Genomic DNA, 288,358 nt, shown 5'->3' on the forward strand with positions numbered 1-288,358 from the left:
TGTGCTTATAGCAAATGGATTCAGACTATGTCATTTCTTTTTATGATAGCCTGTGAAGCATGAAGAGTACTTAGAGAGAAAAACAGTCTCATTCATCAGCCTCAGTGATGACAAAAGGGGAAAAGGCTTATGTACAATTGACATAAAACACATATTTTTCTTGCTTTGAGTTTATATAACACAATGGGATAAAAGGAAACCTAGTGTCACCACCATACCAAGTGGCTCGGATGAAAAGATTTCCGGACTTCAAGGCTTCAAGGTTAGAATAACAACCTGAACTCTGACAGGTCGAAGGCCAGCCTCACGCAACTGGAGTGACCTTGAGGTGGAATGGATTCTTCAGGCATTGCTTACTTTCTGCCTTGCATGATGGAATTGTGATATGGTTGCCAACTGCTACTGAGCCCAACCCAGCTAAGACTCCACCCCAAATCTGGAGTTCACTTTCCATTGTATAGAGTTGTGGCTTCTCAACCAGTGACTGCATTTCCCAGGCTTCTAGCACGAAGTATGACTGTGTAGATAAATTCTCCACAATGGAATGTATGTGGAAGTGATACATGTATATCTTTGGAGAAATATGAATACAAGTCCTTGGCCTATGATATTTGGATTATCTGTCTCTTTCTTGTTGAGTTGTAGTAGTTCTTTATATATTCTGGTTACTAGTTACTAATCAGGTAATATTTTCTCCCATTTTGTGGATTTTCTCTTTTTGTATAGTATCCTGTGAGATGCAAAGTTTTTAATTGATGAAGTCCAATTTTTCTATTTTTTCTGCTGCTTGTAATTTTGGTGTTATAGCTAGGAAACTACTGCCTAATTCAAGGTCTTGAAGATTTACACCTATGTTTTCTTCTAAGATTTTCATAGTTTTAACTGTTAAATTTTGAACTTTGAACCATTTGAGCTCATTTTTATATATGGTATGATGTAGGAATACAAGTTTATTTTGCATGTGGATATCCACTTGGACCAGCACTATTGTTGAAAAGACTATTTCTATTGAATGTTTTGACACCTTTGTCAAAATCAACTGATCAGAGTTTATTTCTGGACTTTCAATTCCATTCTATTGAATTTTATGTCTACTTTATGCCAGTGCTATGCTGTCTTGATTGCTGTGGCTTTGTAGTAAATTCTGAAATCTGGAAGTGTGAGTCCCTCAACTCATTGTTTTTCAAGATTGCTTTTCTATTTCTGTATCCTTGCATTTCCATTTGAATATTAGGATCAGCTTGTCAATTTCTGTAAAAAAGGCAGCTAGAATATTTTTTTTTGTTGTTTTCATTTTTATTTATTTTATTATTTATTTTTATTTTGGTATCATTAATATACAATTAATTAATTGTATATTTATATAATTGTATAATTAATATACAACATTGTGGTTACTAGATTCCCCCCATTATCAAGTCCCCACCATATACCCCATTACAGTCACTGTCCATCAGTGTAGTAAGATGCTATAGTCACTACTTATCTTCTCTGTGCTACACTGCCTTCCCTATGCCCCACCACTACATTATGTGTGCTCATCCTAATGCCCCTTATTCCCCTTATCTCTCCCTTCCCACCCACCCTCCCCAGTCTCTTTCCCTTTGGTAACTGTTAGTCCATTCTTGGGTTCTGTGAGTCTGCTGCTGTTTTGTTCCTCCAGTTTTTGCTTTGTTCTTATGCTCCACAGATGAGGGAAATCATTTGGAAATCATTTCTTTCTCCGCCTGGCTTATTTCACTGAGCATAATACCCTCTAGCTCCATCAATGTTGTTGCAAATGGTAGGATTTGTTTTCTTCTTATGGCTGAAAATACTCCATTGTGTATATGTACCACATCTTCTTTATCCATTCATCTACTGATGGACACTAGAATTTTATTTGGATTGTATTGATTCTGTAGATCTATTTAGAGCATATTACCTTTTTAACAATATTAAGTCTTCTGTTATATAAACATGGGATTTCTTTCCATTTATTTAGATCTTTAAATTATTTTAACAATGTTTTGTAGTTTTAATGCATACTTCTTGCACTTTTTGATTAAATTTATTCCTAAGTATTTTGTCTTTTTGATGCTATTATAAATGGAATTGTTTTCTCAACCTAATTTTCAGATCACTCATTGCTAGTATAGAAATAGAATTGATTTTTGTCTGTTGATCTTGTATCCTGTAACATTGTCATACTTGTTTATTAGCTCTAATAGGTTTTGGGGGTTTTTTGGTAGATTCCTTAGGAGTCTCTATACACAAGTTCATTTCATCTGTGAATGAAGATGGATGCCTTTCTAATATGGACATTTTGTTTGTTGTCCCTGTATAATTCTCATGACTAGAAGCTCCAGTACAATATTTAGTTAATGACAAGAGTGGACATCCTCATCTTTTCCTTTTCTTAGAGAGAAAGATGTCAGTCTTTCCCTATTAAATATGATGGTTACTGTGGGCTTTTCATAGCTGTCCTTCATCAGGTTGAGGAAGCTCCTTCTATTTCCAGTTTGTTGTGTATTTTTTATGAAAGAGTGTTGGGTTTTGTCAAATGCTTTTTATGATCTATGAAATAAGCATGTGTGTCTTGATCTTTATTCTACTGATATGACATATTACATTGCTTAATTTTTGTATGTGGAAACAAACTTGCATTCTTGGGATGAATCCCAATTGGTCATGGTGTGTGATCCGCTTTCTGTATTACTGGGTTCTGTTAACTAATGTTTTGCTGAGAATTCTTGCATCAACATTGATAAAAGTTTTTAGTTGGTACTTCTCTTGTGATATCTTTGGTTTTGATTTAAGATCATGCTGCTCTCAGAGAAAAGTCAGTGAGTATTCCCTCTTCTATTTTTTGGAGTTTGTGAAGAATTTCTGTTAATTATTCTTTAAATAATATTTTGGCAGCAATGAATCTTTCCTGTTTTGGATTTTTCTTTGGAGGAAGTTTTGATTACCAATGCAACTGCTTTATTTTGATACAGGTCTGTTCAGACATTCTATTTCTTTTTGAGTCTGTTTCAGTAGTTTGTGGCTTTCTAAGAATTTGTTCTTTTTATCTAGGTTATCTAAGTTGTTGGCTAATAATTGTTCATAGTATTTCCTCATAATCCCTTTATTTCTGTAAGGCTGACAGTTATTTCCCATCTTTAATTCCTGATTTTAGTCATTTGAGTTCTCTCTCTGTCTTTGGTCAGTCTAGCCAATGGCATGTCAATTTTGTTGATCATTTTTAAAAAGCAGCTTTTGCTTGTGTTGATTTTTCCTCTTGGTTTTCTATTCTCTGTTTAATTTGTTTCCACTCTGATCTTTATTATTTCCTTCCTTTTACTTGCTTTAGGTTTAGTTTGTTCTTTTTCTGGTTGCTTAAAGCGGAAGTTTAGTCTATTGACTTGAGGTCTTTGCTTCTTTTTTAATATAGGAATTACAGTCTTCCCAAATTCTTGCAGCAACCTGATACAAGTTATGATTGCCCCTATTTTCTTTTTTTTTTAATTAAAGTGTCATTGATATATAATCTTATGAAGGTTTCACATGAATAACATTGTGGTTTCAACATTCACCCATATTATCAAGTCCTCACCCCCAGCCCACTGCAGTCACTGTCTATCAACGTAGTAAGATCCTAGAGTCATTGCTTGTCTTCTCCCTGCTGTACTGACTTCCCTGGACCCCTCCTTACATTGTGTGTGCTAATCATCATGCCCCTTAACCCCCTTCTCCCTTCCCACCTAACCTCCCCACCCCCTTCCCTTTGGTAATCACAACTCCCTTCTTGAAGTCTGTGAGTCTGCTGCTGTTTTGTTCCTTCAGTTTTGCTTTATTGTTATACTCCACAAATGAGGGAAATCATCTGGTACTTGTCTTTTTCCACCTGGTTTATTTCACTGAGCATTATACCCTCTAGCTCCATCCATGTTGTTGCAAATGGTAGGATTTTTTTTTTTTTTATGATTGCCCTATTTTCATTGTGGAAATTGAAAGTGAAAGGGGAAAAATGACTTATTTAAGGCTACACAGCCAGTCAGTGGCATAGTTGGAATGATAGTGTCCATGCTCTAGATGGAAAATGATGAATTAGAATTAAAACTCACCGTATTTTCCTCTCTGCTACATTGCTTATAGAAACATTAAAATATTCCCAGAGAACTGGAGCATTAACATTTTATGCCACACCATCTTATACTATTCTGTAATCATTGTAACCATTGTGTGTGTTTGTGCGTGCATGTGTGTGTTTTGGCAACTTCTGTAATCTGTGTGTGTGTGTGTGTGTTTTGAAAGCTCAATAAAAATGCATATTCCTTGAAGGCAGAACGTATTCTGTATCAGCAGCACTCAGAACAATAAGTAGTTTAACATCTGTATAATGTAATAGAATATAATCAGTGTCTTTTCTTATCTATTGTGCTATTTTGTTGTCAGCAAAATCCTATAGACAGGTAATCCTGGACCCAGAAGCTCAGAATATTAGTATGTACCTAAGTCACAGTGTTAATATATTATAGACATAAAAGCAAGTGCCTGATTCTAAATTTTATGCTCTTTCTATTCCATGTATGTATTGCTATGGTGAAATAGAGTGCTTCAAGAATAATGTTTCATTTATTAATTCATTTATATATTCAAAAAATATTTATTGAGCCTTTGTTATGTGTCAGGAATTGTGCAAAATACTGATAACCAGAGGAGAGCAAAATTAGACATGGTCCTTTTACTTGTCGGATGGACAGATATTGATCAAGTGGTCACACAAGTACATGCATAATTACAACTGTGATAAATGGTCAAGGTAGGCTTGCATCATGATGAGCAAATATTGAAGTGATCTGACTGATAAGCTAGGTCAGGTAGGGCTTCCCTAGGAAGTACTACTTCATTGAAATCTAAAGCCAAGAGGAGCTATGTGAAGCAGTTAAAGGGCATTTCACACAGAAATAATAGTCCTTGCAAATATCCAGTGGTAGCCTCAGCTCTCTGAGAAATCTAAGGGTTTTGCTTACTCCGTTTAAAACATTGTAGTCAAAACCAATATGATATATCACAACCGAACAAGAAAACAATGCAGTATATAAAAAAAGACAAGTTAATCCTAGCTTATTCAAGTCCTAATTTATCTATCTCTCTATAAGCACCCACATCAGAGGATAAAGAAGAAAAGAAAAAAAGAAGTGATACTACTGTAGCTTTCTAAAAACAAATCTCTTCATGTCACTTGCTGCTATAAAAATTTCTATATCTCTTTCCTGCCTACAACAAAGTTTTTTGTTATAAACAAGGCAGTTTTGGATAGCTGAGGGTTGAATGATTTTAATTTTAACCATGATATATTTATTTTACAGTGTAAAGAAATTACACTAATGATTTCACAAATATTTTTTGGGGGGGAAGCTCAAGTAGTTAATCCCATGGCAATTCACCTTATAAAGTTGACATGAGTTATAGGTCCAGTTTTCAGCCATGCCCAGTGATCTTTTAAAACATCAGTAACCAAACCATATCTCTACAGCTCAGAAGTATGCAGTTCAAAAGTACACAGTGTATGCGTGATGTGGTTTACTAACATGGATCCTCCCACCCTGAATTTCCATGTACAGTGCTATGCTTTTTTCAGCCATACATCAAAATGTCACTTCCAGCAGTACATGGATAGAAAGAGAGCAGCCAGGAGCTTTTGAGTTTTTTCCCCATGTCAGGTACTGTTGTAGGCACTTGACATGCAGTAACATACCTTAAGAGGTGTAACAATCCCATGAGATACAATCTCCATTCTGCATCGAAGAGGGTGAGGCAATGCAGGGTAGGTAATTTGCCCAAGGTCACACTGCCAGTAAGTGGCAAAGCTAACATACAAACCCAGACTGGTAGCCCCAGTGCTCTTGCTTTTAACCTCTATATGAGAGTTGTTCAAAACCATGGTGGTGGTACCAAAATGAGAAAAGTCTGGGAAACAGAGGAATACAAGATGGAGTCTAAATTCCTCATCAGGGCATAGAAGACCCTTTCTACCCATCTGGCTTTGTCTCCCGCCCTTCCTCATCTGCCTCACTCGACTACCCACCACTCCCCTGCTGTGTCAGGACCCTTCAAGCCCTGGGGCCTTCACTCTGGCACTGGTCCACTGTTCAGGTTCTCAGCGCTGCACAGAACCAGACCCCAACCCCCCTGTTCTCTGCCATATCCACAGCTTCCAATACAGCATTCCTTTCAGAGAGTCTTGTCTAATCAGTGCTGAATCAAAGAATGTAAAAGCTAAAAGAGACTTTAGACATCACCCAGAACAGTTTCTTAATTTTATAGATAAGGAAACAGAAACCTAGAGAAGGAAAGCATGTAGCCCAAAGTCACACATCAAGTTTCAAACAGACAGGATCAGAACCGGGACCCCCATTCCCAGGCCAAAGGTCTTGCTTATCCATGTGGCTGGCAGCCATTTGTCCTGTAAGCATCTCAGGGAAAAGCTAAGAAAAAATAATAATAACTGAAGGACAGATAACAGAGGACTTTGTTTCAGTGAAACAGAGGTACCTATTTCAGTGTTTTTATTAACTCTTAAGCATATTCCAATGTACTTCAAAGTTATCTAGAGACCCCAGAGGAGGTCTGGAGGTCAAAACCACCCTGAGCAATTACAGTGTTTATCATACGAGCACTCCACTAATGAATCCAGAGAGCATCTGGGAGGTAAGAAAGGTTCACTTGTGCCAAGAAGGAAAAAATCTCCTTCCAGAGATGAAGAAATTTGCCTGAGGGCATGTGGAGACTCACCAGCCCAGAGTAAGCTTCATGTGCTCCTGGCCTCCACCCTGACAATCCACCAACCTCATTGGCCTGACATTGAAGTCACCATTCATTTGTTCATTATTCAGGACAGAGTTTGGCTACTCAGTCTGTGCCAGTCAGAGTGCCAGGCATGGGGAATCCAGATGCCCAAGAAGAACATCACTGTCAGGATAGTGTGAGGACACCTACCCACAACAGCATGATGGGAGTCAGAATAGGGATGTGAGTGGTGTACACATGGGATCCCGGAGGAGGGAGTCATTCTGGTGAAGTCAGCACGTATCACTTGGTGTGAATTCTCTTTCCAACTTCCTAGCTCTGGAACTTCAGCAAGTTATTTAGCAACTACTAATCTCAGGCATTAAAATGGGGGTGGGGGAGGCAAATAACAGTATCTACTGCATGGAAGTGTTATGAGGATTATGTTAAATAATATCTACAAAGAAGTTAGAAATGTAGCTGACTTATTAGTACTCATTAAACGGTAGGTCAAGGGCATCTTGTTTCAGTCCTAGTTCCACTAGTCATATTACCCCAAGCCAGGGACTTAACATTTCTACCTTTCCATTTACTCATTTCTAGGTAGAATGTTCTGAAGATATGTTTTTCCCCTATTCTTCAGCAAAGAAACTGTCAGAAAATCACTTTGGAGTGCCAAAGAGTAGCCTGCAGTAGAGCAGCAGGTATAGGGCACTCCTGTGTCTCCCATAGAAGGTGTGTTAGTTAGCTGAGGCTGCTGTCGCAGAGTACCACAGATGGGTGGCATCAACAACAGAAATTCATTGTCCCGCAGTTCTGGAGACCAGAAGTCCAATGTCAAGGTGTTTGCTCCTTCTGAATGTTGTGAAGAAGGCTGTGTTGCAGGATCTCTCCTTGGTTTGTAGATGGTATTCTTCTTCCCCTGGTTCTTCACATCATCATCTTCCCTCTGTGTATCTGTATCCAAATTTTCCCTCTTCTTAATAAGGACACTAGTCTTGTTGGACTAGGTTCCACCCTAATGACCTCACTTTCACTCGATTACCTCTGTAAAGACCTTTTCTCCAAAGAGGGCCATATTCTGAAGTTCTAGATGTTAGGACTTCAACATACAAATTTCGGGGTGAACACAATTCAACCCATAATGGAAAGGAGATCACACTGGAATCTCCAAAAACACAGCTGTTCTAATATAAAGACATGGCAAATTGTTTTACTGTATCTGCTTCTTTCCTCTGGGAAAACTGTTTCCCTGCCCCCTTGAAGTTAGTCTCGGTCACATAATTTCTTTGGGTCAGTAAAATGCAAGCAGACTGACACCCGGTAGCAACCTGGGAGCCGGTGTTTGCTTCGCCACGTAGCACTACTACCAGGTCTCAAGTGGCTACAGCTCCATCGGCCTGGGTTCCAGAGTGAGGACAACTATCAAGAACAAAGCCTAGAATTTGAGCAAAAGTCTTTTTTTTTTTTTTTTTTAATAAGCCACTAAGATTTGTAGGTCGCCTCAGCAAAACCTAGGTAAGGATAGGCAAATTCTGGCCCTTGGCTAAATCCTTCCTGCCACTGATTCTGTCAATAAAGTTTTATTGGAACATAAGCACAGGCATCCATTTGCCTTTTGCCTACAGCTGCTATCAAACCATAATAGTGGAGGTGAGGAGTTGTGACAGAGACCATATGGCCTGCAAGACATAAAATATTTACTATTTAGCCCTTCATAGAAAAATTTTGCCAACCCCTGACTTTGGCCATTCTCAACTGATACAACATATTTAAGGCTTTAATTTTTCTTGCTTAGCAACATTCCACAAACTTTGCTAAGTAATATAACAATTATCATTCATTTTTACATAGTTTGCAATTTGTTTTTAGTTCTCTTTTTAATCTGAGTTATTTAAAAGAATAGATTTTTTTTTCAGGGGCGGTATCCTTTTGTTGCTAATACATATTATTATATTATGGTTGGAGAACATGGTGTATTTCATTCTATTTTTGGAATTTATTGAGTTTGTTTTTGTTTTTGTGGCCAAATATATAACTTGTTTGTAAATAATCCATATACATTTGGAAGGAATATGTATTTTCCTTTTTAGATAATGAGTTTTTTCTTCATCTCTGACTCTCCCTCTCTCTTTATATATGTGATCAACATAATTAATGGGGTTAGTCAAGTCCTTTTCATCCGTACTTGATTTTGGCTTCCGGTTTGCCCATTTCTGAACTAATGTGTGTTAAATTCTTCCTTTATAATTGTGAGTTTGTTGATGTTTACCTTCTCTCTGTCACTTTTTGTTTATGTATTTTGAAGCTATGGGCTTGTGTACATGAAGGTTGTTGCCTTCTGCATTTTAGTAAATAGTGCCTTTACTGAATTTGAAAAAATTTTTTGTGCTCTCTTGACAGCACTTTGGCATTAATACTTCTACATTTGCTTTCATTTGGTTAGCTTTTGCCTGCTGTTTTCTTAACATTTTTAGCTTTTAGATTTCTCTGGTTATTGTTTATTTTAGGAGTGTCTTTGGATCTCTTTTTAAACCAGGCTGAGAATCTGTCTTTCAATAGTGAGAGTTAATCCATTCACACTTACTGTCACCACAAGTATGTTAGGACCTATTTTTTATATTTTTGATCATTTCCCATTAAATTTTTTTCAGTTTCCCTTTTCTGCTTTTAACTCATTTATTGAGGTGTTTTTTCATTTATTTTTCTTTTTTTTTCTCTTCCAGTGTTTAGGTTAGATCAGATTCCAGTTCTAAGGAAGTTAGAATGACATGCCCTATTTATAGTACATAAGTCTTGGTGAGTATAAGACCATTTGGGGAAATGGGATTTCCAGCAAACAGAACAGTTGGATATTCAAAGTATTAATTATAACAACAAAAGAGATGTAATTGTATTTGTGCACCAAGTTTATGGAAACTTCTTATTGCATATAAAATGGAGATAATCCTATCTGCCCTCTCTGTGAGGATAAGGAGACAAAAAGGAAAATGAAAGCCAGTTCTACTGTGCCAGTGTTTATGTTAAGCTAGTTATAGCTCTATTTAAGCAAGTTATTTGAACCAATTGTCAAAGCCTTAGCCTTACCTGTTAGTTAAAAGTGATTGGATGAATTTCAGGCAGAGGGAAATACATAAGACTGGCTCTCGGTCAATAGTGGCTTTACCCTATTTGCACAATTTCCTTTCTACACTGAAGCCCTATAAGCAGATAAAAAGCTATAAGGTAAGATAAAGGGCACAGTGTGGCTTCTTCCAGGCTCAAAGTAACTTTTTTAACCCAGATTCATGAGGAATCTGTGTAATTTCCTATAAACCGAAAGAGGAAACCATATCTGTTTAACAGCAGCTTTAGTTTTTGTTTACATGGCTTGAAATCGTGTTTACATATCATTATTTTTTATTTCTCCTTTTTTCCTCTACTCATATCCAGTTTATTCTCCTCTTCTAATGCTTCATCTGTCACATTTCAATGATTAATTCATTTGCTCATTCATTTATTCAAATGTGGTCAAAATTTGAATTACTAAAAATATGAATTATTAAAAATGATAATCACTAATGATACAAAGATGAACAAAATGTAATTCTTTTTCTCCAAAACATAGGATCCAGTTCTTAGAGGATGATTGGTAGAAATTTTATATATAGTGGGAATCCTAGGCAGAGTAAAAATTGTGTGCAGAATTCTCTAGCTCCATGGTTCTTTTCTAGTATGTCTGAGATGACTTTGGGTACCAGCTGATGAAAAAGAGAGCTCAGGAAAGCCACTTTACTCAGGAAATTGATCCATTAGCTGACCTTTCAGTATATGAGAGTCTTCCTGCCAGAGATTCATGTCTACCTTTGGGGTCACTGGCAGATGCTTCCTGAAATCAAAGAAGAGTGAAGACAAAGGAAGCAAGGGCTGAAGATAGCCTTCAAATTAAATCATTAACTCCTGGATTATCTGAAGAGATTAAGCAACAACCTTCTAAACCCAACATTGCTTTTCTATGCAGAAAAATCCTGCCTAGAATTGGGGCAGATCCAAGTTCCATGGGGCCTAGTGATTAACATACAATTGTGGAGTGGGGTAGGGATGCCTTTAAGAAGATGGATTCAAAATTATAAATTAAAAAGTACATATAGGGCCTTGGAAGGGGGCCATTCAAATAAGGGGCCCTGAAGCTTGTATATTTCACTAGCTTCTTGATTAAATCTATGTCTGGCCAGAGCTTCATCAGTGGGAAAGAGGGAAACACTTCAGTTCTTCATGCTAGTCTGGGCCATGAAGTCACTAGGATTAATTTTTCAGTGTGCTTCGTAAAATGCAGCTCACCCAGGGATCTTCCTGACATATCCTTGAATATAGTCAGGAAAGTCAGGAAGACCCTATTGCTACCACAGCTTTTGGAACCTTGGATCCATGCAATTGATCAAGAAGAGTGTGTTTGTGAGCATTGCAGGGACCTCAGTGTGTTAGCTGTTCTCCGGGGTGGTTGTCGGTCCTTAGAAGAGCAACCATTATCATTCCTTCAGGGGCTGTGGGGCTGTGAACCTGTAGGAGCCTCAGAGCCACCAGGGCAGTCCCTGAGGTCCTCTTCCTGGGCAGAGTAACTGCTTGGCTCTGGAGCATCAAGCATGTTCCCACATGAATTCATGAGTTAATCAACACGAGTTCTGGATTAAAGACAGTGAATCACCTTGAAGATAGACTGTGTTGTTGGTGCTTGTAGGAATTTAAATGGCCAATTTGGAATCCAACACTGTTAAATTTAGAGGGAAAATATGTCATACATAATAAACACATTTCTCTCTCCCACCAAAGAAAATAGGACTAATCCCTATTAAGAAGGAAGAGGAGACCTATGGTGACCGGCAGGGAAGAATGTCTGGGGGAAATAGTGATTTGCGCATTTACCTAGTAACTTCACTTCTGTTTGATTTTCTTCCTTGTCTAGGAACGTTTTTGGCATTATGTATGCTTAGTCATTTATCATGCATTAAAGAAACTACAGATCCAAGCACTGATGGGAGATGCTGCCTCATCATCCAGGAGACTGAGGCACTAGGACAAGTCCGATCCTGTTCCCAAGTTCTGATGGGAGATGGGGCTCCACAGATGCCTAAGAAACAGACAGGTTCGGCCTTATGAGGAGCGGCCAACAGAGATTATGATCCCAAGAAGTGCTTAATGAATACATATTACAGTGGATAGTATTGGATTAAATTAAATGTGCTCATAGTTGGGGGAAAAGTAAAGAGTAAAATAAAGTGGTTATCCTACAATGAAGCAGCTTTTTTTTCTCCCTTAGGGATGCAGAGTTACGCAGAGATTAAGAGCTCTAGATTAGAGATTGACATGAAATCCAGGCTCAAATCCTAGCTCTGTCAGTAATCACCGTTGTGACCTTGAGTAAACTGCTTAATATCTATCTGCCAGTTTCCTCACCTGTCCAATGATATTAAGGCTAGTATTTAACTCAAAATGTTGTGAAATTATAGGAAATAACGTATGTAAAGCACTTAGTAAAATGCCTGATACCTATGTTCAATATTAATGGCATTTTGAGTTGCAAAGGATTTGCAAGGGCTCAGGGAGCCCAAAGAAATGGAAGAGAAGGAAGTTTTGTGTATAAATAGTTGGGAACCAGGATGTGATTGGGGTAGACATGAGGATGGATGGGTGGATGGATGGATGGATGCATGGATGGATGGGTGGATGGATGGGTGGGTGGATGGATGGATGGATGGATGGATGGATGGATGGATGGATGGGTAGATGGATGGATGGATGGATGGGTGGGTGGATGGATGGATGGGTGGGTGGATGGATGGGTGGATGGATGGGTGGGTGGATAGATGGATGGGTGGGTGGGTGGATGAATGGGTGGATGGGTGGGTGGATGGATGGATGGATGGGTGGGTGGATGGATGGATGGGTGGATGGGTGGATGGATGGATGGGTGGATGGGTGGATGGATGGGTGGGTGGGTGGGTGGATGGATGGATGGATGGATGGATGGATGGATGGAGGAATGGGTGATGGGGTGGTGGTAGTGCAAGAGATGGGTTAGTCCAAGGTCTGTTGTTCCGTCTCGCCTCAGCAGAAGTTGTTTTCATGTCCTACTGGCTTTCATGTTATCCACAGGATGGGCAAGATGTGACAAAGCGTCTGGGCGAGGGACTCTTTCTTTGTTTTTGCACAACCCACAATGCATCTGGCACAGTGAAGCATCAATATACCAGGATCTGGGGGCTTGGGAGGGAGAGCCAAACAGGGAAACAGGATAGTCAGGAAAACGTTAGCAGTGGTGGAGACACTGAGGTGCTGTCGCATCATCTAGGAGACTGAGACAGTGGGACAAGTTTGGACCTGGTCCCAAGTTCTGATGAGACCTAGAGACCCCACCAAATAATTGAGGGGTCTTTGAGGAAGAGTTAAGATCCTGCAGGTGGGTCTGTGAGCTTGCAAACCTTGGGTACTAATGAGAATTTATTCATTCCCTCAGATTAATAGGACTTGAGGACATTTGGGTTATACAAAGTTTTAGGTGTTCACAATATTATTTCTTCCATTTTAAGGTTCTACTGTGAATTTTAATCATTTTGTTAGCCTTTTTCTGGAGTGGTAGTTCCAGAAAAAAGAAAACTATCATCTAAGTGTCTGTTAGGGAGGACAGATTTTTCCTCTTCTGACTTGGGTCCAGTGGTTGGGACTTGCAAATTAACTGACAACAAGCAGATTAACTGGAGAAAAGACAAGGTTTATGTACAGGGGGCTTAATGGCAGCTGTATTTTCAAGAGGCTCTGCTTCATTTAGAAGAGAAGTTCAGATAAGATTTCTGTCTACATATTTTTAGCTCAAATTTTTTCACTTAAAATAACCTTTATACTAACTGTGGAGGTCTGAGCAGATCTCCACTATGCCTTACTAGGCATTGTTGCTAAATTTAGTCCCATATAGTTAGGTTAGTCTAAGAGATGTCCCTTTTTTTTTTTTTTTTTACAAACCAAAAAAAACTGGGGGATCACATGGGTCAAATACTTACCCAAGGTCACACAACTATTTATTCAAACAATGGCAAATGATATTCAATGTGTGACACACTCCCACAAGTATGTCCAGGGTTACACAGAATGCCTTGCTTCCTAATTATGACACAATCCCTCTCTTTTGACTGAAGAAAGCGTATCAATAAACAAGTATGTGACAATGGTGTTATTATAAGCAGATACTTAGATCTATTGTAATGTATTTTTCAAGAAAATAGCTTGCAAATGTTATTTACTTATCTATTATTTCTTAGTAAATTACTTTGAAAAATGTCCACAGACCACAATCCACTTCTGTGTCATGGTACCTCAGTTGAGAATGCTGCCTGCCCTGTGCCATTTCCCAACATGTGTAGTAAAATGCTGACAATGCATTGTCACCCACCTCACGGTAGTGACCCAGGCATCATTTGGAAAGCACACTCCACAGGCAGTGCACTGGCAGGAATCTTTGTCAGCTGATGCCATGTTCACAGTTCAGGCCCAGGGATGAATGGACTCCCACAGTGGATGGCACCTGGCTGCCTTGATTGATGAATCCTCTCTGTGCAAAGGCCTTAAACAAAGTCAGTTAGCTTAGAAAAACAAACGGGCACAGTGAAGCATCAACACACCGATTCTCCATAGTTTACTGCCCAAGTATGACAGAAATAGATGGAATGCACACCTCTGACTTATTCCTGCCCTAGAGCAAGTGTTAGGAAAAGAATGCACAGCCTGAGCATATGCATCCCCCACCTTGGGATTTTCCTGAGTCGTTTTTATCCTCATGGAGAGTTGAAGGGCAGAGGAGAGTCTTCCTCCCATTTGCCCTTCAGCTTCCCACCCAGTGCTCTTTTGGTCTCATTCTCCCTCCCATCCGCTTCTGAGAGCATGAAAGAAATATGCCCATCATTGCATGTAATACACTCTTCTACTCCTGCAGGCTTATGTGTCTCCTGCCTAACTAAGGGAAAACACCTTGAAGGCAAACACTGTATTTTTCATTTCCATATCTTCAGTATGCAGTAGCATTCAAGAATAAATTATGCTGAACAAATAAACCAAAATAGCCTTCTTCACTTTTTGTATAAACAATCTCTTCTTGAAGGCAAGAAGGGATTATTTATAAGTCACATATTAATAATAGCAGGCATATATTAAAAACTAACCATGTATCAAGCACTGAGTAAGAGTTTTTTTATATATTAAGGAATCCTGTGTTTCCAAGCCTCACATGTCAGTCAGATTCTAATTAATGTTGTGTCAGGTCTATTAGAAAGGATGTTGAGGTTAAGAAAAAGGAGCTGGGGATGGGGGAGGTTCACCACAATATCTGGTCTCAAGCAACTTCAACCTTGACATGCAAGTCTGAGAAAAAAATGCCCGCAGATCACTTGATTGACTAGTTGGCTTAAATAAAAATCGTATATATGTAAGGTACATGCCATGATGGCTTAATAGACATGTTAATACATAGGGAGATGATTACTACAGTCAAGCTAATTAACATGTGTATTTTCTCCTCTCATAGTTACTGTTTTTGTGTGTGATGAGAGCACCTGAAACCTACTCTCAGCATATTTCTAGTCTTCAGCACAGTGTTATTGAGTATAGTCATCATGCTGCATATTAGACCTCTGGGCTTATTCATCCTAGTAACTGTAACTTTTGACATTTTGACCAGCATCTCCCCATTTTCCCTAATCACACCAGCCCTGCTAGTAACTACCGCTCTACACTCTGCTTCTCTGAGTTCAACTTTTTTTTTTTAAGTTGCTTTGCTCTAGGGATACATTTTGACTATAGATTCTGTGATACTCTCCCTCACTTTCTCCCCCATGAATTGTGGAAACATTGAGGCAACAAAGAGGCTTTAGTATCTGAATCAAATAAATTGCAAAGCCTGTCTCAGCAACGGTGTTAACTCATTTGAACTTCACAAAAACCCTTTGTGGCAGATCCAATTATTACCCCCACTTTACAAATGAGAAAACTAAGAAGCAAAGAGTGGTTAAGGACCTACTCAAGGAAAAAAAATCCAGAAACCCTAACTTCAGACTCTGTGCTCTTAACCCCTACCCACTACACTTACTTTACAAAAATAACTGTTAACAGACTGGTTAAGGAAAAGATTGTTCTTATTGATTATATTTCTCAGGCAGATAGGATTATGCCCCAAATCCTTTAAAATTTCAACTCTCATAAAAAATCTTGTTGGTCACAAGAGCAGAGCCACAGACCAATGGAACAGACTAGAGAATCCAGACATTAACCCAGACATATATGGTCAATTAATATTTGATAAAGGAGCCATGGACATACAATGGCGAAATGACAGTCTCTTCAACAGGTGGTGCTGGCAAAACTGGACAGCTACATGTAGGAGAATGAAACTGGACCATTGTCTAACCCCATATACAAAAGTAAACTCAAAATGGATCAAAGACCTGAATGTAAGCCATGAAACCATTAAACTCTTGGAAGAAAACATAGGCGAAAACCTCTTAGACATAAACATGAGTGACCTCTTCTTGAACATATCTCCCCAGGCAAGGAAAACAACAGCAAAAATGAGTAAGTGGGACTATATTAAGCTGAAAAGCTTCTGTACAGCAAAAGACACCATCAATAGAACAAGAAGGATCCCTACAGTATGGGAGAATATATTTGAAAATGACAGATCCGATAAAGGCTTGACGTCCAGAATATATAAGGAGCTCACACGCTTCAACAAACAAAAAACAAATAACCCAATTAAAAAATGGGCAGAGGAACTGAACAGACAGTTCTCCAAAAAAGAAATACAGATGGCCAACAGGCACATGAAAAGATGCTCCACATCACTAATTATCAGAGAAATGCAAATTAAAACTACAATGAGGTATCACCTCACACCAGTAAGGATGGCTGCCATCCAAAAGACAAACAACAACAAATGTTGGCAAGGCTGTGGAGAAAGGGGAACACTCCTACACTGCTGGTGGGAATGTAAGTTAGTTCAGCCATTGTGGAAAGCAGTATGGAGGTACATCAAAATGCTCAAAACAGACTTACCATTTGACCCAGGAATTCCACTCCTAGGAATTTACCCTAAGAACGCAGCAATCAAGTTTGAGAAAGACAGATGCACCCCTATGTTTATTGCAGCACTATTTACAATAGCCAAGAATTGGAAGCAACCTAAATGTCCATCAATAGATGAATGGATAAAGAAGATGTGGTACATATACACAATGGAATACTACTCAGCCATAAGAAAAGGGCAAATCCAATCATTTGCAGCAACATGGATGGAGCTGGAGGGTATTATGCTCAGTGAAACAAGCCAAGCGGAGAAAGAGAAATACCAAATGATTTCACTTATCTGTGGATTATAAGAACAAAGGAAAAACTGAAGGAACAAAACAGCAACAGAATCACAGAACTCAAGAATGGACTAACAGGTACCAAAGGGAAAGGGACTGGGGAGGATGGGTGGGTAGGGAGGGATAAGGGGGGGAGAAGTAAGGGGGTATTAAGATTAACATGCATGGGGGGGTAGGAGAAAAGGGAGGGCTGTACAACACAGAGAAGGCAAGTAGTGATTCTACAACATTTTGCTATGCTGATGGACAGTGACTGAAAAGGGGTTTATAGGGGAGACTTGGTATAGGGGAGAGCCTAGTAAACATAATATTTGTCATGTAAGTGTAGATTAGTGATACCAAAAACAAAGCAAAAAAAAAAAAAGGGCAGTTCCTGTGTGGTAACCTCCAATGAGTTCTACACAAGGGTATAAAGGGCATATAAAAGTGTAGGCAAAGGGTCTGTTTGCGTCTATACAGAAGATCAAAGCATAATTGGGCTACCCCGAAAATGAACTAAGATATGATATGAAAGAGAACTTCCAACATCAGCACTCTCTGGAAGAATCATGCCAGAAGATGATCATCAAAAAACCCCAACAAAGATCCACACACTGCTACAGCTGTAGATGCACTCATCCCACCAGTTCCTGGACTTGCCATGGGAATGAGGAAGGAGATATCTAAGCTGGCCTGTGCATACAGTAAAACAACAAATTGGACTGGATCTATACTGTTGGAACTCAACCAAGAATTAGGAGAATTGCAAATTGTAGCACTCCAAAATCTTACAACTACAGACTATTTACTGTTAAAAGAACATAAGGGATGTGAACATTCCCCAGGAATGGGTTGTTTTAATTTGTCTGACTTCTCTCAGACTGTTCAAGTTCAGTTGGACAATATCCACCATATCATAGATAAGTTTTCACAGATGCCTAAGGTGCCTAACTGGTTTTCTTGGTTTCACTGGAGATGGCTGGTAATTACAGATATGCTTTGGTTATGTAAGTATACTCCTATTATGTTAAAGTGTGTGCGCAATTTAAGTAGTAGCTTAAAACCTATACATGCTGAAGTACTCTACAAGAAGATATGTCAAAGAAATAATCAATCTTCCCAGGTTTTCTGCCGCCTGCTACTTCTATAGCTTTTCTTCTTCCTTCCTAATTACAACCCTTAAATAGAATTCATGCCTCATATCAAATTTACCGAGTATCATAATTCTTCCAAGTGGTAAAGATACCTCAAGACAAATGCTGGGCATAGAAGCCACAGGGCATAAATATGCAAAGAAGTAAAAAGCTAACCTTTTCAAACAATAAGGCTTCCCTCTCACTTACCAACTTCACATTTCCCTGTATGGCCCCGGAAGATGACTGGTTAGCCAGAGACGGGTAAGATTCCTCAAGGGAGGAACAACCTAAGACAGGCACAGTCGCAGGGGGGCCATCAGGTGAGAAATTGGGGATCAACAGAGGCGAGGCTTAGAACCTCACCCCCCCTGTTCTGAGAGAAATCTTCTGCATACGTGGATGTTTTATTGCCCTTGTCTAGCTTGGATTAACACATAGTCTACAGGCACACACCTGATCATCTACATGTGCTCTCTTACAACACTAAACTATGTTTTCTACCTTTATCTTGTATCTACCTACCACTTCAGCATTTTATTAAAAATAATAATAATAAAGAGAGAAATGTGGTATCCACATATAAATCAAGTATAAAAACCAAATGAATATTCATATTTGAACTGCCTGTTTAGAGTTCATAATGCATGAGCAAAACCGAAAGTTTCTGTGATGACTGCCCTTGTACTGTTCACCATGTAACTTATTCATTATGTAAGAATTTGTTCTACATGTAAGAACTTGTTTGTTATGCCTCAGAAGATTGGAGACTGACGAAAATTAGGCTTGGGGTGGATTAATGATTGTGCATTGAGCATTGACTCCCCTATACAGAATTTTATTGTCGTTAACAACCATTTCATCAATAAATATGAGAGATGCCCTCACAAAAAAAAAAAAAAAAAGGACAGACTTCCAATGGTAAAATAAATAAGTAACCGGGATGTAATGTATAGCATACGGAATATAGTCAAGATATTGTAACAGCTTGGTAGGGTGATAGCTGGAACCTAGAATTATGTATATAAATGTTTTATCACTGTGTTGTACACTTGAAACTAATGTAATGTAATACTGTGCGTCAACTACCCTTCAATAAAAAATAATTATTAAAAAAAAAAAAATCTTGTTGGTATAGAAATTGATTCTCCAAAGAGAGACCAAAGAGAGGCCTCCCAAGTGCGTCATCAGTGACTCTGTTGCCGTGAGCATCCCAGCAGTCTTCTCGTTTTACTGTCCCCATCTTCACACCGCTGAACTTCAGCTTCATCCTGTTTCACTCTTTCCGCTCTCCACCTGGTCCTCTAAGTGCTATTGGAGAGAAGCCCTGAGCCACCCTGGTTGGTGCTGTGCCAAGTCCACAGGCTCTGGCCTCGCTGGGCCTCGGTATCACTTGGCAGTGCTTCCTATGTGTCTGCTTCCTGACAAGGAATGCGCAGACTCTCTCCGCTCCAGAGTTCGTAGCCTTGTCCTCACTGAGTTGGGTGACTGGGACAAATCATTTAAAAGCTTTATATCTTACTGTCTTTCTCTGTAAGAAGATTGGTTTAGATCAGTGTTTTTCAAACTTTATTTAAGTGCATGAACATAACATAGTATGTCTTTTTATTATTTGGGTCTTTTCTTTTTTATTTACTTATTTATTTTTAATAAGGTATCATTGATATACACTCTTATGAAGGTTTCACATAATCAACATTGTGGTTACTACATTCCCCCATATTAGCAACTCCCCCCCACATACACCCCATTGCAGTCACTGTCCATCAGCATAGTAAGATGCCACAGAGTCACTACTTGTCTTCTCTGTGCTCCCTCCCCACATCCTGAGAGAATAGTTTACATGGAATGTTTAGAATATAAACAAGCATCTAACCAAATGTAAACAGGGGCCAAAGTCCCCAACTCCCTCCCTGCTCCTGCCTGGCTATCTACCTACTATAACAATAAGAGGGAATGATTTCTTAGGATTTTCTATATGAACAACCACGTTGTCTGGAAATAAAGGCCATTTTTCTTTCCACTCTAATGGCTTTTTTTTCTTGCCTTATGACATTGGCTAATATCTTCTGTACAGTTTACAATAGAAGTAGTAAGAGCAGCGTAACTCTAGGGGTAAATCCTGGGGCAAAAGACCTTTGAAACCGAAATCAGTAAAAGGGAGAAATAAAGTTTAAGAACCTATTTATTTCTTACAAGCAGCCATACCATCTCTCTCTTGACCAGGCTGCAGCAGAAGAGAGCTCCACCCAACCTCTCCACCTACTGATATGTAAATAAACTACTTCTCTCCACCCCTTGGAAACACCTATTGATATGCAGATGAACTAAAGCCAGGCGAGAGATTCTGGAAATACTGCAATTTTACCCACAAGCACGCATCCTTACTTGTCTTTCACTGCAGCATGAAAGCATTCAGCATTTTGCCATTAAGAATTATATTAAATAAATCTTTTTTCATAGATGTCCTTTATGAGATTGAGGTAGTTCCTTTCTCTTCCTATTTTCCTAAGACTTTAAAAATAAATAGGCGTTGAATTCTGTCAGCTGTTTTTGGCATCTATTTCACTGACCATCTGGTTTTCCTCCTTTGTATTCTTAATATGGTTAATTATATTGATTGATTTTTGAATGTTGAACTACCCTTATACTTCTGAGATATGCCCCATTTAGTCATATATATTATCCTTTTTGTATATTGCTGCACTTTATTTGGAAATATTTTGTTAGAAATGTTTTCAGTGATGTTCATGAGGGATATTGATTTTTAGTTGTTTTTAATGTAATATCTTTTTGACATCAAGACTGCCATGACTATTAAGGAAAAAGATGAATAATTAAAATTTTACACTAGTTGTTCACCACTTAGTGGTGCTAACTATATAGTAGGTCTGTTTGGTTGCAAGCAACAGAAAGTAACTTGAGCTACCTTAGGCAGCTAGCACTGTTCCCAAGGTTAGACACGAGACGTGCATCCCAAGCTCTGGAAGGAATTGGAACCACAAATCGTCAAACCCTCCATTTCCCTATGTCACTCTCCCTATCCCTCATCTTCATTCTTCTCACTTTGCAGACTTTCTGCCTCTGCTTCTCTGATTCATATGGCAATTGCTAAGCGTATTGTTGATAAACAAATAGATACATAAATAAGGCCTGGAAAGGTTGAGGAACTTTTCTCAGGCATCACTTGTCAAATGCTTGCACAATTATACAGTAGGGAACTAGTGTCAGTCTAAGGAAAAGGAAGAATGAGTTGGATCAATTTAATCAAACAGAACTTTCATTGTTAATGATTATAGCTAACACACACTGAATGTGTACTCTATACTAGAACCTTTGTGAGCACTTTACTTGCTCTGCTGTGTCTTACAAGATTTCCACCACCCCCTTATGGACAGAAACTCACATTGTGTCCATTTCACAGATGAGTAAGTTGAGGCTTAGTGAGGAGAAATAACTCTACCTACTCTTCTCTGGATTATAAACTTCTGAGTCAATAGTGCTACATCTAACTGCAACACGGGCCTCTGGGGAGAACACAAATCCTTTGTCACAAAAAAGAAGAAAGCCCCCCAAAAGAAAAACAGGAAGAAAGCTGAATGTTAAAACTACTAACCTTCATATTGTGTGTGAGTTTGCATTTACTGTCCATGGCAAGATAGAGATGATGGCCAGCAATATGCTACAGGAGGATTTTGGTTGAATAGTGCTGTTGTGTAGTTAACATTATGAGATCAATTTTTTTTTACATTACAGGAAAGAAGGGCTGGCATTCTGAAAAGCCAGCTGAGCACTGCTCTAGTGGAAGAATATCAGAGAGAAAGAGGAAAATAACTTTGATGCTGAGGAGGAATTTTAAGTTAGAAAAATAACAATAACAATGATTACTACTTTCTGGAAGATTTACTAGGCCTAGGTGCTCTGCTCGGTGCTTTACCTTTATTGGTTCATTTGCCAGCCACACCAAACCAGAGAGTGAGTACTATTAGCTCCATTTTAGTGACAGAAAAATTGAAGCACAGGGAGGTTCAGAAATTTTTCCAGAAATCACAGCAAGTACACAGCAGAGCCAGGATTCTAGCTTGCATGGTGGCAGAAGTTATATGAACACCAGTGGGCATTTTGCTCTGGAACTGGTGTGGCCCATTCATGATGGCTATTTTGAGAAAGGTGTTTTATGGCAATTTTCAGGATTCCTTGCTTTCCTTGAGAGTAAGACAGTATTGTGAATCTGGAAGCTCTGAGATGCTCTCATTCTAGCTCTTGACCACAGAAATTGCGGCGTTTCCTTGACCACAGAAAATACTGGCTGCTGCAGCCCCAAGGTCCAGGGCTCATAACTATTTCCAGCTCTCTAGAAGTGCAGCAGATTAGAATGTAAATAGTCCTTCAGTCTGAAATAGAGCAGGCCAGACATATCCACGGGCACATATGGGCTGGAGAGTTTGCTCATGCCCGAGCTCTGAGGGCAAACACACAAAGCAAATGGGGCACTGAGATGAGGAAAGGGGAATGGGGCTTGGGAAGGACTGTGGGTCACACCCAGACATTTACCCACCTGAACATCTGGTTCCGGGGGGCGGGAGCAGACAAGAACCCAGGGGGCCCAGACCTGCCTCCTTCAAACGTGATTTGGGGCCAGCTTACAGTTTGAGCAGTGAAAGCCATTTGAGAGAGACTTTGTTTGGCCATATCATGATTTGGTACCCAAGATGAAAGCATTTTAAATGTTCACATTATTGCAGCTGGGTTAAAAATAAAACGACAATTACCAAATCAAGGCACTCCTAATGGTGGAGGGCCACAGGCAATGCTCAGAGTGGCTTGCTCTGTGCTAATGAAAACTCAGACTCATGGAACCTGGCAAGTGGAAACTTAGGGACTCTTTGCCCAGGGAAAATCCATGGTACTTTCTTTGGTAAAAAGGCCTCCAATAGGGGATCTATGACTTAGGAAGCAGAAATCCTTCTCTGCTGCTCACTAACGCAGGACCAGAGTTAGGTGCCAGGCACTGTCGGGACAAGTGCCCAGGATTGGGTATAGCAAGGGATGGGGTCAAGAAATGCTTTCTGGGAATGATGTCTGAGCTGTCTTAAAGAATAAGTGGAAGAGGGTCAAGTGGAGATGGGGAATTGATGGCACAATAGTGGACTCTTGCTGATCCTGAAGTGGGATCTAGAAAGATCTGGAAATGAAGCCAGAGAGGCAGGGGCCTAGTAACAGAGAAGTGTCTGTGGAAGAGACATCATTATCCCCTTTCACAGATAACAAGTGGTGCCTGAAGAGGTTAGATCAAATGCTTATGATTTGAAATCCTAAATTCAAGTCTCAGGTTTGCAACTGAGTCATCAAGTGAACATCTAGCAAGTTGTTTAACTTCTGAGTCCCAGTTTCCTCATCTGCAAACTACAAACAATGATAATAGCCCACCTAAGAGAGGAGTCATGAGGACTGAATGAGGCAGTGTGTGCACAGCCCTCACCATGATCCCAGCAAATTGTGAGCACTCGATAACAATAGAAATTCACCTTCAAAAAACATGAATTTGCTCAGCACAGTAAATGGCAGAATGTAGATCTGAACCCAACTGCAGTGCACACCCAGGATGACCGTGAAAGAGACCTGCCCTGGGTGCAGGCAAGGAGGAGGTGCAAGCTTGGTAGAGAACTTAAAAACTATAATAAAACTGAACAAACATTGGTCTGTTTTTTATTATTGTCAGGCATGGAGAATTCCAAACATTGTCAGCGATAAAAATACTCCTCCCCCCAATATCTTTTGTTGGTCCAAGAATTTTTAAACAATTGCTGCATGAGTTTTAATAATATATATGAAAGTCACAGTGGCCTCCAGCACACATTGCAAACTAGAAGGCTTCCCCTGGATCTCATTCAGCAAAGCATAGTTTTCAAATCATCACCCCAGCTGCTTTGTTTCCCGGTTTTAAATCTTAGACTGATAAAAAACATTCCAAATGACCGCACAGGGTGACAGAATGGAAGTGACTCAAATTCTGTTTCTTCTCTTTCAATCTCTGTGCTGCCCTTGTTTGTTTTGAATCTATTGTTCCCACAAGAGAAGATGTAATCCCACAAGGATGGTGAGCACCACCTGCACCCCAAGCATGCTCAAGTGGTTGGGAACTGGTAGAAAACTATCAGAATTCTCTAAGGAACTCCCAGGTAGACAATATGTTGAATAAAGAATAAGGAATAAAAATGGGCTGATTTGAAGCTATTCATGGCAAATAATTTTTACATGTAGAGGAGGGTGTTAAAAAGTGATCTGTTCCAGGCTTCCAGTATGCTAGGGTGCCCTCCTCTGTAAGTCCGTCAGGCTCTAAGACTCCTTCCGTGTGTCCCCTCTTCCCTCCTGACTCCTGCAGGGCTCCAACTGTCCCCCTATCTCTCTTTCTTCATCCTGGAACCCCAATCCTCCTGAGCAGAATCAGTTACTCAGGTGAAGTCGTGTCCGTCTGCAGCCTTGCTGGAGTGCAAACTCATCCCCTGCAATGGGCAGCGCCCAGTGCTTACTGCTGTGATAGCTTCGGGGGTCCTGTCTCTGGACCAGAGAGCTCTAGGTGAGGCATGAAACGGGATGTGGAGAGGCGAGGGAGCAGGGTTCAGAATGCAGGGGAAAGACACAAGCAGGGAGAGCGCCCAGGAAAGAGGTGGCTTACAGGATGGGATGGGGAGGCAACAGCTACGTTTCTCCATTTCAGTTTTGCCCAAGGCAGAGTATGAATTTGCTCTTTGTGTTCTGCTGGTTTGGAGGAATTCAAAAATAAATAAATAAATAAAATCCCAAAGGTCTTAGAGCTAAATACAGCAGATGGTGGCCACTCTTGTAAACACACAAGGAGAAGATGGGACAGCATTCTTTTGAAAAGAGAATTTGAGTTAAGTAGCCCAAAACCTGACAGTGACACGACTGTGGTACCTGGGCACAGAGACCCTTTACACCCTTCACGTTGGAAGCCTCTGTGTGTGCCTGGCTTTCCAAGTAACCAGATTGTCAGGAGAGTTTCATTAATGCGCGATCACTGTAGGGTTCACAGATGTGATCTACAGAATGGCAGCGTAGTCTTGAGATGGCCAATGACACCAGCCAGCTTTTTTCACTATCTCATGACACCAAAATTCAGTTGGTCATTCGGGCTGTATGCTGTGGGCATTAACTTGGCCTCAGGCACTTTGCTTGACCCTGGAGATGCAGTTGTGAAAGAAAAAACAGTCCCCATCCTCACTGAGATTAGAGTCCAGCAGTGATGACAAGCCTTAAATCATTATACATGCAGTAACAAATTAAATGATTTCAAGTGCACAGAGTGTTCTGGGGAAGTTCAGGGGGCTTTGGGAGTATGTGGTGGGGTAAGCATTGGAGGATCCTTTCCTGGCCACCCCATGGTTAGACAGGATACAAAATGCAATACACTGGAGGAATTCAAACATGGCAGATCTTCATGGGAAATCAAGGATAATGTGAGGATAGGATTAACGTGGTGGGATCCTATCCCCACACGATACCCCCGACATTCACCAAGGGTGGCTGTGGAAAGCTTTTTGGTACAGTCAGACTAAGATATATGTTTAGGGGTGACTTTTACTCTCTAGTCTCTAGAGATTGTGTCATTCGCCTCTTCTGGTACAAAGGGAGACATCCTTGCAAAGGGAGATTTCCCTTGTAAATGTATACATGTCTCTTACAAAAGGGTGACTTCTACTCAGTTTTCAGAGCTTCACCTGTGTCTGTTGTTCCTTAATAAAACCAGCTTAAAAGAATCAATATGCCTAAGTGGCATATTTTGTGGTGGCAAAATCCATTTCCCTGAAATCCTGTAACAAACATTTTCTGGTTGCAGAGCCACTAGATACACATTAAATGACAGTCATGACTCCGTGGTTGAACCCAAGGAGTACATTCTTCATGGAGGACTACACATTTCAACTTTATGAAGATAAAATTTTCCATAAAAAAAAAACCCTTCTATGTTTAAATTCACTGAGCAAAACCGAATCCTATTACTGCTTTGTAGTTTGTTCTATGACCTGAGAATTGCTTTAGCACTCTCTAAGGCTCTGGAACAAAGAGAGATGCATTTGAAAGTTTCAGTGAAATAATTAATTGCAACCGTAAAGATGCACAAATGTTATTTCATGATTTTTGGCCTGCTTCCTCTTCGTGTGTGGGGTAGGGAAGAATAGAATGTTTTTCTTTTTCAATTACTTCAGAGCACTAATGAATCTTTCTTTGACTCAATATGTTATACCACTGAAAAACTGGTCCTTATTTTACTACCATTTGTGAGAGTTGGGTGAGCAGCATTTCTGCCTGAGAACTTTCTCCTCCATCTGTCTGGTGTATGACAGCATTGCTGTAAGGAAAAAATTCCTTTGCTTTGTCAGCTTAAATCTCATGACAACACAAGGGCGTCTCTGTTGTATGCTTTTGATGTTCTAGAAAGAGGTAGGGATTGTTAAGCCAGTCTGCAGGACTCATGAAAATCTATGAAGTTGCGAGTGGTATGTACGTGTATGTGTAGTTTTCTAGAATGGGTCCAGCACCTTCCACCTGAGTCTCAAAGAGGTTCTTGACCTTAACAAAGATTAAGATCACTGCTGTTGAACTTTCTAGAGGCAAAACTCAATACATGGAATAATAGAGAGACTCTTTATTGACTGGAAGTGGTATAGTAATACTGTATAAATGTAGTGTTGCCAAGAGTATGAAATAAGTTATATGGCCCACATTTGTAATTCCCATGTTTTTCTCTCTGAGGTTGTCTAAGTCTAGCCCTTTGTCATCAGCATTCTGTGTATACCCTTGATGTTACCTAAGAATGCTGTCTTTTGTTGCTGAGATATAGTGTAGAGGTGGTATTTTGATCTTTTTCTTCCAGGGGAGAATATGGTCTTGCTCTAACACAAGCACTTTAACTTGTCAGTTTCCCTGGAATATCAGAAAACGTTTATTAGATAGTTAATCAGGCTAAATATTGTGTGTGTATACATGAAAGCATGTGTGTGTATAACTCATAGCTAATGTTGAGAAAAATGCCTGCTGTTTAACATTTAGTATGCAACCCATATAAGTTTCAGTTGCCTAGTGACTCCATCTTTGTATGGCTTCACATGGCAAGAAATTTGGTCCTTCATCCAAAATAGTAGAAATTTAAGTATTTATTGAAGTGTTTTAGGCAATGTGAAATGGAAAATAATGAAAACCAAAAATTATCTGATATTCTTTTTTCCATCTCATGTCATTTTATCATCTCTCTCTTGCACATGTGATACCTGCTCCAAAGTATTTCTCATCCCTCACTCCAAGCTCTCTGAAATTTTCCCCCAATTCAGTGCATTTAAGCTCACATATCTCCTGCCCTCTCTCTGTTTTAATTCCATGTCATGTAGATCAGTTTAATCTCTCTGGTTTCTTTCTTTTGCCTGTTGTGGTATAACCTCAATTCTTCCTCCTTGGCCTCTCCCCCCAGAAAGTTGCTCCAGCAAGTAAGAATCCTTTCTGGGGGGTGAGAGGGAAGAAGATTTACATTCACAACTTGAATCATTTCTCTCGTCTCTGACATCAGTATAAAGAAAATAACACACTCATTTGATATCTAAACTTAACTTGGATTTGAAATTCTTTATTTCTTAGTTAACTTGTCATTAAACTGTTCACACCTGATTCATTTGATAAAATGAACTATTTATACACATTAGTCAATACATAGTTTCTTTTATCCCCAGCAAGTTTATTCATTATATGTAACACACACACACACACACACACACACACACACACACACACACACACACACACACATACACACCATTGCCCTTTTAATGTTTAATTTGTCTTTTTAATTAAACCAATCTCTCACTCTAAGTACCCTGGTTGGGTGCATGGTCAAGGAAGGAAGAGCTTTAAGCCCCAGGCAAAGGGAAAACTGATTTGCATAAAAGTATCTCTGTACCAATGAAAGTCTGGCACATGCTAAATCCTGTAAGCACTTAGTCTTCTTTTCTTTCACTATTAAGACCTGGAAAACAAACCACCAGGGGAAACATGATAATAGGACACATGGAGTAAGGCCCGTTGGTAACTGCAAGTTTAAGGAGTCTTTCATCTTTGTTCCCATGGTAAGGGAGCCCTATATGCCATCTGAATGAGCCTGTGGCAGGCACACACATGGACTTCAGACTGTGCCAGTTTCAAGTCCTGGAAGCCAGTGGTCCCCAGGAATGATGGCTGCTAAAACCTGCCTGGGTTTCAAAAGCAAGGAGAACAGCACAGGTCCGTCAAACCTGCAAACATCCCTCTGAAAATTTCCATCAGTAGCGAAAACAACTTGAATTCAAGAAGTCAACAAGGGGCCTTAGGGTGGCTGCATTACAAGTTTCCCATTTGGGACAAGAGGTTTATCTTACCAGAAACAATTGTCACCCACTCAAAGAAATCTACAATCCATCTGTCATGGGTGACATGGAGCACCCACAGACAGAGCCTGGGGTCGTGGAAGGAGCACCAGACTGGGCGTTGGGAGATGGCCTCTGTCCTGGCTCCATCATCAGTTGCTTGTGTGACCTTGGCCTTGAGGATGCCTTCCAGGTCTAGTATTGTCTGGTATGAACACCTTCATAATCTGTGATTTGGAACCAATGTACACATGAAATTGTGTAAGAGGGCAAGTAATAAAGACAGTTCTTTGGGTTTACCATTTGTAAAATGAATGGGAGCAGAACAATTATATCCTAAAGTATAGTCCAGCTGAAATGCATGTGACTGTTTTTACAAAAAAAAACACCATCTCAGAAGTTCACATTTAAAATGAAAACTGCCCACAAGAAGGGTCCCATGAAGCTAATAAGAGAAAACATATTTCTAGATGGGAATCCTCCATACACTGTGTCTGTGTGTGTGTGTGTATAACAATTTATGAACCAAATTTCACAATCTAATATATGTCAATATGAGCAAGCATTTGATTGGAACAGGCTGTTAGAAATAATACCAGTGCCCAAAAAAGTGCTCAGTGAGTAACATAGAAAAGAGTGTGTAAGTTGGTAATCCTGCCTTCCTTGCCTGGCTCCCAGCCCTACTGAGTGTTCAGTTCTACCTTTTTACATGTGAATCCCCTAAACCTTGTTTGCATGTAACTCCAAGCCCTGCAGACAGTCCCCCTGCTCTGGGGAAATGTAAATGTGGTGGCAGTGGCTCTGTCTCAGCACGGTGTCACTCCTGCTGTTTGTCTTGAAGTTTCCTCGTTCCCTTGGCTTGTACCCTCACTCATTCATTCATCAGAAAAGGTAGGCACTGTGTCCCATGTTGGCATGCAAAGGGAAGTCAGTGTTAGCTTAAAAACCCCTTCCTTGGGGAGGCCAAATTACCAGATCCCTCAGCACAGGGTCCCATAGCTCCTGCATCTCTTGTTGCGTGTATCTGGAGTTTGTTCCTTTTCATTGTGGCACAGTATTGCACAGCATGTCCCGCAATGTGTTCAGTCATCCACTGCTTGGAAGACATTTGGGCTGTTTTCAGTTTCGTGCTCTGATGAATAAAGCTGCTAGAACACTGGTGTACAGGTTTTTGTGTGAACATAAGGTTCCATTTCTCTGGGATAAAATGCCCAAGAGTATGATCACAAGGTTGTAGGGCAAATGATGTTTAGTTTTGTAAGAAACTGCCAAACTGTTCCAGGGTGGTTGTACCATTTTATATTCCCACCATCAATGTATGAGACATCCAGTTTCTCTGCATCCTTTCCAGTAATTTAGGTTTCTGTGGTGGCTAATAATTTTGACTATCTTTTCATGTGAGTTACTTTCTCTGTAGTGAAACGCCTATGTCTTTTTCCACTGTATAACTGGATTGTTTATGTATTTTTATTGTTGAGTTTTGAAAAGCTTTTTTTATATGTAGTACATATAAGTCTTTGTCAGAGGTATGTTGCAAATATTTTCATCCAGTCTCTACCTTATCAGTCTCTATTGAGAAGCTCTTTCACTGTAAGAGGTTTTTATCTTTGATGAAGTTAATTTTAGCAGTGTTTTCTTTTATGGATTATGCTTTTGACATCATGTCTAAGAAGGCTTCACGTCTCCCTATGTCTTGAAGATGTTCTCCTATGCTTTTTCCCTGAAAGTTTTATATTTTACATTTAAATCCATGATCCATTTTTGAATTAGTGGTTATATATGATGTGAGGTTTAAGTCAAGGTTCTTTGTTGTTGTTGTTGTTTTTCTTTTCTGCCTAGGGACATCCAATTTCTCTGGAACAATTTGTTGAAAAGGCCATCTTCTTTCTCCACTGAGTTGTTCTGCACCAGCAGTTGGCATATTTTGAAATTGGCTTTCATGAAAGCTGCAGTCTGTGCCTTCATGGAGTTGACAATTTCCAGAAGGAAATAGCAATAATCACAGCACCTTAAGGGGAAAGCTAGAACTGGGGTGTGCACAGGGTGCTGGGTGAGTGAGGAGGCTGTGCCCCAGGGACTGGCTCCCTGTTCATTTCCCTGCTCCACACTCCCCTGTGGCTGAGTGCTTGGGGCCCCAAAGTCTGCTTGCAGACCTTCCTGGCCTACAGTAGTGAGGTCTGGCCAGGGGTATGGAGCCAATGGTCTCTGACCTATGCTCCTCAGTTTTTACCCCAGATCTCTAGTCCCTCCCCCAGCAGGTTGACCAAGCTCTCATTTAGGTCTACTTCAGCCTTGGCCGTACAGTGTCACCTGGGATACCATATTCCAGTGTTGAAAACTGTTGTTTCTCCCTAACCTGGTTTGGGAATGCCCACCCAGACCAAGGACACCAGGGCAGAGGAAAGCAGAGAGCTTTTCATTCTCCAGTGAGTTGGTGCTCTGCAGGCAACCAGGCAAGCCGACTCTGACTCCAGATTAAGGTGATGGTGGACAGAGAGAAGAAGCTCCTTGGCCCTCAATGTGTAAAACAAAAATTAATGACAATAACAACAGCAGCAAGAATAACCCATTGTGTGGACTAACCTATCCAGAGTGTTGGCTTCTGTTCTTAAACAGATTAGTCCCAGAATTGTTCCACTCTCCCCATCAGAAGGTTTGTTTGGCACCAGTCACATTTAGCTCTCTCTGCTGAATTATTTATGGCTGATCTGTGAATCAAAGTCTTTGAAGGAAACTCATCCTTGTAAAAACAACTAGTAGGGGTCCTGGTATTGGGGAGATTTGCTTGTGTGGCTACAGTGACTGATAAAAACCACAGGATAATTTTTTTCTTGCTGGGTTGATCAATTAAGGGCTGGAAATACTGCTTTCTTTCATCACTCAAACACCCAGGATGCTGATCAACCAGTCATCTTATTTCCATGGCAAACCTGGCATGTAGTCAAAACTTAAAAAGAAAAATCTATACATGACCTGTTAGTGCTGAAAAATTTTTCCTTTTTATAAGATGTATTCATTAATGAAGTTCTTCTGCCTTGAGGTATGTGCCAACTAGTCACAAACTGAGGCTCTAATCCTTGTTAAGGTAATGCTAGCTGCTAAAACACACAAGCTACCAAATATTAGTAGCTTAACACAGTAGCATTGTGCTTCTTGCTCACTTCAAGTTTAAATAGGTTTTTCTACTTAGTAGATGGTTCTGTTCCAAGTGGTAATTAAGGAGCCTAGGCTTCTTCCATCATCTTCAATATGTTGGTTCCAAGATCATTGACTTGGGAGAAAGAGCACAGAGGTTGGCACTTGGGTGTTTTTATGGGCCAAGCCTGCCCATATCATTTCTCAGATCATTTCTGTTCACATTCCCCTAGCTTGAACCTGGTCTTGTGGCTACACTAACCTTAAGGGTGCCTGGGAAATGAAATAGAAGCCTGTGCCCCAGAGGAACAGGAAACAGGCTTGGTGAACACCCTGTAGTGTCTGCCATAATTCCTGAGCATCTAAATCCAAAATAATTTGCAAAACATTTGGAGATCTTCCAGTATATATGATCCTGTATAGCCTGGCTTGCTGAATGTTGGTGAAGACAACATAGGGTTGTTGAATCACCAGAGTTCCTGGTGAGGAGGGAGCTGACCACCAAAACTTGTCCAGTTGTCCTGCTTCTTTAAATGTGAATATGAATGACTGTGTACGTTGGTGAAATCCTTCCTTTACCATTAAAATAAATTCATGGTAAGAGGTCATTAACACGATCCTCATATCTTCACCCAGAATTAAAACACTGTCCTTGAGTCAAGCAATTCTTTGTCTAGAGAGGCAGTATAGTATAGTGGCTATAAACGTGGCCTGAATTATACTTGGATTCAAAGTCTGTCATACATTAGCTGAATTAAGGCTATTTTGTTGCAAGTAACAGATACAAACTTGAGCTAGTTTATGCTAAAAAAAGGAATTTATTATTAATTATTAATCTTATGGACATCAGGAGTAGGAACACAGCTAGAGCTCAGGAAGGGATGGAAATTAGGAGCTGGAAGGCTATCATGCCTTTGTTTCTCATTTCGGCTTCTCTCTTTGCAGCAGCTTCATCCTCATTTTCTCTGCCTCATACCCTTCTCCAGCCATATTACTGGAATCTGCCTCCCCAGAGCTGTCAAGTCTATGTGTTCAGCCACAAGTAGGGGCTTACAATCTCTGAATTCCAATATCAAATTTCTAAGAGCATGAATTTGATTGGCTAAGTGTGGGTCACATATTCATTGCTGGTTCCAATCAGTAATGACAAGAGAGGCAAGGTTCTGTCCAAAAATAGCTTCCAGAGGCCAGTTGCTATATATGTGAGCTCTGTTCCTGGATGAGAGAAAGAGAACTCTGCTAACAAATGTCTTACCTCTGAGTCTCAGATTCTTCATCTGTAAAATGGAGATAACACTGCTGAACCCAAAGGACTGTTCTGAGGGTCCAACAAGACACTATAAACGTCTTGCATAATATCTTGCACAAAGAAGGTATTCAATACATAATGAATGAATGGATACATATAAAGTAACAATACATCACTCCATTTATCCGAGGCTGAAAGCATCAAGGGATAGAACTGGATAAATAGAAAGAAGTTCTGATATGAAGGTTATTGAGTTTCAATTTTATGGACTTATACTTTTTATGCTGCGGTCCTGAAAAACATGAGACTGTTATGCATAAACAATAAAAATACTAGGATCTTGATTCCTAATAAAGATCTGTAGGCTTGTCAAATTCCACATCTGAACTTTGAAACAATTTATGGAAGTGCAAGTAAGCCTATTATAACAGGACACTGTTATTGCTAATGCATATGATTTAATGTGCAATGGATCAAGCCAATGGAAGTTTTATAAAAACAGTTCATTCCAGAGCTTCCAACTGGTCACTGAGTTGCAAGTTCTTTACTACTGTACCATGTTTATTTACTCTGATCTTCATGCCAGCAAAACAGAATTAGAAGTGAAACCCCCCCGAACCCTGTGCTGAACCCTACTTAACTCACACCCTGGAGGACCTAGGTTTCAATCCCACTGCCGCTGCCATAGACAGGCCTTTGCTGTATTTCTCCTGGATCAGAGAACTGGCTCGCATCCATTATTATCTTTACACTCCACTGTCACAAACCCTCCCAGGGCTCCTTTTGCACAAAGAATAAACTTCAAACACCTCAACTTGGCATTCCTGGCCCTTTACAGTCAGATCCCAGAATATTTCTCTAATCTTATTTCCCATCCCTCTTCACTCAATTCCAATAGCCTCCTTTCCATTATCAAATATTCTTCAATGACTTGATTGTTCTGCTCATGCTTCACTTTCTGATTGGAATATCCTACCTACTTCTCCATTTATTGAGGTCTCATCCATCTCAGTTCAAACCTCAGCCTCTCCACAGGCTTCCTATAATCTCTTCAGGGAGTAACCCCCTTCCTCATTTGTCCTGACATTCATTACCTACTGTGGCAAGTCAGTTGTTTGTACCAGTTGTTAAACTATTAAAATATTGGTACTAAAAAGTCATCATGGAAATGAAAATTTAATTATATATTCATTGATAAATTGACATTTAAATAACATTCTGCATGCCAATAACAAAACAAAACAATATGTTTTGGGGGGAGCACACATCAAGAAATCTTTGGACTAAAACTCCTAAAGGTGAATTGGAAAAGAAAGTACCTTAGATTGCTCTTGAATTTTTCATTTACAACATCATCTAATAGCTAGTAGAACAATGTTCACAGAGAATATAGATAAAAGGATTATAATCTAAGAATTCTACACTTATCGTTAAGTAAGAACAAAAATTTTTTAGCCATGAAATGAATAAAAAGGAATACCACCTATATTAATACAACCGTTGGTTTGAACTGACAGAAACTCAATTGATCTACTTCCACATCCATTGATAGACTTCAGACACAGATCAATGATGTCATCTGGGCTCTGTTTCACCCTCTGTTGGTTTAAATTCTCTCCCACATAGCAACAGGAAGCTGCTAACTGCTTGAAACTCACATCCTATAAATTCAGAAATCTTCAAAAAGAAAGTGACTCTTACTGATGGATCTGGAAATAAGAACCCAGGATTTGGGTTATAGGCCTTTTTCTGGGAAGCTGAAGCATGAGGTGGAGTCAGCCTTACCTGAATCAGTGGAATGCATTTGTCACAGGGAACTGGGACTCTGAAAGTATAAGAAGGGAAGAGGCTGGGTAAGCTGAAACCACAGTAGGGCACCACACAACTCATGTACAATTACTAAGGAAAGTACTCTTGAAATATTCAAGGCAGTTGAATATCACATAACTGAGAAGAGAATAAGCAAAAAGAAATGGCAGTACAACAGACACATGAGAAGATGCTTCACATCACTAATCATCAGAGAAATGCAAATTAAAACCACAATGAGATATCACCTCACACCAGTAAGGATGGCCAGCATCGAAAAGACTAAGAAAAACAAATGCTGGCGAGAATGCGGAGAAAGGGGAACCCTCCTACACTGCTGGTGGGAATGTAAGCTAGTTCAGCCATTGTGGAAAGCAATATGGAGGTTCCTCAAAAAACTAAAAATAGAAATACCATTTGACCCTGGAATCCCACTCCTTGGAATTTACCCAAAGAATACAACTTCTCTGATTCAAAAAGACATATGCACCCCTATGTTTATTGCAGCACTTTTTACAATAGCCAAGATTTGGAAGCAATCTAAGTGTCCATCTGTAGATGAATGGATAAAGAAGATGTGGTACATATATATAATGGAATACTATTCAGCCATAAGAAAGAAAGAAATCCTACCATTTGCAACAACATGGATGGAGCTGGAGGGCATTATGCTCAGTGAGATAAGCCAGGTGGAGAAAGACAAATGCCAAATGATTTCCCTCATTTGTGGAGTATAACAGTGAAGCAAAACTGAAGGAACAAAATGGCATCAGACTCAGAGACTCCAAGTATGAACTAGTGGTTACCAAAGGAGAGGGGTGTGGGAGGGTGGGTGGGGAGGGAGGGAGAAGGGGACTGAGGGGTATTTTGTTTAGTACACATGGTGTAAGGGATCACGGGGAGAACAGTGTATCACAGAGAAGGCACATAGTGGGTCTCTGGCATCTTGCTGCACTGATGGACAGTGACTGCATTGGAGTATGGGTGGGGACTTGATAAGATGGGTAAATGTAGTAACCACATTGTTTTTTCATGTGAAACCTTCATAAGAGTGTATATCAATCATACCTTAATAAAAAATTAAAGAAAGAAAAAAAGAAATGGCAATAAGTAATTCATCTACTAAAATTTTATAGTTAATTCTAAGTAGGTTATGGTAAAATGTGCTTGAGAACTTATGGAAGGATCCTTGAAACAGAAGAGGCATCTATAAGGAAAAACTTTTGTGTAGCCTTGAAATAAATTATAATTTATTTCAGGAAAATTTAACTCTTGTGGAATGGAGAACTCATGATTTGGGGAAATAAAAAGCATATTCCAGGTTTCCGTTTAGTTAGAGTAGGGGGAGTGGAAGTAGGGAAGTTAAAGCATGTAAATAGTCTTCTTTGGATGGGACAATATGTTAACATCAGTAAAGAAATTTAGGTTTAATATGATCAAAAACAGAAAGGTAACCATTATCAGAAAAAACATAGTAGAACTCCCATATTAAATAATAAAGGAAAGAAGAAGTTTAAAAGTTTGATTAAACCAGCACAAAGAGGAAAACGTGACAATAAAATGTAATAAATAGCATGAATAAAATATGATAGAAGGAATAAAACTAAATGTATCAATTATAATAATAAATTAAATTATTCCATCAAATCACAGAAATCTGGCTATTAAGCTGTTTATAATAAATCAAAGAAAACAAAAAAGTCCCCAAAATGATTTTTTAAATAGCAAATATGCCATGGGAAATTACCAATCAGAACAGATATTTGTTGTAAGCAAGTCACATTGCGTATCAATGAAAACCAACTTCTTGTCAGCCCTGTCAGAAAAATATTGTTGAAAACTGAATGACAAGAAGGAGACAAAATTAATATCAAATGAAGTAGAATTCAGAGCAAAAGTTTCACTAAGATGGAAAAGGGTATTTTGAATGTATAACAGCCACAAATTCTTATGCACCACATAAAATGGGAGTGAGCTGCTTATGACAAAAACTCCTAGAAAAAAAAAGGAGAATTTGATAAAACCACAATCAAAATCATATTTGAGTTCTTTCTAATTTTGGGCTATTTGATTATATGAATAAATTTGCTATGAACATTCCAGTAAGTATATTTGTGGACATATGGTCTTATTTATCATGGATAAATACAGAGTGCCATTGCTAGGGCACATGATAAATGTACATTTAACCTTACAAAAAACTGTTGAACTGTTTTCCAAAGTGGTTGTACACTTTGTATTCTCACCAGCTACGTCTGAGTTCCAGTTGTTCCTCTTCTTCATCAACACTTGGTATTGTCAATGGTTTTTATATTAGCAAGTCTAGTGAGTGTGATAATAACATGGGGTTTTTATGTAGAATGAATGAGATAATATTTTAAATCATTTAGTCCAGTATGTATTGTCTGGGAAGTTTATATGATATATGGTTAGGTGAGTCACAGATGTACAAAAAATATATAAGCACTCAATAAATATTAGCTATGAGTATGATTATGTGGCAGAAAAGGGGTTAATAGGCATACAGTAAGAAGAATGTCTGCAAATTATTAAGAAAAGGATAGTTCAGTAGAAATATGGATCAATGAAACAAATAGTCAATTTATATAGAAGAAATTCTAACTAGACAATACAAATATGAAAAGATTATCCCTCTCAGTAGTGGGCAAGAAAGTGAAAATTAAGGTAATGATGAAGTATTATTGTTTCCCATTTGATTAACAAAAATAGTGAGACTGATAGCATTAGTGTCATGAGTGCAGAAAGAGGGATGTTTTTGTATACCAGTGATGAGAATGTAAATTGCTAACTTGGAGGAAGGTAATTGGACAGTATTTATTAAAATTTTAAATGTGGATGTATTTTAAATTGGCATTTCCACTTCTAGGATTTTTGTCATTCATCAATAAAAGTATGAGAACATGATAATGTCATTTATAATGGGAACAATGAAAAATCTCCTAGCCACCCATTCTTGGTAGAATGGAAGAAAAATGATAACCAACCTTCCCAGGAACACCATGCAACTATGAAAGGCAAAAGACAGGTTTCTATGTATTGTCTGGGAAGTTTATATAATATATGGTTAGGTGAGTTACAGATGTACAAAAAATATATAACTGTCTTTATTTTTCTATGACTGAACTGAAGTTCTATCTCAAGTCCCCCTTCTGCCTGATGATGAATACTAGTCAGAGCATGATTTCTACCCCCTTCCCTCTTCTCTCTACACCCTGAGGATGGGGGTGGGTTAAGGAGGCACAAGCCCTGAAGTCTATAGTGGGTCAGGCACAGGGCGGTTGGTCCTTGGCTGTCACCTGCTACTGTACCCTTCCCTCTAGAGTGCCAGGCCCCTCGGGTCTGCTAGCAACTGGTGCCACCTCACACTGATCACAGCACAGGGGCAAAGATTCTGCTGCTTACTGAGGAGCATGGACAGGCATAGAGACTCTGCATGTGCCACAGTCCTATTCCACGCAGCTTTTCCTTTGAGGTATTTACTCATTCATAAGCAATAAGGTGTGAAAAAGGCTGAGCAGTAAACAAGCAGAAAGCAGCAACTGAGCAGAACCTGGACAGTCTTTGAGACAGCATTCAAAAATAATAGTCTAAGGCTATTAAGTATTACTGAATGTTGCATCCACTGCAAGTCCATGTGCTGAAACCTCATCCCCAGCGTGATGGTATTTGGAGCTGGGGCTCTGGGATCATGAGTGTGGAGCCCTCCCTGGGCTTCATGTCCTTGTAGGAAGAGACATGAGAGGGCTTGCTCCTTTCTCTCTCTGCCATGAGAAGATCCAAGAAGAAGACAGCCATCTACAAAGCAAAAAGAGGTTCATTGAGGTCCCAGTCCTGCTGGTACTCTGATCTGAGACTTCCAGCCTCAGAACTGTGAGAAATAGACATTTATTGTCTAAGCAACCCAGTCTGTGGCATATTTGTTATAGCAGCCCAGACTGCCTAAGACACAAAGGACTGGAGGGGCCAAGGACCTTAAGGGAAGGACAGTGCAGGGAAGTGAGTGCTTGAGGCATCTCCAAGTCCCACAGGGCCCCAAACAGAAAGCAGCTAATAGGAGGCTGAGAGGCTCAAGTGAGCTTGCCCTAGTGTCTCACTACTAAAAAGACAAAAATCAGAATTCAGGGCCCTCTAAGGAGTAGGGACACTAGTAGACCTTTGAGGTCCTCACCTGGGGCCCTAGAGGGCTATACTCTCAACATAGAAGTGAACTAGAAACAGTGCTGGTCTTTTTTAAAAGGATGATATGAGGAATTCCTTGTCTTCCTGACCTTCTTCTAGACCCTTAGCCCAAAAGTTTGTGTCTTTTCTGCTATGGTCAAAGTTCACTTTGAAAGTGTTCTTCCCTGTCTGTTTTAAGACTTCATAGGCAAGAACCATATTTTTAAAATTCTCTTTTCATTTCTGTTGTAATAACTTTACCCTATGAATAATCAGTGTCAAAGGCAAGTTTAGACAGAGGAAAGGCAATAGGCTGAAAGAGGAAAAAGTTAATTGCACAAAAATATGAGTCAGTGTGCATTAGATGGAGATGATAAAACCTATTATTTAAAGCATTTGGTGGAATAGAGAGAATGAATGTGAAGTGTCTAAATCAGTGCCTGGCACACAGTAGGACTGTGCGAGCTATAACTCTTATAATTCCCTTTTTAAAGGTTGTCTTTCTGAAGCTGAAAATAAGAAGTACCTCTTCCAGACTTGGCCAAGTGTGTGTTTGGAAAGGCAGGACCCTAGCTGACTCTAAAGTTTTCCTTTAATAGCTACTGTTTTCTTTTTGGATAGTCATCTATGATCAATGTTTTCCTGGAACCAGACCTTTGAAGTTGAGGCAGTGTTAAATACAGCTGAGGTTTGGTGAAAGAATCAGAGAGGTGTAGAAAAGAGGTTCCTCATTTTCATTTCATCACTGCCAGAACCATGAGGGTTTTAGAAAGTAAAGCTAAAGGTTCAAACTCTATTTTCGGTATGAAATAAAGCCTTCCAGAAACCAAAAGCTTATCACAACAAAATAAAAGTTCAAGTCTCTTCAGGTTAAAATATTACCAACTCTGTGTTAATGCTGCTTAGCTCAGGCTCATCACTGGCTTTGATGGCTTGTTGATGACACTGTAGGGATTTCTAGGATGCAATCAGTGAGTGACATGTTTTTACAAACACAGATTTCAGTATTCCAATGGAACATGTCCAGAATAGACATGACAGTGGTCCAAGTATAGCAGAACAGCTGGAGTCAGGCCACTAACTGCTGACTTAACTTTTCCCACATTATTATAATTAGTGCCACCTCCAGGACAGTGACTCATATGATTATGCAACTCAAAATACTAAATAAAAATGATAATTTTGTTACTTACCTATAACTACCCAAGCAAAAAGTGCTGATTGAATAGACTTTTTCTTATTAAATACAGTTTACTTGGGAGACATGGAATTCATAGAAGAGAGAAGAGGTCTTTGGAGACCAAGATTTAGAATCACCTGCTTGAAGCACAGGCTAAGACCCTGAGTGGTGGGAGGTCTAAGAGGAAAGATGTGCTAAGCAAAGCCCAGTAGGTAGGGCGGCACATGAACTAGGCCTTGGAAAATATCTATAATGTAGACATTGGTAAGTAAAGAGTGTTCCATGGAGAAGTATTGGCTTGAACAAAAGCAAGGAGGAGCAAGGTGAGAGCACATATGGGGAAATCTAAAGCAGCAACGCTCTACCAAATAGGAGAGGGCAGCGTTAATGCACTCCTGGTGTTCTTGCTTCAGAGAAGAAACCCCATGAAAAACATTTTTCAACACCACCTTTCTTGATGAATCTAAGTTGCAGACATCTTGAAAAGTAACTATGAGATTTTTATGCCAAGGCAAGTAAAGGAGTATTTCCCCTTCTGGATTTTATTTTATTTCTATTTTTATCCACTACTTTGCACTGTTAATAATAAAAGCTATACCTACAGTAAAAAGGAATAAAAATAACATATAACTTGTTTATATATTCATTTATTTCTACACATCTCTCTCTCTCTCTCTCTCTCTCTCTCTCTCTCTCTCTCACACACACACACACACACACACACACACACACACACACGCATTTGTCAGCCTTTAAATGCTCTGTCACCAAAACACTGAAGTTTATATTTGCTCCATGAAATAAACAAGCTGTAATCCCATTGTGATATATAAATTTGGACCAAATATATTCAGTGTTAAGATTTGGTTGTAGTCTTTCTTCTTAAGCTTTTTAATAGCCTAAGACCCACATAACTGTTTTTCTCTTGCAAAAAGGATGATTGTGGCCCACAATTTTTAAGTGTAGAAAACCTGCACTGCATTCTGTTGTGGCAACCCAAGGGTTTTGAGTTGGGAGTCATCATATGCTCATCTTTTCTGCTTTACTGATTTTGGCACTTTGGGTGGTTTGGCCTGTTGGGGCTCACCATGTACTGGCCCTGTGAGTCAGACATGGTCATGAGCAAATCTGCTTTGGACTCCCCAAGGAACCAAGACTGTCTGGAAAAGGCTATGTGGTTCAGGATCCCAGGCATGTCAGGACATCCAGGGCAGAGGCACCCAGGGGTTTTCAAATGTCTGCATGACGTTTCACCAATAGCAATGCTGAGTCAAGAGGATCCATGCCTGGCACAGTTTGTTGAATAAGATTCAAATGTGAGTCATATGCATAGGAAAGTTCAATCCATCTATGTTTTGTGTACTCAGTATTTCTTCTCAGTGCTCTGGTATCATACTGTAGTATTGATGTAATTAAGTCCCAGACCTCCAAATTAGATAATAGCCTTCACTTTCTCCATAATGATAAGCTGATCCAAGCCTGCTGAGATGACACCTAAATACAATGGGAGAGTCAAACAGCCAGTTAGAGAACTCTGACTTTCTAGTTCAGGTCTGACATCTAATTAGGTAGCATTCTTTGTTGTGGCTAAAATTCTCACCAGAGGGATGGCATTTGGTCCATGAGCTACATGCTAGAAGCTCCAGAGTTGCTTCATCTCTGAACTTTGTGTATCCCACCTCTTCCTTTGTCCATTCTCCCTCTTACTGAATTCTCTCTGCTTCCAACTCCCTGTACATCATACCCCAGCCATCATTTAAGGTGAAGAAAGAAGAATAGATTAAGTATACCAGAAGTCAGAAAATAGTGGTAACTGGATGACTGATTCATCCAGTTAACTCAGGATTAAGTGGATCTTTTGTGTTTTCACATCTTGTTGAAAATTAACCCACTCTTCATTTTTGCTTTGAAATTATTGAAAGTCAGTGAACTGAACATGAATTCTCATTTGGCAGACCAGTAACTGTAGGAGTGAGTGTAGGAGCCTTACCATGTAATGTTTTTTTTTACTGATTTTGGTATTATTTTACTTTGTTGGTGTTTCTCTGAAAAGTCCAATGCTGCAGAAACAACTAAAAGAGAGCTCATGAGTGTTGGTCGGCCAGCTGACTGAAGTCTAGATCAGTGGTCTCCACTGAGCTCTGTTCCATCCCGAAGTTCCTGTTACGAGTCCCAGCATGCTGATTTCTGGACTAATATGTGCATGATACAAAACTCTGAAGGTCAATCGACACATTGGATAAAAAAGTCAACATGGTAAAGATTCCAATAAGCTACAACATGCTCTGAAATGAATAAAACTACAGTTAAAAGGCCTAAAGGAACAGAGAAGTATTTAGGTTCAAAATTTTCTGTAATCTCAACAAAATCAGTGGTTCAAGCAGACAGTTGCCTCTTCAGCAGTTCATTTGACCTTGGGATTTCTTTGGGATTTCCATTAGTAACAACTCAATCTAGCCAGCAGGGTACCAGCGCTCTCACAAATTTCAAATGATATGAGGCTGCCTCATTAGAATTTCGATGGATGGGGTAGGTAATGGTCTTGTGCTTTCCTTATCAGGAGCTGAGCATCAGGTAGCTGGGTGACACATCTGCTGTGAAGAGAAACACTTGTTGTCACTCTTCCTGCTTCAGTGATCGACATTTAATACAATTTTATCATTTGGATTTCCATGGATATTTGTCCCAAACAGCTAGTCCCTTCGTACTATGATGGTCCCTGGGAACATGTATTAGCCAGCTTCACCTCTAAATTGTGCTTTTCTTGTTTAAAAAAAACAACTCAGAGCTCTTCCATTAGACAAGCATAAACTATTAGCTAATATTAGTGTAACCAGCTTATTGAACATGCTGAGCTCAATGGACTACAGCAGGGAATGCCCATTTTATCCCTTCCCCTCACGGCCTTCAGTTCTGTGTGGTCAGGTCCTCCCTTCGTGACCCTTGAGAAAATCTCAGGCAGATCTCATCTCTCCAAAGTTACTTTGAGGTCATATAAGTTTGGTGAGGTACAATTTAAAATTTCAATCCCACATTCATTTCAAAGATTCTTCTCCCAAGCTCAGACCTGTTTCATATGCAGTGTGAAATCTCTGGGGAGAAAAGGGGATAAATGACATAGAAAGATAGATGATAGATGACAGATAGATAGATAGATAGATAGATAGATAGATAGATAGATAGATAGATAGATAGATAGACAGATAAGAGATAGATAGAGAGATAGATGACAGATTAGATAGATAGATACATAGATATGTACGTACATACATACATAGTTGTTTTGTCCTTTCCCCCACTCCCTGAAAATCTGACCCCCACCTGGCTGGAGGAGGAAAAGCAGACCAGAAATAGGTGGGTTCATGTCCTAATCTCCTGTGACTGTGAATGTATTTGGAAAAGGGATCTTTGCAGATATAGTTAAGGATCTTGAGATGAGATTATCCTGGGTTAACCAGGTGGGTCCTAAATCCAATGACATGTCCTTATAAGAAGCACACAGAATAGAGACACACAGAGAAGAGGAAGAGGCAGTGTGACCGTGCAGGCAGACGGAGTGATGCAGCCACAAGCCCAGGTACCTGGAGCCATCAGAAGCTGGTAGAGGCCAGGAGGAGATTGGCCCCATAGAGGTTTTAGAGGGAGCACAGCCCTGCTCATGCTCTGGTTTCAAACTTCAGCGAGAGAATAACTGTTTATTGTTTTAGCCACCAAGTTTGTAGTAATTTGTTATGGCAGGCCTAGGAGACTAAGGGGCAAAAAACCTTTGCATGTAGAGTGTTCTCTGTAGTTCTCTCAGGGCTGCCAAGGCCCCCAGGGTGTTTGCATGAGTCCCAGAGCAGGCTGTGTTATCGGAGGTGAGAACAGGTTTTCCTGGATGGCCTTATGGGGATGTGACTGGGGTGAAGAGCTCCCTGGCTGACCCGCTGTGACCTGCTGTGGCATCTGGTGGTTCCTGGGTTTCTTTATAGAATGTGGAGGACCACTTATTGTCCTGAGTTTGGGGAATTAGCTGAGATCCTGAGATGGTAAGAAAAACCCCATTCAATGTCCTGTCGTACAATATATGGGACGGTAAGCAAGATTAAAGAAATGTGAACACACTCTTCCAATTGGGTAGCTTTCCCTGCTAATTCTAGTCTATTACCAATCACTTCTTATTCTGTCCAGGATTTTCATCTTGTTGGCTTGGTGAGAGCTTCTCAGGACTTATGATTAGATCAAAAATTCCCAATTTGGAGGCTGTTAATTGCTCTGAACATTCTCTCTATGCTAGTTCCAGTGCTCAGTACGTGGAGTGTTTATCAACCCAGCCTCTCACTTTCTCCTTATAAAGGACAAAATGTCTTTCTGCAACATGAGGCTTGATAAAAGCTGAAAAATAAAAGAAGAAAAAATACAGCAGCTGAGTGTGATCAGTATGTTTTAATCATAAGGAATGGTTTTCTTCCTCAAGAAGAGGGTTTTCTCAATTTCACCAGAAGCCTACTGCTGCAGAGATGCTGGGTGTCACCTTGCATCTAGAAAACTCTTTTCAAAGCAAATTGGCTATTCTTGGCACTATTATTGATTTCTTATAAAACCTGGATACTCTCTAAGACTCCTTCCAATGTGAGTATTATATAATTTCATATACCCTATAATTACCAGGAGTCTTAGAACACTCCCAACTCAACTTTGATACTTCTCCCGACTTGTAAAGAAACTCTAATCTTCCTCCTCATTTCTGTCATACACATCTCCTTAAAGCAAAAGTTTTTAAAGATATGTATTAGGGCATCTGGCCTGGGTAAGAGGTTGGATTTGGGTGCAATTCTGTTGAACTATGCAGTTTCTACCAGAGGTACTCTAGATGCTATAGGTAGGCAAATGGAAACTGTGACATGGTGCTCCGGACATTTCAGTCCCAGTTGGGGCACATTACTGATTTGTAGGAGGCCTTGGAGATCATGAAGAGAAATTAGAGCTTTGTTATAACAGACTGATAAAAATGGCTATTAAACCTGGTGAGCTACTGAAGCTCAAGTTTAGACAGGGTAAATGCCTCTCCTCCGGAAAAGCTGTATTAGACAAAGAATGTGTGCAGGATAGGCTGCAATTAGAAGGGGGACAGGAGGGAAGCAGAGGTTCTGAGGATTGTATGTCCTGACAGCAACATTTGTGTGCGTTTAGAAGGAGAGGGTTGTAATAATTGTATCTGTAGAGGCCCAGGCCATTCTGTAAGGGACCTTTACTCTTCCGAGGGGGTGGTAAATCGGCAAGAGCCATGTCAAGAGAAGTCCTAGACCATCATCTCTAACTTCCTCTGCCTCCAACAAGACAGCTAGACTGAAGAAGAGTCTCTAGCAGCAGAAAAAAGTGGGGAACCACTGAAATGCAAATACAGGGAGAAATAGCAAAGAGTTTCGAGCAGCACTGGCTGAGAAGGCAGCTACCCTGAGAACTTCAGGAGTTATAGTGGTCAGTGCCATGACGTGGGGATCTGAGCAGTCTTAGCAGTGCTGTGGACTGGAAAAGGTGGCCACAGCCCAATGAGCAGAGGGAGACAGGTGCTATGGATGTAGCTCAGCTTATAAAACCTGCCTGTGCTGGGCAGACTCCTAGATATGCACGGAGTTGGAGTGAGCTGAGGTCCTGGCATGTGATAGGTGGAGGAAGATAGATCTAGCAAGCTAAAGGCCCGAGATATGTGCTCCACCTAACCTGGTATCATGGTTCTATTAAACCTACGAATACTAGTATCTAAATGGTTTATTCTGTGTGTGTGTTCTATGATAATTAAAATAAGGCTAAAACTCACTGAACATTCAACCTCTACTATTACCAGCCTTGGAGATATACCAATATTTCACATGGAACCTTTGAAAGCTGGACCTTTGAAAATTTCATTTAAGTGCAACATAACAAATGTTTGTTCAGCAGGTATTTTGTGCCCAAAATTGTTCTGTGGGAATATGGAGGAAGTACTGCAATAGTGATAGTATTTATTGAAGATTTACTATGTACCAGAAATTTCATCCTCACTACCACGAGTTAAGTACTCTTATTATCATTTTAATTTTATAGACAAGAAAACTGAAGTTCAGAGAGATCAAGTGGATTCCCCAGGATCACACAGCCGGGGAGTGGCAGAGTGGGGCTCCAAACCCAGATATCCCTGCCTCCAAAGAGAAAGCTCTTAGCTATCTTATAAAGAGCTTGAAATTTATATTGGCAAAAATCCAAGGTGACAACCTGAAATGATGACCTTGGTTCGCATCCCTTATTTTATTGTGCAAACTGAAGTGTTAATTAATATGCTGATGGAGCTCCAGTTGCTTTGAAACAGCAGGGTCAATCCTATAAAAAGATCGAAGGGTGTGTTCCTAATTCCGATGCCTGAAAAGCAGAAAGATCTCCAGTCTGGCAGGAAGACATTATGCTCAGTGAAATAAACCAGGTGGAGAACGACAAGTACCAAATGATTTCCCTCATTTCTGGAGTATAACAGCAAAGCAAAACTGAAGGAACAAAACAGCAGTATACTCACAGACTCCAAGAAGGGACTAGCAGTTACCAAAGGGGACAGGTATGGGGGAGATGGGTGGGGAGGGAGGGAGAAGGGGATTGAGAGGTATTATGATTGGCACACATGGTGAGGGGGAGATCGTGGGGAAGACAGTGTAGCACAGAGAAGACAAGTAGTGACTCTGTGGCACCTTACTACACTGATGGACAGTGACTGCAGTGGGGTATGGGGGGTACTCTATAATATGGGTGAATGTTGTAACCACATTGTTTTTTCATTAGAAACCTTCATAAGAGTGTGTATAAATAATACCTTAATAAAAAAAAAGATCTCAAGTCTGTATCACTTGGAGGTTGCTTGGTCAGCCTCCACTTTTACCCTGTGTAAGCCCGTTTTTTTCAGTGTGAAAGCAAGCCCCGAGCTCCAGCCAAGGGGCACTAAATCCACCTGCTCTGAGAAGAGAACACATCCTGATAATATCCTGTGGGAACAGCAGTATGACCTGGAGGGAGAAACACTGGGCTTGTGGTCAGAACGCACCCTCAGTTTCACAGCCCCGTGAATGCTTGTGCCGGATCACAGATGACACCCAGTACAATGACAAATAACACAAGCTGAAGCTCTAACGTGTGACTTCACAAAGGGAACAAATTACATCCCTTTGGGAGAAGCTCAGTGAATGGGCAGAGGGATTCGAGGCTGAATCCAGCAGAGAGGAAGGGCTGAGTAGTTAAATCTTTTGTGAGAAGGGAAAACAAAAGCCATTTGAAGCGAGAAGGAGCATAAGAGAACCCAGGTTCCCTAAGGATAGCCTGTCACTCTCACTGGTTGCATATGCAGAAAACATACTTGAAAAACACTGAAAACAAAACCCAAACTCTGGTGAGAATTTCAGGATTCCTCCAAAAGCTGATGATTTTTGTCCCACTGAGAAATAAAACTGTCAACAGGGAAAATCATGTTTTCCCCCATTATGGAAGTGCATCAGGATGTTGAAAAGTCAATGGGGAAGGAGGACGATATGCTCATTATAATTTAACAAGCTTGGAGCCCAATCAGGGAAGGAGCCGGAGAAGAGAAGCAGGGGTCAGAGGGTGCAGGGGATGCCGAATGGGCCAGATGGGTGAATCACACCGTGGACAAAGAGCCCTCCCCTTACCCCGCTGGGCCACTGCCCTGACCTCCAAACACCCAGGACACAAACTTGCTCCCCCTTATCAGCTGCTTAGCTCAACAGCTGCTGCCATGAATTTCTGCTTCCTCGTCTTGCCTTTTTCTAACAGTTGGCTTTTTGTCTAACTTTTGTGTGAGGAGGAGGGAGGAAGCGGAGGGGCCAGAGCAGAATGGAGGGATGGCGTGGTGGCTGTCAGAGGACTGAGAGCTTGAATAGAGTGCTTCAAGAAGGGCAGAAAATAGATTTTTTAAACAACCTCTGGGAAATCCGGAGGCCTAGAAAATACACAAGAAATGGTGGTGGTTCATCCCCTTCCTGATGACTCTGATCAAAGACATTTTCTTCTTGGAATTCCTGTTGCAGGGCAGAAGTGGGGGCATGTATGAAATGGATTATAAATTGTTTGTGCCTAAACAGGCCATGAAAGTAAGGGCTGGTCTGTAGGTCAGGCCAGGAAGGGAAGCAGGCCTGTTGAGGATTAGTGCAGAACTAAATGAGAATCAGGCAGGGAGTCTGATGAGAAAGAAATGCACTATGAAAAAGTGCATTTGTATCCTTTTATCTGGAAGCAATTGCTTTGGGTACAACAACTACTTGAGTAGAAGGCTGAATGAGTTGAGAAACAAAGGTTTCAAAGTGTTTTTGTGATCAAAGGATGCAGGGATAACTGAGTGGTGGGCTACCTCTATTAGAAATGCGGTTACTTCAAAGATAGTCCTTTCTTGTTAAAATGGGTATTACACAATTATGGCAGTGCAACAGAAGAGTAGAGAAATACAATGCAATGCAACAGAAAAATAAGAAACATGTTTTCTTCTGTTACCCAACAAAGTCACTGTTTCATTTCTTCTTGTGGCATTTTCAGAATGCCAGGGTACTGTTATTTCCACTTAATGGGGCAAGGGGAGGGTGGCAGGGAGTTGGAGAGAGAGGGAGTGGGGGAATCAGTTACCCTGGAAACAGCTCAAAAGGCGGGGTCAGGGGGTGGGATGCTGAGGCTCCCCACTCATTCCTCCACATCATTCGCTAATTCAAACTCTAATTCAAACCTGTGTGCCACTTTGTCCTTCCTTATCAGGTGAATCGGATTCAGTTCAGTGGGCATTTACTGCACACAACCTTGTGCTAGGTGTCCTGTAGGATGCAAGGCTGAAGGGGAACGAAGAGGATGATGACGTAGATCAGATGCCCAATGTACATGTAGAGCTCGCCCGCACAAGACCTGACCAAGCACCTCCCAAATGTAAGCACTTAGTGTCCTGGTGACCTCCGGATTTTAAATCTTAGTTTACATCTTAGTTCACTTCAGTAAGTTATTTGACTTCTCCAGGTTTTGTTCCCACATCTGTCAAACGGAGATAATGATTGTACCAGCCTATATCAAGCAGGGTGCAGTCAAGGAGACCAGCCTTCAGTAGGTATAGCTCAACAACAACAAATCTAATAGAAACTGACTCCCCAGAGGGCTGAATGAGAAGGAAGGGAGTCCTGAGTCAACCCTAGATAGAAACTGTAGTAAGCAGCTCCCGTCTCTAAGGCTGGAGGAGCAGAGGGAAGAGGCCAGGCCAGGACCACCAGAAGCAATACACGTGGAGAAAAACACCCTCTGCTAAGATTGTGGGGCCCTGGTGAGGCTTGTTCTAGAATGTGGAAGGATGCTGGAGGCTGGGACCAAGGGCTGATACTGGTGGCTGGTATGCCTGTGGGGGGAGATACTGAAAAGAAATGATAGCAAGCAGACATAAAGGAGAAAAATCTCCCTCTCCAGCCTTCAGTCTCCCTCTAGTGCCCCCTATTGGTAGAAACTAATAAAAACTTGCTGCGGAGGAACTAGTTCTGAGAGTCCAGTTCTAGCCATAAACCAGAATATAGAAAGGCAGATCTGGAGCTAAGGGAAACAGCTTAATAACCAGATCAGTACTTCATAGAATTATGATTTAAGTGAGTTAATATTTATAAATCCCTAAAACAGGGCCTGGCATGTGGTAAGTATGTGAATTATAAGGCACTTAAAAAAAACACAAATTAATCCACCAAAAACCAATGTGGGGAGTAGTATTAGAATCCCAGTTTTATCCATGACAATGATGGGGCTTACAGAGATCTCATAAACTGCCCATGGTCACAAAAGCTCATCACTGGAGAAGTCAGGGTTGTCTGAACCCAAAGCTCTTGCTTTTATTTCGATGAGTGGCTTTAAGGCTCAGAGAAGACAGGCACATAAATAGATCACCTCACAGAGAGACAGACTGTAAAGTGCAATAGGCGAGATACAAATAATACAATAATAATATATATGGGGGAGAGAGGGCAAGCTGCCACAGACTGAGGAATCTGGGAAACTTGCTGGAGGGCGTGGTATTTGAGGGGCAATGTGAAGGAAGGACAGGGTTCCACCTGCCAAGTGTTGGAAGAGGAAACTGCTTGAGCAAAGACCCAGAGTGCAGGGCATGTGTGTGGAGTGGTGAGTGTAAGGACAGGGGGAAATCAATGTCCCTCAACATTCTCCTTTGGGGTAAACAATAGAGTTGAAATACCTCCAAGTATTACTAGCAGCAATGTGAATTAAAAGTTCTTTCAGGGCAACTGTTGAACATACAGTGTTGTGTAGACTGTTACACATTTGCAAAGCTTAGCTGAAAAATAACAAATTCTTAGTGCATCTCCATTTTTTAAAACCCATATTGTAGAGTCATTAAAATTTGCTTACAAAAGACAAATGGTCTTGTTTCAAAATAGCCAATTGAACTAAAACTCTGTTCCTAAAATCAAAAGCTACTTTGAGGCTCTTTAACAATGTACCAAATTTGGTTTCCTTTAAGTTCATTTATTGGAACGTTATGCATAAATTTGATTTGAATCCATTTTATTTAAATCAACAAACTACATTTGGTGCCAGACACTATACCAGGTACTGGAGATGGAATGAATTTTAAATGGTGATTCCAGTCCTCAAGGAACTCCTTCTAGTAGGACAACAGGTAGATCCACAAATATCTGTAATCTAAATGAAAAAGTAAAGGTACTAAGCACACTGGGACTAAGGGAACTCTGGCCAGGGAGGATGCAATGGTATTCTGTTCCAGCCACCCCAGGAAGCAGCACTGCAACCATGGCAGAAGTCAGTGAAAAGGATGTGAAGGGAGACAGGCCAAGACTAATGGAGACTCATTAGTTCTATCTAGTGTGGGACCAGAGTACTTAGCTGGCTAGTTAAGGAAGTCAGAATTATATGGAGTTGGAAAAAGTTCTGAGAGTTTCTATGGCTCTGCACCTGGCCTCTTTAATCCTATGTTCAGCTCCAAAAGTAAGGCAGTTGCCATGAAATCAGAGATGGAAACCACACAAGCCAATAATAACAGTTACCAGTTTCTCAGCATCCACTGTATGCCAAGCCCTTTAATATAAAATGAGTATTATATTTAGACCTGTAGTTCCTAGCCCCCCGGAACCATTTCCCCTTCTTCCTTTTAGTAATAGACTCCCCCACTGAGCTTTAGTAGAGCACACACATGCCTTTCCCACTACAAACAGTATGTTCCAGGCTTCCTTGTAGCTTGATGTGTCTGTATGACTTGGTTTTCATCAGCAGAGCACGAGTATAGTTTATGCAACTTCCACATGGCTTTCCTAAAGGAGTGCCCTTCACTCCCTCTTTCCCGTTTTCCACTAGCTGGGATGCTGATATGGTATTAAAGCTCCCAGGGAGAGTAGGACACCCCCCTGGAGAAAAAACCTGAGTCCCCGGGGACAGCTCTGTAGAGCACAGCAGTCACCTCTTGCTACTGCTTTCCGCTGCTACCCCCTGTGAACCTGCCTTTAGCATCTTTCCTTTACTGTGGCCAAAGATCAAACACAAGAAAGAAAAACAATATTGTTAGAATTATGTCTTGGTTAGGAGAGCATAGACCACAGGTGGGGACATGTGAGAAATTCCAATGTAAACTGTACATGCTTTAGTGAATAGATTGTATTGAAAATTGTATTGGTTTGTTGGGAAGACTTGGTTGTTTCCATCCTGGCTTCCAGCTGAATTTCAAATGACTGAGGTTACCTATTAAATACTCCCCAGGTGAGAGAAAGGTCATTGTATCAAGCAAAGGCAGAATGATTCCACAAACAGCATTCCCTGTTATGTACGAGGTACCAAAGGTGGAAGTGCACACACGGACACACAGGCACACAATCTCAACCCTCGAGATGTTTGTCGACTGGTGGGAAGATGTGCAAATACAAAAACAGTGTTGAGAGGAAAGAATCAGTCAATATTCTTGGTGGCAAACAACTAGAAGTCTGACTCAAACTAGTTTATGAAAAAATAAAAGATCATTTATGGGCATATGTAAATGAAAAATCCAAGAATAAACCTGACTTAAGGCATTTAAACCCTACTGGATTAGAATTTTCATGGATGGGGCTTAGAAATCTGTATTTTGTCCCTATCCCATGCTCCAACCAGGTAATTTCATTTCTGTTTTGGAAAGCGCTGTTTTATGTAGATCATTAGAGCTGCAAAGTGGAGATTGGACTGGAAAGGGGAGGAAATGAAGGAGGAGATGATAATTCTGAGAGAGAGGAGGGAATCCTGCATCCAGGCATGGGCAGCTTTGATGTTCTGCTTTGTACTTAGGACAAGTCCAGAGCACACATTCTGAAGGCTGCTTGCACAGAGAGGTCATAGAGGACCATGCTACCTGTAATCAGCCTGAAAGTTCACAATTGTTATGAAAGTGCTGTCACTTCCCTTCACTCACCCAAGAACTGTTTATTCTAGTGCAACCTATTATGCATAGTGCAACTATGTACCAGGCACTGAGCTAGGCAGCGAGGACACAGGGCTTTACAGGCAAAGAGCCTTTCCTCATGAAGCTTTCATTCTAGGGTGAGACAGACAATAAGCAATTAGAAAAATGAGCCAATTATTAGCTGTGTTAAATTCTATGAAGGGAAAACCCTTTCATTATATAATCCCTAGTGAAGACCAACATTGGATGGTGTGGAAGAAAGCCCTTTGAGTTGAAAACTTAGTGAAGACCTGGGAGGATGGGCATTTCAAGTAGAGGCAATAGCATGTGTAAAGGCCCTGAGGTGAGAGGGAATCGGAATGGGTGGAAACACAGGAATGGGCAAGTGAAGCGCTAGAGTGAAAGTGGGTGGAGTGGGATCAGCTTGAAGAAGTTGGCAGGAGCCAGGCTATGGGATTGCCCTTAGGCATCAAAAAGAGTTTGGATTTTATTCCACATGTAATGAAACGTTTGCATTAAAAGGGATCTCCTGACTACTGTGTGGAAAAAGTATAAAATTAAATTCAGGACCAGATGGACCCCCAGGTCCCTGTCTGGATAAAACAAGCTATGGCAGGCTCCACGAGGTCCCCAGGAGCCCTCTTGCATAACTGTGGACCCTATATTCGATGTCCAATAGAACTTTTTGCAGAGATAAAAATACTCCATACCTGTGCTATTCAATCCCATTGCTACTATGTGCAGGTGAAATGGGGCTAGCATGATTGAGGACTTGGATTTTTAAATTTTATTTAAACTGATAGAGACATATGTAGCTCATGGCTTTTGTACTGGGCAACCCAGGGCAACACAGATCCCTGGGTGCTTGAGGATTTCCGCTTCGAATCCCGAAGCCAGGGCCTTCCTGAAATGGTGGGAGTGCAAGAGGGCATATTGATCGACAAACGTATAGCTGCTCTGTGTGCTCAGCTAGTCAAGATGCGGAGGCTCAGGGGACATTCTGAGCCCTGTCTTGTCACTGGGGATTACGCGAACGCGGCCCCGAGGCGCTGCACGCGCCTCCTCAGGGGAAGCCCGCACTGCGAACAAAGGTTTCGGCCGCTCTTTCCAGAGCGCCCAGCCTTGTCGCGCTCGCGGCCGCCGGCGCGGCCCGGCCGTCGGCGGGAGGCGAGCAAAGGACCGCAGCGCCCCGCCCGCCTGCCCCGCAGCGAGACCGCGGAGACCTCAGCTCCGGGAGCGGCCCAGGTGTGCTGCGAAGGCGGGACACCGCGCGGAGCCGGACGCTCGGGCGCCCCTCGCCGCGCTGTCGCCCCTTCCGGGCGCGGCCGGGGGCGGGGGTGGCGCGGGCAGTCCCCCGCACCGGATCTGCTTCCTGGGCTGGCTTTCGCTTCGCCGGGGGCCCAGCGGAGCCTGCGCACCGGCCGCTGCGCAGGTGGCGGCTGAGGAGGGGCGGGGGCTGGCGCCTTACCCCTTCGGGACCCCTGCGGTGGCCCGGAGGACGCGTCCCCGGCGCAGACTGGGTGCCCTGCGGCGCGCGGGGTCCCGGCTGCCCGGCAGGCGCCCTGACCTTGCCTTCTCCCCGGGGCCAGGTCTGCGCAAGGACCATGGGCGCCGCGCTGCGCACAGGCGCGCGGCCGGCTCTCCTGCGCCGCCAGGCCTGCGGCGCCGCCCGGTGCTGGACGCCCTGCGCGAGCGCCCGAGGCTGCCACTCCAAGCCCGGCCCGGCGCGCCCCGTGCCCCTGAAGAAGCGCGGGTACGATGTCACCAGGAACCCGCATCTCAACAAGGTAACGGTCCGGGAGGGAGGGCAGGAAGACCCAGGCGGCGATCCAGTGGCGGGCGGGGAGGGGCGCTCCGCCCCCGGGCCTGGGAAGCCGCCTCCCAGGCGCCCTTCCAGCCGGTTTCCCTTTTTGTCTCGCAGAGGCTTGGTGTAACTCGGTTTGGCTTTTTTCCCCCCACCTCCCTTCTACGTGGAAAAAGGTGACCAATAATGCAGGGAGCCTAATTCCTTTTGCAAGAGCCACATGGCCTGGGTTAAGGTCCTTGTGACAGTGCGACCTGGGGTCGAGTTCTCCCCTTCATGCTTACTAATTCCGTTTATCTTGGGCAGTTTGTTTAACTGTCAGTCCAGGTTTCCTTATCTTTGAAAGACAGTTGTCTCAGGAGTATTGTGAGATTTCAAGAGAAAATCGAGGTGGAGTTCTTCACACAGTAACTGATACCTAATGAGAACAAATGTCAGCTGTGTTATAGTTACTATTTTGAGAAAAAGATCAATTTGAGAGGTGAGGAGACAAGAAAGTCTAGAATGGCAGAACTTTTAGACCTCGAAGGTCCTAATTCAAAATTTTCCTTCTACAGATGAGAAGCAGGACAAAGGGAACTTGCCCAAGGTCACCAGCTGGTTAGCTCTGGCTCTACCCCTGGAGTCCAGATCTGGATCTCCCAGTGTTTGGGTCAAGTTCAGCCCTTAGCTAAGGGAGGTGCCTAAGAGCACAAACATTTGTTTCTGGAAGTAGAGTCTAGTATTGTTGGTGTTAAAACCAGAAAGCAAGAGACCTGTGTTTGAGGCCTGCCTCCTAAAACCTCTTCAGATTAATTTGGGCATCTTAACTTAATTTCTGAGGTTCAACTTTCTCCTGTCTAAAATGAGTATTATCACAGGCCCACCATTGCCACCTGATTCAGTTATTGTGACAATCAAATGAATAGCTGAGTTTGAAATATTTTAAATTATAGAAAGTGCTTGATGAGTAATCACTACAAAATAAAATTTTTAATAATTTGTTTGACTCAGGGTTGTGAAATTCAAGTAAGGAAATATGTGTGGAGAAGGTTTTCTTGAGAGGTGCTAAGTGTTATGATTGTTTCCTGCAGAATATAAGAAGCTAAGAAAAAACTTTCCGTCTCCACCTATTACATTATTCTCCTGCCTCCCCCAAAGAGGCCCTAAATCTTTTGTATATTACTATTTTGGGATATTAAAGTGTCTCATGAATTTGAGATACGTTGGTAGCAAGTTAGAAAACTCAGCTCAAACTGGCTTAAGCAATCAAAAGCATTCTTTAAATGTCTGGAGGAAGGGTTACAGGCAAGTCCAGATGGCATCGCTGAGGATGCCGCTCCCTGGCTCTCTGCTCCACTTCTGCCATCTCAGCTTTATGCTCAAGCTCCATCCAGGAGAGTTTTCCGCCTCGATGCTGCCATAGTCCCCCCTCTCCTTTTTTCTCATACCACACCATCCAGGCATAGAAAGATGCTTTCTTCTGGTAGCTCCTGTAGAAGAAGAAGGATATTTTCTCTGAAGCCCCAGAAAGAATCCTCCTGTCTCATGGCCTCTGGTTGTATTCCCTTCCCATTCCTAAACTAATCACCACCGCTGAAGCCCGTCAGGGCTCACCCCTGGAGTTAAAGGTAGAGTTCAAGGTAGGGCCACCCATGCCACCTGGTTTCAAATAGAGGGGATGTAGTTCCCCCACAGTACATCAGTGTATTATCATCAGAGGGATGGGGAATGGATGCTAAAAAGCAAAACAGAAAATTCCCACTACCTACTCCCATCGTTTTGACAATAATTGTCTTAGAAGTACTGGTATATTACCAATCAGCATTTATTGCTTTGTAAATAACTTAAAAAAGAAAGGGAAGGCTTGGCTGTCTCATCTTAGCCTGAGGTTTATGGCTCCCTAAAAGCAATCTTGCCCCTGTTCCTTGTCCTTGATGTAAATTTTTTCCTCCTGAATAACATAAATGGGATGGTGTCCATAAATCTAGGGACCTGACCTTATCGTGACAATAAAGATGTTTTGTATATTTCTGAAGTCAGTTGATGCTGGGCTGGGGTGAGGGAGTATCTGGGGTGATGTTGAGAGAGCCTGTTGGCATCCTCCCGTTACCCTTAGAGCAGCACTGCCTGGGAACTGCCACAGTTGCCCTTCACTTCCACCTGGAGGGCCACCCCCTGCCTCTCCAGCTGGCCCGCCAGTGCTCTGAAGAGTCCAGGGAAGGCTTGAAGTTGGCACTTCCCATTTAGCCAGATGGGGAGACTTGCTGAGTTAAACAGAACAACTGAGGTGATCGCTTGAGAACATGAGAGCAGGGCAGCTTTGAAAGGGAGCTGTGCTTACTGGGTAGGTCCCCGCATGGTTTTCTCTGCCAGACTGTGAGTCCCTCCAGGGCAACGACTGTAGTCATGCATTTCTGGCTGGCACAGGGTAGTTCCTGAAGGGTCTAGCACGGGCATGAATATGAAAATTAACATTACATTCTTGGAATGTGTTCACTAGATTTGCATCTGACTTTTGGCAGATTAGGAGCTGCATTTAAGTCAAAGCTTGAGGGTAGAGGGTCTTTGGGAGGTGGAATTCTCTGAGAGAAGAGCTATTTAAGAAGTCAAGCATCATTGCTGTTGTGCAACCACTGGGTCCAGTCCCAGCTCTGTCATAACCTTGCTGTGTGATCTGTGATGCATCTCATAAGCTCCTCTGCCCATGTCACATAGCTGCCCTGAGTATCATGGGAAAGCCCTGTGAAAATCATTAAAAAAATTGTCAGGCTTTCAGTATTAGATGATCATATTGACAATTCCCAGAATGGGGTTTGAAAAGGCCGTTGGAGATGATCTAGTTTGGAACTGTTTGGACTGTGGGTCACAAACGGGGGGACATGAAATTAGCTTAATGAGTCTACCCATCATTGTTATTTTCAAGAAATGGGTCAGAATAGAATTTTTAAAAACAAAAAATTCACTAAACTTAATAAAGAGACGTACTGTACCAAGTCACCAGGTGAAATGCTGATTTTCACATTATGGATTATAATTTAAAAAAATGTTTTGGAAGTCATCGTTCCCATCCAGCATCTCATTTTCAGATGAAGAGACAGGCTGAGAGGGTCAGGCAACCCCAGAGAGGTCACCATGGGCTGTGGGCAGAAGCAGCCTGCCTCCTCCTTTTCAATCTGCTGAACAGTGATGACAATTCTCATTCACATCTGCTCTGCCTCTTTAGGAATATTTCTGATGATGACGGAATTGCAATTAGATGATTCCAATTCCATATAGGACTCTAGATTTTCTGAGTGATGCAAATTCATCAGTACATCATTTCTATTTTCCTTGTGGCTTTCTTCTAAAATTTACATAAGGACCTCTACTGTTGTCCATGTAGATTGTGGCACAAGATATCAGCCATATTTTACTGACAGTTAAACAGGCAGCTGTCAACCTCATTTTATGGGGGTATCTTCATAGGCAAGTATCATCCCCATTCTATTCATATGGCAGGTGGACAATCAAAGCACTTGGGACCTCAGTTTACTTATAGCCTCTTTGGGGGAAGTTCTGTCCTATTCCCCACTCCCCAAACTCGATTTGGGTGCCCTCCTGTTTGTCTTATCACTCTGTTTCTTTGCTTTCGCCACTGAGCACCCTGTTATAATAGCTGGCTGGTTTGTCTTTCACACCAGACCCTAAGCACCTTGAGGACAGCAACTCTGTCTTGTCACACAGTATTCCCTATGTCTGACTTGAAATATGCTCAGTAAATATTGGCTCTTTAAATCATCTCAGTTGAGTCATGTAACCCTGAAGAAGTGCAGGATGCTTTATTGATTTCAGTGTCATTAGTTCTCATTATATTTTTTGTAAAAAATGTAAAACATTTAAATTATAATTAATTGACACTCTCCAAAATTAAAAGTATCAAACACAGAGCATACTTGAGAAATAGGGGTGTATAAGAAACTAAATCTTTTTTTTTAAAATTATTGTTGACATACAGTCTTATGTTGGTTTCAAACATTACTTCTCATTATTCACGTAGTTAGCCTAAAGCTCCTGTTGCTAGAGAAATTCCTACCGATGGCCTGTTTGGCAGAAGTACACCTACTTAACCCTAATCTTCTCATACCTCAGGTCACATCACTAAAGATGTGTATTATTTCCCAGAGTGCATCAGTCTTTTCCTTTGACCCACATGCCAACAATGATTTTTGCCAAAAACCTCTACTGACTCTTCATCTGCTTTTTCTGCAGGTTTTTGATCTCTTGATAGTCAGGGAGTGAGTGAATGTGAAGAGTTGTAGTTAAATTACTGTGCTGTGGACCCGTGCATGCCATGCAGTGGGGCCCTCAGGAACTGTGAGGCCTTGTAGGTGACCGCCTTTCTGTGGGGACCTGATGCACATCGATGAGTGAACACGTAAAGCCTGGTGGCCGGCACTGCAGCCCTGGCTGCTCAGCCCTGCACACCTGAGGCTGCCCAGGTTTCAGCTCAATCCCGTCCGCCTTCAGTGGTGCCTTACTGGACTCCCACACAGCTAGGATTTGCCTTTGATTAAAGAGTCGTTTTGTTCGGTGCCAGCTTAGAACTTGATCTTGGCTCCTTGGTGGGGGATGGGATGGGGTCTGTCATCACCCGCTTGGCTTATCGATCAGTCAGATGATGGGTGGGTTGTACAGAGAGTTCGGACTTTGTTGGTGATGCTCTTTTCTTCCCCAAGGGCAGAAATGTCTTCCGAGACCCGTGCTTCAGATGAGATGTTGAATCGGGCCTCCTTGCTTGACAGAGAAGCAATGGATTATTAAGTAAACATAAGCAGCAGTTTATTCTAGAGTTGAGCCTCTTGTGAAATGACTCAGGGTGTTGAAGCTCAAATACTGTTCAGGTATTTTAAAAATAAACAAACAGAGGCAGGTTGGAATTGAATCCTTTCCTGCTGAGTGCTGTCCTGTCTTCGTGGGATTGATAGTATTTGTGAGGGCTTTGTGTTTGGAGCAACTAAAAGAACTTGCATAGGTTAAAGGTGAGGCAACTGTAGCCAAGCAAAATCCAAATACAGAGGATTCAACAAGAGAGAGAATACTTCTCTCTTACGAACAAGTTCGAGTAGGCAACTGCAAGTTGACATGTGGCTTGATAGTGTTGCTCTGCCATCCTCAGTGTGCCTCCTACATGTCATGGTCCAAGGTGGCTGCTCTAGCTTCTGCCATCGATTCCACAAAGAAGCCAGTGGGAAAGAGAAATTCCTTTTAAGGGCACAATTTGGACCTTGCAACTCTCACTTCCACTCACATCCAGTTGAGCTGACCAGAACCTGGTCACATGCCTCACCTAGCTGCAAGAGAACCAGGGAAATATCATCTTCAGCCAGGAACCCATATAGTCAGCAAAAATTCTACACCATTAAGGGAAGAGAGAATGGATATTGGGAAAACTGCCCCAAAATGCTTAACTGAAACTTTAATTTTTTACTGTCTGTTGTACCCCAACCTTTAAAATATATCCAGTTTCTCTACATCCCCACTACTACCAGCCTTTTTCACTCCATCTTCTTATGTTTAGATTATGCAGGAGCCATCTCAATGCTCTTCAACTTCCAGTCTTGTTCCTTGCAGTCCAGTCTTCTGTATCTGTTAACCACACCTTGAGAGGCTAAAACCTTCCACACATCCTTAACCACTCTTTATTTCAGACCCCATATCCAACCCACCAGATAATCCTGTGGCTCTGTCCTCAGACTAGACCTAGAGCCCATCTGCTGCTCACCCTGAGTCCCACCCTGACCTAGGCCCCCGGCATTTCTCTGCTGGATGACTGCAGCAGCCTCCCAGCTGGTTCCTTGCTTCCACTGTGCTCCTCTTATTTATTCTCCACACTACAGCCAGTGGGACCCTCTTACAGCTATGCTTGATCATGCCACTCTTCTGCTCAAAAGCCTGCAAAGTCAAAGTCCTTACAATGCCCTGCATGGTTTGACCTCCTCTGGCCGCATCCTTTGCTGCTCCTCAGCCTCACGTGCTGCCCGAACCATGCTGGTGCCTCTCACTCTTCCTCAAGCACTCTAGGCATGCTCCTGCCTGGGGTCTTTGCGCTGGCTGTTTGCTCTTCCCAGACACACATCCCCTAACTAGCCACACGGCTAACTCCCTCACCTTCCTAAGGCTTCTCATTTTTACAGTGAGACCTACTCTGACCACCCCATGTGAAGCAGTAAACAGTCCTTTCAGCCTTCTTGGTTTCCCTTAACATGGCCTTCCTTCCCCTGTATAAATTGATACTTCTTAACATTCTATTTAATTTCCTTATTTATTATGTCTCCTGTTTATTATTTGTATATCTCCACTTTAACGTAAGCTCCAGTCTTAGGCAGGGATTTTTGTCTTATTGATTCATTGTTGTATTCAAGGTACTTGAAGAGTGCCTGACCCATAGTTGGCACTCAGTAAACAGTGATCGGATGAGTGCGTCATTCGGAGAGCCTTCTGCAGAGGCTCCTTCCTCTCATCCTGTCCCTTCACCCTCCCCTTTTCTCCCCCTCACGCCTCCCCTTCCCCAGCGTCCCCCTGTGTGGTGTTGATATGCCCAGGATCAGCTCTGTCTGGAGTGTAGATAAATCTCACATCAGCCCTTTGTGTCCCTGGAGACTCGCTTTAGAGTAAGACTGAATGAACACAGAGATGTTCACTCCATTATTTCCAGTTGTACCAGCATTAAACCAAGCTTGGGGAAGAAAGAGGCCCCACTGAAAAGATGCAGCTGGTGGCTCGGAACCAGAGATGGATGGGGACATTCCTGAGGCCCATGGTAAAAAACAAAGTGGGGTGTCTAGGGAGTAGATCAGAGGTAGGAGACCCAGCTTCTGTCTCCAGCTTCCTAGAACTCCTACCCTCTACTTTGATCCTTGGAACCCCCATCCCTGCTCTGACCCCTGTGAGTCCCATGACCTGCAGCACTCCTACTGAAGACAGAAACCATGTTATGGATGGTGTGTTTTTTGGGTGTCCCCCCACCCAATTCATATCTTGGAGCCTTAGCTTCCCAATCATATCACAGCCAATATAATGATATTTGGAGGTGGGAGCTTTTGGGAGGTAATTTGATCCTGAGAGTATAGCCCTCAGGATGGGACTAGTGCCTTTGTAAGAGTGGTAGGATAGAAGCCCCTCTCTTCCACTGCTACATGAGAATACAGTGAGAAAATGGCCATCGGCAAGCAGAAACCAAGTTAGCCAGCACCTTGATCTTGAACTTCCAGCCTCCAGAACTATAAGAAATAAATTTCTGTTGTTTAGACCACCCAGTCTGTGATATTTTGTTATAGCAGCCCGAGTGAACCAGACATACCAGGAACTGCGTCATCTTCCAGGGGTCAGAAAATCGAGGAGGGTGCAGGATGGGGTGCCAGAAGCACAGGAGAGAGGTTCGCTGAAACCCAAAGTTGGTGCTCAGAAAGTGTTTTCTCATAAACATGTTGTTATGAATAGTTGAATGATTCTCCAAAGAAAGTATATTATGTGTTAGATTAGCATTTGTGTGATCATTATGAAGAGTTAAGAAACACTGGATCATGTTTATGAATGCTCAATTCAAAATGCAAAATGCTAAGTAGAGTCTGTATCCATGAGTGTTACTGTAAAAAGATGTAACTCTATAAAAAAGGCTTGGAAGTAAATGTGTGAAAATGGTTTGTTAGGCTGGCAGAATTATGATAGATTTATTTCTTCTTTACATAGCTTTCTTTACATTTCTATTGTCTATTTTCAATTTTAGGTTACGGTTCTGTTGGGAATTGAGTTTCTATAAATAACATTCAGACCAACTTTTGGAAGTCAATCCATCTGTAACAAGAGGTAGATATCTCTCTAAAATAGTCTTATTTCAAGGTTTGCCTGCATATAATTAGTTATCTTTTAGAGGCAATATGTTTAGATTCATGTAATAAAATGTTAGCATAGGAACCTGCTATCTTTTCAAAAAACAGCTGTAAACAGCAGTATCTAGATTATGTAAGCAGTGGTGCAGGAGAGCAACTCCCGTGTAGAAATAAGTGTTGTCTGGCTCAGACTTGGGCCAACTGGCATCCTAGCCAAGCTAAGTCTGGGCTCTGTATATGGAGTTTCTGTGGACATTTTCAGGCTCATTTCCAATCTTCCTGTTTCTAGTTTCTCTTGGTTCTCTTGGGCCTTTGTAGGTGCTGGGGTTTATGGCTTTATTTTACTTTGCATTTTTGTCATTTCTACCAAAGATTTTTTTTTATCATCTGTCCTCTTCTTTCCAAATACCAGTCTTGTAGTGAAAGGGAGAAAAAAGGCCTTTTGATTCATGTGCCCATTGCAAAGGGATCACTAACATGCAGCCCTGTTGTTTGCAAAAACATGGGTTACAGTCACTTCCAAATATTCACTTTGATGTGTGGAAGGTACAGTGGGAAATCCTTTGGGGTAGTGTCCGACTGTCTCTGATGCAGAACACAAAAGACGTTCTATGATTGTGTGATGAAAATCTGAGCGATAGCTTATGACTGGGGGTGCTGAGGTCAGCGGTTAAAAGCATGTATTCATTCCATACCCAAGTGGTTGCCTGGCAGCCCAGTTAAAACACAGCTCCAACCAAAGGGACACAGAAAAGAGCAAAATATACCCAGTCATTTGAGGAGAAGGATTTTTGATGGCAAGTTCATCAGCTTTGAGGAACTTGAATAAGAGAAACAAAGCTGTATTTGCTTTTAAAAGTGATAATTGAAAGCGAGAGGGACTATAGGGGATATAGTTGAATGAAAGAAATTTGAGAATATTATTTTTTCAAGAGCATTTTGTCTGGATTCTATACTTTTGTCTAGTGGTAGATCTCCATGAAGCCCATGGCATAATTGGTCCTGAAACATACTCCCCTGTGATGTGAAACTGTGGTGAAGGCAGTCTATTTGTTCCTTTCATTTGCTCTGCTCTTTCAGACAGCAGAAGGAGGGAGACAAAATCCACATGAGTTGGCATCCCCTCTGCATAAACGGGAGCTGGGTCTCCCCTCCCAGCAGACAGTGTCCATTCCCTCTTTCTCTGGTTTCTGAAGGCCGTGTGGAGGATTCCAACCTAGATTCCTATTATACTGAATTTCCTTCAGTAGCTGAATACCTTACAAAGGGAATTCAAGTAGTAATTATAAGAGCTAGCATTTTTTTAGGTCTTAACAATGTACCAAGAATTGTTCTAGGCAGTTCCTATACATTAACTCATTGAATACAATACCACAACCTTTTAAAGTAGACTGTTACATTTCAGATGGGAAACTGAGGCACAAAGAGGTTAGTAAGGTTAGTGAACTTGCCCAAAGTCACATAGGTCACAGTGACAGAGCTGGGTCTGGAACCCAGGCCACCTGGCTTCCATGCTGGACTGCTGCTCCATGGTGCACAAGCCCTCTCGCTTGAGACTAGTGCGTGGAGGCTGAGGCCCAGGGCCATTCCCTGTGGTGGGCCTCTGACGGACTATTCTCCCTCACTGACTTACTTAGAATCAGGATCTGGAAGTTGGGGGGACTTTAACAATTCCTGGATGCCTCCTCTTCACCCTTTCAATATAGGCAATTCTTTCATGACTCATTGGTTTGTCAAATTTATTCAACAAACAGACATTTGAGGAGTACCTGTTACATTTTAGGCAATAGAAACCCAGTAGGTAAATACAACACTTCTTTTGCCTTCGAGAACCTTACAGTGTAGGAAGGGTGGAGGTAGGGACCAGTTAGTAAGCAGCACTTTCAATTCAGTAAGTAGGTTGGTGTAACATGAGGACCATGGGTACAGTCGCTACAGGAGCACAGAGAGGGCTGCGGAAACCCTCCCAGTGGCACTGTTGTCTGAGCTGATATGGATGGAGAACAAGGAATTGGCAATGAGGTGATGGAGGAGAAGCTGTCTGGGTCAAACCCTGCGGGAGAATGGCATTCTGCCTGAGAACAGCCACCTTTTGTGGTTGAATGTATGGAAGTTGAGCACTAGACCTGTACTTTATAAGGGGCCTCATTCTCAGAGAACTAAGTACTAATATGATAGCGCTACTGTCTCCAGTACTCCAGCATGCTTTTTGATTGTGTTCTTTTGCTTGCTTTTGGGTTGCACAACTCCAGGGGGTGTCATTCACCTTGGGTTCCCCTATCAGAATCTTCAGCAAACTTCAGGGCTTAGCTCTTCAGGAGCATGGGACATCCCATCTGTTCTGTCTTCTAGAATGATGGTGACAATATAAATTATATTTACATCTCTCCATGGGGCTTGGGGAATTTTGAAAGCCAAGGGAAGTCTCTTATCCTGGTCATACAAATTTCAGGAACCCATTTCTTTAAGAAAGTTTTCTGCTCTGATGCTGGTCCAGGTTCACTTGATCTAAGGACCAGCACCTTTGGGGTGAGATTATTTATTTTCCTCCTTGAGGCTGCTTTAAAAGGATTTAAACCTGCTGTGACTGACAGAAGGTTAAAGGATTTTGGAGGTGGAAGGAATGCAGTCAGCTGGAAACAATTGTGTGCACCTCCCAGGGGCACAGCCTGCAACCAGGTGCTAGAAAATAGGACACACTGGCTACGATCTAGGAACTGGAGTCAGAAAAGCCCAAGCTTCCAATTCCAGCTCTGCCATTTGCTAGATGTGGGAAGATCCCACGTTCTCTAGGTCTCAGTTTCCTCATCTGTGAATGGTGAAGATGATAAAATACACCTGCTTCACAGGGTGCTATAAAGATTATATGACCGAATGTGCATCAAGCACATTGTAAGTGTTCAGTTAACTCTAAGTTAATCCACGTCTCTAAAGCTTCTGTTCCTTCCCCAAACAAGGCATTCCACTGTGTGTGCGAAGCTCTGTGTGGGCTGCAGAACAAGTTGGATGTGGTAGGGTTTAGACCCAGTCCTTGACCTCTTAGAGCCTTCAGTGCGAAAGGAGAGAGGAAGACCGAGGGACCCAAACTCATTCTCCGTGGGTGTGGGTACATCCGATTTTGGCAGCGCCCTGATCAGGGCAGTGAGTCAGGGAAGAGCCAGGGTAGGTGGAGACCTCATGATCATTTCTGTGCATTTGATGGAGCTTAAGCTGGATGATCTGGACATTTGTCTGAAAGTTAAATAAAACTTCTTGTAGCAGCAGAAAACTCAAGTGCCTTTTAAAGAACTGGTACTTCTGGAAGCTGAGGCTGGCATGGAAGGGAGTGGCTGCCCTCATACCCTGTAGGACTCTCAAGATTTGGGCCCAACATTTTGGTACATTCTAACCAGCATTTCCAAAACTAACTCTGAAAAAAAAATCCAAATTTATGACAGATCCATGGATCTGTCAGTCAATCAATCATCTATCTACCTACCTATCTGTATATCTATCTAAACATCATCTCCATATCTGTCTATCATTATAACACTCTCTGTTTCATGAGTTACAGCAAGACAGCAAGATGAGAGAGTGTTGGCTATGGTAGGTTAGCATAAAAGTTAAAAGTATTGCTCCAAATCTAGCTAAATAGGGTGCAGCCCACTTCACCCAGTGGCAGCCAGACTGGGCAGAGTTTAAGATAGTCCTACAGTCTCCATACAGTCTTCTGTGGGTAATTAATAAATACTTGCATAGACATATTTTAAATGAGCATCTCTCCTCTGTTAGAACTCAAGATGAGCGTTCCCCAAAAGACTATTAAGAGTCATCGTGTCCAGTCCTCTGTCTTTGAGCAGATAATATCCTAACATGTTACCACCATTTTATAGATAAGGTTTCAGAGCCCCAGAGGGGTTTGGATATCCTGCCCAGTAAGTGAGTTAGGGAGGGTGACTCTGACCCTTCTTGGGTGGTACCCCGCCTTTAGACCTGCTGCCCTTGCAAGGTAGCATTCTGCCTGCCCCCCTAAAACGGTGCCCGAGGCAGCCTCCGTCCACTTAACCAGAGTGCATTTGAGACTCTCCATTGAAAGGAGGGGCTTTCACATTGAACCCTGTCGCATGTTGCAAACCTAAACATCTGCTGACGCAGCTCGTGCTGTTGCTCCTTGGGTGTCCATCTTTGGTGAATGGATGTGCTTCTGACTCTCACCTTGTTTTTCTCTGCAGTAATGTAATCTTGAAGGCAGTCCACTAACCATCTGACAGAAAGTCCAGCCCATGTGTCATCCTCTCCCTTCTTATCTCTTTTATTTTGGTCTCTTCTAGCCTGTAATTATTTGTTTTGGCTGCTGAAATTACATTGGGTCACAGGACAGTGAGTATCAATGCATTAGCCGCCTGACAAAGCAGCTGCAGAGATAGATGGTGTGGAGAAAAACCTATTAACAGCCATTTTTAGAAACAGGCTTTGAAATCTGCCTGTCAGAGCTGAAAGGTTTCCCCTGTCCTCACACTCTGAGAGCTGGCAGCAAGCGCTTCTCCTCATATCTGAGGAGCCCCAGAAGCTGTCCAGCTATGCCTATGGGAGATGAGGGTGTGAGGGGCAGCCAGCCAGGTGGTGCTGGGAGGGAGGTGGGCCTGCCAAGCAGAGGGCCCTCCTGCTTCCAGTAACCAGCCTCAGTGGCAGGGCTGGAGGGCCTTGAGCAGCCTCAGCTGTTCTTTTGTGGACCGAGCTGTGCAGTGTTCTGACCACTGGATACAGAGTCAGTTGCCTTCTCTGGGAGTCATAACCGCTGGAATAATATTAGAAATAATGATAGTAAACACTTTTATACTGCCTACCATGCCAGGTCCTCTTATAGGTGATTTACATATATTATTTCCAAGCAGAGAAAAAATTGTGAGGGTAGCAGACTGCCTGTAGGTCTCTAGTAAGAAAGACATAACCAAGTAAGCCGGCTTACACAGGTGGTCATTAGTGGTAGAGAAGAAATGCACAGGTACCGTATGAGAGAATAGCAGAGGGTCCACTTCGATGGAAAGGGAAGACCTCTTAAGGAGGTGATGTTTGAGAAGATACTCAGAGGAAGAGGAGGCAGCCAGAGGAGGAGCCGGGGTCAGAGCGTGTGGGGCAGAGGGACCAGCCCATAGAGAGTCTGGAGGCAGCAAGTAGCTTGGTGAACTGACCACAGGCAGCTCAACAGGAGTGTGATGAGCAACGGGGAGATTGCCTACAGTCAGGGTGGGGAGAGCTCGGGCCTGAGTGTGCAGGCCTTGGAGTCCATGTGCTGGGTTTCAACCTCCGTAAAACAGGGCACGATTAAATGCTTTCCTAAGCAGGGGAGTGGCTTGATCTGAATCACATTAATAAAAGATCTCTCCGTGGAGAACGGACTGGAGGGGGGGGCAGGAGTGGAAGTGGGAAGACCAGTTGGAGGCTACTTACAGCGGTGGGAGCAGGAGGAGATGGGGCCGGGATGTGGGAGGTGGCAGGGCAGGGGCAGGACGCGGTTGGACTGGGAGTAGAGACTGCAGGTGGAACGGGCGGGACTGGTCCCTGTGTCTGTCTCCTTCACATGCACCAGGACTCGGTCCGGCTGCCTTTTCCCTGCTGCGCTGCTCATCCTTCATGCAGTTACCACTGTTTATTACAATTACTTCCTACCCTTCCTCAGCAAGCCTCATAATAATAAGGAAATAGTGCTTGTGTTTTATCTTTGGAGCTTATGAAGTGCTTCCTGCTTGGTCATCTCTTGTGATCCCCACAAAGAACTGGCAAGTCAGGTGTTATTACCTGTGTGTTACTGGGGGACGCCGGGGCCCGGAGAGCCTAGCAGAGTTGCCCAAGATCTCCTGACAGTAAGGAGCAGCAACGAACCTCAGTCCAGGTTCTCTGAGACCATTCACTGGTTTGTTAAACAAAATCTGTTGAGCACCCACTGTGCTGGGTTCAGAAATAAAAGAGATCAGTCAGCTATGGTCCTTGATCTCAGGAATTTAAGAGTTCAGAGGAAGAGATGGACTTGCAAACTCATAAATATAATGCAGCATACAAGGCTTTATATCATATTAAAGGTATGTTTTTATTAATATTAAAGTAATTTTTACCTTGGATGGGAAAAAAGGGTGATGTTTTTCAAAGTACGTGACCCTTGAGCCTTTTATTAAATTATGTAAATAATATGTTGCATAAAGTAAAAAGGGAAATCTGCTCTGACCTCTCTCCTGCAGTAACTACCTTTTTTTTTGATGTGTCACTGCTGAGATGTGAAAGATACATAGGGCTTCCCTGAGCGGACAGTCGGGGAAAGCTGCTCCAAGCAATACAGCAAAAGTGCGTGGTCTGTGAGGAGTGGTGGTGATCCTGAAGGAGACGTTGGACGTTGTGTGGAGTGATGGGGCTGGAGGGCAAGGCAGGGCGCAGACATGGGTGCAGGTCTGGGGCTGCTCTTTGCCTGAGTGAAGTTCGACCTGCATCCTGAAGGGGATGGGGACACTGGAAAGTGATACTATGGGATCTGAGCTGTAAACAGGTCACTCTGGCCCCAGGGAGAGGCAAGAGCAGAGTCAGGGAGACGAGGTAAGAGGGAATTCACTCCCATAAAGGAGGTGAGGAGGACCTGGTATAACTGATGGTGAGGCGGACACAGATGCAAGAGGTGAGGAGGAAGCAGAAGACTAGAAGTCTTGACACCGACGGTCAATATTCTGCAAACCCAATGGCCACCCTCTAGTTATCAATCCCAGTTTGCACGGCTCAAGCAGGGTATCACATTCCTTTGTCTTTGCCTAGAATTAAACAAAGTAAAACTATTAATACTGGTCATCTCATACCAGTATCAGGAATTCTTCATGGCAGTTTAGCTGTATCTGGAACATTGGAAAAATAATTATTATGAATGAAAGATTTTTCAAAACATGAGATTCCTGAAGGAGTGCTTTGGGATTGGTGAAAATGTGAGGAATTTCTGACTTGAGCTCTCTTCAAGTGTTTTATCGTGAATATTGGTGTCATTACCTTTATCTGACTACCCATCCTTGTTCTGGTTATAATTTTATCTCCTAAAGTGGAGAGAAGGTGGTGACTTGCTAAGTACATGGCATTTTTATTTTTATTTTTATTTTATTTTTTTTTTATTGAAGGGTAGTTGACAACAGTATTGCATTACATTAGTTTCAGGTGTACAACACAGTGATTCAACATTTATATACATGATAATTCTAGGTACCAGGTATCACCATACCAAGTTGTTACAATATTTTGACTATATTCCTTATGCTATACATTACCTCCCGGTTACTTATTTATTTTACAATTGGAAGTGTGTTTATATATATATATATATATTTTGTGAGGGCATCTCTCCTATTTATTGATCAAATAGTTGTTAACCACAATAAATTTCTGTATAGGGGGGTCAATACTCAATGCACAATCATTAATCCACCCCAAGCCTAATTTTCGTCAGTCTCCAATCTTCTGATGCATAACGAACAAATTCTTACATGGAGAACAAATTCTTACATAGTGAATAAGTTACATGGTGAACAGTGCAAGGGCAGTCATCACAGAAGCTTTCGGTTTTGTTCATGCATTATGAACTATACACAGTCAGTTCAAATATGAATATTCATTTGATTTTTAAACTTGATTTATATGTGGATCATGGCATTTTTATTATTACAGGGGTATCACTAGCCTCCAACCTCCTGTACCATAACTGGCATCACAAAGACATGGGTGAGACTATTTTGTCCCCTGTAGGAGCTCAAATGACTTCCTGCTTCTGTGTTTTCTCTCAGTACCATGGAAAAACAATAATTCCTTATTGAAAATGTGAAGAATGTTCATAGTTTGAAAAGTATATTTTTTAGATGAGAATTTCCTTCGTTTTCTCTCTTTTTTTCTTTCCTTCCTTAATTTTTTTTGAGAAGGCTTAAGTGGAATAGAAACATGGATTTGAAGTTTGTGCAATATGACCCTTTCACAAATTGGACCCTTCCTGGGCAGAGCATTGTCACTTTCTCCATTGGATTGAATTTTAGCTTGTCTTTCTCTTTGCTGGGTCCTGGTCTGTCTTTATGATTCCTAGAGGAGGAAAATAAAAAATCGGCAGATAGCTGGAATAATTTTCTTGGCTAATTTGACCCAATACCAGCCGCTTGTCTAGGTTAGAAGTGATTTAAAGATTTTTGAAAAGAGGTGAGGTTTTAATAGAGGCAGCAACAAGAACACCATAGTAAACCAAGTCTTGCTTTGCATACATTTGTTCATGTGTCATCTGGGCCAAGAGCCTCTGTCATGTGGCATGGCTCGAATCATGAATCTTGAACATCATAGCACAATGGCAAAAACAAGTTTTCCAGCATGAAAATTCTTGGGAGGCTAGTTGTCTTAGAGTTCTTGCAAAATTGTAAAAGTTCTTTGGTTGTACATCACAGGATTTTCCAAGTCCTTGATCTTAGGCACTGACTTTGTGTAGTCTCACTGCAATGGTTGTCTTTAATTCACTTCCTCTTCAAAGAGTGGATTTTCATGATGGGGCCTAATAATGTAAACGTTGCATAATAGTGTAGCTTCAAAGAAGGAAGGCTGTAAACACATTTGCATCCATTTAGCTGCTGGTTTGTAGATCTGCAGGACTCTTAGATCACTACATTCCAGGGGGAAGCATTTATTTCATTGGTTTTGCCTCTGAAGTATAGTTCCCATCCTCAGCAGCTCACTCAGAGGGGAATCACTTCAGGATGCAGGTCAAACTTCACTCAGGCAAAGAGCTACATTAGCATCATTAGTGAAACAGCCTTTTCTGAGGTACTTTACTTCAGTTTTTGTGTTATAATTCCTTTTCTGACTAAACTGTTCTGTTAATTTTACTGTTGCTTTCTTATTTCCCTTATCAAGTAAGTGAGAAGACTTTCCTCTACATTCTTTTTTTACTTGGCATCAGGACCTGTTATTTAGCCATTAGAGTTGCATAAGGGTCATTAAAAATTTTACTTAAATATGTATTATGCACTCTCTTTGGGGATGTACTAATGTGTGTCTTTCATTGATCCCAGTGAAACAGAGAGCAGATTATATGCACTTCATTGGCTCCTCAATTGTTGAACGTGAAGGTGTTAGTCTTTGGGAAGTCAGAAACACTTTCTTCCCCATTTCTTTCCATCAGAAAGTATGTGTTCACATCTGGGGGCTCTTATGAGTTGAAAGGGAGAATTGTATTCTGAAGTATCAATGGCGGAAACACCAAGCCAAGAAGGGGAGAAGAGAACCTGAATGGGAAGGTGAGCCAATCAGTGGTGGAGACCAAGAAGAGTTGGATTGTGTGTTTCATAGAGAGCGTGATTCAAGGTATAACATGACGAACAGGAAGGGAGGTGAAGAGAGAGAAGAATGGGGATGGAGGTCTGGGATAGGTGTGGTGAGGCCGTTCAAGGTCAAACTGAGAGAGACTGTTGGATACCTATGGAGCCTTACTATTTTGGTGGGTAACCATGCCTCTGAAGAGGTAAGGTAGCTCCCTAAGAAAACCAGACTTGGTTGGATGCCTGCAGCCTACCCGGGCAGTGCAGGAAGCTTGTGGTTCCAGGAAGTGTCATTTGAGCATATGGTAGTCACATGCTAAAGCTGTTGCCCCAAACACTGGGATCACAGCCACTCACCTCTACATACCATAGCAGTTGCCCAGTACAGCTGCAGCTTGAAGGATGTCAGGGCTCCTGAGGTTCAAGGAAATAAGACTCAGAGGCTTTCTAGCTTGAGAAGTCCTATACTCTATTTCTATAGGGTAGTGACCTTTAATACCAAAGCTAATATGCTTTGTGAATCCCCACCAAGCCTGAATTCCTATGTTGTAGCAGGAGACTGTCATGCAATCTTGTTTCTGTCATCTCTTCTTTCTGTATCCAGGACCTCTCACAGGTTATCATTGAACCATGCCCCCTTCTTACTAAGAGAGAATGGTAGAAGCTAAGGCAGAAAGCTGTAGATGGCCCAAGTTTGACTTGGAGGCCAAAGATTGGTTCTGGTCTTACATCCACTCTCTCCGCCCGATAGTCGATATTCAGATCACATGCTCAGAGGTGCGTGCTGATTCCCATCAGCTTTCCTCATTCATTTCTCTGACACCTTCACCTGTCCAGATCCTGTCTCCAGGTACCTGCCAATGCCAGGCATCATTGGAGGACTGTGTCCAGTTATCTGCCCATTTTAGTAACTTGGGATCACACGACTCTTAGAGCAAACCTATGTTTACAGCTTAATTTGGCAGAATAGTCAGGTTTCTTTCACTTGAAGTGTTCTGCTTTAATGTGGAGCTTCATTTTCATTTCATTTCCTTTTAGCATCTCAGTTTGTAGGAAGTAGAGGGGATTTCTGTCCAAGACATCACTGAGATGAGCATAACTGAGATTATGACTTCTTTTTTTCCTTTGAGGAAGAATTAGCTTTGACTCCAGACCCAACAGAAAGCTCAACTTCAGGATTCTAGAAGAATCAACATACAAGGGTGTCCTCTGAGACACCCCCCCTTTTTTAAATGGAAGTCCTCATCTATACCCCAGATTCGGGTGCTTAGATGTATGCTTTTGTACCAGCAGGAATTGCTTATGGCAGCCTGTGCAGGACATGTTTATCCTTGGGGTAAATATTTGGGTGGGAGTTTTGTGTTTTAAGACACTGAGTACTGATTATAAATACAATCATTTTGCTCTGATTTAATCACTTTACTCATTCTCATGTACGATCATGGTGGAAGCAGATTATGTACATTAGGGAGATTCAGCTCGTGCTTTTCCATCGAGTATACCTGCCAAAGGACAAGGTATTATTACTTTCCTAGCTCCTCTTTAGACTCAGGCAAGAATAGAAATTTCTTTGTTAAAATAACAAGAATAAGAAACTTGTGTGGGAAACCATCGACTCCTAAGACGGAGGTGCTCAGCCTGAGAGAGTGAAGAGAACAGTGGCCGGGGAGAGAGGAGACCTCAGTTATAGAGTGAGCGGCCCTCCTTCTCAGTTGTGGGATGTGGGGAAGTGACCCACACCCATCCCTGAGCTGCTTTTTCTGGGGGATGGGAGTCGATCGCTTCCAAGGCTCCTGCCAGTCTGATGTTCTCTGGAGCTCTGGAACAAGTACCAGGAGAGTGACTTCCTTGGGGGGCGGGGCTCTCCAGCCAGCTGTGAGAGGTACAGATGCTCACATTTCCATAAGGAGATAGGTAGGAGAGTGTACGTTAAATGCCTTAGATTTCCTTCAGGGGATGCTGCGGGCTGTGATTTTTTTTTTTTTTGCATTTGTTTATGAAAATCCCTAAATGCTGCTTTCCTTCCCATGGTAGCTGTAATTGCTGTGGTAATTAAAAGGTCTGATTGAAGAAATGAATCCAGGTCTTGTGCTCTCCGTCTGTGCGGCCCGGGTATTGCATGTGTCCAGGCATGCAACGCTCCCTGTACTCAGAGCATTTGGGAGGAGGTTTCCAGGGCCACAACCTCACAGGCACCATTTAATCACCTCACACTGGGTTTGAGGTTGGTCTGGAAATGAAAAGCCATTTGGGTTTGCCACAGTGGGGAACTGAGAGGATGGGGTGTAGCTAAGGCAACCCCCAGGGAGGCGGGGCCCGGCCTGGGAGGCTCCCACTGGAGCTGGAAACCAGGTGTGGTTCGTGCCCAGGTGTTTCAGGAAAGCAGAACTAGCTGGGTGTGTCTGGGTGTCTGTGTGCACGTGCACTCCGTAGTCCAGGATCTCATCTTTTCTCATCTGGACGTTTCTGTAGCCTCTTTATTTATTGCCTTATCTCCAGTTTCTCCTTTCCCCAGTCCAGCTTCTACTTCAGCTGCACCAAATAAAAATTTTAGAACAGAAAATTTTCTGAACACTTAAAACATTTTTAAAACTTCACTTCTTAAAACTTTCAGTGGTTTCTTCCCACTGACACTACAAGGCTCCAACTCCGAGGCACCACGCCGAGGGCCCTTCTCAACCTCGCGTCCTCATCCCCGCTGCCCGCCATGTGCTGTGCCTGCGCCCGACGTGGTGCGGTTCTGCAGCGCGCTTCAGGCCCTCTCGTTCCGGCCTTTGTGCCCACTGGTCTCTTGGTCCTCATTGTTCCGACAGGTCTCATGTCAACTCCTCTGGAAGTCTGACAGCTCCAGACCAAGTATAGGCTTTTCCCGTTGGATCTCTGTGTTCATCCCACTGCTGTGGCTCGTATCACACTGCTGTGATGAGTTGTTTGGGTTTTTTTGTTTGGCCTTACGCACTGTAATAGGATCCCTGACAGACAGTGACTTTTCTATCGGTTTTGTATCCCCAAGTGTCTGACTTGATGCTTCATACACATAGCAGATGCTTCATTGTATCTGTGGATCGAATGAGTTTGTATACTAAATGTGCGTGCAGAGCTGTTAATTGTGGATGAGCTCCAGCCAGTGTTAGCCTTAAAAGCCTTTGGGGGTTCTGGATAGAGACACCATTAGTGGTCTGGCTCACTTTGGACTCCAATTTATCCTTCTTTTATTCCTTATGTAGATGCAAGAACAGTGGTAGGCAAACAGCAAATGTTGACACACAGATCTTTAGCTTCTCATTCCCTTCATGGATTCACTTCTGTGGCCTCACAGCATCTAAAGCCTAGATTTTAGATCTCTCTGTACTGCTTAGTAGCTGCAAGCAAGGAACTTAAGGTACAACAGAAACCAAACTTGTTAGGGACACCTTCATACACCACCTTTCTCATTTAATTCCTACAGCACCCTTTGAGCTGGTCATTTATTACTTCATGTTCTTTAGGGTGGAGAAACTGAGAATCAGAGACATTAAATAACTTGTCCAAGATCACATACACAGCACACAGGAAAGCCAGAGTGCAAACAGAGCTGATTCCCAAATGCTAGCATGTTCTACTTGGCTGCTTTATCCTCTCCGTGTTTCCCCATCTGCAGGCTCACAGAATAGGAGGGGGAGGAGAGAAGGAATGATGGCTGAATGCATGCCCTGTAGGTCGCCATGTGTGTCCTGGAGTGGGGAGTGTTGTCACTCTGGCCTTTGTCTGAATGAAGCTTCTCCTGAACCAGGGCTGGTTGCAGTGGTCAGGCGGTGCTCAGGCACAGCTCTCTGGTTCAGGCCATGAGCTTGATCCCTCTTTTTGTGAGTGTTTACTCCATGCCACACAGCATCCTAAAAGCAATTCCCAGTCATTATCTCATCTTATGCTTCATAAAAATCCTAAGAGGTGAATACCGTAATACCATAATTAGTCCCATTTTATAGGTAAGAAAAATCAAGAAAAAGGTAACAGGAATCCCTAAGTGTCTGACTTGATGCTTCACACATAGAATTAAACCCAGAATGGCCAGACTTCCCTTGCCCTGCCTCCAGCATTCTTAAGTACAAAACGGAACTGCCTCCTGGTCCCCAGCTCTCAGAAGTATCAGGCTTCTACAAGGGCCCAGGTTTCCTCTCTGTGACACTGGTGGGCTGGTCGGTGGGCTCTGCCACCTTTGCCTGGCACTGGGAACTTTAGCCCCAAGCTTCCCTGGGACATGGGATTAGATTAAACAGAAAAGCCCCAGAAGAACCAGGGAGGGAAATAATCAAATCAAAAGACCAGAGTTCCAATCCTGGCTCTGCCATTTAACTGGCTTGTGCTGGGCTCAACTTCTGATGCTGTTTTCTTATCTGTAAAATGGGAATAACAGCACCACTGAGTTGTTCTGGGAAATAATACAGGTTCTCTGTAATCTGTAAAGTCCTTGTTTTCATCAGATCAGGCTGCCATAATAAAATATCTTAGACTGGGTAGCTTACACAACAGACATTTATTTCTCACAGTTCTGGAGGCTGGAAGTCTGAGATGAGGGGTGCTGCCATGGTCTGGTTCTGGTGAGGGCTCTCTGCCTGGCTTGTAGGTGGCCACCTTCTTGCTGTGTGCTCACAAGGCCTTTCCTGGGCATGGGCACCTGTGCAAAGATGAAGCTCTGGTATCTTCCCAGCATGAGAGCCCTGACCTCATGATCTCATGTTAACCTAACTACCTCCCAGAGGCCCACTCCCAGCTACCAATCACACTAAGGTACATTTGGGGGGACACAATCATTTAGTCCCTATTATCTCTCAACCTGCAGTATTAACTTTCATGATGTTAATGAGGAGGAGGAAGGAGACTGTAGAACCAGTCACCAAGGCCTCCTAGTTTGGGATATATTAAGGTCACCTGCAGATCTCTCATTCTTCAAGTCCATAGAGGTTCCTAATTTTTGAACAGTGCCTGGTGACATCCAGAATGGAGCAAAGATACAATCTCACCCCTAAAGAACTGCCGTGGAGAATTCTGTGTAAATGAACTGTTATTGTTCCTTATCACTAATCACAGTTTCAGTTTGTCCTAAGGGAGCAAGCCAAGGATAGTGTTCAAAGGAATCTGCCCAAAGATTTCCCAGCAAGACGACAATGGACAGTCCTGCAGCTATCTGTGACCCTCTATTTTTTTCAGAATAAAAAAAAAAAACAAACACAAAACCCAGAACCATTTTCCAGCCTGTGAACATGATCCTCCCTCTTACCTGAGCCTCCATGCACAGTAGGCAGTGCTTCAGGCGTGGGACTAAAATGCTTCCAGTCACTCTCTGTTGTTGGGATAATTTTCTTTCGGAGACAGGATCATTTATTTCAAACCAAATGCCATAGCTTTGCTGAGAGACACTTAAGCACGGGACCTGATTTTGAGCCAAGAAAACTGGGAAGTGTGGCGTTTAAGGTGCTTTCCCAGAGGCGGTGCTGCCAGTTACTGACCTGATCAGCACTGCCAGGATGCAGGCATGGGGCCACATGGCTGCTCAGGCTGCTGGGCCGTAAAGAGGAAGGAGAAGGCAGCCTTGGCGTGGACAAAGGAGGCTGACACTTAGAGATCTGAGCCCCCGCCTCTGGCTCCCATTCTCCTGGTTCATTTAGGGGAGATTTAAATCAGGGCCTCCGTGTCTGCCTGACCAGGTACACAGACTTCCTTGAACAAAGCCATCCTCTTTCCCTCCTATTCTCTTCCTCCTCCTCCTTTTCCTTCCTCAAGCCTAAGATGGCTGTGTGTTGGAATGAAGGAAAGGGTTATATTTGGGGTGGGATTTGGGGGCTGGATTAATGGGACATGTCAGGTCAATGGAGAATAAGTGAAAAAAGGAGATTTTGGTTCCTTTTCATTCCTCCGTGTGGACTCCAAAGGCAGCGTGCAGAGCCAGCAGAGCACTGAGCCGGAGGTCCTGCCCTCATCTCAGCTCTGCTGCTGTGGGTGGGCCAGTCATGTAGCTGCCCTGAGTCCCAGGTTCCCCATCTACACAGTGAGATGGGACCTCACAGCATCAGCAAGATAGCCTAGTGAGGTAGCAAACGTGAATATGGCCTGAAAGGCAGAAAGTGCTATTGATGTTAACATGGTTCTGGCAACATCAGCTGTCAGCCATGGCACTTTCTGTGTGCCAAGTAGTGATCTAAGCATTTGACATATATTAACTATTTTGTATCTCCTAATAACTTTGGGAGGTAGGTACTGTTATTATCCCCATTTTGCTATCCCCACTTTACAGAATTTGAAACTGAGGCCTAGAAATAAGTAACTCGCTCAGGATCACACAGCTAGTGGGTTCAAATCAGAGCACTCTTGCTCCGGAGCCTTCTTGTAACCGTTCTATGCACATTAACCACAATCTTACAAGGAGAAGATGCATGTGTCCTGGGAGAGCAGACAGCATCTCACTCCTGTCTGCACTATCTCTTGGCTTCCCTTTGTTCAGCGGCCTCAGTCCTCTCTACTGCGAGCCACCAGCCTTGTGCTTGGTGCTTGTCTGCCGCATTGCTGGGATCTGCTCCACTTGTGAGATTCTAAACTATCTCACATGAAATCACCTCCTTCCTGTCTACTTCCCGAGACACTCATGTAGGTAGCCTGCGCTGTTGACTTCTTGTATCCCTGACCCCCACCCCCCACATCTCCTGCCCTGAAGTCCTATGGATTCTTCCCTCCCGGTGCATCACTCACGTTTGGATTCCTGGTGCCGCTGTTGCAGTCTGAGTCTCATTGCATGCCTCTGTCACAGTGCCCTCCTGACTGGTGCGGCTCTGCTCCTGCCTCAGTCAGCCGCATGCCCTGTTCCAGGACAGCTTGCGAAGGCTTTGCTCTCCCACGCATTTTCCTGCTTGGGAAGATTCAACTACCCAGGGCCTGACAGGCAAAACCAGCCTCCTCAGCCTATTGTTTAGGGTCTCCTGTGATCCGCCTGGCTCCCTCCATTACTTGCCTTTACAGATGCTGTGACCCAGGACAAAACAATTCCTCACTTGTCCTGAAAGGGCCTCTTTCATTTCTGCCTCTTCGCCTTTGCCCAAGCCATCCCACCTCCTGGGATGGGTCCTCCCCGGACCACCCCCATCTTACTTTGTGCCTAGGAAACGCTGAGGCCCACAGCAGCTCCTTCTCCGGAACCTTCACGATGCCTGTGGCGGGCATGACCCCCCCTCCTCTGGGCCCCTCCAGCACCCTTCTCTGCTGCCCTCCAGCTGGGCAATAGCATGCATTTGGGTTTCAGGTCAGCCTGGATTTGTGTCCCCAGTTCCTGTACAAATACCTTCCTCTCCCTCACTTCTACCCCTCCCATAGCAGTGGAGTCTCAACATCTTGCTGGTCCCCTTTAATTTCTCTTACTACATTTCTCCTCTGGACCAGTGATCCCAGTGATTTAATGTAGATAATGGAACATGGCATTTAATGACAGGGATCCTAGAACTGGCATTTCATGGGTTCAAATTCAGGCTTTGCTTCTCCTAACTCTGTGATTTTGGGCAAATTGTCTTAGCATGCTGTGCTCAGTTTCCTAATCTATAAAATAGGGGTGACCAGTAGGTCTCCTTGTATGCTTCCTGTGAGAATGAAATGAGTTAGTGTCATGAGGCTCTCAGAACGGTGCCTGGCATGATGACTAAATGTCCATCTGTCCTTGGTCACATCTCTTCTGTGTGTCAACAAGCTGACTGGGAACCGTAAAGCCACCTTATGCTTGGCAGAGAAGTTTCTGTGGCCCAAGAATAAGAAACCAAACCCTCAGCCAGGCCACAGAATGCTCAATGGTGATGCAGTGGTCATCACTGGAATGCCTGTCAGAGCCCCACAGCCTTCTTCTGTGGGAACCCTCGACCTCCTGGCTCTGCGTCCCTGGACACTGGGGCTCGTGTGGTGCTCTGGAGGAGAGTGACTAAGCGCTGTTGCTGGGCTGTGGTGACTGACTCATGAATGGGCTGCAGGATGCGACTCTGAAAGCCCTCATCTCCATGTGCATTTCCCGTCAGTAGGCCCTGTTCCAGGGCTGGGGGCTTCCGTGGAGGGCAGGGCCCAAGAGGGGTTCACCTGGCTGCATGACACCCTGGGCTGCCCTGCAGGAAACCACCTGCCTTTGCAGTCACTCATGCCCCATGTGCCCTCCCAGACCTGGGGGCAGTTCTGCCCCTCCATCTCCTTGGGGGGGGCCCTTCCCAGTGGATCAGCAGGTAGTCATGGAGAGTTGGAGCAGGCAGTGTTGGGAGGAGCCTTGGGGAGGGAGCACGGGGCGGCTCCTCGCTTTGCAGATATGGACACTGATGTCCCAGGGGAAGCAGGATAGCCAGCAGTATGGTCAGGACTGGAACCCTGAGCTCTGGCTCACAAGTCCGTGTTCTTTGCAGGAAGCCCTGTTACAGTCAAAGGACTTGTCCGTGCTGTGAGGAGTAGGTAGAATCAGGTACTAGGGAGCACCTGCAGGGGCACAGCTGAGCAGAGCCCTCTCTACCTGGCCCCATCCAGCTGTCTGGTTTCCCCCCTTAGCTCCCATGTTTACCTTCCCAGGAAGCATGAGGAGTTGCTGGGGTCTCTCGAACACATCTCTTTTTAAGGCACCCAGGACCCACTGCCATGACCTTGGCTGGCACCAGGCAGGCCCCTGTGGGGCTGTGGGCAAGGTGCTTGGCCTCTTGGAGCTTCCATTCTTCATCTGCAACCTTCTGCACGAAATTAAGTGAAATAATTCTCACCAGCCCTCAGTGTGGGACGCAGAGCAGGCATCTGATGTGCAGTGCCATGTAGTCACTATTACCCGTTCCTTTGAAAACCTCTCAGACTTTCTTTATTATGTCAGGGGTTCAATGCTGTGAGTGTTGCTCTTGTTCTTTCCTGTTTTTTCCTTCTCTAAAAATTAAAAGTATTCTGTAGGAGGGCTGGCCTTAGCTTTAGAAATTCTGTCTGAGGTCTCTAATTTGCCCGTCCCTCTTAATGCATCCCACCTAGACAGTGATTTGCAGAGAACGAGACTCTGTCCTCTCAGAAGGCAGGACAGCACGGGTTGGAAACGCTGGGCTTCAAAACTGGAAATGCCTATGTTCAAATCCAAAGTCTATCATTTACTGGCTCGGGACCTTCTGCAAGTTGCTTTATCTCCCAGGCCAAGCTCCAGACCACCATTTTCAATGTTAAGCATTTTGTTTAACCCAGCACCTGTACATAGCATTGTTTCCCCAAAACAGCTGTTCTCCAGCCTCCTGTTTTCCCGGCCTCAGGGCTCTGGGCTCATCTGCAACTTGGTTGGTCCCTCCTGCCCATCATCTTTTCCATCCCTGCCCTCCGTGCTTCCTCAGTGGGGGTGGAACACTTTCTAACCCCCTGCAACTCTCACCCTGCGCCTTTCCAGGTTCTGAGTGGCTGCAATCAACCTCCCTCTGAGGCTGTTGCTTATCAGCCCCTCTCAGACCTCCTCTGCCTCCCCACGGCCTGCACACTCATGAAGCATTGCATAGGGGGCATCTCAGCCTGGAAATCCTTTGGAAATCCTGACTCGGGTCCCTAACTGATGGCTCATACTTATTACTCTAAGAAATAACTATAGTTCGTTTGGAGAAATGCTGGAGAAACATATTCTAAGAAGATGCCAAGAAGTGTGTGTTCTCCAGGCCAAAGGCCTGATTTGATCAAATCTGTTTCAACTCGTTGATTTTTCTTGGCATTTGGTCTTGTTTGAGGAAAACAGTGCAGGGAGATTTTTTTTCTTTTCACCTAAAATTGTAATGTTGCTTTTAGGCTTGGAATCTTGTGTGTAAAGCCCCACATTGCCGTTTAAACTCTGTAACAAAGAAAAGGCCAGAAACACATTGCCAGTGGTGTGCTTTCATGGAACCCCAGTGGCAGTGCCATCCATAGCACTAAGGGATGTGGGAGAGTCACTGGGGACAAAACCCATTGAGGTGTCCGGGCCAGGCCCCGGGGTGGGAGGTCTGCGCCTGCTACACCTGTATTTGTGAAATACTTTGGCAAGTTTCTCACTCAGGGTCTCATGATCAGAAATCCAAACTTTACTGGTTGCTCTTTTCCCCCTAATTAATGACAAAGGTGAGTCAAGGTGGCTCAAGCCTTTTGTTCATATGTTAGCATGGCCTTGAATTCTCATCATCAAAAGAACTCTTTTGGGAAACTGTGTATAGAAAACAGATAAAAAGCAATGTAAGGTTCATCAGGGGCTTTAGATCTTTACTGTCAGTAAGTCACTGTGGAGCCCCTGAAGTTCCCCGGCTTCTGGAGCCCTGAGACAAGTGCCTGTGTAGGCGTTTTTCAGAGGCAGCTTCCCCTTCTGTGTGCCTCATACAGCTTCATTGTCATGATGCAGGTTTAGCAGAATTAAACCTCAACAGTTTCAAATTTAGATTGTTATGCACATCCAACTTCAATCACAACTTCTCGCCCATCCAAGCTGGCTAGGGAGGTGCCTGGCAGCAGTGGGTGGGTGACAAGCCCAGCCAGCAAGGAATTTCTTTAAGCTGCCTTATTAGGGAAAGAATGAACTGCTTAGCTCAAAACCTCAGACACCCCTGGCCTGTAGTGGGTGGGCCACGTTTGACCTGTGGAAGCCACATTGGGAAACCAAGGCTCAGCAGATGTCCAGGACAGTGAGAACTGACTTCAGGATTGGGCAACAGTGCAGACCGGCTGACACTTTTTTTTCTATCAGAGAGGAAAACTAAAGCTGTAAGTGCTTTATCTCCACACAATGCCTCAGGCTCCAACTGATGAAGTTGTCACCAGTTTAAGTACACCAGTTGCTGGTATCTACCAGGAAATCTGTAATCCTTTTTCCATAGCGTGGGTTAAGGGTCAGGTCTAAAGCTTGACATTTGGTCAGCCTTCTTTCTTCACCTTAAGATTTCAGGTTTCAGAAACTGTTTTAGAAAATTCAGGGCTTCTTTAAGAAAACAAATGAGTACAAGCGCTGTGACTTTCTACCAAAATGTGTTCTGAGGCCGCACAGACAAAGCCATGCCTCTGGGAATACTCCATCTGCTCTAAATGTTATGACAAAGGAATACAAGTTCAGGGACATGAACTCAAGTTGCTAGCTGTTCTCATGACCCCTGTGAGAAAGATAGTAGGGTTGCAGTTTCCAGGCCTGGGTTTTCTTTCCCAAAAGACAATCATCAGTCAGGCCCGTGAAAGTCACCATCTCACCAGTTAACTTTCGCAGGAGCAAACAACATGCCTGTGGCTCATGGGTTTCTCCCTACAGAGACTGTTTCACTGGGTGTGTTAATGCAGACCTTCAAGGAAGAAGAGTGGACCGGCTCCATGCTTGGGCCGATCAGATGACGACCACTGTCACCTTTCTTATTGGATTTTTTTTCATCCCATATTTGTCAGTGGGAAAGACTAGATCTAGAGGCTTCTTTCCATGTGAAGTTTCTCCTATATTGTTGTAGACTTTTCTGTCAGGAAGACTGTGAAACCGAGGCCCAGAAGCCCATAATTTAGTCAAGGCTCACACAGTGGAGGGGTTGCAACACTGGTCTACATTCATCCAAAGCTTGTATTTACATCCCTATCTTGGTTACCTAATGCAGTATCTAAAAAGGAGCTGGGATCCTAAGCATGCAGCCAGAACAGAAACACTGTTAGAGCTCCCAGGTAGGACTGCTTCTGGATCAGTGTAGGCCCTGTTACCAAATAGTTTACAAGACCAGGAGCAGACACACTGTAAGATCCTGGTTCTCAGACTTAACTGTTTTATAATTATTGATTAATGAAAAAAAAAAATACTAAGGACAGGTCCCATGTCCAGAGATCTTGATAACATTTGTCTAGGACATGGTCTAGGCATCAGAACTTTCACAAGCTCCCTGGGCGATTCAAATATGTAGCCAAAATTAAGAACTGCTGCTTAGGAAAGACAGAAATGGTGTCTTAGAATGTGAGGCCAGAGCTGCTTAAATATCTGCTGCACCCAGGGCAGGTCCCAGAGTTCTAGAGGCCCCAGTAGTGTTGGAGGGAGGGCTGGAGATGGGAGCAACCAAGGCTGGGAACCGAACTGTCTCACTAACTGCCCATGGTAATTATGGTGGGAGCCACAGAGTTGACTCTTCGGCTTGTAATTATTTTGTGTACTTAAATCTTAACTATCTTAACTCTCCAAATGAATTAGAGGCTCCTTCAGAGTTTGAGATGCCAGTACCCAAAAGATGTCCACCATCTTCCCCATTATGCTCTACGGGCTGGAGGGCAGGACCGATAGTTACTTTTGTGCTTGACAATTGCCCAGGCTGCAGAGCCCAGGGCCTAGCACACGGTGGCTGGTCAAGGAGAGGATGGAACTTTAGCTGGAGGTATGGACGTCCCTGGAAAGGGTAATATCTTCACGTTAATTCATTCCAGACGCCAGTCTGCTTTTGTGTCTGAGATTGGGAATGTGCTAGTGCAGGATGTAACTGAAGCCGCACTGTCCTGCCAAGTCCATAGGCCTCTTTCCGCAAGGTCAGCCCCTGCGTGCTTCTCCTTTGGTGCAGGCACTTGGGCTTCTGCTGTGCAGTGAATCTGTGCCTTATCTGCCAGTGAGGATGGCCTTGGCAAAGGAATGTTAAGGAGATGCACTGGGTCCTGAGAGTTGTGATTTTGAGGTTGATACTGAATTCTTCAGAGTGAGGAGAGGAGGGCAGACTTCACAAGTCAGCAGAAAAGTAGCCAGGAGTGTGCTTGCCAAATGGCTGTGTACATGATTCTCAGAACCTTGGTGATTTTACTGTGTATCTGATTGAAAAGTCATATTTGTGGTCTTGGGCAAGGCAAGAAGAGAGAAACAATACACTTAATATTTGTATGCTTGAGGGCAGAGAAATATTCCCTGTTTAAACATGTTGTCCTTCCAAACTTGAAAATCAAAAAGAACAAGCAGATCTGGTCCTAATTTTGTCAGAAATCCAGCAACAGCCCTTGTAGTCATGACACAGAAAGGGGATAGAGGTAGGAAACTGAAATTTGTTGAGCATCTATTTGATTTATACAAGTTGTTTTGTAAAGGGTAGATAGTTTAATACTTCCCACATTTTGTATTATGCATGATGTTATTTTGAAAACACAGATATGAGACTATAACCCACCTGCTTAATGCCTCCATTAGCTTTTCAGACTTTTTTGACATAGAAAACCAAGTCGTTGATATGGCCTTGAATGGGCTAGACCTCCGCCCCCTAGGTCTGTCTGCTCTGACTGCAGCACATCCCCAGTGAGCCCTGCTCCCTCCCACTGCAGAGCACTTAACACAGAGCTTCCCTCCCCTGGGACACCTCCTGTGCCCCACACCAAAGCCTCTGGTGGCCCTTTACCTAGTGTATTCCAGCTCTTCCTGCAGATCCCAAGGAAAACGTGTATCAGTCAGGGTTCAGGCAGGATGCTAAAACCACATCATTTATTTGAACTGAGGAGATATCATATAACCAATTATTAAGTAAGTACAAAGTTACTAACAACATAACAGAATGAGTGAAAAGAAAACTGTAAACCAGGGTTGGAAACAGCAGCCCATGGGCCACATCTGGCTCCAGGCCTGTTTTGCATGACTGGGGAGCTATGAATGGTTTTTGCATTTGTGAAAGGTTGTTAGGAAAAAAAAAAAAAAAAAACAGCCTGTGGCCCTCAGTTAGAAATTTTGCTTTCTGGCCTTTTACAGACAACTGTAGGCTGCAGCTGCCACCTCTAGGTGTGCGGAGCAGAAGTTGGAATTAACAAACTAGAAACTTAAAGAAGGAGCCCAGGGGGCAGTGGCCAGACCTCTGAGGGGACAGAGCTGGTGCTGGGCGTCTGAGATGGGCTGAGGTGAAACTGGCTCCATGAGCAGTGGAAAACGGGGAAGTCCACCAAGAGGCTGCCGCAGGACAAGCTGCGACTGCCCCGGGGAGAAGCCTGGTGGGGGTGCCACTCGCAGGGATGGGAAGCCCGCAGGAATCACTCCAGGAGTCAACAGGTAGGATCAGGTCCTTCTCTCTCCCCTAGGCTTTTGTCTCCCTCCACTGTACCCTGTTGGTGGAGCCCAATATGAAGGCCTTTGCAAAGCAAAAATGTTTGCAGAGTCCCAGCTCCAATCACAACACAGACTATATAGATGGGTAGGTTTGGAGCATAAAAATTTAATAACCAGCACAGGATGCCATCCCTAACTTCATGATGGGGTGTGTCCTCCATCATATGTTTATTGTACTATGTATCTTTTCTCCAGAGCACTCACTACAGTTAATGATAATAATAGCAAGCACTTCTATCACACTTAATACCTGCCAGCCCAGTTCTAAGTAGTTTTCAAGGTTTAATTATTCACAACAACCCTGTTGAGATAGATACTCATCCCCATTTTACAGATAAGGAAACTGAGGCATAGAAAAATGAAGTAACTCAACTCAAGGCTATACTCAGTTAGTAGGAAGAAGGACCAGATTTTGAACTCAGTTTTGTTCCAGAGTCTGTGTTCTTAACACTGCACTGACCCTCACTTTCCATTTTATGTTTGTGAGTTTTTGATTTGGTGTGTGTCTCCCACACTGGACTGGCTTCATGAGGACAGGCACTGGGTCTCTTCCTACTGACCATTGCGTCCTCTGTGCCTGCCTTGAGGTCTGGCACACAGAACCTCTCAGTACATATTTGTTGAACGGATGAATAAAGGGATGAGGAATCGGAGTCACAGAAAAGTTAAGCCAATAATTAACTGTCAGAGCTGGGACTCAAACCCAGGTCTGTTTGACTGCAGAGCCCATATCCTTCCCAGTCATGAGCTGGCAGCTGAGTGCTTGCCAGCCAGTGACACATGAGCTTCGCAATGAGGCACTGTAAACTCATCACTGTCCCCTGTATTTTTAACAAATGATAGTATTCTTTGTGGTCTCAGGGTTCTCCAGAATGTGTGACCATTCGCTGAGATAGTCATTCTCCATTCGCTGAGCATGTTGCATGAGAGAAATCCCTGGACTCTGTAAATAACGGTCACCAAACCTGGGGACCAGATTCTCCTAGCAAAGCTTTCTCAGACACACACTGCTGCCTGCCTCTCGTTACGTCTGTGAGGATTTTGGCAGTTCAGGGAGGGATTCTTCCACTTTTCACTCTGTATACTGTTCAAGTAGTTAGATTTTTTTTTACAAGCATAAAAAAAAGTATTTTATTAAAATACTGAAAAGACAATGTTTCTCTCTGCACAGCTGAACAAAATTAAATGGTGCTCATGACTTCAGGACAGCCTTCTTGTCCCTTAGCATGTCATCTTCTAACTCCGATCTGCTCTCGCCCTCTGTCTACCCCACATGGCTCAAATACTTGCCAGGCTCCGCTTGCTGCATTTTCTCTTTCCTCTGTACCATCTGCAATACTGCTCCACTGAGAGTAAAGCTGGCATCCCCAGAGCAGTGTCTGAGGCACTCTGCGATGGCCCTCAGGGCAGCCCGTTTGCCCTTTTTTCTCTCTCTGATGCCAGAGAAGAAGCTCAGAGGTGTCAGAGGGAAATAACAGAGAAAGGTGGAAGAGCAGTAGGTTTTGTAGTCATTCATTTGATTAACCTTTCAAACAACTAATAAAATGTAATCACTCAATCACTCAGTGTAATTGGCTGAGTTTCCTACAGGGACTATCTTAAAACCAATGAAATCCATCTCAGTTTCCTGTGCTGCTCTCACACCTCCTATGAGCAGTAGCAGCTCCACAAACTGTATTAGATGTGGCCCAGGGCAATAATCTGGTTGGATGGGGTATTGAGGTGGGGGGAATAAAGGAGTGATCTCAAAGCTCTATGTGTGTGGTAAGCATATTGCTTTTACTTGATTCTATGATTACTGGGTTGGAGGAATCTGTCAGAGAATCCACAAATTTTACAGACACTAGTGAAAGTAGATGCTAGATCTCTTGAAACAAGCTTGATCTAGATTAAGAAAAAACAGAGAATTGAAGGTAATAGGGATGTTGGACAGACCCGGTCAGTGGAATTCAGGTACGCCTGGGGGAGTATTGGAACCAGGGGCTGCGAGACCCTCAGAATCCTCTAGCTTTTCTGTTCTCTTATTGCCAATAAGACAACTTCTACTTTTCAATTTCTCACTGTGGGAAGCATGGCTGCCCCGGCTCCCAAGTTTATATTAAATTTCCAGCTTCAAATACACACAAACTCAGTCATCTCTTAGTCACGATACTAAATCATGAGAGACAGAACGTATCAGTGCATCTTGAGTCACGTGGCCACCTCTGGTCCATGTGGCGGCTGGAGGGAAGGCGTCTCACTGCTGTGGCTGCTGGAAGGTGAGCAGGCATGGTGGTGGTGATTCTGAGCTGGGCTGATGCTCCAAAGGTGTCTACTCTGTTAAGACAGAGGCATTTGTAACTCCCAGAGGGAAACAGAAGGCCACGACACATAGGAACATACAAAACGCTTGATCACTGCTTTCTGCTGAACTGGAGGAGGCACCATGCAATGATGTCCTGATTGAGCTCTGGGCTAAGCTGTTCTCTCTGTAGCAGTGCCTTGGTTATTTGACTCTTGACTGTCTGGTTGCCTCAAACAGTATGAAACCCAAAATAATAATATTAGCGAAGACTTAGCACCTTGTAATATACCAGACCCTGTTCTCAGCACTTTGTTCTTTGTTCATTCATTTAAATTAATGCTCACAACAATGCCATGAGGTAGGTACTCTTACGATTTCCATTTTACAGATGTGATAACTGTAGCACAGAGAAGCTCAGAGAGGTAGTCATTTACCCGAGGTCATACTGTCAGTAATCCAACTAGCTTCAGAGTCTGTGCTTCCAGGGGGAGTGGTTGGGAATAGCTGACAGAGCTGGGAAGAAATCCTGTGGTGGATCAATTCACCAAATAAAAAAGAGGGACCCTCATTAGAGCTGGTGGCAGCCAGAGCCAGGAACAAGAGAAGATGCACCAGAGGAGAAAAGAGGAGAGAAGAAGACATCAAAAATAAATGGAAGGAAAAAGAGGCTATATAGGAGTGGTGTTGTGAAGAACAGCGTTAAGTGGGAAAATCACAGAAATGAACTGGCAGAGAGAAAAAAAGTATTATCTCAGTATTTTTTAAATTGTGGTCCATAGGCCTCCTGAGCTCTTGATAAAAATGCAGTTGCTGGGTACCCCTTTGGACTGTATCAGAAATATATCAGATCTACCTGAAAGCCACACATTTTAGCAAACGCTGTTAGGCAGTCTCATCTCAGAGAGCACAGAGTGAGCAGCAAGCAGTGGTCTGCACCCTGAAGACCCTGCAGGCATCACTGGCTATGGCAGTGTCGTCATTGCTCTATTCACCAGGGCAGGGCAGTGTGGATCACATTTTTAATCACTTCCATTGGGTCTAAAGTGAGAACCCAAACCACTAAGCTTTAATCCTGACTCTCACAGACTGGCAGTGTAAACATTGGCAGCCACTTCATTTCTCTGCAGTGTAAGATTCCTCTTTGGTCAAGGTTGCAGGTTAAACTGGATTGAAAGGTATCTGGAATATGCCTGCCCCACACTCCCTGCCCTGTGTGCTGGCCATAGCAGATGTTGCTAATCAATCATGACAGTCCTTGCTGAGCCCAGATGTGGCCCAGTATTTATTACAGCACCCCAGGCACCCACTAGCAAGTGCTTGAAGTCGGCTTCTAGTTGAAACTTACTTGTTATTGCTAGACTGAATGATCCACAAAGCTCCTATAAACCCTGAAAATCCATAGCTCTCTTTAGGGAAAAAAGAAAAAAGCAATTTCATTTTTTGCTTAAAGGGTTCGTTTTCATTTATATAAATTTCACTCAACAAATATTTTAGTATTTTGATTTTTTTCAAGTCTTATACAGACCTTCCTCTCCCACTTATTCCAGTCTAGATTGTAATTATGACCTAAATGTGGCTTGTCCTGAGAACCCTCCCAATCTTCATTATTAAATTATGCCAAGAGGCTAGACTAACTTGACTTAAACTTATGCTTTAGGTCAACTTGAATTTGAATATATCCTATTCAAAATACAAGTTTAGAGTTTGGGAATTTGCTATTTGAAAAAAAGAAAGAGAGAAAGCCCTAAATTTAAGTACTTTAGGGAAAAAAAATATAAATAACAACTTTCTAAAGTAATGAAACCAGGCCTGGCTTATTGATTACTCCAAGGAAATTCTCAGACCATTTGTAAATAATTCAAAGTTCTGCCTTTTTGTGTAGGAATTCGAGAATCATGCTTACAAATTATCTTAGACTAAGGAAAAAAAAGTTGAAAAAATACTGGTGCAGTAGACGTTTATTCTCAAACCCCATGAATTCTGTGCTAATAAAAACATTGCTATTCTTTCCATTGGCACTGAGTTCCAATTGTTGAAAATGGTGATTTTGCTCCTTTTATTAACCTCAAAGAACATTGTGTCAGGATGGGAAATGAGTATTTTAAGGAGGCAAACAATCTCCCCAAAGCAATTAAGGAGAAATCTGGCATTGGCATGAGTAGGTGCGTTTTGATATTCTGATCCAGACTCAAAACAGAAACATTTGGTTCTGGACTCTTCTTTGTGAGGTCTGGAAGAGTTCCCTTGACATCAACTGTGCCCTGGATCCAAACCCACACCTTATTTCCGAAGAAGCCTCGTCAGGAGCTTGGACTGTGTTGCATTATTTAACCAATCAAAAGGCCCAAGAAACCTCACACTCTGATGGGAAAATGTACCCAGACAAGTGGCCCTAGGTCAGATGGAGCCCATTACATCAAACCTCAGGAAATTGGACTAAGGACCTGGAGGGCAGAAGGATTGGCTGAGCTAGCAGGATTATCTGAATTTTAAAATTTTTGACCAGAAAAAGATGTATTACACTAAGATACACAAGTAGCTGAAACTTACTCCAAGTGTGCCACCTGGTTAGAGGAACCTCAAAGGTGACCCCATCCTTTGTAATCAGCAGAATCTCTGTGCACATGAGTCTTGTGATCAACTTCCTTAAATGGTTGTTCACTTACACGTGATCACCATTCTCCCTGCGACTGTATGGTGTGATGAAAAGAGGAGAGCATTTGTAATCCAAGGAGCTGAGTTCAGCTCTGAAGTCCCTTGTGTAGAGCCTGGCATGTGAGAAAAGAGAAGATCCTGAAAGGAGGCAGTATGACAATAGCTAACAATGATCACTGAGGCCTTAAACTGATCACTAAACTCTATGATCTTGAGTTGGTTTATCTGTAAAATGGAACCATGGCCTGTGCCCCACTACCTCACAAGGAATATCCATTGGTCTGCCTGGAACCTGGTTCCTCCAGAGAGCTGCTTGGTGTATTCCCTCACCTCTTTCAAGTCTCACTTTCTCAGAGGCCAACCTTGACCAACCTTTTCAATACCATAACCTGCTGGACCTGCCGTGTCTTACTGCAGATCTTCCATATCCCATTCAGCTTTTTTTCTTAGCACTGATGCTAACATATCTCTTTGCTATAGAGTTTATTACTTATTATCTTTCTACCAAGTGGAATATCCACTGGGGCAAAGACCTCGTGTTAGGGCTTTTTTTCATTGAAAAAAAATGTGTTGCACCTAGATCTGTGATTGGCACAGAAAAAAGCACTCAAACTGCGGACAACCCTAGAGTCCTCTGAACAGAGCCTATTGACTCTTACTTTTAGATATCATCCCAACAAATAGACTCTGGTTTCCTAGTTCACAATATATTAGAAAAAACCCTAAAAAGTGGCAATATGACAATAGTTAGCAGTGATCACTGACACCTTGACAACAAGAGAGGAGATGGAAAACTTAAAACAAGCTGGAAAAATAAGACCATTTTATAAAGGTAAATAGTCTCTGAAGATTCCACGGACATGAAATGATACACAGTTATTGTGTTTAGAATAATGATTTAAATCATTAAGGTTGGATGATGTTCACTAAACACCATTTAAGACGGTAGGAGTATGTGTCCAACACTGCAGTTTACTGAACATCTAATAGGTACCAGGCACTGTGCTACCTGCTGGAGATTCTTAAAGGGAGATATATGTTTGTTGTCTGAAGCATGCAACAAAAAATGTAAACAATTTTATTTTTAACTTTGCCCAGAAATATTGAGGTTTTAGCATGTATGAGGGTGTAATTAACTACCCTGGATAAATGATGTGTTGCCATGTATTATCGTGAATCCCAAAGTTGGAAGTACATTAGTGAGCTCATCAGACTTACACCAAAGGGATAAATTTGCTGCCTTGATTAACGTATAGTGTTTAATCCAAACCCATCCTTCTTTCCACTTTCAAAACGTATCATTGTTGACAGGTAAGGTAGAATTTGGCAGCCAAAAGGAAGCTGACATTAGTCAGCATCATATTTTTAACACTCAAATTAACACTCTATTATGCAGTTTCAGTGTTAGTCTATAATTTCTCATATGAAAAGTTTTCTCACCAACAAGACTGCAAATTCCTTAACATTAGAATCAAGGTCATAAATCTGACTTAAACTCAGTGCTGTGAATGTTCAGACTGAGACTTAGCTAGTGTTTATTCATTGTCTCCTGTATGTGAGCTCTGGGCAAGGCATTTTTTTTTTTTTTTTTGTATCCTTAATCTACAGTTACATGGGGAACATTATGTTTCCTATACTCCCCTTCACCCAGTGTCCCGCACAAACCCCCCTACACTCACTGTCCATCAGCATAGTAAGATGCTGTAGAATCACTACTTGTCTTCTCTGTGTTGTGCATGGGCAAGGCATTTTGACATGTTATTTCATTTAATCCTTATATTGTCTCTTAAGGAATCTTGTGGTGTAGCTGTTATCATCACAGTTTTTGGAGTGAGGAAACTGAAGCTAAGTGATTTATATCAGGTAGTTTATGATCCTACATTTTGTAAGTGGATTTGAATTCAGGTCCTGGACTTCCAGGCCAGTGTTGTGGAATAATGGGTTTTAGCCATGCCTGTCCTTAGGCTTCTACTGGAGTTTAGCATCATCTAAGAGTATTTTTTAGCTCTTGGATTATTTGTTTTCCTTTTGTCATTTGGACCCTAACTGGAAGACCAAATCTCACATCTGGGCTGCAGTTTAGCACCCAAAAATGAACTTTTATGTATGATAGAGCCAGAGTATGTATTTTTTTATCTTTTGGTTATTTTTCCTTTTCTACTCACATAGCTTGTAGTCAAATTATTTTCCTTAGACTTTCATACTAAAATAATTTTCCTTTGGGTAGAGGCCAAGCACAGACCATTTTCAACTTTCTACAAGATTGTTTTTCTAAGTAGTTCAAGTGAAAGAATTCCCGAGTCTTACAATGGGCATTTGTAAGTTGGTTATTTTGAGCAATCAGTGCTCGAATGTGGTCTTTTTCAAAACCTTGCATCTTCTCACTACACCTACCCTTAGGAAATGACCCAATAACTACACAGAAAACAAGAGCAGTGACCCAAAAGCCCACACCAGATACTGTTTCCAGATTCATGTAATAGTTTGTCTCCTTTGTGTTGAAATTTTAATGAGGCTATTTAATTTTCCAGTCTTTACATAGCTGTGCATAAAAATTCCTTCTTAGCTTTGAGGAAACTAAGAATTGGAAAGAAGGACCCTAGAACTAAATATAATAATCATATGGCTTACATTTGTCAAGTACTCTCCTTGTGTCGGAATAATGCTAAGTGCTTTATCTGCATCATTATAGTAAAGACCAACAACCCCCTGTGGTAGATAATTTTCCATTTAAAATAGGTGAACCAACACTCAAAGAACGAAATTGTTTAAAGTCGTTCAGCTGTAACAAATGCCAGATCCAGGAGTCAAAACCAAATCATACTGGCTCCAGAACTCTTGTTCTTCAACTTTTTAAAAAAATTAACTTTTATTTTTTGAAACATTTTAGATTTACAGAAAAGTTACAAAGAATAATTTAAAGAGTTCTTCATATATACCTCCCCCCCCCACCCCTTAACACGTTACATTTCCAAGATTTGTCAAAACTAAGGAACCGATGTTGGCATGTGATTATTAACAAACTCCAAACTTTATTTGGATTTCACCAGGTTTCCCACCAAGGCCCTCTTCCTGTTCCAGGATCCAGTCCTGGGTGCCACGTTGCATTTAGGTGCCATGTCCCCCAAATCTGCCTGGTCTTTGACAGTTTCTCCATCTTCCCTGTTTTTCATGACCTTGGGAAGTATTGGCCAGCTATCCCGTAGAAACTTGCCCAGCTGGGTTTGTCTAACATTTTCTCATGATTAGACCGGAGTTCTGAGCTTTTGGAGGACTATCACAAAGGTAGAACCCTTGTTCTTAACCACTTCCTGAGACTGTCGCTTTTAGACATGCCTGTATTCCAGGTGGGCAGAGTATTTCTGTTTGCCATTGTACCAAAGAATGACCTACAGCTCTCATGTGATTTTGGAAAAAAGGTTGGGGGTGTGTTCATTTAAGAATATAAAATCATTAAAAATCCCATAATAATTTGCTTACTTGCATATTGACAGTTGATAACTTGATAATGTCAGCACTGAGAAATACCTCATGAAGTGAGGTTTCAGGTGAAGAGAAGTCCCAATATCTTCATGGTGGAAATCTTTCCGAGAGAAGTAAACCTACATAAGGCAAAAGCTTTATTCAGAAAAATTCCTTTAGTGCTATTTATATTTTAAAATAGTGTAAATGTTTAACAACAGAGGAATGTTTACATAAATTATAGCATATCCCCATAATGCCTTTAAAATGATGTTTATAAAAGGTGGGTAGTAGTATAGACAACATTTAGTGGAAAAAGCAAAATAGAACATTGCATATTCATTACAGTTACAGCTAACAGTATATACATTGTTCAAAAATGAAAAGAAGAAAATAAACCAAAATGTCAAGAGTGGCTGTCTTTGGATGGTGGATCATCAGTAAGTTTTACTTCCTTCTACTTTTCTACACATTCCAACATTCCATGCAATTTGGATGCTTATGTTTTCTTCTGTTTAAAAAATTATTTTCAAAGGGACATACTCTTAAGCCACTACAAAAGGTGACTTTAAAAGATGATTATACAGAAGAATCCTTTAAAGCAGGACACATAAAATAGGCTTCAGTCTGTCCTAACCCCCAGGCTTAGTGTCCCCAGGGTCAAGATGCTGACATCACATGCACGTATGGGGCGTTGAGAAGAGGAAGGAGGCATACACCACTTCCCACCTCACACAGCCATCAGCCCCCACATACACACACACCCACACCTGGAGAGCCCTCCAGGGCAAAGGGCGTACCTGTAGCAACCTGCCTGTAGACTGAAACAGAGGTGGACACTTACTAGCTTTGTGATCTTGAATCAAGAGATGGTGTAAGGGAGTGACTAAGGGGAGTCCCACTGCCTGATTTGAACTTGGGCAGGTTATGTAATTCTCTGTGTCTCCATTTCCTTATCTATGAAATGGGAAGAATAACAGCAACATCCTTATGAGGTTTGGGGGAGGACAAAATAAGTTAATACCTGAAAGTGCTTAGGTGCCTAGCACTTAGTAGTTACTTAATGAACAGTATTTGATATGATCACTTGTGATTAAACAGTTCATTTTTATTCACCAGGAATTTGAGAATCCTTTACTAAATGATATCTCAGGTAGCCACCAACTCTAAAATGCCATCAGTTATCTATAGGCTACAGCTTCTCAAACTGTGACTCTGAAAAATATGTGTAGGATCTTAAATGTGGCCAGAAGCTCATTAACGTCTTTTCATGTAGAAGAATCATGTGTGAATTCCTGCTTTGATTTCTGAGAGTCAGAGAAGCGTGTCCCCGAAGGACCTCCAGCTGAAGGCCATAGCTCTTGGGTTTTCATGCTGAATCATATAAAAAAAGAATTTGGTTCTGCTAGTGTGGATGTATTCTTACAGCCCCAAACTCTTAAAATTATCTTGTGGCCACACGTGACATGATTTAACATTTTAGACATTTTATAAAGAAGCAGCTTGTTAATTTATTTGACGTGGTAAGTACTCTGGAACTGGGCGTGCCAAACCCTTACATTTAATACAATATTAAGAATAATGGAGTACAAGAGAAGTGGCTTGATCTGTTCAGAGGATAGTGAATACAGAGAAGCTATTGAAAAGCTCATTTTCCAGAGCACTGAATCCAAAGAAGTGTTGAACAAGTGAAGTGAGTATGTGGGGCTGAGGACTCAACTTTGGGAGACTACAGACAACATCCTTTAGCACCTGGTTGGCGACCATTGCTGGGAAGCTGCAAAGACAAAGAATGAGGTCGAAGATATGAGCAGCACCCTGGGAACTGGGAGACCTGGCCCCCCCGGGAAGGTGGGTCTTGCTCTGGGGTACCCTCGATGTCCAGCCTGGCCCACTGCGGGCCCGGACAGAAAGGAAGACAGGGCCCTAGTCTGCTCTTGTGGAGCAAAGGGAGTCTTAGACTCACAGCAAGGATGTAAACCAGTCTATGTGTTTTGGATTTATATTCATCCCAAATCAGGACAATTCAAGAGAAGATGTTTTCACTTAGTTGAGATGAGTTTTACCTTCTACATGAGAAGTGAAAATAACATTTGCAGAGCACTTTGCAGCCCCCAGTGGTGATAGTCTTTGGAGGAAGGCAGACCTGGGTTGAATCCCTGATTCACAATTTGTGATCTGTAAAACTGGGGCAAATTCCTTAAGCTCTGTTCCCCAGTTCCTTCTCAGAGGTGCTGGAAGCTTCTGTGAGACCCTGTTTCAAAGTACTGAGCACAGAGCTGGGCACGTAGTGAACACTCCATAAATGGTGGCCTTTGCTGTATTGTCTTTCCTCCTCACAGCAACCCTTCTGGTGGTGGTTGTTACGACCCCTGTTTACAGATGAGGAAACCGAGGTTTAGGGAAGCTAAGAACTTGCCTGAGATCAGTCATATAGAAGCAGAGGAAGAGCCAACACTCAAGGCAGTGCCTTCCTTTGCGTGCAGCACCAGCCAGATAGTCATTTCTGTCAGTCAAATTACAAGGGGTTTTTTGAGCTGTTAGAGTAAGGCTCTAAATTGTGACATCCAAGATTTTGACCCAAGCCACAAGCAGTTAAACAGCCAGTGAGCCCAGGTCTGCAGTGTGGCCAGCACAGGGAGTCCCCACAGGTGCAGGTGGGGGGTGGGGGCGGTGAGGTAAGGGCTAAGGCCCAAGTTCAAGAGAGTGTCTGGAAAGTCTTCTGGACTTGGGGCCATATTTGGAGTTTGGGGCTCTCCAGACCCAGTGCCACAGGCCTGAAAACTGGACTCTGAGGTTTTCCACTGTGTCCTGACCTTTCTGGCCAATCGTCGGTTCAGTTATGTTCAGCGGAACACTTAACCACTATTGTCAGCCAGACACTGTCTGGGTTTTGAGTTGCCACAAGTCCCCATCATTCCTCTGCAGACTCAAAAGCAGACACTGTCAGTCATTATTCGTGCTGTGGACACAGACTTCCTCATCCAGCCAATCCACTTTGAGCAGCAGACAGCATGCCCTGTCCCATGCAGTCAGAGAGAGCCGCAGGCAGCCCTCGGATTCAGGCACTCGCGGCCACCCTGGCTGATCCAGTTCCCCAGTTCTGTGGCCACCGAAAGGAAGCCAGGTGGGTGTTGGAGGCACCAAGTCCAGGGTGTGAGTCCCTTAGGTGGGGCTTCCCAGGAACCCTGGGGTGGAAAGTCGGGTGCCTTCCTAACAGCCTGAGTTCTGTTGCACCTTCTGCTTCGTGCACGGCACCCCTCACTTGGCACGTGCTCTCCATATTTGCTAATGCTACCCATGATATTAGGTCCAATTTAAAAGCCTCCTTCTCCAGGAAGTATCAGGAACAGTTTCTTTCCTTTGAGCCCACAAGGTATTTAGTTTCTGCTTGTTTATCACTTTCTTTATTCTGAAATATTTCAAACACAGAAAACGTATAAGTGTGAAGAATATGTACTTAGCTCACTTCTGACTAGCATAATAATCATACTGGACCCATGTGTGCATTATCACACAAATCATCTCATTCCTAATTATTTCTAGATTCACACAAATCTTTTCATTCCTAGATTGTAAGCTCTTAGAAGACAGGCAGTGGAATTCATTCTTTGGTTCATTTAGTAAATATGTGTTCAGAACCCAGTATGGGGAGGTCTAGGTGACAGGATGCAAAAGTTAAATGGCACAGACTATCTCCCAGGGGTCTCTGTTCCAGAGGACACTCACTGTACATGTAGTCGGACTGGTGGTCATTTCAGAGGGGAAGATTTTCACCGAATATCTGCAGTGGACCAGGCATTAAATGTTCAAGCTCAATGGAACCCTTCGTTAACAGCATCACTTGTTTGTCGGGTGCCTGGGACTAGTCATTAACCTTGCCAGGTCCAGTTTCCTCTGATGAGAAGACACTGTTTTATTGTGTTCCAAAACGCAGCCCAGAGGTCCAACCCTGGCATCACCAGAGATGAGCTGCATGAATTTGTTCAAAGGGTTTAACTTCTATGTAAGTCCCATCTTCCTGATCTGTAAGTGCTGCTGATAATAGCATCTGTCTAAAAGGGGGCTTGTGAAGGTTCCACGGGAAAACACAAGCACAGTGTATTTAGCACAGAGGCCGGCACATAATAAATGCCCGGCAATTGGTGGTTGTAATGATGATCATGTTGTTTATGTCATCTTTTAACGAAAGTGTATGTGCCCTTGTTGACGTCAGAAAATCTGGGAAGTCATTAAGAATTTTTGCTCTCTTCATTACAGTGAACCATCAGCCAATTACTTAAATTGAAGTTTCAGAATGTTACTATTACTATCTCTTCTATGTAAATGTATATCACAAATAATTTGATCTCAGCTTTACTTAGAGAATGCAGAAGTTTTGTTTGTTAATTTTTTTCAACCAACAGATTTGGCTCCAGATAACAGAAAGAACCAATAATTCCTTGTGTGTCTCTTGACCCCCTCGGGACACTGGGGCAGCCTTCTAAGCCTGGGAGCTCTGCTGGCAGCTGCACCCTTGAACCTCTAGAGGGAGCCTAGAGGGTATTTGAGTTCATTACTCTGCCTCTGGGCAAAACTGAACTGAAACCGTACCTGAAAACATCACTATTGCTAATGGATTCTCAGAGAAAAATCCCAGGATCTTTTCCCCAAATAGTCTCAGACAGTGATCGACCACTTCCATAGCCCACGTACTTAATTTTACCAGGATTGCGTGTCACTTCAAAGTGGTCTCCGGCTCCCCACTGTGGCTCCTCCTAGGATTTTTTCCTAAATTAAACAAGCACGTGTGGACTCAGGGACACACAAACCTAATCTCTTGGCTGTCTCTTTGTCCCTCTCCAAGAAACAGGCATAGCATTGCACAAATAATGAGCTGCAGCTGAACTTCAGTCAGCTAGATCCTTCACAGAATGTTTAGAACTTTTCTTGTCAAAGAAATACCTTCCGTTATTTTCATTTTTTCCTTGTCTTCTTTTGTAACCTTACACTCCTTCGAGGAGTGTACTGCTTATGCTTAAGTTAATCAATTCTGGACTGAAATGTATTTATGTTCCCTCCAAACAATAGCCTGGTGCCAAGCTCTTAGGAAATAACCTGATAGATACATTTGGCTTACAGGGACAGTCTAGGCACAATCCTCTTCCTAGCATGCCAGAGAGAATGATTCTGGGGCCTCAGTCTCTTTCTGAATAACAGGAGGCAGAAGAGAGCTCTTCTCAAATATCTGAAAGGCCATCAAGTAAAATGAAGAACAGACTTTTTCTGCATCTCCAGAAGGCAGACCAAGGGCATGTAAGTAGAGTTTATGGCGAGATTAGCTTTTGCTCATTGTAAAGAAAAACTTTCTAAAGAGCACTGACTTCTCCATCTCTGGGGCTACCTAATGGGAAGCTGAAAAAACATCTATCAAGGATACTGCAGAATGGGGTGGGGAGGACCCTCTTAGATCCCTTCCAAATCAAAGATTCTGTGCATCTCTTTTTGGGGAGGACTTATTTTCTTAGTTTGCCTTTTTCTGATCATAGTAACTTGACTCTTCTGGAATATTTTTACCCTGTAGGAAAAAACCGTGCCCCTTAAGTCAGTGGTGTTACACAGTATTATGGGATCAGAGAGGAAGGAGTGACTAACAACGTGTGTGGTGGGAAAAGGGAGAGAGGAAGGGTCAGGGGAAGTTTCACAGCCCCGGGAACACTGGAGGATGAGAAGAGTCAGAGGAAGCCGGGGGTTTCCAAGGCAGAGGGATGAGAAATCAGAGATCTTGGTTTATTCAAGGCATGAAGTGCTTCCTGGAATGGCTGGACTTCATGCCATAAGAACAAGGGTAAAGCAGAGGTTAATATAATAAGTAGGGGTGATATTAAAGCCTGTGTGGCACAGATCAAAACCAATCAAAATAGCGGCCAGCCACTTCCCAGGGCTGCTGGAATATCGGGGAAATATCAGCCCCATCAATAATAAGTCTGAGAAACAACTTTTTACCAGAATATCCCAAATAAGAAGTGGCCCAATCCCATTTTCAGTTTAGAATGATCACTGAGAAGAGGAGGGGTTGCTAAAATCTTAGTGGCTGCCAGTGTAAGCTGAATAGCATTTACTCAGCAAGTTTCAAGAAGCAATGCTATACTAAACCGTAAGCCCAGCTACTAAAAATAAGCCTATTCCTCAGTCCACAACAACACCAATAATAACAAAACCCACATGGGCCAAAACGAAAATCAAGTTGATGGTTTACAAGAAATGTAACCCTATCTCCTTGTTGTGTTGTCAGTGCCAGACTGGCTTGCAGGCAAAGCGTGGTTGGCATGTGTGACTGAGCAAATTTGCCGAAAACAGCAACCTCACATGTTTATACTTCTTTTTCCTGGTGACACATGGATTAGAAAAAGAAGTAAGGATGATTAAGACAGTAAACATCACATAATCCAAAGGCAGACAGGTGACCGCCCAGTCAAAGCCAGTCAACCAGCCAAAGTCACCACGTCGCACCACCAAAACTCCTCCACTTTTCTGTGCAGGGAGTGTCAGCGGCCCTGGGACCATCAGTCAGTTCCCAGGGGGCAGTGGGGGATTTTCCCATCATCCCCATGTGAGAACATGAGGCCTGAGCAGCGCCTGAAGAACATCGGTCACTAGTGTTGTCAGGGATATTTGAGGGGGACTGTGAAGCTCATGGGGCATGGGGGAAGCCTGAGAAGTGGAATGTGAGCACACTGAAAGAAAGGGCCCTGAAAATAGCTTCCCCAAAGGCTGGCTGCTGATTGGTTCTTTATGGTCAAGGCCAGGGTTCTGAGTGGCACTTGTGTACATGGCTGTAAGTGGCCAGAGACACCGTCTTCCCTTTGCCGCCCACAAAGAGAAACTTACTAAGGCATGTCCCTGAGATGTTTCTCCAAATGCCAGGTCAACGGAGTATGTCAAAGGCCCAGAAGGGAAGTGGTGTACTTGGAGGCGGTCATGTGACCATGGGCAGGTGAACTCTCTGGGCATCAGTCTCCTCATCTGTAAAACCAGCTTCACCTACTTATGGACCTGCTGTGGCTGTCTCCTAAGATAAAGACAGAAATGGGTGAATCCATCATTGCTCCATAAGGGCCACATGATTTTGTTGCTCTTATTATGTTCAGAGTCACTCAGGTGGCTCTGGGGAGGGAGAAGAGGTGGATCTTCCCTCTGCAGCATGGGGTGGGCTTGGGGAGGGGGACACATGGACTCCGGAGGCGCCTAGGAAGTGGGTGGAGTGGGGAAATCATCCAAGCTTTCTGAGCAATTGTGGGAGGCCTGTGGGACAAGGCAGGGAGGCAACTCAGGGAAGAGAAATCTCTGGAAAAGTCCTGGAGGAAGGGACTTGAAGTGAAAAAACCATGGACTTTAGAGTCAGACTGTCTGGGTTGGAAGCCTAGCTCGTTCCTCCCTCTGACTGTATGACTCAGGGAAGTTAGTTTTCATTGCATCCATCAACAGCACCCAGAGCAGAAGAGACTGCAGAGCCAGATCCCCAAACCTGTCTTTGAAAAGGGGAGCCGCTGTAGGGTTTTAGAGGACAGAGTAACACAGCCAGACCTGTTTTAGAAACTCACTCCAGAAGCACTGTGAGGACCCCACCAGACAGTGGGTAACGGTCATCAAGTGTGTGTGTGTGTGTTGGGAATGGGCAAGGATATTCCACAGAGCTCTGATTCCTTGGTGCAGATACTCATTTTCCTCATTTGATCCTTACAGCAGCCCTCAGAGGGTGGCAAAGCAGATATTATTAGCCCCATCCACAGATGAGGAAAACTGAGGGGCAGAGGTAAAGCAGCTTGTCTGAGCCTGACTGGCTGTGAAGCTGGGCTCTAAGTCCAGCACTTTCCCCACTATCCCACACTGGATTATGTATGATGTAACCATGTCAGGAGTAAAAGCCTTTTGTTCCAAATTAAAATATATGGAAGACAAGAGACATAGTAGATGCTTAACAAAGACTTAAAAAAATTTTTTTCTACAAAGCACAAAATTTAATAACAAATCTCTATAACAAACTTTCATATATACAGTTTCCCATAAAAAACATTTCTAGTTTCAAGGGTATAAGACAACAGTACTTAGAAATAGGGTAATAAACTTTCTAATATCACAAGAAGTCTCTTTGAATAAGAAACAGAAACTCATCTTAAAGATAATAAGATAAACTACAAAATGGGAGAAAATGTTTCCAAATCATATATCTGGTAATGATCTAGTATCCAGACTATATAAAGAACTCTTATGACCCAACAACAAAAAGACAAAAACAACTAAGAAATGAGAAAAGCACTTGAATAAACAGGTATTTCTCCAAAGAAGACACACCAGTGGCCAACAGCACAGGAAAAGATGCTCAGCATCATTAATCTTTAGGGAAATGCAGATCAAAATCACAATGAGGTACCACTTCATACCCGTGAGGATGGCAGTAATTTTTAAAAGCTGGAAAATAATCGGTGTTGGTGAGAATATGGAGGAATGGGAACTGTGGTACATTGCTCATGAGACTGCAAAAGTCAAACAGATTTATCATATGACCCAGCAAGTCTGCTCTAGTTATATGCCCAAGAGAATACTGAAAACAGGTGCTCTAACTTAGTGGTTTTTACTCACACTACTTGTGTCAACTGGCTCCCAAATTACCCTGCCTATGCCACAGTTTTCTCTTCTATAAAATGGGGCTAATAACAGTATCTGCCTCATTCAGTTGTTGAAAGGTTAAGTAAGAGATGTAAATCTATTTATGTAAATCTATTGACCTCTACGTAAATATGTTTTTATGTTTAAACATCATGTTTTTATATGTATATGTTTACATTTATATCACATATAAAATTCCTACTTTCACCCTGTTTTCAGATGTTTCTCAACAAAACAAGCACTTGTAATATTCAGAGAGCATTGGTTTTTATGAGGGGAAACTTCTTTGCTCTCTTTTTCTTCTAAGATACAAACTCTCTGCAGGAAGGTATGCACTCTTGCTCCATAGCATTTCCCAGGCAGATGTGAAGTCTCGTGTTAAAAGGTCATGCTGTGTTTGCGTAGACTTCACGTTATTGGGATGGGTGGACAAGGAGCCAGCAACAGGCCTGTTCTCAGTAGACTTCTAGGGTTCCTCCCTCCCGCCCCAGCAAAACGATGTGTGACTTCCAGTCTCCACTTCCCCTTACAATCCTTTGGTCAGAAATGGTCACATGGACCCAATCCAGCTGGCTGGAAGATATGTTGCAAGTATATGGACTATTGGGTCAGCCACTGACTCTCTCTACCATAGGTCTGGGAGAACTTAAGGAACTCTGGGCCAGCAGTTCACTTCCGGTTCTGTCCTGACTTATAAACTTGTTCCTTGGGCCTGAATTCCAGATTCTATGTACTAGGACTCCTGTGGTCTCATTCCTGCCTTGATAATGTACCTCAGGTCCTATCAGGTCCTATGAACTCCAGCCCTTTCACTGAAAGGCAGTTTAGGAATCTGGGTTCTCTGCTGCCTGATACTTACCAAATCTACTTATTACCCCTCTCTGTATTGTCAGATGTCAGACTCCCTGCTCTGCATATACCACCTGTCTGCCTGAGCCTGTGCCTTCTGCTGGACTTGTCTGCCAGACTTTTCTGGTTATCTTTTACCAGAACCTTCGCCCTATTTCTGTTGCTCCCGTGCTGTGCTGGTTCTCCACAACCTGATCCACTCTGGTTTGACCCATCCCATCATCATCCAAGACCTGTTTCTGACAGGGGAAATGGAAAACAAAGGAAAAGGAGAGAAAGTACAGAAAAGCAAAACCAAAGAGAGGTAAACTGATATGATAATTAAACATTGAGTTTAGAATAAGGCTCAAGTCTAAACTCTGCTACTTCCTGCTGACATGATGTCGGCCAAGTCATGGAACCTTAGGGAAACTCACTTCCTCAGCTGAAACACGGACCAGGTAGACCAGATGATTGTGCAGGTCCCTGCCAGCCCCACGTCTTACAGTTCTACATGTAGGTAAGAAACCGTGATGTCTGTTCGGCTGTCCTGACTGAGAGGTATCATGGGCTGGATTTTGAGTGGGAACTACTTAGGACTATGGAGTGCTTCTGCTAAACATTTTCCTGGACTTCACTGAGTAAACCCTGAAACCTGCACTTTCAAAATGGAGAAAGGAGAGAGTTGGCTTTAAATATCTGTCATTTGACTACGATGGAAATATTTAAATTGCACAAGTAGGAAATTTATAGGGCCTTTACATTCTGCTCATTTTTGCATAGTCAGAAGAGACTGAAGTTCAGTTTGTTCTCAAATTAGCTAAAGAAACCCCTTGTCAAAGACCCCTCACTCCATCTGGTTATCATTATAGCTTTATATCATTATAGCTGGTTGCCTATGGCTTTCTGTAGGAAAAAAATGAATAATCCCTTCAAATATATAATTTCATAGATTTTGAAGTATGAAGACAACCATTAAGGGAGCTTGCAAAGCAGTCTGAGGCACAGTGTGAGTTGTCAGGGGAAAAATAGAAAACAATTTTCAATAACTGAAGGTTCAGAGGATTCTCATGCCAAGGCCTAGGATTGTAAGAACACTTCTTGGAATTCCTAAAGACTGTTGTTCATTGCATGGAGGCATCTGAAACAAGAAGATAAATTCTGAACCACCTGGACCATAATAGAGCATCTGGGATGTCAAAAGTGCAGATAAGGACCCACCCAGACGTACCTCCTAACACAAATGCCTTCCCAAAGCACAAGCCAGCTGGGAGTTTCTAGCTATGGCATTTCATTCCAAGAGCACTGTGCCCTGTGCCAGCCTTGCCTCTTAGACATCAACCTAAACCAGGAAACATTTTCCTTTAAGCAAGGTTTATCAGAAAAGGTGGGGCCTGGAGTCAGGCTGACCTTGAGCCAGATCCAAGTTGCCAGCTCTGCCACGCACGTGCTCTGTGACCTCAGTGCCTGCAGTAAATTCTTCTTGACCTGCACTGTTGAACTAAGGCAATTATTCATTTGATTTGATCACCAGTGTCCTTCTTCTAAGATAGTGTTTAAGAGCACAGGCTTTAAAGGCCAAACAACTGGGGTCAGATCCTGGCTTTGCAAGTACAGAATTTCTATGCCTCAGTTTCTTCATCTGTCAAATGGACATGATAGTATCCACATCGTAAGCTGATGAAGATTATGAGTCAAAAGTTCTTAAAACACTGCCTGATACCTAGTAAGCACTGTATATGTACTCACTGTGGAAGGAGTATTCTGAAAGTTTCTCATGTGATAAACACTTCCCCCCCCAAAAATAATATATATATGTAATATTTTCATTTTATTTCTTTATTGATATTTTATTTATTTTATGTGTTTCCATATATTATGAGCCCCTGTCAAAGTCTTTAAAATCCTTCAAAGGCCTCCATGAAAAAGAACAAAACTCTTCTACTGTTCAGTGCCTGATGGCTTACCAAGTGCTTTAGTGAATGACAATTTGGTCTGGCCTCCACCCTACCCTGCACAGATCCCACCTGGCTTGGGCTGGCTGAGTCCCCAAGGAGGCCTGGCAGTCAGCTGGAGAAGCCCACGGCTGTCTTGTCTCCCAGACACTCAAGCCCCAGCAGGTCATGGATTTGCCATCGTTGTTTCCTGCTACCTTTAAGGGCTACCCTGCAAAGTAGGGAGGTGATTCCACTATTACCATCCCGGATTTGGGGCTGGGATCGTTTTCTCACTGGAGGAGAAGAAAACAACTTTGGAACTTGCCATTTGGATGGGAATTTAAATGTCTCTTCAACATAGACCTGTGTTTTGTGAGTTGGTGAATGCATGGGGGCAGAGAGGGAAAGGAAAAGGTCCTCAAGTAATGTAATATTGCCATTAACTTGTGAAACTGTCCCCAAAATTTAAACCATAACACTCAGGGCTGGTGATAATGCAGTAAGATGGCTACTTGCCCTGCTAGTGGGATTGTAAATTGCTCCAGGCTTTCTGAAGGTAATCTGGCAATATGCCTAAAGAGACCTAAAACTGTTCCGACTCTCTAGAATTTAAGCTTCATGAGAAAGCTTTTGCCTGTTTAAAAATTTTTTAAATTATTATTACTGCATTACCAACTTAGAATGTTGTCTAGCACCTAGGGGGTGCTCATTAAGTATTTGTTGAATGAATGAATGAGAGAATCAGCAGTCTCTTAAGTCCACTTCAGGTATAATTCAATCTAAAGAAAAGTTAGAAATGCAAACAAAGTTCTATGTATGCCCACGACAGCATAATTTATAATAGTGAAAGCTTGGAAATAATTCTAATATACAAAATGGGACTCATTAGACAATCAGTTGGAATGTTTTTCAGTTTTATAATAATGTTTTAGGTTGTAGTTTAAATGTATGGGACAATGTTTTGTATGATTTTAAGTGGGAAAAAAAGAATAATATGAAATTTTACATAAATGTGATCTCAACTTTGTTGAAACAAATTTTTTTTAAGTATAGTGAAAATATGAGAAGAAAATGGTCCAAATGATACAATGGTTATCTCTGAATGATGAGAATAGGTGTAATTTTTATTGAATTTTTCTGAACCTCCCAGTGTATAATAAGTATATATTCCTTTTAAGCTTAGGAAAAAGGTTTATGTTACAAAATCCCTACTGAATTTAGAATGAGATGGAGATCAGGCCTGTGACCCAGCTCTGCCACTTGCTCATTGTGTGCTGACATCCCAGAGATTTTGTGCAGCTCATATATGTGAAAGTGTTGTTTTGCAAAATATTAAGAGTAAATCCAAAGTTTGAAATGATGGCTTTTGTTGTTGTTCTTACTACTGTTGTAGCAAAATGGCACCTTTTGAGAAAGGCTTCCAGAGCATGACAAGATCCTTTCGTGACGGGTGGTAAATTCCCACCAGGTTGGGAATGACATGTCAGTTCCTAGAGGGGGGTGGATGCCTGTGTTGTTTTGTATGGCACAATGCCTGGCATGTTGCAGGTGCTCACTAACTTTGCTGTGCCGGAGGAAAGGCTGAGGTGTGGCTGACCTGCCATGTTCGTTTGTCAGAGCAACAGCAGATTGTAACCCTGGTGTACGGAAGTGAGTGATTTTCCTGGCAGTGAGCCTCACCTGCCATCAGCATCTCCACGCACTTCCTTGTTCTTTTGTCACACACAGTCACGCTGAATTTTCGCCATAACCCTGTGCAGAGGGGTTTATATTATGCTAGTCTATAGTTGAGGAAGCTGAGGCCACTGGAAGGTTTAAAAAATTGCCCAATTTTATCTTATTAGTAACCAATGAATCCAGGATTCAAATGCAGGTCTCTCTGGCTCCTGAGTTCTGTGTTTTGTCCCCTCGCTGGCCCCCTCCAGCAGAGCAACAAGGCGGTCTGTGCTCCAGGTCTTGTGACTTGGGGTGTTCCTAGGATATCCCTCATGGCACTGTTCTAACCTTTTCTGTTATCGCGAGCCAGAAACAAAGGAAACGTCGAATAGGAATTGGGTGAAATGTCCCTTTGTTGCTGGTTTTAGTAGCAGCCCTTCAATAAGTAACTTACCTCAATGTGGTGACTGAGCTGGCTACATCTAGCAATTGTCCAAAAACCACGCTTTCTCATTGGTTGCAACGAGATTCCTATGTTTGCCTAATTAAGGCCACAGCCTTACACTTTTCTCTCCTTGGATTTAGGAATGAAGTCACCACAGCTGGGAAGTGCTCCTTGACCCCTCTAATAGCTTTTACCTCTTGAAGATGGGTTCTGTTTATATTGTTCTTCCAAGTGGTATTTTTCTCAACAAAGCTCAGTAGTCATTCTGGCTTAAGTGGAATATTCTCCATCCCAATGCCAAGAAATAGCTCTGAGCATAGGCTGAGAGCTGGGTTATTATGAGCTTTGTGAACCAATTTATTGACTCTTTAGAAAAAAGCAGTAGTTCCCTGCTGGTAATAACAACCCAGTGCCATTCTTCACATGGTTGAATTCCCTGAACTCACCTGCTCCTCTGTTGTCATGGCGCCATAACTATAATAACAGAGTAGGCCAGGGGAGAGGCTGGATTGGCTGGAGAAATAAAAACAGCCTTTGCTTTTTTTTCTGAACCAGGTGGGTTCAGACAGGCTTGAACCCCGGGTGAGATTGTGTTCACAGGAAGTATATTAGTTTGCTAGGCACCCAGAACAACATACCACACAGACTTGTAGCTTAAAGAGCAGAAATTTATTTTCTCACAATTCTGAAAACTACAAGTCCAAGATCAAAGTGCTGGCCGATTTGCTTTCTTCTGAGCCCCTCTCTGTGGCTTGCAGATGGCCTCATCTCCCTGTGTATTTATATGGTTTCTCTCTGTGTCCCAATCTCCTCTTTTTTGAAGAACACCAATCATACTAGATAGGATCCACCATAATGACCTGATTTTAACTTAATTACCTCTTCGAAAGTCCTAATTCCAAATACAGTCATATTTTTAGGTACCTAGGGGTTAGGATTTCAACACAGGAATTTGGGAGGGGACACAACTCAGCCCGTAACAGGGGGCCTGTGGAGAATCAGAATAGGACAATCAGGACTGAACAATCACTTGCCATATTCCAAGCCATGAGGGCTGAGGCCAGCAAGTCCTTCAGTGCTGGGGTGGCCAGTCAGACCCCAGGAGAGGAGAGGCATCGTAGTGACTGCGAGGACCAGCAGAGATGCCTAAGCAGTGCTGAGGAACAGAAATGGAGAAATGGAGACTGGCCCCAGCCTCCCAGGTTCCAGACATCCAAGGCCAGCACAGCTTCCCCCTTCCCCACATAGCTCAGTGCCCAGGAGGCGTCATGCCTCGCTTCCTCTCCCTGTGAAGTATGCCTTGAAGCTACCTCTTCTCTTTCACTCGGTTCCTCTCGCTCTGCCCTGGGATAGAGCATCCTTCTCCTTCACACGGACTATGGCCACAGCCTCTCTCTGCCTCGAAGCCTCTAGCCTCTGCCTGTCCAGACCTTCACTCAGCTGCCTGAGGCCTCTGTGTTTCTGAAGACTGGATCAGGAATGCCTGCTTGATCGCATTCCCCATTGCCTACAGAATAGTTGGCATTCCCTAGCGTGGCACCTGAGACCAAGCTTTAAACCTATTGCCTCCAGGGTAATATTATTAGCAAAGCTCTCAGGGCCCATTTCAACCTGTCTGTCCAGCCTGATTGCCCACAGTACCCCTGCCCCTCACCCCACCCCCCATGTGGTCCAGCACCCCAAATTTCCTCCTCCTTCAGGAGCTCTGTGTCTGCCCTGCTTTCCCTCTCCTGTGTCCAGGCTTACAGAACTCTTCAAGGTCAAGGTCTAATTCAAGTGTCACTTTTCTGCAAAGCCTTCCCCACTGCTCCTCCTAACCCTCAAGGAGAAGTGTTCTCTGCCTACAATGTAATCCTGTAGCACTTGATAAGTCTCTGTGTCTGTGCTTACCATCTTGAATTGGGTTCAGTTTCTTAACTTTGGCTCCCTCCCTAGTCTCTGAGCTCCTTAACAGAAGGATCTTCTCTTATCTCTCTCTCTGTCTGCACCTCCCCACAGCCCCTCACAGAGCAGGTGCTCCAATGACCAGTGCTAGGTAAATCAGTAGTCATGGGAGTCTCTGCATAACTTTGTTGATGGCCCATGCCGTGGGCTTGTCAGGCTGTCTCATGAGGTCCTTTCCAACCTGAGTGATGACCTCTTCTCTGATAGTGTCCATGACGGGCCTGTCTGCAGCAGCTGTCTGGAGGCCGTCCCTCTCAGCTTGGGACAGTTGGCAGAAGTGCTATAAATATTGTGTAAGTTATGTTAAAATTAGATGTGAGAAAACGGAGCTGCAGATAGAGGCTAAAAACACCGCTCACCCCAAGAGTCCTCACGCCCGTCCCTATGACGTGGGGCAGCTCACACTTTAGGAGACCAGGACGTGTGGGGCCAGGCAGCAGCAGCTTCGCTGGTGGGCTGTGTCCCAAGCACAGCACATCGTGGATACTTGGCAAGCGAATTCTCTGGTTTATATTATTCCTCCTGCAGCCTTCCAAGAATTCAACGTGGAGTAAGGTTCTAATAGTGGTCGAAAGAAGAGATACAAGCTCTTGCTCATCACAGAGAAGAGCAAAGCTGGAGGAAACTAAGGGGAAAAAATGTAGCCCAATGTTTTTTCAAAAAGTTCTCTTAGCCGTAGAAACTTTTATTCAAACAAAATCTCGAATAAGGAAGCCCAGTGAATATTATAAAAGGTGATTTACACTGTAGTGGGGGAAACACTATTCCTGTTGCCAAACTTGGAACAGAAATGGAGAAATGGAGACTGGCCCAAAAACTTGGAGACTGATGTTTAATCAGTTGTTTATTATTCATTTATTCATTTGTTCATTCATATTCTCTCTCTTTCTCCAAACATTTATTAAGCTCCTGCTACCAGACAAACACTAAGGTCAAAATAAGTGAGACACAGTATCTGCCATAAGGAAACCTAAAGTCTAGATGGGGAGACAGATTTGCAAACAAACACTTGGAGTAAATGGGTCAAATCTTTTTAGAGCTCCAGGGCTGTGAGGTGACAGTGAGGTCACCAGAAAAGGAGAGGCAGTTGATGCTCCAGTCAGTGCCCAAAACAAGGTTGCCTGAATTCCCAAGCCAGTGAGATTTATTCCCTGCCCCGGTGCTGCTAAAGGAATCAAAGAGGACGCCTTCCTGTTGAGGCCTGTGCCCCGTCCAGGCCTCCCACTCAGCGGGTGCCCCAGCAGTGCGGTGAGGGAGGGCAGGGGCGGAAATCTCCCTGCAGCCATTCAGGACGCACAGCTGCTGCCCCACAATGAGTGGGGCCAGCACCTCGGCCCGATTCTTTTGTCCCAGGCCACTGGAGGGTTAGGAGAGCCTTTGTGCCCGGAGAGCTTTAAATAGCATTGTCACTCATGAGTAAAGCTTAGGGAAACTCGGCTTTCTTTCACCAGAAATGAATCGAGCCCATTAGTAGAGGAAAGTCCCCCCAGCCCATTTCATATTTTAGTGGACGCCACACTCAGTAGCCGCGTCCACAGGCCCCATGGGAGGCTGCCATTTTTGCCTCTGCATGGCCAGAGCCCTGGGACAATGCCTCACCCTGTAGTTTGATGTACTTGCACTTTATGCTCTAGTGAGCCCAAGCTTTGAGATTGAGTTTTGTGACTTGAGGTAGCTGTTTTCTACTAGGTCTGCTTTGGCTTTGGGAGCCTGGAGAGGACAGGAGGTTAGTTCCCTTACCATGGTCTGCCTGTGTGGGCCTGAGATAGGACCTGCTTACAGTGAGAGCCCCTGGAAGTGTCTGAATTAGGTAGTTAGTATGCACTAGTTAAGGGCACTTGTTACCTCACTTAGACTGAAAGAGGTTAAGAAAGGGAGGGAACTAACTCGTGTGTTGGTAGGGTGCATTCTGAGGAGACCCGGAGCTTGTGCCCTTCTTCCTAGATTGTTAGATTGTGATATTATTTGTATAATGCTTTTCTCTCCCTCTGATCTGCATGCTCCAGGAGGGCGAGGACTGTGCCTGTCCTGTGTTCTCCCAGAGCCCAGCTCCTAGCACAATGCCTGGCACGCAGTAAGGAACACAGTTAATATGCTGAATGAATATATGAATGATCTTACACGAATTTCTGATGACCTTGTGAAATTGGCATTATTAATAGCCCCTTTTACAGGTTAATAAATTGAATTTCTAAGAAGTTGAGTAGCTTGCTTAAGGCCACATGGCCAGTCATTAACTGAGACAGTACTAGCCCAGGGCTTTCAAACTTGTTTATGCTTGAACCTGGAGGTACTCATTTTTTTGATAGTAAAACAGAAAGAAGGAATCCTTTTTTCCAAGGCTCTAGGAACAACTCCTGTTCTGCCTTCTTTCTAGACAAGATGAGTTACTCTCTTACAATTTTATGTCCTACCGGGTCTCAGTACAGCCAGGTAAGGAGGACAGTTGCAAACACAAGCGCTGAATAGTAGCCTTTTCCACTATCTCTCTTTGGGTAATTCTGACTATAAGAATGAAAACATTTTGGGAAAAGGAGGAAGGTGGAGACTGGAGTAATTGTGGAAGGCTTTATTCCAGGACTGAGATTTGAGTTAGGCCTCTGGGATGAATAGGATTCTCCAAAGGTGGTCTGACCCTTGGAGGGGGCAATGAGGAAAGTGAAGAGACCCACTTATCTGGAACGGAGACAATCAGGGATCACGCCTTGGCCTCGCTCAAGAGCCAGCAGGAGCCCCCTAGGTCCCACAGCTCCTCAGGTGGACCCCAGAGCCTCCGTGTGCCAGGGCCTCCCCAGGCCTCCGGTCTCTTCACCTGCCGTTGCCCTGCCCAGCACTCCCACTGAAGCGAGCGGGCCGGCCTTGAGCAGCATGCCTCCTGGGCCTTCTACCTGGACTGCTTTCCCCCTCCTTTGCCCTTCAGCAGAACTTCTACTCGATCTCATCTTAGATATGACCACCTTTGCAAAACCTTCCTGTCCACCTCTTCTGTAACCTCAAATAATTGGACGCCTCCTTCACACTCCCAACTCCTTCCTCATTTGCATCTATTTCTCCGTTAGACTTTCATGTTTGTTCATCTTTGCCCTTACTCAGCCTTCCATTCTCCACCCCATACCCTTCCACTTGCATTTCAGGAATAACAACTTGCCCTTATATCTTCAGTCCCTTCCAGAACATTCGCTCCAGTTTCATCTATTAATTAAAACCTACCCTCACCCTAAGTTGACTTTCTCTTCCTAACCCCTCTCCTGCTTCTTTTCACACTCCTCGACCCCTCCAAGTCAGGACTTAGGTAGGTACTCTTCCATTCCACAAGGCCAATTTAGAAATATCTTCTCCCACCCTCTAACTTAAACAAACAAATAACTTCCATAGCAACAAAATCTGCTTCTCTGCTCCTTTTCTGAAAGTTGTGCTGTTTAGAGTTGGTGACTTTTCCTCCTTTACATTACTGCCATTTACCGCCTTTCATCGAGGACTTTGGCTCCAGCTTGTGGACCTTCTCCTCCCCCGCCTTGCCATCATCTCGGGTGATGTAAGCACCGGTGTAGCTCCTCCAACACTGGCCTCTCCCAGCTGGAATACTTCTCCCCTGCATTCCCCGTCAGCCACTTCCAGAGTCACACCCTGGATCGTGGCATTGTGTGAGATTCCTCCATGTGGATCATAAAAATCATAGAATCATAGAAATCAGTGGTTCTAGCAACATACTCTGACCAGAGATGCCGCTTCCTCAGCCATGCCTCTGAACTCACCATTCTCCAGGCCACTTAGCCCTCTCTCTACTCTACCCGTCTGTTTACCTGTCCTCTCACTGCTCCCGTCCTCTAACCCAGTCCAACCCAGCTTGGATTCCATGCTCTGTCATTTCCACTCTTCCTGACAACACTCTTAAGGTTTGGCCCCTATATCTTTTCACTGCCCTCTTTTGAGAAAAATCACAACCCTAAATAAACCCAGTGTTTACTTTCTCCATGCCTGTGGAAGCAGCCACGCAGAGGAAAACATGCCACAGAAAGAAGTGTATGCTGTACATTTGTGATCATCAGCCTCAGCTGAGCCCGTATCAGTGCTCAGAAGCCTCATGTTCTGACCACCTTGCTTCCACACTTCTGCAACTTCTCTTTCAAACCTTCTCTGACATCTCCAACCCTCACTCCCAGCTGATAACTTATTCTCCTGTGAACACCCAGCACCTCTGTTTGTCATCCCTCCTTTGCTCTGTTGCAGCAGTTGAGATGGCCTCCTCTGCGTGAGGCCAGGCCCTGTACCCGGGCCGGGCCCTGGCCCCCGTTCTCCCTTCTTGAGGAATTCAGCTCATCAGCACTTAAACATGCTCAGTTTCTCCACCTTAAACCACTTTCACTTAGCAGTTGAAACTCTCGGGAGATTTGTGTCCATTTGCTGTTTTATTTCCTCACCTCTTGTTCTCTGTTCAAACTACTCCTGTGTGAGTGCGACAGAGCTTCACTGGCTCATGGGGAACCTGCACTCAGCTAAATCCACGGGCGGTTTTCAGTCCTTGTATTACCTGATCTTTCAGAGCAGTTCAGCAGTGTTGGCCACGCCTCCCTTCCTGAGCACTGGCCTCTTTGGCCGCCTGTAAGAACCCATCTTCTGCGCCTCCTTCAACCTCTCAGCTGTCCATTCTCAGTCTCTTCCACCAGCCTATCCTTTATCCAGCTGAATAAATACTGGAGTTTCTAAAGCTCAGATGAAGGTTCTTTGCTCACTCTAAACCCTCTCCATGGAGTTTCAGTTACCACCTACTTGCTAACAATTTTTGGACTCATTCTCTAGCCCTTTGTGTCAGACCCAGACTTACAGATACCCAGCTGCCCATTTGATATCCCCAGATGGATGTCTCAGAGGTTGTTAAACTCAAAGTGTGTAAGTATATGTGAGATGCATACATCTCCTCCCCCGACCCCCAACCCCACCAAATTCTGATCCCCGTTGTTGGGCATCCTATCTCGATGATGCCACTACGGTCATCCATCCAGTTATGATGGCAGTGAGCTCCAACCCCTCCCTGTCACTCTGCCCCCAGATCCTGTGCGTCTTGTCTCCTCCATACTTCTTTTATCCTCCCGCTTCTCCCCATCTGCGCTCACCATTCTGGGCCAAACTACCAGCACTATTATAGGAAATTCTGAATTTATCAGCACATTTTAGTCCCCTCCAGAAATTTTCCCCACTGTAGCCAAAATGATCTTCAGCAAAACAAACAAACAAACAAACAAAACACACACACACACACACACACACACACATAGTGAATTATGTCTCTGTTAAAAACCTTTTTGTGGCTCCCCACTGCCCTGAGGCTGAACGGCCAAGTCCTTAGCAAAGTCGTGCACACTCTGCACCATCTTGGCCCTGCCTGTCTTTTCCCTTTCTGGGCCTTTGAACATGCTGTTTGCTCTTCACTTAAAATGTTTCTCTGCTCAGCCCTATCTGGGCACTGGCCTAATTAACTCTTTATTTACCTTTTGTATCTCATCTCCAATGCAGCTTCCTCAGGGAAGGCTCTCTTCACCACCCTCCCCCGAAGGAAACTACCTCAGGGCTCCCAGTTCCTTCCATGTTTTCATGGCATCCTCTCCATCTGCTCTGGAGTATTTCTTATCATGAAATAATTTATTCCCTACTGGGATGTGAACTTCTCTTTCTCACAGCTGTTTCCCATGCCTTGTACAAAAGAGGTGCTCAGGAAGCTTTGGTCGAATGAATGTCATCACCTTGTAACTTGGAATGAATGAAACATCACTTTGTCTTATATTCTGTTAATTTCCCCTACTGGAATGTGCGATTGGGGCTTGTTTTTTTTTTATATCTCACCTGTATCTGGTATTGTGTATGCATGCAGTATGTGCTGGTTGAATGAATGAGTGAGTGGAGTGACAATTACATTGAGCAAGAAGGGTGAGCCAGAGAATGAACATCCCCACAGACAGCAGTGAGAAAGGCACTGTAAGGTCGTTCTCTGTAGGACTTGGATTATCTGGGTTGTATTAACTTCAGCCATAAAAATGCTCCAGAAATTTGTTCCCTATAAAAAGCCAGTCTCTGATCCTGGTTACTCACCAGGGTTTAACTGCCCCTTAATTTGAAGCTTCTGTTCCTTTTTTTTTTAAATGGAAAATAACAGAGAAATCTCGTTGTTTCATACTCAGTGGAAACAGCTTGGCTCCTGTCGTCTCCCCAGGCTCAGCAGCTGATGTGTCTTGCTTATAAACTTCCCCAGCACCAGACTCTCATTGGAATTTACTGCTAGAGACAGACAGATCTTGCTGCAGTCGTGCATGAAGACAACATCTAATGCTATCACTGTGCTTTTGTATTCGGCAGTCTTCGTATCTTAAGGCAATAGCATTAATAGATAATTATAATAAATAGCGATATTTTTCCTTCTTGTCATTACTGCTTATTTAAAAAGATGTATCTTTACTAATAAGTCTGTAACCACTCCCTCCCTTCTTAGGAAACTGCCCTAATTGAATCTCTATTGAGATATTTCCCAAAGAATTTCTATGTTGTGTATTAGAATTTGTTCTAAACTTTCACCTCCCCTTCTGTGGCAGTCTCTCATAATTGCCAGGGGTGCAGGTGGAAAAGCCCTGGTTCTGCTGTAATCAACATTGACAGGTACCAGTGCTGAATAGAATGCAGGAGTGGGTGCTGGCATGGAAGACGAGTTTGGATCGAGGCATGCGGTGTTTGACAGGCCTATGAGACATGTAAGTGGGGATGCCTAGGAAGCAGAAGGATGTATGTGTTTGGAGTAAAATGATTCTGGAGACATAATACAAAGCATTGCTCTTGCTTGCCGCCAACTGGTCACCCAAACTGCTATATTTACTGTAATGATAGCTGATAGTCATTGAGTCCCTACTAAGCATCAGACACCCTGTTGCACACAACACACATTATGAAGTAGGTACTATTACCATTCTCGTTTTATAGAGGAGCACCAGCAGCCTGATGCTTGAAAAATTTTGTAATGTACCGGGGCCATGCCTCTTGTTTAAGTGTCAGAGCTGAGATTCTAACTGGCAGTCTGAATCTATCACTCATAGTCATCATATGCTACATGTTTTTCAAAATATTTAAACCACAGCCTGCAGATAAAAGGGCACTTTTCATCATAAGCCAGGATACACAGAAGCACATTACACATGTCTGCACAACTCACACAGGCAATTCAGCAGAATTTTAGCAAAACGGTACTTACCTTACTAAATGTGATGCGACCTAGTATTTTCTACTCAAGTCTGTATCATTTTTTATGATGTTGGTTGCTCCCTACTAGATTGACTTCACAACCAGAATTTGATTGAGCTTGACAAACACCGCTGTATTTTAGTCTCCTGGGGAGAATATTTCATTTCTCCTTGCGATTCCCCCACTTTTGGGGAGAGAGCACTGAATGTTGCTGCATGCTTCTCTGTCCTCTCAAGAAGGTATGAAGAGTAAACGGTGGGGTTTAGTGTGATAGGGCCAGCCAGGAACACTTCGGTAGACTGATCAAGCCTTGTCTTTAATGCAGCCGATAAAGGTTATTGGAAAATGTCAAAATCACAACCCAGAATGTAGTGCAAAACTGTGTGTGCAAAATAGTGATTACCAGTATACACTGGTATACATCAGCCCAGCTCTACATCTTATTAACTGTATAATCTACAGCAGATATTTGGCATCACAGGAACATTGTAGAAGGATAAAATTGAAATAGTGTGTTGGTTCATTCAGTGCCTACCACAAGCCTGTCCCTCAGTAGGCATTAAAGAAACAGCATTAATATCTTTATTAATTGAATATGTTATAAAATATAGACTAAAGTACAAAGTGAATATTCATCCTTAAAAGCAAATTAAAAATTCCAGACTATTCAGTAATGACCCAATTAATCATTCAATTATGTGTTTAGTCAATCAGCGTTTATTTAGAACAAGTTAGTCATTTAAGGAGATGAAATATCCACTTTGACACAGGATATAGGTTTTGGAAGAGCTAAATATAGCCTTGGGCATTGAGTTGTTTATTTCAAGATATTTGGAAGAGAGGTCACCTTGCAGGTCCCTGTGACTGTCAACATCACTTCCTTCATAAAAGACAGTGTCACTCTAGAGCAGCCAAGCCACATGTGCAGGAATTCCATCGACCTTCCAGGAAATCATCGATGCAAAAGAGCTATTTGATTAAGTACACGTGGGTCCCTACACATATAGATCCCAGAACTAATCATGTTTATGAAATGAGAAATTTTTTAGAACTCTCAAACTCATTAAATTCAAGGATTAGATTCTACCTCAGGAGGGAATGAAGAAAAATATTCAATGTTGATTGTATAGATTAAGCAATAAAAAGACTCATGCAGCTTCAGGTTCCACATTGTCCTGTACCTTTTCTTTTAATAGAAATCGAATTTTAAAAGGAAATACAGTTCAAAAGTTATTCCTAGTACATGAACTTCTAATTTTCAGTGCAGTCCCCTTTGAGTTTCTCTCATTAATTTTAGATTTGCAGAGGTAGGTGCCCAGTACCAGTTAAAATTTATTGGGCACTTACTCTTAATTTCCAAGTAAATGGTCTCCCAACTCTGAGTGCCAAGGAGGATGAATGGAATGGCTTGAGGGTAAAGGTTAGAGAGGGAAGAATAAACAAAATGAGAAATTCTAAGGACACTCCAGGCTACTCTGGCTCTCAGGAGCATGAGGCTCATGAATCCTCCCTCGTGTTCACCATGCTCAACAGCCACAGTGTGTTTACTGGGCATCACAGATGTGCCAGCCATTAGCTGGGCACACTGGGCAGGGGGTTTCAGCTAGTTCTCACAGAAATCTTTTGAAATGGTTATTACTATCTTCTTTTCATAGATGAGAAAATTGAGGATCAGAGAAGTTAGGCAGGTTGCCCAGGATAACACAGCTTGAGGAGGCAAATCCACAATTTGAATCCAGGGTCAGTGACTTCAAAGCCTGATCTACCTCTTCCATGGCCTCTCATATCTGCATCGTGCCCAAACTCCAGCAAAAATACCACTAGTGCTATTTGTTGAGAACCCCAGCCTGCTAGCACTAAACTAGCCCTCGTAATTCCAAATTAATTCCAAAATATAAAGGGATATAAAGGACACAAGTTTGAAAGAAAAGATCGCTAGGCAGAAACTCCATGGAGGCAGGGTCCATGTGTGTTGGATCTCTCATTGTATGTTTGGTATTTGGTACATGGCTGGTCCTCAAAACATACTTGATAAATGAGTGATTATGTAAATAATGAACCAATAATTTGAAATGGAATTCAGGGTTCAAGTCCTATTTCTGAAACTTGCTAGAGCCTTGATTTTAAGCAAATCATTAAAGCCCTTAGCCTTAGTGTTACCATCTGAAAAATGGGCAAACACTTTCACAGTTGACCTTATAGAGCAGTGGCTCCCAAACTTTGCTGTACCTTGGATTCACCTGTGGACCTTTAAAAACTCATCATCCAGGCTCCCATTCCCAGAAGCCAGGCTAAAGGGTATGGGTGTTACCTGAACATTTCATAGCACCCTGGGTGGTTCTAACAGGTAGCAAATTTTGGGAACCACTGTCATAGGGACATTCTTTTTGTTTTTTGGGGGGGATCGTCAAATACAAAAAGGAAAAAACTTTGTAAAATCTTAGAGGCAGTTAAATATAAACAGTTGTTATAAAATCAGTCCAAAGTGACTCTGGATCCAGAACTCTGCCTCCTGAAGTCACAACAGAGAAAACGAATTACTCTGATCTCCTCTGTGCCACATCGGTCATCTGTGTCCAGGGCAAAATCACCTCCTTCCTGATTCACCTAATCAGATGGCAGAGTTGAGGTCAAGGCAGGCCCAGGAGGAGGAGCATTTGGCTAACATCGGGGCTGGAACAGGGTAGCGGTGATCAGCTGGACAGTTATCCTGTTAGATGAACTTGTCCTTGGTCAGTCTCACGTCCAGTTCTAGTGCCCCCACCCACTCATCCACATGTACGAGGCATGTGCGCACAATGCCTATTCAGAGACCCTCCCAAGCATGTCTGGTTGCTTTATTTCTCCTGGTCAGAGTTCACTTTTGGACCCAATCCTCCCAGACTGGGCCCGCCAACGGGCTGTTGTGTTGTTAGAGGAAGGAAGCGGTACTCCCTTGGCCTCAGAAACTCCTGGGCCCATCACCTTCCTCTGCCATTGCCCAACTGAGGTTCAGCAGAGTTAGAGGGCCATCAGGGTGCCAAGAACAATATTATTTAAATTTTAAATAATAGTTTCTTAGGAAGAGGAGGTCATGAGGCATTCAAACCACCACAGGGAATTTTGCCAAGAGAATGATTCATATTCCTTCCAGCTCTCCACCTCCATTCCTTTGTTCAGACAAAATTCTAGAGCTGCCCAGTATTTCAGGAGCAGGTTCTTCTATTTCCCTTCCTTGTTGGTCCTTATCCAACAACCTTGAGTAAAGTAGCCTTCCAATGGCAAAATAGCTGAAATAGCCATTATTCTCACATGCTTGTGAATAGCATGTACTGCCCTCAGCGTGTCATTGACCCATCTGAGCTTCTGTCTGCTCTTCTGTAAATGGGGATAATAATTCCTGTCTTGTCTAGGATCAGATGACATAAGCCATCTGTGACTATTTCAGAAACGATAAAGCAGAAAAAATGTGCAAGACATGCTAGATGAAAAGAGCACACAGTTTATGTAGACACAGGCCCTGCCCTCAAGGAACTTATAATATTATTGTGCTGTAATCCTGTGTTAGCTGCTTTGAAGTATCTGCATCCCTGAAGGGAAAGGAGACAAGAAATGCCATAAAATGCAATTAGCTCAATTGCTTATGGTCCTGAACCTACAGGGATTTGAACCTGTGCAAAAGTCAGTCATCTTTTAACCTTTCTAGCACGCATTTGAATGTACAAAGGCATCTCAATGTCCGCATTCTCATTTGATTGACACAACCACCCAGCGAAGGCGGCTGACTCAGAGGGGAAGTAACTTCCGCCCAGTCACACAGCCTGAACTTGGAGGAAGTGAAGGTGGATTCTGTCTTCCAGTTCTCTTCGCACCCCGCCACCCTGACTGTGAGGGCAGCACCTCCAGGCCTGGTCGTTATCCCATGGAAGGAAAATGGAATTGTATCTCCCACTAGCATATGAACTTGTGTGTGGATCACGGACGGACAGGCCACAGCAGCCTCTGCACATTTGCAACCTGCAACACCAAAGCCCAGCCTCTGGGCCCAAAGCTGGTTTAGGCTTGGCCCTGGGCAGTATGAGCAGTGTCTTTATCTTCCACTCCCCTTTCAGGAATTGACGATGTGTTTCTGGATCTGTAATTTTGCACCTGACCACAGAAGTATGTCTGGGAGGAAGGCTATTCTCAGGTCTGTGTCTGCTAAGACTTCCCAGTGCTATGTTCCCAAGATCCCCGTGTAACCATCCCAGGGGTGCACTCAGGGGCCCTCGTAAACCTGAGGTTCAGTGAGAGTACAGCAGCCTCAGTGATCCCACTTCCTGTCTCCAGCCAGGGTCCTTGTCACACTAACTCATAAAAATCCCAAACAAATAGTGATGAAGTACTGTGCAAAAGGAGGAGGAAATGCCTTCCAGTCCCCCTAACAGCTTATCACCTTTAACTGTACAGTTGGAGAGCTGAGTGCCCGCAGCTCTGTCCCAGCTGTGGCTGCGTCCTTGCTGTTGCAGTTGATGAATGGAGGAAACTGGTTATGGCCCAAGCAGTCTGCTCGGAGCATGACATAATAACGGTGGAACTGAAAACCTTTACTGTTACACGTGCATCTGTTAATCCTTCCTTTGAGTAAAGATGCTGGTCAGAAGAAACATGGCCACCTGTGTGTCTTGGGCCAATTGCATAATCGCAGAGGTACAGGCACACCCGTTTGCAGATGGGCTGACTGGCTGGGTGCTCGTACAGAGGATCACTCAGCAGTGAACCATTAAGATAACTGGCTCTATTTGGAGTAGCAGAATAATTTAATCTCTAATCAACTAAAAGCCACCTCAGTCAACTTGTTTAATCTGTTAAGATTCAGGGGCAGCTGATTAGCTCAGAGAAACAAGTGTGAACTTTGGCAGCTTATGGACCTGGGGGTCTACTCCTGGTTCTTACACTGACTCATTGTGTGACCTCAGGCAAGTTACTTATCCCTCTGGCCTCAGTTTCCTAGTCCACAAAATGGTTTAATAATAGTCAGATTATAAACCCAGGGTTGCTGTGAGGATTAGAGATGACAGGTTTAAAGTGCCTGTCTCAGAGCCTGACCCAGTCCAACTGGTTCATAAAAGGGTAATGAGGATGATAATATTATTGTGCTGTAATCCTGTGTTAGCTGCTTTGAAGTGTCTGCATCCCACTACCTCGAGTTTATTACCCAATAACTAATGTGTAAGAAATCAAATAGAAAACACATTTCATGAGCTTATCTGTATGATACTGAGCAAGAGCTGTGTGACATGGGGCATGAAGGAAGGCCTCCTAGAGGGGACCTTGGCTGTGGATTGGAAGATAGAGGAGGGAAGTGGTCAAAGCGTGATGGGCAGGGTTACTGATGGCAGCCAGAAAGGGTGAGCCTCTTGGGCATGGGGTAAATGCATGGGGCTGCCGAGGCAGGAGCCTTGCACAGCCAAGGACAAGCAGATACACTTGATGTAGAGACGTCACTTCAGGCCCCTGTTTCTCCAGCCACCTTCCTGACTAGCTCCTAACCGCCCTCTAGGGCTTATCTCCAGCATCTGCTAATGAGCCTTCTTGTGCCTCCCTGCCCCATGAACAAAAGGATAATAGTAATGAGAACACCGGCATTCACCGAGCACCTGAGCTGAGCATTTTGCGTGTGTTATTTCACTTACTCTCATAACACGTGAATCAGGCAGCCCTCCATTCTACAGGTCGGGAGGTGGGTTGCAAAGGTAGAGGCCGGGATCACAATTATATGTTAAGCCTCATGTCTCCTCTGGTAGACTCATGAGGGTGGTGACCAGCACCTGTTCCTTTTAGGACTCTCCAGTGCCTAACATGGCCCACACAGTAGGAACTCATAAATGCTTGCAGAATGAATGAGAAGAGGTCATCCAGTGTACAGCAGGGCTCTGGATCCAGAGGCAGTCAACAGATCACCAAGTGGGACTGGGATGACCTCCCTTGGAAAAGCTCAGGCACAAGGAACAGACACTGGAGGTGTGCGTCCTGGAAGTGCAGGAGGCTGGGACCAGGGCACACCGGCTAAGCTTGCTGCGTCTGAGCCCTGCCATCTGATGGTAGGCGCTGTTCACGTGTCTTTTCTCTGATGTCAGTAAGCTGTATCCTAGGAACTTGGGCAATGCTGAGCCCACAGATAGAGTCCACTGACTGGGACAGAGATGATCACTCAGGGAAAACGATAAAAGAAGTAACGTCAAGGGTGACAGTTAAAAGATAATAATGGTATTAAGGAGGCACTGACCAATCCACCAGTCCCAGGACTTTAGCTTTGGCAGGGACTTGTGGCCATGCATTTGGCCAGACATTAACCCGCGGAGAAGCCAGAGCTCATCGGGAGGTATGCTTGGCTGGAGGAGTGGTCAGATCAGTGGCTTTGTTACAGCTGAAACATTTCAAAAGAGTAACAACTGGTAGGTCCCTACTGGTGTGGCCTGAATACCACAGGGTGAGGTTGAAATAGAACGAAGTCAGCCATTTTTCAAGAGACACGTGTCCTATTTTGAGAGCTCTGTTAAAACTGGATAATATAATCTGTAACTTTATTTAACTAGGCACACGGAAACTATAATTTCTCAATATGGTAAGAATAAGTAAGAGCCCCACCATTAACTCCACCATGTTGTACAAACTCTACTTTTACCTTAAGACTCCTGGTATACCTTAAGAGAACTGTGACTTTTTGATATATAAGACTAGGAGACTGAGTGTCAACTAGCAAAGTTTATTTATTTCTTTGTAGAGAAATAAAAGTTCTCATGCTTTCCCCTACACTCTAGTGGATTGTCTGTGCCTGCCCTATCTTGTAAGCCATGGTACAGCTCAAGTACCTGCATTTCTGTTTGTAAATTCACAAACTTGTAAATCTGAAATCACCTTAACTTTAGCTTCCTGTTGAAAAGAAACTTCAATTTTTTTTTTTTAATCTTGGAAATTACCAGTTGCTAAATGGTCATACATTTTCCTCAGATACAAAAGAAGTTGGTGGCAGTCAGCCAAGGGAAATGCTCAGCCTTGTAGAGAGAAGCAGACTGTTATTAAGAGCCACCATGGGCATTAACAAAGGTGATGTCGTAATTAAATGCCTGGGCCTCCCTGGGCTCCCCAGGGTCAAGGAGAGACACAGTCTTTACTAAGACAGTGAATAGTCAGCTGCCTAATGGTGTCTGGTGAGAGTGCTGAGTCCCCAGAGTGAGATGGTTTCCTGCAGAAGGATCAGGGACCTCTTGCAAACCGGGTGGCTAGCCCAGGGCATTTATGAACTGGTGACTCCGTGCTTTGATGAAAAAAATGTTTGGAATTTTATTTGTGGAAAGGACTTTTAGAAGTCTCTGTGAGTCATGGTCTCAGACAGAGTCGAGCCTATCTCAGGAGAGATCTTTCTTACATTTCCAGCAGTTCTTCTGAGAGGAGGTACAATTGTACAGCATTTTCATAAGTTGAGGTATCATTACTTTTTAAAAACTTGAGAGGAGCCCAGAATTTGTAGTTGTGGAGATTCCCCGAGTTACAAAAGAAAACAAAGAGCAAATTGGGAGTAGCCAGGAAGTCTAGCTTTCATTTATTTATTTTCTCTAGTTCTCTTTGTTTCCCACTCCACCCTTGCCCCTGCCCACTGCTTCTGAGGTCCATCTCACCAAGGTCCTGGCAGGGGGGAGAGGCAAGACTGAAGCCTGTGATCAAATCTTGGTTCTGTCACTTACCTCTAGTTAAAGAAATCATCAGGAAAAAAATGTATCACAGCAAATGGACCTACTGATTATAAGGTGCATCCCGGCTTAAGAAGCAATAAAATAGAGGTTACTAGCTATGCAACTTCTGCGAGCATAACATAACCTCCCTTGTTTAGCTGTCTCCTCTATAAAGTGGAGGTTACAAAACTTCCTCACAATATGGTTGTAAGGATAGAGTAAGACTGGATATTTATTAAGAGTCTCTTTCTTAGAGCCCCCTATAGAAGCAACTCTAAGGTGTGAATGATCAATGTATGGGCTTGAAGCTCCCTGTCATTATTTAACTGCCTATAAAAGAGTTTGTAATAATTGCAGGTAGGATATTTTTCAGCTGGTGGAGTAATGAGAGGAGCTCTCTAATGCTTTTCAGGTTCCCTCCGCTAGGGAGTCTGGGGGGGAGTCAGACTGCCACCGGCATGATTTAAGTCTCCCTTATCACCCCCAGCCTTCCGCTCTTCCAGGAGGAATCTTGCATTACTTGGGGCTCAATATGAATGGAGGGCTTAACCACAGCTGCCTCAGGTTTCCTCAGCCGTGAACACAATGGGGGTCATATTAATAGTAGTAATAATTAGTAAGTTAATTAAAAACCATTCTCAGCCCCCTACACAATCCCCCCATGGGGATTCTAGTCCCTCCTGACTGATGTCCACTGCCCGCGGAGCCACTCAGGGGCTCGCCACTATGACTTTGCTGGGCCCTCTGCAAGGAAGCCGAGGAAGCCTTCTAGGAGCCTCTAGGCAGTGCCAGAGCAGCCCTCGCTTCAGCGGAGTCACCTTGAGTTCGCCACAGAAAAGGTGTCTCTTTCTCACCTTGTGTTGCACCTTATTCCAGGATAAAGGCAGGACAGCTTTGGTCCCTGTGTCTCACGATATCCCTTATGAGAATGGTTTTGCAGCTTTGCCAGCAGACACCATCCTCACGGGGGTCAGCCAGGCCAGGGAGCGGATTCCATGATGTCCTGCTCATGCCCCGTGTCTCCCCACCGGTGCCCAAACCAGAAAATGCTGTTCTGGGAAAGATAGTTGTAAGAGAAGGAAAAGACAAGCCACATACTCCGAGAAATATTTGCAAAACACATGTCTGATACAGGACTTGTATCCAAAACATGCAAAGAATTCTTTTACGACAGCTTTATTGAGTTGTAATTCATATACCATACAATATACCCATTTAAAGTGTATAATTCAGTGATTTGGGGTATAATACATTATCAATTTTTAAGTTGTGATAAGTATATATAACAAAATTTGCATATTAACCATTTGTAAGTATATAATTAGGTGGTGGTAAGTACACTTGCAGTGTTGTACAAGCATCACCACAATCCATTTCCAAACCTTTTTCATCACCCGAACAGAAACTCAGTGCCTACTAAGCAATAACTTACCGGTCCTCTCCCCTTAGCCCTTAGTAATCCATAATCTATTTTCTGTTTCTAATTTGCTTCTTTTAGATATTACATGTAAGTGAAATGGTACAATATCTATCCTTTGTTGTCTTCTTTATTTCATTAGCATAATGTTTTCAAGGTTCATCCATGAAGTAGCATGTGTCAAACCTCATTCCTTTTTATGTTTGGATAAGTTTCCACTGTGTGTATATACATTTGTTTTGGTCCCTACGTTGGTGGACACCTGGGTTGATTCTACTCTTTGGCTGTTGTGAATAATGCTGCAGTGAACATTGGCGTCCAAGTTATCTGTTCAGATCTTTGGTTTCATCTCATTTGGGTATATACCGAGGAGTGGAACTGCTGGAGTAACATGGTTATTCTGTGTTTAGCTTTTTGAGGAAACACTAACCTGTTTTTTCCATTAAGGCTGAAACACTTTTCATTCCTATCAGCAATGTATGAAGGTTTCAGTTTCCCCACATCTTCACCAACACTTGTTATTTATGTTTTTTTTACATTACTTCCATTCTATTGGATGTGAAGTGGCATCTTATTGTAGTTTTGATTTGCATTTCTCTAATGACTAAAATTGCTGAGTAATTTTTTCATATAGTATTTTCTATTTGTTTATCTTCTTTGGAGAAATGTCTAGTCATTTGCCCATTTTTTTTATTAAGGTATCATTGATATACAATCTTATGAAGGTTTCACATGAACAACATTGTGATTACTACATTCACCCATATTATCAAGCCCCCCCACACCCCATTGCAGTCACCATAGTAAGATGCCACAGAGTCACAACTTGTCTTCTCTGTGCTATACTGCTTTCCCCATGACCCCCCTACATATGTGTGCTAATCATAATGCCCCTTAATCCCCTTTTCCCTCCCTCCCCACCCACCCTCCCCAACCCCTACCTTTTGGTAACTGCTAGTCCCTTCTTGGATCTGTGAGTCTGCTGCTGTTTTGTCCCTTCAATTTTGCTTTGTTGTAATACTCCAAATCATGAGTGAAATCATTTGGTACTTGTCTTTCTCTGCCTGGCTTATCTCACTGGGCACAATACCCTCTAGCTCCATCCATGTTGTTGTGTCATTTGCCCATTTTATAATCGTGTTGTTTTTCTGTCTGTAGAGTTGTAGTTTTTTGTAGATTCTGGATATTTAACCCTAATCAGATACATGATTTCCAAATACTTTCTCCATTCTGTAGGTTGTCTTTTCACTTTCTTGATAGTGCCCTTTTATGCACAAAGGTTTTTAGATGAAGTTGATTTACCTAATTTTTCTCTTGTTACTGGTGCTTCTGGTGTCATAACTAAGAATCCACTGCTAAAACCAAAGTCACGAAGATTTACTCCAGTGTTTTCTTCTAAGACTTTTATTATTTTAGCTCTTATATTTAGGTTATTGATCCATTTTGTATAAATTTTTTGCATTTTTTTTCATGTGAAAATCCAGTTGTCTCAGCATCATCTCTTGAAGACACTACTTTCCCATTGAATGGACTTGACATCCTTATCAAAAATCAATTTGCCATAGATGAGTGGGTTTATTTTTGAACACTTGGTTCTATTTCTGTTGATCTATATATGTCTATTCTTTTACTAGTATCACACTGTTTTGATTGCTGTAGCTTTGTATTAAGTTTTGAAATCAACTTTTGAAGAATGTTTTGGTTTTTATGGACCCTTGCTTTTCTATTTCTGCAAAAAAAGCCATTCGAAGTTTTATAGTGACTGTATCGAAACTGTAGACCAAAGAACTCTTAAAACTGAACACTAAAAAAAACATTTTAATGGGCAAAAGATCTGAACAGATACCTCACCAAAGAAAGTATACGGATGGAAAATAAGCATATGAAAAAATGCTAACATCATATGTCACCAAGGGAGTTCCAATTAAAACAATAATAGCATACCTTACGTATCTATTATGATTCAGATTTTAAAACCTGAAAATAACAATTGCCAGAAAAGATATGGAGCAAAGGAAACTCATTCATTGCTGGTGGGACGGCAAAATGGTATAACCACTTCAGAAAACAGTTTAAGCAGTTTCTTAAGAAGCTAAACATAGTTTTACCATATGATCCATTCACTCCTATGTACATACTTAACTGATTTGAAAACTTATGTCCACACAAAAAGCTGCACATGAATTTTTTTATCAACCTTATTTATAGTCACCAAAAACTGGAAGCAAACAAGATGTCCTTCAATAGGTAAATGGGGACCAAACTGGTACAGACAGACAGTGGAATGTCATTCAGTGATACATAGAAATAATTTATCAAGCTGCAAAAATGTATGAAAGAACCTTAAGTGGTTATTGCTAAGTGAAAGAAGCCAGCCTGAAAAGGCTACATACTTACTGTATGATTCCAGTTGTATGACATTCTGGAAAAGACAAAACTATAGAGATGGTAAAAAAAAAAGTAGTAGTTGCCAGAGGTTCAGAGAGAGGAAGGAAGGATGAAGAAGTAAAGCACATGGGATTTTTAAAGCATGAAACTATTTTGTATGATACTGTAATGATGGATACGTGATATTATGCATTTGTCAAAACTTAAAAGAACTTTATATTATAAAGAATGGACCTTGATGTATCCAAATTTTTTAAGAGTCATGTAATAAATTGGAGGACCCCCAGAAGGAATGCAGACTATGACAAGGAAACCAAACTGTGTTACAGATGCCTAGAACAGCCTCAGGGAAGGGGTCAAAGGAAAAGTGCTGACCTAAGGAACTTGGAAATGAGTGGGGTTTATAAGACTAAAGGCAAGAGGAAATGCCTACAAACATATGCTCTGCTTTATAAAGCTGTTTCCCGTGGTGGTACAGGTTAACAATTTGACACTGTCTATATGTATACTGGAATTGAGTAACTAAGTAAGTGGGTGGCAGAGTAAATAAGTGGGAGCTAAGTCACTCACTGGAGTTGTGAGGATTTACAGATCAGCAAGGTGACGAGGTTAGAATGATCCATGTAGTAATGGATTAGAGTTAGAGACGTTAGTAGTCACTTATATTTAACTTAATATAGATTCATTTCCTTGCTCTGTCAGCTGAGAGAACTAGAAACTGTGAAGCCCCAGTGGAAAGAAGCTCACGTAATCAGTAGAGCCCAAATCTTCGTGTCTAATACCATGCTTCAAAAAAGGAATCAGGCTTATTGAAAAAGTAGCTGATTCTAGGACTGGGGCAGGCAAATACAAGATGAGCCTGGAGCCTTGTAGTGCCAGAAAATAGGGAGCACTCAAAAAAAGAGGGGGAAACCTTATGAGACTATGTCAAAGGGACACAGGAGCCAACTGAAGGATTCCCAGTGGTCAAAGCTGGAACAGTTTAAGCAGCAAAATAAATGAAGCAGTATTGGCTTATAAACCCAAAGTATAAACTAAATACCCATGAGTCCATTCCAATACAAATAAATGATTGAACAAATAAATAAATGGGGCAGAAGAGACCAGTCTCCCATGCAGAATTTCAGGAAATGAGTAACTCTACAGTGGAGAAACCTGACAAGCACGCCTTCCTCCATGTGATCAAAGTCAATACCAACAGTGGCGAAGCATGTTTGTTAATAGTATGTACCTTGGTCGGATGTGATGAAAATGGCACTCTGCCCCTGTGGTTTTCCTCCTAAAAACCCATAACCCCAGTATAGTCCTGAGAAAAACATCAGAATAATTCCATTGTATAAAACACCTGACTAGTACTCCTCCAAACTCTCAAGGTCATCAAAAGCAAGGAAAGTCTAAGAAACTGTCAAAGCCAAGAGAAGCGTAGGATGATATGGGATCTGGGATGGGATCCTGGAACGACAATAGAAAAGAACATTATGTAAAACGAAGGTCATCTGAATAAACCATGGACTTTACTTACTAATAATATATGACCACTGACTCATTAACTCTAACGAACATACCATATTGATATAAGATATTAGTAAAAGGGGAACTGGGTGAGGAGACATATGGGAACTCTTATCCTATCATCTCAGTTTTTCTGTAAATCTAAAACTGTTCTGAAACATAGAATACATTTTAAAGACAAAAGGTCCCAAAGATGTAGGTATTTTCCCCATTTTTCCAGGAGGAAGCTGAAGCTTGGAAGAGACTAAGTAACTGGCCCAAGATTGCCCAGCTATTTAAATGGAGGTGGGATTTGAGCCCGGGCCCTCCCTGTCTGTTGAGTCACAGTGACTTTTCTCGCTTGTAGAGGAACCCCGTGTTCCTTGGTTTCTTGCATTTCCATTTCCATGTCTGTTTCTTCTCTCCTCAGGGGATGGCCTTTACGCTTGAAGAAAGGCTGCAGCTCGGAATCCATGGCCTGATCCCTCCCTGCTTCCTGAGCCAGGACGTCCAGCTCCTCCGGGTCATGAGATACTACGAGAAGCAACCGAGTGACCTGGACAAGTCAGTGCCTGCAATCTGCTCTCTGGCCGAGCCCTGGGCTCAGCTGTCTGTTTCCTGTGGCCCAGTGGAGCACCCTGGGAGATCCCACATCCAGTCCCATGTTCCATGGGGTGATGGTCTCCCAGAGGGGCAGGGCTTGTTATGAGGGAGCACAGTCAACAGGCAGTACTGGGAAAGGAGAGTGAATTCCAGCTGGTGGAACTGGCTGGGCCTCTCGGAAGTGGTGGGATCTCAGTCAGCCCAAGAAGCACGGATGGGACTTGAGCAGACAGTGGTGGGGTTCATGGAAGGCACTGCGCTCAGCATGGGAAAATGGAACAGAGGCATGGGGACAGGTGTGTTAAGGGGCTGGAAGGTGGCCCAGGTTGCTGGAATAAGGGGAATGTGGTAGAGAAGAGAGGAAATGGACAGAGACACCTTGGGAAGGATGTCATGTCGGAGGTTTAGGGGGAGCTTGTTAATACCCCTGCTGCCCCTGGGGGTTCTTCCCAGTGGGGAGATAGAGACACGAAGAACCAAATGGCAGATCAACAAGGGATCACAGGGTCAGCTCTATCAGTTTTTCTAAAGAAGGCAGTGACCTATCAGGCCGTATGGCTATGTATTGGCACAGCCAGGATTTGAACAAACGTAGCTAGCTGCAGAGCCTGCGCCTTTAACCTCTGCTGCACCATAGCTAAGAGGCACTGGGGCTTAGTGGCTACAAGGCTAGACTCTAGGTTTAGATAGTTCAAATCCTCATTTTACCACTCACTAGCAGAAGTTACTTACCATCTCTGGGCCATTCCCCATCTGTACAATGAGTATTACAGTGGTACCTAACTCAGGGCATTCTGATGAGGATTAAATGCATTAGTATTTTTGACATGCCTAGAACAGTGCCTGGCACACAGTAGGCAATATGTAAGACCTTGTTAAGTAAATATGTCACCTTGCTATAAGCTCCAGCAGAAATGCAGGGAGAAGATAAGGGCTGCGCCTATATATCTATAGTGCTTAACTATCAAGACTTTAGGTCCTTCAAAGTGTTGCTCTTCCCCTGGGGGCAGAGCTTAGCAGCATGTGAGGGTGATCCTGCACCCATCTTCCTATGCTCCCCCCATTCCAGCCATTGCCTCCATCCTTCCTAGCGGATAAGGAAGTCTCTGCCTACTGCCCGTCCTCCTACTTCTGAAGCACTAAACTCTATGAATGTTATTCACGTTAATTCCAGGCCAGACAGTCTCTCGCTATTGTTTTTCCCACTCAGACTAAGTTCAGCCACGTCACCCCGAAGAGCAAACCAGAAAGTTCACAATGAATCCAACTAACAATATCAAACATGCCGTAACTGTGAACAATCTGAATCTTCCTCTTTTGTTAAATTTACAAAGAAAAATGAAAGTCCAAAGTGAAATCCTCTTTCCTAGAGATATTAAACTTTAAAAAATAAAATCCAAAATCCTTCCTTCCCCAGTCCTTTCCAGCTCCATGGGCCTCATTCATAACCCTGGGAGGATATGGGGCTCAGGGACACGGGTATGTGCCTGATCCTAGGAGCTCTAAAAGCTTGCTCCTGAGGCTGTGCTGACTACTCCCTCATTCCTGGAATCCCTCATTGCCGCCGATGCTTGGGGAAATGCTAAGGAGGCTCCCCAGTGGCAGTGGTGTGCTGGTAAATGTTTAATAACTGCTTTGGGGACTGAGGGGGAGCCCTGAATTTTAGCATTTGCCAGTTTCCATGTTGTAAGTACTCCACCATGCACAATTTCAACTTACCAACTTGTCATCACTGAATGAAGAATTGGGAAGAGATGTGTACAGATGGCTATGGAATAAGGAACCCTTACACCATATAATGAATTGAGATCCTGGCTATTCTAAGTATAAAGGCTCCTTTCCTGAAAGTACCTTCTAAGACATAATTTTTAGTTCAGGACCAGTGCTTTGGTCAGGAAGAAGAGGCTGTGACTCTGGGGAAGTCACAACTTCCCCAGAGTCACACAGCTACTTAACAGAAGAGCTGGGATTCAAGCCCAGGACCCTGATGCCACATCCAGGGGTCATTCAGAGCATCTGTCTCACCCAGTTCTGTGCCAGAGCCCTAAGCGCCTCCACATTCTCCCAAACTGTGGTCCAGAAAGCTTGTGGCATCAGCAGTCACTTATACATCATTGTGAATTTCAATCGCTGGGTTGTTTTTTTTCCTCTCTCTCTCAGAAGTATTTGCATTTTCAGAAGCGTGAATGAAAGGCTCTTTTCCTGGCTTAGTGATTTCAGGCTTCAGGGAATAAGTAAGAGAGAGATTTTTTGAAACCTGCCTCCTGATACCACTTGGTTCTCAGCCACTTGTGAACTCTGCTTATGACAGAACCAGCTCTGCATGGTAGGAAAGGCCAGTTCATCCATCTGGTATGCCCAGTATTTTCCCTGACCCTACTCCACCCCAGAATGTTATTTTTCTGTTGTCATCATTAATGTCCACATCCTGGTACATAACTGGCCTTCAGGCAGCATGGCTGAGAGCACAGATTCAGGAGTCAAAATGCTCAGGTCCAAACCCCTATGCTGCCATGGGACCTTGGGCAAGTCATTTCATTTCTCTATGCCTCGGTCTCCTTGTCTCTGAAATAGCCAGAATCATAGTACCTACCTCACAAATCGTTGGGAGTTTTAAATGAGTTAATACACATATTTAGAATAGAACCTACACTGTGTATAATAATAAGCACCGTACAGCCCAAAATATTCTCCACATTTCAGCCACAGTGGGACACATGCCTGGGGGAGATGGCGATTGCCTGTGAATGCCTCGTAAGTGGCTGAGTGGGAGCCCTGGGCCTTTTCATGAAGGGACCTCCAGGCTGCCACGTACAGTGTCCCTGTCTCAGCTTGGTTCCTTCCTCCCTTTCTAAGGTACATCATTCTCATGACACTCCAAGACCGGAACGAGAAGCTCTTCTACCGAGTGCTGACATCAGATGTGGAGAAATTCATGCCCATCGTGTACACACCCACCGTGGGGCTGGCCTGTCAGCACTATGGCCTGACCTTCCGCAGGCCCCGGTGAGCCATTCTGGGGGCTAGGGCTCAGGGAGGGGCTGAGTCAGAGAGGGGAGTCAATTCACCCCTCTGACCTTGCTTACCGGGGCTATAGAGGCTATTCCTGATGGGGCCAGTGGCCCAGTGAGCCTTTTGATTTTAAGCACTTGCTCAGGAAAATGACCCTGTAAGCAGAGAAATGAGCCGAGAAGTATCTAGCAAGGGGAGAGCAAAGCCTCTCCACTTCTGAATAATAAATGCCTAACATGTTATTCAGAGTTGGCCCGAGAAGTATTTCAGATTGTTTCTCTCCCACTACCTGCCTACCACCTCTGCCCCCAGCACCCCCTGCTTTCTGGCCATCTCCTGAGTGCAGACAGCTCTCCTGCCAGTTTGGCCCAATGAATAATGGAGTGTTGGATACCAAAGACTGAATTCTTTTGCTGACTCAGAGAACTGGTATTCCTCATTTGGGCTTGATGCAGATTCCACTTAAAATGTCAATTTATTAGGCAAAAATCTGGCACTGCGTTTTCTTTCAGAACCAGAGAATTGGGGGCCAATTTTCTAAAGAGATTGCATGGTTTTTTTCATGATGAGTTCAGAATATATATTTTTAAAAATTAAAAAGGAAACATGGGAAGATTTTCAAAAGGTCCTCAGTGTAGGGTGCCTTGAACTGATATGCGTAGTTCTAGCCCTAAGGATGAAAGTGCTGCCTGGGCTTATTATATATAATGGAACATTGTTTTAGGGTGTATTAGGATAGGATATGTAAATAAACAGCACACAGTACAGAGGTGACATAGAGTGCATGTTGTAATTTACATTTACATAGAATTTATAAATTCATGTTTACAAATCATGTGCTATGTGAGGAACATGCAATCATGAATCTAGAATATTTTTTGCTTTGGAAAAAGTCTTCCAGCTCTGAAGCCAGCATCTGGGATGAGCATGACAGGCCAAGCACAGCGTGTCCCCAATGCCAGTTTTCTTCCTTCCCTGCTATCACTATGTTCCTTGGCAGAGGAGAGCATAATAGACCTCATCTCCATGGGGGTGTCCAGCTGTTGAAGCAGACACATCCTCATCACTGAGAACAACTGCGCTTCTGGGAGGGGCAGCCTTGCACTGAGGCCCCACAGTAGTTCTGAAGGATGTGGGACCTCTGTTCCTACTCAGACATCATCCTTCCAGGGCCTCTCTCCTACACAATGAAGGTCAGCTCATGTCATTCTCTCCTCCGAGGCCGTCAGCAGTCCCCAAGGGCTCAGAGAAACAAGTATGACCCTTTGATGAAAAAAAGCTGTCACGGCCCAGCTCATGCTCCCATATGCTACCTGCGTGGAGCCATTCTCCGTGCCCGAGTACACCTGGCATTCTCCACCTCGTGCCTGAGCACATGTGGTCCCCCTGCTTCAAGCCTGCATCCTCTCCTTTCCTTGTTCTCTGTGCATCACAATTCAGATTCTCTTTCAAGGCCCACACCCAGCATCAGCTTCCCTGAGGAGCCATCCCTGAGCCACCCCAGGCTGAGCTGACCACTCCCCTCTCAGCCCCCTCACAACCCATTACACACACTTCTATTCCCTAGTCTTATTTTTCCTGGTGTATGTTTGTAATTATTTGTATATCAGCCTCCTCTACTAGCACACAAGTTTATTGAGGGGTAGGAAACATGTCAGATCCTCTTGTGTATTCTAGACCAGGGTGGGCCAAGCAATCGACCCTAAACCAGGAAATAGTGTTGTGGACTAGCTGAGAAGAGCTGGTTTTAGTCAGCTACGTTTTAGTCTCCTTGACCTTGGGCAACTTTCTTAGCTCTCTCAGCCTTAATTTCCACATTTATGAAGTGGAGGTAGTAATGCCAACTACCTCAACAATCACTGAGTATAAAATGTGATCATGTGGCATGTTTTCCTGTAGTAACCATTGTAAGAAGAAGGAAGGATTGCTGAATATGGAGTATTAACGTACCTATGCACTTTTAAATGTTTACAATGAAAACGGAGTCATTGAACATGTAATGAACTAATATGGTTAACTACAGACACTGTTTGGCTCTTCAGAACCCACTGCTTCCTTTAGCCCATATGGCATGGCTCAGTGCCTCTAGCTCGCAGCTGAGATCCTAAGGAAATCACACTTCCCTCTCCCACTCCCAGGCGATGTGGGAGCCCTTCTCCACAGAATCTGTGGACTAGATTGTAGTTGTTATCAGTTGTTGGTTCCATATGAACTAGTATCAAATCCAGGACCCTGTATATGCAACAGGCCCCTGAAGGTGGGATTTGCTTCCAGAGCCCACTCCAGGCTACAGGGAATGGACCAGACTGAATTTCAGTTATGGAACATTTGTGGAGCAACTGTTAGATGCTGGTCATCATTTACATACTGTGAAGTTACCCTCAAAGAAAAAAATATGGTTCCTGACCTCAGACAATTCACCAGCACAGTGAGGGGCCAGGCAATATAAGTTAAATATAATAAAAGTTAAAAGACAATAAAAGTGTAATAGGGACAAAAAATTACAGGAGTTCAAAGAAGAGGAAAAGTTAGTTTCCCTGGGGACAGCAGGAATGTTTCAAAGAAGAGATGACATTTGAGCCTGTCCTTGAAGGTTAAATAGGAATCCCATAGGGTAGAGAAGGAAGGAAGGGCCATTCCAGCAAAGAGCTTGGTTCTGCAGGCCCTGTAGACACCCAGGTAGTCAGCAGACCTGGGTATCTCCCCATCTCCTGTGCTGTCAAGGAGGGCAAGGGGAGGGAAGCCAGGCCTCTTACATCCATTGACTTAGAGTAGATCCTCCCAGTGTCCTGTAAGGTTAGTGTGGTAACGGTATCTGCCCTTCTCAGATGAGGAAATGCAAACGGCCAAAGGAAAGAAACTTGTCCAGGACCACACTTGGCAAGCAGTTGGTGAAGTCAGAATAGTGGCTGTGGGAGTCAGGGAGAGCCACCCCTAAGAGCTGACAATTGGACTGGACCATGAAAGATAAATGCAAAGAACTGAGACAAAAAGTATCTATAGTGCTCCAGGCACACTTACCTCTCCCTTGCTTGAATGTAAGGCCTCTGGGACCTCGTGGTGGGTGAAACAGGAGAGTGAAGGGGCATGGTAGAATTGGCCAGTGGTTCTGCCCAGCAGAGAGGAGGTGCTTGGTTTCCTTCCACTCCTTTCACACGCGGGCCCAGGCCCCACTGGCCATCTTCCAGTGGGTCAGCAGTGCAGAGGGTCATGGCAGCTGAGAGGGGTCCGTACAACTGGAAACAGGGCCCTGTCAACTCCCTGAGCCCAGAGGGCCAGGTCAGCCCTGAGTGGGTGCAGCAAGGATACTGCAGAAGCTGGACATGTGCTGGGGAAAACAGGCGTGCGATAGTCATAGCAGGGGACCTGCAGTTGCACTGGAGCAGGAGAAAAGCATAATCATAGAAATGGCTTGCTAGAGGCCAGGCAGCTTCCAAAAATCTTTACATATATTAACACATTTGATTACCGCAACCCCCTAAAATGTAGGTACCATTATCATCCCACTTGCAGATGGGAAAACTAAGGCACAGAGAAATAACTTGGCCCGAGATACACAGCTCATAGCCAGCAAAGCCGGAATGCAAACCCAGGTGGTCTAAAGCAGAATATCCACTGTACTGGGTGGTAGTTCAGGACTGTGTGCATTTGGTGGGTGTAGGTCGGGGCTGGGTGCCCTTGCCGCTTCTGGGGTGCTTGCTTGACAAGGGATCTAAGGTGGGGATTACTAGTGCCACTCCAGAGCCTCTCCTGATAGGGAGTGTTCCAGCCAGACCTTGGGCCTGCAGCAGGGTGGGGCCGAGGTGGGCCTGGGCAGCCTGAACCATCATCTCAGATTCATCCTTCATGCTCCTGGTACGTACAGATGTACCCGCGTCTTGCATGATGATTACACAGTTAAGTTATTTGACGTGTGGCATGCTGAGCTGTTGCTCCGGGTTTCCATTTGGCTGCTTTCCAAGTGTTGATTCCACACCTGCCTTGCTCCTGAGGGAAATGAGAGTTGGGGCTCCACCCTAGCCCTGAGCTGCTTCTGAGGCCTGGCTCAGAATGGCTTTATGGATTAGCACCTGAAGGGAGGACCGCTCCAAGGCCAAGCAGAGAAAGCCAGCTCCATCTCAGCTTCTGCAACAATGGAGTCCTCTGTGGGAGGGCCTGGTCCCCACCAAAGCTAATTGGGTCCAGCTGATGCTCAAGTTGAACCTCCAGCATGCCTTGGGGCTCTGCATGGCCTCACAGCCTTGAAGGAGATGCCCGAGTAGCCTGGGCAGGTGAGACCCAGCAGACGTTCTGGGCTCCGTGAGGCCTCCTCTGCCCCTTCGTGCCTCATACCCTCCGCACGTGCCTCTGTGAGCCGTGCATCCTAGTTAGCCTGGCTTGAAGGAATGCCTCCTGAAGGTCATTAGTGTGTGACTTGGAAGAGGAAAAGCCAGAGGTGAGGCCAGGTAGGCCAGAATGCAGTTCACGCACAGAGGGGCTTGGGGAAGAAGCCAGTATGGTGTAGTTTGCTGTCCAGGATGAGCAGATACTCTCCTTTCCCCAGGCTGCCTACCTCTTGACTAGCCCTGTGTTCACCTTCCTTTCCTCTTGGGCTCTAGGCTACTCACACACACCTGTGGACCTAACATTTCCCAGCCTCCATGTGGGGTCCAGTCTGGATGTGGGATGAGGGCTGGGCTCTGGGCAGTGGAAAGAGTGAGGATTTTGAAGCCAGGCAGACTTGGCCTTGAATCCCAATTCCTGATGACTTTTGACAATTAACTTAACATCCACTCAGTCTCTTCATGTGTAAAGTGGGAATACTGCCCACTCTGCACCTGCTCATGAGGGTTCGGTGAGATTCTACATGTAAAGGGCCCGCCGCTAGCAAGTGCTCAGCAGCTGTGACCTGCCTGACCCTCCACCTCCCGGACCTGTCATCTGACTCTGTCACCCAAGAGCCTAAACTGTAAACCTATAGTGCATCTCAGGCTTCTGAAATGCCACCATGCTCTGTTGTTCGCTTCAGGCCTTGAATGATCTGTATTTGTGCTTAAGGAGCAAATCCAGTAGCAGGTACGTGTTTATAGGACTGGCATGAGCTTGAAAGGTGAGGGTAGGAAGTGGGACTTGGTTTCACTCATCAGGGGCTCTGTGGATGACATTTGGGTTTGGACAAAGTGGGCAGCCCTTGGCCCTTAGCCAGGCTGTTGTTTCTCTCATCTGCAGACAGGTGGGTTTCTGCACACACGTCAGGAACATGCACAGAATATCAACAGCTACCACTGATTGGAGGCTTAGAAGCCGTGCAGGCCCTAGGCCAGGCTCTTCATGTACTTTGTCTCTGATAAACAACAACCCTACAAGGTGCTTGTTACTCTACCCAGATGAAAACTAAGAGTAACATGTCTAAGCCATTGCAGCTGACCCAGAGGCAATTCTCTGTATTTTTCCTTTTACAGTTGAGCTTTTTGTGGCCCTGGGAAACGTGACACCTCAGAGAAAACCACTTGTGGTCTTCCCCTCATGAAAACTCCCTTGCATGACCAGTCTGCAGCCATGAGGGACACACACACACACACACTTGGGAGGGCAGCATACCACCGCGGGCTGAGCCCTGGGCTGCAGTCCAGAGGGAGTGGGTCAGCTCTCCCATCATAACCATGTGGCCTCGGAGCCCGGCTACTCCCGTTCCCCTAGCCTGGCCCCCAGGAACTGGCCGCCTTGGGGGGCTGTTGTGAAATTCAGGTAGGCTAAATGTGTATGAATGTGCTTTATCAATTGTAAAGGTTCTCACAAGCCTAAAGGGGCAGAACTTTTTCTCTCTTCGTCCTCCCTGCAATCCCCATAAAAGGCTGGGGTTAAGGCTCACGCTCACCTCCTCGGGGTTTCCTTCTTCCCACTCACTATGTCTGGTGAGCCCTTGCCTCATTTTTTTTTTTTACACTGGAACCTTTTTATCTGCAGTCACCTCCACCCACATACACACACACAGAGGGACCCCTGGGGCGCATGCCTCTGCTTTCTACATGCCCACTTAAGCCACTTCTGGCCACTCATGGGACCAAAAGGTGCCAACACCTTGACCAGAGCCGCTCTGGAAAACAAAAACCACCTTATCTCAGCAGATGTCTTAAGACCCCTGACACATCCTGATCTGGACCCCAGCCCAGCTGCCAGTGGATCAGGAACACCCTCCCCCTCCCCCTGCCCCCAGCATAATTGGGAGGCAGGTAGAAAACAAGGATTTGCATCATCAGACCAGCTGCCTCCTTCCATCCTCAGGGTACCAAAGTGCTGATTCCTGTAGCCAAGCCTGCTCCACATCCAATCACGCCCAGGTTCCTCTGCCAAGTGGAAGGGCTCCCTGGAGCAGAGCAAGCACAAGGACTGCAGCCGAGTCTGCTCTGCTGCTCTCCTGGCCCTTGTAGTCCTCCACCCTTGCTGTTAGGAGCAGAGCACCAAGACGGGAGGCAGGACACCAGGTTCTAGCCCTTGCCACCCACCTTTCTGGCTGTGACTCCGTAGGCAAGTCACTTAGCTTCTTAGCCTCAAATCAAAGGGATTGGGTTGGATTGCATGGTGTCTGTGATCTCTTCCAGCTAAAAGCATTTATGATCAAATAACCTCAACTCTGTCACCAAGTTAGACCTGAGATCTTTAAGTGAGCCATGGTCACATTATGTAGCCGAGCCTGATTTTCCCGCCTGTAAAGTTAAGAGGGTCAAGTTAGAGCACTAGTTCTCAGTGACAACTGTGCATTCAAAACCTCTGGGGAGCCTGAAACCAGAATCCCTGGAGTGCGGCCCAGGCAACTTCAGTTTCCAAAAGCTTCCCAGGGACTCTCATGGGCAGCTCTGGCTGAGAAGAACCACTGAGCTGGGTGATCTTTGAAGCTCCTTCCAGCTTGCATTGTCTGTGACTTTTAGGGAGTTGATAACCTGCAGCCCATATTTTCCAGGCCACCCAAGTCTGGCAGTAGATTGCAGATGAGGGTCGTGATAGAGAATAGAACCTTCATCTCCAGCTCAGCCCTCAGTAAGCCAGCTGCTGAGCCCACTGCCAAGTCCCCTCATGTCTCATTCACAGGGTGAGTGGAGGGAACTCGCATGTCCTTTCCTCAGCTCTCTTCCAGTTTCCTTCTGAAGCTTCTGTCACTGCACAGAGCCCCTTCCACCCCCCCAAGCTGCATGCTCCCCCCTATGTCAATAGTTGATTAGACAGGAAAAAGCATCAGACCAAAGGTGACCGATCATTCCGGTGAGCGTGTAACCAGGGTGGCCTGACTCAAATGATGAGCTGGGCCAGCTGAAATCCTTTTTGGGAATTTGAGCTGACAAAGGGGAAAGTTTTAAGGAAAGAATTTTCCAGTTATGAAGAGAAGTTAAGGCAAAAAGGATGCTGTGGTTTAGACTTTAGAGTCAGGTCGTGGTAGACAAAGGCAAATGCCAGCTATGGAAGGAACAGAAAAAAGCTAGGAAGAAAAGGCCTAGATCTGTGGAGAGAGGAGATGGGATGGGAAAGGAGGAGGAAAAACAGAGCGAGTGGGGTCCCTAGAGCTGCCTCAGCCCAGGAGAGCTTTCCAGGCCAGTTCCTGCCCACAAATGCACAATAAACTCTTTTTCCCCAGAGGTAACTTAAGTGAACCTCTGCCCTCAAAGGAGAAGAGCCAGACCGACAAAGAGCTGTGAGGTTCAATGGATCTGATTCGAGCCCTGATCCCGTTGCTGATGGGCTGGAGGAGGCTAACAGATTAAAGTAGAGCATCTCAAACTCCAACATGAGTCAGAATCCCCTGGAGGGCTTGATGCAACACATATTCCGGGAACTGACATGGCTAGCAAGTTCCAGGTGTTTCGGATACGGCTGGGGTAGGGACCACACTTTGAAAACCATGGGATTAAAGCCTGGCAAAAAGTTTCTCACAGGAGAATGAATAGAGACCATCCAAACGAAGCAGAAGACACAGATTCTTTCAGGCCCTGCTGTGCATTAGTAGAAAGAACTGGGAGTCATGAAATAAAGGTTCTGATCCCAGCTTTACCAGTGTAGCTTTCAGTAAATTCCTCCCCCTTTCTGGGCTTCCATTTCCTCGTCTTGTAGACAAGAGGATTTCATCAGGTTATCTCAGGGGCTTCCTCCAGCACTTACAGTCTGTATTTTTGAGCAGATTAGAGCAGTATGGCTATAAATTTGGCCTCAGGTTTCTGGCATTTAAGGGAGGAAAAGCAAAAGTAGGTGAACACACATACTTTTCATTTCCTGACAAGAAGAAGCTTGCAGCCTCCCCTACAGAGATGTCATTTTAGCTGAGAGCTCTGACTCTCTTACGGGCACCTCCCCAGAAAGACCAGCTGGGCAGATCACAGTCTCGCACGGGTTGCTCCATGCCATGGCGCAGGAACTGATGCTGGAACAGATCTAAGGAAGGTGACATGAGGAGTCCTTCCAAAGCATGAGGTTGTTCAGCTAAAATCTGACACGAATGGCAGGTGGAGTAAGTTACATTGGCTCTGGATCCCGCATCACTGAAACACTTTGGAACTGAAAGAGATGGAGGAGAAAGGGAGCATTTATTTTTGTGTCTGGATTACATGGCTTTCAATTACTGAGGGAATTGGCTTATTATTTTTTAGAGGAATTTGAAGATTTACATACAAAAAAGTGACTTTGAACTGAATTGCATGTGACCTACCTAGGACTTCGCTTCCAGAAGAAACAGCTTGCTGAGTGGGGACAGAGGATGCCCCTCAGCCATCCGTGAGGTTGGGTGTAGGGGCCAAGAGAGGAGGGGGGATGGTTGAGCAGCCCCACACAGATGCAAAGATTATATTTTTCTGCTTGAGCTGGAAGCAGATTAGCTTTATTAACAGGATGTTCTGGCTTTGACTTCCTTTTGCCAAAGGCAGGGTTCCCTGGCAATTTAAACAAACTGATTTTTGTTTCTTTTTTATCTGACTCTGTCCTTTTCCTCCTCAGTGCCAGCTGGGGTGATCAAGAGACTAGGTGTGGGAGAATTTCCTTACTGAGAAGGAAATACGTACATATAGGCAGGAGTTAAGTAGGCCTTTCCTCAAATAACCTTGACTTCCCATTGACCTGTAAGATGCACTGAGGCTGTGTTTGCTCAGTTCCATTTAGTCCAAAAAGAGTGGCTTCTTAAGAGATCCAGTACACAGTGCAAATGTTTTGAAAGGCTCTGGACTAGAGGAAGAGTAGAGGATCATGGTTGTAGAATTTCTTAAAGAAAAGTGAATGCTGCCTTGCCACAAAAAAACAAACCCTAAGACCCATTGTTATATTCATGTCCTTCTGCTGGCTCACTGCCCTTCTAGGAATCCTTCAGATTTCCCATGTGCTCTGGAGGAGTACCACTGACAATTTTATGAGCTGCTTTCTTAGGAATTAATCTTAAACCAGTATTTCTCAAGACTCTAGGGATTGGGACTTAGGAAGGATAGGGTTTGTGTGAATGGGAGAGGGATGGGAAGGAATAGAACAAAAAGATTCTGTCTGGGTGCTGGAGATGGAAACAAGGCTCAGGCAGGGTACCCCAGTACAGGCTCAGCATTGTCTAAAGGTTCCTGCAAGTAGGCAAGTAAAAAAACATGAAGGGACAAATAGTGTCACTGGTAGAAAATGTATTCCACCTTCACACAACTTACCACATCAGCTCCTGTCCCGGACCACAGACCTCAAGGTGGAAACTGTCTTGTTGTTCTGTGTGGTCTATGGGACCGAGCATAGTACCTTCAGGCACCTACCAAAGATGGCACTTGAAGACCGTTTTCTGATTAGGTTCCACAGCATTGTTTCAGTACCATGGCCACCACAAGTACATGGAAGAGCCAAATGGAATAAGACGGTTTATTCGTGGTCCCTAACCTTCAGGAGTTTACAGCCCCACAGAGAAGAGCAGGGCCCAGGCAGTGTAAGCCAATCAGGAAAGTGTGGTATGAATTGTCTAGCTTCCTTGGAAAGTCTGGAGATAATTCATGATGGTAAGAAATCTCTCCACTGAGTTGTTGGTTCTGGATCTAAATCTTGACAAACAGATTCTGATTCACATTGGGGGAATATGGCCCAGCACATTTCCTGGCCAACAAAGACAGCCTGGATGAGTTCCAAGCAGGAGGAACTGCAGAGGCCAGACAGGTGGGGCAAGCCAAGAATCACTGACTTTCGGGACTGGGAATGCACACGACATGCTGCTGCTCTTTCCTCCTTCTTAACAAAACCCCAGGGTTTCTTAGCTATCTTTCTTCCCCTAAGAGAGCTTTGAGGAAGTCTTGGCCCTTCTCAGCACTAAGCCGTGGGTCCTAATTAATCCCAGCCATTCATAGTGAGGCCCCCTTGCCTGTGACTGTTCTGGCTGAATAGATGTGAGGGTAATCAGCCTGACGACTTCTGGGAAGGTTTTTCTCACCCCAAGAGAGCACCTTCTTCCCTGGACGTCTTCATGTCTGCCTGGGATGCTGGAACTTTGGTAATCGTCCTATAGCCATGAGGAGAACAGCCCTGCGGGCCAGGCTTGTAATGCCAAGGATGGCGAGGTGAGGAGCCTGCATCTTCGGTGACATTGTTGAGCCACTAAATAAACAAATTTGGGGGCTGCCTACCCCTGGACTTCTTGTTATAAATTTGTGAACTAATAATACTTCTGGTGGACATAAATTGCCACTTTCCAGCCAGCTGAGTCCAAGTTTTCTGTTACCTACAGCTGAAAGTAATGCCCCTTCCCCACTGACTCACGTCTGCCACCTAACGGAGCTCCCCTTGATACGCAGAGCTTCCAAGGCGCCAGGCACTTTTCTAGGTGCCGCACTCATTTAGACGCCACAACACTTCTTTGTGGTGTGTGTGATTATTAGGCCTGTTTTCATGAAGAGGAAACAGACACTGAGAGTCAAGGTAACCTGAAAGAGGCTTCTCATCGAGTACATGGTAGAGCCAGCCAGGCTGCAGGCCTTGAGGCTCCTCTGGCTGCCCCCACCCTCACAGGCCACTTCTCCCTGGTGATGGAGCACCTCCAGGACAGAGGACTCACCAGCACGTTGGCCTGTGGCATGGTGTTGGTAGGCTTGCCAAGAGCCCTCTGCCTGGGAAGTGGCAGGATTCAAATCCAAGACTATTGGATTCCAAGGCCTCCCCCTCCTGGTTAGCCCTCCCTCCAGCCCCGCCCTGCTGAAACTCCGCTTTTCTGAATCCCATGCCCATGACAGGCCCTGCCCACAGCAGCAAAGCAAGTGTGTTGCTTAGACGCACTGAAATCAGCAGCAGGAATATGCGGGAATCGGCTGGGCGTCCGTCTTCCTGGAGTCCCCTGCGGGCAGATGAGGTAAAGCAGGGCTGTGAACTGCAGTGCCACTTCAAAGGGCCAGTTAGAGAGGAGGAGAGCCAGGGCTGGCACTGGGACAGGTCCTTCCCACCTGCCCAGGCAGAGCTTTCTGGGCACAGAGCAAGAACACACCGCACTTCATGGCTCAGCTCCCATGATACACCCTTGTTGGGAAGTAGTGTTGGGATATTTAATGGCCTCCAATTTTAAAAGCACCTGCACAGTCAACACAGATGTGACCTGTATGCCGCCTGCAGCCCACCCTCTCCCCAGAACTCCCAGATAACTCCCTACTCCTAGGAGGCCTTTGAAAAGAGTCACATCTGTCTGGGAAGGCTGACGTGGGGCCCTGTCTGTGAAGAGAGAGAATTGATGAACTCTTAGGAGAGCTCTGCATATCTGCAATTTTGCCTCCCTTTGCACCCTACATGTGTGACGAGATCATAGAGCTTTAAATCAGGTCAAACCTAGACCAAGAGGGGACACGACACACTGGTAGCACACAGACCATATTTTCACAAACTCTACTGTGGGTCAGCACAGAGGACCAGAAATCAAATGCAAGCTAGAGCTGACTCAAGTTCTCAACTGATGGGAAAACTTAGGGAAAATAAAGGCTGTTTTCTACTTAGTTCTGGTTTAAAAACAAAACAAAAAACAGACTTTCATCCATGATTGGTAACAGTTGAGTTTCCAAAAGAAGCTCTTTAGACATTGTACTTCCTTTTCATCTTACGTTCTACCAAACGCTTCACTAATTGACAGGAACTGGCAGATGTTTGTTTTGCCCGATGCTCTTGCTTGCACAGTGACAAACTCCTGCTTGCCCTTTAACACCCATCCCAAATGTCTTCATCTCTGGCCACCTCCTTAGTCACGGTCCTCCTGCCTTGAAGAATAGTTTGCTCCCTCTTCATCTGTCCACAGTGGCCTCAGCTATACTCTATTAATGAACTTGCTGCATTGAGAATCCAGGAGGTATTTACAGATCTGTTCCATCGCCCTCTGCTCTGTTGGACAGACAGCCTATCAGACAGTGTTCTTACTCATCTTTGTATTTTTCTCCTTTCCCTTTCTTTCCTCCTAGAATGGCATTTCCCATATACTAGAATGAATGAACAGAAGCTCCATAAGGGCAGGGATTTTTGTCTGTTTGGTTAACTGAAGTAAATAACCCAAGTGCCTAGAGTGGTGCCTGTTACTGAGAGGGGTCTAGTAAATAGTTGCTGAACTTATTTATGAATGAGTACTTTAGCTTACACAAGCCAGCAGCAAAGAAAAACTGGGTCTGCTCTGTTTCTCAACACAGCAGTAAAAAACTTTCATAATGGCACCAATATTAGCACACTCTCCTGAACAAATTCAGATCCCCATTTGATGTTTCTGTCATCTAATAGTTTGGAGTTTAGCTGTATCAACCAAAGGTGTTCTAATAGAGAAAAGGCAATAATATTGTAAGCATATACTCCATACCTACAAAATTCAGATCAAGTCAGCTTTTTTTAGCTTTATTTATGTTCTACTAATGGGAAGCCTGAGGAGTGATTCTCTAGGAGAAGTTACATGGAATAATAGTAAAAATAGCTTCCACTTATTAAACACTTAAAATGTGCCAGACATTGTACTGTCTGCTCTCTCTACATTTTCTCTTTTGATTCTCACATACAGCTATATTAGAAGTGTTTTATTATCCCTATTTTACTAATGAGGACATTGAGGACCAAATGTACTCACTTGCCAAGGTCGCCCAGCTACTAATTGGTAGACCTGAGATTTGAGTCTAAATCTGCCTGAGCCTGTGCTCATAGGCTTCACAGTAACAGTGGTGTTTTGAATTGAGTGCATCCAGTTGGGACTTACTCCTGATCAGAGGAGAACACATACTTCCCCAGTCATATCAAAGCAAATACTTTCTTGGCCTTGAACATCCTGATCTTGAGTTTTTCTGAGATTCCTTCCTTTAAAGAGATTTAGTTCGGAGGCTAAACTAATGACAAATTAAGTCAAATGGCCCGTCACCTCCTTTAATTAAATCTGGTGAGTGACCCTTTCAGACATTGGATTTGAGGCCCTTAGCTGTCTCTCACATTTGCTTCCAGTACTCAGGGTCCCTGAGGTCTTTATGTATGTTTTCCCAGTGAACTTTTGTCCTGCATTCTGTTCTCCTTTATTAAATTCCAGCTTTCATGACTAATATGCAGTGATAGCTCCAGAAATATTTATGATAAATTAAAGTGGGCAGAGTCTTTCGCTTACAAATTGTTTCAAGATAGAGCTCAGATGCCTGCCCATAGAATTGTCTCATAAATGCTGGCAAAAAACGGAGTTCAGCTTCTACAATTTCAGTTTGTCCTTGGCTTAAGGGCCCATTAAACATTGGGTCTTGATGGGATTCTGAGTTCATAGCCTATTTCTCAAAGTGAAGCTACAGAGATTTATGAGTCAGTGGGAAAAAGATATGTGTGACTACTCCTCCAACACGCTTTGGAAAAACAAAAAGGATGTTTTTTCTCCCCTGATTTTGCACATATCTGTAAACACGCAGCTCATTGGCAGGGCCTCTGCATCAGAGGTATCGAAATTTCATGCACTCAGGTTTGATGGTTATTTGCTTGGATAAATCAGAAATTCACGTTAGAACAGAACCATGTTCCAAAATACTTATTGCCCAGAGACCCTGATTAACTGGAGGCCTTCTAGACGGCAGGAAGGTGTTTGTTTGTTTTATAAAGTGGAGGCATGTATGGGTCTGGGCCATGTTCACAACCATAAAAGAAAATGAAGAGTGTTAAGTGTGACTTCTCAGAGAAAAGGGGCCTGAAGCCTCTATGATTATTATTTTTGGAGGAGTAAGTATTTCAGTAGAAAAAGCAACTCCTTTGTACCAACTTTGTCTAAGTTTTCTTGGTACATTTGAATGTTTTCAAGTAACAGCTGAAACCACATTAGCCTTCCTTGTTCTAATTGGAAGCATCTGTGATTTGCAAAATTAGAATTTGCAGATTCTGAAATGATTTGCTTTTTGGACAGGGGTGTCAGTTTCAGCTGAAATTTCCATCTATGGGGCCTTTTTTTCCCCCTCCTGATTATAAATTGTTCAGTCAGCTAATGGTATGATGGAGATACAGGGTACTCTTTATCAGCTTTTCCATGCACACGTTCTTTTTTAATGAAAACCACACTTTCTTCCTCCGCTATTTGTACACCTTATCAGGATCCTTCTGATTCAAGGAGAACAGATGGAGAAGTTCCCCCAACCCTTGGAATTCTACTTGAACAAGTTTCTCCTGCCAAAAAAAGCATCTCATAATCAAAGACACTAGAGCAATATATGATATTTGCAAATTCCAGAGAGGAAAAAAATAGTAAAAAACAATTAGAAAACTATTCCAGTTTTTTCTGTGTTAATAGAAACCTGTGTTCTAAAGGACTTAGTGTTTTACAAACATCTGAAACTTCAACAAGAGAGACATGAGGGCACAGTGTCTTCTACCTGCTTCTGAACTGCTTAGACTACGTCCTGTCTCAGTGATGGTATCTCATCTTGCAGCCTCAGTGTTCTCTTGTGGAAATGGGAATGTGGTGATGAGTAAATGTGTAGCATTTGTAGAATGTTCCCACTGTGAGTTCTCTTAGTCCATTTGAGCTGCTATAATAAAATACCATAGACTGGGTAGCTTATAAACAAGAGAAGTTTATTTCTCACAGCTCTGGAGGTTGGAAATCTGAGATCAGAGCACTGGCAGGGTTGGGTGAGGGCTCTCTTCCAGGTGGCAGATGACCTATTGTATCCTCACATGACAGAAGGGGCAAGGGGTTCTCTAGGGCCTCTGTTATAAGGGCACTGATCCCATTCGTGAGGGCTCCACCCTCATGACCTAGTCACCTTCCAAAGGCCCACCTCCTAATACCATCATGTTGGGCATTAGGATTTTAACATATGACCTTTGGGGGCCACATTCAGGCCATAGCAGAAGCTAAATAAATGTTGGCTTCTTTTCTTTCTTTCCTACTTTTTCTGTATGGCAATGAGATAAAAATGACAGGACTTAACTTAAGGCCCAAAAGCAGGCCCTCAAAAGAGCCAAGACCAGCCTGAGGTTTGCAGGTCAGCCACCTTCAAGGCTCCATTCTTTGTCTGGGTTCAACACCAGCTCTGCAGAATTTGGCACAGAGTATGTTGCAGACTGTTCTAAGGAGCCATGGAGAACAAAAGCCTGGGGTGATATAAGCCACTTCATAGATGCTTTGTCTTGTTAGTAGGACTAAAATTAATGACTACCCAGGGAAAGGATTCCAAATGATGCTGCCAAAAAGATGAGCTTGACTTTCTGTAGGAGCCACCCAGTAAGTGTTTTCGGTATTGGATTTAATAGACTAAACTTGCAGATCAGTAAATTTCTGAGAGTGGAAAACAAAAACAAAAACAAATAATAATTGTGTCAAGACATAGGCACCAGAGTATGTAGTCACCCTGTCTGTGAATCATGGCATGAAATTCTGTGTCTTTTGGACTTTGGTAAACCTAGTTTCCAATGTTAGATTTATTGACAGGCTACTTTGTGACTGACCTCTGTATTATTTTATTTAATAGTCACACAAAACTTATAGAGATGGATTTTTTTTTGTATCATTAATCTACAATTACATGAAGAACATTATGTTTACTAGGCTCCCCCCTTCACCAAGTCCCCCCCACATACCCCTTCATGGTCACTGTCCATCTGCATAGTAAGATGCTGTAAAATCACTACTTGTCTTCTCTGTGTTGCACAGCCCTCCCCGTACCCCCCACGTACTATACATGCTAATCATAATGCCCTCTTTCTTTTTCCCCACCCTTATCCCTCCCTTCCCTCCCATCCTTCCCAGTCCCTTTCCCTTTGGTAACTTTTAGTCCATTCTTGAGTTCTGTAAATCTGCTACTGTTTTGTTCCTTCAGTGTTTTCTTTGTTCTTATGTTCCACAGATGAGTGAAATCATTTGGTACTTGTCTTTCTCTGCATGGCTTATTTCACTGAGCATAATACCCTCTAGCTCCATCCATGCTGTTGCAAATAGTAGAATCTGTTTTCTTCTTATGGCTGAATAATATTCCATTGTGTATATGTACCACATCTTCTTTATCCATTCATCTACTGATGGACATTTAGGTTGCTTCCATTTCTTGGCTATTGTAAATAGTTCAGCGATAACATAGGGATGCATCTGTCTTTTTCAAACTGGAGTGCTGCATTCTTAGGGTAAATTCCTAGAAGTGGAATTCCTGGGTCAAATGGTATTTCTATTTTGAGCATTTTGAGGAACCTCCCTACTGCTTTCCACAATGGTTGAACTAATTTACATTCCCACCAGCAGTGTAGGAGGGTTCCCCTTTCTCCACAACCTCGCCAACATTTGTTGTTGTTTGTCTTTTCAATGATGGCGATCCTTACTGGTGTGAGGTGATATCTCATTGTGGTTTTAATTTGCATTTCTCTGATGATTAGCGACATGGAGCATCTTTTCAGGTGCCTGTTGGCCATCTGGATTTCTTCTTTTAGAGAACTGTCTATTCAGCTCCTCTGCCCATTTTTTAATTGGATTATTTGCTTTTTGTTTGTTGAGGCATGTGAGCTCTTTATATATTTTGGATGTCAATCCTTTATCAGATCTGTCATTTACGAATATGTTCTCCCATACTGTAGGATACCTTTTTGTTCTATTGATGGTTTCCTTTGCTGTACAGAAGCTTTTTAGCTTGATATAGTCCCACTTGTTCATTTTTGCCTTTGTTTCCCTTGCCCGGGGAGATATGTTCATGAAGAAGTCACTCATGTTTATGTCCATGAGATTTTTGTCTATATTTTTTTCTAAGAGTTTTATGGTTTCATGAGTTACATTCAGGTCTTTGATCCATTTGAAGTTTACTTTTGTGTATGGGGTTAGACAGTGATCCAGTTTCATTCTCCTACATGTAGCTGTCCAGTTTTGCCAGCACCATCTGTTGAAGAGACTGTCATTTCCCCATTGTATGTCCATGGATCCTTTATCATATATTAATTGGCCATATGTGTTTGGGTTAATGTCTGGAGTCTCTATTCTGTTCCACTGGTCTGTGGCTCTTTTCTTGTGCCAGTACCAAATTGTCTTGATTACTATGGCTTTGTAGTAGAGCTTAAAGTTGGGGAGCGAGATCCTCCCCACTTTATTCTTCCTTCTCAGGATTGCTTTGGCTATTCGGGGTCTTTGGTGTTTCCATATGAATTTTTGAACTATTTGTTCCAGTTCATTGAAGAATGCTGTTGGTAATTTGATAGGGATTGCATTGAATCTGTATATTGCTTTGGGCAGGATGGCCATTTTGACGATATTAATTCTTCCTAGCCACGAGCATGGGATGAGTTTCCATTTGTTAGTGACCTCTTTAATTTCTCTTAAGAGTGTCTTATAGTTTTCAGGGTATAGGTCTTTCACTTCCTTGGTTAGGTTTATTCCTAGGTATTTTATTCTTTTTGATGCTATTGTGAATGGAATTGTTTTCCTGATTTCTCTTTCTATTAGTTCATTGTTAGTGTATAGGAAAGCTACAGATTTCTGTGTGTTAATTTTGTATCCTGCAACTTTGCTGAATTCCATTATTAGTTCTAGTAGTTTTGCAGTGGAGTCTTTAGGGTTTTTTATGTACAATATCATGTCATCTGCAAATAGTAACAGTTTGACTTCTTCTTTACCAATCTGGATTCCTTGTATTTCTTTGTTTTGTCTGATTGCCGTGGCTAGGACCTCCAGTACTATGTTAAATAACAGTGGAGAGAGTGGGCATCCCTGTCTAGTTCCCGATCTCAGAGGAAAAGGTTTCAGCCTCTCGCTGTTCAGTATGATGTTAGCTGTGGGTTTATCATATATGGCCTTTATTATGTTGAGGTACTTGCCCTCTATGCCCATTTTGTTGAGAGTTTTTATCATGAATGGATGTTGAATTTTGTAGAATGCTTTTTCAGCATCTATGGAGATGATCATGTGGTTTTTGTCCTTCTTTTTGTTGATGTGGTGGATGATGTTGATGGATTTTTGAATGTTGTACCATCCTTGCATCCCTGGGATGAATCCCACTTGGTCATGGTGTATGATCCTCTTGATGTATTTTTGAATTCAGTTTGCTAATATTTTGTTGAGTATTTTTGCATCTACGTTCATTAGGGATATTGGTCTGTAGTTTTCTATTTTGGTGGGGTCTTTGCCTGGTTTTGGTATTAGGGTAATGTTGGCTTCATAGAATGAGTTTGGGAGTATTCCCTCCTCTTCTATTCTTTGGAAAACTTTAAGGAGAATGGGTATTATGTCTTCTCTGTATGTCTGATAAAATTCCGTGGTAAATCCATCTGGCCCAGGGGTTTTGTTCTTTGGTAGTTTTTTGATTACCGCTTCAATTTCGTTGCAGGTAATTGGTCTGTTTAGATTTTCTGTTTCTTCCTTGGTCTGTCTTGGAAGGTTGTATTTTTCTAGGAAGTTGTCCATTTCTCCTAGGTTTTTCCAGCTTGTTAGCATATAGGTTTTCATAGTATTCTCTAATAATTCTTTGTATTTCTGTGGGGTCTGTCGTGATTTTTCCTTTTTTGTTTCTGATTCTGTTGATGTGTGTTAACTCTCTTTTTCTCTTAATAAGTCTGGCTAAAGGCTTATCTATTTTGTTTATTTTCTTGAAGAACCAGCTCTTGGTTTCATTGATTTTTCTATTGTTTTATTCTTCTCAGTTTTATTTATTTCTTCTCTGATCTTTATTATGTCCCTCTGTCTGCTGACCTTAGGCCTCATTTGTTCTTCTTTTTCCAATTTCGGTAATTGTGACATTAGACTATTCATTTGGGATTGTTCTTCCTTCTTTAAATATGCCTGGATTGCTATATACTTCCTCTTAAGACTGCTTTTGCTGCATCCCGTGGAAGTTTGGGCTTAGTGTTGTTGTTGTCATTTGTTTCCATATATTGCGGGATCTCCATTTTAATTTGGTCATTGATCCAGTGATTATTTAGGAACATGTTGTTAAGCCTCCATGTGTTTGTGAGCCTTTTTGCTTTCTTTGTACAATTTATTTCTAGTTTTATACCTTTATGGTCTGAAAAGTTGGTTGGTAGGATTTCAGTCTTTTGGAATTTACTGAGTTTCTTTTTGTGGCCTAGTATGTGGTCTATTCTGGAGAATGTTCCATGTGCACTTGAGAAGAATATGTATCCTGTTGCTTTTGGATGTAGAGTTCTATAGATGTCTATTAGGTCCATCTGTTCTAGTGTGCTGTTCAGTGTCTCTGTCTCCTTACTTATTTTCTGTCTGGTGGATCTGTCCTTTGGAGTGAGTGGTGTGTTGAAGTCTCCCAAAATGAATGCATTGCATTCTTTTCCTCCTTTAATTCTGTTAGTATTTGTTTCATGTATGTTGGTGTTCCTGTATTGGGTGCATGTATGTTTATAATGGTTACATCCTCTTGTTGGACTGAGCCCTTTATCATTATGTAATGTCCTTCTTTATCTCTTGTTACTTTCTTTATTTTGAGGTCTATTTTGTCTGATACTAGTATTGCAACACCTGATTTTTTCTATTTGTTGTTTGAATGAAATATCTTTCTCCATCCCTTGACTTTTAATCTGTGCATGTCTTTGGGTTTGAGGTGAGTCTCTTGTAAGCAGCATATAGATGGGTCTTCCTTTTTTATCCATTCTATTACTCTGTGTGGTGCATTCAGGCCATTTACATTTAGGGTGATTATTGAAAGATATGTACTTATTACCATTGCAGGATTTAGATTTGTGGTTACCAGAGGTTCAAGGTTAGCTTGTTTACTACCTTACTGCCTGACCTCACTTGCTTATTGAGCTGTTATAAACACAGTCTGGTGATTATTTCTTTCCCTTCTTTTTCCTCCTCCTCCATTCTTCATATGTTGGGTGTTTTGTTCTGGGCTCTTTTTAGGAGTCTTCCCTAGAGCAGTCCCTGTAAGATGCCCTGTAGAGATGGTTTGTGGGAGGTAAATTCCCTCAACTTTTGCTTTTCTGGGAATTGTTTAATCCCTCCTTCATATTTAAATGATACTCATGCTGGATACAGTATCCTTGGTTCAAGGCCCTTCTGTTTCATTGCATTAAATATATCATGCCATTCTCTTCTGGCCTGTAAGGTTTCTGTTGAGAAGTCTGATGATAGCCTGATGGGTTTTCCTTTGTAGGTGACCTTTTTTCTCTCTCTGGCTGCCTTTAATACTCTGTCCTTTCCTTGATCTTTGCCATTTTAATTATTATGTGTCTTGGTGTTGTCCTCTTTGGATCCCGTCTCTCGGGAGTTCTGTGTGCCTCCGTAGTCTGAGCAACTATTTCCTCCCCCAGTTTGGGGAAGTTCTCAGCAATTATTTCTTCAAAGACACTTTCTATCCCTTTTTCTCTCTCTTCTTCCTCTGGTACCCCTATAATACGGATATTGTTCCTTTTGGATTGGTCACACAGTTCTCTTAATATTGTTTCATTCCTGTAGATCCTTTTATCTCTCTCTGCATCAGCGTCTATGCGTTCCTGTTCTCTGGTTTCTATTCCATCAATGGCCTCTTGCATCTTATCCATTCTGCTCATAAATCCTTCCAGAGTTTGTTTCACTTCTTTAATCTCCCTCCGGACGTTTGTAATCTCCCTCCGGACTTCATCCCTTAGCTCTTGCATATTTCTCTGCAGCTCTGTCAGCATGTTTATGATTTTTATTTTGAATTCTTTTTCAGGGAGACTGGTTAGGTCTGCCTCTGCAGCTCCTTTCTCAGGTGTTGTTTGAATTATCTTGGACTGGACCAAATTTTTTTGCCTTTTTATGGTGATAGCAGTGGCTGTAGGCAGGTTGCAGGTGTGTCAGCTGGGAGAAGAATGTCCTTTCCTGCTTGCTGGATACCTTGCCCTTCTCTGCTGCCTGTGACGGTTACCTGCACTCCTGGAGCAGCCACCGGGTTAGTCCCCTAAGCTGCTGTGGGCGGGGTGTCCGTCAGAGCAGTGCAGAGCCCTGTGGGGAGTGGCAGGCATGCCACGTGCGCTCCTCCATGCTAGCGGCGACTCTGCAGGGCAGCTCTATGCCAGCAGCGGCCTTTGGGTCTGGCCCAGGCAGCTGTGCCTTGGGCTGGGATTCCAGTCGGCTGCTGGGAGTGCGCCTGCTCCCTCTGGTTCCACTGCAGGTGCGCACGGGCCTCTACTGGGCTCCTCTGGCTCCCCTGCCGCCGGTGCACACGAGCCGCGCCCAGGCTGTTTGGTCGCACCGCTGCAGGATCACACAAGCCTCTCCTGGTCTCCTCTGGTGCCATTGGCGCACGGATCTGCTCTCGGTTCCTTCCAGCGCCGCCGTCCCCGGCACACGCTGCCCCTCTCCCACTACTGGGCCAGTGTGTCGGGGTCCGCGCCAGTTGGAGGAACGACTGGCAGGTTGCTTAGTGCCGTGAGGGGCTTCAGAGCTGCACTGCCTCCCCAGGGTTTAGAGCGCCTAATTTTCCCCGAGATTCCCAGCTGCTGGCTACGTGTGCTGCGACAACTTCGTCCAGCTATGGGGTCCCTGTCTCTTTAAGACTTGCAGAAAGCACTCGCTTTTCTTTTGTCTTAGGGGTGCCAGTTGCAGGGACCTCCCCACAGGTTTTGCTTTTTAGTTTCTCTAATATCCAGCACCCCATGCACCTTGTGTCTGCGTTCTGGGTGTGGATTTCTAGAGCTGGTTGTTTAGCAGTCCTGGGCTTTCACTCCCTTCCCGTTCCAACTCCTTTCTTCCCGCCAGGTTTTGGGGTGAGGGAACGTTCGGGTCCCGCCTGGCCGCAGCTTGTATCTTACCCCCTTTGTGTGATGTTGAGTTCTCGCAGATGTCGATGTATCCTGGCTGTTGTACTGCATCCACTGGTGTCTCTTTTAGGAATAGTTGTATTTATTGTATTTTCATAAATATATATGTTTTGGGGAGGAGATTTCCTCTGAATTACTCACGCCGCCATCTTCTTATGATCCCCTTGAGATGGATTTAATTATTAAATTAATTATTAACTCCAGCTCCATTTTAGTAATGAGCAACTGAGATGCAGTGAGGTTAAGTAATTTGCCAAGGTTACACAGCAAATAAGGTTTAGATCTGGGGTGTCAACCCAGGCCTGTCTAGCTACAAATCCATGCTGTTGTAACTATTCAACAAATATTTTTGTGTGTGTGTGCTAGACATATTTTTGAAAAGCTTCATTGTGGTTCCATTGTGTGTTTTTATTACTCAGTTTCCCTCTTGTATCTATTCATTATGAACTACAGCACTGGTATCTCTGATTCCCTATATTTCCTCATGTTTTTTGCATCCTTGTGGATAATAACCTGAAAAATACAGGTCTTGCTGGATTATGTCATAGAGTCAAGATTTTTAGAGATTATATGATCTACCTTCTGCATTTTTCAGATGCAGGCTCAGAGAGGTCTGGTAAGTTTCCTAAACTCACAAAGCGTGACACAGTAGTGGAAGAACTTCTAGTACCTTGTCCTAATTGCTCTATTCTCACATTCAGGGATGGACAGAATGGAAGGGACCATCTTTTCAAATTCCTTTCTGAAGTGGATAGGATATTTATAGGGTTGTGTTGGGTGACCCGTGGAAATCAGTGGATGTGGAGAAGGTCCCTGCTCTTTTGAGGCTTCAGGTCTACTTCTGGAAAAGGCTCACAGCAGCAAGAGAGTGGCTGGGAGGAAAGAGACCAGGGGCCCTCGTTGGGGACTCAGGCCCAGCTTTGCTGCAGTCTCTCTCTCCCTCCCTGCGATTTAGCCGTCCTGGGCCTGCTTGTTCAGTGGTCTTCTCCACGCTCCAGCAAGTCTCTATTATACCCTGTTGTGTTTTTTTTCCTGGTCTGCCTAGATCAAAAAATCCCACTGGCTCAGAGGTAAAGCCTTATTCATCCTTGCTTCCCATGCCTGGCATAAAGCAGAATGCAGAAACCCTGCGCAGGGAACAGGCAGTTGTTAACCTCAAATGCAAGATATCCAGGAAGTCTTGCCCACTCCAAGCTCCTGCGAGGGAGTCACATGGCCAGACGTCACTGTCACCCCTTTACACCTCCCTCTGAGAAAGGAACCCTCCGGGTCACTTACTATCTGGGAGGATCAGAAGGAAAGGGGCCTCCACGGGGCTGGGAGGGACCTATACCCACTCCTTTTGTAACATCCCACCTCACAGGGAGACAGAAAGGAAACAGGATGGGCTGTCCAAGGTACAGGAAATTAGCTATGGTCGTTTAGTGGGTTAGAATAATCAAAGTGTTCCTCCAGATAGCAAATAAAACCCAAGAAGGCTCCTGAGTGACCGACCACTAACGCATCCATCACACTCCCCCGAGGGTGTTGTGCAGAACCCAGGAAGGGTGTGACCTTTGACACAGACGACCAGCCACTTGGCTCTGGCCTCAGGCCCCTCCTCCCCAGGCGCTGGGCGGTGGAGGCCCTTGGGACTTCTCGGACCTGCTTTCTCCGGCTGTGCTGTAGACCCCAGCACACTGCTGCTGGCCTCTAAAAAGAGCCTCTTGCGGGTTTTCAGAAGACAGGTCTTCTCTTCCTGCCAATAACATGTGGACTGGCGGTTGTGGGGCAACAGTGGGCTCCTTTGTTCCCAGGTTTAAAGTGCACATTCCCCACCCCAGCCCTCCACTGTTGTTTGCCTAATGTCACTGACCCTGTTTTAATTAAGTCCCCTTTTTTTGTTGGACTTGGTGCCAAGAAGCCTAAATGGGTAGCGTCTGTTTGAGTCGGTCTTTTTTTTCTTCCTCCAATTCTATTTTAGGAAACTTCGAAGGGTCATTCCTCTGCAGTTGGAGATAAGGGTTTAAGAGTCTTTTTCTCAAGAAATAACATCCTCCTAAGTGAACATTCTCTTTGTTTTTCTTTCTCTCTCGTGTAACTGAATTCTAAAATTCAAGAGGCTTTTTCTGGCTCCTGATGGAAACGGGAGATAGTTATGTAATTTGCAGGCCTTTATTAAATGGAGGAAACTTCACCTGGACTCGCCCTTATGAAATTTCCGCAGAGTTTTAAGAGTCGGACAGGGAAGGCATGGTGATTGCCACCGCTCATGGCTATGCACACAGATGCAATGGTTGGTGTATTAGCTTCCTCAGGGCTGCTGTAACAAAACACCACTAATTTCCATCAACAGAAATTTATTGTCTCACAGTTCTGGAAACCAGAAGTCTGAAATAAGGGTGTCAGCAGAGTCGTGCTCTCTCTGAAATCTGTAGGGGAGAATTCGTCCTCGCCTCTGCGGGCTCCTGTGGTCTGCCAGCGACCCCGGGCTCTCCTCAGTTGTACATGCCTCCCTCCAGTCCCTGCCTGTGTCATCGCGTGTCGCCTCCCCGTGTGTCCCTGTTGTCACCTCTTCTTACAAGGATACCGGTCATACTGCTTTAGGGCCCTCCCTAATGGCCTTATTTTAACTTAATTACATCTGCGGAGACCCTATTTCCAAATAAGGTCACAGATACTGGGGTTAGGGTTTCAATATATCTTCTGGGGAGGCACAGTTCAGGCCATTAGAGCTGGCTTGGAATTTTCTCTCACCCAGAAAACATTTGGATCTGTTACCACTCTAGCACAAGTGACCAGTATCAGCCCCACTTACAGAGCACTTAGCACATGCCGGCCACTGTGCCATGTTATTTCACAGAAGCACCTTGCAGTAGGTAGGTATTAGTATATGCTCAGTTTGTAACTGAGAAAAATAAAGGCCCAAATCTGTCTCACTTCAGCATCCATGTTCTGAACCACTCCATATACCAAGCACATACATTGCTTACAGAGTATCTACTGTGTGCTTGACACTCTTCAGGCCCCGGGGTTAGAGCAGTGAGCAAGACAGATGCTGTCCTGACCTCATGGAACATGGAGCTTAGTGGAAGGAGATGTGCATCAGAGAAACAGTTTCCCACGCAGTGGTTCCTAACTCATGGTGCCGTAGCACCATTTCCAGTCAGGAACTCTTTCCTCTGCTGCTATCACATGAGATGTGCTGTAGGAACAATGATGGCTGAGGTGAAGAGCAGTGAGCACCCCCTCCAGGAGGCCCTCACCTCTGCTTTGACAGGGGCTCCCGTGCTTTGTTTTCAGGTCATAAGCATCTCTGAAAGATTTTGTTGCACAGCATGTACCACAGCTAGGTTATGCTGTGGAACAAACAGCCCTAAAAATCTCGGTGCTTAAAACAAGGTTTATCCTGAGCTTCTGCCTCCTGTCCATGTGGGTGAGACAACAGCTCTGCCGTGTGTCCTCCTTCCTCAGTGCAGGACGGGCCTAATGATGGGGCCCCACTGGGGACTGTGCAGCTTGCCGTGGCAGAGGAGAAAGAGGAGGTGGTGAATCACACACTGGTGCTAAAACACTTGCACCCCAAAGCGTCGTGTCAACCTGGTTCTGGGATGAACAGCCTAGAACAAATGTGCCTCTCAGGCCAAGTGAGTTAAGAATGTGAAAGAACAAAGGTTGGTTCAGCATGAATCCTTTCCATTCCCCGTCCACACGCTTGTGCCAAAGCTCCGTGCAGGAGCAGGCCGCCCCACTTCTCTGCCATCCCTCAGCTCCCGTCAGGGCACCCTGACACCCACACATCAGCTAAGAGAGAACCCAGTTCTGTTTCTAGAAACTGAAGTAGGAAAGTCCACATTTGAAAAGCCATAAATCAGGGGACAGTAACTTAGGTTCCTGAACAATTCTCTGCCAGGTTCCTTTATACAGCAAACTCCTGAGTACACGTATAATATAATTTTAGACTCAGGTGTTTTGTTTACTCACAACTTTTCAAGAATACACTGTACATTATGTAAAGCGTGTATTCACTTAAACCCTGGATTCCATAGGTTGGCAACTTAACCATATTCACTATATATATTTTTTTCTCTCATGTTCTAAAATTGCTTCCAAGAAGTAAACAGGAAAAACTTGGGGGAAGTAATCAGTAGCCAAAATTATTTTTGTTTTTTTCCTGTACCAGTTCGTGGCCATTCACAGCGAGAGGTTCTTGTGAGTGCCTCTGTCCCAGATGCCGTCCTCACAGTCCAGGAGCTGCAAAGGACATTCTGTTCTAATTATTCAGAGGCGTCATTAGCCTCGATGAAATCTCAGGTAGCGTTAGCTCACTGCAGGATGTTCAGTGTCTTGGGATCCACAGGGCAGCCTGTAATTCACTCAAAACCTGGAAATGCCTCTGCATCTCAGCAGAGCCAGGCCCAGGGCTTCCTGGGGCTTCCCACCTTCCTGCTTCCTCTTGTGCCCCAGAGCAGGATGGTAACGTCACGCCAGCTGTCAAAGGCAGTGCCTCATGGGACATCGTTCGTGTTGGGTTTTGGGGTCCTTCTCTTGGAGAGAATGAAACAGACCCAGCTGTGGACTCTGAGAGCTCCTTGGCACCTAACTTTCTCCCTTATTCATCCCTACAGTGCCACCAGGAAATCAGAGGCAGGCTCACTCTTGGACAGCGTCACTTTAACACCCCCCACCTAGACTTGCAAATTGGCTAGACAAGGAGTGAGATTCACATGTCTGCAGGGCTTTACAGTGGGCTGAGTTTTTGTGAACTGTGCTTTGTTGATCTTATCAGCTACCCGCTAATGGGGAAGCCATTGTGCCCATTTTAATGAAGAGAAAACTAAGGCACAGAGAGTTCAAGGGACTTGCCCCAAATCACAAACCTAAAGGAGCCATGTTTCTGGCATCCAAGAGACCTGTGTTTGAATCATTATTACCAACACCTTCACATATCTCCCTCTTAATCTTGTCTATACAGTGCTGATGGTGGCCACCTCATAGTGCTGCACGAAAATTAAGATAGTGTACACAAAAGCCTGACAAGGTTCCTGGGACAGAGATACTCCAAAAACCCTATTAAATGGATAGAGGGAAGGATGGATGGGTAGATGGATGGATGGATGGATGGATGGATGGATGGATGGATGGATGGATGGATGGATGGATGGGTGGGTGGGTGGGTGGGTGGGTGGATGGATGGATGGATGGATGCATGGGTGGGTGGGTGGATGAGTGAATGAATGATGGGTGCATGAATGAATGAATGAAGCAGTATTGCCCTTTTGTGACTTGTTTTCCCTTCCAGGCCACCCTTGCTCTGCCTCTCTTTAAGTACTAGCTCTCGCAGGGGACATGGAAACCTTACAGTGCGCACTGTGCATCACCAAAGACCCTCTTATTTTGCCGCCACTCCATGACCCACATAATGCAAGATTTTCTTCTACCAAACTCTATGACTGCCTTCCTGCTTCACCAAAGGCACATATAACTGTCAGTTATCGCTCCTGACAAAAATGCACGTTGACTTGGTATAATTATAGTTAAAATACAAATCAATCATTAGCTACTAACATTTACTGAGGACTTACTAGGAGCCAAGTACTTCACTAGGCCTTTGTCCAGCATTTGGACCCAGGCTGTCCAACTCCTGAATCTGCGCGCTTAACCGCTACACTAACTCAGCAATGCTGAGAGCTGCCATTTGTTGAGTGCCTACTAGATGGGCAAGAGACACCCACAGGGTCCTGTGTGAACCTGCAATCCATTTGATTATCATCATAATCCCTCACTGTGCTCATTTTACTTCCTCACCAACATACATCAAAGAGAATGTTTCATTAGTGGCCCCAGTGCACATCTCTGTTTGGCACGTTTCACTCTGTACTTCTAGTTGTTTGTTGGGAACTACATCCCCAGAGAGAACAGGCAGTCTGGGTCAGTGGAGAGAGAGCTGGAATCAGGACCCTGGTTCTAGCAGGTTCTGTGTATGAGCTGTGTGACCTTGAAGAAGTCACTTTACCTCTCTGGACTTTAATGTCCTCATTTATAAAATGAGTCTTTGGACTAGACAGCTCAGAATCCCCATCGAGGGCAATCCTTTGGAGAGCATTTGTAGCTGCAATTTAGATAATAGATGGAAAAGCACTTTGAGAAGTGGTTAAAGCTCTTAATACATTTCAAAAGGTATATTTTTGCACCGTGAAGAAAAATGTTCATATTAAGTGTCCTTCCTCTCCTTATCTTCAACAAAGAAGGCCTATTTTAATGTACCAGATAATTTCTGTAATCACACTTTTCCTGTGTTTAGAATGAATCACACAACAGCTTTGCTAAGATCTAAAATGTACATGGATTGTACTCCCTAACCTGTGAGCTTTTTGATAAGTATCAGTACTGAATCTCTCCCCAGTAAGGGGAATGTTGAAGCCACAGTTGTTTGGGTGAGGGCCATTTCCATAACAGGGCAGAGTTAGAAAGAGCATTCAGAGGCTGGGAATGCGTCACTAGGATTAATTAGCATGGGTAAATGACTTCCCAAGGTCACTCTGTGAGTCACCGGTGGGGCTGGAGCTGGCACCCAGTTCTCCCAGCTGAAGAATCGGCCTCCTTGTTGGCATTATTGTTGCATGTGACTAGCTCTAGATGACCTTGGTGGAAATCACTTCAGATAGGAGAGCTGCAGCTCTGCAACTGTACAAACTGGAGGAGACACAGTCCTCACAAGACCGCCTCCGGCTGTGCCTAAGAGCAGCTGTTGGTTTGGCTCTTTAAAAGGGTCCAACCTATAAGGCTCACCTTGGACCGTTAACCTTCTACCACCACCAAAGCTAGGAACCCTATTTAAACTTCAGGGTGCCCATAGGTGACTGCTTCTTTCATCCTTGGCAGTCCTTTAAGTTCATTATTGCCAGCCATTGTGATTTCCCAAACTCACATTTCCCAGACATGGAAGAAACAAGTTCCAAGAAGCCAGTCTGATGCTTGTTTTTTGCGTGGCTTGACTGAGCACCACACGGTCACTGCCAAATGTCAAGGCAAATGCTTGGAACTTGCACTCAAACCATATGAATAAGTTAATTCAAACACCCACACTGCCTCCCATCAATGTGATGGGAGAGCCCTGCAAACCCCATGTCTCAGGCAAAGGGGTTTTCCTTCCCTGACCTGTCCACATGCTGACCTGTGCACACTGCCCCGCCTGAAGCCAAAGGGCACAGCCCAGACCAGCACCCCCAGCCCGGCCCAGGGAGCCCTGGAGCATGCGACGACTTGGCACACACGAGTTTCCTTCGCGCCAGCTTTAGTCAACACTGTTCATCCTCGTCCCTCAGCCTTCACTCACGTGTTCAGGCGAACAGCTCACTTACTCCTCTACATATTCAATAATTATGTGTTTAGCACCCGTTATGGTCTAAGCCTGGTATGTAGTGTTGAATGCCAGCAGCAACAAAATAAACGTTCACCTTGCCCGAGAAGTGTCGACGAGCCTTGCAGTCTAATGGGGGAAAGAGACATTCATCAAATAGCCACACAAATAAAGGCAACAAGTTAGTGTGTATAGGCCTGGGGTGCTTTGAGGATGTATGACAGGGAGACACAGCATTGACTTGGAAGTCATGGAAGGAGAGAATAGGTGTTAGCTGAACAAAGAGGAAGGAGAGGCGGGCTGTGCCAGGCAGAGGGAACCAGATGTGAACTGGCCATGGGGCAAGAAGATCATGGCACATGGAGGAATGGAAAGGAGGCCAGTGTGGCTGATGACTGGAGAGTGAATTAGGATGAAGTGAAGAAACTTTACGGGACAAGCCTCACAGGGCCTTCAGGTCAGCCATGTGATGGACTCTGGCCTTTATCCCAGGGGCTATGGGAAGACACGAAGGATATTTAGCACAAGGGATAACACAGTGAGCCTTCTCTTGCAACAGTATGGCTCTTGCTACTGTGTAGAAAATAGCATGGAAGGAGGCAAAGAGGGGATGTCACAAAGTTATTGTGGTACTTTAGGGGAAAGATTGGGAGCTGGCAGCAGGGAGGTGGCTTTACGGATGAATGAATGCATGAACCAGGAGGAACTGAAGAGGTAGGACTGGAGGATTTGGCACTGAGTTGTATAAAAGGGGAGAGGAAAGTGTCGATGATTCTAGGGGTTTGGGATTCTTGAACTAGATGTACCGGGAGGCGGGGGTAACGTTCACTGAGAAAAGGAGCAAAGGAAGAGAATCAGGTTTGTCTCAGGCCTTTGTTTGTCTTGTCTTTGAGTCATACTGGTGTAAGATGAGATCATAAATCTGGTTCTGGACCTGTTAAGTTTGAAGTGCCTTTGAGACACACCAAGGGAGATGTAGGCAGTTAAATATAAAGGTCTAGAACAACAGCTCTAAAACCAGGGACAACTTTGCCCCCAAGGGGACATCTATCAATGTCTCCAGCCATTTTTGGTTGTCACACCAGGCTGTGGGCTGCTGCTGGCATCTAGTGGGTAGAGACCAGGGTGGCTTCCAAACATCCTACAACGCACAGGTCAGCCCCAGCCCTCACAGCAGAGAAATACCAGCCCCAAAGGTCAGCAGTGCCAAAGGTCAGAAACTGCTGTCTGCAGGTACTTGAAAGCCACTGGCTAAAAGCCTTGGCACTGATGAGATCACATAGAGAAAGAATGAGAGTAAAAAGGAAGTGGGATGGTACAAATTTTTTGAGGATGTATAACCCCTAATTGCTGGATGGCCCAGCATGAGAGACTAAGAAGGAGCAGCCAGAGAGTTAGGAGGAAAATTCAAAGAGAGCAGAGTCACAGAAACCAGAGGCTGGGTTGGGCATAGTTAAAAATGTCAGATGCCACTGAGAAGCCCGAGGATATGAGGACAGGAAAGTTCCACTGCATTTAGGGATGTGGAAGTCGCTGGCAGCCTTAGCAAGAGCGGTTTGGGCCACAGCATATTGGGAAAAGACACTGCAGTGAGGGATGAAAAAAAGGAGGCAGCTAGTAGGGACAATGCTTTTAAGAAGTTTGGCTATGGAAGGGAGAAGAGAGAACAGTCCCGGCAACGTGGAAGTCAAGAAGAGTTTGGGGTGCGGTGGTGTTTTTTGTTTTATCTTAAATTTTTTATTATGGAAAACGTCTAACACATATAAAGTACAAATATTGTAAGGAACCCCTCTGTGTACCCTGGGTTCTATGGACTCTGGATTCTGTCTTGTTCCTCTCAAAAGTAATTTTTGTTCTAGGGGGCAGACAACTTGGCTGGACTCAGACTCTAAATTCTGTCTCTCCTCATGGGCAGCGATTGAGATTTCTCTGCTCAGTTCTTGTAGCTCCCAGATGCAGCTTTTTGTTTCTGTTTTTTTCTGCCAAGCCCTGGTGTATGCATAGGTGAATGGTCAGCCAATGATTTGGGCAGATTGTATACACAATCTCTGCAGCCCCTTCCCTTCCAGAACTTCCCCATTCACTTCCTGGCTGCTCTTCCAGCCCCAACTCTGTTCTGACTCCTCAGGCTGGGAAGGCTTTGGCTTTCTGCTGCCCCAGGTTGCTTGCAGATCAAATTGCCCTCAGACTGAAAGCTACAGATTTGCAAATCTCAAGAAATATAAACCCTGCTTTCAAAGGTAGATTCCCCTTCAGTTTCTGCCTGCTGCTGGGCAACCTCTTATTGCCTTAAAATATACACTCTAAATTTTATAACAACAATATAAGTCGTTTTTTAAAATAACAGTTTTATCACTAGCTGCAGAAAGTTTATGCTGTCCAAGAGACTTTCATTACCAGAAGCCAGACATTTTTAAGATGATAAAGTCTTGGGCATATTTTAGGGCTGATGGGAAATAATACCTGGTAGAGAGAGAGAAGGGATAATGAAGTGTAAGGCTCTATAATAATCATTGGAACCGGAGGGGTGGAGATGTTGGCTGTGGGGGCAGAATTCTGTGGGTTTGGTGGTGGGAAGCTCACAGAGATGCCATCCCATGGCTTCCTGTGACATCAGAGGCCCGGTCACTACAGGGGTTGGGAGGAAGGCAAGGCAGTTGGGGGTTTCGGAGCAGTGAAGTTTAAACTAGTGTTTGCAAAGAGTGAAAAGAGTATATTTTGACCAGGGAAACACTGTTAAAAACAAAGAGTGGTCAGTGTTCTGAATCCATGTGGGTTGACAATGATGAATTTATGGTGGTGCCCGTCGGTCTGCCCATGGTAGGATTTTTTCCACTTGACTTTTGGCTGCCTGGGTGAAGGCACCCAGGGGAAAAAAAGAGTGGGTTTTTCTAGGGTTGGGGGTTTTATTAGACTGGTGAGACCAAAGGGCAGGGCCAAGTGTGTTCACAGTATTGACTAGGAAATGATTTCAATAATGGACCCCAAATCTGAGCATGTCATGAAGCTATGGAAAGCATTTTTTGGGAGTCAGTAGAAGGGGGAACTGTTTTCCCATACCTCCCCAGCCCACTCACACCAGCAAAACAGACTGAGCGTTTGACCTTGGGCTCTCCATAAGCAAAAGGAGCCTGTGTCTTGGGTGCACTGGACAAAAAAAGGAAAAAAAGGAAGTGGCACAAACTCCTTGCCATCCTCTGCTCCACTGTCCTGCCCTCCTCCCCAAGTACACATAATCTCATCCCAGGTTCCCAGAGCAGAAGATCCAGGTCTACGTACATAAACCTACACATTAAGAGTTCCAAACCATTAAGTAAGATATGTTCCATCCTTCTGCCTTTTCAATTATACCTTCCTGATGGTCTGCAAGACCAAGTTTGAATCTAGAATTTTCAGACTTTGGTGGTACAGAGAAAATTGGCTCACATCTGGCAGCCCACCCCTCTTCCTGTCCTAGCTCCATCCCCCACTGCAAAAGGCCTCATATATACGTGTCTGGACACCATAACCTACATGTCCAAATTCCAGTCACACACCCAGGCCTAGGGGGCCAGTCACCACAGTGCAGGCTGTACTCAAAGCCGGGACCCAGAGAAGAGGCCCATACTGTGCCTTAAAGCAGCCTTTAGGCAATTGGTCAGAGAATTCTGGGGTTCTGTGTGCCTGGTCTAGAGGGAGAAAGGCAGGTGCAGGTTCTGGTGAGTGCAGGCTCCAGGTGGGCACAGCCCTTGACATGGTAGACTCCTTGCCTGTGGAGAAAAGAAACTGGAAGGAGGCCAGATCAGGGCCCTCTAAACTACTGGGGCTTCAGGCAGGGACCACTTTTGCCCAGGTCTGTGGGAATATTATGTGATGCAGTGACATACACACGATGTTTGTGCTCTGTGCTCTATTCCTAGTCTGACTGCGTGGTTTCTCTTTGTGTACATGTTTTGTTTCTCCTAGGGGGCTATTTATCACCATTCATGACAAGGGCCATCTTGCAACGATGCTGAACTCTTGGCCAGAAGATGATATTAAGGTATGATCCTGTTTCTTTGCTATTGCTCTCTCGTTGGATGAATCCTTTCAGCCAGGACCAGAGTCATTCCCAGCTATAAAATGAGCAATTGCAACATTGAAGGGAAGACACTGCACCCCTTTCCCAGGCCTGTTACAGCCTAGTGTAAATGCACCACGGAGCAGAGGCGTGCATTAACCAGGCACCCATGGGAAATCAGCCTGTATCGCTAGTATCTGAAGATATGTTCCTTAGGTATTGAGTACCCACTAAAAATCCACTGCCAGTGTCCATGGTGGACACAGGGGAAAATCAGACACAGACCCTCTTCTCAAGTAGTTGGCTTTTCATGAGGAAAATAAGACAGTGACTAACATGGTGGACTTGATCAGAGGTAAATGAGGCACAGAGAAAGAGTTGGGGGTGTTCCAAGAGGCAGAGATTACTTTTAGCCTGAGGACAATCTAGGAAGATTTCATGGGACAGGTGTCATTGGAGCAGGGCCTTGAATTGAGTAGAGTTTAGACAATTAGACATTGAAAAGAATAAGATGTAGGGTGGAATTTTATTTTTCAAAAGAAAAGCTAATGAACAACATGTTCATACTTGGGAGTATGCAGCATTGTATGCAGGGGTTGGGAGTGGGAGATGCATATTCAGCTTGACACACAAACCTGGCACTTCTTCCTGGAATGTCAGTTTTACTCCAGAAATTTAAGGAGAAAACATTTGTATATCATAAAGAGGGTATAATGTAGAATGCAAAATTTGTGTTAATTTCAAAATACGAAACACACAGCTTTGTAGAAACTTGTTAGTCTCTGGCTACATCCCCAGACCTCCTCTTTCTGTATGGAGACCTGTGAAAGAGTGTGAGGGTCTCTGGCATTTCAGCTCATTGTCACTTCTGCAAACAAAATGGGTGAGGCAAAACTGCAAAATGCCCGCTAGCTGCTCCGTGAAGGCGTTGCTGGCACAGGAGCGGGGAAGGGGCTGGAGCTGACCGAGCTCATACCAGTACCCCTCAGGGTGGTTACTGCACCGTCCTGCCTTGGCGGTGAGACTGAGGCCCTCCAGCGTGGCTTCCTCTCCCACCCTCCTTCCTTCCGCCCCTGCAGGTTCCCTGAGCCAGCTCCACCCCACCCCACCAGACACCAAGCGCAGCTTGTCTACCTGCCTCTCTTTGTGTGCCGCCCACTTCTGGCCCCCTCAGGGGAGTGGCAGCAGCTAGAACTAGAGCAGGTAGAGCAAGACCTTGGCTCTCAGGAGCCAGGCCGGAGCCAGAGCCAGGGCTCTGGGCCTGCGGTCCTGGCCATGGGAGGAACTCTTACTGTTCATCCGTCTGGGTGTGAGTTTGCCCTGTTTATCTGCTTATCTCTCCTGCTTATCTGCTTAGACTCCAGTTATGTGCAAGCCTTGGCCCTGCAGGTTTTGGTCCCAGCCCCAGAAGAAGCAAGTTTCTAGGGTGTGTCTAGGATGAATCTAAAATAAGATCTTGAGCACATTAAGGGAAGCCAGCTCATTCAGTAGGAAGTTAACTCAAGCCTGCCCTGTGTGGACATGCTGACGAGGACCCACAGACTGTTCTTGCCACCTTCCTGGACAGTCCGGCCATGGTGAGACCTCATGCATAGTGGGCACTCAGCAGATGCTTGCTGAGGGGGATGCACACTGATGGACGTGGTGGGCACCTCCCGTGTGCAGGCATTGTGCCAAGAGGGGAGAGATGGGGTTTCCATTGACACATATGGTGACTTTGTGCAAGATACGAGGGACTAAAAAGAATGATGAAAAGACACCTCCTCTAAACCACTAAGAAAAAGGCTTGGTGAAGGGCTCATGGCTGGGTTCTAATTGCTCCTCTCATCAGAGCACAACTTACTAAGCTATACCTACGGCCCTGTTGCTGGGAATGCAGAACAAGAAAAATACAGACCCTGACCCCAAAACCTGCTTCACTCCCTTTGGGAAACCGAGATAGGAATTCAAAATAGACCCTCAGCTGCTAAATATCTGTTGACTTCAGCAAACATATTTTGAGAGACTTCTAAGTACTAAGTGCTAGTTACCTGGGAGATGGAGCAGCAACTGTTTTAATTTTAAAGGAAGAGAAAGGGAGGCTTAGGGTCGCCCTGAAATAGGTGGGACTTGCACAGGGACTCAAATGAAGGGAGACAACCAGAGCCTCTTGGGAAAGTATAGGTCACATTAGCAGATCTGGACCAGTGCATCTAAGTCAGTTGCATTCAACAACCATTTAAGAAACATCTACTCTCTAAGAGTTCCCTAGGGACTCGGGAATAAAGAAGGTGTACAGGCCCAACTTCAAGGAGCTGGCAGTCTGGTTAGAGAGACTGACCCAAAGCCATTGCCCCAGACTGTGTGTGCTGCGAAAGAGAGGAGCCCAGGGGACAGCAGCAGGTGGGGGACTGCCTGACCACTCCCCCTGCAGTGCCCCGGCGTGGACAGGTGCGTGCCTGGGGCAGGCTCCTCCCCTCCACCCTTTATTCCTGTCTCCCTTTGGAAAAACCCCAAGATCAATCCCCAGGAACTATATAGAAGAATCAGCTCTGGCTTTTTGGTCAGACAGACCCGGATTCTAATCTTGAATCTTCTTTTTACCTTCTCTGTGTACAAATAACCTCTCTGATCTTTCTTCTCCTGTAGTGAGAATTAACTATGACCCTGTACAACACTGAAGGGCAGTTGAGTGGACACATTGCTGCTAAGGTGGACGAGGTGGCTGTAGTGTCCACAGCAGCAGGAAAGAGACTGCCGAGATCTGAGGGCAGCCGAGGAAGGGCCCCCTTACCTGGGAATCACAGGCCACAAGCCAGTGACCCACTGACTTCGCCCCTAAGCACATTTGATTTGGCCCTCAGTGATTTTTGAAAATATTCAATTTGTAGGCAACATTCTAAAATTAGGAGAGTTCATTAAAAAAAAAAAAAAACTTGAATTTCCAGCTTTCTCTGGAAAAACCAGAAACTCTAAATTTTGGACCCATTGTTTGGTGTGTAAACAAGGCAAGAGGACTGAGCAGGCTGCCCCAGTTAACCCTAGTCCCCACCTGCCCCATCCACTGGCCTTTTCTGGAGAGTCCACTCCCCTCACCCCCAGGGCTGCCCTTACAAAGGTCCAGAATGTTCCAAGCCACAGTCTTTCTTGTTTACTGGTGTGTTTCCTCCAGTTGCCTTAGAAAGAGGAGATGAAGGTCTCCCTACCTAGGTGCAGAATCTCTGCTCTTTAGCCTTCCTTCCCGTCACTGTTTCATCTGATTCGCATAGCCTCTGCTATCAGAGTGCTTCCAAACCCCCGAGGCGGGTTCTGAAGAGCGGGCAGGGGTGTCTTTTCTCAGATGAGCAATTGCCCGCGGTCCCCCTCGCGAGTAAGTGTGGCGCCTCCCCGAGCCTGCTGCTGAGCCGCCTCTTCCCCAGCTGCTGCGTCAGCAAGGCACAGTTCTTCAAGGTGCAGGCATTTCAGCCCCTGATGTTATTTCTGAATCAGCTGAATCAACTGGGGAAAAAAAAGGTGATTTTCCATGGTTTCCCAGCCAGAAAGCTGACCTGCAAACTGAGATGTGAGAGAAGTAGGCTGTGGGGGAAGTAAGGCCAAAGCCCAGGGCTGGAGACCCTGAGGTTTGTGGGCCCCTCTTGTTCAGGGTGGAGGGGGCGGGCCAGGCTGCCCAGAGCTGTCCGGCCTAAATCACGATGATGAATGAGAACTGCTTTTCTGACTCGTTCCCACAGAGGCCATCGCCCGGAGCCAGGAGGAAGGCTCAGCTGAGAACAGCCATCCTCCCCAAAAGCTTTCCCAAGCTCCTAAATCTCTCCCTCGTCCGTCCCAATCCCACAGCCGCAGGGAGGAGGTGCTGAGAGGCGGCTGGTAGTGGGGCCAAGGGATCCGTCCAGCCATGTGGGCATTTAAACATGGACCAGATGCTAGTGCCAAGTGCCTGCCTCGCATGCACAGGCCCACTGTGTGTTAAACCCTGCTCCGTACTCAGTGTCAGATGTTGGACTTGCCAGGAAACATTCTCTGAGATGGCCAGCAGCATATCAGGGAGTGCTCTTGGGTCCACACTTCCAGAAGGAGAGGAAGCCAGAGAGAGCTGAGAGAGAGGTGGGGTTGAGTGAGGTCCCAGGGAAAACTCAGCCGCACCCACAAGGAGCCTCTGGAGCTGGGATGACCCTTCAGAGTCACCCTGAGTTGCAGCAATGGAGCCCGGCCTACACTCGCCTGCACCCATCAGTCATTGGCTGCAGGTTACTGCCCTGGGACAGGATGTGGCTTGGGGCACCGTGGCTCTCTTCAGTGGAAGAAATTCCCAAAGTGGCTGAGAGCTGAGAGCAGAGAGCAGAGCTGGGGGAGTCACTCCGTCATTCCCGAAAGGCGGCCTGGGCAGCACCACACCCTCCTGTGCGGCAGTCTGCCGAGTGTCTGTGTGGATTAACTCATCACCTCCTAATGACCTGTAAGAGTTAGGGATTGTTTTTACCCCCATTTAATTGACAAGGAAGCTGCGAGGTTAGGTTCTGTGCTTGCGAGGTGGGGAACCAGGATTCGAAACTATGGTTTGTGTGTTATTTATGTTGCGAAGAGACAGAGAAATGAGGAGGCAGACGAGGAGGAGGAGGAGGAAGACGACAAGGAAGGAACAAGAGGAGGAGGAAAGAGGCGCACGCACAGGGCCGCAGGCAGCCCAAGTCCTAGGAAACCGCTAGAGGAGTCACGACCCCAGGTCCACCTGGGGATAGCCCCGTCGGGTTCACCTGGCTTACGGGATGCGGGCAGGAAGTCCAGAAAGGCTGTAGGTCCAAGCTAGGTGGACAAGGGAAGAATGTAGCAAACTATTCCCTTGTCTTTGGAACTCCCCCTAGACATCTCACATACAAGCACGTTATGAGTTATAACAGCATCTAAACAAGGAAATTGTGATCCTGTAGTTCACTGATACTTACTGCTGGGCTCTAAAGCCCCACGATGTTGTTCTGGTTTGCCCTCAGCCTGCTGACCTCTACTGCACTAGTGGCCCCAGGCATCAGCTCTGTTGATGTCATGAAGAAGAAGATGCAGTATTTTCTCTCTTAACTTTTTCATCTATGCCAGGTCTAAATTGAATCCTTTAGAGAAGATCCTTTGCTCTCTGTGTGGGATATATCACATTGTCCACCATTTATTGAGTTTATATCACATTGCAGATACCACACTAAGTGCTAAAGAATCAAAAATGACAAGACCTGTTTACTTGCCCTAAAGAGCTTAGAACTACTATTGAAAAAACAAGAAAATTATATAACTCTATACAAGAAGAGACATATAGGTGCTGTGGAAGAGGAAAATGCTATGGGAATTCACCACTGGACAGTTCTGAGACTGAGAGATACAGGTAACAGAGGATAAGAGAAGTAAAAGGTTTAAAAGGAGTGAAAGAGAAGAGTAGATTCATTTGGTTAAAGATTCAAGGGACTTCAGAGGACTAGCACACATCCAAGTGGCAATGCCCAGCAGGCAGCACTACGTGTCATCTGCTTAGAGATGACAGTAGAAGCTGTTGGAAGGGATGAGGTGTCAAGGTCAGAAAACTGTTGAGCTTTGCATGGCCAGACTTTCTTAAAAGCTGCCAAGGTCTCTCCTAGGTTTCTCTTTCATTCATTTATTCAACAAATAATTACTACATGGCCTTTCTGTGGTAACGCTGAACTAGAGAGAGGTGAAACAATTACAATTCTAATACGTAATCTTTGCCCCAAATAATAATCAGCAGCCATTTACTAGCCACGTATACAAGGCACCTGGTTCAAATGAGACTTACTTCATTTCATCTTTACAATGATGTGGTGAGTTAGGTACTATTATTAGCCCTATTTTATGGAAAAATTAAAGCTCAGAAAAGTTATCTGTTTGCCCAAGATTACAGATGGTACATTATCAAGGAGCCTAGATTCAAATACTGGTTATCAGACTCCAAAACCCCTGCCATTAACCTTTAGGCTGTTTGGTAAGATAAAGGTGCATAAAAATTGTTAAATAAGAACCCAAATACTATCACGGTCAGGTGTTTAAGTGGTAGTTTATGCAGGGCTTGGCAAGCAGTAGGTACTTAATAAATGCTTGTGGAAGGCAAGCAGGCAGACAGGAAAGGTGAGCAGCTGGTGTGTGGTGGGTGTAACAAGTGCTAGGAGAGATGGCATTAGATTAATGAGCAGGACTTGCACTGCTGGAGAAAGAGAAAGCAGTAGGTACTTAATAAATGCTTGTGGCCTGACATTCAAGGCCTGACAGTCAAGGCCCTTCGCTGTCTGCCTCCTGACCGACTTTCCATTCTCTCCTCTCATGCCACCTGCACGCCCACACACAGCCTATATCCTCCCCACCTCTACCCTGGATCTTAATTCCCTTTCTCCCCAGCTGCACCCCCCGTGACAGTCTTCACCTGTTGGAGTTCTGGCACGTGAAGGGTTAGCCTGCGGGAAGTACCTCTCTCCTGTCAGTCTCTCTGCCCTGTGCTCTTCTGCTGAACTCCCAGTTTCCTCCCAGAGCCATAATTACAAATATGGATGTTCCATCTCCCTGTTTGCCCTTTAGTTCTTCAGGGTTTGGGTCCATACATATTTTTACAGATGAGCAAACTACCTCTTCCCCCAAGATCTGGCACAATGTCTTAACACAGAGCAGGTACTTCAAAAACAAGTATTAAGGGAATGACTAAATGAATACCCATCATAACGCAGGAGTGACCTTGAACCCGCACTGTCCCTAGTACATGGTGTGTCCTCGGTGGTCATCCGCCAGCACACAAAGGCAGTCCCAGTACAGCCTGAGAACCCTCCTGGTCTCACGTGAAATGGTGACCCAGCAGGTGGCCCTGGGAGTTCTGTTCGCAGATTGGATTTGTCATCTCCCAGGAGCCTGCCCGAGAGCACGCACATGGTCTCGCTTCCCCCTGCCTGTGCCCCGTTCTCACGCTGAGGTGTCTACTTAGGTTCTCCGAGGGGACCTGGCTAGGCGTGGTTTCCGCCAGCTGTTTCTGCCCCTCCCTCCTGACTCAGGATGCAGGGGGCGCCTTTCTGTCATCTCACCTCAGCAGGTTCCTCACCAGCCCGCCACCTTCAGTTGAGTGACTCCTTTGGCCTTTCCCAGACAGAGGCAGGGGGCATCCAGTTGTCAAGCCTGCCGTGCCAGAGCTGTTAAGCTGGGCACTTGGTCACAGGAGGCCCTGTCCCTGATTGTTTTCCAGGCTGTGGTGGTGACTGATGGGGAGCGCATCCTGGGCCTGGGGGACCTGGGCTGCTACGGCATGGGCATCCCTGTGGGCAAGCTGGCCCTGTACACAGCGTGCGGAGGGGTCAACCCGCAGCAGTGCCTCCCGGTGCTGCTGGACGTGGGCACCAACAACGAGGTAATGCGCCACCTGGGCTGGGAGCTCAGGGCCACAGGGCGGCAGCAGGGGTGTGGGGGGAGCACCTTTGTGGGCGGTTATATCTGGGCAGCTTTGGGGCCATTTCTCTCCTGGCTCCCCTTTGCCAGGGCTCTCGCCTGCACTGCTGTGAAGTGGAGAAACTTTATCCTCCTTGCTTGACCACCCCACCTTCCTGGCCCCACACTCTTCGCAAGCCACTGCCGGGCCTCCTTGCACCCCTACCTCCGTGAGGCCCTCTGCCCTCCACAGCCCTGCTTGGGCCTTCTTTGCTTTCTTACTTCTGGCCCCAGGCAGCTTGCATTGCCCTCTGAGGCCTCTGTCTGACCCACTAGAAAGTGGCTGAGGGCTGAGTTTTTTCAGCATTTTATAGGAAAGCTGCCTCAGTGAAAGAATTAAAACTCAGAGTGCCAGGACCACAGGCTGCAGTGTCTGAATCAGGCAGAGGAGTGTCCTACAAGCCCAGCGAGAGAAACTGACCCAAGCTGTGGGTGGGATCCACCTGCAGGATTCCAGGTGGTTTGGGGTTTAAGGAGCTCAAACTCTAGCCAAGAGTCTGTCTGTTCTAGGTACCGCCTGGGACACAATGTGTCTGTGCATGTCTGTGGTCTCAGCTCTGGGTCTCTGTTCAGAGGACATGAAAAAATATCCAAGAGTTGCTGCTTAATCACTCAGTTTATCACTGAGCTTACGATCAGTGCGTGTTCATCTTCAAAAAATTGGGAAAATCCAGAGGAGAGTTAAAAATAAAATGTCACTCACAATACTAATCATTGTTTACATTTGATAAATATTTCCTTCCACTCCCCCAAAAGCTTATTAAAACAAAATAGGATTTATATTGCATATACAGTCTTATATACCAGTTTTTTAAACATAATGTATGTCCTGAGTTTTCTCCCAAGTCATTAGCCACTGTGCCATTTTAATAGCCGCCTGATATATCATAATGTATGCAAGTGCCCACTGTTGGACATTTAGGCTTCTTTCTAGTTCTTTTGCTAATGTAACTTGTGCTCTGATACCCCTTTTTGCAGATCAGTCTTTGTTTCCATCTCTGATTAGATCTTCTGGACAAATTCTTAGAAATGGGAATATCTGAGGCAAAGAGAATGGTCATTTTTTAGATTCCTGATTCATATTGTCAAAAAGGTTATACTTGCTTGCATTCTGCGGTAAGCTCTCTCAAGAAAACTTGCCAGACGACTGTTTGCATGGCCTTCCTCCTCCCTGCACACCCTTCACCCCCACATCCAAGCAGGAACGAGCCCTATAGCTGCCAGTGAGGAGTGATGATCATTCAGGCATCATCCACAGATGCCATCATATGAGCGAACACGTGGGCAGACCTTGTTCAGAGCTTAGAAATCATAGGGGTGGGAACGGGCCAAGGGAGGACAAAGGGAATGGGAGCGCTGGACTGGGAAGCCGGGACCCTGACCGCTGGGGGAGCCCCTATGCCGTCTAGACTTGATCCCTCCGTTATCACAGGGATTGCAGTAGAAGGTGTTTTAGTATTTTACCCTGAAGCTCTTCCACTCCATGCTCCTCCGCACCAGCCCAGGAGACAGGAGGCTAGATGGTAGCGCAAGCCTTGGAGCCCCCTGCCAAGGCCGGTCTTCAGGGTTTGCTCTGCACCATGGGTCCATCCCCAGCCTGGCCGAGGTCGTCCTTCGGCCTCAGGGAACGTGCGTGGAGTCCCGCAGGCATGGATGAGTGCGGCAGACTTTCAGTTTTCTTCTCACCCACCCAGTACCTCCCGCTGTGTTTCAGCTGGCCCTAATGGAGACCTTCAGTCGCTCTCCTAAAAGCTGGTTCGAGGTGAGAAACGGAGCAGTGTGCATCTGATTCTGAGGCCGCTGCGTCCCCTGGAGGGCCACTGATTGCCTCCAGCAGCTGCTTTAAGACCCTTTGTCATTGAAGTGCACCCAGCCAGAGGCACTGAAGTTTAGAGCTGGCCACAACTCATCATAAACCCACCAGAAAAGAGGGCAGGAAACTACAATAATCACAGCAGCTCTGTTACAGACCTCCCTGCTTAGCCTGACCAGAACCCCGAGACTGGAGCATCTGTCATTACCCTCTTTTTACAACCAAGAAAACTGAGGCTTAATGAGATGAATTTTCCCAAGAAGATCTAGAAATGGCAGGGCTGGGATCCCAATCCCCCTGACACCACCCCCACACTGCCTGCCTGGGTTTCTGTTACTTTCTAAGCCCATTTCTTGATTTTTAGAACTTTTATTACTAAAGTAACTTTAAACATGATTCAAAATATTATTTTAAATCAATTTAAAATATTACTCAAAGTTTTAAAGAAAAAGGAAATGGCATTTCTCCCACCATACTACATTGGTGTTCCCCACCAGGATTGTCTATGCATCACATAAAGTTATTACCTGTTTATAATGTGCCTGTAACTTTGTTCTAATTTTTCTCAAAGAAGATAATTTTGTGAACACTTTCTCTCTGTTTACCAAACGTTCATTGATGTTTAGTAGGTGTCAGGCCCTCTGCTGGGCCAGGTGTGGGTGGAGTATTCTAGCTGTCAAGGTGTCAACACTGGCACCTAATTGATCATTTTAATGGCTATTGCGTTACATCTGTTCCAAGTGTCTGCCTTTCCGCAGGGAATTTTAGGCCTCTGATCACCCCTCCTTCCTGGGTGTGGGGAGGAGAGAGCTACCCTGGGCCTGCTCCCCCTCCTGTCAGGAAGGCCCAGAGTATTCCCAGCTGGCAGGAGGGAGCACAGCCTGCCCTGCTCTTGCAACACCATGTTGCAGAGAGAAAGCAGTTTTCACCCAGGCCAGTAAGACCAGGGCCAGCACCTGCCCTGTACCAGGCAAAGTTCTAGTCCTCTCTATACTTTGATCTCATTTAGTTCTCACAAGAGCTTTCTGAGATATTGATTTCTCCCTATTTTACAGGTGAGAAAACTGAGACTGAAACACATTAACCACTTAGCTCAGATCCCAGTGCTGTAAGTGTCAGAGGCAGGATTTGAACCCAGGTCTGTCTGGCTCCAGAGCTGCCCTGCCCACTGTGGCACACGGCTCCAAGGAGTCAGGTACTGGTGTCGTAGACAGGGGAATGAAAGCTAGGAGAGTAGGTGCGTCATGCAGTCAGGGCCCACGGACACTCAGGAGCAAGTCAGAGTGTACAGGTGCTGTGTGCATGGTCTTCCCCCTCTGAAGAAAGGGAAACACCCCCCAGACCTTCTTCAAGCAACTTAATGTACAAAAATCCAATCACAGAGGGGCCAACATGGTGATTTCGGTCTTTCCAAGTGCATTTACTATGTGTTCTCCCACACTACATTCACTTTTTAAATTCTTCTTAAAAAGTGAATCAGTTTGCAGGATTTTTTCCCAGAAGTCTTGGGGTGCAGCTCTTCCCCTGAGCAATAGGAGAGGGGGTTCTAGGCCTTGCAAGCTTCAGCTGCTGTGTCAGCAGGGAGGGTGCTGCTGTGAAGGCTTGAGGTCCGTGTGTGTGCCTCTATAGTAACTCCTGAGGCAATTAGCAGCTTTAATCAGAATCAGAAAACCCGGCCTTATTCCTGTTGAAGGAAAACATCTGCTGTCTGTGGCCCTGACACTCTCAGTCACTTCTACCTGCTGACACCAAGGAGGTTTGGAAATATAAATATGGGGGACAGTGAGCCCGTGAAGAAGGGACATGACACAATGACGTCCCAAGGGGCAGTGTGAGGAGACAAGTTAGGCAGGGTGCCTGTGGGGTGCTTGTGTATTTTGTTTCATCCACATGCAGGCCAGACAGAGTCACAGACTGTCCAGTTGAGAAGGGGCCTGAAATACTTCTTGGTCAGCCCTCATTTCACACAGGGAAGGGACCCCAGAGCAGAAATGGTTTCTGCAGATTTGACTTCGAGCCCAGTGCTCATCCCAACTCGATGCTGAGGGTCCTGTGGGACTCCCCGGGGGCTTGGCTTTAAAACGGCCTCTGAGCCTTAGGAGTCGTCTCTGGGCAAAAGTCTCAAGCCTTGGACTCACCTTGCCACAAGGTGCTGTGTGAGCTTCTGAGGAGCTGACGAACCAGGGGAATGGAGGGGAGTCCTGCCTGCTTGGGGAGATGCGGGAACAGATTCTCAGCGGAACCTGGCAAACGGCATGTGGGGGTGCTACTGGACTGCCGAGGAAGTGTGGGATGGCAGCAGAGCTGGGCGTCCAAGGGCTGCTTCTACCTGGAAAGAGCATCGTTGTTGCGGCTCATAAACAGCACTCACCATGTGGTGCCAGCGGAGGTGGCCCCTCTCTGCACGTGTGTGCTCAGGGAGGGTGCCCTTCCTAGCATCTTTGTGCTTACCCTTGGCTTAACTGAGCTCCCACAGAAATGCATGTCGGCCTGACAGCCACCCTGATGGGGAAGGGCACTGTGTCCACAGCATGAACCCAATTCCATGGCCTCCCCAGACCCCCCAGATGCTGACTACGTCTTAATGTGCCTGTTGCTATGCAAGATAAGCATTTTTCCAGGCCAGGAGGTTCACCTCTCCTCCAGCTTAAATCCAGTGCTCCGTGATATGGAGAGTTAAGAGGAGGAAACCATGTTGTTTTCCATGACAAGCTAAGTGACAGAGCTTAAATTCAAACCCAGATCTGTCCGGTTGCCTAGCCCCAAGCCCCTTCTGCTTCTAAAGCCAGGCCCTACTGAGATGAGGGTGCTCAGCGGGAGCATCTGGGCCAGGGCTGCCACTGCCTCCCAACTTCAGGATTCCTTCTGCCTCTCTTGATAGGGTTACCAGATTTAGCAAAGAAAAATATGGGATGCCAGTTCAATTTAAATTTCAAATAAGTAGCTTATCATATTTTAGAATAAGTATGGTCCATGCAGTACTTGGGACATATTTAGACTAAAAAAATTGCGTATCTGGAATTCAATTCTGACTGGGCATCTGTCCTGTGTTTTATTTGGTAGTACTACCTGCTGAAAACTTCTAAACATTAAATGAAGAAGTCAGGGATGGAGGGGGCTGCTGGCATTGGGCCCAGGGTGGGTGAGAAGTCCCACACCTTGCTGGCAGCCGCCCTTCCAGCCCGGGCGCTCAGTGGGACACAGAGCAGAATGTGGACTTCTTGTTCCCTTCTGTGCCAGGACAGCCGTGGGAGGTCCACCCTCTGCTGTTGCTGAGAAGCTATATTCCCTCCTGCCAAGGAGACCCAGCTGGCTGGAGATGTGGGCAGAGCCCTTCCCCAGACTCCGTTCTGCTGTCACTGCTCCCCAGCCTGTGGGATGATGGCACGACCTCTTCCGGGAAGAACAGACAGAGGGTAGGAGGCCTGCCAGGTCCCCCAGTTCCCACAGCCTGGAGTGATGGGCTCTGTTGTGAGATCCGGTCACAACAGGCTCAAGTTTCAGCTCAGCCACTTTCCGGTTGTGAGAACTTGGGCAATTTATTTAAAACCTTGAACTCCCACCTTCCTCAACTGTAAAATGGGCCTGAGAATACATAAGACAGAAGGATCAAATTACTCTTGATTCACAAGAAGTGAATTACTTGGAAGTTCTATACAAGTAGAAGCTATTTTTTAGTGTCATTTCCATAGAGAAACTCTCTTTACAATTTTTTTGTGTGTGCTGAAGTATTGAAGTATTTCAGGCATCAAATGTTTTAGTATAAAAGTTGAAATATCAGTACACTTTTAAAGCTTTGTAGAGTCAACCCTATATCTCAACAGTACCTCATAATGACTGGCCTTCGATCTTAAATGCAGATATGCCAAGGCATTTTTGGAAAATTCTAAAATTCTTCAGTGCCAGCTTGCCCCAGAAACCACGTATCAACATGGAGAAATTCACTCTGCTGCCTGGCGCACCAGCAATTCAGATCTTTGACTTGGCAACAGTACAAATTGTAACTCACTGTGGATCCTTTAATCTCTGTGAGAACTAAAAAAAGTGATGTTTTCTGCAACTGCCAAGAGTTACACTGTTTTTATCATTTTTATATATATCCTTTCAGGCTGTACATGTGTGTATTTCAGATAGCTGAAGTTACATTTGTGTGATTTTGTATCCTGCTCTTCTCACTTTAAATAATCTCATACACATTTGTGCAGATGACTACATAGTCTTAAAAACCGCCAGGGTTAATGGATGCTGTCCATTGAGTTGATGTAACACCATTTACTTTATGGCTCCCCCTTGGCCGGATGGTTGCTGCCTCTAAGTGGTGTTACGATGGTCACTGAAGGTGTCACATGGAGGGATGGATGCTGTATGCTCCACTTTCATCCTTTACTCTCACACACCTGGCAGGGTAGAATCCTAACCAATCTCAAGGACGCATAATCCAGGGCTGACGAGAGTGAGGAAAGAAGGGAGAAGGGCAGGACCCACCTTCTTGCTGAGTGTAGACCTGTGGTGCCTGGAGAAGGTCCTAAACCCACCTCCGATGATGTGGGGAGTTGGGAAGGCAGAGATTGCCTGTTCTTTTCTGTCCCCTACACCTTTTCCACACCACCTCCTATAGTGCCATCAAGACAATAGGGACCTGGAGCACTGTCTTTTAACAAAAATTAAGTCAATTCTGGTTGATGTGCCAACGTGCTGTCTAAGCAATATGGCGCAGTGGTTTAGACCATGGGCTCTGGAGCCAGGCAGCGTGCATTTGAATCTGGACCCTTCCACTGTTTAACCTCAGTGACTTTTTACTGCATTTGTAAAATGGAGGAAAATACTAAGACCCACCTCCATATCCACTTGGGCCCTCCAGGAAACAGATGTGTGAAAATGTTACTGGGAGGAACCCCGTGAAGAGTCAAGGGGAGGGAGCGGGTGTAGCTGGGGCCTTCAGACTACAGTGCAGGCCTGACGCCCATGAAAGGAGAGAGGGAGGGACACCTGAGTACAGAGAGCTCTGCCTGCAGGGCCCCTTGGACAGTCTCAGGTGGGCCAGTGGGAGGTCCCTGAACAAGGACTGCCTGGGAGTCCATGGCAGGGCGCGCTGCCCTGCCAGCCCCCCACTCCCCCGGCTCCATCAGTGTCTGGGCAGGGCTCAGGGAGAGTGTGTAGCTGATAGCTGTCCGCCCTCTGCCCTCCCTCAGCAGGCTCCCTTAGGGGATCTGAGCCACACACCTGCCCGGTCGCCACACGTCACGGGGGCAGTACTTGACGTATTCCTTAATACATGGCACATAGGGAGCGCTATGAAAGCTAAAGCCGCTGCCATTACTTAACAGCGAGTGTTATAATTCACAAGGCTCTTTCACATGTATTATTTCATTCAGTCATGACAATCACCCTGTGCAGCTGGCATTTTACCCGCATATGTCAGATGAGAAGGCTCCACGAGGTCACACAGCAAGGCGGTGGTGGGGGTGACACTTGACTCTAACACCAAGCCCCCGAGGACCCGGCAATGATGTCCTTGCCTTTGAATCCAGCCGTAGCATCTCTGACGGAGATGAAGAGAACACAAACCCTGACCTACAAGGTGCTCATATTTTCAGTGATATAGACACAAAATAGGTAATTCCCAGAAACCCTGACGCATGGAATTCCTTCCTGTTTCCTGAACAAATGCACCTGGTTCTTCCTCCTTCCACCTCCAGCCCCCAGCCTTCATGCTGACTTCTCACCTGGAGGGTATGGCCCACAGGTCAAAATCTGCCCACCTTTTAATGCCTGACCATTTCCCCCGTGACACACCACTACCCATCCCCATGGGAATCACCTCACTCCTTCTCTGCACTTCCGCGTGTCGCATTCTGTTCCAAAGCGGTGTCACTCCTGACTAGGGCAGCGTTTGCTGGCATACTCCTCAGCCACCGCAATGACTGAGCGCCCTAAAGGTAACAGCCATTTCTTACTTACCTCCACATGCCCCCAGGGGCCACTGTCAGCAGAAACAGATGATCAGTGAGTGTGTCACACATGCAAGAGTCCACTGATTCTGTGTTGGGGGGTGTTTGACGGGGAGAGAAGAGGTGGGAAGTTGGCCGGTGGGCATGGCCATCAGACCAAGGCAGATGCAGAAGGAGCCACAAGGGGTGGGGTGGGGGGACACCGACACAGGCTGGCATTAGCTGAGCATCTTTATTGAACTGAAATTTCTGGTTGTTTCATTGTATGGCTGTAGCACAGTGCCAGGCACATGGTGGATATTCAGTAAAATTTCATTGAATGAATGAAGTGTTTTCTAATTTGAGTCCAGATCAGTGGCAAGACCCATATCTCAAGCCAGATGCTGCCTAGAGCAGCCTTCAACCAGGGATGGTGTTGCTCTCAAGAAGACATTTGGAGTGTCTAGGGATATTTTTTATTGTGTCAACTGGGAGTGCTACTGAGAGTGGCAAGAGGCCAGAGATGCTGCTAAATACCCTACAAGGTACAAGCCAGCCTTCACATCAGAGAAGTATCCGGGCCAAAATGCCAGTAGTGCCCTTGCTGAGAAACCCTGAGATAAACCCAGAGCCTGCAGCCAGGGCTGAGAGAGCCTTGCCTGGTTCAAAGCGTCCTTGGCTAGTAAAGTGGGTACCGCCTGGGAGTCCAACCTCAGGCAAAGGCTTAGTCTCCATACACCTCCACGATGGCGCACAGAGAGGTTAGAGGGACAGCTGACTGCCAGCTCCCCCCTCCCTCCACCCCCTGGCCCTTCCCACTAAACCAGGACACCTGAGGAGACAGATGCTGTCTGTTCCAGGAGCTGCTCAGAGACCCTCTGTACATTGGCCTGAGACACCAGCGTGTGCGCGGGAAGGAGTACGACGACCTGCTGGACGAGTTCATGCAGGCTGTGACGGACAAGTAAGTGCACCAGTCTGCCCTTTGGAAGGCAGTCTCCTAAGAGAGAGTGTGACTGAAGTCAACACTGGTTCTAGCAGGTACACAAACAAGAGGCAGAAGATGCATGCTTTTCTGTGTGGTCTCAAAATTCCAACTTGACCCCATGTACTTGGAAGACTCAAAGGCAAATGGGTGTGTTTTCTGGGGAATCTTTGAGGGCACAGCAGAAAGACATGAGGGCTGATGTCTGAAGGTCTGTGACCTGCAGGTAGTTAAGTATCTGATGTCCCAGGAGGAAAACCCCTTGGCCTGAGCTGTTCTGGTCTCCTGGCATCAAGAGGGATGTTGTGAGCAGTGGATAAAAGAAGTGTGCCATTCTAATGAAATGGCTTTGGAAGGCAGCTTGCCATGTCAGTCATCATTTCCCACCTCTACATGAGGACCAGGCAGCGTTAATGAGCCACCATAGCAGGCCACACGGGCTTTGAGCCTGTGAGATTTATGAGGTGTCATCTCTGCACTGGAGTGCATAATATTAGTGGCTTCTGCCCCCTTCACCTGCCCCATATGTCTGCTGCCATGGCTACCCATGCACACTGACGTAATACTGGGATAGAGTTCTGGAAACAGCCCCCCTCCCCCTCATGTTTATTCTGACAGGCAAGTCAGGTAAGACAGAATTTCAGCAGCCTAGCAGGCCTCTGCAGAGCCATGAGTCCCCTTTACCCTTGAAAACTTCCAGCCTTTCCTGCCATCTCAAGAGTACGCAGGTTTGGCAGAGCTGGCCTGGACGTCCTGGGCAAAACACTTGCTTGTCTAAGCTCAAGCACATCTACCCAAAGCACTGGGCTGGAGAGAGAGCTGCTCTGGCCTCCGCACCCACAGTCTCATTTGGGTGGGCTTTGGGGGTGGGAAACTGGATTTGGCTCTTTACTTCACCACTTCCAAGTCTGTGACGTTGGGAAGGTGAAGGAAAGTCTTCTTATCTGGAGATAAGAAGACAGCATTTTATTGTTGTGTTTTTGTTTTTTTACAAGGAGAGAAAATAATATTGTAGTTACATGTGGTGGGAAAGATCCTATAGAGAGGAGGAAATCAGTAATGGAGAGTGGGGTAGTGAAGCAAAACTCCCGAGTAAGCCAGAAGGAAGGATCTAGTGCACCCCTGGAGAGCCTGGCCTTAGATAGGAGCACAGAGGTCCATCTGCAGGGACAGAGGGAAGGCAGAGCCACGGGCACAGCCACAAGCAGGGGGCAGATGTGGGGGAGCGCAGGAGCCCCACTGGATGAAGGCAAGGTCTTCCGCTGAGAGGGAGGATGGGTTCAGAAGTGGTGGAGGTTAAGGATGGAGAGGTAAGACCTGGAATGTCCATGGTCCACTCTAGGGAACTAGAGGATGATAGCTGTGTAGCTCCATGGCCCCCGGGAGATTACAGGGCATGAATTTAACTTAGGCCAGTCAACCTATTTCTGTGGTGTTCTCTAGCCAGCTTCAACCATCTGAGTGCAGGGCAGGAAGAGGCAGAGAATGGGATTTCATTAGGGTTGGGATGTTCACGGGCAAGAGAGAAGAATCGGGAGTGTATTCCAGGGGACAATTATAACGATGGGTCATGAGGTCTAGGCTGAGTGAGAAAGAACACAAGGGCAGGGTGGAGGGGCGTGAAAGGAAGGGAGCGACACACAGCAGCAATTCACCGGAGAATTCCACTTTATTAGGGAAAGGTGCTGGGTTATATAGGAAGGGGCATGGGGTGATTGTGGTGTTACTTCTACGGGGCTGGTGGCTATTGGCTAGGTGCTGGGATTAGGGGGGCGAGGGGTGATTGGGGTTCAGATGGCGCCGGCGGGAACCGAGGACCCGGAAGAGAAGCAGGAGGTTCGCCATCTTATGGGTGGGGGCCCTTCAGGGCGGTACGAACAGTGGATGGGGAAGTCCTGGTGAGACCTCTTGAGTTGGGTAGTAGATGGAATGAGCAGGGAAGAAAGGAGGTGATAATCAGAATGGCAGGTGTTGGGAGCAGAGATCATGGAAGAAGTGTTGCTATTGAGATGTGACCACCAGAGCAGCTAATTGGAAGGTCAGCTGCATTAATAGAGGCATAGCATGTAAGACAAAGGAGGTGAATGCCCCACTTTATCCTGCCCCTCTCAGACCATCCTAAATACCACATCTGGTTCCAAACAAGACACTTTAAGGGTCATCAAGTCCCTGAAGTGCCTTTGGAGAACAATAATGACAGCTAAGGGAGCCAAAGGCTTAGCCTGGTGGGGAGAAGACTTAGGGACGGCTACGTCCATATCCGGGGCACAGTACACCTCCAGGTACCTAAAAGGTGACCTGCAGAAGAGGACCAGACTGACTTCTGTACACCAGGAGAACCATGGAGAAGAACCAGTTGGTGGACTGCCAGAGGAGGCAGTCTTCAGCACAGCGTAAGTCAGAGCCATCCCAGCGTACACCGGACTCTAGGGGAAGGAGTTCTCTGTCACAGAGAGGGTTCAAGGGTGAGTTGCAGTGGCACAGTTCTAGGAGGGAACTGGGGCAGCGACACTCCTATGTCAGGATTCTATTTGGACCTCTGAAGATCCCTGTGTAGCTGGTGGATGTTATCATCCCCATCTTATGGAAGAGGAAACAGGCCCTGAGAGGTGAACCTGCCTCGGGTCACACGGTATGTGGCTGGATGTAAGTGGAACTTGCGTCTGCTGCCTCCACAGCCAGACTGCTTCCTACAGTGCTGTTACCTGTGGTTGGGAAGAGAAGGGAACGGACTTGGCTCTGCAAGCCCCCGCTTCCCGTTTCCAGGGCTTTCTGCTTACCTAATGAGTCACAAGTCATTCCATGACTCCCCACAGAGAAGTCTTGCTGTTTGTGTGAGAAGGTTAAATAAACTAGGATATAAGAAGCTTTCAAACTATCATCAAAATCAGTTCACAGTCTCACAGACACTCAGGCAAACCAGGGGTGAGCCCTGGGGGCAGGGCATGTGTCAGCCAAGAGGCATGTGTCCTTAAGTGGAAAAGTTGATGGCTTGACAGCTGATTGCTTTGACTCTCTAATAAACTAAAGCAGATGTTTCTGTGGCTACTGTAGGTGGGAAATGAACTGGTCTCTCCAGGCACTCTTGGGAATATAGTGGCCTCAAGATGGAATGCCCGGCCTGGGGGTGAGTCAGCAGCCCCAAAGCCTAACACAATGTATTTTAAGGAAGAACCTTGGGAAACACTGACTCCTGCCTAGTCTCTTTCCAAACATCCTGCTAATAAAAAGCTCCACCTCCCTGCCCCTCTCCACAAATCCGGATGTAACTTAAGATTTTTTGGCCTGAAAAAGTCTTTATGACTCAGTTGCTAGGCTGGAGTTTGGCCACTGGGAGGACCCACCAGGGCAGGAGGAATCTCCATGTAAGTCTGTGAACCGCAGCAACACATAGCTGTAAGTGTCCAGCTCACGGCTCAGACAGGCTGACGTTCCCTGGGGAAGCCTGTCATTCCTTTCTTCCTGCTCTTTCCTTGCACTGCGGTGGGGTGCAGAGCACTGCACCTGAGTGACAGGTTTCTCCCCACCAATGGTTTCCCCTTACGTTTTTCATTTCTGCTGCTTATTTAGCACAGATGGGAATGGCCTGTTTGGGTTTGCACTGGGAGCTCTAGCTCTGTCTCAAACTTGATCTGATTGGACAGAAATTTGATGTCAACAGGAGCTTCAGCGTTTAGGCAGGCCAGGAAAAGAAACCACCCCCTTTCTCTACAGCTCCAAAACCCTAAAATGGAGATTGCTAAGCAGCTGAGATGAGTGATAAAAAAGGGAAATTATTTTCTTTTTTTAAAAGAGTTCTTTACTCCAAGAATATTTCTTTCTTTTTAGTCTCTCCATTTTTCTATCTCTGGTTCTCTTACTCTCTCATTCTTTGTCTTTTTTGCATGCACCGTCCTACATTTGATAACTGAGACACATGCATAGTGGGACTGGCACAGTGTCATTTCCACCATGTTCTACTAGTTAAAGCAAATCCCAGGTCCATACCAGGTTCCAAGGGAGGAGATAACATAAGGGCATAAATACCAGGAGGCATGGTTCACTGGGGCATGTAACAGACTATATCCAACCTGCGGAACACATCCAAACCACATCCAACCTGGGGGCATGAACACTGGGGCAGCCAGCATTATAGGACGTTGTGCTCTGGAAATGCAAGAAGGTCAGAGAAAAGAGTAACATTTACTTGTGCAAGCAGGGAAGTTTATCATATAATACTGATATACAAGACGCTGTGCCGGGCATGCTCGACAATCCATGGAAAAACAAACAGTCCTGCTCTCAAGGAGCTTCTCTTTCACAGACATTTTTAGGTGTCTGCTGGCATTGAGAGCGGATCTTTAAACTTTGGTAACCTCTGCGCCTCTGCGTAAGTCCAGAGCTCAGGAAGAGTTCTAGGGTAGAAATATAAAGGTGGGAGTTACCAGTTCACAGATGGCATGTAAAGCCAAGGGAATGATTGAGTTCACTGAACCAGGGAGAGTGGAGAGAAGAGAATGCGGCTCACCCCCATTTTCTGAACTGTGCCCTGTGAACACTGTAAGTCAAAGGGCTCAGTGAAATTTAGGATTAGGCTAGGATACTGCTGGCAGCAATGGCAAGTAGTGTAAGAAGGTTTCATTCTCCGAACCAGCTGATTGCTAGGATTCTAAGGCCTCTCTAAGTCTGACAAGGTGGTTGATCAGCCATGTCTTCCCCGGCAGGGGAGGAGGTGTGGCAGCCCTGGACTGTGATCTGACCACCCGGGCCTGCAGGGATCCTAGGGGCCCGAGCACCTGCGGTCCCAGGAGTGCTCGCACTTGCTTGTCTGCCCATGATCTCTACAGCTGACTAGCACCTCAGAGCCCTAAGGGGCCTGAGGTTGAAGGGTTCAGGATAAAGCAAGCCTGTCGGTTTGGTCCACACAGAACTGCTGCTGCTTCTGCTGAGTTACAAAATTCACAGTGAAGAATATGCTTCCTTGGGTCCCCTGCATCCTCACCTTCACCCCCGTCCCACTCTGGAACGAAACAGTGGACAAGATACAAGTATGCATGTGGATACTGCCCTGGGGCTCCCAAACCTCGCTTGGCGTCAGAATGACCAGGGGAGTTACAGACCCCAGGCTCCTGTGCCATAGTAGGCCTGCACTGAGGCCTGGGGGTATTTTTGAAGCTTTCCTGATGCTTCTGATACTCCGTGCAAATATTAAAGTGTGAAATATTCTGATGGATCACACCCCAGGAGAGAGGAGACATGTTGTGAGCAATCCCAGCTTCCCCCACTTTCTGAATCAGGCAGGAGCCTGAGGTGAAGGCTTAAGGGCTGATACACAGAGACTTACCACACGTCTTCCCACCAGGGACCTACATGGGTAAAGACCCAGGACATTCTCTGGGCTCACCCTGCCATGATAGTCCATCTGACAACACGCTTGCTATTCTGAGAGTTTGCTCCCATCTGAAAGCCTCCCTGCAGGGCTGAGCCTGATGCTCCTGCTGGAATCCCCATTGCGTGAGGAACTCGAGCCGCCTTCAGGCCTGGCATAATCACATTTCCACCTGTGCAGAAAGCACACATACCTGGGTGCACCAGCCTGGAAGACACTTCACGTGGGCGGGAATCAGGCCTGCCATTCCCCACCAACCAGCGCACGCTCAGGCCTGATTCTCTGGCCTCAAACCTTGACTTCATGACCACTAAGAAGCTTGGAAGAGGGAGATGGCAGATGCATTAGTTAGACAAGACAGCGTGTCTGTCTATTAAAGGGAATTTCTTATTTAAAACTTCCTGTGATGATACAGGAAGTCACATCACCCTCCCAATAAGTATGTCTACTTTTTGGAATTTGACTTTCAAACCTGTCCTGTGAAGGGATGTATTTTTCTGTCAAAGAGCTAGGAGCAACAGGCACTGCATCCATCTCTCTGGGGACTGAGCTTTATTTTCTCCACTCTAGTGAGAAAATTCATTACAGAAACTCTGAGAAAACTAGGAGCAACACAAACAAATAATGTAGCTAATCAGGCATTTCTAGGGCTATTGAATAGTGACTGTATGCCCAACACTCTACTAGGCACTGTAATGAGATTCAAAAGAAGTAAAAGATGTGAGCTATGTCCTCATCAATCTTAGAGCCCTTCCAAGAAGATAAAACTTTTGAACAGGAAATAATTAGAGAAGAGTTAAGTTTGGCATTGACCTCAGTTCAGTGGAAATTCAGAGAAAGGAGCAATCGGGGAAGGTTGGGAAGAGATGGAAATAATACAAATTCAGGACTGAATGTGAGTAAGCAGCACAAAAGATCTCATCTCACAATAAGAAAGATACATCTCATGATGTATCATGTATATCATGAGAAAAACAAGAACCCAGGAAAGGCCAGGAGCCTGCAGAAGACTGGAAAACTGGCCCCACTAGAGATGAATGTTTGCTCGTTCAAAATAAGGTGAAGTAGGTATAGAGCAGGCTCTGATAGGCCTCGGAACCTAGGCAGAAAGTCAGAACTATTAAAGCTCAGAAGTGGAAAGGGCTTCATCTGTTCCAGTGGTTTTTAAACCAAAATTCCCCCAGCCTCAGGCATTTATAGAAGTGCATCAAGGGTGCTAGAAATGAACTCTTTCCCTCCAATCATATAAGATTTAAACTACTTAATGAAATATTTCATTGTTTTTCATTGTTTTCTTTGTCAGGGTTCTACTCAAGATTTCATTAAAGAATTACTCTGCTAAAAATGTTTGAAAACTACCAGTCCACACAATGACGTCTTTGGGGCTAGATGCACAGACCAGTTGGGAGCCATGGTAGGTTCCTGAGCAACAGAAGTATTGAAATTGACAGGTTGTGGTTGAAGATGAGAAATTGCAGCCATGCCCCAACACAAATCCTGCCCTCCCCCAGGAAATCTGCCCTGACCAGCCTGGCCTGAAGCTCTCTCCCTGTTTGTAATTATAGGGTAATTTATTGGCCATGTAATTCATTTGCTAACGAATCACGCCCTTGCATTGTGACATCTCATCTATAATGGTCAGGAGCTCTTTAAAGCTCTTCTGGTCTTTAATGTTTCACGGTCAGAGCAGATTGGGCAAAGATGTGCCTGGATGATTACAGGGGGGTCTAAGTCTTGGCATAGGCCAGACTAGATGGACTTTGCAGATCATTCCTTTCTCAAGTCCCATGACTCTAATGTCTTTCCCAGACGGAGAGTTTCTGGGGGGCAGGGAACATTATTAACCCAGTGTGGGCCCACAAGACATGGTACAGGTAGGGGCTGCATGGCTGGTTAAGAGATTGAAAGCCTTCACCAGGCCAGCTGTCAGTTAAAATGGACTGACAGTTATGAATTTGACCACATCTGAGGAAGTTCAGAGGAAGGTACTTTGGGACTCATGCTAGCTGGTCGGGCCTCTGGAGCAGCAAGATAGTTTTCCAGCCTCAGCCTGATGTCGTGAATGGTTGACAATCCAGCCCCTGTCCCTTCCTGTTGGAATGGGAGCTGGATGTTGTATGGTGACACTCTCGTGCCTGATGGGAACCTGTCCTGGGTCACAAAATGGACGGGAAGACTGTAGCAAAATGCAGACCAGCACTCGGCTCTCCAGCAGTCTGTTTGCCTCCATCGTGGCCAAGCGGACTGAATCACCGAGAGGGTACGCAGTGCGTGAGTTAGGGTCCAGCTCTGGGCAGAGGCTGCCATGTGCTGGAGGAAGGCCGTGGGTGGGGAGTCGGATTCAGTGACGCCAGCTGCTCATCTCCCTTTCACCTTCCCTCAGCAGCCTGGTATTCAGAACAGGACCCAAATCATGCCCAGGGTAGAGTGCTGAGGTCTGTAGGAGGCAGGATGTTGGAACTGAGAGTCCTGCGGAGAACTGGGAGCCTCAAATGGCTGTGCCTCCGTGAAGGAGAGAGAGGCTCTGCTCACCACCCGGGGTAAAAAATGACCACGGGCTTGTGGGGGAAACACTGTCTCTTAGAAGAAACCAAAACACTAAGCCTTCACCACATGTGGATTTAGAGTCTACACTTACAATATCCACCTGGTACAGAAATTCCCAAGTTAAGAAATGACTCTAAAATATTGTCCTGTGCTGGTGATAGGGTTGGAGAAACTAGCAGAAGAAAAAGTAAAACTTTGTAAGGACAGTGCTACAAACCCTGCTGTGAGGAATTCTTTGAGGGGGAAAAACAATTTCCCAGTGAAAAAATGAAACTCATGATTCATAGTAATCCACATGGGAACAATCTGCAATGTGGGAAAATCAGATCTACAACGAAAAGAAGAATCAGAACCCCAAGACAAAGGAATATTCTGAGAAAGCTTATAAAGCAGCTTCTACTTAAATGTGTTACAGAGATTTGTTTTCACAAGATGAAGTAATAAGGAAAGTACCCAACATTATAATTAAAAAAAAAAATACACAGGCAAATTTGAAAAAGAACCCAAAAAACTTTCTGAAAATGAAAAAGAGTCATAGAAACCCAGCAGAAGGTACCCTCAGAAAATCCAGCTCCTCAAAGTTTACAGCCTGCGGGCATTTCAGAGATCCGATCAGGGATCCCTATTTGGGGTTATCCAGAAAGGAACTGTGACACTGAGCTGTCCTATCAGTGAAGATTTTTCTGAGCTGCTTTTGATGAGACAGAGCATTTCCCCATGGGAAGGGAGGATAAGTAAAACTGGAACACCCAAATCAAGAATCATCATCCCATGCCAGCAGGGATGTAGCAATTCCAAACAGTCCTATGGCAGATGATATGTTCTCTCCATTTTCTCTTCGTCTCTTTTTCTCCGTGTCTTGCTCATCCATACACACACATACACAATCTCTTTTTATTCTACTGCATTCATTATGTTAGGTTTAAGCAAGGTCGTTTTTTAAAAGTTGAATAACTAGGGTGAAAAATAATCCCAAAAACCAAAATGATTCCATCAAGATAAATTACGTAAAGAAAAAAATATCTGGGTGTGTATACACCAAGCTGTTAGCAGTGATTACAGTTAAAGGATGAGATTGGAAAGAGTTTTTGCTTTCCAAGCCATTCATTTCTGTGTTTGTTTGTGTAAAGCATTTCTTTTGTGATTAGACAAAAATAATGGATTTTTTAATAATGAGTTAAGCAGCAGTTCTTTCCCGGAGATAGTACCCTGTTTTAGAAAGAAAAAGAAAAGAAAAAAAAAAACACTAAAGAAATAAATAAATAAGCAAGCAAGCTTCCCACCCTCACCCTCTGGTGGACTGAGTTGGGGGCTAAACTAGGCGTCTATGGAAAACAAAGCAATTCATATATATTGACTCATTTAGTAAAACAATCTTATTAAGTAAATACAATTATTATCCTGTCCCACTGAAATAGAAGTTCCAGGGAGGGACCTGTGACTCTCCTGTTCATTGCTCTACCTCACACACCAGCACAATGCCTAATGCAGTCTAGATCTTCAGTAAAGATTCATCAAGTGAATGCACACTTGGCAGATGAGGAAACCACAAAAGGTCAGGGAGCTTGTCCAAAGTCAGGCCTTTAGTAAATAAATGGTGGAGCCAAGCTGTGAACCCAGGTGGTCTAACTTCAGAACCCACCCTCTAACTTGAATACTTTCCATTTCTGTTCTTTTACATGAAAGAAAAGACAGTCCAACATACTCCAAACACCTTCTTTTTTTATTATTCTTTTGGTATTATTAATGTACAATTACATGAGCAACATTAAGGTTACTAGACTCCCCCTATTATCAAGTCCCTACCACATACCCCGTTACAGTCACTGTCCATCAGCGTAGTAAGATGCTATAGAATCACTACTTGTCTTCTCTGTCCAAACACCTTCTTGATACAGTAGACAAGGCAGAAAAGCAGGAGGAAGGTCAGATGAAAACTTTCCTACTCAGCATACTCAGGTTTCCTATTCTAGAGCAGGGTTACTGCCCCACCTGTCCTCATGTAAGGGGAACTCCTTTGAGGAACCAGCCATGAACTCTCCTTTTCATAACTCTCTTGCCTCTTCAGTGAGGGAAGCATCCTCTTTTTTCATTTGTAATTTTTTATTTTTATTGAGATGCAATTAACATACAACATTGTGTAAGCTTAAGGTGTACAAAGTATTGATTTGATAACATTTATATATTGCAATATGATTACCACCATAGCATTAGCTAACATCTCTTTCACATCACATAATTAAACAAAAAAGTTATCTTTTGTGGCAGGAAAATTCGCCAGTATCTGGGTCAGTTGGTGCTTCTTCGTTCTTCCTTGTTTATCGCCTGACAGCCCGGGGTCCCACTGCCCATCCTTCCCCAGAACGGGCTGCCCCCTGCAGGCCTCTCCACAAACTACAAACTCAACAGTTCAGTGGAAGCCCCAAGGGGAAAAACTGAGGCTTTTTGGCTCCAAGCTTCTCCTGGTGGTTTTAAAACAATATAAACATATGCCTACGCTTATGGCATCCAGGCTACAAAGAATGTTTCAAGATTTTATTTTAATTTTCAAAGATTGTAAAGAGCGTAACTGTTAGCTCTAAACCCTGATATAATGTTTCAAGGCAGTGTTCACATTCTGAGTCCCTCTCAACAGAGACTCTCACTGCTCAGTATTTTCATATACACTGAATTTTAGGAATTCCTTCTGCAGTTCAGTCGGTATCTTACCTCATTTTCCCACCTGGCCCTCTCTAGGATGGTAACCCCACAGTCTTAGAATACCTGAGCAAGAAACCACCTGCTCATTTAATCCAGCTCTGTCACTGTATAGGGGGGGAAACTGAGACCCAGAGAGAAAATCATTTCCCCCCAGTCAGATAATGATAAAAGCAGTGGGAACTTAAGGGGAACCTATTCAGTTGTTTGCTGTCATTCACATAATTCATGAAATCTCTTCCAAGTTTCCATTCAGTCTGTATTTATCATATGCCTTCTCTGCCCCAGAGTGTGGCCAATACAAAGGAAAGACTTGTCCTAAATAATTCAGTTTCTCCTGAGATTGCAATATGGACACATAATCAGAAAATAGTTTAAGGCAGCATTTAGTTATTTGTTTATTCATTTATTCATGTACTTGCCAATGTAGTCCTTCATTGAATGGACAGATGTTTATTAAACATAGAGAAAAGTCATAAATTGGCTTTACTCTCAAGGAGCTTATAATCAACAAGGGAAAAAAAAGAAATATTGTTCAAAGAACTACCACTGAGTCTCTGTACATTTAACCTAGTTAATGGGTGCAGTGTTGATCAAGGCTGGTGGTGGGAATACAGCAGTCTAAGGACCTGGGACATGTAGTTGGGTTTAAAAGTCACAGCCTTCTTCCAGGAAAGAGCAAACAACTCCCTTTTCCAGAGCACCTACTCTTTGCTGAGAGCTTTACATTCAGTTATCTTCAGAGAGTTTTTTTCTTTACATTCAGCAACCCTTAGAGATAAGAAACTGAAGCTCAGTAACTTGTCCAAAATCATCCAGCCAGAAATTGGAAGAGTTTGGACTTGCCCCAAACCCACCTGACTCCAAAACCTGAAGCCATTTGTTACCAACCCTCCGCTGCCTGCCCTGCCAGCCTGGCTGGGAAGCCCTTCTGCTCATGGCCTCATTTGTGTTAACTTGAATCTGTGGTGGAGAAGGAAATGGCCTGAACTGTGGTGATACAAAGTGACTTTGCGTTTGCCACTCTGGGCTCCAGACCAGGAGAGAGGGGCCCCAGAGAGTGCTGGATGGGTCATCTGGGATGTGTCCACTGGGCACTCCTGTGCAGGGGCCATTCTGTGGTGTCCGGGCATTGGTGCTTCATTTGTTCAACAATACTCACCAAGCCAGGCAAGCACAGGGCGCTGGGCATAGAGCAACACATTGGTTCCGTCTTCCAACAAGGGCGGCTAAAGCTCATTTGTCCTGAGCAGGGAGCAGGAAGCGGGGTCTGTTACAGCTCTTTCTTCAGCTGCGGTGCCATACATGGCAAGTGAGAGCCCTCCCCTGCCCTCAGGACCCTGCCTAGTGCCGCTCTGGTCGGGTCTGTCTCCTGACCTGGCTTAGTCTTTCCCTGCTTCCCTCCCCGACTTGGCTCCCATTGGGCCCGAAAGCGCACAAACACAGACTGGGTTTTTGGACCTTATTGTCTTCCACCCCCCGACTGTCATAATTCAATGCAGAATTTAGCCAGTTCTTGTGAGGAAAGGCAGTTCAGACTGAGGAGGTTCAGAATACAATTGTGCGGCAGACTGCATGGTACAAATACGATGGGAATCCACCCGAATAGAGAGAGTTCAGGACAGGCCCAACTAATCAGCAGCTTCCTGGAGGCCATCAGTGGCCTTATGATGTTGAAAGGTACAGTCTGTGGGCGATCAAAGCCGGGTAGATGTGGATGCCCCAAGCCGGCCAGTGTGTTCGCTGGCGGCTAGGAAACGTGCACAGGCTTTATGAGCAGGAGGTTGAGGAGTGACTGCTGGATCCTAGAGGAAAGACTCAGTAGTGGCCCCTGACCTTTGAGAGGTTGAGAGGCCAGCAGATCAACCATCACTGGGATTTCTGGCACCATTTGTGTGCTTGCCCAGGAACTCAAACCGGGAAATTGAGGAGGAGACGTACACTGTTCCTGAAGCGCCCTCCGTCTGGCCTGGGATTGCCGTCAGAGCAGGGACTAAGGAATTTCGGCCACTTCATTCTGGGACTTGTGCTTAGAAGTTGCTGCTTCCTGTGCCTGTCTTGTTACTCAATGGGCGTGTTCCCCATCAGGCCAGAATGCCTGCCCAGGAGCCCGCCAGTCTGGCTGCGGGCCCTGGGCACACCGGACGGCCTCCCGGTGTGGGACCTGGAAGGAAAGGGTGTCAGAGGTCCACCCTCGCCCTCCCGGCTGGAGTCCCTTCCGCAGCTTCTGTGCCAAGTAGAGCCCCAGCAACCCTGGAATCATTCCCAGTGACCAGCAGCCTCTTTCCACCCAGTATTTGAAATCTCTGCCTTATATTGCACTGAAATCTGTGTCCTTCTGACATGTACCTGTTGGCTCTGCATTTTCCCCCAAGGCCACAGAAAATACATCTACTTCATTCCTTCCACAGAACAAGTCCTTCGTGTCTTTGGAGATAATCATGCCTCTTCCACTTGGCTTTCTCTTTTTCGGGCTCAATATTCCTGCTTTGTCCAATCCGTGGCTCCCAGTTTCCCCTCTACAGAGGAGTTTCCCTGGCATCCTTGTGCATCTCTTCCCAGCTCCTGCTCCCAGCGGAATGAGTCACCCCCTTCCGTTTCTGTGGTCACCGTGGTGTGGGGTCTCACCTCTGTCCCCCCCCCAACCTAGGCAGTGAGGCCCCAGAGGGAGGACCGTGTCTTCTTCACTTTCTCATGGGACTCTGGCGTCTGCCTCCTCCCATCTCCCCAGCATCTCTCCCACTGTTACTCCTGTCCCCTCACCCCCATGCCTTCTTTATGTCGTGGCGTGCCGCCATCTAAAAGCTGAGGCCATCCTTCAGTCCCACATCTCCCTGTAGCGGTCACCTTCTCCCCTTCACAGCACAGCTCCTGACCACTGACATTTCCTCACCTTCCTTTCTCCCTTTAGCCCACCAGAACGGTTCCCTTCCCACCACTGCCCTGACAGTGGTCTGGCAGAGGTCACATGATCTAAATGCCAGCTCCCACAGGCACTGCAACATCTCTTTCACTTGCCATTTCCAGGATTTGACACTCCTGACCGCAGCCCATTGTGGGTCTCCCAGGGCAGCTGCTCTGCTGGCCCACCCGCTGCCTTGCTGGTCCCCTGCCCACTTTCCCTTGCTGGACTCTCCCTCCACTCGCTCTGCTCCTTGAATGTAGGTGGGTCCTGGGTGCAGGCCTTGACCTGCTTCCAGCTCCCTGCGCCTGCTCTGCCTGAGGCCGTTGTCATAACACCCTAAACTTCACACTGCCCTCTGCTGAGCCTCACGTGGAGTTACCTGCCCACTGACACGTCCCAGCACCTCAGACTCAGCACGTGCCAAGCCTGCCTTACCCAGTGAGTTTGCCTGTCCTTCCTGTCTCCATCCTCAGTGAGCAGCAGACACCACCGTCCCCCACCTGGGCTTCTCCTCCTCATCTTCCACCTCTTACCTGTTATGAAATCCTGCCCTGAACTGGCACAGTGTCTCATTTAATTCTCACAACAGGGCTGCAAGAAAGGTATTAATAACTCACTGTATTACCAGGGAAGACTGAAATTTGGATTAAATAACTTGGGCTAAAGTCAAACATTTAGCAAGAGATGGAGCCAGACCAGCTGGTTCCAAAGCTCCCCACGCCCCGCACCCTCTGCCTTCCTGCCCTCACATCTCCCGCCCAGCTCTCTTCTCCCACCCTGGCCCCTTAGCCCTGCGCAAGGAGGACCTCATGACCTCTCAGTGGGGTCAGCATGCCCCCTTATCTCTGTGTCTTCCCAGCTCTCCACCCCATCACTCACTCTGCTACCAGAATAAACTTCCTAAAATACATGCCACTTTTCTGCCAAAAGTCCCTCACTGGGTCCTCTGCCCTTCAGACTGTAGGCTCTTTACACTGGCATGTAAAGGGGGCCCCCTGGACTCCACCCCACCTTGTCTGGCCACACCTCACCCCTCTTCCCAGACTGCCGCTCTGTTTATTTTCCTGCAGCTCCAGGAACGCCCCTTCCTCGCATTCCATAGCCTCCTCCCTCCCTCCAACCCGTGCCCCAGGCCCTCTGCTCATCCTGCCCCACACCTGTGAGTCTCCTGTCCTTGAGCCTCACTGCCTCTGCCCCCAGCAGAGCTGCCTGCCCCGTGGAGGCCTCCCGCCCACTGAGCACAGACCTCTATTTCCCTTGCCACAGTGTATGGCAGCTGCCTTTTTATTTTCTTGTGTCCCCATCAGACTGTGAGATTCTCGTATTTGCTTTTGTAATCCAGCAGGTGAGGCAGTCCGTGGTCACAGTGGACACGTAGAAGTGTTGGCTGAATTGAATTTTTATATCATACCAAGGATGGTTCCTGACACAAACAGGACATCCTGCTGGACACATTTCTTTAATAATTGAAATGGAAATATCAGTAAATAATTGTGATGCAGTGTGATATATGCTATAGTAGAGAGACATCCAGAGTATCGAGGCAGCCCAGAGAAGGGAAGAATTGGAACCGTCCTGCAGGGAAGGAAAGCGATGGGACAGGGCAGCCTTCCTAGAAGAGGTGACAATTGAGCTGGGCCTTACTGTTTGAGTAGGAGTTGGCGTGGGTGAAAGGGGGCCTTCTAGGCACTGAGCAAAGCCATGGATCTGTGCGAGGGTTCACAGTGGCTGCGGAGCAGCAGGATGTGCTAGGGTGTCAGAAGACGTGGCCAGGGCAGAAGGTTGAGGCCAAAGTGAATCCCACCCAAGGAGATCAGACATAATCCCAAAGGCAGTGGCAGCCGTGCAGGGATTTTCAGGAAGTAAGTGTCCTGCACGGATCTGTGTTTGGAGCGATATGGAGGATGGACTACGGGAAGGAGAATAAACCTGCAGGAGGTAAGATCAGCCCCTGTGGGGTCCCGGCCAGAGGTGGCAGTTGTAATCCCAGGGAGAGAGGGCCTGGCACCGAGTTCACCCAGCCCACCTGCACATGGCTCTTTCTGTGGACACCTATGTCTTCCAGAGTGAGCTGCACCTCGGTGGGGAGGGTGGGGTGCAGAAAGATAAGGTCTCTGGTCAAATAAGTGTAGAAAATACTGGGTTAAACAGGTTTCTTCATGCCCAATTTTTCAGAACCTTTTGTGTACATTGCGTAAGTTACACATAAAGATTCAGAATTTCCCCAACATATTTGGCCATGGAAACTCTTCTGAGAGCATCTCAAGGGACTAGAGTTTAATGGAACGTGTGAAATAGAAGCAGAGACCTAGAGCTTTCATAATTCCATCAGCTCTAGTTCCTGGAAGGAAAACCTCAATCAAAGCAACAGCTTTCCTCTGGGGATGGCGGCTGCCCTCGCTGGCCCTCTGCAGGCCTGAGCCGGCCTGGTGGGGTGTTTGTTAGGGGAACAGAGTGGGCTCCCATGGAAATGTGAGTGCTGCCTTTAGTCATTTGGTTTGGAGACAGGCTGAGCAAATCCACCTGCTGCTCCCAGGTCTCTTGTGTTTGTTCAGGCCTGAAAAGGTCAGACCCAGGTGTTTGCAAAAATGACAGGTCTTGACCTATGGAACAGAGAAACCAGGTCTGCAGCCCCTGGAATGTTTTGCTCTCACCACGTCTGTCACGCAGCCTTCCCAGCTTGGGGGGAAGGGCAGACAGCCACGTCAGAATCTCCTTGCTCTGGGGAGGTGCTTCCCCGGTGGCAGCTGCCTGGCTCTCTCAGTCCTGGCCTGGGTCTGTCACACTGTCACACATGTCACTGTTTTTGAGCTTCCTCTTGCATGAGTGCTGGTGTGTTGCGGGGAATGTTTAAACATCTACCCATCAGCCTCTGGTCTCTGCGTGAGCCCTGACCTTGGAATGCCCTGCAGGCAGCTCCAAGGCCACGTCCCAGCTGAGTCCCAGAGAAGAGAAGTCGGGCAGCTCCGTGTGTGGCTCAGGGAGGTGCCTCTCTCTCTCCAGGGCAGTAATTTGAAACATCAGAGTTTCCAGGGCTTCGGGATGAAACATTCAAAAGTGCAGAAGGGGACAGATAAGCAGGAGCCTCCCCGGTGAGGAGTGGCTTCTGGCAGGAATGAAGGCCAGCAGTACCAGCCAGCATTAAAATCAGGAAACTGTCCAGAGCCCTGAGCAGGGGGCCCCTGCTGCTGCTCCGGCTGTAGGCCCTGGAGCGTGGCTGCCCCAGCCCTGCTCACCCAGCTAGCTGGTCTGCTGTTCCAGCTCGAAAGGACTCCCAAGTACTGACTGTCCAGAATTTCCTGTTGCATGAGGCTCTTAGGAAGAACGGTCCGACCTCCCTACTTTGGACCTGCAGAAGTATCTGAGTGAAGCGCCTAGTGCATCTACTCCAACCCTACGTAAAATAGCTCATGCTGCTCCTCCAGCCTCTCAGGGCAGGAAACTGAGGCCAAAGCTCATCGCGGGGCTCAGAGCTCACGTCAGCGACCAGACACGGTTTTCCTGTCTCCTGGTTGAGGATTTTCCTCACCACATGGCACTCTTTCTCATTGGAGAAAGACATGCGCTTTACTCTCTACTTCTTTTTATCTTTTACAAATTCATATTGCTGTTGAAACTACACTAAGGGGAGTTCAAGGGTCAGGCAGATCCAGATTCAGCTTCCAGCTCCACCGCTTTCCCACTGCAGTCGAGTAAATAACCCTGGGCAAGCGACACCCGTAGCAGGATTCCTCCTCTGGGATGGCACCTGGTTGGTAAGATCGTGTAAATCACTGAGATTAACATATGGAGGGTTCATCATAGGCCCAGCAGGTAGGAAACAATCAAGTTCAGCTATTTTTGTTACCGTGATTAGTAGTCATAGTATATTAATAAATGTATAAGGCAGTTATAATTAACATTTAAATTGGTATCTTGTGAAAACCCATTACCTGTATTTGGATGAACCTGGGTGAATTGAGCAAGGTTCTTTTTTCACCTAAGCCATTTAAATTTTCACTTTGAAATTTTGTTTTTGTCTTAATTGACCTTTAATTAGTTTAAACAAGTTTGCAGGCAAACTCACACTAGATTTCCACCAACTCCTTCATGTATCTGCCCCTTCCTAAAATATGTATTGAGCAACTATCGTGTCAGCTCAGGGAGCTCAACAGATGCTTTTGGATGAATGAGTGGACAGATGGACAGATGGATATATGGATGGATGGTTGCTGGTAAGAGAGAGACTCAAGTAACTACCCTTGGTTCAGACTGGTTCATAGTCCAGATTCATGAAAAGCCATAAGGAGGAAATAGTGAAGAGCCCCAAGGTCTCAGTGGGGACAAAGAACAGGTGTAGTGGAAGTGAGGGGGCCAGGAGGAGAGGCTGAAGTCAGAGACTGAAGTGGACAGTGTGACGCTCTGGAGTAGGAGTGGTTCCCACGAGGAAAGGTCCAGGGAGCGGCCAGGCGGGTGGGTGTCCCAGTGGATGGGGGTCTGGAGGTCCCTAAGTCCAATAAAATCTAGGGACTCTGAATCCAGGTTATTGGATGGGTGACTCACATAGCCTTTTATGCAATTCCAAGTTAGGATTAAAGTGGCCTGAATTAATGAGCTCTTACTCTGTGGCTCCTCCAAAATCCCTGGGGAGGTTCTTTCATATAAAACTGAATTTAATATGAAACATTCATAAGAGTGTATAACAATAATACCTTAATTAAAAAAACTGAATTTAATATGAAAGAGTAATAGTGCACTGACAAAGATATTTATTTGTAATTCCTGCCTTATTTTTTTACCTCAGAGTAGTGTTGCTTAAAGGTCAAATGCGTGTGTACATGTGTATGAGAAAGGGAGACAGACACAGGAGAAGTGCACCACGTTGTTTTTGTTGTCTGACCTTTCCGGCATTTTAGCTCCAGGCCAGCTGTGGAGCAACACAGGGAGTCTTGTGAGGATTATATATAACAAAATGTCACCAGCAACCAAAGACGTTCTGTTCCCCCCTACAAACCAAATACTTGAAATTCACATCCTGAAAAAAATTCACAGCACATTTTGGCAAGCATAGCATTATATTTGTGCACGGACAGTTTTCAGTATCATTTCTGGCCATTGTACAAGGAGAAAGGGGATGATGGGGGTGAGCCCCCACCCCTACTACCCCCACCAGCACTTGCTCTGTGACTGTGAATAAGAATTGTGACCAGGATGGCACGCATGTTCAGCACGTTACAATTTAAAAATCGCCCCCAGCTTTTAATCCACACAGCAGCCCACTGCAGTTGGCTGGGCTGGTATTATGCCCATTGACAGATGGAAAACTGAGGCAGAATAGAAAAGTGAAGTGACAGGTGCGAGACCACTGAGCTGGGTGTGGCAGAGCCAGGTCAGGCCCCCAAGCCTTGGGAGCCAAGCCCAGCGCCATAAGCCCTGGACTGTGGCCACACCACCACCTCTCCGTTTCTGCCCCTGAACGTGAGCCCATCCTCCCATCCTCCCACCAACTGCCCCAGCTCTCGAAGGTTCTGGAAGAACCATGGTAGAAGCAAATGCCTGCCCACTCACTGGCATTTCTACTGTATAGGGTAAGCCGTGTGCAAAATTACAAGGTTGAAAAAGATGTTTTCTGGGACATTCCAGTGCTGCTCACCCACTCCTAGTCACCTAGTCAAAGAGCCTCATCAGAAAGATGTCCCCGATCGCACAAGAAGCCCACCAAGTGTGTGTCCCACCAACATTTTCTAGCAAGATTGTAAATTTTCCTTCCCACGGCCAGTCCTAAGCCTCCAGTTCACACCAGGTTGGGAATGGCAGGCCACTTCTCCTAACTCATGCCCTGTTTCTCCCCAACACTCCTGGCTGATCAATCAAGGCATTTTTTTTTCCCAGTGATCATGAACTCAGATAATGTCAGTTACAACTGGACCCATGAGATGAAACCTACTTTTTATCTGTGTATTAAGTAATTTGTAATAACTCATACCATGCTTGCTTCCAGAAAGACTCCAGTAAGAGACACAATACAACAGAACTATCACAACCAGGATCAAAAGCAGGACCAAAAGCAAGACTGTCATTAGGGGGAAGGTGTGTGCAGAATGGATTGGCTGGCAGAGCATGCTGCAAATGAGCAGAGAACTTAGATCTCGGCTTCCTTACAATGTTAACAGGAAATTTTGGGTATAAATCCAACCCTTATGTTGGAGAAACAAAACTTTTTCCTGACCCTGAAATCTAGGAGGCAGTTTTAGTGTAGATTTTAAATAAGGCATATCTATCAGCTTATGGGCCTGGTCTTCACCATGAAGGCGCTGTTTCTTGGAGTTCTCCAGACTGTCAGAATCGGAACAGTGTGGGAGCTTGCTTGCAAAGCAGATGCCTGCATAGCCTGTGACCATGGGTAGTAGTTGCTACTGTGTTGTGTACTTGAAGTTTGCCAAGAGAGTAGATCTCAATGTCTGCACCATGCACAATGTTAATGGTGTGAAGTGACTGATGTGTTCATTAGCTTGACTGTGGTAATAATCATTTTGCCATGTATACATATTTCACAATACCCATTGTACATCTTAAATATATACAATTTTTATTTGTCAGTTATACCTCAGTAAAGCCGGAGGGAAAGAATGCAGATTCCTGAGCCCAGCCCCAAACTCACTGAGTGAGGATCCTGGGAGATGCGCCTTGTGATTTGCATTCTGAGTCTGCTCACTGCAAGTTAGAGAAACCCCTCCCCAATGTATTAGCAGATAACAGTGGCTTAATGTAGTGGCCTTCCCCAGCCTTGCTTGCATCTTATCAAGGGTCAGTGTCTCAACCCAGAAGAGTCTCAGGGGAGAACTCCAGGCCTCAGGACTCCCCCCGGGGAGATATTTGGGGGCTACAGAGGCTCTGCAGGCCCCACTTGGAGGGAAGCTGGGTCTCTGTGTGCATACGGGTGTGCAGTAAGCTTTCTGCTATGATTTCAGGTGGCCACAGGCCCCAACTCAGCCCATCCAGCACCCCCCAGGGTCTGCCATCCATAGCCCATGGGAGCCCCAGGACCACATTAAAGACGTGGGCTCAGGTGACCACCAAGCCCGGTGTCCCATCCTCGTCCATAATGCAGCAGGCAGAGCCCAGGAATCTGGGAGCCAGCCAGGTGGCAAAAACCCCAGTGAATGAGCCATGGCCCACTGCCCATTCCCTGGCCGGCGTCACTCTGCTCCCGGCTCCCGCTGGGATCTGCCAGAGCCCGGCCTTGGCCTTGGGGAGGCAAACATGCCTTCTTTCCTCTCCTGCCCAACAGGTTTGGAATAAATTGCCTGATCCAGTTTGAAGACTTTGCCAATGCCAATGCCTTCCGCCTGCTCCACAAATACCGCAACAAGTACTGCATGTTCAACGATGACATCCAAGGTAGGTGTCCACCCCTCAGACAGAGCCACGGAGGGCCGCCGCCCCCACAGCTCACCTGGTGCAGAGCAGGGCCCAGCCTCCCCGGTTTGCTGCCAGCAGCTGCTGGAGAAAGAGCATTTAACTTGGATGCAACCCCCACTTGGCTCATTCTTAGTCCCGTGACCTTACGCAAGTCCTTTAACGTTGCTAAGACTGCTTCCTCATGTATAAAATGGAGATCATTAACTGCTTCAGAGGAAAGAAAGAATTATGTGATTTAATATACAAAAGAAATAGTAACAATGTGGTCATTTTCTAGCTAGTTGAACTTGAGCAGATCACATCTGAACTGCAGTTTCATCATCTCTTTAATGGGGATGAAAGGAGCTTCCTTGGAAGATGGCTGGGAAAATTTAAAGAGCTGATTATGTGGAAAGTACTGGCGCATGGCACTCATCAGACCAAAGCATCCATCACCATTAAAAAGGCCTTCCCAGACAAAGTAACTAGCTCTTGGGGTTTCCAAACACAAAATGTATACCTGCCAGGGAATCAGGACCCTCCCTTCTTTTAACGTGGTTGGAACGTGTGCTACTCAGAACAATGACCCTGAAAGACACTGGCCCCAGGGCCCCAGAGCAGTCCACCGCCACTGGGAGGCGTCTCCCACTCAGGGTCCACTTGGTTACCCGGTCTGCGGACCTGTACGTTCTGAAGACAGTCGCTTCTTGCCATGGAGAAGCGAATATGTGAAACCCGGCTCCCGATGCAGGTGTTCTCAGTAAGCAGCCTTGGGAGCTATTCCTAGTATTTTATAAAGCCCAAGAGAAACCTCGATGACATGTAGGTTATTATTTAACAAATAAAGTATGGCAAGTAAAATCTTTGCAAACCAAGGATGCAGGCCAGATAGAGAGAATAAGTCAGGGACAGGTGTTGGTCCTTGGGAGTAAAAGATTGGCCAAGCTCTCATGTTGCAGATGAGGCCCAGAGGGGTCACAACTTGTCATCAGGTGAGTTAGAGATAAACTGAAGAGGGCTCAAACCCAGGTATAATGGCTGAGGGTTAGGGCTGTATGTTTATTATACTTCAGGCACTGTTCTAAGCACCTGTGAGGCATTCCCAACTCTGTCTTATAAATGAAGAGACTGAGACATGGAGAGAGTAACATATGTAGCCAGCAAGTTGACATTTGGTCCACTTTCCAAATGCATAATTACTCACTATCCTGTTCCCAGACCTTACACGCCTATGACAGAACTAAATGCCTCTTCCTTCCTTGTGTTCTGCGTTATGGCCTAAGGAGACATGATAGGTGTTTTTCTGTGTGCTGACCATACATTTTCAAGAAGCAGGAGAGCATAGTTAAACATATTAGACAATTCAGATCAAAACATAAAACTTCAGTGCCTGCAGAGTGGGCACCCAGAGAGGGGAGACCCAGGAAGGAAAGCTGACACATGGCAATGCCCCAGCCTGTCCCCATTCTGTCCCCCTGCCTCTGATGCATGGGCCTGGGGACAGGCACTGGCTGCTGGCCAGCCTCGCCCAGACAGGTGGGCCCTCTGCTCAGACAGGGCAGCACAGTCCAGGAGCACCGGCTGGGGGAAGGAATGTTCACTCGGCCTGCGGCTCACCTCCCTGCCAGCCCATTGGGATACCGTGGGACTGCAGCCCTGGAGGAAACATCTGCCCACTGACCCCTGACCAGCTCCCCCGTCATGACACTCGCCCGTGAGTCAGCAGCGGGACAGCCAGACCCCCGAGCCGATGGGCTGCCAAGGCCAGAGAGTGGAAGCGGAAAACAAGTCCGTGTGGGTGGCACACCTGGTGCACGGACTCCAGATGTGCAGCCACACACACAGCTATACATCCTCCTAAGCACGGGCACGTGCAGCCCGTCTGCCCTCCCACCCGCCACCCCTGGCCCCACGCTGCCGCCAAAACGCACCTCTGCGATGAACTATGGCTCTCGGCCCCTCTTCATGAGGAAGCCCACACTCCCCATGGACATGTAAGTCTTCAGGGGTCTGTGTACTTGTGCCCTACCCCCACCCCCATGGATCTTGCCCTCTGCCCTCTGCCCCAACCTTACTTTATTCCCATGACCACCTTCCCCACCAGTTCCCACTGCATGTGGAAGTTCTGCTCCCAGGCTGGGGTCACCTTCCCCATTGGCTTTGCCCGAGTCACCCCTCCTCACCCTTCCAGACCCACCTCCAGGGGCTCCTGTCCTGGCGAAGGCCCCCCATCAGCCCCTGCACCTCCCATCTGACTTGGGTGCCCACCAGGTGTTCCCACAGCCACCTGTGCCCCCCTCTGTTTCCTTACCACACTGTACCCCAAATGCCTGTCGCCCCAGTAGATGATAAGCTTCCGGAGGCAGGAGCTGTGTCTCCTCCCCCTATTCCCAGCACAGTGCCTGGCACGTTACAGATGCTTCACCAGTGTTTGAAGGATGACTGAGTGAAATCTGCAACACAAATGGACATGCTCAGAGCACACCCCCCGGCTCCTGTGGGCGCGTCCACACTGGCCACCTGCCCCTGCAGCCTCTCTTTTGTTCAGGGCCTCATACATATACTTACATAGACATGCACCACACGTGCTCATACACAGATGTATATACATCTTCACGTGTGTAACTCTCATGTACATGCACATGCATGACATTTTAAGTAACTCAGTTCATTATTGAATTCATTGTTTTTATGTCAGGCTTATAGTCAGCTCCACCAGAGCCTGTTTTGCTCGCAGGCAAAGCCAGATGGAATACTTTCCACAGCAGACAGAAGAGGAATTTCTCATTCTTTTCTCAGAAATTAGAGACTAAACTCATTCATCCTGCATGTATACAGAGAGCTGGCAAATATACCAGTATGTCCGGAGCCCCGTGATACCAAGTCTGTGATGGGGACAGCCTGACCGTTAGGTGTGACCATATGATTAACAACAGTAAAGAGGTGGGCGCAGAGATGCACTGCCCAGATCTTCCTTCAAGAAAAGCCTTGTTGCTCCAGTGGCCGGCCGGCTGGGTGCTCAGCCGCATCAGGCCGAGCCTCAGCTGCAGAGAGCCGCCTCGTCCGCCGTCCTGCCCCGCCAGGGGCCCCTCACCCAGTGAGGAGGACGTATGAAGGCCCACCGTTTGGGCCCAGTGCAGGATGCCCCTGAGGGGACATTTAACTCCAGAGCTGCCCTGGGGTAGGCGGAGGCTTTGGGGACTGCTCGGCAGCCATCTTGTCCCTCGGCCCATCCTGCTGCCCTCCCCTCCCGTCCACAGGTGCTGATCCCAAGGGCTCGTCTTGATAGCATCCTGACCCTCCGCATGTCTCAGCAGGTGTTTACCAGGGAATCTAGGCTGTGCCAAATAATAACACTTTGCATGCACACCAGACTTTAGGCTGGAGAGTGTTTTCCATCCACACTGTCTTACAGCTTCCTTGAAGCACCTGGTGGGAGGACAGACATTTCTGTCCCATGTCACTGAAGAGGAAAGTGAACTTCAAGCATTAAGTTTTGCCCCAGGTCACACAGCCAAGCAGGCACAACGCTGGGGTAGAACCTAGTTATTTCTGACTCATAAGTCTCCATTCTCTCTATGACGTCAGGCCGCCTCTTCTCCCATGAGCCTTCTTGCCAAGAATTAAATGCCAGGCCTCACCTAAGTGTGGGGTCACTGCTCTCCGGCATCCTGCTGTTCCCTCATCTTTCTGGCCCCCTCCTCAAACTCCCAGTTTTCAGACCCAAAGAGGAGGCCCCAAGAGGGGACGGGGCATGCCCACAGCACCACTGGTTAGCGATGGGTTCGGACCAGAAACCTATGACGTGTGTTCTCATTGCCGAATGGACAATTAGAAGACCAGTGGGAGATTCCAGGACTAATGGAGCAACATGGAAGATTAAGCTCATGTTCAAATTGGCCTCTTTACCTCCAAATACAAAGTAAAGAGGAATGAAACAAAACCGCACTGTCATGCGTAAAAATAGAAAAGGAACACCTACACACACACAGTCAGAGGGGGCAGGGAAAGGGGGAGATCACAGTGGTAAACAGACACCAAGACCATGCCACGGGGTTGCTGAGGACAGGCCCTGTCCACTCCAGCAGGACCTGTGGGCAGAATCTACCTGGAACCCCACACGTGGCAGGGGCTGGGCCCAGGCTGCCCCCGTGAGAATGAGACTGGGGCCGTGCTGCTCACTCTGAATGCCAGCCTAGCTTCATATCCCCCAGGGAACAAGGAAAGATAAGACCACAGGCTTCAGGATCCCAGCAGACTGAGCGCCATGAGGGCAGGGCTGTGCCTCGCCCTGAGCAGGAGCTCAGGCACATTATCTGAACTGTCTCCTGTCCAGTCCTGCTGGGCCACACACCTGGGAATCACTGGTCCCGCGGGCCAGCCACAGGGTGGGGCCTCTGGAGTGCTGAAAGGGTAAAATGCTCCACGGGACTGCTGGTGGTCTGCTCTGCCCCCACCCAGCTCAGCCTCAGCCACTCCCGGCCGGTTCTCAGTGGGCTGGGCTGCCCATGCACTGACTCACTGCTGGCAGCCTCTTCAGGAATTTTGGAAAAGGCAGAGGCTCAGGTGCCTTTTGTTGTTTCAGCTGGGCCCAGGGAAGCCCCCCTGCCCTCAGGGTAGGAGAGGGAGAGCTGGAACAGTTCTGGCAATAGGAATGGTCATGCTGAAGGGCAAGCCAGCTGTGTCCTTGCAAAGGAGCTGGGTCCAGGACGCTGCTGGCCTAGTGACTGTGGCTCCCCACCCCCACAGCTAGCTGCCTGCATCATGTGGCTGGGAACAGGAAAGCCCAGCTGGCTTGTCAGCTCTAGAGCATCCTCCTACCCCACCAGCCCTCCCTGGACCTACATTGCCCCCAAGTCCTGCCCCATCCCTGGGGCAGACCCAGAGACCCCCCCACTTTTGTGCTTCATGGCTTTGGCCAGGTGGCTGAAGTCCTCACAGCTTTCTTCTTCCCTGTAAAGTAGACGTAATAGTATTAGCAGCCACAGCTGACCGTCAGCTGCACCACTGGAAGGCCCAAGATGCTCTCCTAAGGCCAGCACCCACTCCAGTTGGCTGGAGCCTCCACCCACCCATTAGGCGTTTCTGTCATCACCCGTGCCTGTGGCACCAGGGTGGTCTAAGGATGGTAGTGACATCTAGGCAGCAACAGGCATGTCACATGCTCAGTGCTGGCCCCTAGTACCCGTACCTCTGGTGGCACTCAGTAGGCTCCCAGCACATGGTGTGAGAAGGAGGGAGGGAGGGTTGAGACCAGGACAGAGTGGCTTTGGTGGAGGTGAGGAGAGGCACCAGTGTGAGCGCAGGGCACCCGGGGAGCCTGGGGAGGGAGGCGGGGACCCTCACCTCTCCCCACGTCCCACACGGACCCTGTTCTTCCAGCCCATTGAATTACCTACTGTCCTGTGAATTCTGTGCCACCTCTTTGTATGTGCCGGTCCCGCTGCCTAGAACTGCCTTCTGCTCTTGGCTAATTGCTGAGTCTCCCTAAAGGCTCAAGCCTCACCTTCTCCAGGATACTGCACTGAGGGCCATGCAAGTTCTGCAGGCACCTAGATGAGCCCACCTTCCCCAGGCCCAGGAGGGACGTTGGGCAGCATCACCCACTTCACGCAATACTTCAGAGTCCCCCAGGGCTCAGAGGCCACGAGAGGGAAGGGGCGGATGGAGAGGAGCGGCCCACCTCTAAAGGCTTTGTCCGGCTGGCCTGCCCTGTGTGCAGACACAGGAGGGGTTCCTGGTGCTCAGGGGTCTGCTGTCCCTCCCCCCATCACCGCTCACCGAGCAGCAGCCCCTGGCCTTTCAGTTCTCCCCTCACATGAAACGTCCCTTGGCCTCTTCACTTTCTCTCCCCAGCTGCCAAAGGGCTTCGTTCTCATGAAGGGCTGCCTCTGGCTGTTCTTCCACACAGGGCTGATCCCAGCGCTCAGGTTTCCCTGGTCTATTGCATCTGCTCCTCCTGGTGCCTCTGAGTCTGCCCCTTAGCCTGTTGCATCAGGTAAAACCCCAGAGAAGCCGAGAAGATGGTACTTATTCCCTCCAGTTCCTTCCAAACTATGGCAGAACTGGTCTAACCCCACCTTCTCTATGGGCCAGGAACTGCCTTCTAGAGAGTCCAGGGAGTCCAGAAAATTCCCCCTTGTGGCACAGAATTAGGGTGGAAGTCATCTAGAAGGTCTTTGCTTGGTAAGGGAAACTGGGATTTTCTGAACATTGATGCTGTGAAGTCCCTGTGAACAAGACAGCTTCTTCACCATCACGCTACATGCCTGAGGCCTGCAGTCCAGCACAGACACCCAGTGCACGCTAAGGAGCAAACGCGTGGTGGTAGCCAGCTCCTGTGTGCAGGGAATTCTGTGGACCGTGGAAGCAGGCCTGGCCTTGTTGTAGCGGACACCCCGTCCCCGTCACGGCCCCAGCTCCCAAAGCCACCGGGGGCAGACCCTGACTCACCCTGACTCCCTGTCCGTGTCATGGCCTGGGGTAGCCGCCTTGCCTAACCTGCTAAACAGCTAGCTCTTTCCCTTTTCCCCCTAATCTCTTGTTCAGCATGGAAATTCCTTAAACTCTGCCAAATACAACTATTAAAAGCAGAATAGGAACTACATTTTCAGCCTGTCCCTTTGTGCTGTGTCCTCAACACACAGCCTCCAGTACGCAGTCTGCAGCCATTGTAACTATGGAAAGCTCCCTCTGAAAAGGAAAACTTGGTGTTTTTTCATCACGAATGGGAAACAGTCATGCAGTCGGCTGCCAGTGGTATCTGCGGGCACAAACCATGTTCAACACATCTCTGGGCTTCTCCAGGTGTTTATCTGCCGAAAGCTAAACAGCTACCTTCCTCTCCATTTTTAAATCCCAAACACATTACCCAAGAGTCCCCAAAATGAAAAGTAATGATGAAAATAACTTTACTGCCAAACTTTATAATATGGGGCTTCAGAACTGCTGTTTTTCCTCTTGTGTTCTGGTCTAAAATGAAGGTAACTTGCTACTTGAGAGGAAGGTCCCAGGAAGGAGACCACGAATAACTAAACAGGGTGCAGCCAATGAGTGTGGGGCTCCAGAAGCCAAGTTCGGAGAGTGTTTCCCAAAGCAAAAATGAGCTACATATCAAATGCTGCTGGGAGGTCAAGGAAGAGGAGGGCTGAGGGCTGACCACTGACTTGCAGGGTAGTGGTACTGGTGACCTTGACGAGAGGTGGGGACGGTCACTTGATTGGACTGGGTTTCAAGGAGACTAAGAAGAAAGGAAATGGAGGTAATGAGCATATTTAGCTCTTTGGAAGAGTTGGCTGTGAAGGGAAGTAAGAAATAGGATGGGAACCTCAATGGGTCAAGAGAGGCTTTTTTAAGATGGGAGCTTTATGACATATTTGCATGCTGATGTCAGCGATTCAGTAGAGAGGGAGAAGTGGAGGACGCAGAGAAAAGGGGAGACAATTATGAGACAAATTCCTTGAATAGGGGAGAAAAATGGCAATTCAATCATACTTACTTCATGGAGTTGTGAAGATTAAATGGGCAAATGCAGGTAAACACGTATGTAGTCCAGAGTCAAGGTCTTGGTGAGAGTGATAAATAAATAGCAATTGCCCTTATGTCCTTTCGTTGAAATTTTTGATTCTTTCCTATCAGAGTTCCCCTTGTTTTGTGTTCCCCACCCCTTCCAGAATCACAGGTGAACATTTACCTCCACTGCCTAAGTTAACGTCCCTCTACCTCCACTTCCGCCTGCCCCTCAGTCCTTCCCCGGGGAACCCCCGTAGTGCCGCTCCTGCTGCCGTCAACTCCAGAGTGTGGAAAGGCTGTCTGAGCTTGTAGACCATGAGAGGGTGAAAGCAACTCCCCAGGTTTTCCCGCTTCACTTCCCCTGGGTGAAGGATGCAGGCAAGCCACTACCTCTTTCTGGCCTCAGTTTCCTCATCTGTACAGTTGTTGGATGTCATACTCTCCAGTCCCCATACAGCACTGAATTTCTGCAGGCAAGCCCAGGTTCTAACCACAAGAGGTATTTGACACCCAAAGAGGAAAGACCCATCAAAAGTGTGGCGTCTTTGGGAGCATCTCTGATGGAATATCTTTGGCGCCATCTGGTGGCAGATGCTTTGCATATCTCCTGTCCAGAGGCAGAAGATGTCCTGAAATAGAACTGTTTGAGCAGAAAACTCCCTCTCTAACCAATGGAAGGAAACTAGTACTTCCCCTAGGGAAGGCATCTAGCTCAGAGCATCTCAGACTTAAATGGGCATGTAAGTCATCTGAAGGTCTTTTGAAATACAGCTTCTGACTCAATAGAACTGAAATGAAAGTTGGTTTTGAGGGACAGAGAGTAAGATGGATGGGCTTGGCTGTTTGTAGGGGATACAGAAAATTAGGTTGCTGACCTAATTAGTAGACTGAGAAAATGATGGATAAAGGGTATCTGGAGGTTCTGGAGGAGGGTCATACCATGCAGCTCTCACTACCTGTGTAAGTGACTTGATTAAGTATTTAAATTGCTTTTTGATGCTTTCTTGGGTCATTTTGGTGTTCCTTTTGAGTGCAGTACAGTGCTGAGCCTGTCCAGTATATAGCCCAGCTTTATTCAGGTTAGATAAAAAGTAGATCTGGGAAAAGAAGGAATAATTAATAATGCCTGGGAAACAGAGACTCCCTGGCAGAGGAGGTCGTTTGGGCTGATTCATAAGGAATAAGTAATGAGCTGCAGAAGCTCCTACAGATGGTAGAAACAGCATGGACAAAGCACAGAAGTGTAAAAACACATGGCCTGTTAAGGGCAATGAATAACATGCCTGATACATAGAGTACATGGGGAGGCATGAAGCTGCTAAAGTGGGCTGATACTGATAATATCCTTTCTACACATAAACTAACAAAAAGTGTATCATCAACAACCTCTTTATAGCTGTCATCACACTTGGTAATCATTTATTAACTTCTTTACAAGGCAGGAATGAACCTATTTTGTTACCAAGGGCATCCTCAGTACCCCAAAGTCCAGTACATAATTAATGCTCAAAACCAAATGAATGCAACAATTTACCAACAATGACCTCTACCTGTCGATTGTGTTGCAGTTATTGAACCTAAGCCTTGGTAAAGGGAGGTAGGTCCCTAAGGGCAGGGACCAGGTTTGATTCACGGTCTGCATTGCCCAGCATGGTGCCTGTCACCTGGTTGGCCCTAGTAAATGCACACTAAGCTCCTTGGGGCCCCTCAGAAGGATGTTAGGAAAGCCCCAGTAGTCCTCAGGCCTGGCCCGGGACCCTGCTGGCACTTCAGCCACTGTCCCTCTAGGCCACCGCTGTGTGAAGGCTGAAGAGCCTGCACCCCATCTTCGGGGGGAGTGTGTTCCTGACTCATGTCCTGCCTTCCAATGTCCACATTGAGGAACATGCACCTATTAGGCTCCAACTGTTTGCGGTGCCCCCTGTCATGGCCCAACATTCAGCCTCTAAGCCAGGCCCAAATCCATCCCATGTTCAGGGAGAAGCCCCTCCACCCACCACCCTAGAGCTAGTAAAAAAAAACACCCTAGAAAACTGGAAACAGAAAACAAAAAACTCACTCATATTCCCACCCTGCAACCATTTGTATTTTGTTTTTCTTTCCAGATTATGTGTATGTGTTTCACTGCAGCTAGAATCACAATAAGGTTCTCTTCCTTCCAGCTAACTCAGTGAAGCATAGCTTAGCGCTGGTTCCCGGTTCAAATCCTCATTCTGTTGTATGATCTTGGACAACTCAGCAAAACTACTCTGTACTTCATGTTCCCAGTCTGTAGAACAGGGATGATGATAATGAGGATTAAACAAATAAATGTCTTTACAGTTAGACATATAATATCTGATGTTAGACTAACTTCAAGGCATTTTCTGTGTTGTTACATCATCTTCATAATGAGCACTTTTAATGGCTGCAATATATTCTGAATGTTTCTCTTTTGTTAGATGTTTAAGTTATTTCTAGCCATTCTGTATTATAAATAAGACTAACATAAATATCCTAGGACATACATTGTGGATCTGTCCATACATAGATTCCCAGAAGTAGAAGCATGAGATCAAAGAGCAAAAATATCTTATGCCTTTGGTCTATATTGGGAAATAGTTTTCCAAAAAGGACTGAAGCACTTTAAAATGCAACATATGCTGGAACTTTCTACTTTTCACTGTTCCCTCACCAGCCTTAGATAACATCAATTTCTTTCATTTTAGCAACCTTAATGAGCCATAAAGTTCCACTTTAATTTGCCTTTCTTTGACCATCATGGAGGCTTTGTATTGCCAGTTGTGATGATGACTTCATTGTGAATGCTTTATTGGTCAGGGTCAATTCCAGTTGCTTTAACAGAGCAAACAATGTGAAGAATTATTAATTACATATTAAGGAAATGAAAAGCCAAAAAGAAACACTAAGGATCTGCTACATCCCTAGGACTGGGGAACAAAGGGAAGACGAGGCAGCAGCTGACTAGTGTTGGTGTCTAAGAGGGACACGCTACAGGGCCAGTCCTGCAAGGGACCAGATTCACCCGCTGCCTTTGGAACCAATTGCTGGTGCGGAGGTGAAAAGCCAAGGAAGGCTGTGGAGTTGTCAGATTTAGCCAAAAGGAAAAAAAAAAAGTGGGATACCCAGTTAAATTTGAATTTCAGATAAATAATGAATAATATTTTTTAGAATACTTATGCTACTTACACAGAACATACACTACAAAATTGTTATCTAAAATTCAGATTTAACTAAGTGTCCTATATTTTATCCAGAAATCTTACAAGGGCAGGGATGATGCTGAAATTAATGTTCTCTCCACTTCGCCGTCAACATCCCCAACTAGCCTTTCTGTTGCCCTCCGGCGCCCCCTGTTGGCAGAGTCTTGCGTAGAGCTGAGTAGCAAAGCTGGGAAGTGATTTGCACACAAGGCAAAGGGTGGGCTGGATGCCGAGAAACAATTACCCGACAATGGGCACTGCTCATCCTTTCAGCTACTCAGCATCCATGCGCACAGTTCTGCGCACTGGTACTTCCAGACAAGGACAAAACAACAAAGTGCTAATAAAATGCAACTAGCCAACAAATGAAGGCATTCCTACCTTCTCCTGGACTTGGGGACAAGCAAAGTCTCTACCGTCATTTTATTCATCTCCTGAAGAAAGTCACACTGCCCATCTCTGGGCAGGATTAACTACTCTTAAAACTCAGTCACTGTCACATTTGAAAATTCTGTTCTTCCCTAAAGACTAAATTATAGAATTAACCTCTAACAAAACAAATAAAATGATAAGGAGAATAAATTAGCTTTTACATATATATATATATATATATATATATATATATATATATAAATCACCTAATCGAGGAAGAAAATATACATGGCTGCTACAAACCTTGTTTCTGCAACCTTAGCCATGAGGCTATAGTTGATGTTTATAAATTCCTTCCTCAGCCTCCCATTCCATGTTTTCTTGTCTGCAGATAGGACCTAAGCTGACTGGGGTTCTTGGTAGGCTCAAACCCTTGTTTCTGAAGGACCTGACTCCTCAGCGGTCCCGCCTCTCTTCAGCTGCGGTGGTAGTCACTAGTATTTCCTATTGAGCATGGAAGTACGAAGTCCCACCCCAGAGGATTCCTGGGCACAGATATAGTCCCTTCCTGCCCCCAGCTTCCCTTGGTTATCAGAATGAATAATCATGTCCCACTGGTTTCTTGCCCACTGGTTTCATGGCAAAAAGAGCTCTAAATGGCCAGGTAGCAGTCTCAAACTCAAATTCAGTAGAACCACGTTATAAGCTCTAATGGAAGCATTTTCTGTTGGGAACCAAGATCTCTAATCCAGAAAGCATAAAACTGAAGAGACAGGAAGCAAAAATTCTGCAAGTGAGTTATTTGGTAAAATGCTGAGAGGAACCATTCCCACTTCAACCCCTTGATTTCTAGACCCAAGTGCTCTGGCTACGGGAGGAAGCACAGTGTATTGTTTTCTAAGTCAAATCATATATTGCATCCTGTAAGATAGAACCTTATCATCTCCAAATGGTATTATCTCGACTAGCTCTAAAGTAAGTATTCAGCAGCCCATTCTACTGCTCTATTATGCCAGCAGCTTCTAGGTGATAGAGTATTAGTTAAGACCACTGAATTCCATGAGCATGACCTATTGATGCACTTCTATTACTGTGAAATGAATTCCTTAATTAGAAGCCTTGGTGTCTAGACTGTATCAGGATGGTGAATAGGTATTCCAGACACCCACAGATGATGGTACTGGCAGAGTCTTAAAGACAGGAAAGGAAAATCCATATGCAGAATACATGTTTATTCCAGTGAGGACAGATTTCTTTTCTGTCTACAGTGTAAAGAGTCCAATGCAGTCATCATGCTGCCAGGTCCTCCCAGGGAGTGGTGCCCCATCAGGAGCTCAGCCTTGGTCTCTACCATTGACAGGCTAGTCATTCAGCAATAGCGGTAGCAGGTGAGCCTTGGTGAAGGGAACTCCATGCCTAACCTCCATCCTTGCCACCACGGCTACTGTGTACATAACTCATTGAGCAAACCCTACATGGCTGGGAAAGATGCTGACTAACATACACAGCACATGCCATTTTGTCTACCTGATTATTGAGAACCTATTCTTATTGTGCCCTTTGGTGATCTTTCATATCAGGCACCAATGCCTTCACACTCTGTACCCATTGCAAGAGGTCAATTCACACACCACTTCCCCAGACGTCCTCATCACCAGTCTTACTATTTTGTTCCAAGTCCCTGACCATCCAGCTAAACCTTAGCAGCTGCCCATGAATCCATGTAGATCTAGCCATCTCTTGGACCAAAGTGGACAAGCAAATTTACAACTTGAAGTCACGTCCACTGGGAAGAATTCCTTCACCATTACCCTTAGGGCTATATTCTACTGGGGCTGTGAAGTTCAACCATATACTTCTGGTTGATGCTGCCATATCATTAAGAAGAATCTATAAATGAAGTCCAAGTAATCTTCTCTTTGGTCAGCTGGTCCCAAGGAATTCCTGGTGAGACCTTTGGTGTAAATTGAGTGTGAAAAAATCATGCAGACGTAGGTGTCAAACAAGTCTTAGCCACCTGATAATGCAACGTACTGCACCTTCTGGACATGGTCCAGACATTTGATGATGGCAGGATCCTGGGCACACCCCACCCTATGACGTGGTGGATAAGTTAGGCAGCTCGGTCACGTGGTCACTTAATGTCTCATGGTTACTTTGTGGTCTCATTTCTGCATATTTATCCCTCACACAAGCCATTCTGTGACACTCACACTCTATTTTGGCTTCTGTTATATTTGTCGTCATCATTGTACTTAGAAATGAGGGGGGAAGCATTTGACTATCTGAACTTCTTTCTCAGGGTCCGGTAAAAAGCCCAGGAGCTGTTTCTCAAAAGAACAGCTAAAACCAAAGAGAGTGTGGATCTTCTCCGAAAGTTGCATGCCTGTGGGTTTGACTTGTATAAGGGCTAAGGAAAGTTCTGGGTGTGGGGCGCTTTGCCAGAGGTCATCTCTGGGGTTTGGAAGCCAGTGGCCAGAGGCTGAGGGTGATTTCAGTCTACTCTGTTGCAGGCACAGCCTCTGTCGCTGTGGCAGGGATCCTGGCTGCTCTGCGAATCGCCAAGAACAAGCTCTCCAATCATGTGTTTGTTTTCCAAGGTGCCGGTGAGGTCGGTGCCACCAGGGGCTCTCTGCTGTTAGTGTAGCAGAAGAACAATGGGTGGAGGGCGTCAAGGAGGGTAGGTGTTCAAGGGTTCTGAGCAGAGGAAGCAGCGCAGGTACACTGTGATAATTGTAGATGCCTGGGCCCCCATATTTGGGAGTCTCAAGGCAAGGCCTTAACTGGGGCTCCTGGGAATGGGGGGAAGAAGAGAGGATCTCGGGTAGGCATCTGATAAATGCTGAGCAGCAGTTTCCCTGTGTCTGAACATCCTCCCTGTGGTACCTCCCAGGCAGCCATGGGCATCGCCCACCTCCTTGTCATGGCCCTGGAGAAAGAAGGCGTCCCCAAGGCAGAGGCCACAAGGAAGATCTGGATGGTGGACTCCAAGGGGCTCATTGTCAAGGTACAGTCGGTCTGGAGACCTGGAGGCTTCACGACACCCCCAGCATTTGGAACGGGAGTGGAAGAGGTCTCCAAGGGGCAGACCGCTCAGGCAGAACAGGGAGCAAAAAGGGGGCAGTGACCTGACGCCCACAGCAAGAGACTCATCGGCAGTCGCCCGGACTGCCCTTGCCCCAAAGCTTTGAACAGGCAGGCAGGTGTGAGAACGTGCGCCCTTCCCGCCGCACTGCCCACCCTTCCTGCCTTGCACTCACCTTCAGCCATATTGAGTCAGTTTTCCAAAAGTAACGTGCTCTCTGTCTTCTACCTCTTGGCATATGTTGTTCCTCTGCCTAAAATGCCCTTTTTTTTTTTCCCACATGCCCACTCTCAACCCTCCAGCCCATCTGTTTCCTCTCTTGTCTTCTGCTGCCTCCTCCAAGAAGCTTTCCCTGAGCGTCTGGGTCTCAACTAACTTCCTCCATTATGTTCACATAGCCCGCCCCACTGCATACGTCACTCTTACCACATTGTAGAGCAGTTGCCCTTTTACTGTCTCTCTCCCCGCTGGCTGTATTGTCTGATGTCAGTGCCTGGCACGTGCTAAGTGCGTAGTTAAGAAAGAATGGAGAAAAGCAGTCCAGCTTCTGACTGGAATGTGGCCAGGGGCACAGTTAGATCACCCCTCCCTTAGGACTTCACCCAGCACTCCGTGTTTTAATTCCCCAAATTCCACTAACGTAGAATGTCAGTCAAAGAAAGAAAAAGATGACAGGGATAGTAATGGGGGAAATACGTGGGGCTAGCGACCAACAATAACAGAGACGTTCAGCAGACACTGACTTTCCTATTGTTCCATACAGAGCCAGATACTGCTGGGGGGAACCAGGGCCTCGGGATTCCTCCCCGGCCCCAGGTCTAGAGCAGAATCCCAGCCCAGGACCAGGCTGCCAGGGCTGCCACACGTCCCTCCTGCCTGCCTTTCTGCTCACCCACGGCGCTCACCCCGCTCAGAAACCCCTCAGAGCTGATGTCTTCACGCTGCCTCTCATGAGGGCAGCTGACCCAAAGGAGTCACCAGTAATGTGTGAACGCATTCACCAGCCCACCACCCACTGAGAAACGGGAGGCATCTGGACCTTACTGGGGGCAGCCAGCCACTGCAAGTGTGTCCCGGAGCTCAGCTTATTATTATTTGCAGGGAGCTTACAGCTATTATAAAATGCATTCAGATTAGCTCCCTGACCCTAGGTGGCCCAGGCCCTCGTCCCTCAGCTGGGCCTGGGTACTGGACACCTTGGGGCCAAAGCTCTTGGTCAGACTCAGGCACTTGCTGAGAGCCTTTCTGTCCTGGCCCAGGAAGCCACAATGCCAGCAGCTCAAAGAAAGGCTTTGTGGATTCATCATAGGTGACTTGGGCGAAAGAAAACCACAGCCACACGCACACACACACATTAAAAATCCTCAGGTTCCACCAGGAAATGTGGTGCCAATGCGTCTGATAGCTCAGACCAAAGCACGGGCCTCCGCAGGGAGCGCCTCAGTGTCCCAGTACGTTCACACCCTGCCCTGCAGTTCTCACCGCGGCTGCTGCACCGTGTCTGCCCTTCCCTGCAGGGGAGGAGCCACCTGAACCACGAGAAGGAGATGTTCGCCCAGGACCATCCTGAAGTGAACTCCCTGGAGGAGGTGGTGAAGCTGGTGAAGCCCACAGCCATCATAGGTAGGCGGAGGGGTGGCCCACGGCTCAGACCAGCTAACCCTCCCAACTTGCAGGTGGAGATCGAGGCTCAGCAAGGAGCAGAGCGGCCATGGAATACAGCTCTTCCCACCCCAAGTCCATTGCAATGCCACAAACTTCCACTGAGCGACTACATGTAAAAACTGTAGAACTGAGGCCCCCCGTGGTACAGAATCACACAGTGCAGTGAGGTCAGGGCTGGCCTCTCAGACCAGGATGACAGGAGCACGCCTCCCCCAGGGGCGGCCCAGCATTTCTCCCTGTCTTGAGGGAGCAGCCCACTCTGAAGGGCAATGCCCAGGGCCAGCTCACTGGGCAGGGACCAGTGGTCCCTTAGGGGTTAAGAGGAGGTGTCAGCCATTCAAGCAGGAAGACCCTCTTCTCTTCTGCTCCCTCCATCCCTATGGCAGACGCCATCCCCGATACTCCTGAGTCTGTCGTGCTGTACCTGGTTCCCACCACCAGCAGGGGAGGAATGGGCTGTTTACAGAGAGCAGGCACCCCCACTACCCGCCTTTTCCCTGTAGGTGTTGCCGCCATCACAGGAGCCTTCACGGAGCAGATTCTGAGGGACATGGCCTCCTTCCACGAGCGCCCCATCATCTTTGCCCTGAGCAACCCCACCAGCAAGGCCGAGTGCACAGCTGAGAAGTGCTACCAGGTCACCGAGGTCAGCGGGGAGTCCTTCTTTCCCCAGGCTGAGAGGATATAGTAAAATGAACTGAGTAGCCCCATAAGGTGAAAAAATCCCCACACTGCTGACGAGCAAACAGGTTCAGAGAGAGGAATCGCCTGCCTGAGGTCACAGAGCTCCTGAGGATGGAGCTGGCCCTCCACCCAGGTCTGGCTCCACAGCCCAAGCCCTCACCGTTATGTGACTCGGCCCAAGGTTCTCCTAAAGCAACAAGCTCTGGCCAGAGCCTGAAGCGCTTGGAGACTCGAGGCGCCTGCATAGCTGTGGTGTGCTGGGCTGGCCCTCTAGGGAAGTGACAGGTTAAAAAGGTCCAGCTTCACCTTTCAGCAGCTTCTTGGCTACCAGGGAACTCATGGGGCCTGAGCTTTCCAGTCAAATGTACAAGAGTGCTTTGAGCACCTGCACTGTGCCCAGACAATGCTGAGCGTTTGGCGGAAGAAGAGGGGTCAACCTTTGGGAGATAAGACTAGGCCACTGTTACTGCCTGGATCTCCAAGCTCCATCTCTGGTTGTCTTCCTGCCTCCAGGGCCGAGGGATCTTTGCCAGTGGAAGTCCTTTTAAGAGTGTGACTCTGGAAGACGGCAGGACCTTCATTCCCGGGCAGGGAAACAACGCCTATGTGTTCCCCGGAGTGGCCCTGGGAGTCATCGCTGGCGGGATCCGGCACATCCCAGACGAGATCTTCCTCCTGACAGCAGAGGTATGACTGTCCCGCCCTCTCACATGCTCCCGGTAGAGCTGTGACCTACTCTAGGTCCTACACTGGGCCCCCAGAGAGTCCTCCTTTCATCTCTTCTATCCACCTGCCCCCAACCCTCGCAGTGAGTCCCCAAAGTACTTGAACAGCAAGCTTCTCTCAAGGTCACCTTCAGAGGTGAACTTCTCTCAAAACGCATCCGGGCTCCTAAGGGGGGGTTAGGAATAGTCAGTGGGAGAAGGTGTTGGCAGGAGGCACTGCAGTGAGAGGACATGCCTTGTACTGCTCCCTGCCCCCAACAGTGCCCATATACATGCCTAGAACAGGGGAGAGCCACCAATCCACCTGAAACTGTGGGCTTGTAGACCATGACAGGCAATGGATTCTTCCAGGCACGGGTGTTGGCACATTACCAGGGTAACTGGTGGCAGAATAAGCCCCAGCAGGGCAGCTTCGGTAAGGAAGGCTGTCAGCTGTATGTCTGGTTTGCCTACTTGAGTACCCGGATTTGGAGCACAGAAAGGGCACACCTGCTCTGTCCCACGTGTCTTACTGGAAAGCCCCCAGAAGGTTCTTTACTGGACACAATGGCAGAACTCATTAGGAATGGCAGCCCATGGTGATAATAATGATCAGGAATAATAGTTACAGCCACTGACACTGATCACCTGCTTACCAACTGCCAGGCACTTCACAGTTATCCTTACTCCAAGGAAACCAAGACTTTAGAAATGTCTCCCTTGGGAGGTTATAAACTCAGTTACAGTTTCTCAAAACTATAAACACATATTAAGTATATTTATCCCCAGTGAGCTCCCAAGGCTCTAATGTGATCAAGCCATGGAAACCCTGCTTCCCTCAAATCCATCCATCCTCTAGCCATCCACAGAGAGAAGCCTTCGAAACGTGGAACAGGCCCTCTCTCTCCTCATTTCAGACCTTTGTATGGCTTCTTGGCTCACAGGATAAAGTCCAAACTCCTTCACAATTTCCACACAAGGCATTTAGCCTGGGGCTTCCTTTCCTCTCCAGCCTTTCGGTGTCCCCCTACCATCGACCCATCCAGTGTTCTTTGTACAGTCCTGAACTCATACCCTCTCTGGCTCTCTCTCCCCTCCAAGAATTTGCATGTGTTATTCCCTCTCCCCTTTTCAAGTAATTGATACTTTGTCCTTTGAGTCTTAGCTTATGTCACTTTTTCTGAGAAGCTTTCCCGTACATGGCAGACTGGGCCCCGCCTCCTCCGTGCCTATTTGGCCCGTCTCCTTGCATCCTCCTCACTACATTAGAATTGTTCTAACTGTTTAATTGTCTGCTGACACCAGTCTCTGGGAGGAGAAAGACTGTGGTTTCTCCATCACCGATCCTCAGCACATAGCACAGAGCTTGGCATATCGTAGAGCTCAGTGAATATTTAAGTGAATGAATGGAAATACAGAAGCATAAGAATAGGGCAGTTGGAGGTGGGGGAGGCCTGTTTCCCTAATGTCTGCCAAATGCTGAGGGGAAACCAACACCTTTGCTTTGTCCATTCTGGACACGCAGTGCTCAGAGGGCACCAGGGCTTTTGCTAAATTTAAATTTGACACCAGAACATGGAGTGGGAGTGCATTCAGAGTCATCAGTTCACAGAGGCTGATCTGCACAGCTGGCTGAGCGCCAGTGCCTGAGGCTAGACAATGAGGCCTGCAGGGGAGACGAGCTCAGACCAGGCCAGGAAGCTGTGCCAGGCGCATTCCCAGGATGAGGTGCCTAGGGCCTTATTCCAATAAAGCAGAAGGCCCACCTGTGGTTTCACTCCCTGGAGAAGTCTTTCCTCAGACTGCAACCAGGGCTGGAAGGGAGAGCTCAAGGGGCCCTGAAGACAGAGATGCCAGGACCTATGGACACGAGGTTACTGAGCACATGAGAGGCTGGAAGTCAGGGAGTGAGGGACCTGGGGATCCCTGTGCAATCGGCTAGACCAGCCCAGGGGAGACCCTGGGGTCTGCGTGCAAGCCAGGAGTTTGTTCACCTTGATCTTAGTGATTTTTTCCTTTAGAATTCAGGGAGTCTCATGTAATTCTGAGCCTCAGCCCGTCTCCCAGTACAGAATGTAGTGCTTACCATATGGAAGGTAATGCTTAAGCGCAAGCCTTAGGTGCCCCTGGGGCCACATGGCGCGGCAGACACAGTGGGAACTGCAGCCCAATGGTCGGGCTTGTTCTGGGGACTTGGCTGATTTTCTCGGTTCTCTCTCCCCAGCAAATCGCCCAAGAGGTCTCTGAGCAGCATCTGTCCCAGGGGAGGCTGTACCCACCACTCAGCACCATCCGAGACGTGTCTCTGAGAATCGCCATCAAAGTAAGAGACATCCTACCCCCTAGTGAGGCTCGGCAACCTGAGGGGATGGCAGCTGAGGGCACCTCCTGAGCTCCTTGGGCTGCACTGCGTGCGTCCCAGAGGCTGGGTGACAACCCCCTGCCTGCAGCTTGAGCCCCACCCCCAATGCCCTCTCAGGCCCGTTCTGGGAAAGCTCCCGGATTTCCCCTCAAGCTCCAGGCAGCAGGCCATCAAAGTCCATAGTTTTGTGGACCACACTGTGGGTAGAATGTTTTTTTAATGAATCATGAGTGCCTGTTTATACAGAAAGGTCGCCTTGTACAGCATCCTGCCAAGAGCTCCGGCTGTGGCGTCACAGCTCTGCCAATCAGCGGCAGAGCCACGACGGGCCAGCCACGTCACTTCCCTGAGCCTCAGGGTCCTCCTCCTCCAAAGGGACTGTAATTCCTCTTTCTCAGAGTTCTGAAGAAGATTAAAGGAGAGCAGTGAGAAAGCACACACTCAGTGCCTAGTCCAGCCAGAGTGGATGCTCTTTCCTCCCTTCCTCTCAGAATCACGGGGCCATGAGATGATCAGGTCGCGGAGTATTCTGAGTACAGATGTCACCTGAAGACTATGCAGTGATGATGGGTTTTCAAAGAGTCTAAATGGGGTGCAATAGCAACTGACCCAACACTGATAATTGTGGATCTGGATGAATATATGAGGGCTTATTATACTGTTATTTTATTAGTGTTTATATATGTATGTTTTCTATAGTAAGTTTTCAAAAGAATTTCAGAAAATGCATTGCTCCACAGCATATGCTCCCCACAGGCTGTCCAGCGTAGGATCCAGAATCAGCCCATAAGACCAACAGTCCAGCTCACAGTCCAGCTCTGCCCAGTTCCTTCTTTTGGGGGATATTTAGATTCGTGCTCTTCTGAAGCCACATCTAATTCTCTGAGCACAATGTCCCAGCTGTTCTTCCAGTTCAGCCCACACTTGGGGCAGGAACACTGCCAGGTACTGAACACTGCTGCCTGCTACCTAATTTTATCTTCACACCACTCCAGAGGATGCCCTCATTTCCCCCACTTGGCAGATGAAGACACTGAGGCTCAGCAAGGATAATGGCCCTGCTGAGGACCCACAGGCTGTTTTAGTCGGAGTCCTTTTGTTTTAAAAACGGCAGATCTTAGTCGGAGGCCTTTTGATGAAGGCCCAGTATGTACTGCACTGTGTCACAGCTTCCTGTCTGAGCAAAAAGCCTGGGGTCTTTGCTATCCAGCAGCTTCGTGGGCCTCAGCTCATGAGAGGCACATGCCTGGTTCTGCGGGGTATTTTCCCCATCCACAGGCCCCGTAGCAAGGGTCTGGAGGCAGGTTCCTCCTTAGATCCAGTTCCTCAGCCAACATGTTTTTCCCTAGGTCCTCGACTTCGCGTACAAACACAACCTGGCCTCCTACTACCCGGAGCCGAAGGACAAGGAGGCCTTTGTCAGATCCCTCGTCTACACTCCAGACTATGACTCATTTACACTGGATAGCTACACTTGGCCCAAGGACGCCATGAGTGTTCAGACCGTCTGACACGGTCTCAGTGGCTGGTGTGGGGCTGACCATATAAATGGGTTCCAAAATGGCCATCCTTGTCACTGTGTTTTTCCTTTGAAGTTTCTGTTGTGAGGAGGGATGCCCAGGCATGTAGTGAGTGACAGCCTTGTCCCCAAAGGCCTGAGAGTTTTCTGTAACTTTTCTGTAACCCTTCTCTAATGTCCTTCCCATGTATTTCTTCATTTATTAATTGCCAACTGTTGGCCAGAACTTGTGGAAAATGTAGAATCCTGCCTAGAACTATGCCTTTACAGAGCTCGGGGTCTAGTGGAGATGAGATAGGGACACAATTCATTTTGTCAGAAGGGAGAAAGTTCTAAGTCCGTAAAAGAAGTGCAGCTAAAGGTCAAGGGTGCTCAAAGAAGGGAGAGGATACATCCTACGAGGACCTAAAAACAGGCTTCAGGGGGAGCAGTGTTTGCACTGAGCCCCAAGAGGGAAAGCTGGCTAGGAGTTCCGGGGAATGGAGTGGGAGGGCAGCTACTGGCCACCCTCAGGGACATGAGTGCCTGTTGGAAGAATAGGCTCGGAAGGGCGTGAGGGCTCAGGGGCTGGAGGCAGCTCGCTGGTCAGAAATGGTCACCATCTTGTGGGCTGTTGAGTGTTAGACATTCCATTTGGGTTTTTACTAAAAGGAAAACCAGAGAAATGTGGGTGGGGAAGGTCAGCAGGCCAAGGAGTGAGGAGGAGAGGCAGTGAGAGGCAAAGCACCATGGGGAGTTCTAGGGGAGACCTGATTTCATTTTCCTGGCCCCTCTTCCACCCTCTGTGCTCTGAAGTAATTGAGCAAACCAGAGCAGTTTTATTGCAGAATGGGCTTGGTTGGTCGTGGGTGTCCTTAGACCAAGTCCAGCTGTTGCCTTCACTGCCCTCATGTCCAACAAAGCCCACCCTGTGGGGTGGGGTGGGAGGCATAAGCCTGCAGCCTCTGCATCAGAGCGCCTGCTAAACTGCTAAGACCTATTGCGATGGCAGCTTGCAGCCTCTAACTTTATTGTAAAACAGGAAACAGTAAGCCAGGCTTAGAGACCTACCCACTCCTGCTGCCAGCTCAGCCTCAGGACCCCCAATGCCCACAGTGAATAGGTCCTATAGGCCACCTCTCCGAGCAGGCGAGGTGCACTGCTGGCCTTCCAGAAGAGTCCTTAGCAGAGACACCCGTCACCCCTTGCCCAGGTCTCATTCTTCCAACATCTGCTTCCTCGGTGCTGGTGCTCAGCCAAGAAGATACTGAGAAAACTCCTGTCCTCAAATCCCTGGGCTCACAGAGAATGAGAAACTCTTCAGAAGAAGATTTGAAGAGCAAAGCTGGAATCCAAACACCAAGGAACCTTTTATTTAACATCTCTGTTCAACATCCTGTCCCACCTACATTTCTTTTATACTCAACATAATTGAAAAGAAAAATAGTAGGGAACAATGAGACAAAAGCAGGTTCTTTGAAAAGATCAACAGTACCAAAAGTTAACTATACTGACCAAGACAAAAAGAAAAAAATACAAATTACATTTCCTTTGTTCCAGCCACACTGAACACTTTGCTGGCATTTAACACCTGCACTTTCAGGCCTGTGCCTTTGTATGTGCGTGGTCTCCACGTGGAAACTCCTTTCCTCTGCTTCCCTTCCCTTTATCAATTAAATTTCAGTCGACCCCAGCTTTCTGCCTGGAGACAGCATTCATCCTTGGCGTTCAAATGCAATGGGCTCCAAGAAGTCTTCCCGGGCAGAGTTAATGATTACATTAGGGATCAACAACAGGGAGAATAAATGGGAAATTATCAACTATTTGGAAATTAAACAGTACACTTCTAAACCCATGGTTCAGAGAAGATAGCACAAGGTAAATTATATAAGTTGAACGAAAAATATCAGAATTAATGAGTTGTCGCTAAAGCAGGGCTTGGAGGGAAATTTTATAGTTTTAAATGCCTATATCAGGAAAAAAAGAAAGGTCTCTAAGCAATATAATAAACTTCCTCCTTAAGAAACTAGAAAAAGAAAAGCATACCGAATCCAGAGCAAGCAGAAATTAGAGCAGAAATCACAGACCTATAGCAAGTAAAGAAATTGAATTAATAATTTAAAATCTTCCCACCAAGAAAATGCCTGGGCCAGATGCCTTCCTTGGTGAATTTTACCAAACATTTAAAATAGAAATAGTGACAATCTCTCACAAATCCTTTCAGAATATAGAGGAGAGAACCCTTCCTAAGTCATTCTGTGAAACTGGTATTAAAACCAGATTTAAAACAACACAAGAAAAATACAGACCAATATCTTCCTGTATATAGATGCAAAATCCTGAATAAAATATTAGCAAACATTTTACTAGAAATATTTCATAGTCCCCTCCTATTCTGTCCTCAGGCTCTCCTGAGGTTGCATCTCAAGACTAAACGTTAAATTAACTGTAAAACTTTTTTGTCTGAAGACACTACACATGTGCTTCTGTACAATGTGCATTTTACATGAACTTTCAGCCAGAGATTTGTGATTTTTCAAACTGAAATTTTCGTAACAGCACAAAATGAGATATATAGAAAGACATTAAATAATCACTGTATGTCCTGGTAAGAATCCAGTAAAATCAATTGTTGCAGCAACCTGATGCATACTGGTCTGCACGTGGGGTGGTAAACCTAAGAGAGCAAATAACTGTATAGACCTTACTTGAAATGTTTGAAATGACTGAAGGAATAAACCACATGGGGTTTACAGTGCTATTCATAATTTCTAGGACTTTAATTTTGTATGATACTAAAAATATACAAGCATAGTGCTAGGTATTTTGGCACTAAATCTCTCAATTTCTTACATACTGTTTCTGGCATGAGAGTAGTAGCAAGCCCAACATGGAGCAATTCTGTTAAGCATGTGGCTTTTGAAAATCCCCTATGGAAGCTTCATTAGACTTGTCATTCTTTAAGCCTATATTTAGGCTAATATGTACTATCAATTAAGTCCTGTTTCAAGTTCCACTTCCAAGGCAAAAGCATCAGGCAGGCAAACAGTTACTGAATGCAACCGTTTTTATGACCAGGAGTCTTTGTAGTGAACCACGTTTTAGATTGATTTCTCCAAATATCAAAGTTGCTTGCTGTTAAATCTCGCCACCACTTTCATCTTACTGTATTGCATCTCCATTTTTCATTCCACCTTTGACTAATGCTAGGGCAACAGGTGCTGGACTTCTCCCAAGACCTGCAACACAAGAAACAGCGATACAACTGCCAGGTCTTCGTGAAATTTAATGCTTACGAGACTTAACCAGTCATCAACAAACGGGTTAGTCGGTGAGGAATCATCGTCAAAAGGCCAATCCAGAACATGGTTGCCTTCTTTCTCCACAAGAACAGTGTCCTAAGTTGCCTCAGATAGTACTACTATTGTGGTAACTCCATATTTCTTAAGTTCCTCTATAAATTTAAGGTTGTGCTGGTTGTATAGTGTTATAAGAAGTTTCATGTTGCTGTATGTGACTTCCACAGAGCCCTGGTGGTTCATTGGAGCCATGTTAATTTAGTTAAGAAAAAAAGACTAAAAAATGGAAAAATACATTTTTGAATAAATAAGTAATGTAAAGAAACATAAATCTGCCCCAATAAACTACAATCGAAATTCGAAATGCTTTGAATATGAGATTGGGAGTCATAGGACATGAAATGAACCACCTAACAAGCAATCTTTCCGTTTAGTAATAGCGGAAAGGAAGTGTGCCGAGGTTTGCCCCACACAGGTAAGAGTTCGTGTAAAACACGTTTATTTCAATCTGACCCTTCTCCATCCAGGCTAACTGCTCTATGGGGGGGCTTGTGGGTAGAGCAGTGACGAATTTCTAGTTCACTTGTCATCATAAAGGCCGGGGTGCGCCTGACAGCAGTCTCCCTAATGCGTGCCCAAGCCTCCATGAAAGAACGTGGCCTACACACGCAGCAGCCGCTGCGGCCTGGGCTGCAGAGCAGGTGTTGTAGTGGTCCTCGTGGGAGGGTGACAGTGGGACACAGGCTTCACGGAGCGTCGATGGGCAGGCGGCCAATCCGCGCACGCCGAGGTGGCGTTGCTTCACAACACACCCTTTACAGCCCGCGTGACGTGTGCTCCTCTTCACCAATAGCGACCTGGCGGGGTGGCGAGCCAAGAAAGTGCGCGAGGGCGAGAGACACGTTCCCCCACACACACACCCCGACGTCACGTGGCCGCCGCCCGCCTGAGCCTGTGGGTGGGGTGGCACTGGCACCTGGGCGTTCTAGCCGCCCCTGGGGTGGGAAGGGGCTGAAGCCAGATGGGGTTCGGATGGTGGGGAAGCCTGGAAGAGGCTGGAGAGAGTCCTGGGCATGGACTAGACCGGCAGGGAAGGAAGGTACAGGAGGAAGAATCCCATCCATGGACGCTGACCCATACATCCTTTTCCATAGGCTCCATGTTTGAGCTGATTCCTGCGAACAACATACTGCTAGGCTGTTTTTCAACCCAATCTGACAAATTTTGTCTTTTAACTGAAGTGTTACCGAAAACTGGAAAACCTGGACTGGATTACTAATGGTAGAACCAAGCAGCACTTGGAGGTCTTGGAGGGTGGAGGTTTATTTTACATATTTTACACCCTGGGCTCAGAGGAGAGTGATCTCCAATGGTCTGAGCTCCAACACAGCAGCGCCATGCCTTTTATACATTTACTACAAAGCTAAGGGGGGAGTCAACACCCAGAAACTATTGCAGTAGGAGCTCGTAGGTCACTATTTAGGATGCTAGTTATATTTTATTCTATTCTTGTAAAGGTTACCCAGATATGGTATTATAAACTAATGGGCTTCCGTGACTATGATTAACAAGCTATTCTATACCACTGAGTCCAGATGGGGAGGGGATACATTGTTACATTGTTTTAATCTCAAGCACCCAAGCACCTTGTGATTCCTTTATATTCTTGAAGCCTTAACAGAAACTTTGTTTCTTTGGCTTCCTAGGTTTCCTACCAAACACAGAGAGAGGGAGGGATTTGAGAACTTTCTGAATATTACCTCATCAGAAGAACCTAGTCCGTTTACATTATTACATTATTTTACAATACGTTATCTTATTGCTATATTTGCATGTGTATTTGATCTCATTCTGTGCTACTTAACATATTTCTGTATTTCCTTTTTTATCTGTTTTTTATTTCTTTTGGATAAAGGTTTTTCCTCCCCTAAATCTGTATTTTCCCTCTACTGTTTTGGAAGTTTGTAATTGTGGTTAAAACTTACTAGCGGTTGTCATAGGTAAGACACTGTTCTAAATATAAACGACTTTATATAAATTCATTTGATACACAACCCTGTGTATTAGAATTCTGATTTCAAAAAACAAAAAAACACCTAGGTACATGAAAGTTGTTTGCCCAAGGTCACACAGCTAGTAAATGGCAGGGCTGAGATTTGAATCCTGGGATTCTGGCTTTAGAGTGAACCTTCCTCATATATATGCTCTGTTATACACATTATTTCTGTTGTTTTAGTACTGCCTTACTCATGAAAGAACGTGGCCTACACACGCAGCAGGTGCCGTGGCCTGGGCTGTGGAGCAGGTGTCGCAGTGGTCCTCGTTTCTTTCGTCTTTCCTCTTCCTTCTTTCCCTCTTCACTCTTCTTCCTTCTTCCTTTATTTATTCTTTAGTAATTCAGTCCTCTACTAGAGGTGGTGGAGTAAGGTGGGTGTCTGTGCAGGAGGCAGGGGTGCAGAGGATATTGAAGTCTGGGGGATGAGAAGGGCATTCAAACAGGGTGGGGGTGATAGTAGCAGCCTGGTGCAGGTTGTTAGAGACCAAGCAGAGTGGAGAGGACATTATACACGGGGGGAACGGCTTGCTGACCGGAGATTACATATGGATTTATCCAGAATACATTGAGAATGATGGGAATCAGGTTTCTCACTGTCAGACAAATTACAATATGGAAAGACAGAAAAGTAGAATAAACCCTATAATTTTGGATTGGAATTGGCTGTATCAGTGTGAACTCATCATTTTCAATATAGTTACAGAAATATAGGGTGTGTGGGGGTGTGTGAATTCCTCGGCTTCATCTACAGAGAGCAGAGAAGGCCTGCCTGAGGCAGTGACATGCTAATAGCAAAGAGGACTAGCTTGAGATCATGGTTTCCTAATACCATTCTCTATTAAAAGGAACCACGTCTCCTAGGATCAGTGGCTGATTCCAGAGCTAGGTCAGGAAAAGTACAAGAGTAGCCCAGAAAATCTTGTTACGACAAAGTCTAAAAGTTCAAAGAATGACAGGAATATGACAGAAAGACACAGAAGAACACAGACCAAAGGAGGCCGAAGAGACCTGACAGCTAAACATGACGTGGTTTCCTGGATGGGATCTTGTAACAGAAAAAGCACATGAGGGGAAAACTAGTGAAATCTGAATGAAGCATAAAATTTAGTTAATGGCAAAGTACTCATGCTGGTCCCTTTTTTTTGACAAATGTATCATAGAAACAGAAGATGTTAACAATGGGGGAAACTGGGTGAGGAATATAGAAGGAAGTCTCTAAAACCATTCTAAGATTTTTAAAAATTGCTTAAACCAGAAAACACAGATGTCAGCATGCTCCTGGTTACAATTTTTATTATCAATGACAGGGATGGATTATAACTCACTGAATACAATAGAAACCCTTAGGTCTGCACTGATATAAATACAGAGAAGCAAACACTGCCTTTTAGCAGAACGTCAACTAATAAATGTAGCAGGAATGAAGGAATTAGGAAAATCTGTACTTAGCAGTCATCATGACTCTTAGCAAAGAAACATCAACAGATGCTATAACTAGTGGGTGAAAATTGATGAGGAACAAGATATTGATTTACTTGCAAAAGTACCCACCATAAAAAACCAATTAGTTACAAAAGAAAGAACAACTTGGCAGTGGTAAACCTGGCTGAACAAATTCATGTTTCATGCAACTAGGTTTGTGGTAATTTGTTACAGCAGCAACAGGGGGTTGGGAGCCGGGAGCCTTTGTGCAGAGTCCGAGCTGCATGGCTGTTCAAGATGGCCGGTGTGTGGTCCGCTTCTCCCTCTTCTACCTGCAAACTAGTATATAAGATACAGGCTGCAACTAATTAGCATTTCTTCTCCCCTTGGGTTTCTAAGACCTCCCCCAGCCCACAGCCTAGGCACTGGGACACAGGTTTTCGCTGGTTCTCTCTCTGGCTCCTTTCTCTCTGATACTCAACTGCATTGCGGTGGAAGCCCTGGACTTAGCTTCGGGGGGTAGGGCAAATGGCCACCCACATTTGGGGTCACCTCAGAGAGAGGAGGTCTGGTTCCAGCAAGATGGGACCTAACCTCAGTCTCCTGACTGAATGCCATTAAGATACCATCTCTTAACCACCAATGCATTCCAGCAACCTACAAAGTACCATGAAGCACAATGGAGGGAAGAATTAGATTAAATCTGTGTTTATTAACTGTAAATTATCTATTTAACATTAGTGAATTGTTAAATCAGTTTTGTCCAGTCTAAGCAGAGTTTTTTAATGAAAACTAAAACTGAAATGATCAGAATGCACTGCACATGGATGGGATAAGCACAGTCTGTGAGACTTTGCCTCCATCATATGTGGGGGCACAGGTTGTGTGTGTCTATATGAAATCAGTGTCTTTTACTAAGTATTTTTCAAAAAGGCTTGAAAAATACAGGAGTATGTGCTTTCTAGTCACCATTCCAACTCTTACCTCATTATTCTTGTGATGAGTCGAAGGGGAAGACACAACGGACACAGTTCTCTAAACCTGAAAGGCATTTTCGAAAGCAAAGTCCTTCATTTTGCTCGCTTTTGATGGCTTAGGCTTGTAGGAATATTAAAGGAAGGCCTTCTAGAGCAGGTATTAACCTGTGGCCCAGGTGGTCTAGGAAACCTATAAATGTATGCTTGGTGTTATATATGAAAAATGTACATGTTTTTAGGGAAGGATCCGTATTTTTCATCTCATTCTCAGAAGAGTTCACACAACTGTCCAAACATTAAAATCCACTGAAACTGGGAACCCTTTGATACATTAAGCTGGTCTGCAGTGCCATACTTCTGGGAACAACAGAAGAACTTAATGATAGTAATTCAAATTGATTTAGAAAGAGACACTCTAATTCAGTCTGGCCTAAAATACAGGTTGAACTAATACAAGATTAGCAGGAAAGATCAGTGAAGAAAATACCAAATTATGAAGACTTGCTCAAAAGAAAACCAAAACACTGTTCATTTTTTATTATATGAAAGCAACTGTTTTAAGGAAGGGCTGTAATAAAGTTTGATTCTTAAAATGATTGAATCATTAAAAAAACTATATCAAGTTTCATAACCTGACTCACATAACCACAGCTCCGTCTTAGCCTTAGCACAGGGCCTTGACATCTGGGTACGCTGTGTCTCCTAGCTGTTTTCTATTTATCCTTAAAAATTCAGCTGTCTTCATTGCCTTCTCTGTGCCAGGCTATGCGGGCTATAAGGCTCCACCTTACTCTTCCATACAACCAATACATAGCATAGGAGGTATTTATCTTGTTGCATGAAGATTTTCTAGTCACATCTCACCTCTGCACTACACAGGAAGTGCTCTGAAGGCAGGCAGGGACTAATGAGACCTTCATCTCAGGTCACCAAAAATCAGCTCACTATTTGTCACACAGTAAGAGTCGGTACTGCTACCAATGGTAATAAATTACAAGTTCAGAAGCCACAGTAAAAAATATCTACGAAGTTAAATCTTCTTAACCTAAACATATCAAAACTGCCTAGTCTTTTTTTTTAACAAGGCAGTGTATTTTTTTAAATGCACTAATATAACACTATTACAGTGATTTATTATGTATTAGAGATAGAGATAGCCAGGTTATGGTCTTCAGGCAAGTCAGGGAAGTCCTGGGGAAAGGCTGTTGTTTAAATAGTCATGAAAGGAAGCACATGAAGTTACCTTCTGAGGAAATGGAAGGAAGTGACAATATGGGAAGCTTAGGGGGCTGGGGTTCCAGACAGTTCCAGCCACCAGCAAGCATACTTACTTGCACTGAAAAAGATAACATTCGCAACAAAATTCCCCAATGCCAATTTGAGTAAATACTTTCCCTTCGCTATTCAGGGCTCAAAACATACCTATTTTGTATTTGTAGGAGGGCAAATCAATGTTGTGGAAAGACAAAGGGTGAAGAAGAATGAGGGAAGTTTTTGGTTGGGAACACCCACACCTTAACTGAAAATCAGTCTTTTAACAGTCACATATTCCTCTTCCACAGCACAAATATGGCTTAAGAATGGATGCTAGTGAGGCAACAAGAGAAGAAGGTGGCACCTGGCTGGCCAGCCAGACTCCCCTTATAAATATACACTATTCCAACAATAAGCCTACGAGTGTGGCAAATGACTGGACAATGGAATGGCTGACCGGAGGGTCACCAAGGGAATGGTCTCTGCTGGAGTGTGGCTCCAACAGATTCTCAGGTGTGTGTCGTAGACTAAAGAACTCAGGGAGCATTGACCACCTGAGCCAAATAAGCTAATGGCCCCCTGGAATGTTCGCACATACTATCCTCTGGAAAAATCTAGGGCTGAGGGAGGGATGGTAACGTTTACCATTATGAATTACTATGCAGTCAGGCACGTCAAAAATATTTATTGTGACACTATTCATTATAGATGAAGAAAAGATACACAGTCACGCAGGGAGTGGAAGGGCTGGGTCACAGCCGGAATGAAGCTGATCCCGCTCCCAGCCCTGATGGCAGCAGTGCTCCCGCGGGGGTGGGAAGAAGACGGGAGGGGCGACCCTGACTTGCACGACTTTAATAAGGGGTTAAAAAAGCAGCCTACTCCTGAAAGCACCAAAGCCGCACCATAATTTTCTTCCTCTAAAGTACAAATACGCAGTTCCATCATCAGCCCTAAACATTTAAGCAATACAAACTTTCCCCAGGAAACACAGGTCCAAACTTTGCATTTTACACGAACAGGCGGGAGCCGTGCATGTACTTGTTCAGGGGCCACAGGCTGCTCTCGCCCACGTTGGAGGTGCGCCTCTGGCACTGCCGGCAGCGCCGGTAATTCTCACACTGGTCCAGGAGGAAGAGCTTGTCTGAGGCCCTGAGGAGAGGCGAGGAAGAGCAGGCGTGAGCAGGCGGCCCGGAGCCCTTGCCGGGGGTCTGGTTTGGCCGCCAGGGCGGGGCGGGGGGACGGTAGAAAAGTAGTCCCTGGTCGCGGCTCTCCGGGAGCTTTCCACCCGCTGGTGACCTCCGCTGCAGCCTCATCCCCTCCAGGCTGCTGCCTGCTGCGCCCCCAGCATGGCATCTCCTGCTTGCAAACCTCCGCTCTCGGTTCTTTCCCAGTAAATAAAAGCCTCTGACTCGGTGCCTTCACGACGGTCGGACCCCAGCTCCGCTCTCAGCCACACCCACCCAAGCCCTCGAAGAGCACACAGCTCGCCCACGGTCACCGGCCAGCGAACGGGGCGCCCGGCCTCCGTGTCTGCTGCCGGGCCCTGTGGGTGCGCCTTTACCTGTCAGGCCCCGGGCCAGCGTCTGCCCTCAGGCCGTTAAGCGGCCGGCTAACAGTGACCACCCCAGGGGACGGGTAAGAGCAGGCTCACAAGGAAAAGTCCCAGGCCAGAGGTCCCCGGAGCGCTAAGGGCAGGAGAGCGGGTAGGGGCAAGGGGCAGCTCCCCTAACTGATTTCCCACTGCAACAGCTTTTCTTGATTATGCATGTCAGTCCCTGGTGTGTTCCTCTCTGCTAGCAATATTTCTACCTGGCTGAATTCTGCTCCTTTTTGGAGCACCGAGGACAGTTTTAAAAGGAAAACGAACATACAATCCTGGCCATGAGTGGGGAAAAGACCCGCCTGCTTGCCCTGCTGATGGGGCTGAGTATCATGTGCTGACTGCATAAATGTGAATTTTATTTCTGCTTTTGCTTTGTTTTCTTTTTAACACCAATTCTTTCTTCCTACTCACTGTCCACAGCTCAACCTGAGTCTTCAGGTAGCAGGTCTGCGCTGGCCTGGAGCAGCTGTGTTACCTGCCACCCTAGGTTATTTCCTGTGTCGCCTCTATCCTCTTTCAACACGTTGGCCAACCATTCTTCCAACCAAAACTTGCCTGGCATTAATCTCTCTGCCTTTTACCTGCTCTCCCACAACACTCAGAATATGGCTTGAAATCCCCAACTTCCCTTCCCCTTCCAATTCTCTAGGCCAAACAACTCCACTCCTCCATTGGAATCTACTTCCCATGTCACCCCTCATAAAATATGGATTCTACCTTTTAGAAAGACAGGTGAGAATTGCCTTAAAAGAAAACCTAAAAGGAAAAGGAATGACTGATCAAGAAGCATTGCAACAAATTTTATCCATGATAAGAAGTAGTTGATAACTAGCAATTTAAAATACTGTTTTGGTATATTCAGGTTTTCATAATGTGTGTATAGATTGGGTCTGTTTCTTAACGTTCTATGAAATCATACTTCACATTTGTAAAGTATTTTAATTTTAAGCGTACTACTTTTCCATCTCTTTATATGATCACAAAACCTCCTATTTTAGCTAAGTCAAGCAATTGTTTGCTCTCCTCATTTTACAAAAAAGAAAAGTAAGACAAAAAGATTCGTTTCCTCTCCAAAGTTAGTGTCAGTTCTCAAAGCCATGACTAGATTCCCTGACTCTAGACTGAAAAGAGATGTGTAGAGAGGAGGCAGGGATATAGTATACATTTCAGGAAGATGTTCTTGGTCCCAATGAGAATCTCACTTTTTCAATCTCACTTTTTCAATGCCTTGAACCTAATCTTGAATGACCAGTCTGTAAGCCTTGAATGTGTTCAGGTGGAAACTCATTCTCCCTACTTCTAGCTAGTTATTGGCAGCAAGAATTCTCACCCTCCTCCTGCACAGTTCTCCAGGCCCCAGCAAAAGAAACCAAACTGCCCTATGCAGAGGCAAAGATTTGGGCCAAGATGACAAATTCATAACATACAACTGGAGTTGGCACTTGAAACCTATCTGCCATCCCTGGGTTAGAGGTAAGTGAACAAGGAGCAGAGGTGGTTTTCTTTGCAAAGAACTTCTGGTTCCAGTCAGGAATTACCGCTCGAAAGCCTTCTCCTCCAGGTCCCGCTGCCTCTTCGCTGTGGCACTCCTTTCCCAGTCCTCCAGTAAGCTTCGGTTGATTCGGTTCACTCGCTCCAGCTCAGCACGTCTGTCTGCCAAGTGCCTGGAGACGACAGAGTAGTCTGAGTCTATTCACAGCACTGGGAAGGGCATGTCCCAACCTTGGAAGCCCCATTCATTGCACGGTAAATGGAACAGAAAAATTCTAGTTTTGTTCACTTCTATGTGAAATATACTAAAAGGCATGAACACTGTAAAAACAGAGCGAAACTCCTAGCTCTCAAAAAATTTATGGGTATAGTTCCTTTCATCTTCAATCCTGGTTTAAATTAGCAGGATTGAAATCTTTCTCCAATGAAACAAGTCAGCCTTTAAAGCCATTAATTTCCTTTGAAGCTAGTTTCCCTGATCTGAAGAGTCATCACAAATGGATTTCCTACACTTTATGTATTTTTCCTTTTGTTTCAGCCTCTCAGCAGTCAGGAATCAGCCTACATGTTGCCACAGGCATTTTACAAGTCGGAGTAGACAGGCATACAAACAATGGCTAGAAAGGGGAAAAGAAACAGAAGTGACTAGGAAAAAGAAAATAAAATCAAGAAAACAGCTAGCATTGTGAAGAAGGTAAAAAAAAAAAAAAAAAAAAAGGCCTGTTTGGTGAAGGTCCTGTCATCAAAGAAGTGGCATCAGTATGCATCTCTCTGCAAGTACAGGGTCCCGGTATTCTCAGTATTAAATGTTTCTGCTACTGGTCTCTCAACATGTAGTTGCTGCTATTGTGAATCACCTTAAACCTGGGTTAAATGGTTTTGTCCACCACTAAATAGACAATTTTCTTCCTTTCTAATCTTTTGAGTAGTCTACAAGTACTTGCGAAATGTTTCATGGTGTATGTGGTGTAAGAAAAGTCTGTAATTGTTCTTGATTTGGGCATTTCACAAAGCAATCAAACCACAGATACTATAATCCAAGATAGATGACAGCATGTTTTACCTTTGCATTTGTGAAATCTTATTATGTGTATATGTATATATGTTTTCATAAGGTCCTAGGGAAAAAAGAGATAGCCATCTTATCTGTATATGTTACCCTGATAGATATATCTTAAATAGTAAAGACTTCTTCTCACATTTACATATGTGAGTTGCAGGGAAAATATAAACAATTTGCTAAGGAACTGCTTACACCATTCAGACGGCCACAGAGTTGGCACTCCAGAATATATGTATGATTGAAAATAAATTATTAAATTGTGTAGCACAGAACACAACTATACTTTAAATATCACCTTTCTATCTTGTCATCTCTATTCACCAGTGGAAAATCCCTGTATTGCATGTTCACATAAGTAAATATTCAATAAAACATGAAACACCTCTTATCTTGGAAAGGCAAAAATAGAGTTAAATGCTAAATGACCTGTATTTCAAATGGTACAAACAATGACAGCTGATGGTTGGATTAGGCTCACCCACATACATTCCACAGAGTATAGAAACCACTGTGGTTCTGACTGGCATGTCCCTGAGGATTAGCATTGAGCATATTTTCATATGCCTTTTGGCCATTATCCCATTCTTTTTTAAAGGATAACTTAAGTCACTTTAATTTAAATGCCTAGAAAGTAAGAAAATGAAGTGGGATTAGAGGGGAGGCAACTAGGATTCTCACAAGACTACTGGTGGAAGCAGATTGCTGCACCTTTTTAGAAAGCAAACTGTTAGAATCTGGTAATATTTTAAAAGGGCCATCTGCTTGATCCATTTATCCCAGTTTTAGGAATTTATCCACCAGAAACAAAAGAACCAATATAAGGAAATATATTTAGAATGTTTAGTGCAGAATTGTTGTAATGGCAAAATATCTGGAAACCAAGTAAATGTTCAGCAGTAGTGCAAAAGTTGAATTAGGGTAATCCGTATTATGTTATTATTATTATTAAAGAAGAATTAATTTGGTATATATGTACTGACCTAAACATAATTAATGATACTTTATTAGGTTAAAAAAAGCTTGGTTTGCCTAGTAATGTGTAAGATCTAATAGGTCTCATTTCCATTTACAAAACTGGATGGAGAAATATATATATGCATATGGTTTGAATACTTTTGTAAAGAATAGGGAAAAATGTAGAGCCTTAATACTGATTTCTTGAGGGGAGACATTATTAACCATTTTTTAAAAATCTCTCCACCAGTCCACATTATAATGAGCAAAATTGTTATATTTTTTAAAAAAACAAAAGCAGAAAAGTTTAAAGAAAAAAAAGAATAAAATGAGTTAAATACTTTAGTAGGCCTGTTTGGCCACTAACTTTTCCTCCATGAAAGAATGTAACCTTCTGTTTGCCCCAGGAAGGCCTAAGATCACGTCTTGGGATGAACCAGAGGGCAAGGGAGTTGGAAAAGGTAAGAGAAGTGAGAGATTTTGGAATAAACAGTAAAAGATACAGAAATAGAAAACAAGGTCCTGAGCCCTGCAGAAAAGGGGGGTCTACCTCCAGAGCTCCGGTCCAGAGACAGCCAAGTCAAGACCGCAGCTGGTGTTTGTTCAGAGCCCTGTGGCTCCTCAAAATGCTCTCACATGCATACTGCCATTTCATTCTCATAGTAAGGACAGGCGGACACGTGTGATCAGCTCCAAAGACCCCACGTACGGTTTAGCCCAGGTCATACAGCTTCAAGATGGCACTTTAATCCTCCTGACTCCATGTTAAGGAGAACTGGAGAAGCTAAGGGCTAAAAGCAGACAAGAAAGCTGCAATAACTTCTGCAAACAATGCAGAGGGTTCCAATCAGGCTGCAGCGGCATGCACAGTAAGGCAGAGCCACCACAGAACAAGGGATGGCTGCTTGCTAGAAAAAAAAGCTGATGACAAGGACTATTCCATCTAGCCTTTGACCCCCTTGGAGATAGATACTTGATAAGGAAACCCATGCCCGATCTCCACAGCTAGTAAAATGGCAGAAATGCATCAATCAGAATGGACACTGGAAGTGGTCTTAGAGACCCCAGGTATTCACTCATTCAGTAAAAGATTATGGAGAAGTGAGACTGGGGGATTCCTGGGAGGGGCTGGGATAGCCAGGGCAGCACGTGCCCTTGTAGGTCTTGAGGCCACGGCTGTTTATCAAGAAATATGGAAACATTTCAGTATTTCAGCAAACAGTAAGAATACAGGTATACATTGCCTGGGCAAATGCAAGACTACCCCACATCTGACTTGACTCCAAAAGCCAGGCTTCTAATTACTCTCACCTCTTAATACCAGCAATCCAACCCCACCATTAACCACAATATCCTCCATCTTCAACCTACTAGTTTACTCATATTTTCATGTCTGAGCCTCCTGGCCCAGGACATAACAGATCTTTGCACCATCCCACTGACCACTTATAAAATTTCAATAAGGGACATTTTTTCTTTTTATAAGTATAACCACCTTCTAAAAAGAGGAGATTACTTTAAGAGAAGACTTTCTGGACTCCTGAGCACTTTGATGATTTTTATAATTCTATCAAGGACCTAAGAGTTACTAAACACCTACAAAGAAGAAACGGGAGTCTCTGTGGCAATCTTGGGGGAGGAGGGAAAGTAGCAGATCTGGAAAATGGGGAGATGAGAAGAAGCCAAGGGGATGTTGCAAGGCTGTGAGCTGGTCAGGACCTTTAAAATCCCCCTTTGGTGGGGTGACCAAATAGGAAGTTTAAGGAACGGGGTGTCTGATGTTTGAATTTAAAGGTGTTTGCAGTGATATGGCACAAAGTCCCCCTCTGTGCACCTAACCCCCTCCACCACCCCTCACGGCAATCGTCAGTACAGCTCTACATGAACAGTTCTTGGAAGGAAGGGAGCTTGGTGACATTGAGAAAGGGCCTGAGTGTCAGGTCGGCGTCTACTGGAGCACAGAGGCACACCTGCGGCTCACACTGGGTTTCCAGCGGAGAGCTGTTGGTATGGGCAACCCTATTGGGTGGTACTGTAAAGGGAAGGGAAAATGCAGAGATGTAATTGGAGGGACAAGAGGAATCAAGAGAGTTTGGTTGGGTTTTTTTCTTTTTAGTAACTTCTCATAGGGTGAATTGTGAGGACAAAACAAGATGAAGAATATAGTAAGCTCAGATATTTTGCACATAGTAATTTCTCCATGTGCTCGCTAGTATTATTGCTTCTCTGCTGTTGTATGAGAAGAAAAGGGAGGGTGGCGGGCATAGGGGAAGGGAAGAGGGGGAAGATCCAGGGCCTCTTACTCTTTGCGTGTCCTACGAAGCATCTGCAAATCCCGCTTCTGGTCCACCAGCTGGTGCAGGATGGCTCTCCTCTTGCGGCTAGCAGCTGCCTCCAGCTGGTGCTTCATGCAGTCCTGCTCTTGCTGTCTCTTTTCTACCACCAGCTCGCCCTCATCCTTGCCGAAGATGGGCTCAGAAGAGTCTGGCTCAAACACGGGCAGCTGCGGGCGTTTCTTCTTTATCTGCAAAAGGGACGCACGTAATGCAGATCCTAATTCTGCCGGGGAATAAACTTTCTGCACACACTGTGGCATAGTGAAATACCGATACCTCAGACGAAGGAACAAGGGCCTCAAAACCCCCCAAATGGATAGCACAAAAGGGTATTCATAACGTTACAGTATTCGTACATTTTTTTTAGAATGCTGATGAAGCACAGCTTCACTGTTAAAATAGTAATTGTCCCCTTACCTGTACATCCAAAGCTCTCTTGTAACACCTGGTTTCTTCCATCTTGTCTCTTATATATTTGGCTCTTTGTGCAGTGAGTCTGGCCATTAAGAATAAGAGGAAGTGGGAGCACAACTCGTTACAGTCTTTAGTGATGCGCAGTAACATCATCAACACGTGTTTAACTAATAATAAAAATCAGAGCCTGGTAAATAAAACGTGATATTTCCTTCTAGGAGCTTTCGTGTTAAGAAGGAAAAGAGTAATTCAAATCCAGAGGCTAGTGGACGGTGTGCCGAGCACAGGACAGACAGGACAGGTATAGGCAGGTGATCATCTTGCCCAAATACACCACCAGGACAGGCATCCTCCTTCCCCCAGGCTTTAGAGAAAGCTAGATAACGAGGCATACAGTGTCTCTTCATTCTATAAAGTGGTTCATCCAAAGATTCCTCCTAAAGAAAAGTGATCTTTCCTATTATAAATTATGATTCTGTTACATGTAACCAACAGGGAACCCTCATGATCTGTGAATTGAATAGAATGGAACATACATTTTATAGAAATGTAATTTTTTTGGTCACAGAAACTAGCTTATTGTCTGTCTCAGGAGTTTCTGTCACACTACAGTAGCCTTTTTAATCGCTCTTGCGGCCTTAGTAGCAGAAGTGTGTTTTGAACCGTAGGTATGGTTGAACTCTGTGGCCCTGACCCTATCCCAGGCCTCAGACGACCCAAGCAGGACCAATCAGGACCAATCAGATTCTCTTTCCTGAAGATTTGGAATTAAGACTTTCATTCATTCCAATTTGAGCCGGAACGAAGGTGATGCCATTTAAGGAGCTGTGGGTGTGAGCAGAGGGAAAGCTTTTTTTATGCAGATTTTTAGTCCCTGGGTTCCCCATATATTCCTGCTCTGAGGTTCCATGGACTACCCCTGCTTACTTATATTAAACCCTCAGCTTCGCCTTGAGATCACCTGGGAACAGCTGGGAATGACGGCTGCTCAAGACAAACCCCTTCCTCCATCTGCCAGGGTCAGGGATCGCAAAACAATATTGTATGATTAAAGTGATCATAGTTGGGCAATTATTACTAGCATGATAATTATAATAATGATGGCTTTTTCCATTTTTCTAATAAAATGTTATGCTATGCTGCTGGGTTCATTTGCTCAGTTGGTTACAGGTGTGCTAATGAAACTCCCAATGAGGATTCAAACCCCCATGGAAATAAGCTCCACATGAAAATTCCGAATCGGTTTTTCAGAGCATGTCTAGTTAGACTCACTCCTCTGTGAGCTGCACTTGTTCCAGGCGGTCCATCAACTCTCTGTTTTGTCTTTGCTTTATTTCCTTTTCCTGTCTGTTCTCCATTTGTTTCAAGAGACTTTGGGAATATTCTTCTTGCTTGCAAGCATTAACCTCAGGACTGAGTGGCCGTTTATCAAATAGGAAGGATTTCTACAATGAAAGAGAAGCAATGAGTTTATTCTTGAATACCAAAAAGCAACAAACACTAAAGGTAGTGATTCAGAAGACTAAAACCAATCAGGATGTATTTATTAATGTGTCATATTTGCCGGGGCTCCAACACATCGACCAGCTAATGCTGGGGCCACCCACAAAATAACACAAGTGTGCTCAAGGACGGCTCTGAGCCGAGCTGGCCAACGCCCCATATTTGAGAGAGAGAAAGGATCTCATGGGGCAGGGTCCTGAGTTAGATGGGAACACAGATGGGAAGGAGGAGGAAGTCTGAATGAGCACAAGGCACAAGCAAGGGCTGAGGGGAGGTTGGAAGAGCGAGACCCAACACCTGCTCAGGGCCTGGCCATTCTAGACACTGTGATCACACAGTGGCTGGGAACACAGGTCCACAGGGCGCCTGCCCTCACGAGGCCTGCATGCTGGGGCAGGAGACAGAGCCGACAAGGAGACGATACATCATGTCAATGAGGATGGTGGTAAGTGCTGTGAAGTCCCGGTCATGGCAAATGACTGGCTGGGAATAGGGCTACATTGGTTGGCTTTTCCATGGAGATGACTGAACTGCCTCCACAGCAAGTAGCCGGGGACCTGTATCCCATACAGAAGGAACGCAAGTGAAGAACTCTAGATGGAGACAAGATAGGCATGTTTAATGAGCAGAAAAAAGGCCTGTGGCTGAGGCATAATGAGAAAGAGGCAGAGGAGCAGGCAGGGGCCAGACCTGATAGGTCAAGGTAAGGCATTTCTATTTTATGTTAATTTGATGGGAGGCCATTCCAGGCTTTAAACAAGAAAATGATATGTTTTGGTTAACAGTTTTAAAAGGTGGCTTTGACTGTTGCCATGTAGAGAATAGCTTGTAGGGAGGCAAGAAGATAAACAGCAAGCCTAGTTCAGGAGGTGTTGCAGAAGTTGGGCCTTATAATGTGGCTTGGATAAGGTGGTAACATTGATGATGAAGAAATGTGAAGAGACATCGGATACATTTTGGATGTAAAGGCAACTGTACTTGAAGATGGTTGGATGCTGGGAGCAGAGGATAAGGAGTATGGGATCCCTCCTAGGAAGGGGTTCGTGCAACTGTCTGCCTGGAGATGCCACTTAAAGTGGGAAGGATGAGAGAAGAACAGGTTAAGGAGGAGAATCAAAAATTGCTTTGGTCTCTTAAAGTTTAAGATATCTGCAGATATGTCAAAGAGGAGCTATGAACTGGGCAGTAATAAATACCATCTGGAACCTTATCTGAGGGGAGAAAAAGATGACACCTAAATCTCAAAATCCCCAGGCTCTCCCTCCCTCCCTCCCTGCCACAGCTGCCTGGAAGGTGCTTCCTTCATTTGCTTCTTTTCCCAACTGCTGTGTACCAGAAAGTCCTCCCAGATTGCTGGTCGAGGACAAGTGACCCTTTTTACCCCCATGGTGTCCCGTACAAAGATTTCTCACAGCATGTATTACACCACACTCTTAGTCTCTTTAAGCCTGTCTCCCCCACCAGCCTGAGACTACTTTAGAGAGGGACCCTGCCTTTTCATCTTTGCATTCCTGGCCAGCAGCACAGTGGCCAGTTCATGGGAGCTCAGTAAATGTTTGATGATGAATAAAGGAAGTACATCTTATTAGATACATGTCCAGATGACCTAGACAGTGGTGTGAAAGGAGGAAGATTCAGGCAGAAACAAAGGCAGGCACTTAACGATTAGAAAAATCAAATCAATAGAGAAGCAGGTGGCTCACCTCCATCTGAAGCGGGGCCTCTAAAACTTTAATGTGCCTGCGAATCACCCGGGGATCTTATTTAGGTGAGATTCCCATTCTGGAGGTCTGGGGTAGGATCCTAGATTCTGCATTACCAGCAAGCTCCCAGGTGATGTTATTTCTCTTTAGATCCGCTATTCCCGGGGCAATACTTTGGTACACTGCCCCACCACATGACCCGGGTGCAGGGTGAGAATTACTGTAACAAGTGCTGTGGTGAATAATAGGAACTATACTGGGAATATGAACATGTGGAGACAGGCACTGGACAACTCCTGCCCGAGGACAAACTTCATCCTTGCGCAACCCACTTTTCGCCTCTGCCATTTAAGAAATGGGACAGCTGGGGTCGGGGGGAAAAAAAAGAAATGGGACAGCCTGCGATAGAGGATGTATCCAAATATTCAGAGATAGGCAGGAATTAGCAATAGAAATTTTGAAAAGACTCTTACATAAAATGCAGGTTTCTCATTCTTGTGGACCCTCACAGCTTCAGCAACTCCAAGGTTATAGGCAGCATTTTTTTAATTCTGTTCTCTGCTAGCCAGACTTCTCATCTTTGAAAAAAAAAATCACCTCTTGAGATAGAGCCTTTAAAAGTTCCATTTTATTACATTGAAATAATACAACTAAGGTAGAAACCTGCCTTTTGGAGGCAGTGGTACTTTCTGATGTCTTCATAGCTTTATAAAAGTGGGTTGGGGACCCAGGAATCCCACTACTAGCAATTTACCTAAAGAAAACAAAATCCATGATTCAAAAAGACATATACAACCCTATGTTTATCGCTGCATTGTTTGCAATAGCTAAGATATGGAAGGAACCTAAGTGTCCATCAGTAGATGAATGAATAAAGAAGATTTGGCACATAAACACAATGGAATATTATTCAGCTATAAAAATAAAAGAAATCCTACCATTTGCAACAACATGGATGAATCTAAAGGGTATTATGCTCAGTAAAATAAGCCAAGTGGAGAAAGACAAATACCACATGATTTCACTTATTTGTTGGAGTATAAAAACAAAGCAAAGCAGAAGGAACAAAACAGCATTAGACTCCTAGACACTGAGAAGTGACTAGTGGTCACCAGGGGGGAGGGGAGTGGGCTAGGGTGGGGAGGAGGGAGAGGGAACTATTGAATCATCATGATGTACATTTGATAATAAAAAAAAAGTGGGTTGGGGAAAGTCTTTTATTTCCTGTCCTTAGGCTTTTGGCAACACCTCTGTGCCTCTGTGGGGATCATAAGAAGGAATGGAAGATTCCATAAGTGGTTCTCTGATATCACAAATGCAGGACAGGGCAATAGGTCAATTATTGGGGACCTCAGAAATCTGGATAGTGCCAATGAGAAGGTGCCATTCTGTCTTTGCCTGCTTGAGACAGGTGTGAGTTTGAAGGCAAAAGCCTTCACCAGAATCGTATTTTATCAGAAACTAAAAATAAAGTCATATACATCCAAGAATTCCACCTTTAAAACTCAATACTTATGGGTGGGGTGGGGGGAATCACTGACATATGCAAGCATCCAGCTGCCTGGCTATTCATCCCAGTATTGTTCATTCTTAGTGAAAACTTGGATACAACATAAGTTACCGTCCACCAGCAGAAAGTAAATGATGGAATATGTTACAGTACAGACATACGATGGAACATTTCAAATGACATTTTATAATCATGTTCTACTGACCCACATTAAACACTCTGTAATCAACGTGTTGAACTACCTGGTGTTTGAAGAAAGCCTCTTGGTCCTTCAGCATCTGGTACTGCTGTATGAGTTGCTCATCCTCGGCCTCTCTCTTCCGCCTTTCCTCACTGTAGTACAATGGGGAATTGCGCTGCGCTCGTTGCAAACATACATAACACATTTCCTGAAATAGAGCAGTTTCACAGCAAATTGATTTTTACCTTTTACTTTTTTGCCTTCCTATTCCCTTCACAGGCTTTCCAAAGGCTGGGTGTGCCAAGAAGCATACTTTATAAAAGGACATATTGATGACAATTAGCGAAAATGAGGTTTGTGGAGTGGCCCCACAAATTCAAGAGGATTTACTGAATACTCATTTGATAAGAAGTGTTTAAGTAGAAAGAGATATCCCAACCCTATTTCCATTAACTAGTAGATTTTGAGTAATGGATTTATCACAGTCCAATTTGGGACTCTGAGTCATTGAGCCAAACCCATGTATTAAAGAAAGAACAATTCCCAGAACCCTCTTTGAGAAACAGAAATCAGTGATTGGGGTTTTGTTTCTTTGAAGACACTGTACCTGTCCTGCCCTGTTATGATCCTGGCAAGCAGGGGTTGGAGAAATTTTAGGCTTCATTTCATCATCACTTTTCAGACAACCTGGAGATGATAAGCTATAAAAACAATGTAACAGTAATTAATGTTTAAAACAATCTGACATCTAGAGCAATGATGATTTTGGAGGCAAGTATAAACATAAAAGAAAGAAAAATATCTCGGTGGTTTTCTTCAGAGCATCTTTTTGTGTATAAGTTAAGAACCTAGGCTTTGTGTCTGATAAACCTGAGTGTGGATCTGTTTTTTTTGCTTACAAGCTGCCTAGCATTAGACAAGCTAGGTAATCTTGCAAAGTCTCAATTCTGTGAAATGAGGATAAAATTTATTCATTCTACAAAAATATTTTGAGTGCTATGTTCACTTTTCTAGGCACGGGAGATACAGTGAAGAATGACACACACACACACACACACACACACACACACCTCTGTCCGCATGGAATTAACAGACAGCCACATGGGGACAGCCAATAAATAAGTGAATTCTATAGTATGTTCAATGATGATGAATGCCATGCAATGCTGGAGGAATTGACTAATAAACCACAAATAGAATGCAAGAAAGCTCTCACAAAGAAGGTGATATTTGAGTAAATACCTGAAGGAAGTGAGCAATTAATAGTAATCAGATATCTGATAGAAAAATCATTCTAAGCAAAGCAAATGAGTGCAAAATCCTTGAAGTGGGTGCATGCCTGTGGTCAGTGTGGCTGGAGGGCAATGAGTTAGTGGGGAATAGTAGGGGATGGGTCAGAAATCAGGCAGGATCTTGCAGGTCTTGGTAAGGACTTTTGCAATTACCCTAGCTAAGAATAGGAAGACATAGAAGGTACAATATCCAGTATTAACAAAGCTATAGAATAGATGGCAGTCCCTCATATTACTGCTACTGGAAAGATAATTTGATAGAACCTTCCTGAAGATAACTGATGATGCGGATCAAAGGCATGAAAATAGGCTCATCCTTTATCTTTGAAATTTCACCTTAAAGTTTTTATCCTAGAGAATATTCCAGTGTGTTCGAAGAATTGTATGTGATTATATTTAACAACATTATTTATGATATTAAGAAAAAATTAAAAATCACCTAAATATCCAACGGCAGATTGGTTAAACAAAAGGTTTAGTCAGATGAGATGATATGCAATCTATTGTTCATGTTTTGGAATAGTTAAAGCCATGGGGAAATCTTTATCACTTATTGTTAAGTGTAACACAAGTTCATGTGATATGATCACAGTTTTATTCAAAATGTGTGCATAAGTTTCAAGTATAAACATACACATATATTGTATATGCATGAAAGTTAAGAATATATAACATAATATTAACAGAAAGTTTCCTTATGGAGTTATGGGTGATTTTTTGTATCTTTTTTCCCATTTTTTTCAAAATCTCTGTGATAAACATGTAATCAGCAAAAAACCCCACATACTTTGGGTCAATTGCCATAGGAAGCCTTCACTACTAATTCCTAACAATTGATTACTCCCTCCTTTTTTGCAGCCTCTGTTCTTTTGTTCTTTTCATCACATGTATCATTTCTTTAACACGAGTCTCCCTACAAGACTATAAGTCTTATAAACGTAGGTTTACATGTCTTTTAAATTTCTTATAGCTCAGTATCTTCAGTGTCTAGAATAGTGCCTGGCACATGGTGGGGCTCAATGTTTGTTGGACTGAACCAAATTCCAAAGTACTAGACATTTCATTCTCAATTATTTTTTGTAGAAGTAAGTGAGATCATCCAAAATAAGCATGCCTAAGGTTTTGAATGGGACTTTGGTAATCCACAGAGTACATAAATCATATATATGTTTGTGATACATTGTCACACATTAATAAATTGAAAGTTGTCAGCACAGTGCAAGGTACACAGTAGATGCTCAGTAAATACTTGAGTACATTTGACTGATTTGAGGTCTTAAAATGTATCCTACTCAGAGGTAGAAGGAGAAAAGAGAAATGTTTTGATTAACAAGAAGATATGACCATCATACACTGCAATATATTTATTCATTCAAACAGTGTTTAGAATGCCAGCCATGTTTGGCAAAACTGTTTCCCACTTTAATCTAAATATGAAATTGTGTCTCATCATAATATCAAAGCACTCAAAAAATGAGAAAGTCTCCCAAATCCGCAAGAAGAGTTAGATGTTGCCTCCTCTGCTATTTTATTTCCACCTCTGTCATAGCTTTCTTTTATCCTACTGAATCCTAATTTACCACTCTGTGTATGTCTGGTTTTCCCACTAGATTGTGAGCCCAAGTCCTCTCTATTACCCCCATCACCTAGCCCATAGAATGTACTCAAGAATACTAATGGAATGAATGAACCGTTATTTAAATTCTCTGCATCAAGATATGACTCAAAAATATGTTTACAGAAGTGCAATGGAGAAAATGCCAATGCGTTACCTTTCAGGGTTCATGTTTTTCCCACCACTCCCACTCTGTTCCAACTTGTTCAGCAAGCTGACACTTGTCACTTTGGCGGGAGAGTTAGCTTGCCTATCTTGACGTCTCTTGGATGAGAAGACCTCTGTAGAATGAATGAGAGTGTTTCCTTTCAACTCTAAATGGGTGGTTTATACTTCACACAGATTTTAAAAACTCATGATTTTACTAAGGAAAATTTTCATATTAAATACACTTTCTTATCTTTATATTATTGCCCCTTGCCCTGATGTGGTTAAAAATGTTTTTTTTTCTGTATACATACTATGCGCAAAGCATTGCCTGGGCACCTTAGAAAATACATAGAGGGGAGTCTTTACCCTTAAAGATCTTCAGATCTTTCAATAGATATAGTTGGAGAGAAAAATAAGATACAAACAAAAAACATGAGAGCTCTCATTTGCAGAGGCCTTACTATGTGCCAACAGTGCTAAGTGCTTTATAGACACTGCATAAATAGCAACTCAGGACTATGATGCAAAATACTACAATCCCAAATGAATGGTGCACGCTTTAAGAGACTGACATGATCAGAGAAGAGAGAAGCCACTTCAGAATCCAGTGATGAGAGAAGCATTCATAGAGGAAGTGAGATGTGAAAAGGGTGCAAGAGGTAAAATCGGATTGGGATGGGCTTTAAGAAAAGGAAGGACATTCTGAACAGAAGAGGCATGAATAAAAGCATGAAGCCAGGGAGAGACAGGGCATGTCAGAGGAACATGAATTGACAGTTTTGTTCAAAGAAGAAGTCTGCAGGGAACACTGACAGATGAGACTGAAGAAATGAAAGCACATGAATATTAGGCTAAAGTTTGTGTAATCCTGCAGGCCACAGTTGCAAAGCCAACATCCACAAACTAATGTTTACCCATTGGCATGTTCTGTTTGGCCCACTCAGCATTTCTTGTTTCGATGTCAATTAGTTGTCAACATTTAACAATCAATAGTTTCACAGAAGACAGGATCTCTGCTTCTCTTGAAAAATTAGAGAATTGGATAACACTTGGCCCACATTTCTCTACAAAGCAACAATCTGCTAGAGAAACAAGTCCTCAAGAGGTAGTCTGGCAACCTGTGGGGACCCTCTGGGGCCCTTTTGAAAATACTTTGATGTGCTAGGGTTTTCTTGAGATGCTTCAAGCAAAGCAATGTATCACAGCAGATTAAATGAAGACACAGATATGAGAATCCAGCTTTCTTTTATAAGCTAGGTATCAAAGATATAAAACTACCATTCTTCATTTCTCATAAAGAATTATTATTTATGCTAATATATCTATCATGTTACATCCAGCCCACTTCATGCATTTATGTTATCCACCTAGACACTGTAGGCATTTGAGTTTTGAATCAGTGGGGAGCAAGAAGAGAGATTATGGTCTAAGTGCCTGAGAGTCATAAAGTGGTGACACACAAGACTCCAGGAATAGAAGATGTTGTGATAGAGAAGAATACAGTGATTATTCACAAATCTCATTTAGTTTGGGCATAGGAGTTGCTAAGCGACATGGCTCGGCTCATAAGCGGTAAAGTGTGACAGATTATACCCAGAAACGATTGGCCTACCTCTGACGCCGCCTTCCTTGTCTGACTGGTCTTTTAATTGGCTCTTCCTTTGTCTGTTCTTTCCCCCTTCTTCCAGAATGGTCTCCATAGGTGGCTTGTTGTCCATCTCCTTGAAGTCAATGCTAAGAACAAGCCAAGGTGTTGTCTATTGCCCTAGATCTGAATAAGTGACTGTAGAAACTCCCAGTTATGAGAAGCAACAAGTTAGCTCTCTGATTCTGAAATAAGCCCACTCCTCCCAAGGGGGTAAGTGATTTTTGATTTGCTGAGTACAAATCAGGGACTCACTTTCTTAGAAGCTAAGTCTGTGAGCTGACCAATACCCTCCCCGTCTGTACTGAGGGCTCAGAAGGGACTCTCATACAGATAAATTGCTTTGAAGGCCTGGATTTCATCTTTTGGTTTTGGTTTCAGTTTGCATTTGCCTGTCTTTTCTAGTTCTATAATCAGATGCCACAGGGATGATGCAGCGAAAGGTGGTGTTGGATAGCGTGAAAGCAAGGACTCATGGCCTGGCAGGTGCAGTATGCCCAGAAATAGCCGTTCCTTCCCTCTTTCTTCTCCCCAGTTCTCCATCCTCTTCCCCAGGCAAAAGCAAGGGACTTGCAAAGGTTCAGTTTAGTGCATGTAGCTACAGATTCTTTGGTCTCAGGTATGGAGTACTGGGTTATAGTGCTTGATAAAGTGTGACCCAATCAGGGGCATGCACAGTGAGGCAGTGTTCCCAGTAAATTCAGGGGCCAAACTTCATACAAATTAAACATCTACAGTTGTTTTGAGTGTTTGAGTCCTCATGTCCATTTCTGGGCTCTCTAACATCAGCCTCCATCTCTCTTCCTTGACTCACTGTCATTATTTCCTTCTGGGGTACTTAAGCCAAAATATGTCCAAGAGGACAGCCAAATTTGCCTCCCAAAACAGAATCAAGATAAAATTATTTTGAATCCATTGATTTATTTGTAAAGAGCAAGACAACATGGTGAATGGAAAGAACCCTAGAACAGCCAGGAGCCATGATTTTATTCTGGCTTGACCACTCAGTAGCCATTTCATCTGCAAGATGAGGGGTTTGGACTAACTTATCTGTAAGGCTTATTTTGGCCCTCACATTGGTTTTGCCTAGGTATGTGTCATACAGTCCTTCCAGGAGGAGGTTGTTCCAAGCCAATAATCCCAAGAGGATGTCACAGACCCAAAAAACACGAGAAAAAAGTACTTTGGGAATCTGATCTTAGTTCCCAAACTTCTACCACCTGAAATGCATAGTAGTTAATGGTACAGCAGCTATGATTAAGAACATGATTAAGAGCATACAGTGGTAAGTGATGGCTACACTGGAAACAAAACCCAAGTCTCCTGACTCCTATTCCAGTGTTCTTAACATTGCACCAAGCTGTTTCACTTGCTAAAAAAAAAAAAATTACAATTACAATTAACTTTGCACCTCTATAATATGGATAAAATTATAATGCATATCTCAGATGGTTGTAGTGCAAAAATACTGAGAAAGTACTTAACAGTACCTGGCATCTAGTCTGTCTTTCATAAATGGTAACTATTATTATTATTATCATTATCATTATTGGAATCATTGTCAGCAGCAGCCACCAGTAACACCCACTGCACTCTTGGGGTAAAACTCTTCCTCTGTTCTACCTTGTCTTTCTAGCCCCTTCAATGGTAAAGATCAGAGCTCAGACAGGAGGTGGGCTGGACTGCAGAAGAGAGGAAGCTAGGTCAGAGGAAGTGGTGCAAGGAGAGGGAAGCCCAGCAGATGAGAGGAATTTTATTAACATTACAGGGATGGAGGTTGGTAGGAGGTGGTATCAGAGTTTCCTAGGAACTAGTAGTTGTTTTAAAATGGAATATTCTAAGTACCCATGGGGTTTTAACTTAACTACAGAAAGTGTATTCAATAAACTCTGCCGATGCACTGGAAAAAAGAGAGAGAGAGAGAGAATGGACACTAAAAGGAACATGAGCTAGAAAAGGGTGCAGAACACTGCGTGAATAGGTCAGTAGGTCAGCAAGGATGCCGAGCCTGGAGGACCCCGCGGAGCAAAGCACTGACCTTGAAAACGCAAGCACGCTGTTGGGCCGCCTCCCCAGGGTCTCCGTGCTGGACAGCACCGAGTCCACAGTGCCCGGCCTCTGGAGAACAGGGCAGAGAAGGGTTACGCCTGGGCTGTGGGCCAGGACACACAACTCAAAGCCACAGGTTGTCTCAGAGGCAAGGCTACCATGACACTCTGTATTGTTATTTTTGTTGGGTGCCTAATGCCTAGAGCTTAAAATTCAATGAGGAGTGATCTCAATTATCCAAGTAGTCACCTGGGAGAGTCATATACCAATCCGCTGATGCTGTCTTTTCTCAGTTTCCTCTCTGGAAATTACCTTCAGAATTAACAGCTTCTCTTAGACCTCTTTAAGAAGAGAACCAACTTACTGAAACTATCAGGAAAATGAGCAGGCTGGCCAATTCCCACTCGACCCAAATAACTCTACCATTGGGTAGTTAAGAGAAGGGCTTTGGAGTCAGAGGGGCATGTTTTCAAATTCCCACACTGCTGACAGTAGCCTTAGTCACAAGGTACATGGGGATCATAATAGGATCTAATTCATAGGATTTTTCTAAGATACTGTAAGTGGCTAGCACATAATAAATGCTCAAAAAATTATTGTAATTATCATTACATTATATGACTACATTATACTGATATAAAATAATACAAAAAATTATTATTTTTGGATTAATGATAGGCTTACAAAAGGCTGTGAAGGGAATTCTCAAGAACAGGTTTTAAATGTTCCCAACAAAAGCAGCATTACTGAAATAAGCACACAGCTTCCCAAGAAAACTACTCTGCAGGACAACACTCAGGTTTAAGTTATGGGACGTTTAGGGGGGCAAACAATCACTCTCACCCCTTTACAGCAGTTTCCCAAAACGTTTTATGGACCTTAACAAGTACTGGATTAAGTAAAGTGCCATGACTAAATACATTCAGGCAGCTAAGGTGGCTTCTTCCCAGCCAGACTTCTCTGATCCATCACCACACCAACATGCTTTGCGCCTCTTTCCACGAGGGTGATGTGTAGTAGTTCTCCAACTGCTTTGGCCTCCAAAGCATTTTTTCATAGAATATTTCTCAAAACTAGTTCTTTCTGAAAATGTTCCTTAAAAGTTATGTCTTAAGAGTACAGCAGGCCAACAAACACGTTAGCCTCTTTTAAATGCATATTAAAACTACAAAGTTTTACTATGTAGAAACCCTGTAGAATCCCTCAAGATTAGCGATGGGCCTGTGCTTTGACCTTGCTTCTGGATTTGCAAATTTTACCTTGTGTTTTCATGGACAAGAGAGGGCTATACCTGTGTGTGTTCTCATTTTCCACACAAAGCGTTGCTGTCTCTTTTTAAAATCCTGTGGGAAGCCAGATTGTGGAAAAAAACACCAAGAGCCTCGTATGCACAACTCCATTTCCTAAATCTCCATCCCAGAGCTCCATGAAGGGAGAAATTAGAGTGTGGAATTGGACCATGTTTATAGCCTTTCATTTTATAGCCTGTTCACTGAAAAGCCAGGCTTTTGCTCTATGAGACACAGAGTTATATAACATTTTGTGGTAACCCAGTGTGCTCATGCCAGCTTTGTTGGATCCCAGAGGGACACCTAAGGCACATTAAATACTCAGTTAATTCTGTTGATGGACTATTTCATTGCCTCCTTAATCTCTCCTATACCCAACTCAGCATGAAGGTCATACCAGCTCTTTAATGACCAACAATACTGGGGTTAATTACGAAGTTTCTTATACAACATGGCAAGTTAAAAGCTAAAGATACATTTCCATGACTTGAATTGATTTTATTGTAGACTTTCATTAAAATAAAATAGTACAACCCACAAAAAAGAGTGATTAGGAAGTCTGGGCTTGAATTCCACTTCTGCCACTTATCAGCATCCTGACTTCAGGCTTCCCATAACCTTTCTGAGCCCCCATTTTTCTCAATTGTGAAGTCAGGATGCTACGAATGCTGGTTTTGTGTTTTGAGACTCAAATGAAATACTATATGTGGAAGAACTGTTTAAACTATGAGGGACTATAAAATGTTTAGAATTATGAGTTTCTAATTACTATTTGTTTTTCAGTTGGCATTCACTCAAAACTTAAAGTTCCTTCGCCTTTCTATCCTTTGTCAAAGAGTTAATCATCTATAAACAAGAACTTCTTCACACTTGGGGTGCCACTTAAAATATGTCAACCTGAGTTTTTCTTAACTATGACACAGATGACTCAGAGCTACAATCAGGAGAGGAGTTAGGAGAAGGAAAACATTAATTTACATTTGCTAGGGCTTTCGCCAAAGCCCCACTTCCATCCATTGAACAAAGGAAGTCCTTATAAAATCTCATCTTCACTTTGCCGTCTCTTATTACGAGGACCCCAATTCCTTTGAATGTAAACTCCACATTTTTTTTGATGGAAATAGATCGTGATAAAAAAAGCAATGTCTCCTTCACACATCCTTCCACTGTGTCCCTGTTAAATGGACCCTCCAGGGATATCATGACAAAATTAAGTGGAACAATTGGGATATCACCTAGAGGAGAAAAAGACAGTTGGGGTGGGGGAAAAGAAGTAGAAATTACAAAAGGACATATCATATACACTTACAAGTATCTGATTCTTTAGTACTCAAAATTAGAATTGTCCATGTGAAGCCCCTGTACCCTATTCATAGATATTAATCAGTACAATTTTCTCTAAAAGTATAATGGCTTCTGCTCAAAATAAAAACAAGTGGCTTTCTAAGTAAGATTCCAGAGAAGTTTTTTTAATTTTCTTTTGGAGGCATAATAAGAACTAATGGCATCTCTTCCTAAAAGGGTTTTCTGAAGTTCTCAGTACCCTATTCTTTCAGGACATGCTGTAGTAATATTTATTTCCTCCAGTAATCATACCATTTTAATTGATTATAAATATACACAAAGGTAAAGTGTTTTGAAAAAAGAGTCATCCTCACTAGAAGTTACCTTTCAAATGAAATTGGATCTTGTCAGAGGGATCAGAACTTGACTGTTTATCTTCTCTGAGCCCATAAATGGCATTGCAAAGGAGTATGGTTCTATCTAGCATGAAAGTAAGCAAAAGTTCTATTCTACCTGAAGAGACTTAGGAGGCATGCATGGTAGAGAAGTCAGAAAAGGGGGTAAATAGCAAAGATGATCAAGCTGCAAAATCCAAAGAGAGACAGTAAACAGGGTCCACTAATACAGGAACAGAATAAAGAGAAGAACACTCTAAACATTCAGCAAGCATTGATTTATAGCCTTTCAAGTGCCCAACACCTCTGGGTGATAAGAATTAGCAGCATATAGGACACAAGCTTCCCTATATCAGTTCACGGTCTCCTGCACAATTTAACATGATTCTATACCACTTACCTCCGTTTCATTTTTTAAATAAATTTCTTAAAACAGAACACTATATTGCCTTCCTCTAGATTCTCCCATCCCATTAGCCCAAAGTCTCTGTGCAATCTATCTTTCAGCTCCTTTATTTCAGCAAGGATGCCTTCACCAAATGATGCTAGGATATGTTGCCAATCTTATTCTCATGACCTCCCTGTAACTCCTGCTGGCCATGCCTGATGCCCTCTCTTCTCTCTCGTGTCCATGCACCACTCTCGGTTCTCCAGTTTCCTCCTCCTTGGTCTCCTTTGCCAGATTCCTCCCTCTTCTACTTCTTATAAGATGGTGTGTGTTTGTTCTTTAGATAGAATTTTGTCCTTGTCTGTTTCCTATTCTTACTGTGTATCCTCTCCTGGGTAAATTTATTCAGATCTTAAACTCTAGTCTCCACCCACTTCCTGTGCTCTGAAATCACTTCTACCTAAATATCCCCACAGCAATCTCAAACTCAGCATGTTCAAAAGCAAACTCATTATTTTATCTGCCACCACAACCAGCCTTTCCCCTTCATTCCCTATGGCCGTTAGTGGCATTGACATGCATCTCTCCCCCAAGTCATCCCCAGTAACCTTCCTTCTTATCCTCCCCTCTCAACTGGCAACCAAGCCCCTGAGCTCAGCATCGGGAATGTCTCATGAATACATTCCTTCATCTTCCTCCTGAGTGCCACTGCCTTCATTCAGCTTTTTACCATAGTGCTTAACTGAAAGAGCTATCTTCTAAAAACTGGACCAATACAAAAAATTCCCTGCTCAGAAACTTTCAATGGCCCTCAGTGCCTATAGGATGAATTCCAAAGCCCTCATCAACAGTATAAGCCCCTCACAATTTAATACCTACTAGCCATTTCTGTCCTACTTCCCTCCACTTGTCTCCCCAATCATCTGTCCTGGCCACACAGAAGTACCCGATCTTCCATTAAGAGGCCTCACTCTTTCCCATATTCTGGAATTGTTCATACTGTCCCTGAAATACCTTCCACTGATTCTCTGCTGGCAAAGTCGTGTCATCCTTTAAGAGCTCCTGGCACATCATCTTCCTAAATTTCCAGAAGCAGAGTTAGGCACGCCCTGCTCTGGACTCCCCAAGCATTCGATCCAGTTCTGAGCATTGCTGCTTTCACAGTGTTCAATCACGTTGTGTCATTATATATTTGCTCCCATGCTAGATTCTGAGCTCTTCAAGGTAAGGACCATATTTTAATTATCTTTAAGAATCACTGTATAATGTTTGATTAGTGAACTAGTTAATTAATGGTGAAGAATCATAATCCCAAAGCTAAACAGCAGAACTGTTCTCATGAATGAATTCAGTCATACATGTTTAATTCTGAAATGTCCTCAACTTTGTAAAAAAATTAATTATATCCCTAAATTACTTTCTTGAACATTACAAGATCTAAGATGGGAAATAAGCTCTAGTTCTAAGGCACATTCTTTGTTTTTGCAAAAAACGTAGTTTTTGTTTTTGCAAAGAAAAAAGTTGACTTTAGCTTTACTTCATTAGGTAGGTTTTTGATGAATTAGGATGTCATATTTCTTATGCCATAAAACTCTAGGTAGAAATGGCTGAAATGTCCATCAAACCCACCACACAGAATGTATGCATTGTGAATTCTAAGTATAGTTTGTTGGTACGTGTTTTTCGAATATATCATTTTTTGGTGGAGAGTTACTCTGAAAATTAACTTTTAGGGAAATGACTTGAAGCCAAGTCTCAGCCTTTTCACCTGCTGGCACTGGAGATAGATTGCCTCTCTTCATCCATAAGAAGGGAATGAATGATAAGGAAGGTCAAAAAGAACAAAGCCAGAAATCAAGAAGGAAGCCCCCACGGGCCTCTGAGGAACCAGGGTGAGTGTCACCCAGTCCACACACTGAAGCTGGGATGTACGTGGTCCTGCGGCAGATGCCGTGGCTGTTTGACCACTGCTTCTCAAACATTGGAATAAAACCTGACACACAGTTGACCCTCAGCAAATATTTGCCAAAGGAAGGGAGGGAGGGAGGATGGGAGGGAAAGAGCAGAGTGGGGAGGGAGGGAAGGAGGGGAAGGAGTGAGGCAGAGAAGAAGGTTCTAGGGTATGAGAGATATGCAAGGTATCATTTAGTCTCTATGGAATTATTAACCTTCTAACTTTGACATTTTAATAATTTAGATTTATATTATATATCATTTTAATATATTATTTTAATAATTTAGATTCTTTAACACAGTGATCTTTTCCACAGTTGATGCTGACTGTAATTCTAACCAGAGACCCTAATTAACTTTCTTTTCTTTATAACCACTTCTAATAATTTCTGAGGATCTGAAATATTGATAAAGTCTGTACAACTCTGTGAAGTGGCTTTTATATAAGTTTGTCTTGAAGTCACATCAGATCCTCGCATGCCTGCCTCTTAAGTTAGCAAAGTTGAAAACGTCCTGCACGAAGACTATACATTACTTCCTACCTTGGCACCTCCCTCTATGAAAGGCACCGTGCAAAAAGTGAGCCCCTCAAATCAGAAACTAATAATGCAGCAACTGGCTAAGCTTTGCCCTTTCATTTTCAGATCCAAGCCAGTCACCTTCTGGGAAAGTCTTAATAGTAGAGAGATTTACCAGGAGTATATACTTTGCTCTGTCTGAGTCCATGGAGCTGAACCAGCTTCTCCACCATGACAAACATGGGCCTCTGCGTTAGAATAAACTTGTTGTTCCCCACCTGAAGTTTTTGTCTCATGAAAGTGAAAGTTCCAAGTCCTGGAATCTGCACCCCCTGAAAGGAAAAAGAAGAGCAGCAAACAGAATTTACAGAATGGATAAAGAAAAAGAATCTTTGGTACTGTTATCCAAAAAAAACATTAAGCTGAGGCCTTAAAAATGCAAGAATCTCTATGACCCCTTAGAGCTGCAGCGTTTTGACTCTAAGTTTTCAAATAAGTTTAGCATAAAATGTAATATATTGATCCATGATGCTTTTCCAACATCAGATTCCTCAACGCCATATCATTCAAAGGTTGTGAGGATTAAGAAAATCTGTATGGATGCCATAGCTATGTTTACTCTATCTGTAAGACGAGTCCTGTCCTAAATTATGTGACATTTTAATTATTTGCCATTAGAGAGAGGGAATGTAAGAGGTTGTGAGAACCTCTGCTTCCTTGTTCCTTCTTTTCGGTTTTCTATCTCTCACTGAAAATCAGACAAGCCAGCATCCAGAAGGCATATGCCGCAGTGCGGTGATCCTGGCTGACAGGGAGAAGCAACCGCTTTTGGCTGTCTCCCTGAAAAAATCACACATCAAGAGTTACAAAATCAAAAGCCTACGGGGGCCAAGAAAAATGGAAGGGAGTGCAGGTCACCAGCCAGAGAATGTGGTGGCTAGAGAATACACGCCCCATCAGAAGGGGAGAGCCCAGGGTCAGCCAAGTGTCGCCGCGCAGGACTGAAAAACCGGTATTGTTAGATCTGCTGATTTTTCAAGAAAAGGGAGGGACAAAATCCAAAACTTTATATAAGCTTTCCTGATTTTAAGTGGTAATGACTAATTCAAGTGATCAGGCCAAACAAAATAAGTTTGAAGGATGAATTTAGCCCAATTGCTGTCATATTGGAACATGTAGGGCATAAAGTTCCACAAGCTCCCGATTCCCTCCAAGGTCCCCAAATCTCTGTGCAGTTCAATGGCCTCCAAACTTAAGACCTGACACGAAAAAACAGTCCAGCTCTGGACAGTTTCTCATTTCGGGCAAGTTGAGTTCAGCCCCTGACTGTCTTCCTATATTTCAGTTAAATTCTATTCCCTGCAAGGAGGCCAGTCAGGAAGCATTATGTCCTTCTACAGCTGTGCCGGGGCCTGTGCGATCACAGAGGAACACTACCCATCTAGCTGCTCTGCACACACCCAAGCTGAGAAATGATATGCTTCTATCACTAGAAGAACAGCATTTACCAGTTACCGTTACCAAAGGAGAAAAGCCATGTTTGCTAAATCTACTATCTACAAGTCCTACCTGTGAGCACCATAAAATCACCAAAAGCGATTGAAAGTTAAAGTAGGTGGCTCTAAAGTCGGCTATGCTGCTCCCAGCAAAATTATATGAGACCATGGAAGAAAAATCTCTCAGACTCCTACATTAAGGTTCTAAATCCTACCTTGTGTAGGGATAGTTGTCGTTCCACAAACTCTGACACATTCCCCCAGATAGCAGAGACTTCTGAAATTCAAGGCAAACCGAAAAGAATTTAATTTACATAAGCATCCATGCCATAGTAGCTTACTGCTAATAAATAAAAATGTAAATATGAAAGGCAGAATCCTGAAATACATTCCATTGCTTCTCCGCTGGCAAAGTCCTGTCATCCTTTAAGAGCTCCTGGCATGTCATCTTCCTAAGTACACTCTAGGTAGAACTAATATTTAGAAATACATTACTTAAGTAACAGTAATTCCTAATCAATTTAGAATTAATAGAGAACAGTCCTTCCCCAAAGTTAATTTTCCTGGTAACTAGAGCTTACTCCTTTAAGCACCAAAAATGTGATTAAAAGAATTGTAATAACAAAGTTTTGAAGAAAAATCTTTCCAGGAAATAAAGGAACTCTCTCAGACTTTTCCCTTGATTCTATAAATCGAGCTAACCAAGTATAATCTAGCCTTTTCTTAATGACCCATTCAACAAGCATTTTTCAAGTGTTTACTCTGTGCTGTCTGATAAATGTGAACATGCATTCTTCCACCAGTCTATAACACGAGAGTAAGGCCAAGGGCCCGAAGGCATGAAAGACTGTTGTCTGTACATTAACCGTCTCTATACTTCCATTTTTGCTCAATCCCTGTTTTGGGGGGCAAGAAGTACTTTTTACAGGGACAGTGTATATGTGATCGTGTGTGCGCATGTGTGTATAATCCTTCTCCACCACCTTGCCCAGACGATAAACTCCATGGCAGCAGGGACTAGGCTGTTTGCACACTGTACCTTTTGTACTTTAAACAGTGAGTAGCATGTAGTTTCCTTCAATATATGTTAAATGTCTTAAGCCACATACAACATCATTACTAAACCTATGAAACAATACACTCTTTTTTTAAAATTCAGACACAGTTGATATATTAGTTTCAGGGGTACAACATAATGATTTGATGCTTGTATATATTGCAAAGCCATCACAATGTTTTTGTTAATTCTTGGCTTGCTTTTCATTCTCATTTGTCACTGTTAGACTGCCTGTTATCACCTCTCTCTGCTGCTAGTGCACTGTAGGCCCCCGGTCCATTCCTAATTCACTGTTTCTGATCTGCTGTGTGCTTGATTTTAAGAAATATACTAATACTACGTCTCAAGTACTAATTTTACAAAACAGACCTTTGGGTAGGGGCCAAGGGACTTGACTTTGAATCAGTGCATAACCCTTTACTATCTGTGTTAAATGATCAGACAGAGGCCTTCTATGTTTATTTGCTTGTTCTGAGCTATGTTCCAAAACAAAACTGTGGTTAAAAAAAAAAAAGTAGTTGCCAATAACTAAAGTGTTAATGTGTGATGTAATGTGTTAAAGTAATGAAAGTACACTCTAGGTATAACTAATATTTAGAAATACAGAAAGTTATGCTGTGTTGACAAATCCATTCTCCACATGTAGAATAATACACATTCTAATCATGTGTATTAAAGATACTTTTCAGTGAGGAACGCCTTGCAAGCCACTAGTGTTATGCTTTAATTTTCAAAGTAAAAGATCAAGAATAGTGACATTTACCCAGTTGCCATTTTGTGACACAGATGCAGTTAGTGAAAGAAGACCAATTCTTTCCCCACTTTGGAAACTGCTGGATTTAGTATAACTTGTTTTCTAGTGGTTTCAACCACTACTTAGGGTAGGGAAATTGCACTCTTTTGACTCCAGTATATTGGGGTTGTAAATATTTTTATTAATATGCCAGGGAAGGAGCAAGTTAGGCAATAAGAAGTAGCAAAAACCTTCATGGTAATCTGTGAACAAGTTGGGTAACGGAAACTCATTCACCCATCAAGCAAACTAGGGCTGCATGTAACCATGAGCCAAGTGAAAAGATTCTGCCCTTCTCTCTAAATCATGGGTATACAGTTTAAAAGAAATTACATAATTAGGGCCAGGAGAAACTGTATAGCTTGCAACCATACTCTAGTGAAAAGACGTGGCAGAGCTTAATTGGAAACTGAAGGATCATCTCTCTTCATTTGGATGGTACATTCAAGTCCACAGTGTTACGTTACTCTATAAAATCTCACAGGCAAAGTTTTGTAAGAGCAGAGTTTACTGTTCTAACCTGCAATTTGCTATTTCTCACTGAATCGAAAGGAAAACATGTGATCACCCCCTTTAAGAAGTGTTAGGCCCTTGCAATTCAATTTACACAGATTTGGAAATCTTAGACTGTGATCTCTAACTTTGGTTTTTCTGACATCCCAAAGTGTCAGAGAGAGTATCACTAAATCTCAAAACAAAAGGAATTTTAATCCAGTCAAAAAAGCAAATTACAGAATGTGCTACTTTTATGTTTTAAGGAAAGCTGGGGTTCTTATTTATTTTAATCAAACACTGAAATATGGGGAGTCACTATTTTAAAGAAATAATCCCTGGATATACCTTATACATTCAGTTAAACCTTCATTTGATTTCAAAGTCTAAACATTTTGTTCATTGAAAACCCATATTTTTTAACACAGTGTTTACTAGCAAGAATACTGTATCTTTCTTTATATGATCATTAGCAAAAAAGGACTAAGTGCCCATTATGTAAGTTATGAATAATATATGCTTGGAATGTATATTAATGTGAAAAATAAAATATCTAGAAATAAACCTAACCAAGGAAGTGAAAGACCTATACTCTGAAAACTACAAGACACTCATGAGAGAAATTAAGGAAGATACCAATAAATGGAAACACATCCCGTGCTCATGGATAGCAAGAATTAATATTGTCAAAATGGCCAACCTGCCTAAAGCAATCTACAGATTCCATGCAATCCTATCAAAATACCAACAGCATTCTTCAATGAACTAGAGCAAATAGTTCTAAAATTCATATGGAACCACAAAAGACCCCTAACAGCCAAAGCAATCCTGAGGAGGAAGAATAAAGCTGGGGGATTATGCTCCCAGAGTTCAAGCTCTACTACAAGCCACAGTAATCAAGATAGTTTGGTACTGACACAAGAACAGACCCATAGACCAATGGAACAGAATAGAGAGCCCAGATATAAACCCAAGCATATATGGTCAAATTAATATATGATAAAGTATCCATGGATATACAATGGGAAAATGACAGTCTCTTCAACAGTTGGTGTTGGCAAAACTGGACAGCTTCATGTAAGAGAATGAAACTGGATTATTGTCTAACCCCATACACAAAAGTAAACTCAAAATGGATCAAAGACCTGAATTTAAGTCATGAAACCATAAAACTCTCAGAAGAAAACATAGGCAAAAATCTCTTGAATATAAACATGAGCAACTTTTTCCTGAACGCATTTCCTCGGGCAAGGGAAACAAAATAAAAAATGAACAAATGGGACTACATCATGCTAAAAAGCTTCTGTACGGCAAAGGACACCATCAGCAAAACAAAAAGGCATCCTACAGTATGGGAGAATATATTTGCAAATGACATATCTGACAAGGGGTTAACATCCAAAACATATAAAGAACTCACATGCCTTAACACCCAAAAAGCAAATAACCCTATTAAAAAATGGGCAGAGGATATGAACAGACACTTCTCCAAAGAAGAAATTCACATGGCCAACGGGCACATGGAAAGATGCTCCACATCGCTAATCATCAGGGAAATGCAAATTAAAACCACAGTGAGATATCATCTCACACCAATTAGGATGGCCAACATAGAAAAGAATAGGAACAACAAATGCTGGCAAGGATACAGAGAAAGGGGAACCCTCCTTCACTGCTGGTGGGAATGTAAACTAGTTCAACCACTGTGGAAAGCATTATGGAGGTTTGTCAAAATACTAAAAATAGAAATACCATTTGACCTGGGAATCCCACTCCTTGGAATTTACCCAAAGAATAAAACTTCTCAGATTCAAAAAGACATATGCATCCCTATGTTTATTGCAGCACTTTTTATAATAGCCAAGATATGGAAATAGCTTAAGTGTCCATCAGTAGTAGATGAATGGATAAAGAAGAGGTGGTACATATACACAGTGGAATACTATTCAGCCATAAGAAAGAAACAAATCCTACCATTTGCAACAACATGGATGGAGCTGGAGGACATTATGCTCAGTGAAATAACCCAGATGGAGAAAGATAAGTGCCAAATGATTCCCCTCATTTGCGGAGTATAACAATGAAGCAAAACTGAAGGAACAAAATAGCAGCAGACTCAGAGACTCCAAGAAGGGACTAGTGGTTACCAAAGGGGAGGGATGTGGGAGAGCGGGTGGGAGGGAGGGAGAAGGGGATTGAGGGGTATTATGTTTAGTACACATGGTGTAGGGGGTCACGGGGAGAACAGTGTAGCACAGAGAGGGCAAATAGTGAATCTGTGGCATCTTACTACACTGATGGATAGTGACTGCATTGGGGTATAGGTGGAGACTTGATAATATGGGTAAATGTAGTAACTACATTGTTTTTTCATGTGAAACCTTCACAAGAGTGTATATCAATAATACCTTAATAAAAAATTTAGAAATTAAAAAAATAAAAAAATAAAAAGAATGCAGTAGCCCAGTTTGAAAAAGACATATGCATTCCTATGTTTATTACAGCACTATTTACAATAGCCAAGAAATGGAAGCAACCTAAGTGTCCATCAGTAGATGAATGGATAAAGAAGATGTGGTACATATACACAATGGGATATTATTCAGCCATAAGAAGAAAACAAATCCTACCATTTTCAACAACATGGATGGCGCTAGAGGATATTATACTCAGTGGAATAAGCCAGGTGGAGAAAGACAAGTAAAGTACCAAATTATTTCAATCATCTGCAGAGCATAAGAACAAAGCAAAAACTGAAGGAACAAAACAGCAGCAGACTAACTGTTGCCAAAGGGAAAGGGACTGGGGGGCGTTGAGGGGGTGGGGAGGGAGGGATAAGGGGAATAAGGGGCATTACGAATAGCACACATGATGTGGGGGGGGCACGGGGAAGGCACTATAGCACAGAGAAGACAAGTAGCATCTTGCTACACTGATGGACAGTGATGTAATGGGGTATGTGGTGGGGACTTGATAATGGGGGGATTCTAGTAACTACAATGTTGCTCATGTGATTGTACATTAATGATACCAAAATAAAATAAAATAAAATAAATAAATAAAATAAAAGATAAGTCCCCTGACTTTATAAACCTTTTATAAAATTAAAATACTGTTATACAAACATGGCAAAATATTAGAGTGATTGAACAAAGAAGCATATTTCCAGAGCATAGCACTGAAAGGCCTATAGCCTTCCTGTCCCACGGACTGCTGTGTAGTCTTCAACAGCTTTACCCAGTTCACACGTGCAAAATGGTAATGGGACATTTTAAGGACTATAAATGGGTAATATTAAACTTGGGTGAAACACACAGAAGCAGCAAAACAACATATACAATGATGAAAAGTTAATTTATGTGTTTTGCTGAGATTGGGAATTTATCCTCATCTCCTTTACAGTGGGTCATTTGAGGAAAAATAAGTAGTCATTTGACTTCTGCTTTTGTCATTCAACCAGTAAAGCTCCTGCTGAGTGACCAATGGTCTGCTTGTCAATAAATTCACTGCAGAGGCTTAATTTTCACCTCTCTGACCCCTCGGTCACATCTGACACTGGTGACCACTGCCTCCTCCTTTAAGCACCTCGCCTGCCATCTTTTGTGACTATCCTCTACTGGGTTTTCTTCCTACCTCTGTAGCCATTTCTTCTCAGTCTCCTTTGCAGGATCATCTTCCTCAATGCAGTCATTAAATGTTGGAATTTTTCAAGATACAACCCTAGATCTTACTCTTTTTCACTCTATACTCGCTGCTGAAGCAGTCATATCCAGGCCCAAGACTTCAATGACCACCAGTATGCAGAGACTCCCAAACATTTGTTTTAGAAGCCCAAACACACTGCATTTTGAAGTTCTGGGCTTAAGAATCCAACTACCGGTTATCTCACAAAGACACTTCAACTTGCTCAAAACCAGCATCTTCCTTTCTTTAAATCTTGTCCTTTATCCAGAGTTTCAGTCTCAACAAGCAGCACCATCATCTATGAAGTTACAGAAGCCGGGAATGCAGAAGTCATCCTTCCGACTTCCCTTCTCTCGCATCCTCCATGCACAGTCCACCACCACCATCTGTAGATTTTATCTGCAAATAGCCTTTCAGCCCGTTCATTTCTAGTGTACCAATTTAGACCAAGCTGCCGTTCACCTTCACTTAAGTTACTGTGATTGGAATTCTTAACCCTACAATTCATTCTCCACATTGCAACCAGCGCCATCTTTTCAAAACACAAACTTGATCATGTCATTCAACTCCATTTGGTTCCACTTAATCCAATTAGTTAATGGCTTCCCATCTAGCTTAAAATAAAGGCCAATATCTTCAACATGACTTACAAGGCCCTGCACAACCTGACCACCCCCCTTTCTCTCCAGCCTCCCCCAGCTGAAGATCAGCCATGCTGACCTCCCAAGCCCTCAGTCATACCCCGCTCCCTCCCACAAAGAGCTCTGGCTCTTACGATTCCCCCCGCCAAGAAGGCTCTCACCTCCCCTCAACTCCTACTCCACTGATCCAATTTGCCCACTTAATTCTAACTCATTCTTCACATTTTGGCTCAAATCTCCACTTTTTCAACCAATCTCTACTCACATCTACATCCTCACCCTCTTTAGAAGTTCTCATTGCGCCATGAACCTCCTCATTGGTATCCCTTAGTAATTGTAACTCAAAGCTTATTTTTGTGATTATTTGGTTAATGCATATCTTCCCCACTAGGTTATAAATCCCAAGGTGTTTGTTCACCATCAGTTCTCCAGTGCCCAGACATGGTAGGTTCCCAAGATTACTTGAATGAATATATAATACATAAATTCATAAATATGGCAAATATTTAAATTCCGTAAAACCACTATCTTTAATGCTTCTTTTAGGATTATTTTAATAGGAAGAAATAGGAGTGAGGAGAAAGAAGAGGCATCTACTATATATTTTTCTTCTCAGATCATTTGGGTAAAGCCTAGGCAACATCCCTACGTTACAATGACTGGGTAATAGTTAACAGCTTCCATTTCTGGAGCGCCTTTCTTCCCAAGTGCTCTCTTACTGCTTGAACTTTGGGGTGACTCTTCTAAGAAACTGCTTTAAACCAAGCCTAGGAAGTTTTCTATGAGTAGCTGTCAGGCCTTCTTGCAAACATCCAGTTCTTTTTACGATCATTTCACTTTCTTAACATAACCCCAAGATACCGAGGGCAACAAAAGTAGCCTGTCTTTGCATGAACTCTGAGAAGGGGTGGTTTGTTTTTAGCTAACATTCATTGAGCACTTTCTTTGTGCTAGTCCAGAGCTAAAACTGTATATACATTATCGCATGTAATCAACACCCTTTCCCTCCTGAAGGCAGTCAATAAAGAAACTGCCTCTGGCACCCAGCACGAGCCTGCTGTGGTTACCAGCACGCTGCGGTGACCAGCTGGTGCGCCAGGGCAACAGGCCTCTCCAGGACACGGGGAAGGAGGTCCTGGGCCTCCACCGCAAGCAGGTGAAGCTTCGGCCCCCAGAGTCCCCGCCGCATGTTGCTTACCCTCCTGGCTCAGCGAGGGCAGCGTGGGCAGCACCTGCCTGCTCAGGTCCACCAGGGTAGGGACGATGGTGTCCAACATCTCCGGTCCCCAGTCGGCTCAGAGTGGCGTCCTCAGTGGGTCTCTTTTTTTCCTTCTTTAGATGGAGTTTGTACAAAAGTGATTTCCCCCACCCTCCAGCCCCCTTTCCCCAGAGCTTTGAATGTACCTTAAATATAAAAAATATCAAATCATTTTTTTTCTTTAATGTAAACGTTCTCTCCGCCCCTGTGCCGCTCTTGCTCTCCCCGAGCCTCGGCCCCTGAAGCGGAGCGTGCAGATCCACGTCCTGGGGACACCGAGGGGCCCAGAGGGTGGCGAGCCGAGCCGCGGGCGGGGACCCGCGTCCAGGGAGCGCGAGGCCGCGGCGGGCGGGGCGGAGCGCGTTGCCAGGACGCGACAAAGGCTCTCTCCGTTGCTAGAGCGCCAAAGCTCGGCCTCAGCCCCGCCGGCGAAGACGGGTCGGCCCGGAGTCGCCCGGGAGCTTCGGGAGCTTCAGACCGCGAGCCTGGGTGGCCTGATGTTTCCTAACGTTGTGTTTTCCTTCCTTCTTACCCTGCGTTGCGAGGAGACTTGGGCGCCTTTGCAATCACGTCGGACAAATCTGGGAATATCTTTGCCAGGAGGGATGGACATTTGAGTCTCCGGATCTCTCTGAGGGTTTGAGTTTCAGCTGGTATTTGTTTCTCCGGGTAGGTTTTCCCAGGCTCCGCTCCTAGGGAATAGAGGATTGGAGGATTGGAGACAGTGTTTACTTTTTTTTTTTAATAAGTCATTTTTTTCCCTTCCCTATGCCCTTCATGAATCTCATCCTGCAGATTTTCATTCCCTACCCTCTGCTGATACTGAATTATCACAAAGTGAACACATACATGAAAACCCGACCCAGATCAAGAAGTAGAACTCTATCAGTACCACAGAACCACCTCAATGCCCTCTGTAGGCATTATTCCAACAAATACTATAAATTGATTTTGCCTGTGTTTGAACTGTTAAAATCATATATAACATTATTCTGTGTGTGGCCCCATCACTTCACATTATGTTTGTGAGACTCCTCCATGGTTTCTGTAGTAGCAGCTTGTTCATTTTCACTGTTGCATATTATTCCTTTGTATGAATATGGCACAATTTATTCATTCCACTACTGAGGAACATTTGAAATGTTTCTGATGCCGGGATTCCTGTTTGCGGAGTCGAAGAATGAATTTAGCAAATAGTCAAGGTAGGAGAGCCAGGGAGAGGCTTTTATTTAGAGATAACGCTGAGAATAGAGCTCCCCGCTCACACAAGGAGGGGACAAGAGAGTCCATAGCAGTGCGTTGTCTAGGGGATTTATAGGCGGTTGAGAGACAAAGAGCTAGGGATGCAGATCCACCAGATGGTCTCTAAATGTTTATCTTTAAAGAGACACTAAGTTTCTTATCAGTTTTCCAGACTATTTTGTAGAGTTAACATAAGACATTTACTGCTTTGATCCTTTCTCAGAGTAGCAATTTCTTGGTTTGGGAGTGTATCAGTCAAGGCTGCTTGTTTTGCTTTCAAGGTGAGCTGAGTTATTGACTTGATTAGGGATAGAGGAGGAAAAGCAGCATCTGGGTAAAGTTAAAGATAAACTGGGCTTTTTAGCAGCTAAAGTAAATTTTACAATAGCCTCATTTAATTGACACAAACAAGACATGGGCTATACTGAGATACTTTTTTATCTGGGGGATGTTCAAACATTCCAGGCTAGGTTATTCCTGGCCTTTTAGTCTTAACTATTCTTCCCTGAAGAATGCTTTTATTCCTAGTTCGATATTTTATCTTAGAAAATAAATGTGACTGACTTTCCTTAATTGTTTAATATGGAGTTTTGGTAGGGGTCTTTTTCCAGAGGCCCTCACCCTACTCTGACTACACCCACGGTCCCTGTCTCATTTCCATTTGGGGCTATTAGGAATAATGTTGCTGCAAAACATTCTTGAACAAAAGTTTTGATGCACATACGCACGCACACACTCACTTTTGTTGTGATTATAACTAAGAGTAAATTGCTGGGTCATGGTAAATGCAGGTTCTAACAGATAATGCCAAGCAGATTTCCAAAGTGGTCACTGCAGTGGTGGTGGGAGAGAGGAACTTCTGCACAGAAACCAGGGATGCTCAATAGTCTGCAAAGTGCAGGACCATCCTGCACAGTGAAGACTGTTGCACATTCTGCACCAGTTTTTAATCTCATCAGACTTCCACGTAAGAAAAAAAAAGCTGTTATTGAGCTTAGGGAAAAATCCCCTTTATTTGTAAATACAAAGAAGATTTTGCCCAATTTCAATATAACTTAATTTCCTAGGAATTCAAAACCCAAGTAAATTGGGAGAAGATTATGCTTTCACTCAATAAGTAGAATTCTTCACCATTTAGGAAAACTGTATCATCACCTCCGATGAGGCTGGTAGTAGGTGAGCAGCCAGCACCCTGACTAGGCTGCATTTGTGGCTGTTGTGTTCATACCGATTCTTCCCACTGGTATAAGCATGTGGAGACTTCACATGCCCTCCCGCAGTCATGCCTGCATGCACATGCGTTAAAATATGTATTATTTTACTAGATATTACTTACCTTTAATTTATTATATTAGTGTTGTGATTTCATATTCATTTTTAAACGGTATGGGTAGATAAACTGTATTATCCATAAACCTCACTTTAGGATAATAAGGCATCACAAAATATTTATTATAAAAAAGAATCATGGTGTCTGATAGGACTGATACTATATTCTAATAGAAAATGGCAAGCTCCTATAATTCAGCCTCTTTCTCTCACATCTACTAAGGAGCTCAGGAACAAGTTTTTGGCCTGTCTTAAGTTAGTTTCTTAGAAAAATAATTTTCTCCTCTTCTCCCTTCTACCACCTGCCTTACGTCCCTTAGTCTATGGATGGTGTTTGTCTTGGAGCCCTTGTCCTTACAGAATAGCTGCCTCAAACCATTCAGGAAACAGGCAGAGAATATTGTTGATGGGTGTGGGTAAAATTGTAATATTTCCAGAATTTCTCGCCTGGGTTTAGTGCAGCTGCGTATCAATAGGTAATTATAAGGGCATGTGTTTATCTAGACGGGAGAGGTTGGGTGAAGTTCTCTTTCTCTTCTGCTGCGGCCAGGTCAGGAGAGAGATGGGGATGACTGCTTGTAAGAAATAGAAGGATTTCTTAACTTTATTTCTCCCTTTGACTGATTTCGGTTTTGGAAGTATTTTGCCCTGGGATTTTCCCCGGGGAGTTACAATGGGTTAGCAGCAAGCAGTGGGCCAACTCTTTTGTGGCAGATTCTTAACAATCGTGGAGCCAACTATTTTCTAGTGGCCATATCAGCATTGTTGTTCTATCTTAACAATGGAGCTGTAAAAATATGTTCGTTTCTCAGAATAATACATAAGATTTTGAGTTAAATATGGTGATGACACTTTTAGCCTCTAGAAGAGCTGTCGTCAGTTTTAGAAGATGGTTATCAATGCCTGCTAATCATTAGTGAATTGTAGATAGCCAAAGGAAGATCTACAAATAATAAAAACAAAGACCTTGAAAGAAAGGTCTTCTTTTTCTTTTGTGAAAGAGCTCTTGACAAAAGAGGAGATGTGACCAGAGTTTACTGGCAACTCCCAAATAGGCTGAAAATACATATTCTTCACTTGATAACATAGCTCCAGCAAACCTTGCGATTCTACTGCTAAGAATCTGTTCTTTGGATATACCTGCACTATACATACAAAGATATATATATATATATATGCAACATCGCTTGTGCAATGTAATGATTTATAATTTGGTCTTCATCCACAGTACCTGAAAACACTGTAGAGCCATAAAGGTGAAATGGATGTCTTGTTATTAATAAGGATGACTTTGGGACCCACCCAACGGTGGGGATTTATTGCCAGGAGAACCAACGATGTGAACCAACCATGTGATTAAAGGGTCGGAACTTTCAGTCCCGCTCCCTGACCTCTGGAGAAGGGAGAGGGGCTAGAGGTTGAATCAGTCAGTGGCCAATGACTTAATCAATCATGATTATGTAATGAAGCCTCCATAAAAACCCAAGAGGCAGGTGTTTGGGCCCTTTCTTTTCAAGGAGCTTCCAAGCCTGGGGAACCAAAACACGTCTAAGCTGGACCCCAAGTTCCACAAAGACAGAAGCTCCTTCACTCAGGACCTCACCCTATGTATCTCTTCATCTGGCTATTGATTCCTATCCTTTATCATATCCTTTAGTAAACTGGTAATGTGTTTCCCTGAGTTCTGGGAGCCACTCTAGCAAGTTATTTGGACCAAAGGAGGAGGTCACTGGACCTCCCATCTGCAGCCATTCAGTCAGAAACCCAGGTAATGGTCTGTGTTTGTGATTGCCTCTGAAGTGGGGGTGGGGAGCAGTCTCATAGGGCTGAACCCTTAACCTGTAGAATCTAATGCTATCTCTGCATAGCATCAGAATTGAGCTGAATTCTTGGACCCCCTGCTGGTGTTTGAGAATTGCTGGGTGTTGTGGAGTTGGGGGAACACCCCATCCCTACACTGGAGTTAGGTCTGGGAACCCTAAAATAGTCTGTAATGCTAAATCTTAGGATTAATCTAAGATAATCATCACAGGGAACTAGTTAAGTTGTTAAATGTACTTTGGAATACATTTTAAAGAGTTTGCTTAAAAGAAAGCTGTACATTTATGTGCTGATATTTTAAAAGTTTCAAGATACATTAAGTGAAAATCTGTTGCAGAATATTTATAATATGATCTATTTGTTTCAAATATACATACACATGTAGATATACATGCCTATCCATATATATGTTTGTAAATATAACATTTGAAGAAAGATACATAAAAAATATTAGCAGTGGTTATTTTTGGATAGTGTGAAATTGTGTGTAGAGGGGGAGGAGTTCAGAGAGCTTTTATGTTCACTTTTCTCTTTTATTTACTTTTTACCAAAAGTATTCATTAATATTTCAAAGATAATTTAAGAAACAGAGACAGACAGCTAGGTACAGGCAGAGTGCAAGAATTTATATAAACACTGAAGGAAACAAAGTGGGCCAAAGTTTTCCAAAGTACTTCAATGTACACATACTTTTCTGCAGTTTACAACTTGCCTTGCAAAACCCACATTGATGGGCAGTCTCTTTTGCCTGCGCCCCAAAGCATACACAATAGTCAGTGGCTCATGCTAAGGGCAACTTGGAAACCTATTAAAAAAGAAAGATTTACAATACTCTTGATAATTGCACAATACCAGAATAAAAATTTACAATAAATATTTTAACCCACATCTATGAAATATCAACTTTGCTAGTTGCTAAGAGAAATACAGCAGTAGAAAATCCCTACACATGAGAATTACACAATTCATTCACTATTTAACAAATACTTATTGAAGAAGGTTTTAAAAGTAGGATAGGATTCCAAAATCAAAGTGTACATTGAAAATTAAATATGGGCAAAATTACCCCAGAAATACCTTCTTAGGAAGGTACCATGTTAGGAAGAAACCCACATACCATTTCTTGGTTCATGGACCCAATGCTACCAGTCATTCTCTCCAGCATTGGATCAGATCACTTCCTTCAGGTGAGCATGTAAAAAAGCAGTTGGCTTGTGATTAGGAAGACAGTCTTGTTTGAAAAAAATTAGCCAAATAGTAGAATCACACTCAACACAGTGAGATCCCCGCACTATGATAGGTACTTGGGAACTGAGAGACACTGAAAATATGCCAGATGCATATCTTCAGTCCCTTGCTTATGCAGAAGTGGGCTTGAGGTGGCTTTGTGCCATTTCACCTTAGTTAAGATGGAACTGCATTTCCCAGAATTCCCTTCCATATATGATTCTAGGTTAGGGTTAGTTAAAAGAGAAATTTATGTGAGATTTGAAACAAGTAAAGCAGAAGACATTTTTATGCACAGAGGATCATTGTAAGGCCAGGCACTTATCTGCTGGCCCACCATGTAGGCATGGGCCAACAGGGTGGCCTGCAGTTCTCCAGCTCTTGCTGGATTCTCCTCCCCCAGCTCCTCTAAATCCTCAACTAGGTGTATGTTCAACAGTGGGAACAAAGGCACCACCTTCTCCCGCAGGCCACTTGTAGCACTGAAGTGGGATGAAATGAGAAACAAATGCAGGTTCCAATTTGTCCTCACAGGTTCTAGTTCATCCTTGCAACTTCCAGCTTGTCCTTACCAGTTCTAATCTTTCCTTACTCTCCCCCATTTCATGACCATTTTCCTGACTTTTGACCCTGCTGACTTAAGGCCCAATACCAGATAGAGGTTAACATCAGACACAGATTCCTTAACCAGTTCCTATTGTATAAGGGCCAATGGCCATAATTAGTCCCATATTCTCTTATCATTAAGAGGAGTCCTGTTCTCTGATTGAACCCTAACTAATACAGGACTGGTGGTTAAAACTGAAGTATTTAAATTTGCATTATTCTCTTTCAACTTAATTAGACTTGACTTCACATAAATACAGTGCTTGCACACTGCAACTCTATTGTAAAGATACACTAACTCTCACATTAGAGGTATGAAGAACGATGTAATGAGAGTACAAGGGGAAGGAGGATTACTTCCAACTGAGATGACTGGTCTGAAGGCTAGGTAAAGAGGCATGGGCTTTATTTGGAAGGTGTAGATGGTTCCTGAAGGCTCTGGAGTAAGAAGATCTGATGACTCAGACTATTATATTCTTTAGTACTGTATCAAAATGGATTTTTTATTTCATTGCATGGGATAAAGCATCCATATGTCAGGTGGTATCTGTAATCAGAGAAATTTCGAAGAGATATGGGGGAAAGCTACCAAATAACTAAAGAATAAAAGTTAGCCATGAGAAGGCTGGTCACAGATAATGAATGTCATTGAGAATGACTGCTGTTTGTACATTTTTGATGGATAAAATGGCAAATGTGCAACACAACTGAAGAAAGATAAATTAGCAAATGGGACAAATGAGAATATTTTGAGACTAACCCATGAAATGAACACCCAAGGAAGAAATATAGGAAGACTCATCAGACTGTTTAAAAATAGGCCATTTCATAAAAAAAATAAAATAAAATAAATAATAATAATAATAATAATAGGAAGGGAGAAATGTGGGATTCACATATAAATCAAGTATAAAAATCAAACGAATAATCATATTTGACCTGATTGTTTATAGTTCATGATGCGTGATCAAAACCGAAAGTTTCTGTGATATGACTGCCCTTGCACTGTTCACCATGTAAGAACTTATTCACTATGTAAGAACTTGTTCACCATGTAAAAACTTGTTCGTTATGCTTCAGAAGATTGGAGACTGTTGAGAATTAGGCTTGGGGTTGATTAATGATTGTGCATTGAGTGCCCTATACAGAATTTTATTGTTGTTAACAACTATATGATTAATAAATATGAGAGATGCCCTCTCAAAAAAATAAAAAATAAAAATAGGCCATTTCAAGTAATAATTAGCACACTGTCACCATTCTGCCTGGATTATATGCAGGATCAAAGTCATACAGTAGGACTTTGCCATGTTTAATAGATGTGACCTCAATGAATAATAAATATGATAATGATACCCATGTTTATAACATTATTTATTGATGAATAGAAAGTTAATATTTATGCCATTCTTACCGGACCTGCCCCATTTGTAAACATTTTGCACCTTTTTTCCATTTCACTATGGTAAAATGAATAATTTGGCATTTGAAGACCTGAGTTCATACCTGACATTTGATAGTAACATAATTTGTATGACTAAAAAAATACTTCTGAACTTGTTTTTCACTGATAAAAATAGGAATAATAATGATAAATGCTAATAAATGAAATTCCAGTATACCTAAACAATGGGAAAGTTAAAATGAAAGATTTTCTGGCTTCCAAAAATTCTAAACCTGTAGTTACTCACCCAATTTCACCATTATACCACTCTGCATAGGCAAAACAAAATGTATATTCTACAGACAAAAATACCTCTTCACTGTTTTTAAATGGAAACTTTTAATCAATAAACATACCCTGAAAAGACCTGAAAAGTAGATGGTTTTAAGTAATACATGAGAAGTTGGTCAGCCAATGCATCTCACATAATACACAAAGATTAACTTAAAAGGGATCATAGACCTAAATCTAAAAGTAAAAACTATAAAACTTCTAGAATAAAACTTAAGAGAAAAATCTTATGATCTTGGGGGATAAGAAAAAAGGACACAAAAAGCATGAATTATAAAAGTTAAAAATTTGATAAATGAAACTTTATCGAGATGGTAAACTTTTGCTCTTCAAAAGACACCATTAAGAAAGTGAAAAGGAAAAACAGAACAAGAAAAAATACTCACGATTTAAATATCTGACAACTGGTATGCAGAATATATATATATATATTTTTTAATCTTCCTAAAACTCATTAAGGACACAGCTCAATTTTTTAAATGGGCAAAATATTTTAACATACATTTTACAAAAGCAGATATACAAATGGCCAATAAGCAGATGAAAAGACTCAACATTTGATTGGCTTCAATTAAAGAGATTGTAATACCAAGTGCTAGTAAAGCTGTGGAGCAATTAGAACTTATATTCTGCAGATAAGAATGTAAGGTGGTTCAATGTACTTTGGAAAATTGACAGTTTGTTACAAAGCTAAATACACATCTACCATGTGATCAGCCATTCTAGTTATAAGCATTCAACTGAGAAAAATAAAAATACATATTCACATAAAGTGTTATACACAAATATTCATAGCTTTATTTACAAAAATGTGAAATGACTGATATGCCCATCAAATAGTGCATGGATAAACAGTTAGTATATCCAATATTACAATGTAATACCATTCAGTAAGAAAAAGGAATGAAATACTTATATAGACAACAACATGGATGAACCTCAGAATCATTATATTGACTGACAGAAATCAGACACAAAAAGTACATACTGTGTGGCTATATAAAAATCTAGAAAATGCGAACTAAAGTGACTCAGTGATTGGCCAGGGCCAAGATCCGAAGGAAAGATGAACTGCAAAGGAGCACAAGAAACACGTGGGGATGATGGAGGTGTGCTGTATCTTGAGTGTGGTGGTAGATTCGCAGGAGTATACAACTGTCAAAACTCATCAAAGAGTACTCTTTAAATGAGTGTGGTTTGTTGTACATAAAGTATATCTCAATGAGGATTTAAAAAAAAGAAGTAACCCGTAGTTATGAGAAAAATACGCTTAAATAAATCATAGGTGAACTAAAAAACAGAGAACTCACTGGGAGATTTTAACAGCAGACTGAAAACGTATGTCAGGATTAATGAACTTGAAGAATTATCCAAACTGAACCACAAAGAGAAAAATGGGTAAAAAGAATCTGAGTAAGGGAAATGGAAAACAAATGAAGTTCTAGGAAGAGAGGGAAGAGAGAATAAGAAAGATAAAGGTATTTGAGAAACAATGGCTGAGAGGTTACCAAACTGATGAAAGACATTCTTCACAGTTTCAAGATCAGCAAGCCCCAAACAGGATAAGTATAAAGGAAACCACACCTAGATACATCAAAGTCAAACCAATGAGACTAAAGATAAACAGACAATCTCAAAAGTATCCACAGAAAAAAAAAATAGCAAAAATACCACTGACTTTACAAAAAAACCCATCAAAGCACAAGGCAATGGAGTGACAGCTTTAAAGAAAAAACTACCCAACTATACTTCTATACCCAGGAAATATCTTTCAAAATCAAAGACAAAATTTTTGAAATTTCTCAAATATAAAATCTAAGAGAAAAAAATGATGGTTTAATATTTAAATTTCCTTTCAGATAAAAGGAAAGTGAACCCAGATGGAACATTAAAGTGCAAGAAAGAATGAACTGCTCAAGGGAGGGTAAATTAATGGATAAAAATTTAAAAATATTGACTCTTGAGAGTAACAATAACTATGTCATCTGACATTTATAGCATGTAGAAATAAAATATATGACAAGAAAATCAAAATAAGGCATCAGGGAAGAAAAGGGGCCCCTCAGAGATGGGAAACAAATGAGGTAGGTCCAACTACTGCCTCAGCTTACTGCCTGGAGAAATGTTCAGGCCACAGTGCAAAGAGGGAGAGAGGCACAGAAAGAGAGTTCCAGGGCTCTTTTAGAGTCTCCTGAAGTATTCAGTAGTGCATGCATGTTAGGAAACTACCTGAGACCAAGGAAAGAATGAACCAAATAATCGAAGGGAATAGTGGCCACAGATCAGACAGGCCTAGGAAAAGTGCCTGTTCCCAACAGTCAAGAGTTATAAAACCTCATGCTAAATGCAATCTAAATGGTCTAAACAATCCCAGTTAAAAGGCAGAAGTTGTCAATTAGATTGTCAGATAAGCTAAAAATAAATGTAGCAAAAAGTATGTCATGTTAACACTAATCAAGAGAAAAATGGAGTGGTTATACTATTAGACCAATTAGATTTTAGACCAAAGAATGTTACCAGAGACAAAGAGTATCATTTCACAATGATAAAGGGATTACTTTGTGACTAAGACATAAAAATGCTAATTATTACATCATAATTATCCAACTATTACATTTATGCTATTAAAAGAGCTTCAAAATACATGAAGCAAAAACAAGTAAGTTGAGGACTGTCAGTTTTCGATTTTCTTAAAGATATCTATAGCTTGTTACTTTACCACAAAAAGTTTTTAACTCATCGCTTAAGATAGAGTAACTTTCATCTTGATTGAGCAAGGAAATTACCCATAGAAAATTACTAAAATCTGACATGCAGACACAAAACAAATTACTCCCATATGTTTATTCTTTTTAACTTTCCCACCAAGAAAATATGAGGTCCATATGGCTTTAATGGTGAATTCTTCCAAATAGTTAAGGAACAAATAATACCAAATTTGTACAAACTTCTCCAGAGAATAGAAAAGGGAATGCGTCTGAGCTCAGTTTTTAAGACTAGCAAACACTGACACCAAAACCTAAAAAAAAATTATGAAAACAATAACAGGCTAGTGTCTCCCTTGAATGGAGATGTAAAAATCCTAACAAAACATCAATAAACAGGATTCCAGGGAAAATTTTTAAAAATATGTAATATATTATAACCAAGAGAGGAATTATTCCAGGAATAGAAGGATGGTTTAATATTTCAAAATTCCAATAGTATAATTCACATTAAGAGAATAAAGAAATGGAGGGAAAGCACAATCATCTCAATAGGTAAAGAAGGCACATTTGATAAAATTAAATATTCATGATTTCAGGGGAAAAATCCTTAACAAAATAGACATGGAAGGAAATGTTCTTGGTCTTAAAAAGTATATCTAGTAATAAAACCCTATAGCTGCATCATTCTCAATAGTGAAATATTCAAAGCTTTCTCTCCAAGGTCAAAAACAAGGTGAGGTTGCCCATTACCACCACTTTTATTCACCTTCATGCTGGAGGCCCTAGGCAGTGCTATAAGGTTAGAAAGAGAAATAAAAGGTTTAAGACCAGAGACAAAAAGTAAACTGATTTTCATTTACGTGATTGTAAAGACAGAAAATCTGAAAATACATCAACTAGTAGAATCAATAAGTGAATTAGCAACAAGCTTTCTAGACAGAAGCCCAACATATAAAAATCATCTTTCTAGATATTAGCAAGAAATGATCAGAAAGTAAAATTTTAAAAAATACCACTTATAAAACAATCAAAAAATTAAATATCTAGAATAAATTTAAGAAAAGTTCCATAAGGTTAATATTGAGAACTACAAAATATTGTGAGTTCATACCATAGAAATGAAAGATGACTTAAATAAATGGAAAGCTATATCATGTTTATGAATGAAAAGACTGAATATTGATAAGCTGTCAGTTTCTTCTACTTTGATGTGTAGATTCTGTGCAGACCCAATCAAAAGCACAGCAGGAATTTAGGTGGATACTAACTGAATGTTAAATTTATATGGAAATGCAAAAAACCTAAAATAGCCAAGAAAATCTTAAAGAAGAATAAAGTTGGAAGACTCGATGCAATCAGAGTTCAAGCTTTACTGTAAAACTCCAGTATTTAAGACAGTGGGATATTAGTACAAGGATAGACAAATAGACCAATGTAACAAAACAAAGTCCAGAAATATACCTCTGCATATAAAGTCACTTGGTTTAGGACAAAAATATCACTGCAGTTGAGCAGGGAAATGATAATCTTTCTTATTAATGGGAAAAACAATAAACCCACCAAACCCAAAAAACTAATTCAAGGTGGATCATAGACTGAAATATAAAAACTAAAAAATAAAGCTCTAGAAGAAAACAGGACAGTAACTTCACAGCCTTGGGGTAGGCAAAGATTTCTTAAACATGACAGAAAAAATCACTAACCTTAAAAGACAAAATTGATAAATTTGTCTTTTTGATGTTTCATTAACATTGAGAACTTCTATTATCAAACATATCAGTAGAAATAAAACAGGTAAACCACAATATAGAAGAACATATTTGCAATACATATATCTGATGTATCTGATAATGGGTTGTATCCACAATATATAAAGAACTCTACAGATCAATAAGAAAGCTTTTAAAATTGGCAAAACGCTTGATCAGGCACTTCTCCAAAAAAAGGAAGCCAAACATACATCTACCTTAAGATGCAGCAATTCCACTCCTAAGTATATCCCCCCCACAATAACATATTGAGTTAATGTCTGTAAAAACTGGGACAGAATGTTTATAGCAGCTTTATTCCCAATAGCCAAAAACTGGCAACAACCTAAGAAAGAATAAACTACCAATATGCACAACACAGATAAATCTTGAAACATTATGATAAGCAAAAGAAAAGAAGTGCAAGAGTACAAATTATGGATTACATTTATAGGAAGCTCAAGAACCAGCAAACTAATTTATGTGATAGAATCAAAAAACTTACCTCTGAGAGATGAAGTATTAACAAGGAGGTAAAACCAGAGAGTTTCCTTGGGCCTGAAAACGGTTTGTGTCTTGATCTGGGTAGTGGTCACACCAGTATATACATCTGTAAAAATACATATATGCTTAAGGCTTATTTCACTATATACAAGTGAAACTCAAATTTTTAAAAAATATGTACTGGCAGTACATATATTATTTGGGACATTGCATGCACAAGCTTTGTGCAGCATACTCTTTGTTATGAGGGAATTACAAAAAACTTTAATTCTATCTAGGGATACAATATAGCATAGTGGCTGAAAGTTTGGGTTTGAGAGTCAATCCTTCAACAAAAACTTGTTGAGCTCCTTATTATGAACCAGGCTGTGTTTTGTTCATTGGGATAATAAACAGTAAACAACACAGCCAACAGTGCACCCTCACAGAGATCATAGTCTAGTGGGAGATACAGACAAAATATGAACAATGTAATAGTAAATACTACATAGAAAAATAAGAAAGGACAATTGGACACCCAGTAAGGAGGCAACTTTAGAGAGGCTCCTCTGAGATTACATTTGAGTAGAGACCTGAATAATGTAAAGAAGGCAGCCCGTGGGGAAGCTACTTGATTTCTCTGAGCCTTAGTTTCATCATCAGTAAAATGGGCATCATAATAATTCCAGGTTGTATTAAGGATGGAAGAGATAGCATACATAAAATGCTAACACAGCATCTGATGTATCATTAAGGACACAGTAAATAATAATTGCTTAAATCATAGATACAAACAGAGTAAGATAGAAACAGAATGAATGCATCAGTACTATAGGGTATGGGCTTTTTGTTAGTCTATATATACAGTGTAGTTGTTCCATATGCATTTGGGGATCAGTGTATTTGAATATAGCACCTGATTCGCAACGAGTCTGTTCCAATACAGCTCTAGCGCAGAAAAAGAAAGAAGGAAAAAATAGGGACACTGAAGAACAAGAATTGGCAAAGGAAAATGGAGAATTCTAAGGGATAGATTGAGAGTAATTATTCTAAACAGATGACTCACCTTTCCAAGTCATAAGATGCAGAATTGAGATGAGCCAGATAATAAGCTAAATAAATCGCCACAATTGAATCTAAACTTATGTGGACATATTTCACACGTTTGTTCATCTGGTTCCTACACCTGGAATACTCTCTCTCTCTCCATTCCCAATCTACCATGTGTGATTCCTAGAAGGCATTGTGCTTTCTCAAGCCTCTCTACCTCTTTGGTGGTTCTTTCTTAAGTTGGAATTCCCTCCAAATTTCTATCATGTCCTTGTACTCAAGTCTCAGCCGTTATTAGAAAATATTGCCCACCCTATCTGTACAGGCAGGTTAGGTGTCCCTCACCTGGGCTCACATTTCTCATCTTTCAATAGGAGTTCAATAGTTCTTGAATGATTGTTACACAGAAGCATTTTGTAAACAGGTATTTGAGGTATTTCCCTAGGATCCTGGCACACCATACATAAAGCACCATCTGGTGGTAAAAGAGGGTGACTGTACTTCTAATTCACCAAGATGTTCTTTCAAGTCTGAGCTTTCAGAGAGCCTTAAAGATTACATTAGAAAAAAACTCATGACTTGTATATAGCGCAGCTATTACCAAAAAATTTCTCTTGAGTGATGTTTCCTGACCTTTTACCTCCTGTTTTTCTCACCCTCTTCCCCATTTCCTCCAATCTTCACTTTGCAATCCCTTTCTCTTACATTTCAACTGGTCCATTGAAAATACAGTTCTGGTTGACATTTCTTTGGTTTTGGCTGTCCCCAGAGCATCCAGATCTCTTTTAGAATTCACACATCCAGATTGTGTGTGATCTTGGTGAGGCAATAATTCTTGGAGACCACATTCTATTACTGAAGCTGAAGGAAGCAGGTCCTTGCCCTCCTTGACTATCAAGTGCTGTTTCTTGGGCTCACACTGTTGAGCCAGTGACGTAGAGACAAGAGGAAAGTCTGGAGGTGTGCACAGCAGGTTGCCATGCGTCCTCATTGCCTTACAATGATTGCTGGTGTTCCTAGTGCCCACTCCTCCACAGGCCCCTTGATTCCTGCCCATTTCCAAGTCTGATTCTCCCAGCTCCCATTACTCTGTGAGCTTCCTGATAGTCTTCCAACAACTCCCTTAAGTTAGTCCAAGTCAGTATCCATGGGCTTGTCTGCTTGCAAGTTTGTAAAACAATTAAATGTCAGACTAGTGTGCTGGCATAAAATGAGGCTATCTATCCTCCATTTTCAGGGAATAAATTTGAGGATTGAAGAGATACAATTAGATCCTAGCTTTACTTAGTGAGGTGGCTTAAGCAAAGCCATGTGCAGTTAATGTGAAGGTCCTTTGAAATGAAAACCAGAAAAAGAAAGGGGCAAATGTCAATAGGAGGATTAGACATTTCTAATATTGATTAGATCTGGTAGTCCTGGAATGAAAATTGATCCTCATAATCGCACACTAATTTAAGGTATTTTAGGAGAAAACAAGCTGCAGCTGGGAAGCACTCCGCAGACTTCCCCTGCTCTCCCCTGCCTTACAGAACCTCTCTCCCTGCAGAGACAAACAGGGGGCAAAAGACCGTATGTATACATCCAGTAAGTATGTCACACAAGAGAATTTATGAGACCCAAAAGAAACTAGGGACCAAAACTTTATTCTGTGGGCTTAAGATAACTTGTCCAAAAACAAAGAAACATGGAGACTCTCCTGAGATACTGTCATCTGAGGTCTAATGCAGTGAGGTCCCGCTCTGCTCTTGTGCAGGACAGGGGAGAGTTAAGACCAAAAGTCAATTCCCTGCTCCTGCCTATGGACTCCATATAACATTGGAACACCCATTTGACCTCTTAATAAAGAACAGCTTAAAGTTCTAAGTCTAGTGTGTACTCAGAGAAAAGAACCTATTTGAAACAGGGAAGCAGAACCTTACTCCATGGCTGCTGACAGCTTATCAAGTTTTTCATGGATTACCTTTGGTGTATGAAAAAAGTCATTGCCCCACCATTGAGATTTTCTTCATTATCTGCTAGAAGCTTTATAATTTTGCATTTACATTTAGGTTTATGATACAGTTACCTAATTTTTGTGACAGGTGTAAGTCCTGTGTCTAGATTCACTTTTTTGCATGTGCATGTCATTCCAGCATCATTGTTGAAGAGACTTGCCCCATTGTATTGTCTTTTCTCCTTTGTCAGATTAGCTGAATGATGTGGGTCTATTTCTGGGCTCTCTATTCTGGACTTCACTAATCTCCTTTTCTATTCTTTTGCCAAATACCACAATGTTTTGATTACTGTGGCCTCACAGTAAGTTTTGAAGATGGGCACTGTCAGTCCTCCAATTTTGTACTTTTCCTTTAGTATTGAACTGGGTCTTTTGCTTCTCCATACAGACTTCAGAATCAGTTTACTGATAGATACAACATAACTTTCTGGGATTTTAACGTGATTGCATTAAATCTATAGATCAAGTTAGGTAGAACTGGCATCTTGACATTGCATCTTCCTATCCTTGAACCTAGGATATCTATTTATTTAGTTTTTTTACTTCGTTCATTAGAGTTTTGCAATTTTCTTCATATAGATATTGTACTTACTTATATTTATATCTAAGTATTTTATTTTGGAGGTTGCTAATGTTAATGATAATGTATTTTTAATTACAAATTTCACTTGCTCATTGCTAGTATTTAGGAAAGTGACTTTTATAGATTAACCTTGTATCTTCCAACTTTGATATAATCACTTAGTAGTTCCAGCTTAATTCTTGCAGATTTTCTATAATCATGTCATCTGCAAGCAAAGACAGTTTTATTTCTTCTTTCCCAATCAGTATGCCTTTTATTTCCTTTTCTTGTCTTATTGCATTCACTAGGACTTCCAGTACAATACTGAAAAAGAGTGGTGAGAGGGAACACCCTTGCCTTGTTTCTATCTTAGCAAAAAAGTTTCTAGTTTCTTACCATTAAGTAGGATGTTAGTTGTAGGATTTTTGTACTGTTCTCTATCAGGTTGAGGATGTTTCCCTCAATTCCTAGTTTTCTGAGTTTTAATCATGAATGGGTGTTAGATTTTGTCAAAATTCTTTATCTGCATCTATCAGTATGATCATGTGATTTTTCTTCCTTAGCCTAAGGATGTAGATTACATTAACTGATTTTTCAAATGTTGAAGTAGCCTTGCACATCAGGGACAAATCCCACTTGGTCTTGGCATATAATTCTTTTATACCCTGTCAGATTCAATCAGCTAACATTTTGTTGAGGATTTTTGCATCTCTGTTCATGAGAGATACTGGTCTGCAGATTCTCTTCTTGTAATATCTTTGCCTGGTTTTGGTATTAGGGTGATGCTGGTCTCATCCTCAGTTAGGAAGTAATCTCTCTGCTATCTTCTGGAAGAGACTGTAGATCATCAGCATTATTTCTTCCTTAAATGTTTGTTGAACACACCAGTGAACTCCTCTAAGCCTGGCTTCAATCATAATATATTAACTAGGGTTGGTAACTGCTGTGGTGATACTTAAATCCTCACAACTTGCTGATGGGGCTGTAAAATGGTGCAACAGCTTTGGAAAAGAGTTTATCAGTTCTTCAAAAAGTTAGACAGAACCACCCTTCAAAAATTAAAAAAGAGAGGGGATTAAAGATGGCTGCATGAGAGGAGAGACAGAGGTTTCCTCCTAAAACTGGATACAATTAGAAAATATAGTTGGTGCAACTAATCCTGAGAGAGCAACAGGAAAGAGGACGGCGCCAGACTGCACACACCTGGAGAAAAGAGCAGACATCACCAAACAGGGTAACGTACCAGAGCTGCAGCTCCACGGGACCGAGCCCCTCCCCGACCCCAGCTCACCGGCGGGAGGAAGAGAAACTGAGCAGGGAGGGAGTGGAAGGCTTGGGACTACTGAATACCTAGCTCCGGAGATCTGCGCTGGGAGCACAAACCTACATTTCATGGTGCTTTCATCATACTCTTCTGATTACGGGGTTGGAAAGCTGGGACAGGCGGGGTTCCTGGGGAGACTGGGATTCCGGCCGCTTCTGGAAAGCAGGGATCCATATCCGGCTGCTCTGGGACAAAAACTTGTATCTGTGTGCTCAGCCCACTGGTTCAGGCAGTGGAGACAGGCACAGCAGCCAGGAGGTGGGGAACGGCTCCTTCCTCCCCCCAGGCACCAATACAACCCCCCTGTGACCCCTGACATTGCTTCAGGGGCTGAGCAGCTCCAGAATAGAGCTTCTGGACACTAGAGGGCGCCATATACAAATATGAAACACCAAAGGAACCTTGTCCAGAGTGAAATTATTAATACAACTCCTGAGAAAGATTTAAATGATATGGACCTCATGACTCTTCCTGAAAAGGAGTTCAAAATAAAAATCATTAACATGCTAATGGAGGTACAGAAAGACATCCAAGAACTCAGAAATGAATTCAGGTCGGAGATCCAATCATTGAAGAGCAAGATGGAGGGTATTAAAAGCAGATTGGATATGGTGGAGACGATAAATGAAATAGAAACTAGAGAAGACGAATACAAAGAAGCTGAGGCACAGAGAGAAAAAAGGATCTCTAAGAATGAAAAAATATTGAGAGAACTGTGTAACCAATCCAAACCGAACAATATTCGCATTATAGGGATACCAGAAGATGAAGAGAAAGGGACAGAAAGTGTCTTTGAGGAGGTAGTTGCTGAAAACTTCCCCAGTCTGGGGAAGGAGATAGTATCTCAGGCCATGGAGATCCACAGATCCCCCTACACAAGGGACCCAAGGAAGACAACACCAAGACATATAGTAATTAAAATGGAAAAGATCAAGGATAAGGACAGACTGTTAAAAGCAGCCTGAGACAGAAATAAGATCACATACAAAGGAAAGCCCATCAGGCTAATGTCAGACTTCTCAGCAGAAACCCTACAGGCCAGAAGGGAGTGGCATGATGTATTTAATGCCACGTAGCAGAAGGGCCTGGAACCAAGATTACTTTATCCGGCAAGATTATCATTTAAATTTGAAGGAGGGATTAAACAATTTCCAGATAAGCAAAAGCTGAGAGAATTTACCTCCCACAAACCATCTCTACAGTCTATTTTGGAGGGACTGCTATAGATGGAAGTGTTCCTAAGGTTGAATAGCTGTCACCAGAGGTAACAACACCACAGTAAAGAAAATAGAACAGCTAATTACTAAGCAAATGCAAAATTAAATTAACTATCCCCAAAGTCAATCAAGGGATAGAAAAAAAGGACAGAATATGATACCTAATATATAAAGAATGGAGGAGGAAGAAAAAGGAGGAGAAACAGAAAAGAACCTTTAGATTATGTTTGTAACAGCATACTAAGTAAGTTAAGTTAGACTCTTAGATAGTAAGGAAATTAACTTTGAACCTTTGGTAACCACGAATCTAAAGCCTGCAATGGCAATAAGTACATACCTATCGATAATCACCCTAATGTAAATGGACTGAATGCACTAATCAAAAGACATAGAGTCACTGAATGGATAAAAAAACAAGACCCATCCCATATGCTCCTTATAAGAGACTCACCTCAAACCCAAAGACATGCACAGACTAAAAGTCAAGGGATAGAAAAAGATATTTCACGCAAACAACAGGGAGAAAAAAGCAGGAGTT

The 288,358-nt window shown here is 44.1% G+C and overlaps 2 protein-coding genes across 7 annotated transcripts; one reads left to right on the forward strand and one right to left on the reverse strand.

The window, feature by feature from the left end:
• Positions 1–53,508: 53,508 nt before the first annotated feature.
• ME3 (malic enzyme 3) lies at positions 53,509–225,074 on the forward strand. Of its 6 annotated transcripts, none has more exons than XM_036906976.2 (15): positions 53,509–53,892; positions 54,237–54,434; positions 130,143–130,276; positions 133,172–133,321; positions 166,764–166,839; positions 174,059–174,220; positions 182,901–183,004; positions 203,813–203,922; positions 217,523–217,620; positions 217,903–218,016; positions 219,612–219,717; positions 220,263–220,405; positions 220,957–221,130; positions 223,372–223,470; positions 224,859–225,074. In XM_036906976.2, exons 1-15 carry the CDS (start codon positions 53,557–53,559, stop codon positions 225,018–225,020), a joined length of 2,166 nt encoding a protein of 721 aa, XP_036762871.2. In that variant the 5' UTR covers positions 53,509–53,556; the 3' UTR covers positions 225,021–225,074. The 6 variants fall into 6 exon arrangements, with proteins under 6 accessions (XP_036762871.2, XP_036762873.2, XP_057363139.1 ...); XM_036906978.2 differs by lacking the exon at positions 53,509–53,892 and adding an exon at positions 53,972–54,079; XM_057507156.1 differs by lacking the exon at positions 53,509–53,892 and adding an exon at positions 103,582–103,841 and having other exon boundaries at positions 54,309–54,434.
• A 9,610-nt stretch (positions 225,075–234,684) lies between these two features.
• Positions 234,685–274,341, reverse strand: CCDC81 (coiled-coil domain containing 81). Its single transcript, XM_036906980.2, is given in 16 exon segments — positions 234,685–235,167; positions 237,160–237,285; positions 241,433–241,653; positions 241,883–241,961; positions 243,152–243,324; positions 245,559–245,663; positions 246,838–246,984; positions 247,384–247,477; positions 249,841–249,964; positions 251,446–251,567; positions 253,517–253,596; positions 255,795–256,051; positions 259,530–259,686; positions 261,066–261,127; positions 268,716–269,467; positions 274,285–274,341. Coding segments are annotated over 15 exon segments (1,968 nt in total). The 5' UTR covers positions 268,795–269,467; positions 274,285–274,341; the 3' UTR covers positions 234,685–235,025.
• Between the last annotated feature and the right edge of the window lie 14,017 nt (positions 274,342–288,358).

The sequence above is a fragment of the Manis pentadactyla genome, chromosome 9, assembly GCF_030020395.1.
Source record: "Manis pentadactyla isolate mManPen7 chromosome 9, mManPen7.hap1, whole genome shotgun sequence".
In the NCBI taxonomy this organism is placed as follows: Eukaryota; Metazoa; Chordata; class Mammalia; order Pholidota; family Manidae; genus Manis; species Manis pentadactyla.

Bases quoted from the DNA above. Each gene is read 5' to 3' on its own strand.
- ME3 (XM_036906976.2), top strand. From the start codon at position 53,557: ATGGTGGGAGTGCAAGAGGGCATATTGATCGACAAACGTATAGCTGCT. The intron at 130,277-133,171 runs GTCAGTGCCTGC...TCCCTTTCTAAG, and splicing joins CAACCGAGTGACCTGGACAA to GTACATCATTCTCATGACAC. The intron at 218,017-219,611 runs GTACAGTCGGTC...CCTTCCCTGCAG, and splicing joins CCAAGGGGCTCATTGTCAAG to GGGAGGAGCCACCTGAACCA.